A 288,358-nucleotide genomic window follows, 5' to 3' on the forward strand; every position below is an offset into this window, starting at 1 on the left:
GAATCCGTGACCCTTCAGTTCTTGGGCTGAAGTTCCAACCACTGAGAAACCCAGCTGGGGCTAATTCATCCAATTCTCTTTAAAAATTTTTAAAAATATATTTATTGATTTCAGAGAGGAAGGGAGAAGGAGAGAGAGATAGAAACATCAATGATGAGAGAGAATCATTGATGGGCCGCCTCCTGCACAACCCCACACTGGGGATCGAGTCCGCAACCCAGGCATGTGCCCTTGGCCAGAATCGAACCTGGGACCCTTTAGTCTGCAGGCCGATGCTCTATCCACTGAGCCAAGCTGGCTAGAGCCATCCAATTCTTGAGCTCATTCATGGCTTGCTGACAAGTCAGAGTATCATCCCTCTCTAGCTTTATTCTATTTTTTCTTCTTTTTACTTTCTATTCAACTCCGTCCTCTTTCCAGTAATAGACACTTCCTCTGTTTTCTAGCTGTATTTTCCAATCATATATTGTGAAGATATGCATGGCTTTAATTTATATAAATGGTATTGCACAATAGTTATATTTCTGTTTGTTTTTCCTTGCTTGGAATTGCTTTCAACATCTATCCATTGCAACTGTATATAAAAATCTATAAAAAATAGGTTAGCCATTCATTCTGGTTTACTTTTCTGAAAATTGCCTATTCAAACTTGCCAATTTTTCTATTGGACTTCTTGTCTTTTTCTGTTGATGTCCAGGAGTTTACACTATTCTGCATAATTCTTTATGGGTTTAAAAATGTCACAAATATTTCACACTAGTCAACTAACCCTAAGATTAGCAAGCCTCCTTAATTTTTATGCCCAAACCAACCCATTTAAAAGCTTCTTATATAGAAACAATCTCTAATTTACATAAAAGTTTCAAGAATGACTTTACAGCCCTAGCCGGTTGCTCAGTGGTTAGAGCGTTGGCCCTCAAACTAAAGGGTCACGGTTCGACTCTGGTCCAGGGCACCTGCCTTGGTTGCGGGTTCCGTCCCCAGCCCCTATTGGGGGTACCAATCTATGTGTCTCTCTCACAAGAATGTTTCTCTCTCCCCTCCCCCTTTCCTTCCACTCTCTCTGAAAATCAATGGAAAAACTATCCTCAGATGAGGATTAACAAACAAAGAATGAGTTTACAAAGAATATTCATATAACTTCTACTCAGATTCACCTATCATTACCATTTTACCCCATTTATTTTATCATTTGTATTTCTATCTATATCTCTAATATTTTATCAAATGGTTTGAAAGTTGCATCCATATGCTTGGCTCTTTACCCCTAAATATTTCAATGTGCATTTCCTAAGAATAATGATATTCTCCTGCACAATCACATTAGTTATCAACTTCAGTAAATATAATATGGATGCAATTTTATCTAATTGGCTTTCTCCAGTGTAGAGGTACTATATTTTACTATTTTAATTTATAAGCAATCTGTGCGGAGGTACTAAGGCCACGCAAATATCCTCCTCCTTGTCAAAACGTCCCCCTAGATTTAGCATCTATTGATAGTTCTTGCTTGATCCAATCTTTCCCAGGGTTACAAAATAAATTCTTACCAATTTTCCTCTATGGTTTATGCTTTAAGAGGTCTTTTCAAAATGCAGGTATAAAAGGTCAAATTGTGGGAAGTTTATTGCAGCCCTTGAACCTCAGTGGAATTGGGAGTCAAGGGGGGAAAGGGATAAACTCAAGCTGTAGCATCAGGTAGTTAGTGGAAGGAAGGAAATAAAAATCAAAGAGGTCTTGTTTAGTATACTAGTATATTACCACAACTGCAAGATAGTCTGTATTTTCCATTACAGATTTACCATAACGCTAAAGCAATTGTATTTCTTATATGTGGTATGATAGATCCATATTTACTTTTCTCTATAAAGTGGTTTTCCCAGCACCATCTATTTAACAATCTCTCCTTTCCCCAATGATTCTGAAACAAAGCACTTTTATCATGTATCACACCTGCATAGGTATCTGAGCTCTCCATTCTGATATTTCTGTCTGTTATGGCATCTATTATTACTATAGCTTATGGAGAGAATTGGCAGTTTTAAAATCATATTATCTATGAACACAATGTCTATTTGAGCCATGTTTAAAAAATGAGTTTGTGCCCAGCCAGTGTTGCTCAATGGTTGAGCTTCAACTATGAACCAGGAGGTCAGGGTTTGATTACTGGGGTTGCATGCTTGATCCCCAGTGGAGGGGCGTGCAGGTGGCAGCCGATCAACGATTCTCTGATTCTCTCTCATCATTGATGTTTCTCCCTCCTTCTCCCTTAAATTAATAAAATACATTTAACCACACTATTGTCTGTGCCCAAGGGCTATGCATATATGCATATAAGTTACCAGTTTAATCTCTTCCCAGCCACCCCCTTCCCTCTGAGATTCATCAGTCTGTTCCATGCTTCTATGCCTCTGGACCTATTTTTTAAAAATATATATTTTATTGATTTTTTACAGAGAGGAAGGGAGAGAGAGCTAGAAACATCGATGAGAGAGAAACATCCATCAGCTGCCTCCTGCACACTCCCTACTGGGGATGTGCCCGCAACCAAGGTACATGCCCTTGACCGGAATCGAACCTGGGACCCCCAAGTCCGCAGGCCAACGCTCCATCCACTGAGCCAAAGCGGTCAGGGCTGGACCTATTTTGTTCATCCGTTTATTTTGTTCCATTTGTATCTAGTTGTTAGTCTAGTGCAGTAGTTTTAAATGTTTTGTCTCAGAACACCTTCACAGCAGGGGTTGGAAATAGGGCTGTGGGCCTAATGAAGCCTGCCACCTGCTTCTGCTGTTTTACTGGAATATGGCCACTCACTTGTTTACTTGTCCACAGCTGCTTTTGTGGTACAATGGCAGAATGGCGTTGTAACAGACATGGCCTACAAAACCTAAAATATTTACTATCTGGTCGTTTAGAGAAAGTTCACCAACCCCTACTTTACACCAAAAATTGAAACTCCTAAGCAACTTTTATGTTAATGATGGGTATTAAGTTTTCCAAAAGTGTAGTTTTTACTTGAAAGCAGGACTGTAGTATTGGCAACACTGTCAGTTGTCCTTACAATGACTAGTTCACTTGTGTGCTGTATCTCTGAAATAGGGATGTATCAGAAAATCTAAAAAAAAAATTCATAATTTTTATTTACAAAAAAAAAGCCAAGGCTTTAAAAACATACTTTTAGTGAACAAATTTGAGAAGAGTGGCACTGTTTCACATATTTGCAAATCTCTTTACTGTCTTAACAGAAGACAATCATCTATTTGCTTTTGTTTTCCATGTGCTGCAGTATATTATTTTGGTTAAAGCATATGAAGACAATCTGGCCTCAGAGGTATGTGGTTGGAAGAAGAGAAAAATATTTTAATAGCCTTTTCAGATCTGTGTATGTTCTTTGATATTACACCCAATCTTAACAGATGTGGAACCTAACACTGAATCAATCATCTTTTCATACTATTACAATTAAACCCCACTGATCATTTAGAAAACATTGGCTAATCAATGAACTTCCAAATGTCAACACATTTCATTCTACAGTATTTAAAAAGTCACAGTCATCAATACCACCGCTGATCTTTTCAGAAGTCTTCACTGAGGCTGTCAAGCTAGTGGTAGCAGGTCCTAGTTTTCGAAGTTCTAATTTTCGCTTGAAAGCTCAAATTTTATCACTGCCAACAAATGATGTCAGTTGTATTCCTTCAAGTGACGGGCTCATTTTATTCACTTGTGAGAAAATGTTTTCTTCAAACCAAGTTTGAAAAACCAGTCAATTCTTGCAAGTAAAAGTGGTGTTTCCTGAGCAGCAGTGGCTAGTTTAAGTTTGCAATTGAGAGTCACACACGTTTTTCCTTGAGACAACCGGACTTCCCAGGATGAGCAGAAGTGCTTTATGTAGCACTTCCCATTTTGTCACATGAAATATTAAAAAGATGTGCACTCAGGAGCTGGATTTAATCAGATTAAGAGTTTTTATTGCTTTGCAGGAACAGCTAGGTAAAATTCACTTTAAAAAATGTGTTTGCTTTTGATAACCTTTATTAAAAAATTCTAACTATTCTTAGATTTCTAAGATTTAATATCATAAACTATGTACTGAACTGTATCAAGTTTGCAAAAAATCCAACCAATCCTATACCTGACACTCCAGTGGATCAAATCAGCAATAGGATTTCACTTAAGATTCTGTCCCCACTTTCTGATCTGCCGTTATATATCAAGTTGTGAACAAAAAGCCTGGACTGGTACAGAAAAGACTGGCTTTTTAAAAATGAGCAAGTTAATAAATATCTATTTCACCTATATATTTTTGCATAGTACAAAATAAGATCCGTTGAATATGATTTTGAAAATTTAAGGTCATTCTGGACAATGATTTAACATTAGAAAATGTCATCTTCAGCACAGGTGTGTAACCAATTAACTCACACAGAAAATACAACCCCATATATGAAGTCTCATTGAATGGATTCATCCAAATCAAATAACCAGAAACACAAATAAAAAACACATTTTCCCTCATATATTACATATAATTTTTAAAAAATAAAAATTTCATAAAAGAATCACAAATAAAAGTTTTAGTTAAAAATGTCACAGAGTTTGAAAAGAATCAACTGCAGTGTTGCAAATTATCTCATTTTATTTTCTAATTGCAATTACTTTGCATCTGATTTTTTTTTTACATAATTCCATATGGAAAAAAACCCCTCCAAATCAGTCAATACTAATTAGATTTCATGAATCTATAAAAGGATGTAAAAGGACTCATTGAAGACTTAAGAAATATAACCAGAGCTATCACTATTACTATAAACTTTCTCTCAAGAAATATAGAGCAGTTGGTATTTTGCAAAACATCTTCAAGCAATTTGGAGGCTTCCATCTGTTAGTCTTACAATGAATTAAATGAGGATGGTAGCAATTATTTTAAATATGTTTTTATTGATTTGAGAGGAATAGCTCATCAATGAGAGAGAAACATTGATCAGCTGCCTCCTGCACAGCCCCTACTGAAGATTAAGCCAGCAGTCCGGGCATATGCCCTGACCAGGAATCCAACGGGTGACCTCTTGGTTCATGGGTCGATGTTCCACCACTGAACCACCCAGGCCAGGTGGTAGCAATGATTTTAAAGTGTCAACATGAATATATAAATATATATTCCACCTACATGTTTCTTTTATTACAGGAACCCAAGACTAAAAGACTACAAGTAAAAGGAATGGTAAATAGAGAATATGAAAGACACGCATATTCTATGTCACACAATCCTAGATACTGAATGAAAAGCTGTGGACACGGCTCCAAGTTCATTACATGTATGAACACACAAATTAATTCCCAGCAATTCTATGACTCTGCAGGTACTGTTCTTGTCACCCCCACCTTACAGGTGAGGAGCCTGAAGCTGAGACAAGCTGAAGGTACCTGTGGTCACCTGCAGGTAAAGGGAAGAGTGGGGTATGGGACACAGTCTGTCCGACTCCAGGGCCCATGCTCTTCCCTTTCCCTCACATTGCCTAAGCACCTGGCAGCTGGGGAGAAGAGAGGACATAGTCCAATACACTCTCCAAATTCCTTGGAGAGGCTAGTGTCTTATCACACTTATAGTAAGACAATTCAGATTGTATACTTTTCTGAATAGGATGAAAAAAAAAAAAACAAAAAAAAAACAAGGATAAAAATGATGGTAGTTTTAGGTAGTGTGAAAGTTCATGGGAGTCCAAACAGAATAAATAAAACTTCCCCTTGCAAAGCAGGATAAAAATCTTAATACCTCATACCGATACAAACCTTTTTCATCTTTATGACAGTCAGGTAACATAAAGAACCTCACTTGCATTCTGATACTTTAACAGTCAAGCCAGAGTTAATACTGAATGTTGTTAAATTTGTACATAATACAAATAAAGTATAAATCCACCTAGGTTTTATTTGAAACATGCTTTTACCTAATGGATTACTCAATTGCTCTTTAGTCAATACAGACAGCAATTTAAAGATGTTACTCAACATCCTATAATTTAATATTTACACCATATGTGAGACTAAGTTTAACCACAAGTCACAAAGAGTTTTGTAAGCAACTACATTTATAGCCATGATACCATAAGATGTGTTGAGTAAACCAATGGCCATTCCTTAATAAAATGCAAGAATTTTCATCATGCATAGTTTGCAGGCTCCTTAAGAGGGGTTTTCTCTTTAAGAGGCTGGATATTCAAGATTCAACAAATAAATCTTAGCAAGTCTTTTTTCACACAAACACTTGGTTTGGTTATTTAGCCACTTTAGTAATACAGCATATTTATACTCTAACTGGAAGTGGAATAAAAACTACATGAAAAATGCAAGCCTATCAAGTTTGTTAGTAATAACTATTACACCTCTTAACAGTAAGACTATTATCTGGATTTCAAACATTTTATTTTCTTTCAGAGCACACTTTATAGCATTGTATTTTACAAATCAGAGTATAACCAAACAACAACAACAACAACAAAAACCTTTTCTTAAGGACCACTTCCATTGCTCATTTGAAATATATCGATGGAACGATTCATTTCCACATGAAAGATAAATTACTAATAAAATAATTCCGAGTAGTGTTGATATAAGCTACAATTTCAGCCCAATTAGAAATATATAGATGGAACACTTCTTTCCACATGAAAGATAAATTACTAATAAAATAATTCCGAGTAGTGTTGATATAAGCTACAATTTCAGACCAATTATTTCAATTATGGGTATTATGATTTCAGATTTTCAAGGATGCAACAACACTACATTGAGTTGTTACTTCCAAAGCAAGAAAGAAAAAACCACTAGCAAATGCAAGATTTGGGCCATCGTTGTAATTTTTAAAGAATCTTTAGGTAAATCATATTTATTTGAGGATGTAAGTAGAAAAGCTTGAGATACACCATCCCTACTATGAACTGTATCACAGACACAGTTAAAACATTCTTGGTAAAATAACGTGGAAGGATCTATACAGGGGTGGGCAAAGTAGTTTACAGTTTTAAGTACATAAAACAGTTTGTTCTCGCATTATTATTTATTATTGTATTATTTCCCATATGAACTGTAAACCTACTTTTGCCCACCTCCTATATACCACAAATTTAGCAAAACACCTTTATGTACAAAAGCCTAAATATCTTAGGTTTAGATTACTGAGAAAGACAATCACTACTGACAATTCTTAAGAGGCTGGTTTCTTTTAAATATTAAAAACTAGCCCATGGGCTCAGATGCAGTCTAACTAGGTAAGTATTCAAGAACGCCAAATAAGAAACACAAACCACAACTGTCCATTCAAAATTTATATTCTTTAACAATGTTTTATAGATCCACAGATTTTGATTCCAGAGTTTGCACACTTATGAGAGATTTGGGGTTTTTTTGTAAGTCATGTGAAGGTTTATTCCCCTTTACATTACTTTTTATCACAGCAAAGTTCTCTGGAGACCAGCAGAATAAAAGCATCACACGCTACATGGTGGATCTCTTCTTTTAAAGTTGCACATAAATTCAACGTGGCTGGTGAGGTCTAACTAGTCCAGCCTTTAATTTTATTTTACTAGTTGCCATGAAAAACTGAATGAGAAAGGATGAATCTAAAGTCCCAATAATATACAAGCAAAAAAAAAAAATCTGTACACACAATAAAATATACCCTAACACAAAGTGTATAATACACTGTGCAGTATGACATTGTCTTTATTAATATTCTCCGCTGTAGCTCTTCCATTCAGAAATGGGAGACTATCTTTTCATTAAGTTGTTATTCCCGCCTCTTTCCCCAGCTTAGGGATCGTTTGAAAAGGGCTTAATTTGTGCAAGTTGTTATGAAATTAAATTTTCATTTATACATAAGTCATGTGTACAAGTCATTCAAAATTGTAGCTTGCACATATGACTTCTGAAATAAAATGACAATAACCTTTTAGTTATGTAAAAATATTCAACATACATGCACGATAAAAAAAATCTTGGTTGGGATATTTCGTATGCACAGTAAAGTGTAAAAAAAAATTTACAACCACGTCAGTATTTCCAATGTTAAGATAACTGGGTGCCACCTAGTGTTCAATTTCTGCAACTACTAACTTCACAAATTCAAAATTGCTATTAAAACCCAGGTTCTAATATCTGCATGCTAGAAATGCTTTCTTGCTGATGTTTATAGTTACAAAATAAGGTCATGAAAAGAATGTATGCAATAGCAAAATTAGTATAAAAATAGCCACATGCTACTTAAATATGAAAAACAGACCAAATCACTTCTGATTTCAAATGCACATTTCTGCTTCCCTTAAATTTGTTCAAAACCTCAAGGATACATGTAGGTAACTGGACTATATAGAAAGCCCCTGTACAGTCAACAGGCCAGTAAAAACTAGGGCTTACTTATAATTGGTAAGTATAGGGCAAATGGTTTATTCAAAGCATCCATTTATTTACTGGAAGTGGTCAAAATAGGAAAGGTTTTTTTTCCCCTTTTCAAAAATAGTAGCTGTACTCTTTTACCCATAAGTTCCATTACACCCAAAGAACAAAGTGAGCTTAATATTTCACTTAATTCAGCACTACCGGTTTTAAAGAAACACCTTAGAAACAAATCAGTGTGCTTTAACCCAACTGCATTCAAATTAATGGAATTTTAATCTTCTTTTACAGGCCTTAGCCGAAATCCAAATTGTTGAACAATCAAATCTTCAGAGAAGTTGGAATGCAGAATGTTGAGGTCAAGTTAGATCTGAAAGGGAAAAGAACATCAGATCAAATGAAAAACGGATTCTTCTATTGCAGCAGCCTACCACGTAAGGGACACCTTAGGCCCGTGGTCGGCGAACTGCGGCTTGAGAGCCACATGCGGCTCTTTGGCCCCTTGAGTGTGGCTCTTCCACAAAATACCACGGCCTCGGCGAGTCTATTTTGAAGAAGTGGAGTTAGAAGATGTTTAAGTTTAAAAAATTTGGCTCTCAAAAAAAATTTCAATCGTTGAACTGTTGATATTTGGCTCTGAGTTTGCCGACCACTGCCTTAGGCTACCTGGGAAACAAATTCAATCTGAAGAGGAAATCCTGAACACCATGCTTTTCTCAATTCTGGTCTGCTGCCAGTAAATCTTTAGAACCTCCTTTAGAATGTTACATGACATACTGAATATTCTTAATAAAGTGTAGTGTCTCCTTCCATCTGTGCTAGCGAGTTTATTTTGGGGGTGGGAACAGAGCATTATTTCTTTAAGAAAGGAACAAGTGTGATACTGACCAAATTCTCCTCTTTCTAGTCAACCTGGTTATAAGATTGAATACTTATAAATTATCTAGAGAAATGTCTTGGGGAAGAAGGTTCTCAGGTGATAAACAAAGCCACCCTTACAAACGTTTAAAAAGAGAATACCAACCCCCTTAATAACCATTTGATGATTTCCCCTGCCAGGCTGTGGGGCCCAGTCCTGAGGAAGCACTGGCAGAGATTCAGAATTTCTTTCTTTCTTAGAAAACTTTTCTCCTGTCCAGATTCTCAACCTATCTTCCTATTCAGGCGTGTTCTCTGGTTAGGTTCTTAATTTCTGAAGAGGCCTTCTACCCTAGCTTAGCTGTCCAAATGTTTGGGTCACCCCTTAAACTACAACCATGTCAGGTTCTTGTCAGAGAATATAATTGATAAATCTACTATCAAGGTATCACTAACAGTTTAGTCATAAGAATCCTCTAGCTCAGGGTCTCCAGAAGGAGTGAAACTAAAAAAATATATAATGATATATTTATATTTATTTCTTATCCTTTTTCATTTTCTATTTTAGGGTGGGTATGCTTTAAAGTTAACAAAGCATTAGTACAGTAGTACCATATATTAAAAAATTCATAAATGCATCTAATGGTTTGAAGATGCATCAAATAGAAGATGGATTGATGAATAAAGACATATATATACGTAATAAATCAAGTATAGGAAAATATTCATTGTAGAATCTCAGTGATGCCTAACTCAGACTTTCCCAAGACCAGTCTTCCTATTTTTGAAAAACTCTGATAATTCTGTTGTACAATCTTGGTCAGGAACCTAGGCATATGAAAATTTCATCTTTAAAGCAAATCAAACATTAGTATTATTTTTAGAGTTATATATACACAGGTGGTTTCTGAACTACATTTTTATTTAAAGGGGGTTGAAAAGAAGAGCCCAAACCAGATTTGAGTAATTATTAAATAAATTTATATTGCCCCAAATTAAGTTTGACCAGAGGGCAATGAGGCATTTACTCTTATGAGCATCACTACTTTACTAAAGTTAGGAAAAACAATACATTTTCCTCAAAATAAACACACTAACTCTAAACCAAGAGATTGCCAATAGTGCATATCCAGCAGATAACATCGTATGGTGGCAAAAGGCCTTGATTTTAACAAAGCTTTTAATGTATGTTGTAATTTCAATGCTTCTTATCAAGCTGGTTCAAACCAGATTCTCCTTTTAACATACCAGTATTTCAATTGAGAGAAGACATGTTTTTTTTGTAAGATATTATATTTCTTACAACTAAAGTTCTTAAGAGAGATCTCTTTAGACATTCTTTATTTTTTGGCTTGTTTTATTTATTTTTTTAAACTTTGCCCACCTCCACCCAGCCCTGCTCCCCTTCCCTCTGGCCATCACCACACTATTGTCTGTGTCTATGGGTTATGCATATATGTTCTTTGGCTAATCCCTTCACCTTCTTTCAGCCAGTCCACCCCTCCTCTCTTTATTGCCAAAGCAAATATTGATCTTTCTAAGAAGAAATGTTGAAAATACATGAATTCTCAAAGTATAAACAGTTTGATTAGTTGTCTACTGAATACTTTAATTCATGGACAAGTCTCAAAATATACCCTTATTTAAAAGTTCAACATTCTTAGATTAAAGGAAGTTTGGGGAAGAAGCTGGTTTCTCTGTGGATAATTCACAAACACTGAAAAATGCAAGGCACATCTACTTACATCATCAATGTCTTCGTCGTCATCACCAATGTCATCAAACTGGATTTCATCATCATCTCCAGGACCAAACGTATCAGTTTCATTGATTTTAGCTAAAGAAACAATAAATAAATATAGTCACATAACATAACATAACCAAATGTTATTAAAACGAATAATTGCCCACTAAAAGCGGTCTGATATCAAATGTTGAAATATAAAAGGAGACTCGTACAACTCAAACTTTTAATGTAATTAAATCTGTTTTATGATCAGAAACATCCCAACTTTGACTTAACAATGCTATTATACAGAACAGTATTTGATAAAACAAAATCTCCAACAAAGTAACTGCTAAGTCAAGATGAAATGTACTTGTGTTATAATTTTCTTTTGTTTAAAAGGTATTTTTAGTAAGGCAGGATCTAATGACACAAATTCCGAAACTATTACAACTTCCAGCTGTGCTTTAAAAAAGGTTCGAGCACAACCTAATAACTCACTGATCTTCAGACTCGTCAATCAGAATCTTTGGTCAAATCATGCTATCCCTAAGCAATGAAAATGAAACAGAAAATGCTAGCCCTTCCCAGATATATTAGCATTTCCTAGATTTGAAATGCCAAGTAATTCATTTCAGCAGGATTTTCATGGTCTACAGTATTCTATGTTTAAAAATTAATAAAAGTGTGATTATTCTAATGATTTGGAGATACATCAAAATATAAGATATAATACAAAATTATTGTAAAATGCAGGCTTACAAAATAGTATATAAAGTATATTTCCCTTTTGATAAGGTTGCGAGGGACTTATTTAAGTTTTCCGCATTAAGAACGCATAATTTTTTGTACTGGGGGAGAAAACAAAGAATGATGGCTTAAAAAATCCTGTGGGATTCTGTGATACTAGGTATGATAAATTGAAGTGTGCCTTTTTAATAAAAATCAACAATAGTGCCTAATTACTACCCTTGTTTCACATTTAAAGTTAGACAAACACTAACAGTCTCTTTGAGAAATGACTTTTAAAATACTCAACAAAATGTTTCCTTTGGTATAATGCAGAAATCCAGGGCTTATAAAGTATATAACTCCTCATCAAAAGTATATTTATTAGAAACAGAACCTCAATTATTTTCTTAAGGTATCTAGTATTATGAAGTATAGGCAGTCCAGACTTAAAACAAATCATGTAAGCACAAAAGTATGCAAAATCCACAAAATTCTACCCAAATCCCTTCCCTTGATATGAGCAGGTAATAGCACCATGACAGGTTAATATAGTAACTGAGACATTACCATGCTCCGGAAGCTCGCCATATGCCTTCAGACTTCTCGCTTCATCAGCATTGTATTTTAAAATTACATCAGCTTTATTATCCTTGAAAAGAGAAAAATAACGGATTATGGCAAAATATTAAGTTTTCTCCTACCCTCTGAAAAACATCCTTGGGTTTAACCCAGTATGAAGTTGGCATGCATAAATGAATAATGATCAACAAGCTTAGAGAAGATCTTCACAGATCTCACTTTAATAAGAGCAGTACTGTGCAGACCTAATCTTGTGGATTATTTAACATTACCCTCTGATTTGATTAGAAGTCTTTTGAAATACAAAAATTCCCTGGAACCATAACTTACAGGGTTATTAAACACTCCAATTCAAAAATTGAGACTGGTATAATGAACTAAGGAAATTAATACACTTTCCATGTACCAGTGGTTCTTAGGGTAGAATTGATCAGAATCTCCTGTGGAGCTTTTACACCTCCTGAAGATAGATTAGTTGATGTGAAGCCATGAATTTATCTATACATCTTACATAATCAGGGGGAATCTTGTTAGGATGCATATTCTGATTTAGGAGGCTTGGGGTGGGGGGTCCAAGCATTTCTACATTTCTAACAAGTTCCCAAGAGCTAGTGATGCTACTGGTCCCTGGACCACCCTTGAAGTGGCAGGGGCAGAGAAGGATGATGGGAAATTAAGAATCAGAAAAGTTGGCCTTGGCTGTTATTTTCTAGTCAGAATGTTGTATCTTTTGGCACCTTGGTTTCCTATCTTCAAACAGGAAACTATTATCCCTACTTCTGGGGTTATTTTTGAGATCAAAAGAAGAGAACGGACATTAAAATGGTATGAATTTAAAGCAGGCTTTCTTAACCTCAGCACTACTGATATTTTTGGCTGAATAACTCTTGTGTTACAGGGCCTGGCCTGTGCATTGTAGGATGTTTCCCAGCATCTCTGGTTTCTACCCACTAGATGCCAGCAGCACTGTCCCCCTCCCTCAGGTGTGACAACCAGAAATGTCTCCAGACACTGCCAAATGGCCCTGGACATAAAAAAAAAAAAAAAAAAATCAGCCGTGACCGGTGTGGCTCAATGGATAGAGCATCGGCCTGCGGACTGAAGGGTCCCGGGTTCGATTCCGGTCAAGGGCATGTACGTTGGTTGCGGGCACATCCCCAGTTGGAGGTGTGCAAGAGGCAGCTGATGGATGTTTCTAACTCTCCTTCCCTCTCCCTTCTTCTCTGTAAAAAAAATCAATAAAATATATATATAAAAAATAAAAAAAAAAATCACCCATGGTTGAGAACCACTGATTTAAAGCAACGATTTTAATTCTTTATTCTGGAATATATACATATATTTTTAAAAATAAAAACATTTTATCACTCACAATGTGATTTAACACACGGTGGGTTAAGTTCTAACAGATAGAACCAAACAGATTTCACAGACCCACAATGTCTCCAGGTTGAGATCATGAGGGCAAACTATAATTTTCTCACCTAAGTGCTGATCTAAATTTAGAGTGCAAACGTATATCATGGTTTATACTGTAATTAACTGTGCTTTTCTTATTCCCCTCATTACCAGGCTGTTCGAATCTTGTGGGATGGCAGCATGAATCATTCAGCTGTAGCCCCATGAGTAACTCTTTCCAGATTTTGAACTCAAGATGTATAGTTAAAAAAACACCACAAAACAAACTGGGGTGGGGCCCTGGCCGTGTGGTTCAGTGGTAGAGTGTCGGCCTGCACACTGAAGGGTCTCGGGTTCAATTCCTGGTCAAGATTCCCCGGCTCATAGGGGTACATGGAGAGGTAACCAACCGATGTGTCTCTCTCACATTGATGTTTCTCTCTCTCTCCTTTTCCCCTACCTCCCCTTCCACTCTCTCTAAAAACCAGTGGAAAAAATATCCTCGTGTGAGGATTAACAACAACAACAACAAAAAAGGTGGGAAGACCAACGTAAGATTACATTTTTATTTTGCCAACTAAGAACACTACTATTCACTATCTCATTCCAAAACGGAAACTTTTTGTTGTTAATCCTTACGTGAGGATATATTTTCCATTGATTTTTAGAGAGAGTGAAATATCAACGTGAGAGAGACAAATCGATTGACTACATCCTGCATGCACATTGACCAGGGCTGGAAATTGTACCTGCAGCCCAGGTACATGCCCTTGACTTGGAATCAAATGTGTGACCCTTCGGTCCATAGGCCAACATTCTAACTACTTAGAAACACCGGCCTAGACTAAAAAGGAAAAATATTTAAATATCAGAAAAGGAAAAAAGAACCATTTAGCTTCATGAAAAATTTACATGGCCTGCATTTCTTCTACAGTGAAAATGCGAACTCCACAGACTGGCATTTGGGAACCACAATCTCGGGGTTACCTAGCACAATGCCTTATGAAATGTTTGCTGATACAATGTGAGGGGCATACTGGGCTAGAACTGCTAAAATATGGTTATGACTTATGTTCCTAACACCAATGGATCATCAAAATCTGGCAAGTGCATAAAAATGTTATTTTATTTTTTTACCTGGTAGTCTCGTAGACCAACTAATATTATGTCGGAGGTATTGATCCAAACCTACAAAAGAAATACAAATAAAGAATCAAGAGCAACACTGAATCAGCATTCCCATAAAATGCTATTCACCCAACTGTGGTTGAAGTAACTACATTTAGAAATAGGAAAAAACAGAATACAAATTATAGCAAGCAGCTGTGCCTGTTTCAACTTTTCGGTAATTTGGAATGTTAAAAAAAACCTCTTATTTAACTACCTGGTAGTTTATTCATTCTAGAGGAATGACGATTAATTTAAAAAGGAACCCCCCCACCCCCTAGTGAACTACTCTAAGTGATTAGTTATCCTTCACACGTAAGAATAGAAAATTAGATATGTTGCTTCATCTGCCTCCCTCCCTTCTTTCCACTTCTCCACCCCAACCTTTTAGTTTGGTAACAGAAGGATTAACAAACAAAACTTAAAAAATAATCATAAAATCAGAGATGGAGGAACTTTTAACCAATTTAACTAATAAATCTGCCCGAACACCTACTGTGATAGAACATTAGTCTTTACTTTCCAAGGCAGCCCATTCTAGATGACAATTCAGGAAATGTAACACTTAATAGCACCCAAGCCTTTTTTTTTCCTTTCCTGATTTGTTTTGCAGAGAGTCCCTCAATTTGGATTTGTCGATTATTTCTGCATAATTAGATTCAGATTAAACATTTTTGGCAGGAATACAACATAAGTGATGCAAATTGAGTCTTTAAATAGAATCTGCAAATCACTGTTCTACTGAACTCTTTTGGTAACATAAAAATGAGGTCTTTGGCCCATAAAAACTGTAGAGACATTTCCACCCCTCCCCTTAACCACAATTTTGTATTAACTAAAACAATCTCCACACGTACCTTTTTCCTCAATTTCCCTCTGATGTGACACAATCTCTTTACACCATCAAAACACATTGCTTCTAAGCGTCCATTTCCCAACATTTTGATTACCTGAGCATATTCTGGGGGAGGGAAAAGAAAAGGGCATAAGATATTGTTCAGCTTTTCATAAAAGCAATTTGGAAGTCCACAATAAAAGTGACTAGAACAGGCTGGGGCCATCCAGTTTCAGCTACCTGGTGTGCGGATGATCGAATCAATTCGTAATTTCTCACACACACACAAAAAGTCACTAGAACATATAGGTGGTACTAGTTGGGAATAAATATATGCAGTAAAATAAATGAAAGGGACTGACAAACCCTAAGGTAGTTAATGGCAGAGCCCAAGACTCATCTCTGCTATCAGAAATGTTTCTTCATGACTGCTTTATTTGGAGAGCAAGGTGGCTTGTCCCAAAATGTACACACTATACCTCTCCTCAATCTCTCGAAGCCTTTGCCAATTTTGGATCTCCTTTCCCTTAGAACCTTTAGAGCAGTGGTTCTCAAGCTTTCTAATGCCTCGACCCTTTAATACAGTTCCTCATGTTGTGGTGACACCCAACCATAAAATTATTTTCGTTGCTACTTCATAACTGTAATTTTGCTAATGTTCTGAATCGTAATGTAAATGTCTGTGTTTCCTGATGGTCTTAGGCGACCCTGCTAGCGGTTCTCAACCTGTGGGTTGTGACCCACAGGTTGAGACCCGCTGCTGTAGAGCCTAAGACCATCGGAAAACACAGATGTTTACATTACGATTCATTAGGCCCACAGGGATCGGGCCTAAACTGGCAGTCAGACATCTCTCTCACAATCTGGGACTGCTGGCTCCCAACTGCTTGCTTGCCTGCCTGCCAGCCTGACCACCCCTTAACCACTCCCCTGCCAGCCCTATTGCCCCCAACTGCCCTCCCCTGCTGGCCCTGTCACCCTGAACTGCCCTCCCCTGCCGGCCCGGTTGCCCCGAACTGCCCTCCCCTGCAGGCCTGGATCCCCCCAACTGCCCTCTCCTGCTGGCCTGGTCGCCCCTAACTGCCCTCCCCGCTGGCCTGATCGTCCACAACTACCGTTCCCTGATGGCCATCTTGTGTGAGGGTGTGAGGGTCAATTTGCATATTACCTCTCTAGTATACAGGATTGGTAAATACAGTGATGTAACTTTGAAAAATTGATTGTGAGGTTGACAAATGGAATTTACCCAGATTACGTACAGTGAACCTACCACTTCAACATGGTGGTCAAAGACAGCCTTTTGCCAGACCAGAGTGGCTCAGTGGTTGAGCATCAACCTATGAACCAGGAGGTCATGGTTCGATTGCTGGTCAGGGCACATACTCGGATTGTGGGCTTGATCCCCAGTACGGGGCATGCAGGAGGCAGCCGAATGATGCTTCTCTATCATTGGTGTTTCTATCTTTCTCTCCCTCTCTGAAATCAATAAAAAATTAAAAATAAATAAATAAACAAATGGCAGCCTCTCTTCCAAAGTGGGGGAATATGAAAAAGTAAACGTAGTGGCAGTCAAAATCAAGTCAACTTCAAATGAGGGCTAGAATGACTAAGGCTAAGGAAAAAAAGCTTTCTTAGCCAGAAAATATGTTTCATTTTTATAAAGTGTGAACAAATCACCGAAGTTCTATAAAAAGACTATAAAAATAATTTCTTTGTTAAAAAGTGCTGGAAATTTTGACTAAGGACCATATACTAGATACATAATATACTCAAATTAAATTACCCAAGCGTTCTGTTCTGGTTACGTAAGAGAATATACCTGTTCTTAAGAGCACAGGAAGAAGCAGTAAGGGAAAAGTATTAAGATGTCCACAACTAACCTTCAAATGGTTCCGGAAACACACACACACACACACACACACACACACACAACAATTTAAGAAAAGTTCATTGTATTAATACTGCAACTTCTCTAAAGGTTTGAAAGTACTCAAAATAAAAATATAAGAAACTAGTATAATATATCTTGGGCTGGCACAAAGTGTTAATCGGTTAGAAAAGGTCAGTCACATGTTCAACTTCATTTTATTATTTTTTAATGAAATTATATGCTAATGGCACTGGAGAAGAGAAGGAAAGGCTTCAGGCTCATCCCTCAAGTATCCATGGTCCACTGCACATACTATGTAGCACCATTTACTATTAAAAAAGGTCCACTAAATCATAGAATTGTCAACCATCACTTTTGAGGCTTAATTCCCTCTGACCTGTATAATTCATTCCTAGATATGCAACACAATAAACCTATACATTTACAGAAATACCGCCAATCCTCACCACAGACTGGTAACCAAAATGATTAGCAAAAGAAATGGAGAAGAGCAAAAAGGCACATGCCATTCACTGCTCAGGTTATGAATAGTATCTCTTTTATGTTTAGAAACTGAAATTCCATATTTGAAAAACAAAACTATTACTAAAAGGATCCTAACTTATAAAAAACACTTACCTTGCCCATCTTCCTTGAACACCAATTCTCTTTTTTCGGATTCATTTTCATTCTTACCCCTACGTCTGTTTTTACCTCCTTTACCTAATTGTTTTAAGGAAAGAAAAAGACATTATCTGCAAAACAGTAGGAAAAAAAACTAAACTAAATTGAGGCATATAGAACAGTTAAAAAAAATCACTTACTGTCTCTCTTTTACCTGACCCTCCCCCGCCACCCCAAAAGGTATGAGTACAAATAGATGACTGAAAAGAAAAGATAATGCAAGAAAACAAAACAAAAAAGGTAAAGTTATAGCTATGAATGGGATACACTGATTTTGAAGTTAAAAAGCAAGGTGCTAACTGCCTGAACTTGAAAGCAACTAAGATGTTCTTCGCTAGGTGAACAAATAAACTGTGGAACAATGGAATATTATCTATAATAATGGAAGTGTAATATGTTAATTAGACCCGACAAACAGGGACTGGGAGGGAAGCCCCTGCGTGTCCAGAGTGCCAGAGGGAAGCCAGTGGGGGGGGGCGGGGTGCGCTACTCTTTGCACGAATTTCGTGTGTTGAGCCTCTAGTTCAGCATTAAAAATAACTACCAAGCCCTCCAAAGACACAGAGAAACCTTTACTGTAATGGTGGACACAAGTCACTATACATTAGTCAAAACCCATACAATGTACAACATAATGAACTTGTAAGCTATGGACCTGAGTTAATAATGCATCCAGACTGGCTCATGTAAGATGTTTATAGAGGAAACTGGTGTGGAGAAAGTATATGGGAACTTTGCACTTTCTGCTTATTTTTCTGGAAATGGTGCAATAGGGGCGTAATCAACAAAATGCAAACTGTAGGGGGATTTGTACACTAAGACAATCTGTTTTCTTCAATAGATACATTATGAAAAAGAAAACATGCATGGATGGGGAACCTACCCATTAAGAGACTTAAAAGACATATCAACCAATGGCAATGTGTAGCCCATCTCTGGATCTTGATTTGGTGTGGATGGTGCAAGTTTTTAGCCAGGAATTGATGGTGCCTGGGGCCAGGACATGAGTACATGAAGGTTCATTATACTAGTCAACTTTTGCATATATTCAAAATTCTTCCTAGTATAAGTTTAAAAACAAATACAGCACGGTGAAGAAGAGCATAAAGCCGCCATTGATATATATATATATATATATATATATATATATAAAGAAAATCATATTCACATCTGCCTTTATATATACATAAAATATCTTTGGAAGGGCATATACAAAAAAGTTAAATAATACCTGTGAGAAAGAGAACTAGATGGCAATGGGACACATTTAGGAAGAGAGATTTCACTTTTTATACTTTTTGAAATTTGAATATATTTACTATTCAAAAAATTTTAATTAAAAAAGTACTTCAACAAAAAGCAGAGGTGTGACATGATCCTCTGGGTGGGAAAACTGGTCAGAAGGTCACTGCCCTTATTACAGGTACAATGAAGCAGGCCGTGCTTAGTCATGAAGAGGAAAGGAACTTGGAAGTAACCAAGATGTTCTCTGGTAGATAAATGGATAAACTGTGACACAACCATACAATGGAATATTATTCCGAGGAATGATAAAGGAATTATTTTTGAGATGGAAACAAGAGAATTATGGCCAGATGTAGAGGGAGGCAGGAATAAAAGACACACGGAGCTTTCAACCCCTGTAAAATGTGGGAGTTAGAGTTAGAACAGAAGATCCAAATACCTTCATTAAGGACACCACACCATCTACTGGTGTCCTTAAAAAATCTGTCATTCTCCATGGCCCCCTTGTTTTTCATACTTTAAATAATGACCCTGCTGATCATTTCTCAACTCTCCTTTTCCCGACTTTTGAAGGATCATTTGTACTATTCTTGACCTTTTATCAGTGCCCCCCCCCCCTGCCCCCATTATGCTTATCCCTTTGGAGCTTCATTCAGTTCAAATTCCTTCTGCTCACCCACTTTCTAAGGAAATTTATTTTTCTCTCACCTACCACTTCAATGTTAATAATTTTACACCCCAGCTCCCTATTTCAACTAAGCGTTTATCTCCTATTTCTATTGGCCTCAGTACATTTCTATAGTAAATGGGTTACTGCCATCTCAAGCTCCATTTTATTCAAAACCCCATTTACTTTCTTTTACAAAGCTGGTCCTTGCTCAACATCCTTGTTTCTGTTAGTGATAACATAACTACCTTACAGAATAGAAGTCTCTCAATCTGTAAAGATGACACCAACCTCTCTCTCAATACTTCCATTCCCTTATGCTTCAAGTAGACTACTCACTGTTCTAGTATCTCGCCCCTAACAAGCCTATGACTATGAGATAGGTATTATTTTTGTCTTTATTTCACAAGATAATGAATGGAGCTCGAAAGGTTTAGTGACTTATCTGAGGCTGTATCACGTGACCTGAGAATTCAGATGTCAGTCACCAGACACTATGCAACCACCTACTTACTTGTCACAATCACCTCATGAGGTAATAACAGTGAGTTTACCTAAGCTCAAAGAAGTAACTCACTTAACATTAGCCCCCCACATTAGGGCATCTCTACACAGCATTTTGTCCCATTTCAGACCCTAAACAACATTGGCAGTCATTTCCAAAAATGGCTGTAAGTGGTAGTGAGATTAAGGGACATATGGGAAGAGTGTGGCAGCAGCAAAAGGTTCATAACCCAAACAGAATAAAGAGTGTGCACTTGGCCACTCTAAAGACAGACACACTTAACTTCTTGCATCATCATGTGCACTTACCCTGTCCTGGGTACCGCCTCACAATGCTCTGTGCAATTGTTAGGTGGGCCTCTACAATTCCCTGACCCACCCAGAGTCCTTAGAATGCAGTGTTTGAGGCATTCTTAGGGCACACCAAAACTAATTCCCTAGGAAGAGAAAAGTACCTTTGGCTTCAAGCCACTAATCATGCCAGGTCTTCAAACTAAAGTGAAAGCTCCATTAGGACAAGAATCATACCGACTTTGTTTGCTGAGTTATATACTCGAGCTGGCCAAGTTTTTGAATAAATCAGTCAAGAGTAGTCCACATATTCCTAAAGGAGTGGTAATTTTAAAATCAAAGGTAGTAAGGCCCTCAAAGTGTGGGAGCCCTTTCCCCCAAGGTAAGGAAGGAAGACACAGAGGGCTTTAACTGAATGTGTTGTAATCCTCAAGTTCGGTGTAATGGATTCCCAGGTGTTCATTGCATTATCTATACTTTTTGTACGCCCAAAATGTTACTTATAAAAGTGATTCATCACTTGTCAATTTACCAGAATTAACCATACCTTGATCACCCCTTCTCTATTTTATTGCCATGTAATGGAATGAACTTTAAAGGCAGGGGACTAGTGAACTAGATGTGATTTAATGCAGAAGCCCTATCCTTGGAACTAAAGGGTAACCTATCATCCACCTAAGGGTGGACTCAACAGAAGGGAGGTGACTTAATCCAACAAATATTTATTGAGCATCTACTAAGTGTCAAGTGCTAGCAATCCAATGTTATTAAGACATATATTATTACTGCCCTTTACAGCTTACAGTCTAGTGAAGGAATTGGAAATCTCATGCTAGAAATAAAAGTGAGAATAAGATACCCATTAAAGCGATCCAGTTACCATCTCATAGGGAATAAAGGATTATATAGGTTGCAAGAAAACCATGCCTTTTAAAAAAACCCTATTTTATCACCCAATCTTTCCAAGAATTATTAGCAGTAAAATCCTTGCTCCAAAAAAGGACCTACAAGTTAGATTTCTAAGGGCAATAAGGTAGCTTGCCCTGCGGGAACTGCAACCAAATATCCCAAGGGATAAAATGAGTAGTGACAGCTACAGAGGAAATGAGACAGAAAAGCTGTAGCCAGCTGTGAAGTAGAAAAAACAGAAGTAGGTCAGGTCAGGGCAGGGGGTCTCCGGATGAGTAACCAAAGGAAACTTCTCGTGGGTTCTGAAATGAGCTCCTCTTCTGTCAGAAACAGTTTTCCCAGTTTCTACTTGAACAATTTCCTTTGAGAAATTATAAGGATGCTTAAAAAGGAGAAACACCCTTAAAGTCTCCTAAAAAACGGAGACTTTCTTTAGGACTGTTCTGCTTTTACCTAGACTAGGCTTTTCATTTTGGAAATTCCAAATAAACTTATCCTCAAGGCTGGTAACTTGTCAAAGTTTAACTTCAGAATGGAGGGAACTTAAAGGTCTTTACTTCCAGCACAATACACACACACACACACACACACACACACACATACATACATATACATATGTATATATGTATGTGTGTGTGTGTGTGTGTGTGTGTGTGTGTGTATATATATAACATCTTAAACAAAACTAGAAAACTTGGCTAACTATGGAACAAGTATGGGGGGGGGGGTGTTAAACTCCGTAAAGGGATGGGGAAGGGTATTATCTCTAGAGATGAACCTCAAGATTGCATCCAGGTTTCGCCCACTGTTTACAAGAGAGGAGTAATCTCAACAATATTCAACTTCTGTCCATAAAGAAACCCATGTAGGGGTACCTGATGGTCACTAAAGCAAGCATCACCCTCTAAAAGTTAAGAACTGCTTCCAGGGTTTAACTCCCCTTGCCCAGGACGGCCAAAAGCGCCCATTTGCGAACCCCACGCCGCCCCAGGGGAGGTCACCCTATGGGTCCCCACCACGCCGAGGTCACTGTGGCGCCAATCAGGAGCCAAAGCCCACATTCTCCGGCAGGAGGCCCTACAAAAATGGCGTCGGCTCCACCCCAATGTGACCAAACTGGAAGACAGGAGTAACTTCCCAGCTCCTCTCCCAAGCCCAGGACGGCGTCCCGATCGCCCAGCCATCTGCAGGCCGGGCGGAGAGGAAGGTCACTGCGGCCTGGGCTATCCCGGAAGCCGCAAGGATGGCCGGGAGACCCGGCAGAGAGGAGTCGTGGTCCTGGGGTCCAGGCAGCATTACCTTTATTCTTGGGCATGGCGGGAGCAGAGGCCTCGCGGCGACTCCGACTCTTACTCGGGCGGCGGCGGTGGTGGTGGCGGCGGCGGCGATTCCTCCAAGGGGCGCGAGGGGTGACGCGTGGAGCCCCGCGGTACCAAGCGGGCGCGAGAGGCCGGTCGCGTGCGCGGAGGAGTCCCGAGACCGAGCTCTTCCGAGAACTGCTTTACACACGCACGGCCGGCAGCAAATGGCGTCGCGTCTGCTTGCGTTGCTTTTCTCCGCCTCCAACGCCGCCTGGGCCCGCCCCCTGTCTCCATTGCGCAGGCGTGGCCGCCTAACCCCTCCCCTATTGTTAAAGCTGAGCGACACGCGCTCCGGGAGCGTTCGCGGAACACGTAGGGGGCGGGGCCATGAGCAAGGAGGAGGCGGAGTCAGGGAGGGAATGGGCGGGGCCCAGGCTTCCTAGTAAAGGGCTCGTTCAGGTAGCGCCACCTGCTGGCTGACACCAGACTTCTGCTGCTTTGTGACAAACCAGCCTCTCAGGGTTTGAGCAGCTGACTCATCAACTGTAATCTCACATCTGTTTTAACATGGTTCTTTCACCCGACCTAACAGGTTAGGAGTCTGAAGGAATGGGCAATGCTTTCCTGCCATCCCCATTACCAAAGCATAATATCTGCATGACGTTATTACTTTATAAATGTCTTCCCTACCTCACTGTAAACCACATCTGTTGCTTTACCATTACCAGAACTTAGCAGAATGTCTGGCACATGGTACAGTAGGTGCTCAGGAAGGAAAAAAGGGAGGGAGGGAAGACCTAAATTCAGTGTTATGGGCTGAATTGTGCACTCCCCAAATTCATGTTGAATTCCTAACCCCTAATACCTCAGAATCTGACTTTGTTTGGAGATAGGGTGCTGGACCCTTGATCTTGAACAACCAGGCTCCAGAAGTGTGACAAAATAAATTTCTGCCAGTCTGTGGTATTTTGTTATGGCAGCCCTAGCAAACTAATACGCTATCATAATATAAAACTACTACAAATGTCTACTGAGAAGGAAAGGGATAACTGCAGGCCTATAATCCATTCCTTCTCTACCAGCAATCAATGATCTCAAATTTCCTTTTAAATGTGATGACATTTAACAGTAGAAAGAAAACAAAAAGTCCTTATCTCTAAAATGCTTTTAGCAAGATACACTTGGTCTATAGAGATAGCTTCTTGTAAAACTTGTAATTTATGGATTTATGAGGCATGGCTGGATGGAAAATAAGGACTCATCATTTAAATTGTGTAATTAATGAGGCATAAAAAGTGGTGTTGCAAAACCAAATGACTCCCATTGTTTAAACATCTCCACATACATCACACAGAAGAAAACTTATTCTTTAATTCTAAATCAATACAAAATGTACCATTATGAGGGAGAAAAAGGTTGTTTTGGAATTAAATCTGATAATCTTGGACTTCTCTAAGAAAAGAGTCTCATCTGTGCCTGGATATTACCCTGTTTCCTTTGAATGATTAATCAAGTTTAGTATTGGGTAAGCTCTATGACTGATGTGAGTCTGATTTGACAAACTCTTTAGGCTAACGAAAACTTTGCATAGAAAAATTAGTTCCTACTTCTTATTAACTCAGAGACATTCCTGTTTTAAGTTTTACCAATCCAATTTGATAAATTTATACCTTGGATAGAATAATTTGATAATATGAAGGATTAATCATCATGTAATTGCAATAACCTGATAAAGGAACATACATGCATTTATTTGAAACTTTATTATATAAATTTTCATTTCTTTTAAAGATTACAAAACCTGTTCTGTGACAGGAATACAAGCAATATTGTTCCAGGATTATTCATGGATACATCTGAAAGAGCTTAGATTACACATTAATAGTATGATTTGAAAACTTCCCCAGATTAGACTCTTAAGTAAAACAATTTAAAGTATTCAGTGATATTTAATCCTTTACAAGCATTTCATAATTACGGCAGCAGTGCCAAGCATCTGATACGATTTAACCACCAATAAAAGGTACAATACATATGAACTCATGATATGGTACCTTGGGCTTCTGGCATGCCTTACTAGAGAGAAACTAGTAGAAAGTAAGATGATATATAATAGTAGAAAAATACTTGTGATTTTTTTTAAAAACTATCTAAGTAGATGCCCACCCCATTCCCACCCAAAAATGCAAAATAATTACATCCCTTAGGTGTATACTTTCCCTTCAGCGTAGGGTAACATTTAAGATAAACCTAATACACATACATAATTTTAAGAATTAAAAACTCATCACCCATAATTATTAAGGATGCTAAGAAATGGCAATACCTTGAAGCATTTTTCGATTAAAAAACAAAGCTTTAGATGGAACACTACACTTAGAGGAACACAAACCCAAACCTTTATCCTTATGCCCTTGCTTGGTATTTAAAAGTTCTACTTTAAATACTTGGTTGAAAAACTCAGTATACAGTTCATTCAGTACTACAGTGATAATAGGAGTAAAGATTTCCACTTCCATTAGATAATGAACTAATCTACTTAGAGGACTATTATAGTAACTCTCTTCTCACATACGTTTACATATATTGTACTCAAATGGTATGTGCTCTAAAGAGGTTTTCTTGAGGTTTGCACCTCTGAACTTAGTTTCTAAATTTTCCTTTCCACTAATCTCTATTCAATGTCATATACTTTGCTAGTTGCTCTGGGAGAAGTCATGGACATTTAAACAGCTTATCATGCACTTCAAGGTTACATGGAAAAATAATGAGGAAAGTGCCTTAAGAGGTAGGAAGTAGGCTCTTATCCCAACCCTTGGTATGCCCTGTTATGAACAGTTAAAAGACTGGAATCAAAGTGGCAAATGTGAGACTAATAGTAATACAAGGCTGAAGAAAATTAAGTCAACTTAATTACTAGGATTCTTTGAGAACACTCACATTGGAACCAGTTACAAGTCACTCGATCACACAGAATACAGCAGTGTCAAAAATACATAAAGCACACTGTAGATATAAATTCTTCTCGGCCATCCATACTTAGGTATTATCGCTCTGTAGATTCTTCACTAGAAAAAGTGGTTAAGCTTGGCTCTGCAGAATACCACAGTCCCAAGAAAGTGAATTTCATTCCTTCATTAATTGGTCTCCACCAATGGTCACTTGGGGAGACCAGCAACATGTAAGCAATCTGGAGGTGAAAAGAGGGCTATTTTCATTTGTTGAAATAAAAATACAGAGGTAAGTCAACCTCTCTGTGAATTAAATAAGGCTCAAAGTATACATCCAGTTTGTTAGTCACATGGAGTTGGACCTTTCGGAGGGACAGAACTCTAAAACTAGATTGGAACCTCCTGGTTTAAGCACCAAGGGTCAGCCATGAAACCCATCCAATTTGTTAATCAGAGAAAAGAGACCTTTTCTGACCCTTTACATTCCTGAGATATCTGTCCTAATGTCTTCATAAACCTCAAGTGCTTGATACCATCGTAAGAGAGAATTTTCTCTATAAAAAAGAAAACTGAAAAATTTTAGGACATTTATAATAAAAGCCAGAAAATAGAGAATGTCAAAGTCATGTTGAGATGTGTATTGTATTGCTGGCTTCCATGGTGATTAAGCATATCTGTACCAAGGCCCCCAAATCTTGAATGTTTCTCTGCTCTCATCTCAGGCTGGACTTATCCCGGCCCCTTTCCTACCCAAACTATTCTGTCTATTCATGAAGCCTTTGCACCCTTCTACCCCTTCAAGTCTTTCCTGGGACGAGGGTGCAGGGCACAGCTAACAGGCCAACCCCATCTCCCATGATGTCCCCTGGCCTCTACCACTTCTTAAGAACAGATGGGAAACGGCTGACCCAAACCTGCTCTTTGCAGCCCACCACACGGGAAATGTGGAATCTCTTGCCATACACACACCACACCCTCTCCAGACTCTCGCTAAGTTGACTTTTCCCACCTGTCAGCTTCACAGCATCTCGACTCTGCCTACACTTTTGGACTTTTGGGGTTGCTTATGAATAAATGAATCCATATCGAATTTGTTACACACAAGGTTCTATTGTACTTAAAAGAAGACATCAAGTCTATAAATTAGAGGGAGCGGAAATAATTTATATAAAAAATTAAAAGGACAAAAACTTACCTTAGTTTAATATCATCACTTGCAAGGGAAGATACAAAACACATGGTAGTATAATCTGTATTTTCCAGTATGCGCTTGGCAATGCTAAATGCAATCTACCATTTAGGATATTATTTTTAATTACAAGCTAAGAGGAGGTTTGTGAAAGTAGCCTGATAGTTTAGTTCCTTCTTTCACATGGAAGTATCTTTAAGACTGAACTAAAACCTCCTGGGAGAAGCCTGGGAAGCAGCAACACTGATAAAGGCCTCACTACCACAACTATAGGGGCCTGGAGGAAATGGAGGTGAAGGAATTGGTGGAAAGGTTAGCCCAGCACAAGCACTATATTTAGAGCACACACTGTTGGCCAAGTTTGTCTGCTGTAAACCAAAGGCAATAGGAACACCAGAACCACAGATACAACAAATTATGCTCATGAACTGCTCTTTAGGCAGAAAGCCTTCAGTTTTGAGAACATATATAGCTTGCTTTTCTCCAACAAAACTGGCAGCTGGACTAGGCAAAGAAGGCAATTATCTTTGAAAGCAATAAACTTGGCGTTCATATACCAGTAGAGGAGTGCCCCAAGAAATATGTAGTTTTTGAGTAACTCAGCTTCTGGTTGGCTGATAATCTGAAGGGAAGGCAGCATGGTGTTATGGGGGAAAAAAACTACATGGGAAGTTAAGGATTCTAGTCTTTGCTTTGGGTCACAGGTTCTTTACATGCAATATGAGAAAGTTGGACAAGATGACTTATAAGGATTTACACATTTACTTCTGATTCTAAAAGACTACAATGGGAAAATACACCTAAGCAATTATGGAATAGCATCAGTGTAAAAAAATCTGGGAATATATGCCCAGATTTACATTAACATTTTAAAAGCTACAAGAATTTGGGATGACCGGGGTTTAAAACACTGAATAGAAAGAAAGAAAAAAGAGCTTTTTTTCCAAGCAATGAAAAGCATCCATATATTCAAGAATTTAAAAAATTTTTCTCCATCTGGATCTTCTGAAATCCCTCCTCTTACACATTTTTTAGAAGATAAACTTACATTTGATTTCTATGCAATAATCATTTTGTGTCACTTGGACCAAAGGAATGTTATAGATTTTTCCTTTCTCTTTAATTGCATACAGGAGAAATTAAGGAATAACAAGTGCTTCCAAGACAGACAAACCATGCTTTCTTGGCTTTGTACTCTCACGTGAAAGATTTAAAGTTTCTGGCAGGAAAAGATTTCTGATGTAAATGGCTTAATACATGACAAAGGAAGATCTGTTTGGGCACATTCTTGATGAGGTAAGTTAAATTACTTTTTCCTTGCTCATATGTTTTTAATATTACATATTGATGTATGCTAGGTAACTTGGCAAAGATACAGGTCATAATGGATACAGAAATTTCTTTAATCAAATAAAATTATGGAAACTACCACATTAGATGTAGATAATACTGTAATCTAAGCAGACTCAGTGACCATTATGAAAAGTGATTATATCTGAAGTTAAAGGAAGTACTATATGGCTATAAATCATCAGGAGAAATTCAGAAAACACTCAATGCTAGATATTCACTTAACCTACCTTAGCTATGATTTCAGGTTAGAACAGATATTGTTTGATCAAGAATGTTTTATTCCCTAGAATAAGAAAGTTTTAATCCAATTTCATATAGAGGCCTGTGGCTTTTATTACACTCATATTAGTATTTAATATAAAGCATTGTAATGGGATAGAACTCATTATAATTTACTGTTTTTCCAAAAAAGCATACTTTTCTCACAGGTATACAAGAACAGGTATCTTGTTATTCATATGCTAAATTCTGCAGTTTGATCTATTTAAACATGAAATATCCAATGGGACTTGAATGACCTGTTGCTAAATTTTCCTTGGCCAATTTCTCCACCACAGGCCTTTGATGTATATTGGCAAAATTCCAAATTATATGCCAATTTTAAGTATGGACACTATTTAAGATTAAAAGTGCAACAACTACTTCCTTAGTTAAAAAAAAGAACACTAAAGAATTGCAAAATATATGAACTAATTTCATAGGTGTACTCTTGATGTCATGCCACAGACATGTAACTTTCTCTACTGTAACAGCTCTACAGGTTAGTCTAACAGAGCACCCGACTTTAAGTAACAAACAAACGAACGAACCAGTGAAACAGACGTGGGGAAAGATATGTACATTTTGGAAGTATTACATTCAACAGCTGTTCTACAATCTGGCTATTTTTAGCGCTGTCCAACAATACTGTTAATCCAGGTGAACTATTTAACCAGATTTAATAGTCAATTGATTAATAATAATAGATTCCAAGTTAAACAAGGCATGTATACATTAAAGAAAGCAGTACAGAAATGTACTGTATATGAACTGTTTACAAAAACATACAAAATGTTGGATGGCACAAGGGATACAGTGCTAATATAAACGGATTGTTTAAGCTAAGTGCTTAACATAAACTGTCCATCCCTATAACTAACAAAGAATATTTAAGGGACATGAAATATTTTCTATAAAAATAATGCTATATGGTGTAGAGTACTTTATTCAGTGTATTTTTAGGTGGTATTCATATGTTCATTCTTCTTATTGATTCAGTGAATATATCTTCATCATGTTTCCATTTCCATTTCATCCGAAGCTCCAGGAAAATCTAACTTGCTAACAATCATGTAAAGCGAGAAGAGATGAAAGCGGGAGCAGCAGCAGGAGCAGCAGCATTATGGGTACCAGCTGGGACAGTGTGTGCTTGCAGGTGTCTCTCAGATATGTGCTACCTGTCGCCAGAACTTGTGCTATCAGCTTACACCATGGTACCAAATATTTCACTGAGGTCATTTCACAGGGCTGTGGAGGTGATTTTTTTAATACCTCTTCGCTGAGCAAGAGTAGAGCGGCCTACTGGTTCCAAAACTGGTGACTGGTTACGGTTTAAAGCAGAATATGTAGCTGCCATGGCACCCTGAAAACAGGAAAGAAATATCAAAACAGAAATGACAATGGGTAGTCATGTACACAGAACATGAAATGAACATTTTCCCCCAGGTAATTTCTTCACTAGCAAACATATAGATTTTATTAGCCTCATAATGAAAATAACCACACTGGCCAAACCCTCTGATTTAACTAAAATTGAAGAAGCCAATGTGGGAGGTTGGAATAATGGATGAGAAGACAGGGATGGGTTCATAACAAGCAGTCCTCACTTTTCTCAGGACTGTTCAATTTTTTCCCCTTTGCAATCTTTATTCTCAGAGGCAGCAAAGCATGCTCTTTTTTGAACTTGTAGTTTGCTTTGGGTTGTGCATAAGAGAGGAAAGTATAAAGAAAATAGGAAATCCGTAAGCTTAGCTGATAGATAAATTCAGAAATGTAGAGGTCTTTTTAAAAAAATATATATTTTATTGATTTTTTACAGAGAGGAAGGGAGAGGGATAGAGAGTTAGAAACATCGATGAGAGAGAAACATCGATCAGCTGCCTCCTGCACACTCCCCCACTGGGTATGTGCCCGCAACCAAGGTACATGCCCTTGACCGGAATCGAACCCGGGACCCTCGAGTCCGCAGGCCGATGCTCTATCCACCGAGCCAAACCGGTCAGGGCATAGAGGTCTTTCTTAAACTAGATTTATTACAACACTTCGGCACAGCTTGACCTTTTCTTTTCTAAATCACCCACTGTAAGAGAATCCCACAGGAGAACTGCACACAGGCTGAGGGACAGTGACCGGTGCAGGTGCTGCGACATGGAGAGGGCATCTCACAGTCTCTCTTAGAGGACACATGGAAAACAGGGCCTGAATGGGGCTGCTCACCTTGACCAGATGTGGTGCGTCCTGTCTGTTTAGTTGGTATTGCGGCAGTTGGTCCCAGTGGACTATCCAAGGGTGTCTGAGCACAAGGGCAGCAGTCAATCTCTGATGAGGGTCCACATGAAGCATCTTTGACACCAGGTCCTATAATGGGAATAATAGTAATAATAATAATAATAATAATAATAATAATAATAATAATAAGAAGAATAAGAAGAAGAAGAAAGAAAGCTTAAACCTTTTTGCTTGATTTTCTTTTATAGCATTAGATACTGTTGAGCATTTTTCCTAACTATGATAATATTTTTTCCTGGTAGTAGGTAGACCTTTTGGGCTCAAAATGATAGGGGGAAGGGCATGTAATAAGAATAGGACCACAGTTGCATAATGATTATTCATCTTACTAACTATAGATAAGAGGTTTTCTTACAGACCTTGGGAAACTGGAGGATATGCTGCAAAAAACCCACAAACATTTAAAAAGCAGACCAAGAACAGAAAGGGCTTTGACTTAGTTGCTGTGCCCAGACCCTGACCCCCTCCGGGAGTTTTCACAGGAATGTTGATTATTCTCTGGTCCCAGAAGGGGCTGAGCTGTTTGTAACATCATAGAAGATTAGCCACCTTGTCATCAGACTTTGAGCTCCTGAAGGCCAGACTGCAGTCCCTCCCTCCCCTTTTCCCTGTTATACTGGCAGCTGCAAGTAGCTATCCTCATCTTCCCTATACAACCAGCCAGCTGGCAGAAAAAGCCAGATCAGAATTTTTAGGATGACCTACTGCTCTGCCCATACTGTCAGCATTATTAGAATAAATGCTCATATACGATTCAACCCTGTCTCTGCTTCATTTGGTTCAAGTACTGACAGGTGGCCTCAGACCTGTTTAGTGTCCAGTATCAAAAACAATTATTTGGTCAACATGACAATTTGTGTTTTGTTTATTTATTTATAATATATTTTTATTGATTTCAGAGAGGAAGGGAGAGGAAGAGAGAGAAACAACAATGATGAAAGAGAATCATTGATCAGCTGCCTCCTGCACGTCCCCCTACTGGGGATCGAGCCTTCAACCCAGGCATGTACCCTTGGCCAGAATCGAACCCGAGGCCCTTCAGTCCACAGGCCGATGCTCTATCCACTGAGCCAAACCAGCTAGGGCTGTATTTTGTTTTGTTTTTTAAAAATAGCAAAAACCTAAGTCTCTCCTCTGAGTGACAGTAATTTTGGTGCATTATAAAGGGTGAATTACCATGTTTTATGTATCTTTTGGTGTGTTTTTTTGGCTCCCTTTTCCCCTTAGATATTCTGAGGTTTCCACATTTTGGTAGGTTTATTTTTAAGTGATTTTTAGCCCCGTAAGACTTTTTTGTGTGCTGTTGGTAATACTGAAAAGCAGAACTATTCAATAACATTAATTTAATTAGAGTTCTAAATGCCCCTCCTAAGATCACAGAATTATATTTTTTCTTACTTTAAAAGCAACTCATGGGCATTATAGAAAAATAAAAAATACAGAGAAGCAAAAGAACATAAATGCCCAGAATCCTACTCTTCCAGAGACAAATGCTTTCTATCCAGCCAAATGCTTTCCTATGCCTGAAACACAGATCCATATAATTGCTATATAGTTTTATACTTTCCAAAATAACACAATTGTGATTTATTATAAAAGCCATGCACTACTTGTTTCATTTTCTTTTTTTTAAATATGTTTTTTTATTGATTTTAGAGAGGAAATACTGTTTGTCTACTGCACCCCCCGCCCCACTGGGGATCGAACTTGCAACTCAGGCAAGTGCCCTGGCTGGGAATTGAACCAGCGACCTCCGGGTGCATAGTACTAAGTTCAACCAACTGATCCATACCGGCCAGGGCTTGTTTCATTTTCATTCAAAATACATCTATTGCGTACCCATTAAAGGCCAGGCATTCTGCTAGGCGTTGGGTATTTAACAGTGAACAAGACAGAAAGGAACTGTGACCTCAACAAGCTTTTAGCCCAGTGAGGGAATCAATTACAAAGCAAAGAGTAAGTACTTTGATGGGATGAATAAATGTGAGGTGCAGCTGGAGGGACACAAAGAGAGATCTGACCTGAACAAGGCAGGGTGGCTTTGAAGTAACTCCTTTAGAGAAATGTGAGACCTGAAGGATAGGCAGGAGCTGGATTAGAGAAGGAAGGGAGAACAGTATTTCGGGGAGGTAGAACAAAGTGTGTTTTCGGGAAAGCCCTCAGGTGGGAGAGAACACGTCACATTAAGGACGGAAAAGAATGTGATGTGGCTGCAGCATATATCGTAAAAGAAAACATGGCAGCAGATAAAGTGGGAGAGGGAAAATAGGACCAGATCGTGAAGGTCCTTATAAGCCATATTAGCAAATTTGGACTTTTTCTGGAGGCAATGAATCATTTAAAACAAAGGAGTGATGCAGGCAGGTTTGTACTTTAGAGCGATTACACTCACTAAGTGTGGAGGAAAATGGATCGGAGGGGGCAAGCCTGGAGACTCCAATTTGAGACAGGTGAGAGATAATAGCTTTGGTGAGTGGATATAAAAGATGGAGAAATATAGATGGAATTGAGATAGTTAAGAGAGAGAACTGACAGAACCTGCTGGTTGACTGGATATTGGGAATCGGGGAGATACTATTCCAAGTACTCCTCTACTATTAGATATTTATAGTTTCTTACTTTTAGTTATCATTAACAGCTAAGAACAGGAATAAATGAATGGAATTATACATAAAAAGCAAAATAACTAGGAACTCCCTTTCTAAATTCTGAATGTGGGCAAATGTGCTTTAAATGAAGAAAAGGTTGCAAAACTGCCCAGGAGCACAACACAACTCTATTATAATTTTACTCACATGTGTGTGTTAACCAGTGCACTTTTGGACAAGTCACTTAGAATCACTTCTACCGCTACCCTTCAATAGCTCCTCCTCCTAAGCTTTTTCTTTAAATGAATTCCTTCCATGGCTCTCTTATCCCTCTGCTCAGATAAGCTCATTCATGCTCATGGCTTAGCTACTACAGATGATGACAACTCCTAAATCCAATGCCCACCCCAGACTTCTCTGGTAAAATCTACATCCATATAGCCAGTTGCCTAGTGCAGTGGTTGCCAACCTTTCGGACCTTAAAGATCACCAGTGGTCCATGGACCACCGGTTGGCGACCGCTGGCCTAGTGGACATATATCTCTTAATTATACATCACAGAAGCATTTCAAATTCATAACGTCCAAATCTGCAATCATCACTCATCTGAAAACTACTTCCTTTGTATTCCACATTTGGTGAAGGATGCCACCAACTGCTTATTTGCCTGAGGTGGAAATGTGGATTGCACACTTGATATCTGTTTCTCCGTTGCTTCTTATGTCCAATATACCAGAAACTATTCTGCCTCCTAAGTTTGTCTTCCGTTTGACTCAAATCCTACTACAACTGTCTGGTTTACTCATCATTCATCACCCCAAATACTGCAAAACCTTATGTGTAATCTATAATAATAAAAGCGTAATATGCTAATTAGACTGGACAGCTGAACGATCTTCTGAACATCCTTCTGGACGAAGCCGTGGCAGTGGGGGCCGAGACAGAGTGGTTAGGGGTGATGAGGCAGGCAGTTAAGTGGTTAGGGGTGATCAGGCAGGCAGGTGAGTAGTTAGGGGTGATCAGGCAGGCAGGTGAGTAGTTAGGGGCGATGAGGCAGGCAGGTGAGCCGTTAGGGGCGATGAGGCAGGCAGGCAGGCGAGCGGTTAGGAGCCAGTGGTCCCAGATTGCGAGAGGGTGCAGGCCAGGCTGAGGGACCCCCAACCCTTGTGCATGAATTTCGTGCACCAGGCCTCTAGTACCATTGTAACAGCACTTAGTTGGCTGTTTCCCAATTAGACTGTGAGCTCCTTGAGAACAGGAATTCTGAGTCATATCTTTTATCTCTGGAGCCTACACTTATTAAGCACACTGTAGATGTTCAACACATGGATTAAAAAAGAAACAAGTACCCAGAAAAATGAAATTTTCTGATTTAAGAAATTTTATTGATAAAAAAGGAAAAGGCTAACATTTCATTTTTAAATGCAGTTATAAAACCAAATCAACTCAAGTCCCACCTCTAAGAAAAATCAGCAAAGCACTTTTACCAGTATTTATCTTTTTCATCTCCTCTATGCTTTTCTTATTTTGAAGTGGAAAAAAAAGAGAATTTTCAATGAATAGAGTGAAACTAGAGTAGAGGTGGAAACCAAGTCAGTGTTATTCAGGGGATGGAAGATCTTCCAGTGAGAAAGACTTTTCAAATGGATTTCCAGCTGACACTATAAAACTATACTACTGTTTATTGTGAAAAAGATAAGACCCCGTTCTTTATAATATAGACCAAAACTAGAACATGGCACAGTTATTCTAGGGGTTGAGGGCTTTGGAATCAGCTATTTACTTTGAAGCACCCACATGTATCTGGTATGTAACTATGGACAAGTTCACACTACAATTCTGGGCCTTGGTTTCCTTCTGTGAAATGGGGATACTACCACCTATTTTACAGGGTTGTTAAGAGGATTAAATGGATAATTTAGGTGAAGTACAGCATGAAGTAGAGAGTAGATACATAAATCATGAAGACTACTACTATTATTATTTATCATGTTCCTCAGCAAGAAGTAACTTTAGATGTATAGATAACAAAGCCAAAACAATGCCTTTTGGGAAAGAAACAAAATAACTGGTCCATTTCTGAGTTCAAGTTATTTGGTAACATGACTTCAAAATAGTACTTTATAAACAAGTTTCTAATTGATATTATTTATTCTCACCAAGAATTATGAAAAATTACCTTTGCTGTATCTGAAACAGAATTCCAGTAACCACCACTGAGTGAGAATTTTCCGCTGCCGATGCGTGCCAGTATTTCCTCTGGTGTATCATCAGGGCCATTTGCAAATGGAGTGTAACTAATTTATAAAAAAAATTAAAATGCTAATTAATAAAATTTCTTTTTTGGATGGTAATCTTTATATTTATTTGCAGTGGCCAAAAGTACTCTGAGTAATTCAATTAATGTAATACTTGCTCCACAAAGCACCAGATTAAGGTATGTTATGAAATATTCATTAGACTTGATATAAAAAAACATAAATACTTTAAGATATGACACATTATAGAATAAAATATTTAAAACAGTGCATGTTTATGATATAACAAGAGTGAAAAAAGGTATGGAAAAATCAATTTAAGACCTCAAAGACATTAATAAATAGTATATTATAGAAAATTAGTAATGATATAGCTGTAAATGTGTTATATATTAGTACACACAAGATTGTATTATTATAAAATGACAAAACCATAAAAATATATTACAACAAAGGTTAAAAAATAAAGATAATATAAACAAAATATTGATGAATAAATGCCTATAACATATGTAATATATACTTACCCAGTAAGCATTGTATAGAGGAGGACACCAAGACTCCATATATCACAAGCAGCATCATAGCCTTGTCGTTTCAAAACCTCAAAAAAGTAAAAATTAGTATTAAACACCACTCTTTATTATATAGATTTATATAGGTTATGGTAATGGGATTATATCTCCTAAATCAATATATGTAAGAAAAGCCCTGGCTGAGTAGCTCAGTTGGTTAGAGCAAGTTTTGGGGTTCAATCTCTGGTTAGGGCACATACAAGAGACAACCTATGAATGCATAAATAAGGACAACAACAAATCAATGTTTCTCTTTTCTCTCTCACTTGCTCTCCCTCTCTCCCTCCCTCTCTTCCTCCCTCCCTCCCTATCTTCTCTAAAATCAGTAAATTAAAAGAAAAACCTCAATAGAACATGATTAACAAACAAGACAATATATTAATCCTATTCTAGAACCTTCTACTACTAACAATTCATATACATACTAGAGGCCCGGTGCACTAATTTGTGCACAGGTGGGGTCAGGCTGGCCTGCCCCAATGCTGGGGAGGGGCCGTGGGAAGTTGTTCCGGTTGTTCCATTGTTCTGGTCACTTGACTTTTATATATATAGATATAGAGTAGAAGTTAAATGAACATTTATTGAATGCTGCCTTGGCACACGGAGAACTATGAAGGGAAGTTTCTTATTTAAATGAATGTATATTTTGTATGGGGCTATAGAAATGGTTAAAAAAAATCAGTACTTTTAAGACCACATATAACAGGACAAATGATATAGTGTGAAACTGTGTGTGTGTGTGTGTGTGTGTGTGTGTATCTATAAATATATATATAATTTGGTTCACTCAAGCATTTAATAATCACCAACTATAATCAGGCACGAACTGTGACAATCCAAAATAACTCTGGCTTCCTTAAGAAAATTAGAATCTGGCAAGGGAAATAAACATACAGACTGGGGCAAAAGTAGGCTTACATTTGTTCGTATGGGGTCATGGCTGGCCTGCAAACCACCACAGGCCCCTTGCCCCAAGGGAACCCCCACCCTGACCCGGGACACCATTCAGGGCAAACCAGCTGGCCCCCACCCATGCACCAGGCCTCTATCTATACTAATAAAAGGGCAATATACTAATTAGACTGGGAGACCTTCCAGGAGACCTTCCGGATGTTCTGGACAAAGTCATGGTGGTGGGGCCGAGGTAGAGGTGGTTAGAGACCAACAGGGGAGGGCAGTTGTGGGTGATCAGGCCAGGATGGGACGACAGTTGTGGGTGATCAGGCCGGCAGGTGGGGGCAGTTGGGGGTGAGCAGACCAGCAGGGGGGGCCAGTTGTGGGCGAGCAGGCCATCAGTGGGGGTCAGTTGGGGGTGATCAGGACAGCAGGGGGAGGGGCAGTTTGGAGTAAGCAGGCCAGCAGGGGGAGGGGCAGTTTGGAGGGAGCAGGCCAGCAGGGGGGCAGTTGGGGGCAAGCACACTGGCACGGGGGCAGTTGGGGGTGATCAGGCTGGCGGGGGGGCATTTGGGGGTGAGCAGGCTGGCGGCGGGGGGCAATTGGGGGTGAGCAGGCCAGCAGGCAGAGTGGTTAGGGGCAATCAGGCAGGTGAGCGGTTAGGAGCCAGCAGTCCCAGATTGCGAGAGGGATGTCTGACTGCCGGTTTAGGCCCAATCCCTGTAAACCGGCAGTAGGACATCCTTTGAAGGGTCCCAGATTGGAGAGGGTGCAGGCCGGGCTGAGGGACACCCCGCCCCCCCCCCCCCGGCACGAATTTTGTGTACCGGGCCTCTAGTAATTAATAAATAATAATACAAGAATAAACTCTGTTTCATGTACTCACAACTATAACCTACTTTTGCCCGACCCTGTTATGTAGTTAACAATTCAACATGATAAATATCATACAAATATGTCTAAAGTGCTATGGGTATAAAGATGAGGAAACAATTCATTCTTGATATGAGGAAAGAAGAAAGGCTAGGGGGCAGCCTGCTTGTACTGTGCCTGTAAGTAAGAATTCAGGAGGCAAAAAGAGGAGGTGGGGGAGGACAGAGGACACTCAAAGGGCAGAGGCAAGAGAGCAGAGTATAGTTGGCAACAGTTCTCTATGGCCAGATCTCCAGGTAGGGAATACTAGAGAGACTGAAGGGATTTTATACACAGGTTGCTAAGGAATTTAGATTTTTTCTGTAGGCAATCAGATGTCATTGAAGCATTAAACAGGAAAATAAAATAAGGAGATGTGTATACCAGAAACAACTCAAGGTATAGAGGAAATGCTGGCAAGAAGAAAGACTGGGGACAAGGCGACCCGAAAGGAAGCAATTTGTAGCAAACTAAGTGAAAGGCTATGAGGACTTCCACTAGTAGAGATTGGATATATAGAGTAAGGGAAAAAGGTCTGAAATATTGAGAAAACAAAATGGAAAGGATTTGGTAACAGACTGGATGTAGAAAAATGATAGGGAGGCTTTCTGGAAGATTTCAAAGTTTTAACTTGGATGACAAAATGGAGAATAGGAGACAAAGAATTAAAAGATCAAGTCTAAGGAGAGTTTAATCATGGACAATATCCTGAAGATGAATTTGGAGGTAGGTTTTGAAGCAAAAAACATTCCAATAAGCCCAGGTATAACAGCTACAGGGTGATTTCTAGAAGTAGACTGCTTGCATGCAGTAGGAAACACAAGGAAAAACAAGATGGCTAGATTAAGTGGCCTTGCTTGGACACCAATATGTAATATCACTGCATGGCAAAAGCACAGACTTTGCAGCCAGATGGCCTGGGCTCAAATGTAGACCTGACCTCAAGCAAATTACACAACCCTCTCACTGTGTACCTGGCTTCCTGTAAAATGCTGATAACAGTACTCACCTCACAGTTATAATGAGAATGAAACTATATGTTGTGAGGATAAAATCAGTTAATATATGTGCCTGGCACATAAGCCCTATATTAAGATTTACTATTATTTTGTATTATCTTGTCCATAGTTACATTTTTTTTTACGCAGTGATAAAGATAAGAAATTTTGAGGGCAAAGCAGTGGATTTTAGATTTACTGCAACGGGGAACTACAATTTCTTTCTTTTTTTAAAAAATATATTTTATTGATTTGTTACAGAGAGGAAGAGAGAGGGATAGAGAGTTAGAAACATCGATGAGAGAGAAACATCGATCAGCTGCCTCTTGCACACCCCCTACTGGGGATGTGCCCGCAACCAAGGTACATGCCCTTGACCGGAATCGAACCTGGGACCCTTGAGTCCGCAGGCCGACGCTCTATCCACTGAGCCAAACCGGTTTCGGCAACAATTTCTTAAGAAAAGAAGCAGCTTGATCAAAGTAGTGCTTGAAGAAGACTTCAGTAGCTTTGCAGCTCTCTTGTGGAATGATCGCAGAATGACAAGAGGGAGCCATGTGTACCGAGGCTAAGGCAGTCACCTGAGGGGTGGTGAGGGAAGCAGGGGCTAGGGTGGCAGTTCTGTGAACAGAAGAAACCTGAACTGGTTTCAGGGGATAAGAAATGGTAACTAGTTTTGTAGCTAAGAACAAGAAGAGACCATGTATGATGTTTTAGCCTTGGAGATGCAGAAGATAGTGACAAAACCAGGGAATTAGAAATATATTAGGAAAGGTGTAAAGTAAGTGAGTTTCTATTTAGTTCCATGCACCAATAAGCACAAAAGTGATAACAGACAGCTATGGATACAGAAAAACAGAAATCAGGGCAGGAAGAGGATTATAGGCAGCAGCAAACTGACGACAGAATAAGCTATCAACAGAAGAAAAAGGGTTGCTATTTTATTCTAATTATTTGTTCGGTAAGTCTTCAATTAAACAACTATTAATTATTCTTTATTAAATACAGAAAATGAATTTTTAAATATACTAAAATACTGTAAGCAAACTATTTCATAATTACCTCTGGTGCAACAAAATTTGCAGTATAACAAGGTGTCATGAGAAGACCGTTTTCTGCTCTTAGCTGTTTGGCAAAGCCAAAATCACAAATTCGAATAGATTCTGGATTGCCAGATTCATCCACATAAAGAATGTTGCTAGGTTTTAAGTCTCTGTGAACCACCTAAATGAAATACAAAGTAAAGAGGTACATTTACAATACATTTCCATTATAGAAAATTTTTTATTCAAAACTGTCAGGGACTACACTTAACAAGATAATGAGTGCTGGCCTTTAAATTATCCCAACATTATAAAATGCTGACAATGTAAGTGTAACTCTAACACAGAACTAGAGCAAAGAGAGAAGGAAGAAAGAGTAGTATTTATCTCCCCCTCTTTGTCTAATTGAGTAAGTGGGTTAAGGAGAAATGCAAGTAGCAATAATATCTGTCTCCAGGTTATTCATTCATGAAACAAATATTTATTGAGTGCCTATCATATGTCAGGGTATTATATAAGGAGTTGTACATATTATGGTAAAGAAGACCCATACATTCTTGCCTTTACATGCTAGGAGCTTACACAGTAGTGGGGAGGCAGATAATAAACAGGTGAGAGATGGGGCATAACTAGGGAGGTCAGGGAAGGTCTCTAGAGAATGTAACATCTGATTTAAGTTCTTTAGAACAGAACAAACAAGTCAGAACAGTGGAGAACAGTCATTCTAAGTAGAGGGAACAGCATGTACAATGGTTGTACACAACAAACTTGTGCTGACAAACTCAATGGATCAGGCATAGGGTTCAAGAGTAAAAAGGAAAAAAAAATCAGACTTAATGTATTCCCTATTTGCTATCCATGCAACAATGTCACACACACACACACACACACACACACACACACACACACACACAAAGATAACATTCCTTTAAAGTTTTGTATTATTTTCCTCCTTTAATCACCTACTTGAATACTTCTTTTTTTATAAGCCTCTCTGACACTCCCATTTAGACTTACGTGTTTCTTCCATCATCAAATTCCAAGTCTATATTCTGATCAATGACCTCAGTTTTAGTTCCTAACATCATGAACATGACTTCTCCAGATCATTTTAATAACTTCTTACCACCAAGAACTTAGAAGACTTAGATGACTGAAAAGTCATAAATTCTTCAAGGAACATCAAATTTTACTAATTTCTGGCTACAGTACTAGGTGACTTTTGACCAGCTAGAAGTCAAGAGGTTCTAGTATTAAATCAAAACAGTCCAAGTGTTCACTTCTAGGGGGCAAAGACAAACACAATGAGAATAAGTAGTGAAAATAAACTCCTCAATGTGGCTTGGCAGTTGACTTATGAACCAGGAGGTCACAGCTTCAATTCCTGGTCAGGGCACATGCCCGGGTTGCAGGCTCGATCCCCGATAGGAGTGTATGTGTGGGGCAGCTGATTGATGCTTCTTCTCTCATCATTGATGTTTCTATCTCTCTTTCCCTCTCCCTTCCTCTCTGAAATCCATAAAAATATATTAAAAAAGAAAATAAACTCCTTAAGAAGTAATCTCTTATTTTTTTCTTGCTTCTGATTCCTCTTCACTTCTGCTGTACTCTTTTCCTCTCTCTCTCCCCTCATTTTCTCCTTTGCCCTTGCCCCCCCCCCCCCCCCCCCCGCCAATCAATTTCCCTTCTTTTACAAACATGATTTTTATGCTATTTACTGATAACCTGCAGGAAGGAATGAGGACAGCATCCACCAGCCAGAAGCCAGGTGACTATTTGGCCTCATCCATTTGAATACAACTCACGATTCTCTGATTCTGTTTCTAAATGTGAAATGGGCCCAGTTCTCAAGAATACAGAGTGGCCTAGCAAAATGATGCTATGTCTTCTAGTTTAGAAGATCTCATCCACATTTTGTTTGGATGTGTAAGAATTTAATATAAACAAGCTAGGATGTCAAAGTATCACTTCAAGCTTAATGGGGAAAATAGTAGGATAATTAAGTTAATAGTTATTTTCCATTACATGGATAAAGTAACTGCTACCTTTGTAATTTTAGCTCAAACATGAAGAAAAGGAAAAAGGTATTTATGTGTGTGTACTTATGTGTGTATACATACACATATATTTATATATATCTATAATATTTATGCACTTAAGACATTAAAAAGACTTACCCCTTGAGCATGAAGATATTCAACAGTTTTGGTTATAGTAAACAGGACAGCACTGGCCTCTCGTTCAGAGAAAAATTTCTGTCTAAGAATTTTATCCAGCAATTCACCCCCTTTCATAAGTTCTGTCACTACGTACACATATTTTCCATCATCATATACCTATAAAATTCAACACCAAAATGTAAAAAAATTATTTGAAGCTTTACATGTGCTCAGAACAAAGTTTTGCATATTAAAAAAATTAAAACTTACCTTATGTTCAAGGAAAATTTTACTTATCACAACCAATAAAAGATATAAATCTTGTAGTTTTATACACATAGACTAGTAAAATAGGAATTGATGAGATTGAATGTCAGAAAAATAACCTGTAATTTCCTTCTATGAAACTTAATTCATGGAAATAAAAGTAAATATGGACATTGTATACAAAGGGGCACTGAATTTTTGCACTTAGGGTTTGTTCCTCTTGATCTTTCTATCTCCTGGTGAGGGCAGGGACTGCTACAAAGACATACTTCTGTGGTTTTCCTGGAACTTCTGCAAGTGCACACATTCTATATTTATATACACAGTACAATGAATTATTCTGGTTTGGGTTAAACTGAAAATTTAGTAGGAAGATTACATAGCAAAGAGAAATTCCAGCCAACTATCCAGAAGCACACAATTTTACTCCTAATGTAGAAACTGAATGCTCTCTATAATTTCGGATTTATATTCCAAGCAATCCTGAACTGAAATAACCCCTTTATTAAACTTCAGCCCCTTTTATTTCCCCTTCACCACAGAGTTACTGCATACCTTTATTTAGCCTCAAAAGAGGTACCAGGTACTGGGGCCCTAAATATGGAAAAAAACAAGGTACTTGCCCTCAAAATTTTTATTCCAGGAGGGAGAAATAGATATAGATATAAGAATTTTAAAAATGTTGGAGATGCTGTAATAAAAGAGGGGATAATTTTAGAGACTTTGGAATTTGAAATGAGGGAAGGAGCAAAGATGTAAAAAATAATGACAACATCTTGGCCGGGTGGCTCAGTTGGAGCATGATCCTGCATGTCAAAAGGTTGTGGGTTTGTATCCTGGTCAGGGCACATATTTAGGTTGCGGGTTCCATCCCTGTTACAGGCTCATATGGGTAGCAACTGATAGATGTTTCTCTCTTACACTGATGTTTCTTTCTGCACCCCCTTTCTCTCTCTCTAAAAAACAAATCAATAAAAAAACATATCCTTGGGGGTGAGGATTTAAAAAAAATGATGACAGCTTAGGGAGTTTCCAAAGCAAAGATGAAAGTATCTTTTCTACTTCCTTTTTAATTTACTTGGTTGGATTCTTAGAGGTTACAGTAATTAAAAAGTCACTTAGGTTAAACAGTTTCACATTTTATTTATCTTCTATCTATCTATCTATCTATCTATCTATCTATCTATCTATCTATCTATCTATCTATAATTTTTTTTAATCCATTTCAGAGAGAGAAAGGGATTGGAGAGATAGAAACATCAAAGATGAGAATCATTGGTTGGCTGCCTCTTGCATGTCCCCAATGGAGATTGAGCCCGAAACCCAGGCATGTGCCCTGACTGGAAATTGAACCTTGACCTCCTGGGTCATGGGTCAACACTCAATCACTGAGCCACACCAGCCAGGCAAAATTTTTTGTTTTGTTATTCTCTACCAGAAGATATTTTTTCCATTGCTTTTCAAAGAGAATGGAAGGGAGGGAGGGTAGGACAGAATGAGAAAGAGAGAGAGAGAGAGAGAGAGAGAGAGAGAGAGAGAGAGAGAGAGAGAGAGAGAGAGAGAGAAACATTGATGTGAGAGAGATACAATGACTGGTTATCTCCAGCATGTGCCCTGACCAGAGGACAGGGAGCAAACCTGCAACCCAGGGACGTGCCCTTGATCAGGAATCAAACCCGTGATCCTTCGGTGTGCAGGCTGCCACTCTAACCACTGAAAATCACCAGCCAGGGCAAACAGCTTCACATTTTAATGAAACTAAGTTAACATTCCCCTTCTAACAATGAGCAGTGAAAAATTATTCTGAGGAAACTGGAGTTTTGGTTCGGAAGGAGAAGGGAGGATAAAGTTTGGAATTCACAAAATCTCACAGGTGAAAGGTGAAAGGTTCCTCAGAAGTCCTCTGGCTCAGCTGGCCACGTGACATCTGGTCTACAACAATCAGATATGGCCTTTGAGCCTATATGACTACTATCAGCAAGAGAGGACTTAATGCTGCCTGGGGGAATTCACCTCCTTTGCCAAGAGCTCTGTTATGATAAAAGTCATAGGTAACAGGGCCCTAGCCAGTTTGGCTCAGTGGATAGAGCATTGGCCTGTAGACTGAGGGGTCCTGGGTTCGATTCCAGTCAGGGGAACATGCCCAGGTTGTGGGCTTGATCTCCAGTACTAGTAGGGGGCATGCAGGAGGCAGCTGAAAAATGATTCTCTTTCATCATTGATGTTTCTATCTTTCTCTCCCTCTCCCTTCCTTTCTGAAATCAATAAAAAAAAGTCATTGGTAGCAGGGAAGGGATGTTTCATTTGTCCTGGGGGTGGTAATGGGCAGGGCAGGCTTCCTGGGAGAAGTAATGCTTTAGTAAAGTCTTAGATGTGCAGTTGTTAGCCAAGTAAAGGAAGAAGATGGTGTTTTCAACTGAGGGAACCATAAATTCAAAGACAGGGCAGCACGAGAAAATGAGGCATGTTCAAAAATTTGGATATGCTGCAGCATGGCTGGAGCATAGGGTGTGTGAGGAAGTGTGCAAACTACTATGGATGGAGGAAGGCAGGGACCAGAGGTGATGAAGGGTATGAACTGTAGGCAGGAAAGTAACATGGTTAGATATGAGTACAGCTCTCTCTGGCAGTACTGTGAAAGACAGTTTGGGGAATCCATGGAGTGTGTAATACTAGTCAATCTTGAACATTAATGAATACTCAAATGTTCCAGTAAATGCAGATATTAAAACCAATAATGTCAATAAAACTTTTCTTTTTATCATAAAAGTAGAAACATTAACTATATAAATGTATTTTTTCTTAATTAAAATTATACTATATATGTTGTGCTGCAATCTGGTTTTTTTTTGCTTACTATATTCAGTTATTTATCTACCACATGATTTCTGTAAATAATCCAGATTCAAGTTAGACAACCGATTCAAATTTCTACATTAAAGAATCTACTTACATCCTTTAGAGTAATAATGTTTGGATGCTGTCCATAACGAAGAAGAATTTCAATTTCCTCTGTTGGGTCTCTCTTGCTTTTATCAATAATCTAAAAGGCAAATAATAATTACAAAATCTCATGAACTCTACAGTTATAAACCTTAAGTATTTACAGCTACAGACGATGGGTAGCATCTTATGTAAACACTGTATATATATATATATACACACACATACACACATCAGTTTTACTCAAATACCTGGCCAGACTGTCTAATCAAAATTCAAAACCCAGTCTTGATGTAGATAACAAAGCTGTAAAGTAAATTCTATGCCAAGAATCATATTTCCACCAGGTCTCTCCAGTTTAAGTGTGCAGTAAGTTAGGACTTACTAAAACTCAAAAGCTTCAAGAAAAGGTACCAAGAACACAGTTAACATTTTTCTTTCATCCTTAAACATATTAAACTTTGGGAAACTCAGTCAACTTCTAAGTCCTGTCAACACAGATACTTAAGAGCAATATATACAGGGTGCCCCCAAAACATGTATACACACTTTAACAGCTGATAGCGCAATTGATGTTTCTTTCTTTTCAGCCAGACTACGTTTTGAACAAAGGAAATGTATCCTAAAATGCTACTGGAAGTTTAAAAATGAAGTTGAAGTACAAACACTGCTTTTATAATTATTCAAAGTGTGTACACATTTTTGGGAGACATAGCGACATATATATATCAGCACTACTAGCATCTGTGTATTGAATTAACTTTCCTTCCTTTAATAAAATGCTTCAATGGAATATCTCATTAGTTATAAGCTACTTATAAAAAATTAATTAGCGGTTCAGTAGAGCAAGATTATTTTTGAAGCTAGGCAGAAAGCTAAGCAGAAAACCACACCTAGAATTTTACTTGGCTAGAATCAAGCTTAATTATTATAATAAAGCCCTTTAAAATACTGATGTAGCTTTCCAACCCTTTTATGTTGGCTGCTTCTTAAAAATACTTCTCTTAATGTTTTAATGTAAACTAATATTGCATTTAAATAAGGTTTGCTTTCATTTCATTCAAAAGGCAGTCGGAAATAAATTTTGTGACCTTATTTTCTTTCTTTTTTTTTCATGTATCGGGCGTAATGTTACAGGAAGGCCATAGTGTCCTGCCACCTGTAAAGAGTAAGCCCAAGTTGCTGTTGGATGTGTTATACACAGAGGAGCCACTCTTCAGGCGCTCTGCTCTCTTCACACCCAGCTTATTTTCAATTTTAAAACTGCAAAGTAATTAACATATGCAATAAATACCCAAATGCTCTAGCAACCTAGCTTGCAACTCTCAACATGAGCTAAATGTGCTATTTGAAATGGACTTGGTTGCAAAACAGTTCTGTAGTTGGAAAACAGGGAAGACAGGCATATAGGTGTCCACTGCAATCAATTGTAAATAATAGTGTGGAATTAGGCAAATGGATGATAAAGAGGAAAGGTATATGGAATAGACATGCTAATTCAAGGGATAAGATCTGGGGTTTGTCTTCTGAGAACCAGAACACACTGGAAGTATTATTTTTGGCAACATTCTGATCTGCTAATCTGAGCCCAGGTCACATTAAATCCATACTTATGCTTGAGGATCTTAGCTTTGTAGTAATTCCAATAGAATCAAGTTGTGCTGGGATTGGTTTTATGATTCTAATTTAAGTCACAATAATCCACAAATAGTTTCAAGATATTCTCAAGGTTTTAGTATACAGCTACTAGTTTCTGTAATTCAAAGGGGGCGTCAGGACATTTTTGCTTTTTTCTGATGTGTTTATGGAGGCAAGGTACATCCTTAAACTGTCTACAAAGTACATTATTCACTGTATCTCCTTTCAGGTAATTTGAAAATTTCTATGTGCCCCAAATTTCATTGTGAGCAATGAGTATACGAGCAAATTAAAATGTATTTCTGGTTTATCTTTATAGCTGACAGAAAGCCTTATGGACAATGATGTCTTTTTAAAGCAATTAGATACAAGTTTAGAATAGTAAATAATAATTTTTGCATGTATATGTCTTCTCAGATATTTGCTATCTATACCAATAAAAGAGTAATATGCTAATTAGACTGGGAGACCTTCTGGAGACCTTCTGGGGGTTTGGCCGGCCTGCAAACTGCCCCAAACGGCCCTCAGCCCCTCGCCCAGGCTGGCCATGCCCCCAGCGGGGACCCTCGCCCCATCTGCAAATGGCCTTCAGCCCCTCGCCCAAGCTGGCCACGCCACCCAGTGGGGACCCTCAACCCGATGGGGGCGTGGCCAGCCTGCAAATGGCCCTCAGCCCCTCGCCCAGGCTGGCCCCATCCCCCAAGGGGACCCCCACCCTGATCTAGGACCCCCTTCAGGACAGACCAGCTGGCCCCCACCTGTGCACCAGGCCTCTATCTATACTAATAAAAGGGTAATATGCTAATTAGACTGGGAGACCTTCCTGGACGTCCTTCCAGACAAAGCCACGGTGGCGGGGCCGAGGCAGAGGCGGTTAGGGGCGGTCAGGCCAGGAGGGGAGGGCAGTTGGGGGTGAGAAGGCCAGTGGTGGGGCATTTGGAGGGCGAGCAGGCCAGAAGGCAGAGTGGTTAGTGGCAATAAGGCAGGCAGGCAAGCAATTAGAAGCCAGCGGTCCCGGATTGTGAGAGGGATGTCCCGACTGCCAGTTTAGGCCCAATCCTACAGGGATAAGGCTGGCAAGGGAGGACAGTTGGGGCAAGAGAGTAGGACACCCCCCGAGGGATTCCAGATTGGAGAGGGTGCAGGCCGGGCTGAGGGACACCCCCCCTCCCCCGTGCACGAATTTCATGCACTGGGCCACTAGTCTATAATAATAAAAGTATAATATGCTAATTAGACTAGACGTCCTTCCAGATGAAGCCGAGGCAGGTGGGCAGGGTCTGAGGCAGAGGTGGCAGAGGCCCTGGCAGCCGGGGGCTGAGGCCGAGGCTGCCACTGCAGCGGCGGGGGCCGAACCCCTTGCATAAATTTCATGCATTGGGCCTCTAGTGATATAAAACACATTCGTTTTCATTTTTACATATGAAATCATCCTATATAATAAAAGGCTAATATGCAAATTGACTGAATGGCAGAACAACCGGTTGCAATGACACACACTGACCACCAGGGGGCAGACGCTCAATGCAGGAGCTGCCCCCTCATGGTCAGTGCACTCCCACAGGGGGAGCGCCTCTCAGCCAGAAGTCCTGCGCCTGGCTCACTGGTGGCGAGCTCAGAAGTGGTGGTGGGAGCCTCTCCCACCTCCATGGCAGGTGGACATCCCCCAAGGGGGTCCCTGACTGTGAGAGGGTGCAGGCTGGGCTGAGGGACCCCCCCTCCAGTGCATGAATGTCATGCACCAGGCCTCTAGTACTATATATTTAGATAAATAGATGGGTGGATGGAAGTAATCCCAATTAATGCCACTCTCCCACTAACTAAACAGGAGCTGCCCATACTTACAGACTATTTCTAAACTTGCAGGTAAGTTGAAAGCTTTAGACATTACTTGAATTGCTTGCAATGGGAGAGCAGAGGCTACCATTCCAATAAGTGAAAAGGCAGAGACTTGATTGATATTTTTTCACTTTCAACTAAAGGTTTGCAACTCAAACTTTATCATAGAGCCATGTGTCCTGGTTTTGACTTGGGAAAATCTTGCTGCCTTAGAACACCCGATGAAATTAAAATAGCTAATGATAATAAATTTAATGTTAGTGGTTCTTATTCTTTTACTAGAGGCCCGGTGCACGAAATTCATGCACGGGTAGGGTCAGTAGGCCTGGCTGGCTATCAGGGCCAATCAGGGCTTTCCGGCTGCCAGCTGCTGGCCAGGGCTTTCCTTCATTCCGCACCGCCCCCTGGTGGTCAGCGTATGTCATAGCGAGTGATTGAACTCCCAGTTTTCTGGTCAAACTCCCGAGGGGACACTTTGTATATTAGCCTTTTATATATATATAGATTGGTTCACAGATCCTTTTAACCCTTTGCACTCGCTTGCTTTTTTCTTGATTCCTTTATTCTACTCGGGATTTAATGCTAACCGTGTCGAGTCATACTCGACATCCGAGTGCAAAAGGTTAAATGTGAAGAATGGTATGAATACTGTTGCTAAAAAAATGGAAACATACAACATTTGGTATAAAATCTTGAGGAATTCCCTGACACCTTGACTATAAAATGGGAGGCTTCTGAAAGCAAAAGGGATGCTACAAAAAAATCAGGTCAGTGTAAACTAATACTGCCCCAAGCAAACTGTATGTACGCTACCTTACCTTTTTAGCTCACAGGGGAATCCACTGTAATGGATGGTTCCTTGATAATCACTAGCCAGATATTTGAAGTAACTTTACCTTTTTATAACAAAAGGCACATTTACCAAAGAAGAAGAGCATAATGTTTAACTGGTACTGACATGCATGAATAAAAACTATTAAAGTTGCATTTTAAATCTAAAAACACTAACCTTTACTGCAAACTCCATGTTTGTGGCTTTATGTATACATCTCTTGCAAACGGAGTAGGAGCCAACTCCAATATCTTCTTTCACTTCATATCCATCAGTAAACTGAATACTGTTCCTGTGCAACTGCTACAAACACAATTATAAATTGACAAAGAGTTCTGTACTGACTTTGGTACATTTCATAATAGGGGAATATATTACTCAACATGAATTATTGATGTTAACTATAAATGAATATTAGTAAAAATAAAAACCAATCTTTACATCATTTATTCTTCCACAACTGTATATTTTAGAAGTGTCTACAATAAAATGTGCAGCATGAAATAGAGCTTTTAAAAAAGCTTAAGTTAAATTAAATAAATTAAATATGTACAACAGAAAATGCAGAACTACTTCTTGGGCTGACAGCCTTGCCTGTGACTGAGCACCAAGTACCTTTGCAAACAGGCAGAAGTTTGACACCTGGATTGAACATCTGTATTTTTGTCTCAGATGTACCACTTGTAGGTTGTGTAATCTTGAACTTGTGTTTTCTCAGAGGGTAATGGTGAGGATTAAATAACGTTATTTGAAGGTGATACTTATTATCATCATTTGGACTATCTGTAGCCATACCTTCCTTTCTCCACCCTCAAGTCATAGCTTCAATACAACTTCTGCTAGAGAAGCCATTCATGGGTTAAGGACTAATAACATGAAGGATGATGAACAGTAAATTACCGGTCCCATAAACACACTGAAGGAAGTTCTGCTGCCCTGAGCTATAGTGATGGATCCTCCCACCCCCATGCCTATGAGTTTCATATAAGTTAAAAGTTGAATTCTATAGAATATGTTTGCAATTTCTATGTTAGGTACAGAAGTTATCTCTTTAAAACTTGCCATACACCACATGGTTGTCACAGTAAAAGAGACAGACTATTTTAACAGGAACTTTGTTCAAAAACCACTATTTAAATTGGTTTTCTAGAAAGTGGAGAAAGCAACATGACTGACTCATAAAATAAACTTTAGAGCAAAAGCAACTTAATTATCAAGCAAATTCAAGCACTAATTACATCCTCAAAACAATTCCCTCTACGACTATGAAGTTGAATTAAATTTATCTTTCCACGATACTAGAATAAGAAGAAATAAATCTAATGTTTTGTACTTGTGTCCTCTAATAACATTTAATAGTTCAATCTCCTGTTACAAACACACCTACATATCTAGAAACCTGCTTCTGTGGTTTTTACATTTTTCTCCAGCTCTGATAATCATATGGGATAATGAGATAGGAGGCACCCTAAGACAGTACCCATAACCATTTCTGCATAATGACAATGGGGGCTCCAAAAGAACAAGGACACAAAACTCAGCAGACTTAAGATTTAAGTTCATTTTTATTTCTTAAATGTTTCTATGACAGAGGTTGGCAAACTATGGCCTGTGGGCCAAATCTGGTTCACTATTAGTTTTTCTAAATAAAGTTTTATTGGAACACAGAGATGCGCATTCATTTTTGTATTGTCGATGGCTGCTTTTGTGCTGCAATGGCAGAGCTGAGTAGTTACAACAGAGATCATATAGTCTACAAAGCCTCAAGTATTTATCATCTGGCCCTTTACAGAAAAAGTCTGCTGACCCCTCTTCTAGGGCAATCAGGGAACCAGGAGACCTCAGTTCATCATAGCTGACCTGATAGAGGCAGAGGTTGAAACAAACTAGGCCTGATAAACATTTTGAGGCACAGGATAGGGGAGAGACAAGATGGTGATATTTATCTCAACTCTCTTAGAATTCTACTTTCAAGTCAGACAAGTATTCAGGATTCTGGTGCGTGCAACCTTTTCAAAGGCATATGAAAGAAACTTCTAAGAGTAACGTCAATATTATAAAATGTATTTTAAGCTGCTCACTTAAGTCAGCAGATAAAATCTAATCTAATTATTCATACAATGAACTATATCTTACATTTCAAACTTAAAATTACTTAGACATTCACTCACCTGAACAATTGAATGCACACCAACTGTCTGCATAGCTTGGCTTTCGTCATCTGAGGTAATAGCAACAAAACTAAAACCCCGAAAAAGCTGATGTGCATTAGCACTAGGTGGAATGCCAGGTGAATCTGAAAAGAATAATAAATTACCAAGAAGGTGATTACTTTGAAAGGCAATTAAGGGAAGAATTGTCCACATTATAACCTTTCGCACTTTCTCTGGAATTCTACATCTCAGGCACCTAGTACTTTCAGGATAACCCAGGGAGGCACTGTACCACATCTACCTTGATGGCTTATTGCCATCATAACTCTAATATCATATTCCCACAGAGTCCAGAAAGTAGCTAATTCATTTAAGAATATAATAAATCGATGAATTACTGGGCTAATGCTATTCTAAATTAGCACTATCCCATAGAATTGCCTGCAGTGATGAACATTTTCTTTATCTGTGCTGTCCAAAATGGTAGCCACTAGCCACATGCAGCTACTGAGCATCTGAAATGTGGTTACAAAAATTGTAATTTTAATTAACTTAAGTTTAAATAACCACATATGGGTATTGGTTACCATATTGGATGGTGCAGCCCTAAATGGTAACCTACCAATACTATGGCTCCTGGTTAGGGGGGATGCAAGGGTGACCTACAGATAATTTAGGAGAAAAGAATTCATTTCAGTGGTCTCAATGCATAATGTTAGAATCTAAAAATCTAAACTATAAGTTAAAAATTATTATATATATTTAAGGATCAAAAGTAATTTCTAGGATAATCATGGTATGCAATCCTTAAAATATATTTATGACACAACATGTATTGCTTTCAAATTATTTATTGGAATCTACTGGCATTAATAAAAGTAGAAAAACGCTTTTACAGTATAGCTAGTGTTCATTTTAAAGACACAAGTATAAACACACAATTAAGCATACTAATATTTATAAACATACTCTAAAGGTTAAGGGGAAGCAAAAAATAAATACGTAAATCTACTTAAACATCAGTTCTGTATAAAGGTCTTTTTGAACATCAGCTTGATATTCTCAGCAATATATATTGTTTAGTGAATTTTAAACCAATTATTATACTGAAGACTTTTGCTAAGATAACCTATCTGGGCAGAATCCAATATAAAACTGCTCTATTCTGAGATTTTTTTCTCTACCAGGACAAATTGTATTGAGAAAGCAAAGTAAAAGACCACTACATATCAACTCTATGCATATCACTATCCATGTATTTGCTAAAATTTTGTTCATACATTAATCCAAATTTCTAAGACAGTTTTGTAAAAAGAATAAACACCCATCAATGCTCAATGTAGATTGTGAAGATTTTGTCTGGAAAGCTTTATAGCAAGGTTTGAGTGATGTACTAGTATTCTATGGAAAATATATGTAAGTACACTTTCTATTTATTTACTTGTCAATGATAAACCTGGGGTCCAGTACAACTAAATTAGAGAGTATTAGAGTGCAAAACACATCATTATATATAAACATATGCTAATTAATGAAATACAGATGATCATTTCTAAGATTATTTCTATAATAAAGCATGATTCAGGATATGATTCATTTTGAAGTTATCAATCCTCATATAAAGTTTAAGCTATGTTTGGGATTTGAACTTTACAAGTACTTCCAGACTATCACCTAATATTAGAATTTTATTTTATTTAAAAAAAATTTTTTTAAAAAATATATATTTTATTGATTTTTTTACAGAGAGGAAGGGAGAGGGATAGAGAGTTAGAAACATCGATCAGCTGCCTCCTGCACACCCCCCACTGGGGATGTGCCCACAACCAAGGTTCATGCCCTTGACTGGAATCGAACCTGGGACCCTTTAGTCCGCAGGCCGATGCTCTATCCACTGAGCCAAACTGGTTAGGGCTAATATTAGAATTTTAAAGAGAACTATTTATACTAAAGAGTAGTTCATATAAAAATAGCTATAAGTAAATAAACACACAAATAGTTTTTCCATATAAATAGAATCAAAGTTTAAGGCACAATATAATTTGCTACAAGATTTCACAAGGATCTTAACTGCTTTAAAATGCTGTAAAGGATTTCCTAATTATTTAGTTACTAGAGGCCTGATGCACGAAATTGGTGCAAGAGTAGGCCTTCCTTCCCCCTCTACCGGCACTGGCTTCCCTCTGGCACCCGGGACCTGGGCTTCCCTCATACCCCTGGCTTCATCCGGTAGGCTGTGGAGAAGGACATCTGGTCTAATTAGCATATTACGCTTTTATTATTATAGATTGTGGCAAGGCTGGGATATGAATGTGAGACATGAGGATAGCATAAAAATTAAACTGGAAAAGTTTTTCTGATTGAACAAGAAAAACATTATTGCCTGACCAGTGTGGCTCAGTGGTTGAGCATTGACTTATGCACCAGGAGGTTTCCAGTTCGACTCTGGTTAGTGTACATGCTTGGATTGCTGGCTCAATCCCCAGTAGGAGGTGTGCAGGAGGTAGCCAATCAATGATGTTTCTCTCTCATCAATGTTTCTATCTCTCTATCCTCTCCCTACCCCTCTCTCTAAAAATCAATAAAAACATATTCTAAACAAATTAAAAATATAGTGTCTTATATTTGGGTTTTCATGTTTTCTTCTTACCTTTGGGAGTTTTTGCAGTAAACTCAGGATCAAAATAGAACGTATCTTCAGGCCTGCCAGTTGCAGGTTTAAAAGGTGGATGAATTTCTCTTCTGTATAGTTTCTGAAGGAAAAAAGAGAGACTTAGACACGTGTTAATTATAAAAAATAATTCAAGTAAGTTTTCATTCTATACTTACGTTCCAATCTATTGTTGAGAAAAATAAATGTCTTTTAATTTCTTCCACTCCATCTGGTCCTGCACCTATCAAAAATTAACCAGTTTTTATTAAATGGTAATTTTATTTCAAGGAGGAATATATATTACTTATTTAGTCTTCACTTTCAATATTTGTCCTAATAGTTCATAATCCCACAACAACAAAAAATATCAGCCTCCCCTTCCCCCAAACCAAATCCCAACAAACACACAAAAGAAACAAAAGAAAAGTTTTACCTAATCTGTTTGCAGGATTTCGTTTGAAAAGCATTCGTAAAAGACTCTGGGCTTCAGGACTCAAAAACTGTGGCATCCCAAGTTTAGCTCTAAATAATAAATCCACATAATAACATTTTATTTTTTGGAGGTATCTATATTTTATTTTTAAAATTAAAAATTTTAAGATAATTGTGGATTCATACTCAGTTGTAAGAAACAATATAGAGAGAGAGATCATGTGTACCCTTTACCAAGTTTTCCCTAAGGGTAACATCTTACAAAACTATAGTATACTCTCATAACTAGGATATTGACATTGATACAATCCACTGATCTCATTCAGATATCTCCAGTTTTAATTGCATTGTGTGTGTGTGTGTGTGTGTGTGTGTGTGTTTAGTTCTATCACAAATAAAGTGTCTTATATCCACCACTACAGTAAAAATACTGACCAGTTCATCACCACCAGGATCCCTCATGTTGCACCTTCATAACTGCACCCACATTCCTCCCTCCCGAATTCCTAACTACTGGAAACCACTAAGCTATTCTCCATTTCTATAATTTTGTCATTTTAAGAATGTTATGTAAATGGGATCTTATAGTAGGTAAGCTTTATTTTTTACTCAGCATGAATTCCCTTCAGATGTATCCAAGTTATTGTGTATACTGATAGTTCATTCCTTTTTATTGCTAAGTAATAGTATTCCATAGCATGGATGTACCACATTTTGCTTATCTATTTACCTGTTAAAGCATGCCTGGATTGTGTCTAGTTTTGGGCTACTATAAAGTTGCTAAGAACATTTGTGTATAAAGTTTTTGTGTGAACACATAATAATTTTAGTCCATAATGCCCTAATGAACTTTTTCATTTTTCAGAATTTTACAAAAAGCACTATTGTGAGAGTAAGATCATCTGAGTCCTAGTTCTGGCTCTTTTCTAAGAACTTTGTGACCTTGGGAAAGCCAATCCCCTTGGGTCTGTTACCACTTCTTCATAAGCAAGCAGATGGGACATTAGATCAATGGTTTTCAAACTGTACCCTTGAAACCCTTTTTCAAAAGGAATTTAAGAAATCCAATATTTAAAACTGCTAAAAGAACATGTGCTTCTTACGTTTATTTTTCTCTCTCATTCCCTTTAATAGCCATGCAGGGAAGAGGAGCTGGTGGGAAAGGGGTTTGTGGAATATCTGAGTTTGTAGCACACAGTCTGAAAACCACTGGCCTGGATGAGCTTGAAGGTCTGTTTCAACTCTAATATATAATTTTATTCTTTTCTCCAGCCTACAAATTATGGAAACCAATGATCCTATAAGTATGAAAATACTAACAGTTGGAGAAAATGGCTAGCAGAGAAATTTCTATTTCAGAAATAGATCCATTTATTATTCAGCTACTATGAGCTACTATGTGCTAGACACTGCTTAGTGCTGAGGGTACAGAGATAAAGACAGCCTCTGATGGGTAGTTACTCGTGTTTTTTTTTTTTTGTTTGTTTTTTTACAGAGAGGAAGGGAAAGAGATAGAGAGTTAGAAACATCGATGAGAGAGAAACATCGATCAGCTGCCTCCTGCACACCTCCTACTGGGGATGTGCCCGCAACCCAGGTACATGCCCTTGACCGGAATTGAACCTGGGACCTTTCAGTCCGCAGGCCGACGCTCTATCCACTGAGCCAAACTGATTAGGGCACTCGTTATTTTTGATGCCCAAATTGTCCTTATTCTGATCACTAACATAAAAACCCAAGTCATTGGACACAACCCCCAATGAAAGGGAAAATGGATATAGATAATCCTGGTAATTTTAAGCGACAAATCCAGAAGGACATATGGAAAGAATGCTAAGGGAACAGTAGGGAATATCGAACTTAGCACATGAGATTGTGAAAGGTCTTCAAGGCAATTTAAAAGTTGAGAATTTATTCATTTGGCTAGTGTTTCTCCAACATTTTACTGAATAGCATTAATCTCTCTAGATAGTTAACAACAAAACATTTTCATGATCCAATGAGTTTGTGGAATGCTATCTATTATACCCCCTTGCTGAAACCATAGAATTTAATACATTACATATAAAAGGCTGAGACATCTAGAGTAAAAAAAAAATCAGTATTTTTCTAAACATTTGTTTCTAACAACTCTTTCTCAGAGAATATGCATTAACATATTATAGAGTTAGGGTTTTGTTGAACAAATCTGGGGAAACATTTCCATATTAGGTAATATGGATACAGCAGTGGTCTTTAAACAGTGGACCAACATGACCAGATTTATTTTCAAGAAGGTAACTCCAAGGGTAGTATAAAGTTATCTGGAGTGGGAAGCACTGGTAGGTAATAGACATTCTATTTAGGAGCTTTGGCCCAATAGTGTGGGTGGGAGATCACCATGGTCTGAAAACTGTAAGCAGTTCAATGCAAAGCAAAGGCTAAGACACAAAAATATTCCTGACAGCAAATTTGATGAATACCTGCATATGCAAGAAAGGAATAAAAAATGATTTCCAGGTTTCTGGCTGCATGGAAATGCTACTAATTGGGACTACAAGAGGAAAAGTACAGCAAATAGAGATAAAAATGTTAAGTCATGCATGTCATATATTTTGGGAGAACTAGGCAAGGAAATAAATTAAAATTTTGGTCTGGTGTCTGGTAAGTTAAGGTAAGAAAGTGTGATTTGGGAGTAATTAAAATGCTGAAAGTAGTTATAAGGAAAGACAGGAAAGTGAGCACACAGAGGGGCAAAAAAGCGTATTAGAGATGAAACCCTGGGTAACAAGAACATTTAAAAGTGATCAGAATAAGGACAATTTGGGCATCAAAAATAACGAATGCAATTGGCTGAATCACACTGATTATTAAATCCCACAAGTTCATTATAGGGAAAAAGGCAAAACTAACATAAAAACCCAAGTCATTGGACACAACCCCCAATGAAAGTAATTAGGGCTCTCACAATTGGAAATAATTAAGAAAATTAAACATTTATTCTGCCTTTTTTCTTTGAGCCTTATTTAAAGGTAACTAAATAGCCATAGTCGAAGAGGGAAAGTTCATTGTTTCAAAAAAACAAAACAAAACAAAAAAAACCCAAAACACAACAACCACCCAACTAATAAAGAATAATAGTAATAGAAAACCACTATTTCGAATCCCTAGTAAAATAATTGTTTCAAGTAATGATTATCAATAGATGAAACCTACAGATGAAAGCATGACAGGGAACTTTACAACGGAGGAATCAGTTGTATCCACGGGAACTAATCGTTTAAAGTGGAACAACCAGATGTTGTAAGCCTCTTGATGTGATGCAAAAGCATGAGCTAGGAAATAACCTTGCCAAAAAAGTTTAACCAGAAAACAGGATAAAGGAACAATTTAAATGGTATCACAAGGAGAATAAAGATATTTGCATGCTCCTACAAAAAGACTTAATTGTTATGTTACCATGGTAGCAAGAGAGCCACCAGAACTGGTTTAAATCCATTCAATTGATGAAGGACAACTTGCCCAGGTGTACAGAATTGTTGTTGTTTTTGCAAACCAACCAATGGCTCTCTGTGAAAATTAGTTAAACAAGAATGGGCTGTCTCCACTAACCACACCTGAATCAACTGATCAACAATAGTTCCACCCAAGTAACCACATTCTTACAGATGATGTCAATCCACTTGTGGCCCTAAAAAGCTGCCATGTCTTGAACTCCACCCTTCCCTAAAACCATATAAAGGAACAGTGGTCTGCTCTCCTTGGAGAGACTCTACTGAACCAGCATTGCCTTTTGTTTCAGATATTGAGAGTAGTCTTATCTTTTCACAAGATAAAATTAGAAAAAAGAATTCTAAACTGACTGACTTGGTTTCTACAAGTAAGTGTCAAGCGGGGGGGGGGGGGGGGAACAGGAGTAGAATGTTCTAGATGAACAGAAGCTTAAGAAATACAACCAAATGAAATGAGCAGACTTAATTTGGGACTATAAAAACACTGTTTTGGAGACTATCTGAAAAATCTGGTTAAACATTGGTATTAGATGATACCCAAGCATTATTACTACTTTTGTTAGATATGGTTCTGTAAGAAAACATCCATACTTTTTAGTGATACAAACTGAAGTAGGTGAGAAATGACATGTTTAGAATGCTTAAAATATTTCAGTAAATTAGAAAAAAAGGAATATTTGAAACAAATGTCACAAAATCTTGATGACTGTTGAATCTGGGTGACTGATATATGTGTGTTCACTGTATTATTCTATTTTTGCAAATTTATGTTTGAAAATTTTCATAATTAAAAAGAGAAAGGCAGGCAGAGAAAAACTGGTAAAATGGCTCCTGCCCTTGCCCCCACACTTCAAGAGTACCCTGGTTTATTATCCCTATTCCTCCTATTAATATCTTAAATTATATTTATTTGTTTAAATATTAATTCCTGTCTGCCCCAGTAGAATGCAAACTGTTTGACCACAGAAGATCTTGTCAGTCTTGTTCACACTGCATCCTAAGTATCTGTAGAAAGACCTCAATCATCTGTTGAATGAATTGTGTGAACTCATGGTAAAAAGTCACCTTTCTAATAATCTGCCACTGGATTAAGCAACTAGACCACTCATGACAATAGTGAGAGAAGTTTTAATAGAGTGGTGGGAAGGAATGACAAACAGACTACAAAATAAAAGCAGCTCAAAAATGCTAAAAGAAAGACCACTCTTTAAAGAGGCTTGTGTTGAAACGATGCAGGAAGATGGTGCAGAAACTTGGAAGGCAAGGCAGGTCAAAAAAGTTGTTTCTCTTTTCCAACACTAGAGTGTGTTTGTTAGCTTAAAGAAAAGGGCCAGAGTAGATGGGAGTGATGAAGGTTCAGTGAACATTTATTTATACAGCAAACATTTTAAACCCCTTTTTTTATTGTGAAGAAAAACATAAAGTACAAAACAATCCAACCCAGAATACACAGCTCAATGATTTACCACAAAGTGAATAGTCATCTGACTAAGAAATGTAACATTGCCAGAACCCCTCATCCAATGTAACCACTTTCCTTATTTTGCCTCAGGCTCTTGTGATCTAAATGTAGACCCTAAAATCTAGGCTTTAGTTTGTCTGTTTTTAAAACTTTATAATAGCATTCATTCTTTTGTGTCTGAACTGCCTTTGCTCAACATTCTTATGAGATTTACCCAAGTTGTTGCATATAACTGTGGTTTGTTCATTTTCTTTGCTATATGGCACATTACACCCATGGGCTAAAGGCCTCAGCCTGTTTTTATATGGCTTTCAAGCTAGAAATGGTTTTTTTACATGTTTTAAGTATTGGAAACAAAAAAATAAACATTAAGAATATGTGACAGAGACTCTGTCTGGCTTGAAAAGCCTAAAATATTTACAGGTAGTATGTCAACCCCTGCTGTATTCCATTATATGTATACTAGAGGTCCACTGCACGAAATTCGTGCACGGGGTGGGGGGTCCCTCAGCCCGGCCTCTACCCTCTCCAATCCAGGACCCCTCGAGGGACATCCCTCTCACAATCTGGGACCGCTGGCTCCTAACTGCTCGCCTGCCTGATCGCCTCTAACCCCTCTGTCTGCCTGCCTGATTGCCCCTAACTGCTCCCCTGCTGGCCTGATCGCCCCTAACTGCCTCTGCCTCAGCCCCTGCACCCGGTACCCAGGCTTCCCTCCTCTGGCCGGCCACAGGCACCTGGGACCCAGGCCAGCTTCACCCAGGTGGGCCGCAGGCACCTGGGACCCCAGGTGGCTTCGCCCGGGCCCGGCTTTGTCAGGAAGGATACCTGGAAGGTCGTCTGGAAGACATCTGGTTTAATTAGCATATTACCCTTTTATTAGTATAGATACCACTAGCGTTCCCGTTGCAGGAAGAATCCTGCAATAGGGTTTCCTGCTGCACTCTACCCCACCCCGCCTTCTCCGCCAGCCCGCCTGCTTTTCTCCTTTCTCCCCCGGCCCTGCCTGGGCTCTCCATCTCCCCCGCCCCGCCTTTTCCACCAGCCTGCCCGCTCTCCTTCCTTCTCCCCCGGCCCCGCCTCTGCTCCTCCCTTCTCCTCCCCCTGGCTTGCTTGCTTCTCGGAAGCTTTGCTATGACAAATAATGCTGTTATGAACATCTTTGTACTTGTTTTTGATGTGCAAGTACCTTGATGCACATAAACTGGTGCACGCCTAAAAGTGGAATTATTGGATGAAGATATATGATTTCAGAAGATACTGCCAAAAACTGCTTTCCAAAGTGGTTATAAAAGTATTTACATTCCTTCCAGCTATGCATAAAAGTTACCACTGCTCCATATCCTGTCAGCACTTTGTACTGTCAGCCTTTTTACTGTTAGTCATTCTGGTGGGTATGTGGTTATAGCTTGTTGTGGCTTTAACTTGCATTTTCTGATTAATGAGGGTAAGCATCTTTTCATAAGTTTATTGGCCAATGAAGTCCCTATGTTCTGTACCCATGTTTCTATTAGGCTGTCTTTTTCTTATTGATCGACTGGAGCTCTTGATATATTCTGGATATAAGCCCTTTGTTGGTTATATGTGTCACAATTTTCTTCTCTACTCTTTTGTAATGGAATCTTTTGATGAGAAAAAGTTATTGATTTTAATGTAATAATCATATTTCAATCTTTTCTTTTATAACTAGTGCTTTTTGTGTTTGAAGACTACTCTTCCTACCCCTAAGATCATGAAAATATTCTTCCATACACTTCTAGAATATTTTTTGCCTTTTTACATAAGCAAGTATGTATGTATATACATATACACACATATACATATAGGTATGTAATATACTTGGAAATGATTTTTGTGTTTGGTGTGAGATAGGGGTTGTTTTATTTATTTTTTTACACAAACACCAATTTTTCCAGTATGATTTATTTTAAAAATGCTGTTCTTTCTCTACTGCTCTGCAATTTCCAATGGTTGCAAATCAAGTGTCCATATATGTATAGGTTTTTTACTGGGTTCTCTATTCTACTGCGTAAGTCTATTTTCTATACTTGTTTCAATGGCATATTTTCTAATTACAGTTACAGTAAAACTTGACACTTGGTAAAGCAAGTCTCCCTATCTTGAACTTCTTCAGAGTGTTTTAGTTATTTTTGGTCCTTTGCATTATCTTATTAGAATCAAGTTCCACATAAAAAACTTGTTAGGACCTAAATTTGATTTGCATTCAAACTATAGTTATGCTGTCCAATATGGTAGCTACTAGCCACAGACAGCCAGTGAACACTTGAAATGTGGCTAGCCCAATTGTAAGTGTAAAATGCAAATTGAGTTTCAAATAACTATGAAAAAAATACATATATTTTTAATGTTGATTTACATGTTGAAATATTAATGTATTGGATATACTGGGTCAAATAAAATATATTACAGTCATGCACTGTGTTTTTGAAAACTGTGTCATTAGTGATTTTGGCATTGTGCAGACACCACAGACTGCACTTACACAAACCTAGGTATATGTAGCATAGCTTACGACACACCTAGGATCTATGGTATAGCCCAGTGGTCAGCAAACTCATTAGTCAACAGAGCCAAATATCAACAGTACAACGACTGAAATTTCTTTTGAGAGCCAAATTTTTTAAACTTAAACTATATAGGTAGGTGCATTGTTATTAACTTAATTAGGGTACTCCTAAGCTGGCCTTTGCTAAAAACGTCCTCAATCTGATTGCCGACCACTGGTATAGCCTATTGCTCCAAGGGTACAAACCTATACAGCATATTACTCTACTGAATATTGTAGGCAATTATAACACAATGGTAAATACAGTGTACATAATTATATGTGCTCTACTTTTATATGATTGGCAGGCAGCACAGTAAATTTGTTTACACCAGCATCACCACAAACACCTGCGTAATGTGTCACAACCACAATACAGTGGCTATGATGTCACTAAGCAATGGGAATTTTCAGCTCCATTATAATCTTATGGGACCATCATCATATATGAGGTCCATCATGGACTGAAACATTGTTATACAGTGCATTGCTATATAAAAAAAAATTTTAATTTTCTTCTTACTTTTTTAATGCTGCTACTAGAAAATTTAAAATTATGCATGTGGCTCAAATTATGTTTCTTTGGATAACATTGAGCTATAGAACTCACATTTTTATAATACTGGCTCTGTCATAATATGAATATAGTACAACCTTCCATGTTATTATGGTCTTTTAAATTTTTTAAAATAAAATTCTCTAGTTTTCTGCAGAGTTCTTATATAACTTTTGCTAGATTTATCCCCAGGTATTTGACATTATTATACAACTAGAGCAGTGGTCCGCAAACTGGGGCTCTGGAGCCACATGCGGCTCTCTGGCCCCTTGCATTTTTAGCAAAGGCCAGCTTAGGAGTACCCTAATTAAGTTAATAACAATGTACCTACCTATATAGTTTAAGTTTAAAAAATTTGGCTCTCAAAAGAAATTTCAATCGTTGTACTGTTGATATTTGGCTCTGTTGACTAATGAGTTTGCCGACCACTGAACTAGAGGCCCAGTGCACAAATTCGTGCAGAGGTGGGGTCCAGCTGGCCTGGCCCCAATTGGGTCCGATCAGGGCCGGGCCAGCTGGGGGGAGGGGCTATGGGCAATTGGCCGGTGGGCCCTGCCCCCAATTGGGGTTGGGGACCAATCTGGGGTGGGGCCGGGCAGGGAGAGGAGCTGTAGGAGGTTGGCTGGCCGGCCCCACCCCCACCCCCGAATGGGGTGGGGGATACCAACTGGGGGCCAGCGGCCTGGGGAAGGGGCCATGGGTGGTTGTCAGCCAGCCCTGCCCCTGATCGGGGTTGGGGGGGGGCCTATCTGGGGCAGGGCCAGCCAGGGGGAGGGACTGTAGGCCGATCAGGGTGGTGGGGGCCCATAGGGGGCAGGGACAGCCAGGGGGAGGGGCTACAGGAGGTTGGCCAGCCGCCCCCGCCCCCTATTGGGGTGGGGGGTGTGATCAGGGGTGGGGCTGGCCAGGGGGTGGGGCTGCGGGCCTATCGTGGTGGGGTGGGCTGATCAGGGGCAGGGGGGGAGGTGTGGCCGGCCGGCCTCGCCCTTAATCAGGGTGGGAGAGTCCAATCAGAGGCAGGCTGGCCGGGGGAGGGGCCGCAGGAGGTTGGCTGGCCGGCCCCACCCCCTGATTGGGCCAGTTTGCTGGCCACAGTGGGCGTCATAGTGACTGGTTGTTCTGGCATTATGGTCCCTGGCTTTTTATATATAGACTAGAGGCCCAGTGCATGACAATCGTGCACTGAGTTGGGGGGGGGGGGCAGGTTCCCTCAGCCTGGCCTGCACTCTCTCACAGTCCAGAACCCATCAGGGTCCTTAGCACTGCCAAGGAGGCTGGAGAGGCTCCTGCCACTGCCACTGCACTCCCCAGCCATGAGCCAGCTGGTGAGCTCAACTTCTGACTGAGCAGTACTCCCCTGTGAGAGTGCACTGACCACCGGGGAGCAGCTTCTGCATTGAGCATCTGCCCCCTGGTGGTCAGTGAGCATCATAGTGACTGGTTGTTCCACCATTCGGTCAATTTGCATATTAGCCTTTATTATATAGGATTATAAACAGCATTCTTTGTTGCTGGTATACAGACATGAAATAGATTTTATTGTCCTTTTATCCAGCAACTTTGCTAAACTCATTAATTCCAAGACTTTATATAAAGATTGGATTTTCTATGGGCATGATCATGTGTTATCTAAATAACGACAATTATATTTCTTACTTAAACCTTAAACCTTTAAAAATCTTAAACCTTACTTCTTTTGCTTGTCTTGCTGTTCTTGTTAGTAGTTCCAGGACAATGTGAACAGAAGTGAAATAATGGGCATCTTTTTCATATTCCAAATCTCAAATGTAAAGCTTTCAATACTTCATTAACAAACACAAAGACAATACGAGTACTCTAAATGGAGTTTATTTAAACCACATAATACTAATGTCATAATATTGATGAATTTCTTAGTTATTTTTTACACTACAGCCAACAGTCAAAAATTTTATTACTGATTTCAGAGAGGAAGGGAGAGGGAGAGACTAAAACATCAATGATGAGAGAGAATTATTGATCAGCTGCCTCCTACACGCCCCACAATGGGGATCGAGCCCACAACCCGGGCATGTGCCCTGACAGGAACTGAACCGTGACCTCTTGGTTCATAGGTCGACACTCAATTACTGAGCCACGATGGCCAGGTGAAACATTTACTTTTAAATCTCATCAAAATATACAGTAGGGAGTACTTACTTAAGGATCATAGTCATTGTTTCTTTTCGATCTTTTCCTTGGAAAGGTAGTGTACCAGTGAGCATCTCAAACTGCAAAAAGGCAGAATAATCAGAGGTATTAGTCAATAGTATAAAATCTCAAGGCCAGAAGGTAAGAAAGTATCATCTTAATTACAACCAAGTTTTCTAAAATTGCTATATAATAAAACATATGATTTATATTTCTACTCTCTTCATTACTAAACTTCTAAAAAGAAAAGACATTCCAAACCTCACCATTAACACACCAAAAGACCACCAGTCCGCACTCTGAGTATGACCTCGACGATTAACTACTTCTGGAGCCATATATTCCACAGTTCCACAAAAAGAATATGCCTTCTTCTCATGGTCAATAGACTCTTTACTTAGGCCAAAATCTGCCAAAATAAATATAGAACTAATAAATATCCTATAATAATTTGCATATGTAAAGTTTAAACTTAGAGTTCCAATATTTAAATTAATTATTAAAAGATTCTAATCCAATACCATGATCGACCTTAAAGGAAATTTATATATAGAGTAGAGAAAATATTTTAATAAAATGAGGAATTTTACCTGTTAATTTGATGTGACCTTCTTCATCAAGAAGTATGCTGGGGGGAAAAAAGAAACAAAGTCAGAAAAATCTTTTCAAACCACTAGAGATTTACAGATGCTAAAACTAAATTACTTTGTTAAGCATCAAATCACCACACTCATTCTAAAATAGTGCTTTAGACAGTGAATAGGAAGGTAAAGGAGGAAAAATGTTATTTTTTGGACACATGACTATAACAAATTCCAAAGGTTAAGCTTTATAAACTTGTATTAATGAGCCAGGAGCACTAGGAAACTAATAGAAAAAGAAACAAATCCTATATGTTCTTCTAAGTTGCTCTTTCTAATGCCATTCTGAAGAGGTGACCTAACTAAACTCCCCAGTACTTGCACAATAGACAGAGGGTCTACATATTCAAATTGAATGTGCTAGAGTTGTCATTTTCTTGGTCATTTTTAAGGCATCTGACAGTCATTCTTCCCTCGCTTTTTTTCTGACACAACCAACACAATCTTCTCCTTAACACACCTTCCTCACACTCCTTGGTTTTCACTGACCCATCCCTTCACTGTATACATTCTCCAGTATTTTATCTTCTAGAAGGTCTAACCTTATTCATCTAGTAGCTCAGTACCTGGCAGAGGACAGACAAATAAGAAATGCAGCCTTAGATGGTTTCGCTCAGTGGATAGAGCGTCGGTCTGCGGACTGAATGGTCCCGGGTTCGATTCCGGTCAAGGGCACATGCCTGGGTTGCGGGCTTGATCCCCAGTGTGGGACGTGCAGGAGGCTGCCGATCAATGATTCTCTCTCATCACTGATGTTTCTATCTGTCTCTACCTCTCCCTTCCTCTCTGAAATCAATTTTTTTTAAAAAGAAATGCATGTTGAAAGAACGGGGCCCGTCTACAAAGGGCCAATAAGGCATTTTTAATAGTTTGGGCTTCTTTTCAAGGGCATTGAAGATCATAAAATGTTTACATGTGTAGAGGGTAGAAATGAACAGATTTACAATTTTAGAAAAAAATTTAGAGGGAAAAATAATGGGTATTTAGTGAGCTCTTAGATATGGGTTTTGATTAAAAAAGAACAAATGGAGAAGACACTCAAGTTTCTAGCTTTAGCAAATACATGAGTGGAGAGTAACGTCATTAATTAAATACTAAACTGTAAGCCAATTGTATTTCTGGATAGGTATTTTAGTATACAACTTGAAAGATCAAGTAATAAGCTGTTTAACTTATAATCAAAGCTATTTCATAATATAGACAATTCCTTACTTTTACTTTTAACTAAAAGAAGTTCAAGCCAAATTGTTATAATGAAATTTTACTGTAAAAAATACTACCAATCTTCCTACGACATCAATTCAACTATGATTACAATAAAGTTTATCACTGAGAATAATTCAGTAAGGGCATACGTTTCAAGTCTCTTCCTAATAAGGGACTTGTTAGGAAAAAATACTAATCTTGATTATACTTGATTATGAAGCAGACCAATACATTTAAGGAATATAAAAGGAATTATTAGGTATGGTAGAAATCATTCTCCCTTCTAACAAATACATGAAAGACAGTTTTAAAAACAAAACAAACTCTAAAATCATTCTTGATGTTGAGAGGAAAAAAAAAGAAAACATGGTTAAAAGGGTTATTACCTATACCAGTGGTCGGCAAACAGCGGCTCGCGAGCCACATGCGGCTCTTTGGCCCCTTGAGTGTGGCTCTTCTACAAAATACCACGGCCTGGGCAAGTCTATTTTGAAGAAGTGGCGTTAAAGAAGTTTAAGTTTAAAAAATTTGGCTCTCAAAAGAAATTTCAATCATTGTATTGTTGATATTTGGCTCTGTTGACTAATGAGTTTGCCGACCACGGACCTATACCTTCTAAAGCATTCTTTTAAGTAACCATGTCCATCTATTACCTTTTTAAAAAAGCACATGTTTTTATTGATTTCAGAGAGAGGAAGGGAGAGGGAGAGAGAGATAGAAACCTCAATGATGAGAAAAAAAATCAGTGATCGGCTGCCTCCTGCACACTTCCTATTGGGGATTGAGCCCATAACCCTGGCATGTGACCTGATCAGGAATGGAACCCTGAGCTCCTGGTTAATAGGTCGACACTTAACCACTGGGCTACACCGGCTGGGCAAAAACACTAACATATTTTTATTATGAATGTTTAATCTTTTTTAAAAAATATATATTTTATTGATTTTTTAGAGAGGAAGGGAGAGGGATAGAGAGTTAGAAACATCGATAAGAGAGAAACACCGATCAGCTGCCTCCTGCACACCCCCCACTGGGGATGTACCCGCAACCAAGGTACATGTCCTTGACTGGAATCAAACCTGGGACCCTTCAGTCCGAAGGCCGACGCTCTATCCACTAAGCCACACTAGTCAGGGCATGAATGTTTAATCTTATGTTTATAGTAACTTTTTCTTCTAACAATTATATTACTCTTACCAGGAATTATATCTTATGTAATGATAGTTAAAAATTGGGAAAATGATGAGAAAAACCCAGTAATTATGTGGGGAATAAAAATAGAATTATATGAAACATCTCAAAACAAAATATATGAAAAACCAAACATAAAATGTGCAAGTGTAACAATTTCTAAATGATCACTTAAAAGGTTTCCAAAGGAGCATTTCCTCTCTTTCCTGTTATAATTATGCAAATTGTGCATGTAACATTGTAATGTAAGTTATATCTAAGTTCTTGATAAAGATGATGGTTGCAAAACTCTGAATATACTAAAAAACATTGAATTGTATACTTTAAGTGGATGAATTGTATGCTATCTGAATTATATCTCAATAAAGTTATTTTAAGAATTTCTGATAGAGCAAAGCTCTTATTTATTTCCTTAAAAAGAGGAAAAAACTTTCTTACTAAAAGTGATAAACAAATTAAAAATCAGAAGAGCGTACAATTTAAATATTAGCTTCTTGATGACTGCTGTTATAAAAGCAATGGGAAATTTGCTCAACTCATACTTAAAATCTGAAATCATATAGAGAAGAACATTTTCAATAAACAGTATTTGGAGGAAAGCATTGGCTCTATGCCATACATCATACCAAAACACTTCTAGATGGAGTTAAAAGTAAAAACAGAAACTATAAAATTAGAAAAAAATCTGCTCATGGGATTGGAAAAGCCTTCCTAAGAATAAAAGTCAAAGAAGAAATCACAAAAGATAAGACTGATATATCTGAGGAAAAAATACTTGTGTAGGTTAAAATAACATAAATGAAATAAAAAGACAAACCAGAAAAATGTATTTGCAATACAGAGCGGGGCCCAAGCAGGGTTACAGTTGTGAGTACGTGAAACACCAAGTTTATTCTTGTATTCTTGTTTATTATTATATTATTTCCCATACGAACAACTGTAAACCTAATTTTGCCCCACCCTGTAGGTCAAATGGTTAAATTCTTAATTTGTAAAGGTCTCTTACAAATCAATGGGCAAAAGTAACATTCCAAAAGAAAATGGGCAAAAGCCACAAACAGAGAAATCACACAAAAATACAAACATATGAATATAGATTTCAACCTCATTAAAAATCAAAGAATGCAAATGAAAGCAAGATAATATTAGCAGAAATTCTGATTAACGGATATTTAAGCCGGCCAGAATGACTTCGTGGTTGAGTGCTGATCCATGATCCAAGAGGTCACCAGTTCCATTCCCTGTCAGGCACATGCCAGGTGGCCGGCTTGATCCCCAGGAGGGGGCCTGTAGGAGGCAGCTAATGGATGATTCTTACCAATGTTTCTCTCTATCCCTCTCCCTCTCTCTCTAAAAATCAATAAAAACATATTTAAAAAATAAAAGTATGAGAATACATACTGTTAGCAGAAATGTGAAGCACATGGACTCTAATGCAATACTGTGATAGTTCTATGAAGTAATTTTACCTTTTATTACCTCCTAAACAATATTACATTGTATTCAACTTAGTCATAAGATTCCTTACTTTTCTGGTTTTAGGTCTCTATAGATTATTCCCAGGCTATGTAGATGGTCTAAAGCAAGTGCAAGCTCAGCCAAGTAGAATTTGACATCTTCTTCTGTGAACATCACCTAAAATAAAAATAATTTTTCTGTTTTTATTTTCTTTTTATCTGTAATTTTCATTTAAAGTTCCATCCCAGAGTTTAAATATTAAAAAATTATAACTTTGCTATTACATGTAATTTTACCCACAATTTACATATGAAATTTGCAAAATTATCAGTCAACTAATTACTTACTAAAATGCTAAATATGCACTGTGGGAGAAACAATTTTGCATTTTGTTAAGTAACAACTATATTAAGAATATGTGATTGATAACTATTATTGCTCGTCTCACATTCAGTTCTTATAAGTATATCTCTAGTGACACATGATCTCGCTCATCTAGGGGAAATGATGAACAACATAGACTGATGAACAAGAACAGAACCAGAAACAAGGAGGCATCGATCAGACTATCGGGCCTCAGAAGGAGGATAGGGGAGAGTGGGGGGAGGGGGGAGAGATCAACCAAAGGACTTGTGTGCATGCATATGAGCCTATCCAATGGTTAAATTCAACAGGGGGTTGGGGCATCCGTGGGGAGGGGTGTGGGATGGGAGTGGGGGGATGAGGACAAATATGTGACACCTTAATCAATAAAGAAACTTAAAAAAAAAAAAGAATATGTGATTGTTGCCCCACCACAGTAATATCTTAGAAATGAAAAGTGATCTTTAAAATGCATGCTGAATTTCCACTACCAATACTTTAAGGATATCTTGTTGATATATTATTGCTTCTAAGAAAACTGTAACTAAAAGACGGACGAAAGACCAGGATAATTAATCAATTTAAAGTCCTACTTTTAGAATAAATTCAAAAGGTAAAAAAAATAACTCTTTTTGGCTCTGATTCTTCAATGTGAGAATCTTGTGCCACTAGAGAAAATATGATAAACATAATATTAAAATATAACAAAGCTTTAGTTGAAACAGAGTGAGTATAAATAGATTAAAAATAAACATTAATCATATACCTCTTTGGATAAGCGTGTAAACAAATCTCCTCCCCTGAGAAAATCCAAAATAAGATACAACTTCCCTTCAGTTTGAAAAGCTGAATGAAGAGAGAAAATTTTTGTTTAATCCACCATAGTTTATTTTCTTAGGCTTATATTAGGCAAGCTCATTCATAAATTATTTTTAGTAAATTAATAATTATATCACAGATCTAAACTGATTTTTATTTAGAAGATACCCACTGATTTCTCTTAGCTTCCATGTAGAAAAGTTAAATGTAGAGTTTCTTTTTATGAAACCACTAGAACATTTGTTAGGTTTTCTTCAGGCTACAGTCTCTGAGAAATACAATAGTTTTAAAACATGTGATCAATAAGAAATATTCCCCAAAGAAAAAGACTTACTTAAACTTGAAGCAAAATACAAAAACCATCTCACTTGACTACAGAAAAAAAAAATGTGGGTTGGTTAGCTTTAATTACATATAGTAGGAATCACCATACATTTACCCACTGAGAAAAAGCACACATGCCTTTGGGGGAAAGAGAGGTGCTAACAGTTTCAAGACATTAGGGATCTTTCTTGTTTTTAAGTTTGGCTAACACATTATTACTAATATAATAAAAATGATTATTATTACCTGTTCCTATGGCTACCCACTCAGACACTATAATGTTTAAAAGAAACATAAATTAAATGTGATAAAAGTTTCTAAAGTGTGTTCAAGTAATGATTTAATTTCTATGACTTTCTATATATATCTGCTAAACACATAAATATACACAAATAAATACTTATACACATTAGTATATCTGAATGTCCTAAGGAAGTGGGGATTGAGGTTAAGAAGTGAGGTGGGAGGTGGTTTATAACTTACCATAATGCAACTTGACAATAAAAGGATGATTAACTTCTACCAAGATATCACGCTCCATTTTTGTCCGAACACGGTCTCGAACTATAAAATATTACACATATGGCTACATTGCAATAGCTTTCAGAGACAAGCTTTAAAACAAAATGTCTTTGGTGCTTATTTTAAATAAAATTGTGCTTGTATGTATAAAAAAGCAAATCACTTTTATATATCTTACTCTTGAATTTTTAAAACTAATAACTATATTTTTACCAAATTATACAACCAGAAGAAATTGTATATATTTATAAAATCTGTGCTTTGAGTTAAAAAATAAATACAAAAAACATATCTGATATTGGTGTTAACATTAAATTTGTAAGTATTTTAATTAAAGTTGTAAAAAAATGACCAAAAAAGAGCAACATTTAAAGAACGAGGCATCTCAATGAAATATCTATATCTATAAAAGGCTAAGTGTCCATCCATCCAACCAGTAACTAGATGCACAGTGACCACCAGGGGGCAAACGCTCAATGCAGGAGCTGCCATGACATGCACTGGTCATTTAAAAATAAATGACACCATGGACCTAGCACCAACCAACACTCGGCTTCCCCCAAGTGGGACACAGGCCCCGCCACCACCCCGGAGCGACATCCCACCAAATCGCAGCCAAAGCTGCCAAGACCCCTTGGCACAAAATGTGGCCCACAGACCAGCCCAGCCTGGAAATGGTGGCTGTGGGTGCCGGGTAATGACATCACATAGCAACGCCCGGCTTCCTCTCCCTAGCGACTAGCATCCTTGGAGTTTCTTCAGCCCAGGAACCCGACTTGCTTTATAGCCAGGTGCAAACATTTTACAGTTTAACCAAATGTTTGTGAAGCGTTTTCCTGTGCCTCACAGGAGTCCTGGAGTAGGGAGATAGGAGACTCAGTAGAATCCTATTTTCTTTTCATTAGTAAGACGTGAACAGCAATATTAAAATATTTCTTCTAATTAATTTCCTTTCAATATGCACGAATCTGTGCACCAGGACACTAGTTAAAACATAAAAAAGGGAATAGGTTCCAATACCCCTAACAAACCCTATCAACTCAATTCAACAAACATTCATTAGGTATCTAGAACATGTGGCAGATATGGGGAAGGGTGGATATATACCAAAAGATCTATTTTGAGGGGGGGGAGAAATAGGAGGAGAGGAAATACTATGATGCAGCTGGTAAAGCAAAGACATTTTGGAGTTAGAAAGATCTAGATTCAGATTGTATAATCTTAAGCAAGTTAGTTACTTAAACTCTCTGGGCCTCAGTTACCTTTTATTGATAAAATGGGGATAATACCTCTATACCTTTGGGGGGCTGTGTGACGGTTTGAGATGAGGTTTGTACACCCCAGATTCTGGTATATAAGAGATCTTTAATTAAGATCTCTTATCACACATAGTACCATGGATATGATAAAGAAGTAAAATGATTTATTACTAGCAATAAGTAGTATAGGAATTCAGAGAAGGAAAAGATCAGTGTTGCTTATATAGGAAGGCTGGAGAGAAAAGGTAGGGTTAGGGACTTTTAGAATGGAATTTAGGTGGGTGGGAAGGACTGGGCCTAGAGAAGAAAAGTCCAGGTATGGAATAGCAACCGCTAGCAGGAACACGAAGGCATGCATGATGAATAGGAAGGAACCAAAACAGTGTGGAAAGTGGGAAGGTGAAGTAGAGAGGATACAGATTATGGACAATTTGAAATGTCAGGAAAAACTTACGTTTGACCCTATAAATAGTTCTCTTTTACCAACCAAACATTTTCCTGACCAATTCTATATGCCAGGCACTGTGAAGCAAATACAAATAAATAATGTTCAAGAAGCTCATAATCTGGTGGGAATGACTGACAAGTAAATAAATGATTACAATACAATCTGAGAAGTAGTATACTTGTGTTGGTAGCTCAATGAATTTAAGAGGTGAAAATGATCATTCATTAAAGTTTTAATTTTTTCTGTTGCATAATAAAGATAAATCATAGATAACTTCTATTTTTTAAGCCAGAGTGACTGAATGGTTGTGCCAAAGTTTAAATAAAAAGAATGGTAAAGAGAATCTTTTTGGAGGGGGTCAGAGAGAAAGATGAGTTGGTTTTCCTTTCAATTTAAGGTGACCACAGATATTTAAAACACAGAAATAAGACCTCTGGGAAAAATAAACAAAGAAGCTTTTAAAAAATGCTGTTTTCAAGTCTACTAGTTTTCCACTTCCAACTGGGGGATTTTGGTGCCAATGACTGAAAATGGTCAAATCAGGAATAGAAATTGATTGCTCTCAATGTCTATGTAGCTCTTTTTCACTGACTTGTCCAGCTAGTGTATCAAATTCAATACCAACTTCTGATTTCATTATCTTGTCCTATCACTACAACTCTGGTGTCTTATATCCAACAGGTCCTTTCTATTATTTATGTGAATGAGGTTCATCACCTAGGCTTGCTGATAATTGTGTCCCCATCTAGCCCAAATCTGCCCCTTTCCCACTGCTACCCATACAACCTTGGATTATGTTCCTATTACCTTAATGCTGGATTCTAAATTTCTACCTCCTTAAAAAAATTATACAGACCTTACAAAACTTATCACTTAGAAATCACTCCTCTGTTCAGTAAGCAATAAAACTATCCATCAATATATTTATATTCCTCTTCTACTATTCTACCATAATGAAAAGAATAATTACCTGGGGGTCAAAAACTACAGTTTAGTGGCCATGCTAATATCTAGACGGTTTACCTTGGCCAAATCCTTTCACTGCTCAGAAACTTCCTGCTACCTTCTCTATAAAATGAGAAGCTAGTACAAGATGATTTCTTTCTGTTACGATTATCTTGAGAGATAGTTTCCTTATATGTAACACTGATGAGACTGTCTAGTTGAAAATGTGCAGTGAGATTCACTCACTAAAGAATTCTTTCCTTTTGTCTGAGGTAGGACTGTGTAATAATTATAATTTTGTTTCTTTTACTTAGGTAAAGACCTAGTGACATATATGAATCATCCTATAATCAGGAATTTTGGTTATGATGTACTGGTTTATAACAAGGCATGTTTTATGTGTTTATTATATGTCAGTTAAACTTTAATAAAGTTATTTTCTTTTTTAAATGTTTTTAATTTTAAGTTAATTTATTTTTAAATTTTCTCAATTACAGTTTACAATCGATATTATTTTGTATTAGTTTCAAGTCAATAAAGCTGTTTTTAAAATGAAGAAAAAGGATGTTTTATATTGGTTAAACTCTAAACCTTAATATGGAATTTGTTAATACTGTCTTGTTGCTGGCAAAGCAACTACATTCCTCTGAAATAATTTTTCTCATATACTAGTTATTAGTTTTTAAACGCATCTTGACTTAAACATGAGAGTGAACAAGAAGAAATGCTATTTATGTTTTAGGGTGATATATTAAGAAATAGTTTAAACAATGGTTTACAAAACCTTTCAGGCCCAATTACTACTTTATTAGGATGAAAAATCCCCACAAGCTCAACCTAACGGTATTGATTTTTATTTGACCCCATTTATTGTATTAATAGGAATTTTAGAATGGAAAAAGACTTCAGGTAAAACATGGATGTTTTATTTTCTACTTATTCCAAAATGCCATTGAGATTACAATAATGGAAAAATTATGCACAAATTCACAAGGATAGAGAATAGGAGAAGAAGCAGTAGCAGAAGATGTGTAAGTGGTAACTCACACAGCAGATCAGAGAAAGCTAAAATATAAGCCTAAGGCAGTGGTCGGCAAACTCATTAGTCAACAGAGCCCAATATCAACAGGACAACGATTGAAATTTCTTTTGAGAGCCAACTTTTTTAAACTTCAACTTCTTCTAACGCCACTTCTTCAAAATAGACTTGCCCAGGCCGTGGTATTTTGTGGAAGAGCCACACTCAAGGGGCCAAAGAGCCGCATGTGGCTCGCGAGCCGCAGTTTGCCGACCACGGGCCTAAGGGAAGGAAGTCAATGAGTAATAAGCAAATTATTGCCATAGAATCCTTTCCAATTATCTTTTTGCTATCTCACTCTTAAGCAAGGAAAAGATAGCAAAGGATCCCCAGGCATTTGAGGAAAAAGGCTTTAATATGAGAAAGTATCTGAATAAATAGAAAAAAATGAATAAAGTAAAAGACAATGTAAAGAACAGAAGAAAATTTAAACAAAACAAAATTCAACCTTATAATTTATATCCACCAAGAGATTGAAGACCATATGGTATCCATGAAACAAAAAAGCTTTCAAAGAGGTAGAGGGGAAGGAAGCAGTATTATCAACAAGTACAGTACAATGAGAAAAAAAACACACACACACAAAAAAAAAATGGAGACAAGAGCTCATAGATTAAAAAGACTAAAAAAGAGATATAAACCAATTGCAAAATACAAAACTTACACAGATCCCAATTCAAGCAAATTGCAAAAAGAAAAATGAATTATAATAACAAAGACTACTGGAAATTTGAACACTGGATATCTGTACATTAATTTTTAGGTATATGATAGAGTTATAGTACTTCTTTTAAGTGTCTGTCTTTTAGAGGTATATATTAAAATATTTATGGAAGAAATTATACAATGTTTGGGATTTGCTTTAAAATATCTTGAGTTGAGAAATATTGAAGCAGAAAGAAGGGTATATGGTGTTCTTTATATTCTTCTGTTTCTTTCTGTAAATGTTTGACACTTACCATAATAAAATGTTATACAAAATGGATTAGAGAACAAGGAAAATCTAGAAAATTAAAAATATGATAGAAACAAACAAAAAAAAATCAATAGAAGGATTAGAATACTTTCCTAAAACTGAAGAAATGAGATTTTAAATCAAAAGAGACATCCTTTATCTAATATGATGAATTTTAACAACCCACAATAAGAAGTACTATTATACAAATTTCAGAACACCAGGGATAAAGAGTAGATTGATTCTAAAGACTTCCAAAGAGGAAAAGCAGCGTACCCACAAAGGACTAGAAATCAGAATGGCAATCCTATATAATAAAAAGGTAATATGCAAATAGACCGAACGGCAGAACAACCTAACAACCAATCAAAGTGTAATATGCTAATGATATGCTAAGGCTGCTCAACTGCTCACTATGACGGGCACTGACCACCAGGGGGCAGACAGTCAACTGATTGACCACCAGGGGGCAGATGCTGCGACTAGTAGGTCAGCTTGCTGCTGGGATCCGGTGGATGGGGACTGAGTGAGATGGGCTGGACATACCCTGGAGCCCTCCCAGAGTCCCTCCCTGGCCTGAGAGTGCACCGGTGGGGTCCCTCAGCCTGGCCTGTGCCCTCTTGCAATCCGGGACCCCTCGGGGGATGTCAGAGAGATGGTTTCAGCCCTATGCTGCAGGCCACTCCCCTTGGGAGGGTGCACGAGCCTCTCCCTATAGTGACTGATTGGGTGCGAACCCGCGGCAGGCACAGTGGGGCCAGGATGAGCGGGAGCGGCAGGTAGGAGCTGCAGGTGGCGTTGGACTGTGGGTTTCCCAATCCCTGCAGGCCACCCAGAGGGACCCCACCCGTGCATGAATTCATGCACCGGGCCTCTAGTAAACTTCATACTTACAACACAGGAAACTAGAAAACAATGGAAACAATGCCTTCAAATATCTGAGGGAAAATTATTTTTTACCTAGAACTTTACACCCAGTCAAATTATAGATTAAGTGAGGGGGTAGAATAAAGGCATTTCAGACATTGCAAGGTCACAAAAAAATTAACCATCCATTCACCCTTTCTGAGGTAGCTACTAGAAGATGTGTTCCACCAAAACTAGAAAGTAAACCGAGAAACAGGTAGATACAGAATTTAGAAAAGGAGATCTAACACAGCAAAGATGTGAAGGAAATGTGACTCCATTACATCATTTGGCTCAGAACAATTTTTATAAAGCTGCAATAATGAAAACAAAACATGAAGAGGGAAATTGTGTGAGGGTATAAGTATAGGAAAACTAAATCCTAATCTTCCATATTAGGATGCCAATAGGTTATGTCTCCAAATGAAAAAAATAAAAAATTTGCAATATAAGAGTATTGAATATGGAGGTAAATGGCAGCTAAAGAGGTGAAAATCATTGTTTCTGGGAGCCAAGAATTGGGATAGGGAGGCTAGGTAAAGCACTGCTATTTTATAAGAATATATATGTATGTATGTATGTGTGTGTGTGTGTATATATATATATATATATATATATATATATATATAATTACTTTGATAAAAATAAAAATTAAATTTAAGAATACATCTAGAATTATCCAGTAGTCTACAATTCCAATAAGTCAAATATTTTTCACTTTTCTAGGTTCTCTTCTATAGTATATATCTATATAATTTTACATACTTATAGTAGCTAAATTTGTTACAATTGCTCACCTATATAGTTTCAATTAAGTTCATTTTTGTGACTATATTTGAAACATTTCATTTAAATAATACCCTATTAAGTGACATCCCATACTTTTCTAAACATGTATGAATGACTTCTTTGAGATTATTTCCTAAGGTTAATTTAGCAGCAATACGGGCTCTTTGTACTTACTGCAAAACTGCTTTGCAACGTTGCCATCATATGAAACGATAATTCATTATTTCACTTGCATTTCTTCATCAGCAAAATGGGACATTTTCCCAAAGATTATTTCTTTTATTGTCTTGCAAAAAATTTATTCTGAAATCCTTAAGTTGAGGTTGTAATGTTACTTCTTAGAAACTCCTAACTCAATCATTCCTTTTACATTTATTAGTTGGAATTCTACTGTAAGGAAACACTCTCCCTTGTTCCCCATTAATTAATTTATGGATTAACTCATGGATTCTTATTCAGTGGGGTTATAATATATCACTATGATTATTGAAATATTCATATTGTCCTAGATTTTGCTGGTTAAGAACACTTTAATCAATTCCTTATATTAATATTTTGTAATATTTGAGGAAAATAATTTCCTGATTTCCTATTTATATTGTTTTTCATTCTTTGAAAGACTAATTATTTTTGTATTATCAATTTGTAATTTTTAATTTGCTCCACATCTCCTCACAAATTTTCTATGCTAACTTGTAAAATTCAGTTAGACTGTTGTTTATTATGGTACTAGAAGTAGAAGCCCAGTGCACAACATTTGTGCACTGGGGGGGGGGGGTGTCCCCTCAGCCCTACCTGCGCCCTTTAGCAGTCCTGGAGCCCTCGGGGGATGTCCAACTGATGGTTTAGGTCTACGCCGCAGTTAGATATCCTTAGTGCTGCTGCGGAGGTGGGAGAGGCTCCCACCACCGCCGCTGCACTTGCCAGCCATCAGTCTGGCTTGTGGCTGAGCATTGCTCCCCCTGTGGGAGCACACTCACCACCAGGGGGCAGCTCCTGCATTGAGCATCTGCCCCCTGGTGGTCAGTGTGCGTCATAGCCACCAGCCGTTCCACCGATAGGTCTATTTGCATATTACCCTTTTATTATATAGGACAGGGTTTAAGAGAAGACTTAATTTTTCCAGGTTGCTCAGGAGTATTTCAGACAAAATTTATGAAATAAATATTCAATTTTCCATTATTCTATATACCTGGCTTTGTCATACAGCAAGGAAATATTCAACATTTTTGTAAAAAACACATTAAAATTTAATATAAATACTTTTGTACTATTTTTTGTTGTTGTTGATCCTCACCTGAGGATATTTTTTCCATTGATTTTTTAGAGAGTGGAAGGGAGGGGGAGAGACAGAGAAACATCAATGTGAGAGAGACACATTGATTGGTTGCCTCCCCCAAGAGCCCTGACCACGGCTGGGGATCAAGCCTGCAACCAAGGTATGTGCCCTTGATGGAATCAAACCCGTGACCCTTCAGTCCATGGGCCAGAGTTCTATCCACTGAGCAAACCGGCTAAAGCCTTTTGTCCTATTTTGTTCTACTAATTTGTATGTCTGTATTATTCCCTTCCAATAACACACTGAATTATAACTGCTTTAAATAAGCTTTAAATCTTATAAGCTTTAAATCTTTTTTAGACTACTGTTTGAGATATATGCTTTTCAAATGAAAGTTTGAGTATTTCAAGGAAAAATGCAACTGGAATATTAAGGATATGGAGCTAACTAGATGGCTAGAGGAATACTGAGACTCTTAACAACAATTAGCTTTCTCTAAAAGGAATTGGCATTTATTTCTTTTGCTAGTATCTTTTAGGTTTCTCAGAGTTTCATAGTTTCTTTTACATATATACAATACAAATCCTGTTAGATATGTGAAAACAAAATACTTTTATTGATTTTGTGAATGAATACTTATACAAGTTCCATCTATGCAGTTTTATAACATGAGTACAAAGTTATAAAAGTAGCGATATCAAATAGGGCACTGAGGATATAATATAACTTCCTGGTCCTAGAATGAACCAAGTTAAGTAGTAAGGCAGCGGGTAGAGACCAGGTAAGAAACAAACAAAATACATTCAAGAAGGGAGCAAGAGAAAGAAAGCAAAGGACGATGTTTATAGAGGAAGGTGAAATTTCTTAGAACGATGATAATGCCCAGGGTAGGTGACTCATTGGGAAGAATAATAAATGGCTATCACCTATGTTCCTCCAGAATATTTTAAAAGTTTTAGAAATGACAGACAAATTGAAGAGGGAAAAAATGATGTTAGGAATCAATACATAAAACTAGAGATTTTGTGGTAAAATAACTAATACTACTAAATAAAAGAAAGTCTTAAGCATTTAAATATCTATGTACAACTTCTTCTAAATGACTGTTTAATAATAAGAGCCAAATTCTACATTACATTTTTTTTCAAAATTAGTGACTTGGAATAAAAACTTACTTGGAGACCAGATGTCCTTAGAATAAAATCTATTTTGCATCCAGTAAAGTAGTAAGTTTTCAAAACATTAAAATAATTGTATCAATTTTAAGATGCATCAAATCCAGTTTTAATCTTATAAACTTCTACTTGTCTAAAACCCAAGAGAATTTATAATGCTTCTTCTATAACATGGCAACTCCCATTCTCACTAGTCAGATGATTCCTAGCCCAGTAGAAAAAATTCACCGAAAGAAAGTTTAAATTTAAATATGGTAACAGGAACAGATTCAGAATGTAAGTGGCCTAGGAGTCACATGATGGCTATTGAGACCTTTTAGTTTGTTTATATTACATGAACATTACAAATAGTAGCAGTACTTACCTTTCAAAGTGGCCTTCTTCAATACTTTCATGGCATAAAGCTGTCTAGCATCAGAGCCTGAGATTTTTTTGACTAAGAAAACCTGTATTTAAATAAGAGAAAATAAATTTTACAAAGTTTCACAAACTATACCATTGTTAAAATAAGAATTCTGCTATGTCATTTATTATTAGAAAGATTCTGATATTTCTTTTGTTGTTTGTTAAATCCCAAAGAGCATGTAACATATAAATGTAGCTTAGTAAGCACTTACCTTTTAAAAATGAATGATCACATATATCTAAATATGAAGAACCACAATTCCTAGGTATGTTATTGAGCATCTTCATTTTCCAAATATTTTTAGCTCCTTTCTACATATAGTGTGGGATTTATATAAAACCAATCACACTTGCTCTAAGTAGTTCATGGTTACGCTATAACATGTATAATACACAAAACTATCAATAAAGCTCTTCTACTCATTTTGACCATTAGTTTCACAATTTTTTTCCATCAAACCTTTAAACAGACCTGCAAATGGATCTGAATTTGAATTCTTTTTCTCCTATTAATTCTTTTCTAGCAGTGTTATTACGCTGTCACAGATAGGAAGAAGAGACAATTACAATCAAGAATTAATTTAGGGTCAGCTCTCAATTCTCTGCATTAGCACTCTAGGGTATTAGCACACACACTCACAAAGATTCAACTGATTCTAGGGCAAAGCAGAGTTCCTCACTCTGAGAAACTGTGCCAAAGGTAATGGCAATGACTTCAATTTAATTGAAGAGTGCCAGAATTTGTACAGAAACCCTGATGCAGAGTGTGTTCCTCTCCCCAAACCACTCCTCTTAGCCCCCTTTACCATGCACCACCCTTTAGCTCCTTCCAGCCACTTAGCAGTGAGTCAATGTAGGGAAAGAAAAGCATTCTTAATCAGAGTGGTTCCTACAGATGGAATGATGTTCAAATATTAAAGGTTATCAGAAATTAATATTTTTGAACATAAATAAATCCTAATTAGGTGGAGGTTATTAGGATTTATCTGATATTTATTCAGTCTTAAGATTCCCTAACCAAGCTTCTTTGTGCCATTTTACAAGAAAAATTCTCCTGGTGGATTCCAAACTTTTTTCACCCTTCTCTGAAAGCACATTCTTTTTTTTTTTTTCTTTTTTCTTTTTTTTAAAATATTTTCAGTGATTTCAGAGAGGAAGGGAAAGGGAGATAGAAACATCAATGATGAGAATCACTGATCGGCTGCCTCTTGCATGCCTCCCACTGGGGGTCAAGCCTGCAACCCTGGCATGTGCCTTGATTGGGAATCTAACCATGACCTCCTGGTTCGTAGGTTGACGTTCAGCCACTTAGCCATACCAGCTGGGCTAAAAGCACATTCTTAACACTTTATAGCACTTCTTAATTTATAAAGAACCTTCTTTACAAGAATTTTTAATACATCATCATGACAATTTTGGGGAGGTAGACCTACTAAGCAATTCCTGTTTTATAGCTGCCCAAGCTAGGAATTAGAGTGGTTAAATAATTTGTCTAATGTTACAGTGAAGGCATTGAGACAAGAACCAAGCCAGCCACCCAGTTCTGTGCTCCTGCTCAGTGCCTCTTAATCCAGTCCCTTTGGCTTGTCACCAGTCAAACACAGCAGGAGCAGCAGTCCCAGATGCCATCAGATCTTCCCCCACCAGAGCATTTCTGACCTTTCGAACTCCTCCATGAAGCTATTCTAGGCTGACAGGTCATCCCTGCTTCCTTGGCTTGGACTGGCTTTTTAGGGTGAGTAAGGAAGGAGACTTGTTTTTTTATGTTTGCTATTTATAGTAAGGTATTTAAAGAAATAAAGGGAGAAGCACGCTAACTCCGGGAAACTTACTAAATAATGTGTTCCCTGAAAATCTTAATGTATAGAAATAAATCCCTCTATTTGGGTTTATCTATATACATTGCATAATACAATTTCATAGCAGATGTTATATATTTGGCCTTATATCATTTAATTCTTACTACCTTCCTATGAGGTCAGGACTATTATTTACTCATTAATTCCTTTCTAGAATTATATGCTAGCTACTGTGCTTCCATTTCAATGCTGAGACATGGTACAAGGCATGGCCCCTGCACTCATAGAATACATAGTCTATTGGGGGAGATAGCCAATAAACAAATAATTAAAATGAAAAGCTATAATTCCAGTGAGTGCTGTGAAGATAAGGAATATAATGTTGAGAGGGTAAAACGGGGGAATATAGCCCAAGTTAGGAGGACTTTCAAGAGTCCAGGGAGAAATAGTGGTGCATGGACTGGAGGAGTGGCAGTGGAGGAGAGGACAGGCATGATTTGAGGAATCTTTACTAAATCCACAGGACTTGCTGATGGATAAGATTGGTAGTGGGGGGGGGATGTGGGAAGGGAAGGGAGGACTAGAAGGATTGGAGATACAAATCTGTTACATCGGCTGTATATTGGTTATAATTAAGATAGGAAGCATAGAGAAATTAGTAGTGAGTAGAGTGAGAAGGCAGCCGAGAATGGGGACTTTGAGGAACTTCAATACTAAATGACTTACTAGAAGGAAAAAAGGGGGCTTAAAAGCATCACTTTGGATTTGAAAGATGTTAACGGCTGTAATAAATTATCTATGTTAGCCAAGAATTGCTAACTAGTCCCATAAAAATATACAAGAGAGCTTAAACTGGTGTTGTTTTGAAGCTTGCAAAGTATATCTTCAAATGTTTCCTCACAGAGAGGTGGGAAGGAAGCCCTGCAATGTGAAAGTTAAATGCAATCTCAGAATTTTCCTCTTGCTGAGAAAGGGACTGGAGAGATCAAGGAGTAGTAATTATAATACTGAACTTCTCAAATTGGAGTGCGGGAAGTACTTGTGAGGTGTGTGGTAGGGGGACAAGGAATACTGTAAGAAAACTGATAAAGATGTTACATCTGCTGCAACAATTTTTAGTTGGTGGTTTTGGGAAATAATTTTTTTTTTATTGATTTCAGAGAGAGGAAAGGAGAGGGTGAGAGAAATGGAAACATCAGTGATGAGAGATTGATCGGCTGCCTCTGGCACACCCCACACTGGGGATTGAGCCTGCAACCTGGGCATGTGCCCTGACTAGGAATCAAACCATGAGCTCTTAGTTCATGAGCCACACCTGCCAGACTTGGAAATAGTTTCTTTTTTCTTTTAAATATATTTTATTAATTTTTTAGAGAGGAAGGGAGAGGAATAGAGAGTTAGAAACATCAATGAGAGAGAAACATCGATCAGCTGCCTCCTGCACACCTCCTACTGGGGATGTGCCCACAACCAAGGTACATGCCCTTGACTGGAATCGAACCTCGGACCTTTCAGTCCGCAGGCCGACGCTCTATCCACTGAGCCAAACCGGTTTTGGCGGAAATAGTTTCAATATTAAAAACAAACACGGAGATCATTGATAGAATGCAATGCTTGCATTTATTTTAAAGGTAAACTATAAGTCACCCCAATTCCAAACTTTTAAGTGGTAACCCTCACACCAGTTCCTTGGGAGTACCCATTCACTTCCTGCTGATATTAGGGAGACTGTGAAGGAAAGACAGAGATGCACTGCAAGATTACCTTTCAATTCTATACAAGGATTCAAAGAGGCCAGTGTATCCAGGGAATATTTTAGGATTTTTAATCACTCAAGAAGTGCAGTTAGAGAGGCCATATGGTCTTGAAGATAAAGTAAATATGAAGTGAATACTGCCAATTTATGAAACTTTCCAATGTATTTTTTAATGACTTTATTAACTTTCCCACACTTATTGATTAGAAATGTAAAAACACAGAGAAAATAATGCTTGTAGGGAGATCAGTAGTATTTCATAAAATATTTCTATTCCCCATCCATATGAAATATACATGAATTCCAAAAAGCAACTTTTTAAAAAGCACATACTCTTGACTTACCTTTCCAAATGATCCCTGCCCTAATACTTTTAAAAGTTCGAATTGGGAAGGATCTGCCTTTTCATGTCCTTCCTTTACATGATGTGTGATTGCAATTTCTTTGATACTGCCTTCTTCCTGTTGATGCAAATATAAAGGGAAAAAACAGAGTCAGAGCTACTTCTTCCAGGCATAAATCAAGCAATATAACTTTAGCAAATCATATCAGAAATCCTCAAATTAACATACACAAACCATCTTTACTGATCCACCAAGTAAACAAAAAACATACTAGTATGCCAAGCAAATATTACTTTCAAGTTAAATGTCAGGGACAAATACCAGCCTACCACATTTTTTTCTTTTCTTTTTGCCTACAATAATATTTTTTGTAGTGCATATCAACTATTAGCAGAATATAAATATGTTATACAAATATAAACAATTATTTTATTACTATCATATTCCATATAAATGTTTGAGATCAATCAACATTTTCTGAGACACTCACAGAATATAGGGAATTACAAAGATTTCTTAAAAAGATATAGCAGGGTATCTAAATGTAGCTTTTGAAACGAGTAGGAAAAGGAAAATAAGCTCTTCCTAGCTGGTTTGGCTCAGTGGATAGGGCATCAGTCTGAGGACTGACGGTCACTGGTTTGATTCTGGTCAAGGGCACGTACCTCGGTTGCAGGCTCCACCAGGGCTGGGGCACAAGCAGGAGGCAACCAATCAATGTCTCTCTCACACGGATGTTTCCCTCTCTCTGTCTTTCCCTCTCCCTTCCATTGTCTCTGAAAATCAATGGGAAAATGTCCTCAGGTGAGGATTATTAAGAGAGAGAGAGGGAGAGAGAGGGAGAGAGAGGGAGAGAGAGGGAGAGAGAGAGAGAGAGAGAGAGAGAGAGAGAGAGAGAAGAGAAAATAAGCTCTTATAAGAGGACAAAAAAGGAATCCAGGCCCACCATTTTACTCTCTAAGTCAGAAGCTATATTTTGTAGACTGTCCTACTACTTAGGTAGCTTAATCACTTTAGAATCTCTCAAAACTTTGGCAACAATAATAAAACAATCCCCTAATAGGGTGTAGTCCTTTGTCATTCCACATGTATTATTTCCTTTCATTCTCACAACAATCCTGTGCAGTAGGCATTAGAGAAGAATCTAGCATCAGCTGACTCTATGATTCGACCCCCTTTCCTGGGCACTTATCTCCAAATGAGACCAATAAGGGCCTGAGAGTGATAGCTGCTCATAGCTACATTACGAAAGAGGAAAGCAAGTTTAAAAACGTTTAAAAAAACACCCCAATGTATATGTGCAATTAATTAAGGTTTAGATTAAAATCCAGCAAATGTTTATTAAAAGTACCTACCATGTATCAAGCCCAGGTTAGATGCTTTTTCATCACGTATGTGTGTATGTATGTATGTATGTATGTATGTATGTATTTATGTATGTTGATTTCAGAGAGGAAGGGAGAGGGGAAGAAAGAGATAGAAACATCAATGAGAGAAAATCATGGATTGGCTGCCCCCTGCATGCCACCTCCTGGGGATCGAGTCCACAATCCGGGCATGTGCCCTTGACCAGAATCAAACCCAGGACCCTTCAGTCTGCAGGTTGACACTCTATCCAATGAGCCAAACTGTCTAGGGCGCTTTTTATCTCACATTTATGCTTCACGACAAATCTTTGACTACATATCAGTGTTAGAGATGAGTGATGATAACACAGTGGAGTACTCCCCAGAGCAAGCAAAAACATTTCAGAATTCTCTACAGACTCCCTCGATTCACCACTAGAAAACTGACAGATTTTTAAAAGGCAAAAAATGGTTTGAATATTGTAGTCTGAAGTTTAAAAAGATTAAGTAAAGATCACAAGCCAGTAACTGACAGACTTAGGGCTCAATTCCAGATCTTCTGACCTCCAGTGACTTCTAAAACAAAGCTCTTAGCATTACAACTACACTGAGACTGTCAGAGGCTCTTGGTGGTTCCCCATCCAAGATCAGTGAAAGGAACAAACGTATTCCCCTCGTCTTTGTAACTGGTATGTACTGGTATGTATCTCTTGGGTCACTTAGCTAAACTGATTAGAGAAGTAGTCTCTGAACTTTTGGTAGCACATCCTTATTAGTAGTAACAATTTAGCATATACCCAATATTTGTATACTTATTGGCTTATAAATTATATGCATGTACTAATACTTTTTGTATTATTAAATTATATACATTATACATGGAAATGAAACTATAAAGAAGTTTTCTTCTTTATTTTCTGTACCCCAAAGTACTGTCACTTTACACTTTGAAGACTAGATTAGTCTAGAAACCAAGTTCATGGATTGGATTCTAGCATGTGCCAGTTAGCTTCCTATGGAAGTAAAACGATCTGTTCAAGAGTCTAACAGGAATCTAATGGCCATGTATGTCCTTAAATTATGAGGCTGTGAAGAACTATACTATATAACATTCTCTATGTTTTACCACTTTTCTTTAATGGGTAAGTGGGATGTGACTTATTAGGCTGTAATATTTTATCATCTTATATTTAACAGCAAATACCTACAATTGTCTGTCACAAATAAAGATGCAACACAGGCAGGAAAGGATCACTGAAATAGAAAAGTTTTGTATTTTGTCATAGGCATACGATTAAGCTTTACTCTCATAGTGTGAGCTATGATCAGGCTATGGATCTCAAAATAAATAGCAGTTACTATTCAAGAAAGATTTCATCTTTGATGTCTACCCTTCCTTTCTTCTGTCAAAAAAGTTACTAAAAACAGTCTCCCTTTGATTCCTTCATTCAATAAACATATACTAAAACACATACAATGTATCAAGCATGGTACTGGGGAGACATTTCATTTTTTTCCTATTTCCAGTATCATCCAGGTCTAATCCTTTATAATCTTTCCTGTAGAAAACTGAAATTAGCTTGGTTACTCAACATGCCCCTTTCTGCCACTGCCAATAAAATTCATCCTCCTGACAAATTCATTTTCTGAAAGTAGACATATGACCAGACTGCTCAAAAACTCCTCCAAATTTTCTCTAATTAAATGCACTGCTTCACTTTGGCATTTGAGGCCCTCTACAATATGGCCTCAACCTTCTCTTCCAGTATTATTCCCAACATTCCCTTACATGTAGCCTGCCAACCTGGGTTATTTTATGTTCCCTATTTTTTTTTAAATCAAAAGTAATACATACATGCACGTGACAAACCAGTGACAGAATAGCTTATGATAAAAAGTCTCTCCTAATCTCCAAACGTAGCTTTTTAAAAAAATTATTTCTTTCTGCACTTACATTATTTCTTAATTTAACTTTAAGACAATGCCTACTAATTTTAAAATAAGAAAGATGAAGGACTAACTTATATTATGCCCCTTCCTTCCATTATCTTCCTCCCTGCTGTTTGATAATTATATTACTTTTATATAAACCTCTTGTCTTCAGAATCCTAATTCTTTACTTTGTAAAAGGAAGCTAATAGTGCCCATCATTCTCTGGAACCCCCCTTGCTGCTAGCTGTATTTTTACATTTTTAGTAATATTAAGACAATCAGCATTATCTCCTGTAACCACAACCAAATCCTTCATGCTCTCTCTACAACCTGATTCTAAAAACTGAAAGTTTATACAACAGCATCCATATTTTCATGACAATATATTGGTCAAACACAGGCTAGGAAGTATATTAAATTTCCTTTTATATGGACCTATAACAGTGACTTCCAGAACAATAATCCAAGGGGACTTAAAAATAACAACACTTCTTCAAATACTTAAATTCATGATACACTTTAACTTTGATTTCCATATATTTCTTGTAGTTTTCTATTTTTCCTGTTTCTAACAGCCCCAAATCATTCTTGTGGGGAGGGAGATGTTAATTTGATCATTATTCTTAATCTTTTCTTAGCCCTTAACCATACTTTTCATTCTTCTGAGAGCCCTCTCATGCCCTCCCAGCAGGATGGGTTGTTTTCTAGCTCTTGCTGCACAGCTATTATCTTGGGATATCTCTTTCCTGGTTGAATCCACTATTTTTAGTTTGCATGTCTTTCTCTTTCTTGGATTACTCCCTTGTAACTTCCTAAGAAAGGTGATGTGGAAGAAAATTTTCTGAACCTCGAACATCTGAAAATGTCTGTATTTTGTCTTCACAAAATAGTTTGGCTTGGTACCAAATTCTAGAATAAAAACAACCTTGCCTCAGAATGTCAACACCATTGGTCCATTGCCTTCTAGCAACCAGGGCTGCTGCTGAGATGGGTGATGCTAGCCTGATATATATATTTTGGTAGGTGACCTGGTTGTTCTTTCCAGGAACTTGAAGATTTTTCTCTGTCCTTATATTTCTGAAATGCCACACTAATGAGATAAATATGGTCTTCTTCCTTCAGAATGCTAGATGCTTGGTGAACCTTTATAATCTAAAGACCTGAATTCCTTACCTCTGGGGAACTCTAACATTTCTTTGATAATTTCCTACTATCCAGGGTTTCCCTTTTTGCAGCCCCTTTATTAGTTGGAAATTGTATGTTTGGAATTGAACCCTTTATGTCACTTATCTTTTTTCTCGATTATCTGTCTCTATTTTTCTGAGATTTTATTTTCTTACCCTTATACTGAACTTCTTATTCTGGCAAATGTTATCTTTAAATAAATTTTCAAGTACTCCTTTTCTTAATGTTTCTTTTTTTTTTTTTAAATAGCACCTTCCTCCACTTCCTACCACCGACCCCCCCGCCCCCCGCAAGTGAATGCAATCATTCCAAATCTCTTTGTGGATACAAACTGGAATCTTAAAAATCCTTTTCTAAATGGGGGCTCAGAGAGCACAAAAAATGTTCTTGGGAGTGGAGAAAAAAGATCAATGCCTATGGCTCAAGTTCCAAAAAAACGTGTCACTGTTTTATCCTCAATACATTTTCTGTTCCTTCCAAGTTCAATTTTTACTAAGCACATCAGCAAACTATATTCTATCTACTTTTATGTATATGTGAAGTAAAAGTAGCATAATAGGCAAAATATCCTTGGTTGGTATCTTGATGACCAGATTGTGCTTAATGTCACTGATTTTCCAAGTTATGGAACCATAAGTATTTTAGAAATGAACCTGAGGTTCAAATAGGACATATTACTAATGCTTGGGCAATCTTGCACAACAGGCAGAAAAGCAACAATGTGATGTTCCACTAGCTCATACCTGTAATCCAAGGACATGGATGCAGAAATATCCAATTTCTAAAGGCATTGATAACCCAAGGGCAGACTGACATTTGCATATGACAAACTTATCTTACTAAATTACCTGTTACTGACATAAACCTGTCACATGAAAATACAGAACTACAGTCTGACAGTTTGTAAAATTGTGTTTTTGCCTGTAAGTACTCAGTGAAACCACTATACTTTTATGGAAAAAGAATCTTGTCAATGAAATTGAGCAAGGATATTAAGTTATATCCATTATAATTACCCTATAAGGCTCATATATTTTTACATTCTCTAGCACAACTATATTTTAAGTGATACATGTTGACCAATGTCACCCCAATAAATTAAAAAATTCAAATAAATGATACATGTATACCTGCCCATTCATTACCATAAAAAGTTATTTTATGTACTTAAAAATTATAATAAATCACATACTTTTATATTTAAAAAGTGTGTTTATTTGATAAGTAAAAGTCTAACTGTAGGCAATATTGTGAGGCTAGCAGCTGGTTTATATCATAAATATGTATCACTTGTCTATACTCCCATCACTTTCAACATTTGCCACTCCGAGACTGTGTTCAATACCCTCAAGCTATGTATTAGAATCCACCCATTTAAACATTTATTTATTGAGTACCTAATACATGCCAGACATTCTTCTAGGTGCCTGAGCGATACAATAAATGAAAAAAAAAAAAACAACAACCTAAAATCTCTGCCATTTGTGGGAGAAATATCATCATCATAAATTATCATTATTCATGTTAGAACATGATACATACGATAGAAAAAATATATTATGTTGGATAACAGGAACCAGAAGTGCAAGGATGGTAAGGAGGGGTTGTAATTTTAAATAAAGGCACCAGAGCAGGCTTTATTGAACAGGTACTATTGGAGCAAAGACTTGAAGGGGGTGAGGGAGTCAACCACCTGGGGAAAGAACATTTCAGGCAAAGGGACAAGACGGTGCAAGGGCCAGTGTGGGAATACACATGGAGGTAAGTGTCTCTGGAACAGAGAGCACATGAAGGAGAGGATGAGAAGAACAGGTCTGAGGGGATTAAGACTCAAGTGGCTCTCATACTTTTGCTTCTTTTTGATTGCCTGGTCCCAATAAAAATGTTTCTGATCTATGACATTATCTTAGGCCCATTCCTTTTAGAAGGCAATTCAGATTATGGTCCAGGTACTATGCTAGCTGTTAGAAATACTAAAATAAAGAAGAGTATCTGCCCTTTAGAAATTTACCTAGGGTTTCAAAGATTTATTACTGGATAGATACCTGCTGAGACATAGCCCCTGACAGATAGTCAATTCAGTTAAAAATACATAATTTTAGGAATTCTGTGAAGAATGTCATTTTAGACATCACAGAAAAATGGCAGAAGAAAATTCATGGACAGGCAAATCTTTCGGTGTTCTTCTAGTCACACAGAAAGCCACCTTGTTTGTTTCCTAGGACCAATAAAAGGTCTCTAAGTTCCCTCTTAAATGATCTTTAAGGTCCACCCTTTAATGGAAAAACAATTAACTTAAATTTTTTTTCATGTTGAGAGAGAAAAAAAACAATTTTGTTCTTAAAATGTAAAAAATATTACAGAAAAGAAACAAATCAATGCTATTTGAGTTATAGAAAATCTAATGGTGGAACATGCTAATATTAAGAAAACAAAGTGGGTGATATTAATTGATTTTAAAGAATGATTCAACATTTGGCATTATGCCCTGCCTTGTATACAGAATTTCCTTTTTCCTCCCCTCCCTTGAGTCAGGAAGTGTGTTCTTAAGGCATTTGTATTTTCTAAATTGTTTTGAATGTCAGAAAATATTGTTGAAATTTGAAGTAAAATATTTAAACAGTCCTTGGTAAAAGCCAATAAATATTTTCTAACCATGGATATGTAACCATTTTTTGGCTTAACATAAAGACCTTACAAATGAAAAATGTACACTTTATTTACCTCTTAAAAGTAATTCAAAATTAAAGTACCACTCTCTATACAAATACCTATAGTATCATAATGTAGTATTTCATTTTAAAAAGATATGCTAATTTTCTAGATGATCAAGATACATAAACATTATTTGGCTGTAACACATAATTAAGCTGGTTATCCAAGCCATGGTGATAAACCACATTTTAATTTATTCTAGATTATAATTTGACCAAATCCAATTTACTTGACTTGTAATGGATGATAAATACTCTCAGCATTTTTCATTTAGCCAAAGTCTTAAAAGATTCTTCCAAGCCAGCTTCTTGTTTCCATGTTTGAGAAAACAGCATTGCTGGTTTTCCAGAGTAACATTCTTAATCACTGCCACAAAAAGCACAGTTTTCTCCCAATCGAGAATCCCAATCAACAAATTTAATTAATTCTCTTTACAGAGCAGCAGGATAGCACAATTCTCACAGCAAAATATCTGGCAGGATTTTAGATTAAATATAGTGCAAATTACCACTCACTAAGCATCTTTTAACAAAGTAATGCTTTGAAAACAGTGTCTATTCTAAGTTAGATAAAATTACTTGCTTCAAGTTACTTCAACATAGTTGATAAAAAATAACCTCAAATTTTAAAGGAACCAATTTCAACAAAAATCTGATTTTAAGTTCTTGACTGTTTAATATATTCTCCTACCCCAAAAATATTGCTTATATTATAGTAATCTCTTAAATCTTAGTAAGTTCGTAATTTTGTTCATGCCTGATTTAATATTGAGAGTTATAGTCATCTGTTTTACTATACCAAATTACAAACATTAGAAGTTACTCCAACTCTAAAAGGCCAATGTAAAAATAAGTTTACAAAACACAGATCTGAAATGTATAAAACTCACAAATGGCTTACTTTTAATAAACAGAAATATAACCCTTTAAAAGTTCTATAAAAACTGGTTTTGAATTTTGAAAAGCTTCTTAAAAAGAACATATAAAGTAATTGCTTCATTAGTATAATTATACTTAGCACCAATTAAAACATTTTAGTCTTTAGTGAAGTTGAATAAAGCTTACCTGTATAGAGCGAACACGAAAAGACAAAAATTTAAACATGGCTATGAAACCATGATGGTGATACAAGAATTTCTGACCATAAACTTAAGTTAGAAAGGGAAGGCCAAGCCCCTGCAAAGTTTTCTCCTACTAGCTGTTCCGGCAATTAGAAAATTTCCTGTCAGGCGGGTCCTGAAATGCCAGAAAAAGAGGCCTGACAATTTTCCTGTGGTAAAAGAAAGGAGAAACAAATGGCAAGGGCACTAAGAGCTGATAGGTAGAGAGGCCCGAACAGGAAACCAAAACAGATTTGCTGATAGCAAAATCCTGTTGAAAAGTTTTTTACTCCTGGTTCCCAGCAATCCAGTGACTTTTCACAGCCAGTGACATGAACATTATTTTATTTCTGAATCCTGAGAAATGCCAGTATTTCTTAAGTATATGACTCTAAAAGCAACTGAAACTAGTCAGCAGTACTAAAATAATGTCTTTGATGTATATGTGAAATTTAACCCTTTGTAATGTTCATACACACAATCCAAAGGATAGTCTCAAGACTATTTTAAGGTTATATATAGACAGGTCTTGGGTGTTCCCTGTCATTGAGGAAGAGTTTCATAACTATGGGAAGAAAATGACCACATGCAAAAAAAAGTTTTGATTGTAATATAAGGACAAATTCTTCCTGTCTTAAGTGCAAGTAAATTACATTTAAATTTACATTGGTTATGAACATCAATTATCAACCAGGTTAAATATTTTAAGGCCCATAACTAAAACTCACATTCCTAGTTGATAAAAACGAAATTAAAAAGTCCAACTCCTTAGGTTATTACTGAGCAAACAGAACACTTACTAAAGAAGCCAACCTGGAAAAGGAGGGGTGAAGCTACCAGACAATGTTTTACTGCATCCTCTAATAGCTTTTAGAAGTTCATCTAAGGTATTTTTGCTTTGGAAAATATTTTTTAAAGTATGCCAATATTCAGAACAGTATAAAGATAGCAGCATTTAAACAAAACCAAAGGACAGAAGCATGGAGAGCTTTGAGAAAATGTAGTACTGATCAAATATTTAATCTATGTGTAACCAACAAAACCCTCAAACATTAATCTACATTGCCAATACAAATTTAATAAAATCACTAAATTTTCAAAACCTGAAGGGCTTCTAAAAAACCCAAGAACAATGAGCTGGCTCTCTGGATGAAGAAACTAGAGCGAGATAGACACATGTTTGATGATGGAGCTATATTACAATGGGAGCTTAGTGCTACAGGTACCACAGGTAAGGCCAGGGGCTCCCTTCCTTCTGTATCAAATTTTTATGGCAATGTTCTATAAGTGTTCCTGCTATATCAAACTTTCTAAATGTTCTATAAATGACCTAATGTAAGATGAAGAATAAAACATTTTGCTCAAGTAAAAAAAAAATTATCCTATGTAACTAAATACATTAGAATCAACTGGGACCCAAATAAATATCTAAAAATAAAACTTTGAATTCTGCCTGAGAAATTGTACACTCTCTTGATTAAAAATGCATACCTGAATTTCTTAGAAAGTTTTCCATCAGAACACAAACCCTACCATTTTCCAAAAGGAATTACTTAAGGCTCCTTACAATGCTGCAAAAGGGCAGTAAGGCTAGAAATGTCAAGAAGAAGTAAACATCATGGTTATTGTACAACAGATTAAGATGTACAAAACAAAATAGAAGTGCCTCTGTATGGATTAGTCATCAACTTTATTCAAGTAATACTTAAGAACAGAAGCAACCAAATAACCTTTTTGGAATTTAAAGGATTAATCTAAATTGACTTTAATGACTACTGATGCTCAGGTTAACTAGTTATATTTCGTTGTGCATTGTGCTTTTTAAAATGAAGCAATATTTCAGATACCAAAATCTGAAATAAGTCTCCCTGAATTGAAATGACACCTTAATTAAAATAGCATGGTGCTGCTATATAATACTTTAGAAAAAATATATTTCACTCACTGCCTTATTTTTTTTTTAATGTTTATTGATTTTAGATAGAGGAAGAGGGAGATGGAGAGAGAGATACATCGGTTGTCTCTCATATGTGTCCCAACTGGGACCAAACACGAGACCTAGGGATGTGCCCTGATCGGGATCAAACCCGTGACCTTTTGAGGTTCAGGATGATGCTCCAACCAATTGAGCCATATGGGCCAGGGTTCATTGCCTTATTTTCAAAAATAGTAACTCTTTGGTTAAATGATCATGTGAAGTTAAACATTATATTTTGTCAAGTCACTCACCAAATTATAGGAAAACAAAAGTAACAAACAGGACAGTAAATGATGGTACTCATCCACTGACATAAATTAATAGAGCTACAACTTGTTACTGAAAAAGAAGGAAGTTTCTGTTATTGCATAATGAAAGGGCAATCTACAGAGATAACCAAAATACAAAAATGTGGCATATTAAATAGAGAGAGACTCATAGATAGAGAGCAGGCAGACAGCTCTGGTGGTGGTGGGGGCGGTTTTTGGGGTGGAGGGATTGAGCAAAAAAAAGAACTCATGGACATGGACAATAGTGCAGTGATTTGGGGGGACAGGAGTGGAGGTGGAAGAGGGCACAGAGGGGATAAATGTGATGGAAAAAATAAATTAAGTGCTGTATATTCACCAAGAAGATTGGGTGTGAGTAGACATTTATAGACATTATAAGGAGAACAGAGACTTCTACTTTTCATTGTTTTTAACCACTGAAAGAGGGCCAATTTTACTGTGAACTTAAAACAACTCTAAAAAATAAAGGTGATATATATGAAAGATAAACAGTGACAAAAAAGAATAAATATGACACTATATCTGAGGATAAAGTTCGGACATTTGGCTACCTATTTGGAAAATACAGAAACCATAAAGAAAAATATTGATATAGATTTGATTATAAAGCTAAAAAAAAAACTTCTCTACATCAAAAGGCACCATATGAAAAGCAAAGACCTACAACTAAGATTACTCTACCCAGCAAAGCTATAATTTAGAATTGAAGATCAGATAAAGAGCTTCCCTGACAAGGAAAAACTAAAGGAGTTCATCACCACTAAACCAGTATTACATGAAATATTAAAGGGTCTTCTTTAAGAAGAAGAAGAAATAAAAGATAAAACATATGAACAATGAAATGGCAATAAATTCTTATCTATCAACAATTGAATCTAAAAATCAAAATAAATGAATAATGAATCTAATGAACAAAATAAACTGATGAGTAAAATAGAACCAGAGGCAAGGAAACATGAAACAGACTGAGGAATCTCAGAGGGAAATGGGGAGGGAGGCTGGGAAGAGATTAATTAAACAACTTATATGCATATATGCATTACCCACGGACACAGACAATAGGGTGGTGAACCAGGGGTAGGGCAGGAACCAGGTGGAGGGGGGAATGGGGGGGAAAAAGGAGGACATTTATAATACTCTCAACAATAAAGGTTAAAAAAAACCCCAAAGAACAAAAGGCACCATAAACAAAGTTAAAAGATTAGCTCACATGATTGGAATCCCTTACAATCCTGTTACAACTCAAGACTGAGCAACTGCTTTATTTGGGTGTTAACTATCACCTAACAAGAATGAAAGCTCTTAAAGCCCTTTGGTACATTGCTTAAGGCATTTATTACTATTTAAGCACATCCTATTGCCCCTACCAGATAAATCTTCAGAACAGGCATCATACTTACTTTGTATCCCCATAGCAAATAGCACGTAGTAGAAACTCAAATAATGGCTGCCTGAATAAGTATCATATGCTGAAGTCTGAAATGGACATTACCTGTAGGGTTGTGTGCATGAAACTAGATATTATTATTCATTCTGTTCCTGCCTCTAACTCAACTTTCTTTTACATTTAACTTATTATAATAAAAATTTCAGCTAGTTTTTTCTACCTTTGTAAATCTTACTGGTTTCCTCTACCTTATTATTTAAAGAGTAACTTTTATTACAAAAATTATGCATGTCCATTATAAAAACTTAAAAAATAAAGATACACAAAAGGGGAAAAAAACCAAGAAAATAAAAATCACTATTTTGGTGCATTTTCCCCTGTCTTTTTCTGTATACACACATGCACACATTTAGACCATACTACATATATTATCACTTCTTTTTCTGTAAAGGGCCAGACAGTAAATGTTTTCAGCTTTGCAGGCCATATGGTCTCTGTCAACTCTGCCACTGCAGTGGTAAAAAGAATGGGTGAGGCTGTGTTCCAATAAAACTTCATTTATAAAAACAGGTGACAGGTTTTAGGTTTACTTTGCTGATCCCTGTTCTCTATTATTAAATAACCTTCAATGCATTATTCATGACTGCAGAGGATTCTACTATACAAATCCCCTGTGGTTGGGTATTTGATCTTCTATACCACTGGGATATCCTCATCCTTTGTGCACATTGACAAACATTTAGAAATAATTTCTAAAAGTGAAGTTGCATTTCTAACAAGCAGAGTTTGCAGCATTAAGATTTTTTTTTATCCTAACTTATTTGCCAAGTCGTCCTGCAGGAAGAACCTAAAAAATGAGGGAATCACACCAAGATCTCAGGTGGGGGCAAACTGACAGCCAGGCCTAGCCAGGAAGAGACCAAACTTGGTCATGCCCATCTCTGTTTACACATGAGCTCCTGCTGTTTTTGCCCTACCGCTGACTTGAATAGTTGCTACAGAGACCATATGGCCTACAAAGCCAGTAAAATATTTACTGTCTAGTTTCTAGACAAAGTTTCCTGACAAAGTTTGGTCTAGAGCCCTCAAACAGAAAAAGCTGTAGATGCAAAAGACCTCAGTGACTAGAATGTGAACACCACAGAAAGAGAGGAGACGGGGAGGTAGGATGGGACCATATTAAGGCCTTATAGATTATCAAAAAGTTTGGATTAGGATTTTATTTCAAGTGTAATGAGAAGCTAATCTTCCCAATTTTAGGCAATGGCAACATTACCAATCTAAAAAACCTGAAGTTCTTTTTGACTCTTTCCTTTATCTAATTTCCTTCCTTTCATATTTGATCCATCAACAAATTTTACTTATTTTTTCTTTGAAATTAACCTCAAATCTATTTCTAGTTCCTCTGCTACTCTCAGTACAAATCCTCATCATCTAGTGCCATCTAACTGGTCTTCCTGCTTTCCAATTTCCCTGTGCAATCCCTTCTCTTCAGAGCAGCCAGAATCATCTTAAAACAGAAATCAGACCAGGTCGTGCTCCTAACTCGAATTCTGCAGTGGCCTTGCATCACAGAACAAAGCCCAAATTTCTCATAGTCTCATACTACCTTGGGAATATACTGGCTAACTTATTAAAATATGCTGTCAATATTTGATTTTAGACATGTTTTATCATCTTAAAGTCAGACTATTTCCTTTTTACTAAAAGAGGAATGAATATGCAATTTTTACAAAATGTCTTTTATTATCTATTAATATGGTCAGTGTTTCTCTTTTGATCTACTGATTTAATAGCAGATCTATAGATGTCCTAATACATTTGTATTTCTGGGAAAATTGATTGTTTTAATATAGGTCTGTATTTGATTTGTAATTTTTATATCTATATTCATATATTAGCAGTTTTCTTTTCTGTGTCAACTTTCATTTTTAGACCTATGCTAACTTTATAAAACAAACTAGAAGGCAAATAAAATTTTCCCTATGCTTTGAGACAATTTAAAGACAACAGGAATAATCTATTTCTTGAAAGTTTGAAAGATTTCTCCTACCAAAACATTGAGGCCTGGCTCTGTAGTTGTGGAGAGAGCGCTCATTCTTTAATAACTTGAATTTCTCTCATGCTGTTGGTATCCTCAGTTTTTCTCTCTCTTTCTAAATAATATCATTTAGATTTTCCTATAGAGTCATACTTAGTATTCTATTTTAAATTAAAGTTAAGGAAAATTTCAAGCATATCTAAAAATAGACAGAATGGTAAAACAAACTCTTTTGTACCCAGCACTTAGCTTTTAACAAAGAAAAACTTATGTCCAAACCTGCTTCATACTTCCCCCCACTCCCATACTTAATTCTTTTGAAGCAAATCCCTAACATTATATTATTTCATCTGTAAATATTTTAGTTGTTGTGATTTTTAAAAAAAATTTTTTTATTAATTTTTTTTACAGAGAGAAAGGGAGAGGGATAGAGAGTCAGAAAGATCGATGAGAGAGAAACATCGATCAGCTGCCTCCTGCATACCCCCTACTGGGGATGTGCCCGCAACCAAGGTACATGCCCTTGATCGGAATCGAACCTGGGACCCTTCAGTCCGAAGGCCAACGCTCTATCCACTGAGCCAAACCGGCTAGGGTGGTTGTGATGTTTTAATCTCCTTCCTATCTGTGGTTATATCCTGTTTTGCTTTCCTAATGCTGTGCATTTGTGTGTGTGTTTTTTTCCTTTTTAATTCACTGATTTTGGAATTTATATTGAATTCCTTCCTCTTGCTTTTTATAGGTTTGCTTTGTAGTTCTTTCTCTAGCTACTTTCACTGAATCCTTAGTTCCTTTATTTGAATTCTCTTTTATTAATATATTCTTTCAAGTATAATTCTAACAATATCATTTAAGATACTACTATGTCCTAAGCACCATGCTTTACATGAAATTATTTCAGTTAATTCTCACTACAATGAGGTAAGTACTATTATCCACACTACAGATGAAGAAACTGAGGCTTAGAGAGAAGTTAAGGAGCCTGCTACCCAAGTTCACACAGTTTGGAAGTGGGAATGACTGTGACGTTGGTGGTAGTATAACCACATACTTTTGTCTGGGAAAAGAGTGTGTATATATGTATGGCCAGTGGCTGAATTAGGTCAGAAATCAGCAGCTACCAAATTTTTTGATAAGACCCTGAAGCAAGACAGGTCAGTAGAGGGTCCACAGCCAAATTTCTGAACATTGTTCTACACCATACATTTGTCAAACCCAATTATCAACCATCTTCATGGCTCCATGACAGCTGAGCCCTTCTGGAGAAAAACTAAACCCTATGATAAAAACTTAAAACTAACATGTTATTAACGAATTCCTTAGGATACATTTTTTTTGTATGGATCATTCAATTTTTCAGACACTAAAGGATATACATTTAAGTACAGGACAAATACTCTAGCACACAGCCATCAGTAGATAATGTTAAAAAATGATAAGGTTCTAAGGTTTTAAATCAGAGATGGGAAAAACATTTTGTGATCATCAAGTTGAATAAACTGGCAGTGGCTTCTGACACCACTGAGAGAGGTTGCTTCTAAGGCCCTGTCTCAAGGGAAATCTCGCTATGAGCATAAAGAGAGGATAAGGGGGCAACAGCACCAACATCCCAGGTGAAATCTTGCAGGAAGCAGCAATACATCCTAGATGGCATTTCTCATTTCCCTATCCAGACTTTTTTTTTTCTGTTTAGCCTGGTGTTCTTTTTACTAAGACATGTCTGTATAAAATGGTTTAAATGAGAAGACTCGTTTAGGTAAAGAGGTTATAACTTTCAATATGCCAGTATTTCAGGTTGACTCAATAAAACATTCATACTGGCACAAAACTTAATCAAATAAGTTTGCTCCCTTTCCAATATGGATTAGATCACTCGAACTGAAAAAAAGGGGGGGGCATTGTGATAAATAGACTAGAGCAGAAGAGAAGCAATTTTGGATCAGAAGTACCATATGAGTTAGGCAAGCCATGATAAAAAAAGGGGGGATTTTTTAAAAAGCTCCTAGGTATGAAGGAAAGGGACACTAGGAAGTGAAATAATAGCCCTGAAAGATAGCCAAATATGTAGCAAAAGGAAACCTTGCACGCTTGGAAATTCTACCTATTATACACATACTCCATTTAATGCTACTATACAGTGCTAATTATAATGCTACTTATATCAGAAATATTTTCCTTAGTGGCATATACTTAATTCAACTAGAGCATATTTTTTCCCATGCTCTAAGTGCTAAAATATACTCTCAGCCAATGAGAATTAGAACAACAGACACTACTTTATACTAGTGATTTTTAACTGGTGTGCTGCAAGAGGTACACTTGTATGCTGCAAGAATTTTTAACACATACAATACCTGACTATTTAGTCAGGGGTACTGACCTCTTTTCCCTTAGATTGTCAAATAAAAAAATGACAACCGCCAACATAATAATAGCAGTCCAGTGTGAATGAATCAAAATTGTACCTTTTTTGTCAGATGAGCAAAAATATATTTTGTGGCATGCTGCAGAATTATAGGAATTAGTCTATGTGTGCCATAAGATGAAAAAGGTTGAAAATCACTGCTGTACATAATTATTCAATAAGTGCCATTAATGTACAACCCCACAAATGTCCCCTGCCAATGAGTGCACTATTGTACTTCCTATTTTGAGGGGGTTCTTTACTGTCAATTGTCAACTCTGCTAGGGCTTGCTTTCTGTAGTTTATTTTGTGTTTGAGTCATGATGACTGCAAGAGGTATGCAAGTACATATTGGACTCATGGTTATGAGTATTATTTTGGATCTTCAAATGAAAGTTTTAAGGCAGCTTGAGGGAACCTTCAAGGACATGGAGGAAACCAGTGGACAACTGGGAACTGGTGAAATTCCCTGGATCTTGTGAAGGCCATCATATACATCACTGCAGCCTTAGGGTAACTGTATTGTATAAACAGTAGCTGGAGTAATGGCATGTATGGAAGTTGGGAGAAACTGCTGCTAAAGACCCATCATGACTTCAGAGGACTTGAACAGGGCACTGCTGATGTATTCCTGCCTGTGTCCTTCAGAGGGGTGCTGCTCCTTAATCTGGCATTTAAAGTATTCTTTAATATCTATCTTCACTTTACCTTTTTGAACCATTTTTATCACTACTACTTTTAACAAGCTTTCTCCAACCCTTGACAATCATGCATGTGACTTAATATAAGAGCTACAAAGACTTAGTTGATATGTATAGTGTTTAGGACTACAGTAATATAATATTTACAAAGTTGATGTTATGAACAATTAATATATGCATGGTCATTAGAAAGAATGATAAGGGTAAGAGAAGGGTCAAAGGACCAAATTAAGAGAAAGTCCAATCATTTCACAATTTTGTCTGAAGCCAGGCCTACTGTCAGCCACAAAAATCACTAGATACCACCCTAGTTACTAAGGGATCTACTTTATCCTGGGTGATAGTCTGAGAGAGCAGGCTCAGCAGCTGGAAGGAAGAGGGCAGGAAAAGTAACACTCGCTGGGTTCTTACTTTGTGCTAACTATTTATTTATCTCCTTTAACTCTCAAGCCCCAGAAGAGTCTTCACCTGGTACTATAAGAACCATTAAGAGAATTATTTCTCACTAAGCAAGAAACTGCTTTAATGATTCTTAGATGACTATGGAGACCTAAACAGTCAAGACTCCCTATTTCTTCAGCATGGATCATGCAGAGCATGGAGTCCTCTGGCCAGCTAGTAAAGGATGAAAAATTCTGGAGTCCAGGAAGGTATCTTGGCTTGAGGTGCTATACAGCACTCTACCTTCTGCCAGATAGTCTCTCTTCACAGCCCCACCAAAATAAAAGATGAAAATAACCAACTCTCCAGCAGGGAAAGAACAAGACATGGCTAGAGCTTGAGAAATTCAACTAATTAGACATAAATATGGATTAATATGCAAACATTCCTGGGGGAGGGAGATGGGGAAAGGTGATGACTATCCATTATATTCTAATATAAACCAATTGAATGACAAATATTCTTATATTTTATAAGATATATGGAGGAAATAAAATTTTTTATTTCAGGTTCTTAAAGACAAGAAAGGATCACGCCTTTAGGAAGCCAGAAGGAAAACAGAATTAAAATTACAAAGATAGAAGAGAAGTGGATCTAGGATATGGGAAGGAGTTAGATTGCAGGGCAAAGAATAAAGGGAAGAGAGAAAGACAGGAGGTGCAAAGAAGGGGAGAATGCAGCCAAAACAGAATGGCTCCACTGCAAACAGAAACCAGGGGACATGTTCAAGGGATAACATGAGGGGCAGCTTAGTAGACTTTTACTTGATCTCCCTATTTCCAGCCCAGTGGCTCACCCCACTTCTTACTATGCTTGGGGTTTCCCAAGTCTGGAGTCTCTCTGGTTCACTTTTTCCCTATGAAATACCTTTTGTCTTTTCCGGGGAGAGGAGAGAGTATAAGCTCTTTATATAGACATTCAACCAATCTCTGTTTTCAGCTGCGTGCTATATCTTCACTTTCCATAGTACCTGGTAACATCATTCTTAAGCTCATCTGGAGCTTTGGGTCCCTGAATAAGGCTTGCTTCCTTATGATATACTCCTCTAAAAGTATTTAGGTCCTATAACTTCCTCTTGTTAGGACTCTTTTATCTTCTTTTCATAATTACATATCTTGATTCAATTATGAAAGTCTTTTAATTTCAAAGACCACATTTCTGTTTTTATTCTTGTTGTTTGGGTGATAATTTCTCAGTGGAGAAGAGGACTAAAGCAGCTTTATCTTTCCATTTTAAAACTAAAAGTTTCCCTTATATGCTTTTGTGTCTCCAGCAACCTAATAGAGTTCTGGGTACCCAATAGACATTCATTAACTACGTGGTTAATGAACGATTAGCTGTAGTTACAGACTAAGCTGCTGTAAGAAAAAGACCTCCAAATGCAATGATTCAAACAGGGTAAGTGCCTATTTTCCTCTAATGGAGCACTCCATAGGTAACAGGATAGGTTAGAGTGAAGAGGTGTTGCCAGATTATTAGGCCATTAAAGACACAGGTTTCTTCTCTCTTGTTATTCTCTATCCATCCTATGATCTTGTCGTGGTCAAAACTGGCTAATCATTACACTACGCATTCTAGCCCATGGAAAAGGAGCCGTTCAACCTACTAGAAAGCCTACCAGTTGACAAATTCCACACATACAATTATTACCTCATAGTTTCTATAGGCCAGGAATCTGGGCCAACAAACATGTCAGCTTGGAAGTAGATCCTTCTCCACATTAAGTTTCAGATGAGATTCTAGCCCTGGCCAACTGATTGACTGCAGTCTGTGAGACTCTGACCCAAAGAACCCAGTTAAGCTGTACACAGATTCCTGGCCCACAGAAACTGTGAGATAATAAGTGTATGTTGTTTCAAGCTATTAAATTTGGGGTAATTTGTTATGCATCAAATAGATAACTAATATGACATCTCAATTTTCACTATTTAAATTATCAGTAACTGAAAAAATAAAAAAATTTAAATTGTACATTAAAGGCAAATATAATTTAAAAGTATAAAGCTAACATATTTTGACAATCTTTTGGATTTAATGCCATTAAAGAAATATTAAATATTAGGCTTTTATGTTATACTTAAACCTAATTCCTATAATCTGGAATGATCTGCTCAACTAAGATATTACCAGCAGTTCACCCACACTTCTGGTAATATTTTAGTTCTATACCGTTTCACCTTATCTCTAGAATGCAGTTTTTTGCACAGGAAAATGTTACTAATGCTGTGAGTACTTTGAGGGAAAGAATGAGCCATATAATATTGCAAAGGAAAACTGCTTTGATTTTAGGCTAGCTAAAGAGAATAAAAAATTTGAAGGTTTGCCTTCCAAAAGAATCTTATATAATAAAAGGCTAATATGCAAATAGACTGAACAGCAGAACGACCGGTCACTATGACATGCACTGACCATCAGGGGGCAGATGCTCAATGCAGGATCTGCCCCCTGGTGGTCAGTGCACTCCCACAGGGGGAGCGCTGTTCAGCCAGAAGCCAGGCTCATGGCTGGGGAGCACAAGCCTCTCACACCTCTGTGGCAGCGCTAAGGACCCCTCAGGGGATGTCCGACTGCTGTCTTAGGCCTGCTCCCCAAGAGGACACAGGCCGGGCTGAGGGACCACCCCTCACAGTGTACGAATGTCATGCACTGGGCCTCTAGTTGTTACATAAAGAAAAAAAGGGAGCTGGTGGTAGAAAAATCAATATTAACACCTACTGGTTGTTTTTATGTTTGCTTAAATGCCAATAAATGTATACTATGGACTAATGAAGTAAAATGCCTCAAATGCTTTGGGAGTTACAGAAATGTGACCAAATCTGAAGGCAGCCGTGGGCACTAGACCCCATGTCCAGGTCCTGTGCTAGCCAAAGCATAATTCATGCATTCATTTAATTAACAAGCACTTATTGGGGTGCTGGATATAAAACAAGGAATATATCAGACATGGTCACTGCCTCATGCAGTTCACAGTTTAGTAGGGAATATAAACAAATAAGCAATAAAATCTAGTGGTGTTGCTATTTAGGACATGCATGGACTGCAGTGGCAGCACAAAGGAAAAACACTGAACTCAAGGTGAAAATGGAAGTGATAGTTGTATCAGGAAGATGTCTCAGTTGAAGAGATATCTAAATGTGGATCTGAAGGATGATCAGGAATTAACTGGAAGGGGGTGGTAAGGGAAAAAAATTCTGGGAGAGGGAATATCACCTCTGAAGGCCTGGGAGCAAAAGAGAACCTGATACATTTGAGTAATTAGACTTTCAGTAGAGGGTAGATGTGTGTGTCAGGTGAGGATATAAAGAAGTATGCAAGGCCTCATTATGCAGGACCTGGTAGGTCACACTGCAGTGTTTGGACTTTATTTAAAGACATAGCAGAGAAGACATCCCTCTTACAATATAACAAAACCTACAAAATACCCAGAACCCTACCTAATAATAGAAAAATATGCAAATTGACCGTACCTTCGCTATGCCCAAGCCATGCCCACCAGTCAAGCCACGCCCACCAACCAATCAGGACGAGTATTCAAATTACCACAACCAAGATGGCGGTTAATTTGCATATCAAGACAGTGTAGAAAGAAGCCAAGAGCTGCAGAAGGGAGCAAAGCTGCAGAGAAGCAAGCAAGCAAGCTGGGGGGAGGAGAAGGGAGGAGCGGAGGCGGGGCTGGGGGAGAAGGGAGAAAAGCAGGCGGGCTGGTGGAGAAGGCGGGGTGGGGGAGAAGGGAGGAGCGCAGGCGGGGCCGGGGGAGAAGGGAGAAAAGCAGGCAGGCTGGCGGAGAAGGCGGGGTGGGGGAGAAGGGAGGAGAGCAGGCGGGGCGGGGTAGAGTGCAGCAGAAAACCCTATTGCAGGATTCTTCCTGCAACGGGAACGCTAGTTATCTTAATAAGAAATAGGCAAAACTATATGCAAGAAATCATAAAATTTTGACTAAGGTTATAAAAGAATATAAAAATAAATGAATGTCCTTGGATGTGAAAACTCAATATTATTAAAATAATTTTCATCAAGTTAATCTGTAAATTAAATGTAATTTTGATAAAAATCCCACTAAATTTTTTCAGGAGTAATTGATAAATTGACTGTAAAATTCATCCAGAAGATGTATAAGATTACAATTTTGAAAAGCAAGAAGGTGGAAGGCTTGCCTTGCCATATTAAAAAAAAACCAATAAAAGTAGAGTAACTGAAACTGTATGTGAAGTCAAAATCTCCAGAGATGTTGTAGGTTGAATTGTGTCCTCCAAAAGGTATGTTCAATATTCCTCATGCTATACTTTACATGGTGCCACATGGGTACTAGACTTATTGGGGTTATCACTTTGTAAGGGGTATATAAATGTCTAATCACTATGCTGAATACCTGAAACTAATATAATATAGTATGTCAAATATAACTGAAAAAGAAGCCTAGCCAACATGACTCACTAGTTGAGCACTGACCTATGAACTAGGAAGTCAAGGTTGGATTCCTGGTCAGGGCAAATACCCAGATTGCAGGCTCAATTCCCAGTGTGGGGCGTGCATGAGGCAGCCAATCAATGTTTCTCTCTCATCACTGATGTTTCTCTCTCTCTCTCTCCTTCCTCTCTGAAATAAATAAAAATATATTTAAAAAAAGAAAAATAAAATTTAAAAAACTGTTAAAAAAGTTATGTTCAAGTTCTAATCCCATGTAGCTGTGAATGTGATCTTATTTGAAAATAGGGTCTTTGCAGACATAATACTATTAAGATGTGGTTAAACTGGAGTAGGATGAGCCCTAAACCAATAGACTGGTGTCTTTATAAGAAGAGTAAAATTTGGATACAGAGACACACAGGGAGAATGCCATGTGACAATGGAGGTAGAGGTTGGAGTGATGTGTTTTACACCCCTCAGCTTGTGGTATTTTATTAGGGCAGCCTTAGGAAACTGATACAATTGGGTATATGGCAATTTTATATATGATAAAAGAAGGATCTTAAATGAGTGGGAATGAATTTTTTTAAAGTATGTTTTTATTTCAGAGAGAAGAAGGGAGAGGGAAAGAGAGAATCATCAATGATGAGAGAGAATCATCGACTGGTGGCCACATGCACTCCCCCCACTGGGAATCAAGCCCACAACCCGGGCATATGCCCTGACCAGGAATAGAACCATGACCTCCTGGTTCATAGGTCAACACTCAACCACTTAGCCACACCAGCCAGGTGAATGTGTTTTATGTATTCAATAAGTAGAGATTAGGACAACAGGCTATTTATTTAAAAAGGAAGGTTAGATTTCTACATCACAGTAGGTACTAAAATTCCAAGTAGATCACAGAGCTAAATGCAAAAAATAAAACCATAAAAGTGATAGATGAAAATGTAAGAGAATATGTTTATAACCTTGGTGCAAGAAAGGATTTTCTAACCAAAACATGAAACCCAGTAGCCAGATCTGATTCCTCAAAAATGAAAACTTCTGTACATATGCAATAACAGACAGCATAATCAATCTTAAAAAAGAGGGAGAAAATATTTGTAAGATATGTTATAAACATGGAGTTAATATCCAGAATATATACAGAAATAATACAGATCATAAGGAGACAAGTAACCCCAAAGAAAATAGGACCAAGACAAAAATACAAAAGCCAATAATGTGTGGATACTCAACTTCACTAATAATCAAATGAGATGCAAATTGAATGAGAAAGTATTATTTATTCAGAGTGGCCCAAATTAAAAATAACTTCTGATAATATGCAATGTTGAATATCCTGCTTGACCATACCCTATTCAATATGAAATTAAGTTTTTGTTTGATGGGCAATTTAGCAGTGTCTACTGAGATTTAAAAGTTCATACCCTTTGTTCCAGCTCATTCTTTTCAAAGACTACTAGTGGCCTGGTGCATGAATTTGTGCACATTGATAGGAAATTAATTAGAAAAAATATTTTAATATCACTATTCACCCTTTCTCTATAATAGAAGTGTCAACCAAATTCACAATCGACAATGACAGACCAAAACACACACATGCGACTGGTGCCAGTGAGAGCTTTATATGTATCATGCATGTGCAAGTCAATTTAGCCTTTTATAGATATAGAATGAACTTGCCTAATTAGACCTGCTTTCTGATTTAGCTAAACTTTTTCCAGCCCAGTGAAGCACCCCAACTTCTTTCAGGTGACTGTCAGCAACACAGCAGTAAATATCAACACGAAGCAGATTATTATTGTAGATCATGCAGGAAGAACAAAGGGTAAAATATTTAACTGTGGCAGTGTTTGACTATATTCTGCACAGTGAGAAAACCTGAAGTCATTTTCAAGGTCCACCATTTCTTACTTCTTTTCATTGAGTCAAGTTTCTAAGCTTTCTAAATCTCCGTTTTCTGGCTAATGAAAAGAAAATAGGATTTCACCGAGTCTCCTATCCACCTACTCTAGGACTTCTGTGAGGATCAAATGAGATGAGGCATGGGAAAACGCTTCACAGACATTTGGTTACAGTGTAAAATGTTCCCACCTGGCTATAAAGCAAGTCATGTTCCTGGGCTGAAGAAACTCAACTCCAAGGAGGCTTAGTCACTAGGGAGAGGAAGCTGGGTGTTGCTACATGACATCATTACCCAGACAGACACTTAGTATATTAGCCTTTTATATATAGACTAGAGGCCTGATGCACGAAATTCGTGTAAGAGTAGGCCTTCCTTCCCCTGGCTGCCGGCACCGGCTTTCCCTCTGGCACCCGGGGCCCGGGCTTCCCTCAGGCCGCTGGCAGGCACCCGAGACCCAGGCTTCCTTCGAAGCCCCGGCTTCGTCTGGAAGGATGTCTGATATAATTAGCATATTATGCTTTTATTATTATAGATATCTTATTGAAACACAAGTTCCCAAAAATAAATAGGGGAAATTACATTAAGTATAGGACATGCATAAAACAGTGTTATGCAACCATTTAAAATATGTAGATCTACATTTTTGTCATAAAAGATGTTTGAGATATTACTAGTAAATGAAAATGAGTTGCAGAATATATGTATTTTATAAATATCAGCAATAATTGTCTTATGTACAGAACAAAAAGAAAATAATAACTGAGCTGCTAACAATGGTTATCTTGCATGGAGAGACAATATATTTACTATTCTCCAATAAATCTATGATTTAATTTAAAAAATAAGCTTTAAGGTACTAATGAAAACTTTGAATATGAGAGCAATTTTTTTTTCATTCTTTTAAAATCAGTTTTATCAGTTTCTAAATGTCACTGGCATATTCAAGAATGAATTTTGGTAAAATTCATGTGAAAGCATCAACAATTTTCTAATACTATAAATCCATTATTTTGCTCAGTTTAAAAGTATGAACAATTAAAATTTATGGTACTTGATTTATCCATATCCCTTATTATATAATATTTTACTTACAGTTTGTGGATTAATCTCTTCCTCTCCCATAGGTTCATCCATAATTTGCTGTCCATTCTGTGAAAAGCACAGCAAGTAGAAAGTTACCAAAGCAGATCTTACATCAGTTAAAGTTAAATGAAGGCAGACAAAACAAAATCACATAGAAATATTTTTACCCCTAAAGGGTTCTAATGAAGTACAGAACAACTATATAAGTAAGCAGTTGCCAATTGGCAACAGGGCTGTGCTTCAAAGTTAACATGTAAATCGTTTATTTTAAACTATAAAAACATTTTTCAATGGAAATGATATAATAAATGATAATTACCTTTCCAGGTGAGCTCTTGAATTTATTTTAATAGTTAAATGCATTACAAATGATCTTATTCAAACCTTATCAAACTTCATTTACAACACTTTCTATGGGAAAAACATTCTAAATTCCAACTCCATTGATAATTAATCAGGGCAACCGATTAATTATTTCAGGGCAAAATTAAGCTAGATCTCTACATCAAAATAGATTCCAGATGGATTAAACACTTAAATGTTAAAAAATTCAAAAGTGCTGTCAAATCTTTGAGGGAAGGTAGGGGTGGCTAGTTGGGTGGGAAGAGATTAACCAAAGAACTTATATGCATAAATGCCTAACTCATGGACACAGACAATAGTGTGTTGAAGGCCTGGGGGGATGGGTGCAGGGTAGAGGGGGTCAATGGGGAAAAATGGGACATCTGTAATACTTTCAACAATAAAAATAAATTAAAAAATATGTCAAAAAGAAAACTATAGGAGTATTAGAAGAAAATACAGGTGAATAATACTTATGGGGTAAGTAGGGTAAAAGTAATGAAGAAAAAATTGACATTTGAATCCATAAAAACTTCTACTAGACACAAAAAAGTTAAAAGACAAATTGATTACAAAAATTAAAAGCAACATATGACAAAGGTTTGGTATCCTCAATACATAAAGAGCTTTGTTTTACAAACCTGTAAGAAAAAATGATGAACCTCAACAGAAAAGAGCAATAAGGGAAAAAAAGAGTTCAGCCTTAATACTAATCAAAGAAATGCATTTAACCAAAAGACACCTCTGCCTTTCAAATTGGTAATGATTTACAGAAGAAATAACAGCTAGCACTAATATGGGGGAAATGCCACTCAGGATATACTGCTAGAGAAAGTGTAAATCAGCTCAACCTTTCAGGAAGGCAATATAAGTCTGTATTAAAAATGGCCCATCATTTCGACTTTTTTTTAAAACAATGGACAAGTGTGCAAAGATGTACATACAAGAATGCTCACCATAACTTTTTCCAAAAAGAACTCCAAATTGGAAATCTAAATTCCTAACAACAGAGAACTAGTTAAATATATTTGGTACATCCACATTATGGAATACTATGCAGTCATTAAAAATGATGATAAAGATGTAAATTTATTGACATGAAAAGACAGTCACATGTAATAAGTGAAAAAGCAGTTTACAAAACAATATGGATTGTAATGATCCCATTTTAAATAAATATATACATGTTTCAATGTATATATTTCTATGGGAAAAACTCTGGAAGGATATACATCAAAATGTTAATAATGGCTATCTCTGGGTGGTAGAATTTTAGACAATTTAAATTGTTTGCTTTTGCTTGTTTAAATTTTCTAATGTTTCTACAATGAATATGTATAATTTGTGTAATTTAAAATAAAATAAAACAAAACCAGAGTCAGGATCATATAGTGTCTTCTCCAGTTCCCTCACTGGAAAAAGGCGTAAATTCCCTTGACCACTTGTTAATTCAGCAAATGGACAAGAATCTAAGCTAACCATCTTTGGAGCACTATCAACTAGAAAATAAAAGGTAAGCCACCCACTACTCTATACCCCTCATGAGGCAGCTGCTCTGAATTTGAACTCCTTTCTCTATTCTCTCCATCCCTATTTATCCATCCATCCATCCATCCATCCATCCATCCATCCATCCATCCATCCATTTCATTTCATTCTTGCTATGTTCTAGGCACCAAGCTAGAAGAAAGGTTAACAAACATGGCCCCCATCCTAGAGATCCATCCTAGAGGATCTCACAATTCTACTAATCCATAAAAAGGGTAGCTTTCATTTTAAAACACTCATACAGTATGTTCCTATATTTTTTTTTCAAATTTTTTTATTAAGGTATTATATGTGTACATATCTTACCATTGCCATGTTCCTATATTAGGAAATGCCTATACAATGTTACAAAGCACAGAAATGGTGCCAAAATGCAGAAAAGGGGAGGCGGGTATAAGATCTTTATTTTCCTAAGACACTTTCAGAGGCCCATTTCTATGGCAAAGACTCAACTCCAAGATACATCTTTCTACTAAAAGCCACAACCATTTATTCAACTGAACACTGATTATTTTTATTCAGGCATCCCAGATGAAACTTAAAACTAGCTCTTTCAAGAACACTGGCTTTGGAGTCAGAAACCTAGATCAGATTTCTGCTCTTGCACTAATTATGAAGCATTAGATATATGATTTAAACTATCTAAGCTTTAGTTTCTTCATTTGGAAAGTAAAGATTAAAAAGTCTTATCTTCAGAGAGTTTTGAAGACTAAATGAGATAAATGATATAAAACCCTAAACACTGTGCCTGGCACTTAGTAAACAATCAATGTTAGCTATTTTAATTACGTCCAAAATTCAACTCAATCACCCCCTCTGTGGCCCACCAATCTACTACTTCTCCTGTGTTTGGTATCTTAGTGAATGTTATCATTATTCATCTAGTAACCCAAACTACACTTTCTCATTAATTGTAGAGGGTTATTTTTCTATAATAATCTGCTCAACATCTCTTCTAATATTAGGCTTTTAGAACCCAGGTCTAACTAGAGCTACACTTACATTTTCCATGGGAATTTAATTTGAGAACCATCTGCTCCTTGCGACTTTCATGTATGCAAAGCAAGAATCACAACTTATAACTTACTTTTAAGGCAAACTGGTACAGCAGAAACATTAAACTTGGAATTGGTGGACCAGGGGTAGAGTCCTAGGTCTGCCACTTAGAAGCTTTTGGGGGCAATTGAGATTTTCTCCTATCCTGTTACTTTATCTGTTCAAAATGAGGATACTTGCCCTGTCTACCCAATGGGTCATTGTTAGGCTCAAAACTGAGTTAACTCATAAGAAAGCAGTTTATAAACTATAAAGAGCTATATATATATCAATGCAAATAACTATTAAGGTGAGGTAGATTATTGAGGATAAAATAATGCTCCATAAAGTCCTTTTGATCTTAGAATAAAAATAAGTTTAGGATTTGTAAGGAAATCTTGAAAGTCATCTGTTCCAAATATACATCATATGCTTCAGTTCTTTCTACACCATTCTCATCTATATTTGAACACTATCAAGACAAGAATGTACGACTTCACCAGGCAGCCTACTATACCATTTGAGAATAAGCTTTGGCTGCTAGATAAAATTCATTATACAGTAACTTTCCTCAGCAACAAATTCCCTTTAAGAGGATTACTAATATATGATGACTTGCCTGTACTATATCTGCAAAGTCACAGGAAGTACTGCAAACCACCCCAAGGCTGTTCTTTTCTAGATAGCTCAAGTTGCTTCAAACATTCCTTTTACACAGATGAGACCATCTTCTTTCTGAGCATGCAACCAATTCCTCTTAAAGAGTGGTATACAGAATTGCATGCAGTGAACATTCCAACCTTGATATGATCAATGTAAAGGGCATATCCCCTCTACTGTCTTAAATAACTTTAATATTAATGCAATTCATACATGCAATATTTTTGGAATGGCCACAACACATTGCTGAGTCATACTAAGTTATCTGTTGATTAGATCCTCATCTTCTTTTTTTGTTTATTAAATTGATTGGGGTGACATTGGTCAACGTGGAACATACAGGTTTCAGGTGTGGGTTTCTATGTTACAAGATCTGTATATTACACTGTGTGCCCACTACCCAAAGTCAAATAGATCTCCTGTCACCTTATATTAGGACCCCTTTCTACCCCACTTGTCTTCTTTATTGACATTATAACTAAGTCCTGTATCCTCTATTTTGTACTTGTTACTCATAGTCTCATGAATAAAATCTTATTTTAAATTTTTGTTTCATCTTTTTCCAGTTCTGATCTATGGCTAGCTTCTATAGATTAGATTCCGAATCTGGCTATCAGCCTCTTTACTATTTTCAGCTTCATGTGATCCATAAATTTTACAATATATATTCTTTTCTTAACTCCTTACCCAGCTAATTAACTAACAAAGCAATCCAAGAAAAAAAAATTGAGTAAAACATGATCTAAAGGTATTTTATGCTCTACTTTTTGCAAAAATATCTACCTCTTTTCTGAGTTTAGCAAAGATTAAAATTTTGAACAATTTAATTTTTAAAGCAAGAAAATATGGAGGCTAATAGCAGTGCAGTATCTTTACAAAGATCTACCAACAACGGATTTTTACTTCAACAAATGTTTGGTATCATTTCATCAAAACAAGGATTCAAATGTTATCTGTTATAAATGCACAGTTAGTTCTGCAGCTAAGAAGTTGCCCTTTTGAAAAATGACTCTTGGCTTCGTTAAAGATTAGGTTACATTGACCATCAGTCAGACTCAATATTGCAATTCCTATAGTTCCAAAAGTTCAAGAAATAGCATCTATTAAACTAGAAAACTTATTCCTCTAATTCAAAGAAACAGAGAAAACAGGTGGTCTGAATCTGGCTAGTACCATATTCAAACCCCATCCTGTCACTTACTGCTATAGATATCTGACCTTGGGTAAGTTACTTACATTCTGAGCCTCAGTTTCTTCATCTATAAGATGCATATAATATCTACCTCACAGTAATGTTGTAATTAAAAGGATCCACCAAAGGACAATAGAAGCTCAGTAAATGCTACTTCCTGTCCCCTCTTTTGCCTCAATTGACTGTGAAACACTTAACATTTCTATAGTTAACTTCTAAATGCAATTCAGTGAACAACTACAGGAGAGTGTTGAAGATACCTGTTTCACCACTTAGTACAGCCAAATTCCTATCAAGTAGGGTGGAAGAGATCTTTCATATGCGTGGTATTTTTTTATACAATGTGGCTAAAGAATGAGAGCAGACAAAAAATTATAGTTTAAAAGAGAGGCAAATGTATTTATCCTCTCTCATCCCACCATAATGCCTTCCAGCCAAAAAACTGCAAAGCTTGGCAGATTGTACATATGCAAATATTATGTGAAATACTGGAAAAGGTTAGAAAATTCTAATCACGCTTTACTCTGTTAGTCTGAAATGTGTAAAAGTAAAAAATTAGATAACATACACTATGGGTCTCATCAGAACAAATCAGATAAAGGAAACTGTCAGCTTGAGTTTCAGTAGGAATTATTTTCTTTTTTAAATAAATTTTTTCTTTATTGATTAAGGTATTACATATGAGTCCTTATCCCCCCAGTGCCCTCCCCCACTAGTAGGAATTATTTTCAAAATAACTTCTAATGTTATGGTATATAATTATCACTTAAGATCATCTTCCTGGTTTAAATTAAAGAGGCTGACCAATTCAAATCATTCTGAATCAAGATTTTAGGACATCTAGAATGTTCCCAAGTATTTAAAGGAAAATTTGGAAATGTTTAAAATAAAAACATTTTACTATTTTAAAAAATTCATTTTAAGTAGCCCCATTAAACAGATTGTTTTGTTGTAATGGCATGTTATAAAAATGTACATTTCCAGGCTACTGTGTGACACCTTTGAAGAAAATATAAAATAAATTGTAAAAAATGCTTTGATTTAGCAGATCATCATATACAAATATACTGGGACTAAAAAATTATCTGTTCCAGTACATGCTAACTTTAACTTAGTAGGACATACACCATGTACTGACATTTTCCTACCTAAAAATGAAATGTTACATATGAACATTGGGAAAAAAGAATTCCTCACAGAGAACAACAGCCTCAAATAAGATGGAGGGAAGAGGAAAAGAAAGGGTCCAGAGCCCTAGTGGAGACCCAGGTAGTAAGAATGAGCATGGACCATACTTTTTTTTTTTTAACCACCTTCAAGTATATTTGCCTTCCAAACTCATGATATCAGTGATGGTTTTCCTGCCCAAAGTATATATCAAGAGTTACATGAAGGTGCTGAGGATGAGGCATTAGAAACCTCTCTCAAACTTCAGTTAAGATATGATCAAATTGTTCAGAATCCAAAGAATCTATGCAATCACATTGAAACAACAAGAAACAAGCATTTATATTCTTAATAAGGAAGGTATATAATCCTTACCAATGTGACAGGATTAAGAATCAGCTCCTCATTTATCCTAAGGAAATATCAGAGATGTGCATAAAGACTTAATGTACAGTGATAGTCATCATACTCATTATACTGAAAAATAGAAAACAATCTAAATGACCAACAGGGGACTGGTAAAATAAATCATAATACATCTATCCATATGTAGGAATACTATGCAATGGTTAAAATCAGGGCCTCAAAGAAAAATTAATGATGCAAAGATATGTTTGCAATATATTAAATTAAAAGGGATACAAAACTATGTACTATGACCCCAATTTTGCACCCCCTCCCAATATGTGTGCATGTAAGTGGCAAAGTATATATAAAATCTTATCAGTAGTTACCTGGGTCATAGGATTTTCTTCTTTGTACTGTATTTTCAAAATTATATGCATTTATTATATATTATTTTTAAAGATAAAAAACAATCAATGTAATTAGAAAAATCCATTTATTCTAGATAAGGTGCCCTTATACCTGCTTTGCTATTCCTCCAGCAACTAAAGACCTGCTAGTAGTCAAGACTGTTTTATTTTCTAGACAAGGATAGGAATGACCTCTGGTTATACCTTCATTTTAAGAAGTTTTTTCTTTCCTTTCTGGTCCTGTGGTTTTGGCCTTAAGAAAATAGATACATTTTAGGCCTGAATCCACCTCATGTTTTTTAGAGTGTACCCCTAAGGGGAATTCTGCTTATGAAACAAGAGTATGTTGAGATAAGAAGAAAAAAAACACACGGTAGCCAAAATTAAATCTGCATTGTGAATAGCAAGTATTAGAATTGACACTGCAGAAAACGGAATCCATGCCACGAAGGACAAACTTGAGTACATGAAAAAGAAAATGAAAGAAAGTATTTAAAAACTATGGAGGACAGACATAGAAATAATCTATGAATAACAAATGTTCCTAAAGAAAAAACAGAGCAGTTTAATCAATCAAAAGTATAAGAAAACTTTCCAGTTCCGAAAAAAAATACCTGAGACTGGAGACTGAGAAGGTTCAACAGAGATCATCAACACCAAGACATGTCCTGGCAAATGTTTTTAAATTTCAAGGATAAAGATATAATCCTATAAGCATACAAGCAGAAAAAAATAGGTTATTTTCAAAGGAACTAAAACCAGATTGACCTCAGAGTTTTCCCCTGCAACAATAAAATGCCAGAAGACAATGAAGTAATGACTTACAGAGTTGAAAGGGAAAAATTATGATCTAAGAATTTTATACCTTGTCCTAGTTTTTCATGTACAAATGCCACAGGAAATTATTCTTAGGTTTGCAAAGCCTTATAAATATCACCATCCTGGTAGTACCTTTTTTCATAAATTGTTCAAAGGTGTGTCCTAGACCATTGAAAGAGAATCAAAATAAGAATTCAAGAATATTGAAGTAGGAAAGAAATGGTGAAGTATACGGATGCCAACTTAATATCTAGAAATAACTGGATAGAATAGTTAAGCCCACTTTAAAAAAGGGTCAAAATGAAGGCAAAAAATGATATAAGAATATAAACAATATAAAACTTTTTAGAAAGTTAAAGGTAAGATCTATAATCTCAGGCTAAATTAATGTGAACTCAAAATAAGAGTTAGTGGAAGAAGGGAGAAACAAAGATTCTAAATTTTCTGTCCTAAAAGGATATTTAAAAACCACTATTTTTAGTAATTAGCTAGTAAATATAAAATTTGCAATGTTTTAAAAAACCATACAATAACCAAGAATTTTACTTACTTATTGCAGTCCAAATCACTATAAGATAGTAACTGGCAGACTGTGAATAGTACTTTACACAGGCATTACATTCAACCCTAAGATCACGAGGTATGCATAATTATCCCTGTTTTACAGATGAGGAAACAAAGGCTCAGCAAAGTTAATTAGTGAATGGCAGAAGCAAAATTCAAACCCAGGTCTTTCCAGTTCCATAACTCTTTCATCACTATTTCATAACCTCCTTAACAAACAATCCATATGGCAAAAATAAAAAACCCCACCCTAACCAGTTTGGCTCTGGATAGAGCGTCGGCCTGCGGACTGAAGGGTCCTGTGTTCGAATCCGGTCAAAGGCATGCGCCTTGGTTGTGGGCACATCCCCAGTAGGGGGTGTGCAGGAGGCAGCTGATCGATGTTTCTAACTCTCTATCCCTCTCCCTTCTTCTCTGTAAAAAATCAGTAAGATATATTTAAAAAAATAAAAAACCCCAAACACAATAAAAAACTTAAGATGAAGAGATCATTCCAAAATAATGTAAGAAATGTAAAGTGTGAAGTATCTAGTTAAAATTAAGGGTCTTACTGTAAATTCAATGGGATTACAGAATTACTGATGTTTTTATGAATGATGATGATATGGTAGTTATGTTTTTAAAAGTCTTTATATTTTCAGAAATATAGATGTAAATATTTACATCTGACGATGTATCTAGGATTAGCTTCAAAAGAATCCACTGGAGCCAGGGAGGGGAAGAAAGAGTACATAGAGGGGGCGGTGATACTGTGGCATGTGTTTAAAATGCTTGATAACAAAAACTTAAAAGCTTAAAACATCCACATAATCACTTACTACTTTAAAGAGAAACCCAAACAAAACAGATAAGCAAGAAAAACATAAAGAAAAAGAAAGCAAGAGTTTGTAAATTAAGGCCAAAAATAATCTGTGAGGGCAAAAACCTTAAGCCAATGAGAAAGGTAATTTAATTTGGACTAAAAATATACGGTAGTCTAATATATCTAATCCATTATATCTAATCCCATCAATATAGTCCAATATACCGTATTTTCCGGTGTATAAAACGACTTTTTAACCCAGGAAAATCTTATACGCCCAGTCGTCTTATACGCCAGAAAGTACGGTAGTACTTAATATACTGTATCCTATCTAATAATAGAGTAACATGTAAATTACCATCACTCTGCTACGCCCATGATTGGGCAGCGGGAGGCTGGGGGGCGGGACTCAGGGTGGCCTATCCGGCCATTGAGAGGCACGGATCCACTGCCACTGAGGCGCCTCTCAACAGCAGGGTAGCCAGGTGTCCGGGGCAGCCCCCCTCAGCGGCCGTTGAGAGGCACAGCTGGGTGTCCACGGCAGGCCCCCTCAGCGGCCACAGATCTGGCCGTTGAGAGGCACAGGGGGTGGGAGTCCCGCCCCCTGCACCTCTCAACAGCAGGGTAGCCCCCCTCAGCGGCCATGGATCATCAAAAGTGGGGGAGCTGGGTGCCTGTCTGCTCCGGCACCAGGCCTTTCAGAAACCTCCTCCGAGCCTGAGGCTTCTGAAAGGCCTGGTGCACCAGCGGACAGGCACCCAGCTCCACCGCGAAAAGCGTGTAGGGGACCCTACATGTGCATGATTCAATCATGCACTGGGCCTCTAGTGTAGTAATAATAACCACTACCATTTACTAAGGAATTACCATGCACCAGGTAAATGCTAAGTCCTATAGATCATCTTTGATGCTTCTGATAACTCTGAGGCATTATCACTAATTTACAACTGAAGAAATTAAGCATCTTTTTAAGCACTGTGTCCTCAATCCCTAGCAAAATGCCTAACAGATTGTAAGTGCTCAATAAATATTACAATAAATGAAAAAACCTAATATCCTGCCTAAGGTTAATAAGCAGATCCTAAATTCAAACCCAAATCTGATTCTAAAACCCCTACTCTTAATCACATTTAAATCTTTTAGTAATGGTATTTCATAGAAACAATAAAGATGCTCATTTCCTTCTGTGTTTGCTTCTCTTTTTTTCAAATTTTCTATAATTAGCATGTTATTTTTTCCCAAATATATTATTAAAATAATAAATGCAAAATAGTATTGAACATTTAATCACAGACTAACCTAACAACAAAAAACAAAAGGTATTTTGGGGACTATAACATGAAATAAATGGAAACAAAACAGAAGCAGGAATTTTAGCACACTAATGCCAATTAGCATAATGCACAAAATAAGGACCAAGCATATGACATAATTTATATGAGAATAAGTAGATAATGAATTTTATAATGTATAAAGAATATAGGTTAGCCCTGGCCGGTGTGGCTCAGTGGATGGAGTGTCAGCCTGCGGACTGAAGGGTCCCAGGTTTTATTCCGGTCTGGGGCATATGCCTGGGTTGCGGGCTCGATCCCCAGTGTGGGGCGTGTAGAAGGCAGCTGAGCAATGATTCTCTCTCATCGTTGATGTTTCTCTCTCTCTCCCCCTTCCTCTCTGAAATCAATAAAAATATATTAAAAAAAGAATATAGGTTTTTTCAAGTATCTATGAAAAATTATAAAGACTAATTGAGTGGGGCGGTGGGTGGAGGGAGATTAACCAGAAAACTTATATGCATATATGCATAGCTAATGGACACAGACAATAGGGTCAATGGAAAAAAAAACAAACATAGGGGACATCTGTAATACTATCAACAATAAAGATATATAAAAAAAAAGACTAATGGTGTTCTAGACCATAAAATCCAAAATTCTTAAAAGCAGAAATTGTACAGATCATATCTTCTGATTATGATAAAAATTGAATAAAGCAATAAACTAAAGCCCTCATTCAGAAATTAATTCTTCTAATACATACTGGCTCAAGGAAATACTAATAACAGCTATCATTTATTCAATTCTTATTTTGTTCCAAGTATAGTATTAGTTGTGTTATACACATTCTCTCATTTAATCTCAACTAATCATTAGCAAGCCATGAGAGGTATGTTATTATGTATAGTAAAGGGAAAAAGTTAGGTTGAGATTTAATAACCTGTTAAAGATCACAGAACTATTAAGTTTGTAGATAAGATAACTGAACACAAGTCTGAATCCAAAACTGATACTACTACACAGAAATGCTGACATATATTACTGTTAGAATTCACATATAGGCATCTAGTTATGTTCATTTTTCTCTGTTTATAAAATAAAATTTTATAATAAGTGGAAAAGACCAGAGTTCTTCCTTAACACATTTTCTGAAAGTGGCCATTTGTTAAATACACTATTCTAAGGAGGTAATGGTTCCTTTGCCTAACATCATTGATCAATGATTATATTTCAAACTGCATAATCTCCTAAAAGATATACCTTTGAATATATTTATATTCTCAATAGGGTAATCAAAAGAGGAAGAAACTATAATATTAGATGAAGTAGAGAAGATACGGTAAACATGATGTGTCACTAAATTTATTTCTAAAAAGCAGCATGAACTTGGAAAAGTCGCTATTTTCTGGTACTTACATGCAATCCATAAGAGTTTGGTGGAACCTTGGCCAGGATGGATTTGAAAGTCTGCCCCTAACTGTGGGCAAGCCCTTAAGCCTCTCTGAGTTGTGGCTTTCCTCATGCATAAAATATGTGGATGCCTAAGAGCTCTTCCAGCTTGGAAATGTTATAATCCTGTGATTTTTAAGGATTAAAGTTATTTAAGATTTTGTGAGATTTTTACACCTGAGGAAATTACTGATTCTGTATTTAAAGCTGCTCTTATGTTATTTCTAATTACTTCTTTCTCTTCTGTGTCCAAAATAGTTTTATCTATATCCTTCAGTGGTGCCTTTGTACCCAAGTGTAAGCAAGAATAATGCCAAAGAAAGGATTGCACACATGTTGTCACATGAAAGGGAAATACTAATAAAAAGATAGTTTTTCTGTGCAGGTTAAGGAACCTAGAGCAATTTTATAATTTCCACAATCCAATTTTACTGTCCTTACTTTGATAACATTGAAAATTATTAAAATGTCAACTTCTTTTTAAGTGCCTCTGTCTACTCCCAGACAGCCCTATTCCTGCCTTCCTACTATTTCATATCCTACTTCTTAGTACTTGTGGAGTTTGTAGTATTTCCCATACCTGCCTGATGATCAGAATCACCTAAGATTCCCATTCATGATACATTACCTGGCTTAACCCCAAACCAAAAATGAATCAGAAGTTCCAAAAGCCCCATGGCTCAGTATTTCATTTTTTAAACAGGCACCTTAGATGATTCCTGTGATTAGACAGTCTGGGAAATCACAGTGTTGGAAAGATCATGGGCTTTGGAGCCTGATATATGATTTCAAAACCTGGCTTTATCCTTTATTATAGGTGTGACTGTGGGCAAGTTACTTAACATGAGTCTCAGTTTTCCAATCCACAAGATCTGGATGCTAGTTATGTTGAAGGCTGTGGTAAAGTTCATTATGCCTAGCCATGCCAGTAAGTGTTAGCTTCTCTTTCTTCCTGCTCATCTTGCCACAGGAAATGACAAGTACAAATATTTGAGGGGATTCTGATGAGTCCTTTACCCTAACGGGTCCACTTCCATTTCTAGGGCTAAAAATCGGAGTACTAGAAAACTGGTTAATGCATTACTTGGGTTGGCTAATTTAAGATTCTCAGGAACAAGGTTAATAATTTCTTCTGGTTTCCAGAGGCTCAAAGAAGCCCTCCTACCTAAAACAGACATAACCGTTATGCTAGGCTTCAAAGTTCAAGCTATGTGGTTGTGGCAAGATTACCTGAACCTCTTGTTTCCTCGTCGGTAAAACAAGTGCTGCTTAAATGTTTGCTGAACTAACCACAATACATTATTGATAAGATAACTGTTAACTAACAATCACTTAAAATAATTAACTCAAACACAGTCTTACAAACATCTTTATAACAAAAAGAAGATAGCAATAATAGCTTGTAAGTAAGTGAAATGAGACAGGATGGTATTTGCTCAAATACACAGTACATCAGAGGTTAACATCTAAGCAAAATTCTTATGTAGTATCAACTGTATCTCTAAAAAAATAAATTTATTAAGGTAACATTGGTTAATAACTTTATATGTTTCAGGTGTACAATTCTATAATACATCATCTGTATATGGCATTGTGTGCTCATCACCCAATGTCTAGTCTCCTTCCATCACCATTTATCCCTCCCTTTACCCTTTTCATCCCTCCTTCCTCACCCCTTGCCTTTGTTAACCACCATACTTCAACTGTATCTTAACACAAAATGTTTTAGACAAGTTTGGAGTTGACTGAGGAAAAAAAAATCCAAACTACTTACTCATTAAAAAAAAGTGCATGTATTTAAAAATTATCATAGGCATAAACACACAATCTGGCAACAAGACTTATTTCTGAAAAAGTAATCAGAAATATAGTTTCTAATTACAGCTCTATGATTAATTCTAGCTGCACATATATTATGCATATACACTATTAATAAGAGCACTTTACTAAAATTATTAGTATTAACTGTTCAGATAAGCTATAATTTAATAAAAGAAAATTTTTAAAAACTAAAAATATGGGAATGTTCAAGACAGAAGGAAAAGTTACCCTCAATTCTTAAAAAAATAAGGGAAAAAAAACAAACCTCAAATCCTATTGAAAGTAATTTATTTACTTATTTTTTCTATTAAAGAACCATAATTTCTCTCTTGACTTATTCAAATTATTCTTTAATGCACCTGAATTTCATTCAGTTTCTGCCCTTTGCTTGTTAGGTTTATTTCCAGACATTTAATATTTTTACTACTATTTTGAATGAGATATTTTTCCCCATTATCATTTCTAATTAGGTAAGCTATTTATTGATTTCTGGACCTATTTTGTATAATACCACCTTTAGACTATCATTAGTTTTAACAAAGCTTTTTAGTGGTTTCTTTAGATTACTTAAGTAGATGATATGAATAGTAATCTTTTATCCCTCCTTTGAATATCTTTGATTTTTGTCTAATTGCATTAGCAAACTTTTAGAATGTAAAATCCAAGTGAAAACAGCAGGCATAGTTTTAATGAGACTTCCTATAATACTAGTGACCCGGTGCACGAAATTTGTGCACATTAAAGGGGGATTAATTAGAGGAAATAATTTGATATTGCTATTTTCCCTTTCTCTATAATAGAAGTGTTAGAGATGAAAGAAAATTAGTAAAACATATATGAAAACCTTCCTCCTGTCAGAATCTGGGGCTCACCACGGGACCCAGAGTCAAGTCCCCACCCACCCACATGCACCTCAAAATTACGTGAGACCCAGACCCAGCTGGCCACCCCCCCACCCCAATTGGGTTAGATCCAGACCCGGCCAGTCCCACCCTTGTCAAGCCCTGCCAGGCAGGGGGCATAGCCTCAGGTCCCCTGGCCCAGTGCCAGGATGGGGGCGTGGCCTGAGGTCCCCCAGCCCAGACCGGGGCAGGGGGCGTGCCTTGAGGTCCTCCATCAAGCCCCGCCAGGTGGGGGACATAGCCTAAGGTCACCTGTCAAGCCCTGCTGGGCAGGGGTGCAGCCTGAGTTCCCCCAGGGTGCACCTTGAGGTCCCCCATCAAGCCCTGCTGGGTGGGGGGTACGGCCTAAGGTCACCTGTCAAGCCCAGCCAGGCAGGGGGGAACAGCCTGAGGTCCCCTGTCAAGCCCCACCTGGTGGGGGGCGCAGCCTGAGGTCCCCCTGCCTGGCACTGGGGCAGGGGGCACAGCCTGAGGTCCCCTAGCCCAGCACCAGGATGGGAAGAGCACCTTGAGGTCCCCCGTCAAGCCCAATGGGGGCAGGGGAGGGCATGGCCTCAGGTCCCCTGGCCTGGCACTGGGGCGGGGGGTGCAGCCTGAGGTCCCCCAGCCTGTCGCCAGGGTGTGGGGTGCGGCTTGAGGTCCCCTGTCAAGCCCTTCCCAGTGGGGGGCATGGCCTGATGTCCTCTGGCCTGGCACTGGGGGTGTGTGGCCTTAGGTCCCCCAGCCCGACGCCAGGGCGGAGGGCAGGGGGTGCAGCCTGAGGTCCCCTGTCAAGCCCCATGGAGGCGGGGGAGGGCATAGCCTCAAGTCCCTGCTGATTGCTCGTTAAGGCTCCTTAAGGGAACTTGGCCTCAGCTGTGGGTGCATCCATCTTTGTGATGGAGTGATGGTCAGTTACCATATTCCCTCTTTATTAGATAGGATGTCCCCATCAAGCATGATGCTGGCTATTGGTCTGATATATATTTGATTTTTTCCATCACCATTTATCCCCTCTATGCTCTCTTCCACTTCACCACCCCCTCCACCTCCTCCATCACCACACTGCTATCCATGTCCATGGGCTCTCTCTTTTTTTTAATATTGCAAACACATCATTTTATTTCTATTTTACTAAATTTTTAATTGAGAACCACCATTGACCTTTATCTAATGCTTTGACTTTTTAAACTTTTTAATTAGAAATGATTATAGGTTCACAGGAAGTTGCAAAAATAGTAGAGATGCCATATACCCTTAACCCAGTGGTTTCATCTTACATAAATCCCTGTCAAACACATGAAATGTATACTGGTACAATGCCCAGATTCTATTCAGATTTCACTGGTTTTACAGGTTCTCATGTGTGTGTGTGCATGCTATATATTTTACCACATGTGTAAGTTCCGGTATCTATGACCACAGTAACAATTCTGAACAATCCATCACCACCAAGGTCCTATGTTTGCCCCTTTATAACTTGACCCACATCCCTTTATGCCCTCCTCTTAACCTTGGTAACCACTAACCTAGTCTTCATTTCTACAATTTTGTCATTTCAAGAATGTTATATTAATGCAATCACAATATGTAACATTTTTTCACTCAGCATAAATTCCTTTGAGATTCATCCAATTTTTTAAAATCAATAATTCATTCATTTTAATTGCTAGGTAGTGTTGGATGGTGTGGATATACCACAGCCTGCTTAGCTATTCACCTATTGAAGGACATTTGGTTTTTAACTTTTAGATATTACAAATAAATCTGCTATGAACATTTGTGTACAGACTTTTGTGTGGACATACATTTTCATTTCTCTGGGATAAATGCCCAGAAGGATGACTGCTGGGTCATATAAGAGTATGTTTAGTTTTCTAAAGAAATGGACAAACTATTTTCCAGAAGAGCTGTATTATTTTACATTCCCATCACCAGTTTGTTCACATCCTCAACATTTGGTATTGTCACTATTTTTTATTCTGGCTGCTCTAATAGGCAAGTAATGACATCTCATTGTCGTTTTTTTTTTTTTTTTTCATTTCCCTGATAGCCAACCATGTTGACATCTTTTCATATGCTTATTTGCTATCCATATATCCCCTTTGGTGAAATGTCTGTCGTCTTTGTTACCATTTAAGTTTTGAATGTTCTTTATATATTCTAGATACAAGTCCTGTTTCAGAGATAGGTTTGAAACATTTTTCACTCCATCTGTAGTTTGTGTTTTCATCCCCTTAACTGGATATTTTTCATAAAGATTTGAATTTTGATTAAGTCCAATTAATTAATTATTGTTATTATTTTAAATCCTCACCTGAGGATATTTTCCCATTGATTTTTAGGGAGACTGGAAGAGAGAGGAAAAGACAGAAACATCGATGTCAGAGAAACACATCGATTGGTTGCCTCCTGCATGAGCCCCAACCAGGGCCTGGGCCAGGAAGGGGCCTGCAACCAAGGTTCGTGCCCCTGACCAGAATCTGAACCTGGGACCCTTTGGTGCACTGGCCGACGCTCTATCCACTGAGCAAAACCGTCTAGAGCTATTTTTCTTTTCTGGATTGTGCTTTTGGTATCTGGTCTAAGAACTCTTCACTTACCCCACTGTCCTAAATATTTTCCCCGTATGTCTAAATTGTAAAAGTTTGTTTTACATTTCATATTTAAATCCACAATCCATTTCAATCATTTTTGTGTAAGTCGTGAGGTTTAGGTTGAGGTTCACTGTTTTACCTATGGAAGTATGATTGCTCCAAGCACCAGTTAAAAAGGCTATCTGCCTTTCCTGCATTGAATTGCTTTTTGTATCTTTTGACAAAAATCAGTTGGCTATACTTGTACGGGTCTATTTCTGGGTTCTCTATTCTGTTCCATTGATCTATGTGTTTATCCATTCACCAATACTAGAGAATTTTGATTTCTGAAGCTATATAGTAAGTTTAAAAATTGGGTGGAGTGATTCTTCCCACTTTACTTTGATCTTGTTTTTCAATATTTTAGTTCCTTTACCTTTCCATATAACTTTTAGAGTAAGCTTGTGCTAAACCTATAGAAGAATTTGGGGAGAATTGACATCTTTACTATGTTGAGTCTTCCAATCTATGAACACGGTATATCTCTCCATTTATTTAGACCTTTGATTTCTTTCATCAGCATTTTTTAGTTTCCAGCATACCAATTCTATACATTTTTAGATTTATACCTGGTTTTTGAGCAATTTCAAATGGTACTGTTTTTCATTTCAGTTTCCACACATTCACTGCTAGTATATAGAGATTTAATTTACTCTTGTATGCTGATTTTGTATCTTACAACTTTGCTGAATTCACTTACTAGTTATAGGTTTATGTAGATTTCTTAAGATTTTCATTGGGGACCATCATACCACTTGAAAATGGGGGCAGTTTTATTTCTTCCTTTCAAATCTGTATGTCTTTTTTAAAAAAATATATTTTATTGACTTTTTACAGAGAGGGAGAGGGATAGTTAGAAACATCGATGAGAGAAACATCAATCAGCTGCCTCCTGCACACCTCCTACTGGGGATGTGCCCACAACCAAGATACATGCCCTTGACTGGAATCGAACTTGGGACCCTTCAGTCCACAGGCTGACGCTCTATCCACTGAGCCAAACCAGTCAGGGCAAATCTGTATGTCTTTTATTATTTCATTTTCTTGCCTATTATGTTGGTAAGAACTTTCAGGACTATGTTGAATAGCAGTAGTGAGAGTGGACATCCTTGCCTTGTTCCTAATATTAAAGGGAAAGCACTATTAAAGGGAAAGCACTTTCAGCATTAAGTTTAATGTTAGTTGCAGGGTTTTTTTGTAAATGTTCTTTATGAAATTGAGAAAGGTCCCCTTTTATTCTTAGTTTTCTGAGTTTCTATTATGAATAAATGTTTAATTTAGTTTAATGAATTTCTGCATTATGATTTTTCTTCAGCTTTTTAATACAGTGGACTAAATACAGTTATTTTTGAATACTGAACCAGCCTTACATCCTTGAAATAAAACCCACTTGTTAGAGTGTATAGTTTTTTATATGTTGTTGGATATGTTTTGTTAATATTTTGTACATAAGTATGTGATCCATATTTTTTGAGGGATACCGGTCTGTGGTTTTCTGTACTGTCTTAAGGTTTTGGAATCAGGGCAATACTGGCCTTATAAAATGAGTTATGAAGTCTTTCCTCTTCTTCTATTTTCTGGAAAAGACTGTAGAATTTATGTAATTCTTATCTCTTTATTCTTATGTTCCAGATCCTTCTTTTACCATGTCCTTCTGCTTGAAGGACTACCTATAGCCATTGCAGGGCCTGGCACAAATTCTCTAAGCTTTGCTTCATCTGAGATTGCTTTGATTGCACCTTCATTCCTGAAGAGTATTTTCACTGGGGATAGAATTCTGGGTTGACAGTTCTTTTCTTCCAGCACTTGAAAAACAGTGTGCCATTTCCTCTGGCTTCTATAGTTTTTAACATGGGATCTGCTGTTATTTGAATCATTGTTCCCTTGTAAGTGTCTAGAGGCCTGGTGCACAAATTCGTGTACCAGTAGGGTCCCTTGGCCTGGCCTGTGGGATCGGGATAAAACCAGCTCTCCAACAACCTCTGAGGGGTCCCAGATTGCGAGAGGGTGCAGGCCAGGCAGTGGGACCCCATGATCGGGGCCAGGGAGGGACGCAGGAGGTTGGCCAGCAGGGAGGGACTGAGGGCTCCAGGGCGTGTCTGGCCCATCTCGCTCAGTCCCGATCAGCTGGACCTCAGCATTAAGCTAACCTACCAGTCGGAGCATCTGCCCCCTGGTGGTCAGTGCACGTCATAGCGAGCTGTTGAGCAGCCTTAGTATATCATTAGCATATTACACTTTGATTGGTTGACCAGACGACCAGACACTTAGCATATTAGGCTTTTATTATACAGGATAGTTCATTTCTCTTTAGCTGCTTTCAAGATTCTTTCTCTTTACTTTAAAGTTTGGCTTAAAATTTTTTTAAATTGTGGTAAATGCATATAAAATTTATCTTAAGCATTTTTAGTGTACAGTTCAATATGTTAAGAATACTCACATTATGCAACCAATCTCCAGAACTTTTTCATCTTGTAAAATTGAAACTCTATACCCATTAAACATCTTCTTATTTCCTAATGTTGGATTATGATATGTCTGGGTGTGAATTATTTTGGATTTTTATTGTTTGGGTTCAGTCAGCTTCTCGAATCTGTAGGCTTGTATCTTTTGCCAAATTTGGGTCATTTCAGTCATTATTTCTTAAGGTCCACATTTTTCTCTGCTTTTTGAGACTCTGATGACATGTTAAACCTTTTATTAATGTCCCCCAGGCTCCTGAGGATCTCTTCATCCCCCCTCCCTGTTTTTTTCCTGTTGTTAGGAGCGGGCAATTTCTATTGCTCTATCTTCATTTTTTACTAATTCCTGTCATCATTCTTCTGTTGATCTCATGTAAATTCATTTTAAGTTACTGTATTTTTCAGTTCTAAAATTTCCATTTTCTGCTTTATGCCTTTTCTTTCTTTTCTAAGACTAACACTTCATTTGTTTCAAATGTGTTTGTGATTGCTCACTAAAGCATTTTTATGATGGCTGCTTTAAAATCTTTGTCAGATAATTACAACATCTGAAGCATCTTGGTGTTGGTATCTGTTGACTATTTTCTCATTTGTGTTTTATTTTCTAGTTTCTTAGTATAAGTGATCTTCAATTGTATAATGGATATTTTGGAGATTACAAGACTCTGGATCCTATTTAATCTCTTTTAGTAGGCTGTCCATCAGTTGAGATGTAATGTGAGGGCAGGGTGTGTTTGTTCAATTTCCTGCTGGGCTCCGCCAACATCACCCTGGCAAAAGTGGAGCAATGAGTCACACTGCATTTTTGCAGATGGGTGGAAATTCAGCTCTACTCTTGGTACCAGTGAAAGTGGGGCACCAACCTGCACCACCTCGTTGCCTCTGTGTAGGGGTGTGAGCTCAGCTCCCTGATGGACTCCACTGACAATAGGGGGTAGGGAAGCAGAGGGCTAACTCGCATTGCTTTGTTGCTGCCAGGTAGAGTGGAAAGCTGAGTTCTCTGAAAGGCCCAGCTGACAACTTGGGAGGGGAGAGGGGGAAGTGGACTGTCAACTAGCCTTGCCATCCACCACTTGGTTCCACTTGGCAGATGCTAGATGTGGGTGGAGTCTCAGCTCCCCAGTGGGCCCCACTGACATTAGGGGAGGGGGAGAAGCAGTGTTAAGTAGTCCACCTCCAACCACCTAGCTCTGCTTTGTTGATGTTGGGTGAGGATGGAGGCTGTTTCTCACTGACATAGGGCAGCGGGGGAGGCTTAGTGGGCACTAGCCCTGTCTCACACTATCTTAGTAAGTCTCACTGCTTCCAGGTTGGGGTGAAGGCTCAACTGGCTGCTGAACCCCACTGACACTTCCCTAGTGAAAGCGCCACCTCCTTTACAGAAGGTGAGACAAGGAAAGATCAGGTCTCTGATCACCCTGCCATACACCCAGGAGAGGGAATCAAAGTGCTGTCTGCTTTTGTTAGGCAGGGAATGGGAGATTAGGTTCCTGATCTACCTAGCCAATACCACTGTGTGGAGGAATCTGAGCACTGCTACTTGCTTCCTTGGACCAAGATGTTTTTCTGTTGATTTTTAGCTATAGTAGGTGGATAGTACAAACAAGTTTACTATTGTTAGACTACCCTTTCCCCAGTCATCTAGCTAGAGAGAACAGGCTTTTCTTGGGGCCCATTTTGTCTGTTCTTGTTGGCGGTTTTAGGTTGGAGGCCTTTACAGCACCCAATTCAGGATATATAAGAGGAAATAAGAAAACCCAAGGAACTATTTGTGCCATGCCTCGAGTTCCAAAATTTGTAGGCAGTCTGCCTTCTTGTTTTAACCTTCCAGGTTGTTCCTGTGTTTGTGTGTTGTGTCATATCTAAGGTGTTTAGCTGTAAAGGAGGACGTAGGAGGAGTAGGGCTCCTCCATCTTGGCAAAACCAGTGTGTCCATCAACTGATGAATGGATAAACAAAAGGTGGTATATCCATACAATGGAATGTTACTCAGTCATAAAAAGGGATGAATCATTGATACATGCTATAACATGGATGAACTTTTAAAACATTATATTAAGTGAATGATGTCAGATACAAAAGACACATATTGCATTATTCCATTAATACTAAGTGTCCAGAATAGGCAAATCTACAGAGACAGAAGCAGATTATTGGTTGCCAGGGACAGGGGGAAGAAGGAAATAGTGAATGACCATTAATGATTTATTTTGGGAGTGATAAAAATGTTCTGGAATTAGACAGTGGTGATGATTGCACAACCTTTTGAATATACTAAATACCACTGAATTGTATACCTTACAAGGGTGAATGTTGTGGTATGTAAACCATATTTCAATTTTTAAAAAGATTGATTAGGGTTATTTAACCTAAGTTTAACTCCCCCCCCCAAAAAAAAAAAAACCACCAATGACTGTAACTTTTCTTTAAATTTTCTTTTCTTATACTGTAGCAAGATAATTGGCAACTTTTCCAGGTTGAGCCAGATCCTGTTTTCTGGTACTTTGAGGGAGTGTCATATAGATTTTTCTGAAAAAAGAGGCAAATATAGAGAGGTAATGATTTAATATGCTGTAGTTAAAAAACAGAGCACAAATATGAAAAAACACCAAGAAAACAAAAAAACAAAAAAAAGAAGAGAAAAAAGAAAAAAAAATAACAGAGCACAGTTACTCAGCACATACCTAGGCACTTCTGTATGGAGCTGTTAAATAACATCTAGGCAATCCCCCTATACCAAATACCAGTTTTTGTTTCAAATGTTCATAAGACAGCTGTTTAGAAATCTCAAAACATTTTTTCCATATACAATGTCACAAAGGCCGCTTCTCAGGCCAGCTCACAAAAGCCTATTTAACCCATGGTATATTTGAAGAATAATAACAATTTTATTTTTCTACTCTACTGATACATTCCCATAAAACATCTACTCATGCAAATGACCTGAAACCTCTCTCTTCTGTAGATTTCATCTAGACTGAACTACTCACCTTAACTCAAGCAGGACAATCTAGAGGAAAGCCAATGGAATTTGCAATCTGTGAGACTTGGGTCTGAATCCTGCCTCCTCCACTTACTAGCTATGCAACTATAAACAAGTTACTTAACTTCTCTAGGCTTTAGTTTCCTCATCAGTAAGTTGGGGATAATTATGTCCACCTCATTCAAATTGGTATACACAACTGTCTAGTCAGAGGGGGTATTCAGTAATTCTCATTCTACAAGATGTATCAATCCCCCTTCCCAGTATTAATACAGCACAGTATACTGAACAATGCAACAAATTTTGATAGCTAAATTTCCCAAATATGTTGGTATTATCATTTGAATGAGAAATGTCACTATAAAATTAGTGAAGTTGTAGAAAGTGCAGAATGGTGATTTGAGGGACATATACCACCTAGCAGGGTTTATAAAAATCTTCAAGGTAGGAGAGACAAAACAAAGCTGATTAAACATAATTTGAAAAAGTATATTGAATACATTTTTCATTTAGAAAAAGCTTTAGCTTATTAATTTCAATATATAAATAACAGAAAGTAGAGTTGGAAAACACCAGTGTAGGAAAAAAGGGTTCAATTTGTACTAATCCTATAATCTAGAACTGTGCTGTTCAATGTAGTAGCCAATAGCCACAGGTGACTATTTAAATGTAAATTAATGAAAATTAAATTTAAAATTCAATTCCTCAGTCATACTAGCTCATTTCCAGGTGCTCAATAGCCGCAGATAGCTAGTGGCTGCTGAGCAATGCCAATTTACAAGTTTTTAAAAAAAATTTTAAGTGAATCTTTCCTATTATTTTATATGGTTTTCAGAAAGACACTTCTAACCCTAAATGTGAATAACCAAAATAACATTCTGGTAACTGGTTTTAGGTACAGGTTCTACAAGATTTCTAAAGTGAAGACTTCTATCCTAAAACACTGCACTTGAGATGCACTTCAATCTATTAATGTCAAAATGATCTTTTGCTTAGGCTATCATTTCACATCTGCTTCTAACACATATCAAATGACTAAACCAAGTTTCCTATAACAAGCTTTGTGGACCAAAGGATTAGAGGCCAAGCTCTCAGGAATCTAGATGACCAGGTCAAATTTGAAGACGAGATCATCATCATCATATGTCAGATTATAAAAATCAATTTACACGGTGAACAAAGCATAATTTGTTTTTAAGTATGTAAGAAACCACAGATGTATTTGTCAAGATGGGGAATCTGATTTAAATTATGTACTGCTGTAATCCTATTTATATTAGCAAAGGAGAAGAATGACAGGAAATATAAAAGCACTTTTGGATTTACACCTAAGTGTAAGGTATCTAATATTCAGGAAACTAGCGCTATTTCATGATACCTCCCTCCGCCCCCCGCCACCCCATACTGGTATATACACAAACACAACGTAAAAGACAATGTGGAAATCTGACTCCAGATGGGGGAGTAGGCTAACTTTCGGTCTTCTAGCTCCTTGTTCTTTGGTTCATTCACATTCCTTCCTAGCTGACACCTTCAAGATAGGAAGGTAAATATGCAGAGTAGGTAATATCAGTAATGGAACCATTTCATTATGGTATGTTGAAGCATAAAATCACTGTTCATTAGTAGGTAATATGCCCATCAAATTACTCCTGGCCCCAGAAGTATGTGTATGTGATGGACAGAGATGAGAAAAAGGGTGAGGTCACTATTTTACATTGTTTGGTAAGCTGCAAGTGTAAATTTTTTTAAAAGATAAAGTAACAACATTCCAAAGTTTAAAAAATGGCTGCATCAAAATATCATTAACCCTAGCTATCTGTATTCTAGTAACGTAACCTCTCTAGGCTTTAGCTTCCTCATCAGTAAGTTAGAAGCAATTAATTTAAAAATGGGAGAAGTAGGCAAACTAACAGCAGCACAAAGTAGCAAATGATAAAAGAGTTTTAATAACGGAATATTACACGTAAGTTACAGAGCAAGTCAATGTAGGGGCCATTTAGTAGGGGCAATTAGTTTGACATTAAAGTAGAATATGGCCATTACTTGTCAGAACATTGCAAAAAAAGTTTACATCATTTTAAGCTTTTATTTAAATTATTATATTTAAGTTTTTAGTTCACTTTTAAGATGAAAAATTATTGTACAATTTAATTTGGAAAGATTTCAATTTAAAATAAAAACTCTTGACAGTTAAAGAAAAAAGCTTTGATAAAGTCAATTAAACATAACAGCTCATTTCCAGGCAATATTGGAGTATGTTACTATAATTATTAGACTTTCCAAAACTGTGTTCTGCAAAGCATTTGTGTCCTTTGAGACTTCATAGTGGTTCAGAAAAAAGGTTCTGACACCCAGTCTCAAATGCTGGGGCTATATCCTTTTTGCGGATTCATCAGGTACACTATCATCTTAAAAGTTCTAAGTTATGCAGTAAAGATATTGGTCAAATCTTGTTGAACTCCACAATCCCCAAATTTGTTTGATTATGCCATGCTCCTTTGTTTCTTTGGGAGGGGAAGATGGTTATTGGGGTACAGATATACTTTTAACATTTCCAGAGACTTCTCAGTTAAAAATATTGTATGCACTATTTAAAGTCCCTTAAGTATCAATGCCACCTAACTAAACAAATCCAAAGGATTATATTTCTAGACAGGAAAATCCAGTTACTCATGGCATATTCAAAAAACCAAAACAAATGTGTTTAGAATAATGGGAAGGGAGATGTGCCATATCAATTTTGTCCCTAAAAATGAAATTAACAAAACTGATCCTAAAATTAAAAAGCACATTTTCCTTTGGTATGTCTTAAAAAGTAAGTTAAAATCCTACCTATTGATGCCATATACTGACTTTATCCATTTCTTCTGGGACACACTTCCTTCAAGAGGTTGACATACAGGATATACCATATTTCACTGATCATAAGACACAATCATGTGTAAGATACACTATTATCTTATGTATCACTAAGGAAAAAACCTACTGCTAATTAACGACATGCCAGGGATTATAATACACCCTCCAATTTGAGCAATATTGAAATGTGAACATATTTCCCTTTCTTCCTTCTTCCACTCATATTTTTCAAAATGTCTATGTTTTCCCCATTTAAAGACAATATGGAAGAGGGGAACAATACAAGAAAACAAGATTCAAGAGATTTCTGTTCACCTTACCCTTACAATTACATTCAGATATAATGGCTCTGTTTAAATAGATCAACCAAACAAATCATTTTTAATTGTTCTGCTTGATTCTGAAAAAAGAACACAGAACTTTTTCAGACAGTTCTGTTAAGAGATGATTCATTATAGCTATTATTTATTGAACACTTAAACCACATACTGAATGAAACAAGTGCTTTACATATATTATAATTTCATTTAATTCTCACCACAATTCCATGAGGTAGATATTTTCATCCCTATTTTACAGACTAGGATGTTGAAACATAGCAACATTAAATGACTTGCATAAGATTAAAAGTTATAAAGTGGCAGAGCCAGGACTCAAACCCAGGTCTTTATGACTCCAAAGCTATGTTCTTTAACATTTTGCCATACATCCAAATTATCCCACAAAATCACTTCCAAATTGTAAGGAGATAAGTAAAATTTAAATATTTAACTGCAGGAACTAATGTGTTTATTTAAAGTAGGCCAAACGTATTAAGTAACAGTTATGTTCTATAAGCATACATTTTATCCTGAACCTGTTTTATAAAATGTATACAGTATATTTGTGTTGGTTTTGTTAACGCGATACATTTTATTAACAATTAAGATGTACAGTTGTTTTAGCTTTGTTTTTATTCTATTTGGTATTAAATTGATAAACTTACATATCTGAGATTTGACAATGTTCCAGATAAATGATACAGGAAACTGTATCAACTCCGAAAAGGAGGGGCATCTAATGTCAAGATTTAAAATACAGTTGCTTGTTTTGTCTTTTTATTACCTGAATTGGGGAATAAGATATGTAACATGTATTTGCATAACTGCATTCCAATGCTTTAAAACTTATCTACCAAAGCACATACACACCTGGGCACTATCACACTCATGCGTTACCAAGAAGAGACCACCAAGATGTCACTGTAGTGCACTGTGATCTTAAAGCATCCAGTCTGCACTGGCAAATTGGGCCACTTGATGTCACCCATCATTCCCAGTCTGGCAGATCACGTCCCTGAGCATGGAACTTTAGGACAAATTTTGTCAATGACCACAATGGTATCAATTTTTAAGTGGATGATAAATTTTTAAAAAATCTTTAGAACAATTCTTCTGCAATTCAGACTTCTGATAACTAACCTGCTATATTTTATCATTCTATAATTTACAGAATGTCATATCCTTGGTCAAGAGTACATATACCAATTATGCCACTCTTCTTATATGAAATAGAATACTCGTTGTGATTTCTATAAATGTACTAAAGAAAAGGTAAAGTCTGTCTATATTTGTTTCTTTAATTAGATAAGCTTATTTATTTTAAAATTTAAATATACCAAACTTTCACATTTTTGGATCAAACCTATTCATATAGGATCAAGCTGCCAAAATAAAGCAAATTTTCCTAAATTTTAGTTTAACAAAGACTGACATCCTATATTATAATCATTGAAAACAACATGTTCAGTAATGTGTCACAGTTACTTGACAGTTGACATGTAACAATACCTGTCCTCTCCTCAGATCTTCACTTGGGGGAAAGAAAAAAACCTGAAAGGTGGTAAAAATGAACAGGAAAAGGAAAAGAAACTTAATGAAACATTTTTTGCAAAATCAATGATCATACTTTAATAGAGCGTTTTTCCGTACAGATGAAATATAAGAAATCGAATATTGATATAGTAGAAACACTATAGAATCCGAAATAATCTTTGTGGTTAAAAATGGCTGCACAACCACTGAAGATGGTTTCCAACACAAGGATCTCATTTTTTATAAGGAAAAATATTTATATAGTTACTAATTTTCTATGCATTATGGGTCCTTGTTACTTAAAGGAATTCAAGGTGGCTAGTTTTATATAACACATTTCTATAAAGCATAAATAACATCTTTAATTTTATTTTTGAAAACTGTTCGTATTTAGCTTTAATACCATTTATTCTTACTCGACTGAAACCGACAAAAAGGTATCACTTTAGATCAGGCTTATTGTAATAATTGTAAGGATATTACCAATTCAGCCTTATTCTAGCCTATCATGTTCTGACCCATGCTTGAGTTCAACCACAAGGGTTTTTGTTTTGTTTTAAGCACCAGGAGACCTATGTGAGGTCTTAAAGCAGGAAGGCCCGAACGGATAGAATAAACTGGCTGTACTTTTGGTGAGGTACTCAGGTGTTGAAGATTGTTCATATTTCAAGGTAAGATTAAAATGATAATAAGAGAGATAAGATTGGTCATCACTCTATTCCTGACCTTCATCATTCATTCAGTGGACATCTACTAGGTCCATAATATGTCTGTGCCAGGCATTGTGTTAAGCGCTGAGGATACAGATAAAAAGTTTCTGCTTTCAAGAGTTCTACCAGGGATGAGACTATAAATGTAAATTCTTATAGCGACCAACCCTGAAATCTTTTTGCCTGGAGAGAAAAAAAAATTTGACTTATTTACTCAAGTTAAATGACTATTTAAAAAAATTATCCTAGTCTGGTTAAATACAACTATTCTCTGCTAAGAACTTACTGGGGAGAAGATGGCAAAATAGGAGTCCAATATAAGACTTCAGAATGAAAATTCTCAACTTTTTCCTCACTGGCTTCAATCTTTTCAAATTTGTATCACAAGCAATTTACTTGAAACAGTTAAACAACCAAAGGCAACAAAATATTTAAGGGCAACTTGTTAAAATGTAGTTTTAATAAATCTAGGCAACACTGGCTCTGTTTTGACATACCTTATGCTATAATACCAAGAAAATTCTTTTAAAATGGCAAATTTTATAATCCTATCTGCCAGGTTCTGGAAACCATGACAGTAACTGAAAATAACTAGGCTTTAACAAATGAGACCTCTGTAATACCATAATTGTTTCTGAAAAACACATGATCTCTAACTACAGGCTTATTTATTTATACCATGAATTTTTCCACAAAGGATTTGAAGCAACTGCTCTGATATAAAGCAAAGCACATGAATTAGATCCACCTGGCCTTGAATTATGGCTCTACCATTTACTATTTATAATCTTTGTGCCCTTAACTTCTGAGATTCAGTTTCTTAATCTGTAACAATGGGGACCATAAAATCTATTCTCCTGGGCTATAGGAAGGATAAAATGAAATAGTATGTAGCATAGTGCCTGATATATAGTAAGTCCTAAATAAATATCAGCTCTGTGCCTTCCTTATCCAAATGTATGATATACAGAATAAGGATAAGGTGGAATTTTAAGGGATTTTTTTTACACACTGATGCATACCAAGCAGAAACGTGGACTGATTATGAGTTGCAAATGTTAACGTTTGCATCTAAAATTCAGGCTCAAAGCAAATTAAATTTCTTTCCACAAGGTCAGCACTTTGAGTACATATTTTATTAACCTTTTAGCTATATTATTTAACAAACAAAAAAAATTCTGAGGGAAAAGAGCCCCAGAATACTATTTTTTCACACGATCCATTCACAGGATGATTGAACATTCTAAATTTGATTTTCTTATAAAAAGATTTATAGTATTAGTTGGCTAACATGATTTTAAATGAATTGCTCGTAATTCTGCCAGTCCTAACAGCATGCTTTCCTTTTTAAAAAAGAAATTTAGGTAACATATATCAACGTCTTTTCTGTTAAAGAGCAGCGCTTAGTTTAGGGTTTAAAAATACGACCCAAGTGGCAAGATACCAAGCGCCACATCGTAAGCACTATTACAACTCTACCTGCGTGTAAGCAGAGCGTTTGATACAGCAGTGGAGGTGAGTAGGAAAAAAATTGAAAAGCGATTTGAACTGATCCCCCTTTCCCCTTCCCCTTCCTTATTCTCGAACATTACGTCCCGCATCTCAGATCAAACTGAGCCTTGGTCTTACTGACGTAACCAGTAACCCTATCCACCGCTCACACTGCGGAGGCTGGCAGGGCAGTGGCTGCCGCCAAGTACACCACTCATCAGAGCCTGCCCCATTCCACCCCCGCGTTTCAGTCATGCTTTCCAGAAATGGGGTCACTCACACAGTAACTATTACACACACGCAGCCTACCATCCTGTAATCCCCCAAAGTCCGCTGCGGGGATAGAAGACAGCAAAAAGTCAAGAAGGAAGAATCACAGAAGCGCCACCATCAGGAATTGATTTTCCACTCCGGAGAGGAGCGCGGATGCCCGGGAATGGGTCTTGCTTGGCTTTATTTGTGCAGACCCTGAGTTGGTTCCGGGACCTCAGGAGCGGCTGCGAAAAGCTCGGTGCTCCGGTGTGTCTGGGGGAAATTCTGTTTGGTTATATTTGGGTTTTTGGCATTCGGGTGGGTGTCTCGGCCAGGGACGGTCACCAGATCCCGGGGCGAAGAAACCCAGAAAGCCTTTTACGGCGACTGCTGATCTCCTTGAATATCACCCTCTCACCTCCACGGACAGGAAACTCAAGTTAAACTCGCAGGAACGGGGTCCTCGAGCTCAGCGACCTCAGAAACAGGGGCTTGGGGAGCGGGGGCGGAGGGGGGAGACCTCAGGCTTCCACTTTCTCCTTTGCGGCAGCAGAAAGGGCTGCGGCAGATCGGGCGGGGGGGGGGGGGGCGCAAAAACCCTTGGCTGTCCTGTACCCCTTACCCGAAACCCCCACAGGTCTCCTGCCCTGGGCGGTTCCTGCCCCCGCGCGCTGGTCTCCCCGCAGCAACCCTGTCCCCAGGCCGGACTCAAGAGTCCCTGCTCCGTAGGGAACACGACCCATACCCGTCATTCATACCCCAAAGCCACCAGGGTCCATGAAAGCCCCCAACCACGCAGGGCCAAACTTCCCAACTCTTCGCAAGACCCCACTCCGCCTCCCGCTTCCCCCACGCAAAGTTGATTAAAATCGGCTTCTCGCAAAGCCCCAGCGCCCACTCCAAACCCCACGCGCCACCACACCACAGCCCCCCGAGCGAGGGTGGGTGGAAGAGAAGGGCGAACAGACCAACCCCAACTACCCGAACCGGAATCCCAGAGCGAGGGGACAAGCGAGCGGCAGAAGAAGGGGCCGAGTGGCCAGCTCCGGGGAAGGGAGCCAGCTGGCGGGGTCGAGGGGAGGGGGCGCGCCGGCCCCGGCCACCGGGCTGCACTCACCTCAGCGCTGTCGGACGGGCTCTCCACAGCCATCTTCTGCCACGGGTCCGCCAGCTGCGCCAGCGGCATCTTCCCCCCCGGCCCACCGCCTTCACCGCCTCCTCCCTCCCCACCCGCCCCGCGGCCGGCCCGACTCAGTCGCCGCCCGAGCCCCACGGCAGCGGCGGCGGCAGCAGCAGCAGCAGCGGCAGCGGCTCCCCTGGAAAGGGCTCGGCGTCCACACCGACCCTCGAACACCGCGCGCCCAGCTGGAGACGCCCGCGCGCCAAGCGAGAGCCTCGCGCTGCTGCCCGGCACCGGGTCTCGCCCCTTTCTTCCTCTCCTCCTTCCGCCGCGGGGACTACAGCTCCGCCCCCCGCGCCGGTTCCCGCGCCCGCTCCCAGCAGAATAGCAGCCGCCGCGCGCTCCCCCACTTCCGCTCACAACATGGCGCCTAAGCGGTACCTGTCTCTCAGAGCTAGGCTCAGCCGGCGCCGCCACCGCGCGCGCACTCGGGGGCGGGGCTTGCGAAGACACGCCCACGGCCGCCAGGCTTGGCTCCGCCCTCCTTCCGCGCCCCAGCCTCAGCTTCTGGGCCTCGCCTACTTTCAGGAAGGGCGAGCCCCAGAGATCTGGGGGCGTTGGCGAGAGGCGGGGGGAAAGGAGAGGTGAAAAGGCAGGAGGGGCAAAAGGCTGGGAGCCTTTAACTGCCTTGGCTCCGAGCAGGTCGGAGGCTCCTTGGGGATGTAGAGAACAGTGGTCCCCGCGCAGCTGTAGAGGGAGATGGGAGAGGGCAGGGGGGCACAGCCGGGTGCCCAGGACCCCGGGGAACGGGCGTGGATGTGTCTATTCGGCCTGTCTCCTCTGTGGGAGCGTGTGGGTACACCGAGTCTATGGGTACATCCCATAATGGCCAGGACCCGCCCTCTCCAGAGTCACAAGCTGGGCATTCACCTGGCCCCCCACACGTCCTCCAACCACGGGGACGTCTGAAGGCTTCTTGCCTGGGAGCCCCCCTGGGAGTTAGGCTCTCAGTTTGATTCAAGGCTCTCCAAATTAACGCTTTTCTGTTATATTTTTAATATTTGGAATTCATTCATCTTACATGAGTCACGCCCCCCCCCAAGTCCGCAGAGCCCTCAAAACCCCCCACTCCTTGCTGCCTAACTCTTCACAAACGAGAAAACAAGCAGGTTCCTTAAGGCTACCCGCGACTCTCGGCAGAGATTGGGGGATTATTATAAAATATCTTGTTGGCAGGAGCCCGGGGTTCCTGCTCTTTTATTGACTTTAAATAAATAAAAGATTAGATTTAAAAATCAGGCAGGCCTTGGGGTGCAGGAGGAGGAGAAAGGGAGGAGTTCTAACGCCTCCTTCCCAAGATAGGGAAGCCCTGGGTTAAGGAAACCCAATCCCTAGACGGTACTGGCGCCCAAGAAGAGGACGAGGGGTGAGAGAGTGTGGGGAGAGGCCTGAACTTTGGGAGTAGGTCTCGAAGGGGGCGGGGAGCGCCGGGGGCGGGGGGGGGGAGGATGCGACCCGGAGTGCCCCGTGCCAGGTGCCAGGGCGAGCTCACTGTGCCGGGCAGAAAGGCATAAAAGTCGCTGCGCTGTTTGGAAAGCTAGGGCAGCCACTGGCTAATCGTCCTACAAGGAGAAGGAAACAAAATAAAGGGAGCTCTCCAGGCTGGCCAGTGCCCTCATTCCGTGAGGCCTCCGCCCAGGCGTCCGGGCCTCCCACGCCCAGCGACTACAGCGCGTCCCCGCTGCGCTCCCTTTCATTGTCCTGGGACCCAGACACCTGGAGAGCCCTAGCCTACCTCCTGAACGCAGGTGTGAGGATGAGATTAGAGCCCCACACCTAGCCTACCGGTAGAGCAAGGTTTCGCGCTGGGCCAGTCAGGTGTTGGACTTTTTTTTTTTTTATTATTGATTAAGGTATTACATATGTGTCCTTATCCCTCCATTCCCCCCACCCCCACCCCACTCCCGTTCCTGCCCTCACGCCTCTGGTGTCTGTGTCCATTGGTTAGGCTTATATGCATGCATACAAGTCCTTTGGTTGATCGCTCCCCCTTCCCCCCTCCCTCCCTTACCTTGCCTCTGAGGTTTGAGCATCTGATCGATGTTTCTCTGTCTCTGGATCGGAGTTGGACTTTTGCTGCAGCCTTCGCAGGCGCGCGCCTTGGCACAGGCCACCCAGAGGAGGCTTCATCTGTTTTTACTTTAACTAGAGGAATAACTTTCAAGACAAAGTTAATTGACCTGCAAAAGTAATGTGAATAGTGTTGCAGGAATTAAGCATTAAACAAACTGTAAATAATGGTCTAAAGTACCACTTGAACAGCTAGCTGTCTTACACATAGGATCAACTTGATAAGCATTTGTGAATTGATTTAGAAAAAAACATTAATATGCCTCCTTTTGCCCCCGAAGAAAAGAAAGCGATTTTTTTTCTTTTGGTTAACAGTAAACTATTTGTGTGTTTGTATGTGTGTGTGTGTGTTTTTTTTTAATTAAACCCAAGAGTGGTGAAAGCATTCTCTGGCTGGGAGAGTTTGGGGAAATCAAACGAGGCTGGGGGATTGTTCTTATAGGTGGCAGCAAAAGGAGTTATGTAAACTTCTACAGAAGCTGATAATGTTCTGAGCAGGATTACTTTTTTTTTTCTTGTTTAAGAAAGAAAAACCTCTAAGTGTAGTTAGTCAACGACTAGTTGCCTCTAGAAATCATCCTGTGCAGGCTAATGTGGTAGCCACTAGCCACCGGTAGCTCTTGAGTACTTAAAATAAGGTTGGCTGGAACATCCATGGGCTGCCTCCTGCACACCCCCTACTGGGGATCCAGCCCAAACCCTAGAATCGGAGCAGTGACACTTAACCACTGAGCCACACTGGCTGGGCTCTTTTAACTTTTTATGTGACGACTATAAGATGTATCTTTACACATGTGGCTTACTTTTAAAGATTGGCATTATAGTTCTATAGGACAGTACTGCTTTAGAACTCTCCTTTTACATTGAACCTTTTATGTATTCCTACAAGTCGTATAATGTGATATCCTCACATTACACTGTCTTTTGAACTTCTGGGTGCAAAATCACAAGAAAGGGCTGATTCAGTTACCTACTGATTCTATTGCCACCTCACCCCCCCAACACACACATAAACTTCTCAGTCAGAACTAAAGTATTGGAAAGTTATTACTTGAAACTACAGCAAAGGGAAACAGTAAACCTCACTTGAAAATGTGGACTAGGTTTCCAGGAAATCATCCCTGATGTATGACAGGACAACCAGATTTAACCTCCTCTGTCCCCAACAATTTCCTGCTATAATTATAACCTCTGTATACAAGTTTAAATGGACATTTACTTAACAAAATAACATTTGTTCAAAAAATGGAGTTACATCAGTCTGGAAAAGTTCCAAGATGACTAACTATGGCTCATGGCACAATATCTACCTCACATACATCCAAAATTCACAGCTCTTTTACATATGGGTTTGTCACTACTATAGAAAACCCATAAAGTGTAATCATCAACTCTCTGAAAAAGATCTTTCCTTTACACTATCTGAAGCATAGTTATTTTTTACACAAAAAGAAAAAATAATCACTGGAAACTATTTAACAATTTTTTTTTCCAGAGAGAAAGAAAGATAAAGCTTAGGCTCAAATTTCATCTCAGGTAAGACAATAATGAAACAAAATACATACAGATGTATCTTTCATGGGTATGAATTTGGGGTTTTCTTTGAAATTTCCCAAATAAAAATTAAGACTATTTTCTTGATTGACACATATCTCAAGACACAACAGGAATTTCTACATCTATTTGAGAATATTCAAATTTTGGAAAATGTAAGGATCTTCTCTAGATTCCCCTCCAGATATAAAGTTCAATAATTCTAGAGTTATAGATGATGAAGTATACCAATAAAATCTATAAGTAACTAAAGGGAAGATATTCCATGACACATATACTTAAAATGTTTACTTTAACATTCTTCCCAGTTAGGCAATATGGGATCATGATAAAAGCAGAGACAGGCCTATGTCCAAACTCCAGGTTCCTTTGCGTCTCTAAGCTTTAAGTTGAAGGCCTAGAACAGGATCTGGCACAGAGTAGTTGCTCAACAAATATTTGCTGAATAAACTTTGTTTTCCTTTCCTGAAAATAAGGATAATAATAACCACCTCATAGAATTGTTGGGAGGATTAAATGGAGATAATGTCTGTAAAGCATTAAGCACAGTGCCTGCCACATAGAAGCACTCAATAAATGGAGCTATTGTTATCAGCTTCAGAAAGGGAGTATTCCTGCATGCATAATGTAATTCAAATACTTCACTCTTGAAAGTTGTTTCTTTCCATTTGTTGTCTGAGCATTTTCTCATGGTATAATCATTTATTTAGGGCACTCTTATATCACACAAAAAATGATACTGAGTAACTTCCTGTGGAATTCAACAAAAGAGCATGTAGGGTAACTTACTGTTCTGTTTTTCAAGCCACATATGTTGAAAGGAAAATGATTACAGGTCAGTTGTCTCATAGGCTATGATCAAACTTTGTGTAGTAATACGCAAAAGAAACTAACAAATGTATGATTCAAAGTTAACATTACCTGACTCATAGTTATGTTGAGAACATGGGAGGAACAGGGAAGTATGGAGGGGAGGTCTGTGTCAGACATGCTTTAATGTTTTATTGTTTTCCAAAATGTTTACTCCTTAGAGGTGTCATTTTATTTCAGAGTTGTTTGAAGGGAAAGAATTATGGGGCTTTGAGATCTGACAAGGAACTGAGAAGTCATTCTTAGAGCTTTAATAAGCTACCGTTTCTCTTTAGTTTTCATTTTACTAGAACAGAAAAGATCCACTAAATGTGCCTGTTTATAAACACTTATTCATAAGAGAGAGATAATACATTCCAATTGCCTTTTCAAACTGATATTAAAACGGCTGCCTTAAGATTAACCAAAAATCACAGTATACAGTATTTCTTCAGAGGATAAACATCCCCATTTTATAACTATCAATTTAGTTTGCTTGGTTAGAGCAGTGGTTCTCAATTTTTTTTTCAGTCTACAAACCATTTTGAAGCAAAAAACCAGGGACCACCAGTTTCTACTCATCACTCTGAAAAAGAAACCACTCAAACATTATGAAACTGTTGTTTTAGAACATGGCTGTTATTGTGGTTACATTCTTTATTTTTTAAGTTTATATTTGTGCTTTTGAGTGTAGATTTGAGTCTGTAGCTAGAAAAGACACTTCAAAAAAATATCCTGACTTTTTAGTGACTTGCATTTAAGACTAGCCCATAATCAGACCTCAATTAAAGAAGTGACTTTGGGAAAACTATGGAATTAAGTGGAACTCCATTCCTTGACCACCAACTGAACCCCAAATCTCTATGCTTGGGAAATATGCAGCTATAATCACAAAAATTGTGGGAGTGAGGCATCGTCAAATCAGGTCTGTTGCTGGAAAAACTGGCTGTGGATTTAAAATGCCATATTTGTTAATGAAGTACATTTTCAACAAACGACACATCACTTATGATTTCAGTAGCTTATTTTCAAGTCATGTTCATGGTAACAGGTAAAATAAATACTTTGGGGGTATAAATATTAAGGAATTCCTTTATTAAAAAGAAATCAAATCAAATTTAAATAAGTTATAAATTGCCTGTTAAATAAGGGATGGATTTTATAGATTGAATTAAATTTTAAGAACCCCCACCTAATGAGTCTATATGCAAATGTTGAGTCCATATGTAAGCAAGAATAAACCAAATGGAAATAGCATTGGCAGTTTTGGACACTATCCTCTTATATAATGATGGTTGTGTTGACAGTAACAGCTAGATATTTATTGAGTATATACTATGTGTCAGGCTGTATTATAAGCATTTCACATGCATTAACTTCTTTAATCATTGTTGTACTCTTCAGAATGCTAAATACATATTAATAGCATTTAACAGCGATTGAGTACTTGTAAACTATTAAATGGTTTACATACATTATCTTGTTTCACTCTAACAATAGGTTTTATTAGCAAACTAGAGGCCAGGTGCACGAAATTTGTGCACAGGGGTGTGTGTCCCTCAGCCCAGCCTGCACCCTCTCCAACCTGGGACCCCTTGAGGGATGTCCGACTGCCCGTTTAGGCCATGCCCCCTGGCAACCCAAGCGGAGGCCCTGGTATCTGGGATTTATTTATCTTCTATAATTGAAACTTTGTAGCCTTGAGCGGAGGCCAGGGCAGGCCAGGAAGTTTGGCTTCCTCCATCGCCAGGGAAACCCAAGCCTCCTGCTCACTCTGTGGCCACAGCCATTTTTGTTGGGATTTATTTATCTTCTATAATTGAAACTTTGTAGCCTTGAATGGAGGACAGGGCCGGCCAGAGTGGTTGGAAAGCTTCACTTCCTCTATCACCAGGGAGACCCAAGCCTCCTGCTTGCTCCATGGCCGGCTGCCATCTTGGTTGGGTTAATTTGCATACTCATTCTTGATTGGCTGGTGGGCGTGGCTTGAGGCTGTAGCGGAGTGATGGTTCATTTGCATGTTTCTCTTTTATTAGTGTAGATGTTAGTGTTTTATTCTGATAAAGCATGAATGTTTTTCACTATAATTAATTCTTTCAAAAAATGTCAGGGAAATGCTTGGGGGAAATGTATCATAAAATATAGTTGAATAAGTACTGAAAAGTGTCTTTATTAAATTTATCTGCATGTCATATCGCTTTTTAAAAAAATATTTTTATTGATTTCAGAGAGAGAGAGAGAAACATCAATGATGAGAGAGAATCATTGATTTGCTGCCTCCTGCAGGTCCCCCACTGGGGATCTAGCTGGCAACTGAGAGTGTGCCCTGACCAGGAATCTAATGATGACCTCCTGGTTCATAGGTCAATGCTCAACCACTGAGCCATGCTGGTTGGGCTCATTTCACTTTCTTATTCTTTATTTTATTTCACCTTTGTGGAGACAGCAAGATTCTGTGAATGTCATTTTGAAAAAGAGAGTTTCAGTTTCTCCAAAGAGCAATATAAGACTTTTGAAAGGATGCTAAAAGAGATAATTTTCAAATGAAAACTTTATTTTCCATAGTCCATAATGAGTCTTTAGACCACTGTTATGGGTTGAATTATGTACTCCCGTAATAATCTGTTGAAGTCCTAACATCCAGTACCTAAGAATGTGACCTTAATTGGAAACAGGGTCATTGTAGATATAATTAGTTAAGATGAGGTCATACTTGAACCGAGTGGGCCCCTAATCCAATACGACTGGTGACCTTATAAGAAGATGGCCATGTGAAGACAGACACTGGGAGAATGCCATGTAAAGACAGAGGATTGGAATGATGGATCTACAAGCCAAGGAATGCCAAGGATTGCTGGCAAACCACCAGAAGCTAGGAAGAGGCAAGGAGCTAGGAAGAGGCGAGGAAGGATTCTTTTATAGATTTCAGAGGAAGCATGACCTGCTGCCACCTTGATTTTTGACTTTTATTCCCTAGAATTGTGAACAATAAATTTCTGTTTTTTTAAAGCGTCCACTTTGTAGTATGTTATTATGGCAGCTCTAGCAAACTAATACAACCACTGAGAAGATTTTTGCTCATACACTTGCATAGCATTTTTTCACTTCTGAAACCACTGTATCTACTATTATGGATTTCCTAAAATAATAGGTACATCTCTGTAAGCAATTGGGAAAAATAATGATAGAGAGGAATTTAGAAATTCTTTAAAAATGGGTAGGAATAGAGCCTAGAATTTAACATCTTTAGGTGAAACTCTTGATGCTATCAAAATAAACCCTACTTTTTATTTGTAGATCTCTGGAATCGAAACAATTCTATATGAGCAATTTCAGTATAGTATAGTATAGTATAGTATAGTATAGTATAGTATAGTCTCATTATTTATTAGACTAAACTAAAGTGAACAAAATTATGCTATAGCTTCCTAAATATTTTCTTCTGTCTGGGAGGTCTGTGTTTGGGACAATTTAGTTTTTCATTTAGAAAGTAACTTTTCTTCCTGTATTTCTCAAGGTGGTTTGAGGCATTATCTACTTAGTTCCCCAAGTTAGAAATCTAGAGTTCAGCCCGTCATCCTACCATACTCTCTTTTGCCCCATTCTCTACATTATTTGACAGTTGATACTGCTTCCTAATCTAGGTTCTGTCAAACTCTCCTACTCGATCACCCCAGTAGAGTTCAGGCCCTCACTATCTCTGGCCTGTATTATGATCCCTTTGGAACCTTCTTTTTTATTTTTTTTATTGATTAAGGTATTACATGTGTCCATATCTCCCCATTACCCCTCCCCCCCCGCCCCACTCCCATACATGCCCTCACCCTCCAGTGTCTTGCGTCCATTGGTTATGCTTATATGCATGCATACAAGTCCTTCGGTTGATCTCTTACCTCTGCCCCTCCCCCCCGCAGCCTTCCCGCTGTAATTTGACAGTCTGTTCGATGCTTCTCTGGTTATAATGTTCTTTATTATCCACAAATGAGTGAGATCATACCATTTCTCTTTCACTGACTGGAACCTTCTTAACTTTCACCTGTTATCCACATTATGGTCAAAGGGTGCTTCTTAAACGGAAAATGTCATGTTGTTCATCCCCTGCTTAAAACCCACAATGGATTTCCATAGCTTAGAATAAAATCCCAGCACCATTGCATAGATGCAAGAAGCCCGCCTTTTCCTCCAGCCATTAATGGCAATTACTGATAAGTAATTATGAATTTATCATGCCTTTCTTGTATAAACTGTATCTCATATGAGAAATGTTGATGAAAGTCCTTTATAGAAAAATACTGACTTATAAATGTAGAAGGAATGATATAATTAGAAAAGCACCATAATGAACGAATTGATTCAGGCAACAATTGTAAATGAATGAAGCTATTAGATGAAAAGTAGATGGGGAACCTGAAATTGGAGGGATTAGTCTATTGCCACTTGAACTCACACACAAAAAAAGTTGAAACAATTAAACACAATAAGACTTTTATGCCCTAGCCAGTTTGGTTCAGTGGATAGAGCATTGGCCTGCCGACTGAAAGGTCATGGGTTCGATTCTGCGCAAGGGCACATGCCCGGGTTGCAGGCTTGATCCAGTAGGGGGCGTGCAGGAGGCAGCCAATCAATGATTCTCATCATTGATGTTTCTATCTCTCTCCCCCTCTCCCTTTCTCTCTGAAATCAATAAAAATATATTTTAAAAAATAAACACTATAAGCCTTTTATGTCATGCAATAGGAAGCATAAAGTACTACCTTATGAAATATTCTTTCCAAAAACCTGAAGTGAAATTCAATTAAGCCATTTAGAACAACACTGATCAATCTGATAGCTCTTGTCACATGTGACTATTAAACTTTAAATTAAGTAAAATAAAAAATTTAAAAATTCAGTTCTTTTGTCCCACTAACCACATTTCCAGTGTCAAATTTTCACCTGCGGCTAGTGGCTACAATATCAGTGCATGTTACAGAACATCCCACCGTGACAGAGGGTTCTATTTAACAGTGTTGCTCTAGCGCTAACTTCTGTTTTGGGCAAAAAGGGGGCTAGAGAAAGAGATTAAATGACACTAGAAACAAACAAATAGACAAATATATTAAATATGATATATTCTTCAGGTTTAGTTGACCCAGTTTCTGCAATGAGTAGATGGAATGAATAAAAAGGGGAAAGGAATAATGCTTTATACTAAAAGAGACAATCAGAAGTAATGCATGGACCTTGTTTGGATCCCAATTTGAACAAGCCATTTATAAGTATATTTTTGAAACAATCATGAAAATTTGATTGTGAATGAAAATTTGGTGGTTAAATTTCATTGCATACTGGTACCCCATTTGGCTCTTGGACGTCCATTTCCCTGACTTTAACATCTGCAGCAGCTTCAGGTGAGAAGAAGTAATCTAGATCTGGCTACAAGACAACCTGAATGTAATGAGTGAGCAAGCAGGAGTAAAAACATAACTTAGGCAAATGTGGACATCTGGGATGGCAGAAGGTTCCCTTCTCTGGCAGCAAAAGGACAGCCCACAGCAAGCAAGTCCCTGAGGGCAGCAGAACTTTCAAATCACTTTAGGTATGTATCACTCGTGTAAGGATGTCTGCTCTCTGGGAGTAAGATCAAGTTGTGGTTCTGAGAAGGATTGGAGGCAGACTGTATCATTAATAGGAAATAATCAATTTAATGTGAAGCCAAGATACCACAATTGAGGTCCAAGATCAGGAGATGAGGCTGGCATTAATGAGAAAAGATGGTGGGTCTGGGGTTGGAATTTTCATCCTATATAATAAAAGCCTAATATGCAAACTGTTCGACCCAGAGTTCCACCGGGAGTTCAACCACTCACTATGATGTGCGCTGACCACCAGGGGGTGGTACAGAACATGGCAGGCGTTGGTGATGTGGTGTTGGCAGTGGGCCGGCAGTGGAGGTACTGCCAGCCTGATGGGCCCCGATGAGAGCAGGACTGCGGTGGGATGGTGGAGCAGGTGAGCAGGTGGCGCCAAGCCAAGGCTGGTGCGAGCGGGGCCCTATCGCCCCACGGATTGCCCCACAGAAGGTGACCAGCAGCAGCAGCGGGGGACTGCTGCTCGTCTCCCAGGCGCTGAGGGAGCCAGGCACAGGGGGCATGGCCCTGATCCATTGTCCCACAGGTGGGATGGTGGAGCAGGTGAGGGGGCAGTGCCAGGCCACAGCGGGGTGCCAGGTGGAGTTGTGGGGCTACAAGGCTGGGGGCGCGAGCTGGGGCCCGATCCCTGTAGGCCACCCTGAGGGCCCCCACCTGTGCATGAATTCATGCACTGGGTCTCTAGTAATGTTATAAGCCTGGATCATTGGAGAAATCATGTGACCTCTAGAATCCTGGAGAGAAGACTTATGAGTAGATGCTCTCCTCTTTCCTCTACTGAAGGCTAAATTCTAAAACCCTTTGTCTGACAGTGATCCTTAAAGACAGAAGAGTAGAGAACCATTTTCAAGCCCCACTTGCTAGATTGGTTTTCATTAGTTCTGGATTGGGCAAAATGTGTTTCCTTTGGTTCTTTTTTTCCTCCTCTCCCCAAAAGATGGGGAGAAGGTCTATCTTTTAAAAAAGATAGTCCAAAGTTCTATCTTTAAAAATCTTTTATTTTTAATTGTGATAATAAGCATACAACAATGCATTTTAAAGTGTATAGGTCAGTAGTGTTAAGTATATTCCCACTATTGTTCCATCGATCTCCAGAACGTTTTCATCTTGCAAAACTGAAACTCTGTACCCATTAAACTACAAGATGAAAAAGTTCTGGAGATCGATGGAACAATAGTGGGAATATACTTAACACTACTGAATATACTTAACACTACATTTTCCCTCTCCTCTCTGGCTACCACCATTCAACTTTCTGTGTCTATGAATTTCACTATTTCAGATACCTATACAAACAGAAACATACTTATATTTTTGTGACTGACTTACTAGTATTTCACTTAGCATAATGTCCTCAAGTCCATCCACATGTAGCATATATAGATTTCCTTCCTTTTTAAGGCTGAATAATATTCTACTGCATGTATATACCACAATTTGTTTACCCATTCATGTGCCAATGGACACGTAGGATTGCTTTCACCTCTTGGTTATTGTAAAGAATGCCTCTATGAAACATGGGTGTGCAAATCCAAAGTTCTTTAACTATGTGGTAGATTGCAAAATGGCCATAAATTATTCTGTATTCATGTGCCTTTGTAGTTTCTCTCATGAAAGTGTGGAGTTTATATCCTTACTACTTGAATCTGGGACAGCCCAATGACTAGCTTTGGCCAATGGAATGAGATGGAAGCAATATGGTACTAGTTCCAAGTTTGAGCCTTAACAGGTCATGAACTCTTCTGTTTGCTCTCTTGGAGCCCATGTGAACAAATGTCAGATGACATTTTTCAAAGTAACTTTTTACAGTCTATCTAGTGGATAGTTAGCAATTATGGAGTCATGCTCATAATGTTTGAATGCTGAGTTTTATCAAAATCCATTTCAACATAATCCATTTTATCATAATCCATTTTAACCAATTGTCAGCAAAACTGACCTGGAAGCTGATGCAGATACATGAATGAGCCTATCAGAGACCAATATAAATTTTTTTTTTAGTGTCAGAAGGGTTTATTAGAAAATTCTCACCCTGAAATCTGTAGCATGTGATGCAGTACTACCACTCATTAAAACCGACTAGAGGAAACACACCTGTTTATAAAGTGGTTCTTACACAAAACATATAAAAAGCAGTTTCTAGTGTGACTTGTGCTCTGCACCTCTGCCGTTTGACCTTCTAAAGCATCCCACCAATGGCTAAGGGTACCCATTTTACAGATGGGAAACTGAGGCACCAAGAAGCTGTTGTACCCGTGTTTGTTAGGAGTTGCCTTTCTCTTCCCAGCCCAGGTGGAAGGGGATGGGAGAGAGAGAGAGACTGAGGGGACTGGGGGCAATAGGGGTAAGTCTGTGTGGTGTCTTCCCAGTCCCTAAAAGAGGAGAGAAGGTGCTCAGCTCAAGTTGCTAATCTGCAGAATTATGAGCTACAAAATGATTGTTTTAAAAACATTTTTTGATTCACTATGCAGCAATAGCTAACTAATGTATTATTTCTCATTTAACTATATGTATTCTTCCCTGGAAATTGAATCCAATTTCATAGGGACTTGAACGATCACCTCTATATCGAATGATTCAAAATCACTCTCCCTAGCCCTGACTTTGATTTTTTGCACAGCTCTATCTTGAATTTGGAACTCCATGTTGGATACGCTATTGTGATATCATGTTAACACTTCAAACTCAATATTTTGAAAGCTGAATTTGTCATCAAATATCCAAGCCTTATATCCTCTATTGATGTTTCTATTACTTTGGTGGTACTACCATTCTTTTAGTCAACCATACTTGAAAGTTCAATGTAATCTCTGATTCCTTTCACTTCTTCCCATAGTCAGTCAGATGACATTTTTCAAAGTAACTTTTTGCCATATTTTATCTCTTTATATCTGTAGCACTACTCACTCACCAAAGCTTCCTCACTGTTCCCCTATCTCTGGCTTCTACATCCTCAAATTAATCTTATACACTGATTTAAGATTCCTTTTCCCAAGATTCAGAGTGATGAGTTCACCCCCTCAGCTTTATTCATTACAAGCATATTTTCCTTATGTCTGTTATTTCAACATCTGGGTCATCCCCATTGGTTCTCTCAACTGATTGCTTTTTTTCTCTTGAGTATGGGTCATGTTTTGTTATTTCTTCACATGACTAATAATGTTGGATTGTATCCTGGATATTGTAAATGACACATTTTGGAGATTCTGGATTCTGTTCCGTTTCTCCAAAGGAACTTTATGTTTGTTTTTGCAGGCAGTTAACTTGGCTGAGCTCAAATTCCAGACTGTCCCCCCTACGGTGGGCAGCAGCTGAAATTTTGGTTCAGATTTTTTTAACCTTGCTTAGCCTTCTTGGAGTCTGCCATGCACATGTGTACTTCTAAGATCAGCCATGATTTAGGCAACGTTTAAATACAGAACGTAAAGTACTCCCTTTCTGTTTGTCTCCATTCAGAGATTTCCATCTCCCCACATCACTCTAAACTCTGTCCTCTGGTTCTTCAAGTTAATAATACTGAGGGTTTAACTGCTCTGCTTGGTGAAGACTGGGACTTGCCTTCAGGCAAAAAACTGTAAAATAAATATGGGAAACTCACAAAGAGCTGATACTGTCCTTCATATGTTGACCCCTTCCAGTATCTGCGTGCTTTCGTTTGTTGTCCAGTGTTTTAAGATAGGATTAAAAAAAGATCTTGTCCAGGGTTTATAGTTGTTATATAGAGAAATATGGTCACAAAAGAACCACTTGGATATTATCAGGAGCAGAACTGATTCACAAATTAAAAACCTTCCATAATTCTTCAGTGAAGTCTGTGGACCAAATCTAGGACTTGATATCTATTATAGGCTCTCCCTAAATGGCTTACCCATGCTTCCTCACTTCTGCTAAACACTTTCCTTTCTCTGAGCTTTTGTTTACTTTATTCTTTCCTGTTACATGCCCTTATCATCTCTGCCTATCAAAATGTTGTCCATCTTTCAAGTGCCCCAGTATCTGGTCCTCAGTCTCTGTCTTATTCTATCAACACTTTCTCCCTATTGATCTTATCCAGGCCCATGGCTTTAAATACATCTATATGCTAATGATTCACAAATCTATATCCTTAGCCCTAATGTCTCCATTGAGCTCCAGATTTGTATATATAACTGTCTATTGATATCTCTACTTGGATGTCCAACAGATATCCCAAACTTAACATGGTCAAATTAGAATTCTTGTTTATCTCTCCCCTCAGCCCCACTTCCTCTGCACACCTTCTCAATTTCATTAAATGTCACTGCCATTCGTAAGTCAAAAGCCTAGGGTCATGTTTAATTCCTCTACTCCCCTTACATTCCATGTGCAATCCATTAGGAAGTTCTTTGGGCTCTTTCTTCACAATAGATTTCAAATCTATCCACTTCTCTCTAGGCCCCTGGCTATCAGTAGAATTTTAGTCACCATGCTCTCTCACCTGAATTCTTCCAGTTGCCTCCAGAGTGAGAGGTGTTCGTGCTCCCACTCTTCTCTCTTTATAATCTCTTCTCCACCCTGAAGCCACAGTGATATTTTAAAAATGCAAACCAGATTATGTTACCCACCTGCTCAACCCTTTAGTGGCTTCCCCAAGTAAAATCCAAACTATGGCCTACATGGTCTTATATGATTTGATCCCTACCTACTCCTTGACTTCATCTCCTATCACTATCCCCTTTTCTCATTACACTCTGCCCACATTGTCCTATTCCTATTTCTTGGTTTCACCAAACTCTTTCCTTTCCCTGTAGCACTATACTCTCAAATCTTTATCTGCTCATTGTCTGCCTTCCCTGTTTCACTGCAACTTCTTTGAGGGCTGGGACCTTTCCAGTAGATTTTTTTTTTGAAAGACAGAATGAATTCAGTATCAATGCTCTTTCTCCACAAAGCCTTTCCTGTACATCTCTGTTGGCAACATATTCTCACTGTTCTTGAACTCTATGCTCACATCTCTTTTAGCATTAACCACTTCTTATTTCATGTTATAGCTATTTATGTATGCGTTTTAGCCTCCCAAATTAACTGTGATATTAGAATGGGCAGAATCCTTGTCTGATTTATCTGAATATTCCCCACATGTCCTACTACAGGGCTTTGCACAGAGGAATGCTGATAAATGTTGAGTGGATAAATAAATAATCAAGTCAATATTTATTTCTATTAAAGGGGAGTATCATTAACATTAAAAACAGTGTCAACACTGTCTTAGTTAAGCTATTGTCAAATTATTTTAGAATAAATAAAACATAATTCACCAAAATCTATTTATGAAATGTTTTAAGTGGTTTGTAATGTTTTAGTGCTTAATTAGAAATGGAGAAAACTACTGAAGTATTCTGATTGTGGTACATTTGAATAACATTGCCTGAAATGTTTAGGCAACCAATATATCTAAATGTTCTAAAAATATACCAATGGGTTATGAGTAATTCAGCCAGCAGAATTTCGTGGGTACGTTCTATATAATGGATAGGTAGCAATTATGGGCTCATACTCATAAAGTTTAAATGGTGAGTTTTATCAAAATTCATTTCAGCATAATTCCAGTCCCTTAAATGGAAAAGTTTTCACTTTATACAAATCTTAGACCTGAACCTCAAACAGACTGCTTTTATGATCTCATCTTCCTGATTGGCTCTCTTTTACTTACTCCTTTTAGTCTCACAGCCCTTGCTGTTGAACCGTGCCTTTCCCTGGTACTATTGCAAGCTTCTTCTACTCAGCATCTGAACTCATTCACCAAGTCCATTAATGTCATAACACCTTCACTTCAGAGAGAAATACTTTTTAATATATTTTAAATATATTTTTCATCACATAGAATTATTCACAAATTTTTGTTTGCTGATAATTTTTAGCTCTTTTTACTTGCTTTATTGCCTTTTTGAATAATAAGATCAATGTTTTAGATTGTGGGTTATTTGGGGGTGATTGTTTACTTATTTTCATTTTTTTCTATTTTTGTATTTTGCTCAGGTTCAACAAAGAAGAGTTTTAATAACTTGAAAAGAGGAATTGAAGCATAGCCAACATGGACAATGTGTAATTGAAAACTGCGTGACCAGGGTAAGTGAAATGTAAAGTTAAGACACTTCTAATCCTGAATTGCAAAAGACATTGCTCATAAATGACACTGTGGAACCAAGTATTAAATAATTCAAGACCACTGATGTCATTGTTATCTGCACTAAAACATTTGATGAATAATCTTTTCTCTCTTCAAGTTACATTGTGTGAGAGAATTTTCCCCTTTTCATACAGTTTCAATTTTATCTATCTTTTTATCCCAGTGGTTAAGCTTTTAGAGTAATGCAAAAAAGTCTAATTAACATAGAATGCTAGAAAGAGCAGGACAGAGGATAGGGGAGCAAGGAACTAGTTAATGTCCTAGAAAACTCCCTTTTGGCCTTTGTGACAAATATGGGTAATAGATATAATGTTCTTCCCTTGTCCACACTGTCTAGAAATATTGGTGGGTAAATTGTCACAAATATAAAAGCACCCTGCTCTTTTGCTTATGTAATAATTTTCACACTTATAATTACTTATTTATGATCTTCCCCATTCTAATGTAAGCCCCATGAGAACAGGGAATAAGCCTGTCTTATTTACTTTTGTGTCCCCAGAGCTTGGCACAGTGACTGGCAAAGGGAAACAATGAAATTTTTGTTGAAATGAATTAAAATAGAAAGGTCTTAAATCCTGTGGAAATAGATAACACTACTGCTAAGTATTGAATGAGATTTCCTGTTACTCTTTTAAAAGTGTTGACTTTTTAAGATGCTATATGTGACTGATACTACAAGGTACTCCCCAGTAACCATTCTCCCCATCTATAGTTGAGAACATGGCCACCCAAAATGAAAAATACATCTCTCAGTTTCCTTTGCAACTCAGTGCGGCCAATGGAGTATTATGAGAAATGATGCGTGGCAGTTTCCAAGAATCTTCCTTAAAATATGGCCAATGTGTACTCTTTGTTTCCTATCTTATTTTCCTTTTCTTCACCTTGATGCCTAAAGCACAAGTATCATAACTGGAGCTCTAGCCACTATTTTAGAGGACAAGGATGAGGGCCACACCCTAGGGTTGTAAGGAGCTTGGGTTCTTGAGGGCTTTGTGAAGCAGTGCTGCCCTAGATTGCTTACTTCTCAATTTTTATGTTAGAGAGAAATAAATTTTTACCTTGTTTTAGCCACAATTATTTTGGGTCCTTGTTATTTGCTACTAAATCTAATGTAAGTGATAACTAGAAATAAGATATGAGGAGTCACAACTGGAAGATGGCTAAGTTGGAGGTCACCACTCTCATTTGACAGCTCATGACTGAGGAGGTTAAATCATATAACCAGGTCACAAAAGTAGAATGGAGGTAAAGCCAGGTCTAAAATCCAGTTCAATTCAGATCTCTTTACTACTCTATTTAATGATACACATCTATCAAAACAGTTTGTAACCTGATTCCTATTTTCCCATTGACTTTGGTTACAATATTATAGGTATTACCACTCATAAATAAATAATCTTTTAGCAAATTGACTTAAATATTCCATATCTACTAATTCCTTAGTCATATGCTTGAAAAATCTCAGAATTTTGTCTCTGTTTGTGAGGACACTAAATTGGGCTAATGCAGTTGGATTATAAGAAAATGCTTCACAATTGGTGTAGTCATATACAATATATTCTACCCTAACTTGAATGTTCTTTAGACATGATTCTAGGTTAGTACAGAAAACTACCTATTTTATCAAATATGTATGCCAAGTTTATCAAGACATACTTTTTGTGGACTTTATAATAAAAGTTGAATAAGGAGGTCATGAGAGTAGTTGCAGTTCCCAAAAGTAAGCTCAGGTATTGGGAACAATCCTTAACTATAACATATATTAAGAATAATCAAGGACAGAGGCAAATATTTCTCTAGCTGAGTTTTGGTTCTCAATCTGAAATAGTTCATGCTCCAATTTTTACTAGTATAAATCTTGAAACTATCATTGCCAGACCTTAATCAAAGATCACATACATAACATGATTGGCGCCTCCCATTAGAGTAAACTGGTAATACATAACTAGAAAAACAGTCAAACAGTGCCAGGAGATTGACTATGAAATGTGCCTATCTGGCATGATAAAGTTGCTAATTTGATTTTAATAACCTAGAATTTGTGGGTTTTATTGTATTTACTTTGTACAAGCTTTAAGAAAGTTTAAGTACTAATATAGTATAGAAATATTGAGGGGAGTATATGTTTATCTGCTCTGGTGAGGGAGAATGTTAAAGGACATATGTTGTACTAAGACAGTAGTTCATAAACATTTTGAGGTCAGGATCCCTAGAGAATTGAAGAAATTTATGGATTTATCCCAAGAAAACACCTATCTCAAGATAGCATACATACTATATATTGGGATTATCTCCTTAGCTCCTTTCTTTTACATCTGCCTTTTACATCCACTTGGTTATCATAGGAGCCCCAATACTGGTACGCCGTGAGCTCACCCATGGCAGCATCTGATTGATCAATAAATGATCACCTGACCCAAGTCAAACTAATCAGAGTCTAAGCCTGATCTTTTAGAACAGAAAAGGAGAAAAAGGACCAGTTTGTCATTAGATACTTGAAAAAGTAAGATAAAAGGCTCTGAAGTCATTGTTAGCCATGTTTTCCATTATGTGGAGAAAGTCAATTTGCAATAAGGGAGAAGGATAAAGCCAATGAGCAGAGAGAAGCAAGATAGAATTCACCAACTGTCTCTCTTATTGTAGTGGTTTCTAAGACTCAGCCAGTCAGATTTCTGACTTTGGATTTTGGGGAAATCTCCCCCTCCTCCATGTGCCTAGGGCATGAACCAGGCATGCACACAGACCAAGCTGGGATAAACAAGGAGTTACTTTGTCCCTGGCTGATATGAGACAAGCACCACCAAACCAAGTCAACTCTAGCCAGGTCAGGCACATCTGTGAGAAATCTTTATCCTAACTTCCTCTTTCTGCTTAAACGAGTTTAGTTTGAGTTTTATTCAATTGCAATAGAGAGAGTGCTACTTACAACACACAGATACAGATGAAATTGTCTCTTCAATGTCAGGGAATTTACCAGGGGTGAAGAACTCTGTGAATTGGTGTAACTGCTTGTGATAAAATGGTTTTGGCTAATTACACATGAATTGTTTATTAAATAAAGTAAATTCAACACTCATATTTACAAAAGTTTGTTAGCAGGTTATTGTAAATATATGTATAAAATAAAACTTTGTTTCATTAGTAGTGTCCTATGACTCAGATTTCTTCCTATTTCAGACTTCTCCATCCATATTTATCAAGATTTTAAAAAAGTTTTAAATGCTTTTAATATGAATGTATTGAATTTCCTTTTAAATATAAAATGAAAGAAAAAAGAAACAATAGCATGCCACCTTATTTCCTCCTGGTCTAGAAAGCATTCAGGTCACAGCAAACCATAAAATAAAATTTAAAAGAGTCAGTTTGTAAATCAGATGAAAACTTTATTAATTTATGTAAGAGGGTAGACATTTCTAGTGACTTGAACCACTGAGTCTTCTCTCCAAGATATGCCCTTCATGGTATACTTAGAAATATCTTATTTATTAGAAGGTCAGGTGGATGAAGGTGGAATTATAGACAGTAGAAATCAGATGATTATAAGAGTTGTGGTTTCCAGACTTTGCTAGATCCAAATGAACTACTCTTCCCAAAACCAGAACTGCAGTCAATGGGGAAGTTCTAGATATCCTTCTCATTGCATTGACAAATTATTTTCTTGGCATGTGTTCTGCTGGATGGATCCTGGATATTTTCTTGAATTTTACTAATTTTCATCAGATGCATTACTCTCTCTTTGACTTTTGACTGATTCACTATTCATGTAGCTCCTGACATTTGCCTTTACCTCTTGGGTTGGGAGCTCTTTATTACTCATCTGGTTTAGGTTTGACCAAGAGAAGTTTCCACAGAAAGCTGACTATTGAGAGTAACTCTACCTCCTATAAGAATACATTTAATAGCCGAAACTGGTTTGGCTCACTGGATAGAGTGTCGGCCTGCGGACTCAAGGGTCCCAGGTTCGATTCCAGTCAAGGGCATGTACCTTGGTTGCGGGCACATCCCCAGTAGGGGGTGTGCAAGAGGCAGATGATCGATGTTTCTAACTCTCTATCCCTCTCTCTTCCTCTCTGTAAAAAATCAATAAAATATATTTTTTTAAAAAGAATACATTTAATAAAATGAAAAGAAAAATATGGAACAACAACTTATATAAATTGTAGGGTCATGGCTGAAGACTAAACTTGTAACCTAATTCTGAAAGGAGAGACTAAGCTCTTGGAGACTAATTATCTCCAGCCAAGTCTGCTCCCATTTTATCTACATGAGGCCTCTCTTTTATAAATAGGTAGATGTTACAGACTCCCCATGCTGAGAGATAGTGCAATAGAACGACTATCAAAAACTACACCCAGTTTTTCATCAAGGAGATTCTGTCAAAATCTGGAGGCCCCTCATATGTTCTGCTTTAAAATATTCATGGTTCTTTTCTTCCTTTTCTCTTGATCTCATAAATGCTATTGTGTTTCCAAAAGAGAACACTTACAGGCTTTAGAAATGTATATGGTTGTAACATTTGTAGCCAGGGTCTGACATTTAGATGGGTTCATATTAAAGAACACATCTTTCAAAATTAGTATAGGAACTAAGAAAATACACTGAGTGGCCAGATTATTATGATCTCTGAATGCATAATAATCTGGCCACTCAGTGTATATCCTGTATAATAAAAGGCTAATATGCAAATTGTCCCCTTGACCAGGAGTTCGACCAATAGGTAGGCCGGCCAACCGCCCATGTCTCTTCCCCCTGGCCAGGCTGGCCGGACCCCACCCATGCACGAATTCATGCACCGGGCCTCTAATATATAAATAAATATATATATACACACTGAGTGGCCAGATTATTATGCGTTCAGAGATCATAATAATCTGGTCACTCAGTGTATAGCCAGAGAAAAGTGACTATGCACACATTTCAGGATTTTACTTCAGGCATGAAGTAGGAATTGAACTGGCTGAAATAAAAAATGTCTGCAGCAGTGAGACATTTGTGAGAAAATCATCTTAGAAGTGGATCCTCCAGCCCCAGTCAAACTTTCAGATGATTAGCTGACATCTTAATTGCAACCTCAAGAGAGACCAAACCTCCCAGGTGAATGACTGACAAATCTTTGACCCACAGAGACTATGAGGCAATAAATGTTTATTGTTGCTCTCAGTGGATAATTTTGAGGTAATTTGTTATACAGCAATAGATAACCCAATGCAGCCCATAAGGCACTATGTACTAGTAATCTTGCCCAAGTACTTCTCCGACTGCACCTTATTCCACTGTTCCCATTGCCCATAGTCATGGTGATCTTTTTATTATTTACTAGAGGCCTGGTACATGAAAATTCATGCACTGGAGGGGGGGTGTCCCTCAGCCTGGCTTGCCCCCTCTCACAGTTGGGGAGCCCTCAGGGGCGGGAGGCAACCCAGCGATCAGGGGAAGGTGACACCCCATCACACCTCTGCTGTGCAAGCCTTGGCCGGCCCTGGTTACCTAAGCCTTGGGCAGCCCTGGGTGGCTGGGCAGCTGCCATCTGAGGCTTGCCTGCACCCCTGGCCCTGGGCGGCTGGGCAGCCGACATCTGAGGCTTGTCTGCTCCTCAGGTGTCAGCTGGGCAGCTGCCATCTGAGGCTTGCCTGTGCCTCGGGCTGGCCCTGGGCCGCTGGGGGGCTGAGGGAACTGGGGGACACTGGAGGCTGTGGTTGTAGGTGCCACCATCTTTGAGGGCATGGCAGTTAATTAGCATATTCCCTCCTTATTGACTGTGGGTGCCTCCATCTTTGCAATGGTGTGAAGGTCAATTAGCATATTCCCTCTTTATTAGATAGGATTGCCTCATTAAGCATGTCCCCTCCTCATTAAGCATGTCTGTGATCTTAATGTTCCTTCCAGTTGGAGGGCTATTACTCCAGCTTTCTACATAATGTACTCCTTCAATTAACTCATGTGAAAATAAGATACATATTTTAAAAATCAATTTTTTTCTCTTTTCTAGCAATAATTCCTAGAAAAGGAAGTTGAAAAAAACACAAAAGATGAATAAGAGAAAGCTAATAAGATTCAGGAAAAAACCAAGATGGCGGCATAAGGTATACACCTGTAGGTGCTGCCTCTCACAACCACACCAAAACTACAACTAAAAGACAAAACGGCTATCATCCAGAACCATGGGAAAGCTGGCTGAGTAGAAGTTCTACAACTAGAAGGAAACAAAAGAGCACATTGAGACTGGGTAGCTGGTACAGAGGCGTGGAAGAGCAGAGGTACAGAGGCGTGCGAAACGGGCTGGCAACTGGGTGCACTGTTTCTTCCAATGGGAAGGGAGATACAAGCTCCCGACTGCTCTGAACTCGTTTCCAGCAAGAATCTGGGGACCCAGACTCCTACGGGGAGAAACTGGACTGTCTGGCATCGGGTCGGAAAGCGAGGGTGGCTTTCTCGTAGAGGTGTTCACAGGGATCATTATTACTGTGTGGGGGCCCAGGATGCGGGGACACAGAGATGCAAGGATGCAGAGACACGGAGATGGCTGACTGTCAGCCATCGCTGTTTGCTCCGCCCTGGTGATTCCCTGAGACCCCTGCCCCACCCAATTTACAACCCCACCCAAGCTGTGTGCAGCAGCTTTTGCATATGAATGGCCTGTCCTTTTGCAGCCTAACCTAACAAACTGCGGCTGGGTCAGAGAGCTCCAAAACTTCCAAACCCCAAACAAAGAGGAGAAATCTACAGATCTCGCTGTAGCTCCTACTGGGGGGCCTCAGGGAATGGCTGACTTTGCACCTCCTTGGAGATCAGGAGCCAGTGTACCCAGTGGTCAGTGTGAGACGATACCAGATTTCAACTCCTTACATCCATAAGTGACACACTCAAGAGGCAGACTCAGTGAGCACCAAAGCCCCACTGAAGCAAGTCCTGCCCCATAAGGATGTCTCCAGCACAGCAGTTGTTCCATTATAGACACAGCGGGTCCTCACAGCCAAATGGTCTGGAGGTCAATTCCTCCCAGTGATACCAACAGCAATCAAAGCTTAACTACAACAAGACTGTGCACCCAGCCCACAAAGGGGTGCACCAAGAGTGTCCACCTCAGGTGATTGGGGAGGCTGAGCCACTGGGCCCTATAGGACACCTACCACACATGGCCACTCTATCAACACAGGGAAGCAGCCAAAATGTGGAGACAAAGAAACATGTCATGAATGAAAGAAATGGAGGAAAACAAACTACTGGATATAGAGTTCAAAACCACAGTTATAAGGTTACTCAAGAATCTTCTAGAAACCTCTGAGGACCTTAGTGAGACCTCTAAGGAACTTAGTGAGACCTTCAAGGATCTTAATGAGAATGCCAAAAATAAAAAAAAAAAGGAAAAAAAGAAAGGAAAAGGACCAGTCAGAAATTAAGCACACACTGTCTGAAATAAAGAATAATATACAGAAATTCAACAGTAGACTAGAGGATTCCAAGAATCAAATCAAAGATTTGAAATACAAGGAAGCAAAAAACACCCAACGGGAAAAGCAAAAAGAAAAAAAGAGTCCAAAAATATGAAGATAGTGTAAGGAGCCTCTGGGACAACTTCAGATGTACCAACATTAGAATTATGGGGGTGCCAGAAGAATAGAGAGAGCAAGATATTGAAAACCTATTAGAAGAAATAATGACAGAAATCTTCCCCTACCTGGTGAAAGAAATAGACTTACAAGTCCAGGAAGCACAGAAAACCCCAAACAAGAGGAATCCAAAGAGGACCACACCAAGACACATCATAATTAAAATGCCAAGAGCAAAAGACAAAGAGAGAATCTTAAAAGCAGCAAGAGAAAAACAGCTAGTTACCTGCAAGGCAGTACCCATATGACTGTCAGCTGATTTCTCAACAGAAACTATGCAGGCCAGACGGGAGTGGCAAGAAATATTCAAAGTGATGAATAGCAAGAACCTGCAACCAAGATTACTCTACCCAGCAAAGCTATCATTCAGAATTGAAGGTCAGATAAAGAGCTTTACAGACAAGAAAAAGCTAAAGGAGTTCATCACCACCAAAACAGTATTATATGAAATGCTGAAGTGTATTCTTTAAGAAGAGGAAGAAAAAGAAAAAGGTAAAGATAAAAATTATGAACAACAAAGCGGCAACAAATACATATCTATCAACAAGTGAATCTAAAAATCAAGTGAATAAAAAAATCTGAACAGAATAAACTGGTGAATATAATAGAATCAGGGGCATAGAAAGGGAGTGGACTGACAATTCTCGGGGGTAAGGGGGTGTGAGGGGCACGAGAAGAGATTGGACAAAAATCTTATACCTATGGATGAGGACAGTGGCAGGGGGTAAGGACATGGGGTGGGGGGGAACTGGGTGGAGGGGAGCTATGGGGGGGAAAAAAGAGGAACATCTGTAATAATCTGAACAATAAAGATTTATTTTAAAAAAGAGCATGATTCAGAACTGCCACAAAAAGCTTATAAATTTGAATTGAATGTCATAAAACAAGATCTGACCAAATGAAAAAACACTTTTCTAATCTTCGAGGAGACAATATGAAAAACTTGATTTTATTTAAATTAATATATCAATTAATTAATTCTAGTTAGAATGCCAATTCTAGGTGAATTTTTGCATGTTTTTAAAAAAACTGAATAAAATATCCTTTCTTTCTAAGGTGGAAGGCTAAATGTCTGAGAAGAGTCAAGGCATTATTTTCTTTTGTTTTATTTTGAAATCAGAATAGAAGGGGCAATGTTTTGCCAGATGAGAGAAAATATTATAAGACCCAATTAATATGGTAATTGAATAAGAATAAACAAATGGTTTGATGGAAATATAGAGAGAGTCCAAAAAAAGATTCCAACATATATAAGAATTTAGTAATTACAAGTAATTGTGGGAAAGAATAGAGAATTGCAAGAGAACAAGGGATGACGTGAGAGGGAATTTTGAGAATAGAGAATTATGAGAGAGACATAGAATTGTGGGAGAGACAAATAATTGGGGGAAAGTTTTGGGAGTGACAAAAAATTCTGGGAAACCTAAGGAATTTTGGAAAAGACAAAGTACTGTGCAAAAAAATAGAGAATCATAGGAGATGGAGAAATGTGGGAAAGAGGAATTTGTGGGAGAGAATGGAGCACTGAAAGAAGAGAAGTGAGAAGTGTGGGAGAAAGATGGACTTTTTAATACATGGAGTAGACTTAACTGGCCTGTACATCTGGAAGAAAATAAAATTGGACCTTATATATTATACAAACAAATAAATTTCAGATAGGTTAAACTATTAAATATTTAAAAATAAAATAATAAACATCCTGTTAGAAAATCTAAGAAACTATATGTAGCAGGTAGGGTGGGTTAGACCTTCTTAAGCAAAATTGGCCTCAGGTATATTTGAGTTTACAAAATTGTAAAAATGTCTAACTTTAATGGAAAAATAAGATATTTGGGAAAAATCAGCAGCAATAGACATACACAATTTATAAAATAATTAAAAAACTCACTGTAAAAATGGGCAAGAAGTTTAAAGAGGCAATTATTTCAAAAATCACTCTTGGAAATAATTTATGGACCTATATTCTGAAAGGAGCACATATTTTTATTGAACAACTGAAAAACATTTAAAGATCTAGTTCAGCTTACACGATATATGTTTTGACAATATTCTTTGAAGAATAGGCAATTTGAAGATAAGTATCCAAAAATTGTAGTTATATGTCCCAAGCTTTCTATATTCCTATTTTATACATACTAGAGGCCCAATGCACTAATTTGTGCATGGGTGGGGTCTGGCCGGCCCACCCCAATGGGTGTTGGGGGCTGATTGGGGGCAGGGCTGGCTGGGGGAGGGGCTGATCAGGGCCCCAATCACACTGGTTGGCTGCTGCAGTGCATGTCATAGCCACCAGTTGTTCTGGTTGTTCTGATCGTTCTGCCCTTCTGGTTACTGGGATTTTATATATATAGATAATTTATATGTCAATAGAAAAAAATAGGCCCAAGTGCAAATACAGATTGTTAACAACACTTGAAAAGATTCTCTTAGCAAAGGGAAAAGCAAATTAAAGAAGTAACAATAAGATATTGGTTAAGAAACAGGTATAAAATTTAAAAGTATCTATAACTCATTGCTGATTGAATGCAGGGAAAAGGGAACTCTCATTCATTGCTGGATGAAATTTGACCTACTACAGCTTTTTGCAAAACAATCTGGCAGCACCTATTAAAACTAAAAATATCTATGCCACTTGACCTAGTCATCCCTTTTCAGGGTATCCAACTCTTAGAAATTAAGAACATTAATTGGGAACACACACACACACACACACACACACACACACACACACACACACACACCTCACATTGCTTCTAGTGGCAGAAGATGATTATCAAAGTAAATGTTCATCATTAGGTAATGGTTGAATAAATTATGGTATATCCATCCAATGGAATATTGTATAATCAACTAAAAAAATGAATGAGGGTTATTCTAGTTTACTTGGATATTCCCAAATGGTATTTCTGAATGAGAAAAGCAAAAATCAGAAAAGGATGTATAAAATAACCCCCTCTTTCTAAAACAATGATCAAAATAACCCCTTAAATGTATATATGAAGGTGTGTGTGTATAAAATGTGAGTTATATGTATTGAGACTAAGTTGCTATCATGGATTATTTGGAAGGGGATATATGCTGGAGATGGGGGCAAGAAATACAGAGAGGGAAATGAAGCTGAATGGGAAAAGAAGAAAAGACTGCACCCAAAATCCAAATGTGTATGATATGATTACATTCATGCCTTTTTGTAAAATTATATTTGTGAGTAGAAATGCAAAAAGGAAAACATTTTAAATGTGAATAGCAGATATTTTTTAGAAAAGGAAAGTAAGTATTCTGAGCTCAAGGCATAATTTGAAAACATTTTTATAAGGCGAATTCCTGCCATAACTTTTTTCCCTTTCCTTTTCCTCTTTCACTATGAGCCAAAGATCAGAAAAGAAGTGATAATCCAAAAGTTCTAATTGCTTTCTGGTTATCATAAAACTTCCCTTAAGGAAGGATAATTATATTTGCCAGCACTCCCTGAAAATTTCCACAGAGATGCCTTTTAACAGAGAACAATAAATTTATATTCTGCAGTCTGGTCTTTAATACATCCATGTTTGTGATAATATAAAAATATTTAAATTAGTCAAATTATTTAATGTCCTGTTTGACTGTCAGGGTCTTACCTGGACACATATGGCACATTCAAACTGGGTAATTGAAGAGGGTTTGATAGATGGACTACTTACAAAAGCAACCACAGGGTTTAGGGAAATGAGGAAGGGATAGTGCATTACCCTGGAAGTAGTATTATTGAGAAGTTGTTACCACTTCTAGGCCTGGAGGAGCAAGGAGAGGGAGTGACTATTGGGACTCAGCTGTATGTCCTGGGCTGTCTGAAAGAAGCTGTGGCCTTTAGGAGAGGGATGCAGCCAACCTGTAGAGATTCTGTAGAGACAGAGCTGAGGGAGTCAGTACCCCCACCTCTTGTTCCTCCTGCCCTCTGATCTCCTGTTGATGCTCCCCATTCTTCAAACCCAACTGGAAGCCAGAAGATAAGGGAGCTCAGTGATGCAGTCTATACAAGTCAGCCTCCAGGTGTAAATAACAGTCTATACAGGTCAGCCTCCAGGTCGAGAGGGCTGGATCGTGGATCTGAAGGGGCAAATATGTCATCACTCTTTTTCACAATTAATTTCGTCATATAATTGAATGTTTGTAAAGATGAATGATAATATTTAATTTATGGCTTCAATCATACCATGAACTTGGCTTTATACTGATGGGAATCCATATTTGAAAGTTTACCTTGAAGCCTTATGACAGTCACTATAATGTGACTTGATTAAATTAATTAGATGCCACCCAAAACACAGAAGAGAAGCTCCTGAGTTTAAAACCCAGGGCAAGAAACCTCTGACAGGAGTTAGGAAAGAGAATAGGGAAAGGAAAATTTAAGTTTTCTCAAGAGAGATAGAAAAGCTCAGGGCACAGGGGATGAGGTTTAGAAGATAAACTCACTAATATAACATTTTTGTCTAAAGTTGGTTATGTTCAGATGTATGTACTCTGCATGCAGAGCAAAGATCATTTGTTCAGGAATTAGAATACCGGGTTCTGGAGAAATGATACTACTTAGTTCTGGCAATTTGGGTAAACTGTTTCCTTTCTCTGAGCTTGTTTCATTCTCTGTATCAGAAGAGGGTCGGACTAATGATCTAAGCTTCCATTCGGTTCCATGTTGCATGATGCTATTATTTCGCCCACCCAGAAATTTTAAGAATGACTTAAAGCCAAGTTAGAAAAATGGTTCAGAATATTCAGAACAAGAGTCTAATTGAAATTATGATTTCAAGCAACTTATAATTTTCCACATAGGATACCTCACCACAGAATTCAGCAGGCTACTAAGAGACAATAAACCTCCCTGTTTAATGAACAAGTTCAAAACATTATATCCTTAGGGAATAGCATCAGTGGATACAATGGAGTACTCTAGGAAGAGGCAGTAAAAAGTGGGGGATAATCTGGTTTTAGTATATTGTATTACAGCTGAAAACCATTAAATATTCTACACCCTCCTTTTTATAGTATCACACAGAAATCTTAGAACAACACTGGTAAGAATGTAAAAGAAATGGAAAACATACAAAGATGGAACCATGGTACACTACAGCCTTTTGCACTCCTTCCTATTTATCAAAGAAAGTGTCTATCTCAAGGCTACCTCAGAATTACATGATCAGGTATAAAAACAGTGGTACCATTGCTATGGTAGCTAAGAAAGTGGCAATTGAAGTCGCAGTTTGATTTTTTTTCTTTATTTCTTATGTATATATTAAATTATATGTTCTTAAAGCATTAATTTTTTTATTGATTTCAGAGAGGAAAGGAGAGGGAGAGAGATATAGAAACATTATTGATTAGAGAGAATCATCAATTATCTGCCTCCTGCAAGACCCCACTGGGGATTGAGCCTGCAACCTGACCAGGAATGGAATCATGACCTCTTGGTTCATAGGTTGACACTCAACCACTGAGCCACAATGAGAGAGAGAGAGAGAGAGAGAGAGAGAGAGAGAGAGAGAGAGAGAGAGATTGGTGTTATACTTGTTACCAAGAATGTCTCTTAATTTTAGAGCAACATTGATTTAGGTCTACTTGATTAACTCATATGAATAATAAAAAGGAGGAGGTCCCCCAAAAGGAAGCAACTTATAATTTGTCAATATACTAGTATGAGTAACTTTACTTTAGGGATATAAAGTCCCAGGAGTAGACAATAATATCTAGGAGTCTAGGTAGCCAATATTCTATGATAGTCAATGTGGTATAGAAGAACATCCTATATAATAAAAGCCTAATATGCAAATTGGGCCCTCAACCAGGAGTTCTACCGGAAATTTGACTGCTCACTATGACATGCGCTGACCACCAGGGGGCAGTGAGGAACATGGAGGGCATTGGCGATGAGGTGCTGGCAGCAGGTGGCAGTGGAGGCGCTGCCAGCCCTGATGGGCCCCAACAAGAGTGGAACTGTGGCGGGATGGTGGAGCAGGTGAGCGGGTGGTGCCAGGCCAAGGCGGATGCAAACAGGGCCTGATCACCCTGCCAATCACCCTGCAGATGGCTACTAGCAGCAGTGGCGGGAGGCAGAGATGCTGCCTGGCTCCCAGGCGCTGAGGGAGCCAGGTGGGGGCCCGATGACTCAGGTGGAGGGGGGCGCATGGGGGCCTGGGGGCCCAGGTGTTGCCCAGGGCCCAGAAGTCAGCTGGTACCTGCCCTTCCACACCAGACGCTTGTGCTTCCATCACCAGCCAGGCCTAGGGACTGCACCTGTGCACAAATTTTGTGCACCGGGCCTCTAGTATTCTATGATAGAATATGGCATGGCCCATTAGTTAATATTGTATGAGGGAAGATTAAGACAGATTAGGACCTGAGATTTGTCTCATCTGCCAGGAGCAGGGCAGTGGGTGTTGGGAAAAGAGAAGATTGAGTTTGGCAAATAAAGTACAGTATCTAAAGTGGTTAGTAAACACCTTGTATTCCAATCAAGCAACCAGCACTAGGAATTTAAAGGGAGATACCTGAGAGTTGTAACGAATAGGTTAAAATACATTTAGAGGAAATCTTGGGAGAGGAGAAGTGGATGAATCCAGTTAGACAGGCAATTAGGGTAAACTGGTAGTAGGGCCACATGCTGTAGTTTTGTAACAGGATTTTATTGTTTGCTAAGGCTGCCATAACAAAGCACCACAAACTGGGTAGCTTAAACAACAGAATCTTATTGTTTCAGAGTTCTGGAGGCTAGAAGTCCAAAATCATGGTGTCTGTAGGGTTTCTCCTGAGAGCTTTGGGGGAAATATTTGTTCCAGGCCTTTCTTCATGGCTGTTTTCTCCTGTGTCTCTTCACATCATCTTCCCTCTATGCATGTCTCTGTCCAAATTTTCCCCTTTCATAAGGACACCAGTCATACTGGATTAGGGCCTGCCCTAATGAACTCATTTTAAGTTGATTATCTCTGTGAAGACCCTATATTTCAAATAAGGACACAACGTGAATGTTTTTTGGTGGGAGGAGGGCACAATTCAATCCATAACAAGGACTGATGAGCACACAATGAAGCTCTAGTGCTAGAAGGGATTAAGGAATAAGGCCAGTTCCCAAGGTAGGAATTCAGGCACAGAAATGAAGGCAGACTTGTGTATTAAAGCAGGGCAGAATCTTGGAAATGAGATGATTGCCAGAACTGGAGTCTGGGGCCAAGGCTGATGGATGCTCTGGTACCTGAATTGAGGTAGAAGAACTGCTGAAGAATGGCTAGAATTGGCTGTCTAAGCCTGTGTGTACTATCAAGAGGAGGTCCCACCTAAGAAGGAGACTTGCTAAACTGAGACACCATGGGGATCCATGAAGAATTAGAAAATTTCATGGGAAATGGAAAATAAAGTGGGAGGCATTGGCTCAGCATACTCTCTAGTGAAACATGTACAGAGAAGTTTGTGGAGATTGCCTGCTCCTCCTCAATACCCAAATGGGTGTAGCCAGAAGCTGATTCTCTTTGCTCTTGATTTCCTCAAAACTGGAATGTGCTTACTTTAGGTTCTCAGAGGCATGTTAGGAACACCATATTAAAGGCACGGGATAAATATGGCTAATATTCCTAGAGCATCACTCTAACTTGGAGATTATAAGGGAATTAAATGTAAAGTTAGTGTGAGTTTTTCTATTAAATTATGAGCCTTGAGAGAAATTTCATGCTTGCAGAGTGCAGCTGACTGTTCTGGGACTATTCAAGTCCCCTTGACAGTCACCATTCTTGTACAAGTCTATTGGTGTCTTACTGCAAACACCTGTAACTCTCCTCCCAATGGCTTTCTCTTGGTCAGAGTAGCAGGCAGTTAACAATCCTGGGAATAGCCCTTAGCCAATGATGAATGGAGGTTGGAATTTAAATACTACAATTTCTTTTACCTTGGGCAAGGGTGAGGGAGTGGGGAGGGGAAAGGAAACTGATTTATGTTCTACACCAGTGGTCGGCAAACCGCGGCTCGAGAGTCACATGTGGCTCTTTGGCCCCTTGAGTGTGGCTCTTCCACAAAATACCACGTGCGGGCGCGCACGTCCAGTGCGATTGAAACTTCGTGGCCCATGCGCAGAAGTCGGTTTTCGGCTCTCAAAAGAAATTTCAATTGTACTCTTGATATTTGGCTCTGTTGACTAATGAGTTTGCCCACCACTGTTCTACACTGTCTTGCAAAGTTTCCCAGTAGGATTGTTCCCCATGCCCATAGGGGTAAAGTACTCATTAATTCACCCTGGATTGACTTCCTGGCTCACTTTCCACACATTCCCATTGTTGCTTCTCAGGATCACCTCCTGAATAAACCACTCAAATCCTAGTCTCCAGGTCTGCTTCTGGGGTAACCTTCCCAGAAGACACTGAGTCTAATCTGAACCAAGCCCACAGACTACGGTGGGTGGGGGTCATGGTGGAGTTTTAAGAGATTATATCCCTGTGCCTTTAAAGAGACTTTGCTGGTAAATTAAGAAGCACTGGCTTAAGAAACTGAATCATATTGCACTTGAAACATTGGCCTTTGACCTATTTTCTCCCCTAACTCATCTGTGAGGTTCCACATATTATTTTCAATAATTCAACTGAATTCTGACAAAAGTACTTTAGGTTATTCTCCTTTTATTACCACCACAAATAGAAATCGAAACGTAGCAAGAAGCCAAAAGCAATGCACTAGCCCACAGGGAACCCCACTGCCCTAGGGATACACCACAGGTCACTGAGGAATTACCATCACGATTCCCCCTGAACTGGCTTCATTCCCTTGAGTGCCATTTACTTTTTATTTGAAAGATACGTATATAAAAAACTGATGGTGGATTTCTGAGTTGTTAGAAATGATTATTTTACTTTGGCTGTTATTTAAAAATGAGGGTCACGAAAAATCTCCCAGGACTCTTTATTGTTGCTTAATAACACACATTTAGTAGCAGAGAAGTCCCTTGTCTTGAGCTCAAACAATACAAAATGTAAGTGTGAATTATTCCACCATCCTTTACCCTGCTCATGCTTTATTACTTAATAATATCGCTTTACATGGAGTGTAAACGGCCCATGTAATAAATGATTGCAGCATCATGCTAAAGAGGAGGCACATTGTTGCCGCTGCTTCTGAGAATGTTGCTCTATGATCTATGCACTTAATTTTATTTCAATTTTCTTTTATTATTTCTGTAAACAAATTTTGGTAGCAAATAAATAAAATGAATAAATGAAACAATAAACAATTTGCTCTTAGAGTAAATTGAATGCTAGCAGAGGCATATTCCTATTGATTATTTAACTAAAATCTTTATAGTTTACCATAATTCTTTATTAAGAAGCACAGTGAAAAAAAAAGCCCAATAATAATGAGCTGTACAATTGAGTCTTCCCATCCCCAAAAGGATTACTTAAGATAAACAAGCAGGTATATTTGAAAAAATTTAAATAGCAATACTAGAATTGCTAAGAAAGATATATCCAAAGTGAATCTACTGGAATGCTAGAATGTTCTCTATTTAATTTTGTTTGTTTTTACTCACATTTCTATGCAAGACTGTGGGATAATGAAGGTATTCCTAAGAAAATGAACACAATTATTGATTTACAATGTTATGTATGGAGAAGCCACTAGCAAGATTATGTCTAGGGTTTACTTTTGTCTTGATTAGAAAGTAACCTCATGAAATTAGTGCTATCATAAATGGATTATTCACATCATTTGTTTACTGAAACACTGTTTTTGTTTTAAAAAATATATTTTATTGATTTTTTACAGAGAGGAAGGGAGAGGGATAGAGAGCTAGAAACATCAATGAGAGAGAAACATCGACCAGCTGCCTACTGCACACCCCCCACCGGGGATGTGCCTGCAACCAATGTACATGCCCTTGACCGGAATGGAACCTGGGACCTTTCAGTCCGCAGACCGACGCTCTATCCACTGAGCCAAACAGGTTTCGGCTGAAACATTGTTTTTTTGTGAACCAGGACCTAAAGGGAATGGTAGGGCCCTTCCTCATTTTTCTAAATTCGAGATTTATTCCAGTTTTAAAGACATTGTTCCCCTGCAGGAATTGAGTCTCTGGGCTCTGTGCTTCTGGTTTTGTTGGTCCTTAGAAAAACAGTATGTATATATTATGAGGTAATTTTAGTAATACATTTATTATTTATAATCTTTAAAATATAGTTGTCTTTTCCTGAGGGCTTATATTGATTTTTTTCTTGCAACTTGATCCAGACTCTGGGATCATGCAAAATAGCTCAAATTCTCTGAATTCTGGGATTAAAAAAGGCTGGTAAGGCATTTGTAATAAGTAGGATACATGTGACATTAAAAGCACAGGGTTATAATTGTCCTACTGTGACTGCTTTGATTTATTTAGGACATTTATTAAAGGTCAGAGAAATAGCCATTTCTAGGTATCAATGGAACCATATGATGATTTGAAATTCAAAATAAATTTGAATATTGCAATGATATCATATTCTCTCTGCAGTAAAATTGGCTTTCTTTCCCTCTTCCCTACCTATTCCTCACTTTTGACTGTAAAAACAATTTTATAAAATCTACAAGTGTTCAGAGAAAAGAAAGAAAATTCCTAATACTAGTATAATTTCTTTTCTTTGCCCATACAAATTTATATATTTAAACATAGTGGCAATCACAGTATATATACAATATTGTATTCTGTTTTTTTTTATTGTTAACTCTCTTTTGAAAAGAGATCTGGAATTTCTATAAAGAGATTGCAAAATAGTACTAAGGAAGTTATGTCACACTAACTGGGGAAAAAAAGAGGGAACATGTGTTGATTGTGTGACTTTCAAGCTTTTCAGAAATGATGTAACATTTACCTTAGGTTTTCTTAGGCAGAGATTTGAACCCAACCATCTTGGGTTGGAAAAGGGTACGGAATGTAATTAAACTAAAATTTGCGAATGAAAGTAGAGCAGCATTTGCTTTCTGCCAAATCGCTAATTAAATGCCATGGAAGACTTGCTTATTTAATTTTAGCCATGTAAAGAATGTGTAATAGCTGGTAGGCAAGGGTTTTGGCCAGGAAATAAATGACTATATTTTTAGATCATTTTGCTACCCCTGTTAATTTATCATACTTTGATGTAGCTAAAGTGTAGAAATGGGAAAGTTCCTTCATTTCTCCAGAGTTAGGGTTTTGTCAGGTGAAAGGGTAAGGTACTTCAGGCTATTGGCAAAGAAATGGTTGAAATGAGTGTGTTATGAATTCTAGACAGAATAGGGAAAAGAGATGAAGACAGGGGAAGGTTGATAGATGAAGACAAAGCAAAAGATATCAAGGGGCCAGAGGACTTTGTAATAAGAACAGACGTAATGGTAAAAATGGAGTAAGAAAATTGGAAGATTGGAAGGTTGTATTCAGTTGGTTTATTAAAACTGAAATAAATCTGAAATGCAAGTGACTTGGCCTATTAAAATTTTTACTTTTGTTTTGTCTTGGTTTAATGTAAATCATTTGAACCAGAACAGAGAACAAGGTATGGGAATTGAAATCCAGTCATTAATTCATTTATGCATTAATTTGACAAATACCTTGCAAAGCCCTCCCTATGTGCCAGGCACTACATTAAGGACTGGGAATACAGTACGGAATAAGGCAGAAACAATTTTGATGGTTTGGAATTTATACTCTAATGGAGGAGTCAGAACCTTAACAAATACAATATCAAACTGTAATAAAAATAAATTATAGCAAGGGCATAGAGGCATAAGGACTGAGGAGCTATTTTAAACATGATGATTAGAGAAGTGAAGAGGGGAGATGGGCGGGGGAACATGAAGGAAATGAGGGAGGAAGCCAAGCAGACATCTGGGGGAAGGATGTCCTAGGCATAAAAAAAGCAAGTGTGAAAGCCTAGAGAGGGGAATATGCTTGGCAGGCTTGTCCCGAACATTTGTGAAGCCCAGGGCAAAAGAACAAATGGAGGTCCATGAACTCTAATGTCTAGACGTTAAAAGTTATAAAACATACCCTGTCATCCAAACTTGACTAATATGCCTCGATGTTGGCTTGGAAGGTCAGGCTTAAATGTAAAATTCTTGGACTCCTCAGGGTTCTGCACCATAACCTGGTGGTAGACAGAAGCTTCTGGCTTCTGATCTCAGGCAAAGGTCAAACCCCCTTTCTCTTCCCATGCCAGGATTCTCCCATCACCACAAGGGAACTTGCACAACCCCAATTAGCTGCCCTCTGATTGCTCCTTGCAACTAGGGATGTGCACACTCATGACAGAGTCTGTTCTCAGGAAGATGAATGAACCAGGGAAGTGACCCATGCTGGCCCTGGAATTCACTATTGGCCATTTGGGCAGCACATTCATGGGCCCTGAATACCCAGGATGTGGTCTTGATGGGGCACAGGCTCTGGATGGGCATAGACCCTTGACCTCACTGACTCTGCCCTGTAGGGAAGGGTGTGGCCGAGGGAGGGACAGAGCAGGACCCTTGAAGTCATGAGGCTTGAGACAGTGGCTCCTTTAGCCAGGCCCTAAGGGTGACACATTTGCTTGTCACACTTGAGAAGGAACAAGAAGGATATTCCTTATATCCTCAGGATTTGAACTGTGATGATAAAGTAGATATGAAACTTCCGTTCTCTGGAGGGTGTATAAAAAGTAAAGGAAGGAAGAAAAGGAAACCAGAATGTATGGAGCATCTGTGCCAAGCCTGGCTGTGTGCAGTATGCTTTTGCTCGTGTGATGTAATTTAATCTTCCAAATAATCCTGGGAAGTAGGCTTCATACTCTCCTGCATACAGGTAAAAAAAAAAATAACCCAGGGAGGTCACTGCCTTGTCTAGAGTCACATAGCTAGTGAGCCTTAGAGTAGAGGCTCAAACCTAGGGCTCCAGCTAATTCTAAAGTCTATGTTCTTTCTAACTACACCACATTGCCTTGGAAAGATATGCTCCAAGAAAGACTTCTTTTGTAACAAGGGTGAGGAGCAATAAGTAAAGTAAAATCCTATACTGTGCATAGAGGAAAATGAATGCAGAGATCCCTAATCCAGAGCTGATTCCTGTCCTCAGATCCCTAGGGCTCCTGGGAGTCCATGTGAGTTTATATGAGGATAGTATGTGAGTTTCAAGTTTTCAGGTATTTTTCTTTTACTTGAGGTAAAATGTATATATAGCAAAACATACAGATCTTATATATACAATTTTAAGAGTTTAGTGTTGCAAGTGCAAACACTCATGTAGCCACTACTCCAATGAAGGTATTTCTTCCAGATATGACCTCATTCCAGAAATTTCCCTGTATCTCTTTTCAGGCAATCTCCTCCCACAATAGGCAACCACTTGATTTCTGATAGATAACTGTTCTGATTTCTATCACTATGGATTCATTTTTGCCTGGTTTATTATTTCATGTAAATAGAATAATGCAGTATGTATTCTTTTTAAAAATTTCTTTATTGATTAAGGTATTACATATGTGTCCTTATCCCCCTATTACCACTGCCCCGCACAGTATGTATTCTTTTTATCTGGCTTCTTTTGCTCTGTATGTTTTTTGAGATTTATCCATATAATGGGATAAAAGTAATTCTCTCCTTTTTATTGTTAAGTATTCCATTCTATGACTATACCACCATTTGTTTACCTGTTTACTTCTTTTTTTAAAATTTTTAAAAAATATATTTTATTGATTTTTCACAGAGAGGAAGAGAGAGGGATAGAGAGTTAGAAACATCAATGATAGAGAAACATCGATCAGCTACCTCTTGCACAACCCCCACTGGGGATGTGCCCGCAACCAAGGTACATGCCCTTGACCGGAATCGAACCTGGGACCTTTCAGTCCGCAGGCTGGCGCTCTATCCACTGAGCCAAACCAGTTTCAGCTACCTGTTTACTTCTTGATAGTCATTGGGCTGCTTACTATTTTTGGCTATTATGAATAAAGCTCTTATAAACATTCTTGCACATGTCTTTTTGTGAATATATGTATTCATTTATCTTAGGTCTATACCTAGGAGAGGGATTGCTGGGTTATATGGAAGGTGTAGATTTCATTTTTTAAGAAACTGCCACACTTTTCCAAGGTGGTTATATAATTTTACATTGCCACCAGTAATGCATAAGAGTTTCAGTTGATGATACTATTTTTAATTCAACATATTTAATTTAGAAATGTTTCAAACATAAAAAGAATTATATTAATAACTGACAGCCTTTATTCTATCACTCATATTTAACACATTAACAATTTCCGGTATTTGCTTAAGATCTTAATAAATGAAATAGTACAGATGTACTTGAAGACTCTCTTCCCATCTCTTTCCTCTTCCTCCTCCCTGGAAATTAGCATCATCCTGAAGTTTGTGTGTACCTTCCTATGTCTGTCTATTTTTAAATATATGACATAGTATATGAACCATTTTTAATATTTCACCAAGTCTAACAAAGATGGCATATTTTCCTGTGATAATCCTGGGAAGAATATTTAAAACAGCAACATCTTAGTAAATAAGTCAACTTGATCCTTAAAATGTTTTTAATTTTCTATTTATTATTGTTTATTAATGCTAATATTAATTAGGTTGATCATACCTACAATTAATGGAAATATTAATTTTATTTTAAAAGGCAGTTTACATGGCAGATGAAAATCCTTCAAAGCATGGAATCCTTGGAAAAAAAAAGTAATGAGGAAGTTCTTAACACTTGAGCTGATGAGAACTGTAGAGCCAATACCACCTTCCCATATCACAGATAAGGAAACTGAGTCACATACCAGTTGTGACTTGCTAGGTTCTTAGAACTAAAGAATGTCAGGTTATTACCAGAACCAGATCTTCTGACGTTCATTTTAGAAATCTCTTGACCTCACCATGCGGCTTCCATGCCACCGAAGGCAATCAGAGATAAAGAAGGAAGGAAGGAGAGAAGAAAATGTGATGTGGAGGCAGGAGGAAGCAACAACTTCATAAAAACAAGACGGCAGAAATGTGGTATTTTAAGGAAGAGGTTTGCCCTTCATATGAATGATTCTTGGATTTTGGTGTATATTTTTGGTAGCAGTATGTGGTGAGTCACTAACAAAGAGCTTAAGACAGATGAGTTAACATAAATGGACCAAAATAAGCCTGTGGTCTCTAGCCTGAGCAGCTGTTGGACAAACCTGCCAATATTTTATTTCCCAGAGACACTTGCAGCAGATTTAAGTGAGCAGGCAGTGAGTGCCACATTAGAAAATTCCATACCATTCAGAGTTTCCTGTGCCTGAGATGTGGCTATCCAGAGGAACACCTCCCCCCCCCCCAAAACTATTTACTGAAGCTCCACTTTGTGGAAGAGGGTAAGCGGGGCTGTAGGCCGCAGCAGGATGCGCAAGAGGAGGATATTGTAGAGGCACAGGAATCAGCCCTGAATATCTCACTAGCTGTGAAAACTTGGGCTACTCTGTGGCTCTAGTTTTCATTTTCTGAATGAGGAGCTTGGATTGGATGACTTCCTAAGTCCCTACCAGTTTAAAAATGTATACAGCTCGCATTTATTGAGCACTTACTTTGTGCCAGGCACCTTGTGAAGTGTTTTACAAAGGCATTTCCTCCCGCCTTCTGTTAAACCTTGGAGGTTGTTTCAACAGTAGTCCCATTTTGCAGGTAAAGAAACTGAGTCTTCAAGAGGATAAGAGACTTACCTGAAGTCCTATAGTGAGCAATGGCAGAGCTTGAACTCAAATCTGGAACTGTCTCAGAAACCTGGCTTCCTAATCACCATTTTGCGTTGTGCCTTCGCCCTAAACAGAAAATTAGCAATGAGTTGCTTTCACATCCTTCTTCCTCTCCATAGCTTTATATCGGTTTCAAATCATTATGCTTCAATTGCACTGCAGTGGATTTTTCAGGTCCTAATTGGAGCCCCTCACTGAATCCATACACTGCAGTGTGAGTGAATGACGTGAAAGACAGTAATCAAATTCAGAACACACACATTTTACACAGGACAGAAATAGCATTGAGTGGGGCACAGCAGAGCTATTAGATTTACAGAACCATCATCATCTTGAATATTTTGTACGTTCTCTCCAGTGGACACTCTGTACTTGGTGTTCCTGCTGATGTCACTGGCAGAGATGTCTCATGAGGAGACACCCTGTTTGAAAAGCCGATTCAGTAACCTCCTCTATCCTGATTTAATATGATATGGCCATGGCAACCGTGGTAATAGTGGCAGTTCCTCTGTTCCTTTTCATTAATGACTCACAATTTACACATCTCTTGCATTGCCACTCTTCCAATAAAGACTTCAGATGTAGAAAGAGCATCTCTCTCTCTAATACAAAATAAAATAAATAAACTCTAAGATTGTGGGTGATTTCATCTAATTTCTGTTCAAGATCAATTTTCAGTTGGTTAGTGACAATCCTGTTTTTAAAGTCTGTTGGGATATTTATGACTGAAATCACACTCTCCATAATTCTTTCTTTGATGTCTATATATACAGGAAAGGGGACCTGAAGCAATATCTAATAATTCAAACCCCAAAAGCAATGCTGCTTCTATTTAGTTGGATGTTTTATGACAGAAACTTTGAGCTGAAAAGGGAGAGGAAATACACTCAACCTGCTGCATTTTTATGCACCAATAATGAAGTATCAGAAAGGGAAACTAAGAAAACAATCCTATTTACAATTGATTAAAAAAATAAAATACCTAGAAATAAATTTAACCAAGGAGGTAAAAGACCTATACTCATAAAAGTATAAGACACCAAAGGAAGTTACTAAAGAAGATACAAATAAGTGGAAGCATATGCCGTGTTCATGGATAGGAAAAATTAACACCATTAAAAGGTCCATACTACTCAAAGCAATCTATTAGATTCAATGCAATTCCTATCAAAATGCCAATGGCATATCTCACAGAACTAGAACAAATAGTCCAAACATTTATATGGAATCACAAAAGACCCTTAATAGCCACAGTAATCTGCAGAAAGAACAAAGTTAGAGGTATTGGCTGGCTGGCATGGCTCAATGGTAGATCCTTGACCTATGAACCAGGAGGTCACTGTTCGATTCCCGGTCAGGACATATGCCTAAGGTTGCGGGCTCGATCCCCAGTGTGTGGTGTGCAGGAGGCACCCAATCAACGATTCTCTTTCATCACTGATGTTTCTATCTCTCCCTCTCCCTTCCTCCCTGAAATCAATAAAAATATTTTTAAAAAATGTTGGCGGTATCATGCTATCTGATATCAACCCATACTGAGCAAGTGAGTAAATGTAGATATTCATTTAAAATATTTTAAATTCAAAAATCAAGTTTTACTGACTATTCCATGTATTGTATACAATAGAGGAATCAAAGGTAAATTTGCCTAATGAGAAACACAGAACTGATTATATAAAATGGCAGCATGTAATAAATGCTATAAAAACAAATTCCAAACAAAGTGTTAGCAGAGCTAGAGAGAGATGTTTTAATTACAGCTTTGGGAAAGTGATATTTGATCTGGCCCTGGAAAAATTTCTGCAGGTAGGGCTGGGTGGGAGAGGAGGTAAAGAAGGGCATGGCTGTGAGTGGCAGGGAACAAAGCCTCTGAGGCAGAAAGTCCAGGGCACATTAATGAAATGGAGAAACCTGAAGTGCCTGAAGTCAGGGGTGGACAGTCATGGGGGGAGGGTGACAAATAAGAATCTGTCAAAGCAGACTGGGGCCTGCTCATAGAGGGCCTGGACTATTTTTCAAGGAGTTTGGCCTTTAGTCTACCTGTAGGGATGAAGTTTCAAAGGTTGCAAAGCAGAAGAGTCATTTTGAAGGTGGAATTGTTATCTTTCCTAAATTAATATTCAAAAGTGTGTTCACTTACAGAAAAATAAAAAAGCAAATTCAACACAAAGAACAGAAACCTGATATAAACACTGCTATCACTTTCATATGTCAATTCTAAGATATTTAAAAAATCAATATAATTCTCATACCATGAAACTCACCATTTTAAAGCGTACAATTCATTGGGTTTTAGTATATTCACAAGGTTTTGCAACCATCACCACTGTCTAATTCCAGAACATTTTCATCACCTCAAAAAGAAACCGCCATATCCATTAGCAGTCACCCACCAATCTCTGGCAATTACTAATCTACTTTTTGTCTCTATGGATTTTCCCAGAGATACTTTTCTATGCATATATGTGCAAATATACACTGAGTGGCCAGATTATTATGATATCTGAATGCATAATAATCTGGCCACTCAGTGTATATCCTATATAATAAAAGGCTAATATGCAAATTGTCCTCTTGACCAGGAGTTCGACCAGCAGGCAGGCCAGCCAACCGCCCATGTCCCCTCCGTCTGGCCAGGCTGGCTGGACCCCACCCATGCACGAATTCATGCACCGGCCCTCTAATATATATATAATATATATACTGAGTGGCCAGATTATTATGTGTTCAGAGATCATAATAATCTGGCCACTCAGTATATATTATATCTATATCTATATCTATATCTATATCTATATCTATATCTATATCTATATCTATATCTATATCTATATCTATATCTATATCTATATCTATATCCATATCCATATCCATATCTATATCTATATCTATATCTATATCTATCTATCTATATCATCTATATCTATTACTTCTCCCCCCACCCCCAAATGGATTTGTACATACTGCGAAGTAAGCTGTTGGATCTTGAACATATTAGTTTGCTTTGTGAAAAATTAATCTGAGTGACAGGGCAAGGATGGATTGGAAAAAAAGAGGTTGGGGGCAGTGAGACTATTTAGCAATGCCTGCAGTAGGGGAGACAAGAAGTCATGGGGGCATGATCTAGGATGCCAGCAGTCTAGCGGATGCTGTGGTATGCTTCCAAGATCCCCATTTCAGGACTGAGGTATTCATCAGCCCAGTTGCAGGAAATGCTGGCGGCTGATGGATCTAGCTGAGTCTCCTTTTGGACCTTGCCCTTACTTGAAGAGAGCTTGCTAGCTAGCCCCAAAGCACACGTTCCATTATACCCAATACTTGGTCATTGGGGGGGGATGGTTTATAAAGGCCCTACCTTCCCCGATTTGGAGAATATCTGAAGGGCCATCTCAGCTCTAGAGCTCCCTAAAAGCTGAGGATTTTATTGTGACTGTATTGTAGCCCAGCTCCTCACTCTGTCCAACCCTGCTGCCCTCTCTCCTCCACAGATGTTGTTCCTAATAAACTTCCTGTACCCATATATTTACCTCTAAGTCTGTTTTCCAGGGGATCCAACCTGTAGCAAACAACGAGGATGGAAATGGAGCTGGCATAAGTAGATGTCTTTGTGGAACAACTGAATGGACAGAGCATGGTGATTGATTGGAGATGTGGGTGAGAGTGTGGAATGTTAAAGAGAAGGAAGAAAACAAACATATGTATGTATATATAATTTATACATTCGATTTATATATACAAACAACATGCATTGTTTATATATGTAAATAATAGTAAAATCTCAGGCACTTAGTGTGTAATTTTTACCACAAACAGTTCTGAAAGCTAAAGGTGCAAGATGCGTTAGATCTGGTTATTTTGTTCACTGAATCCATAGTGTTTTGGGGGCAGACAAGAGGATAAAACAGCTAATTCTAATACAATTTGTTGCACACCATGGTAAATTATAGGGAAAGGTGGTGAGGAAAGATGAAGGGAATGAAGATGCTGCCAAGATTCTAAGCCAAGGTGTCTTGAAAGATGGTAAGGCCATCATATGACATGGAGAATGCTGATGAGATTGTAATAAAAAAAAATCAAGGTTAATATATCCTTTAAAGAGTTGAAAATATGGGTTTTGAAATTCTTAGGAAGGTCATGAATAGAAATATATATTTAGGTGGCACCTATAGAGAAATGATAGTTAATGCCTTGGGAGTAGAAGAGATTGTCAAGATCATGTAAGCTGGACATTTGAAACAGATCTACAGCAGAGCTGACTAATGTCCAAACTCAGGCTACCATTCTCCATGCCAACACACACGGCAGACATAGCTAATTGAACATATAGTTTTAGACTCCTTCTCAAAACATGCCTTCAGGAAGCCATTAGCAATAAATCTACTTAGAGGACTTGAAAAGAATAAGAGATTTGAAGTGGGAGGCCAGTGGTGACCTTATGGAGAGTGGTTTGTTTAGTACACACTGCTCACGTCATCCACGAGCACATGGACTCTTTGCCTGAGGACTTTCTCTGGCCACCGAAGCATGTTTGTCTGCTTGCCAGAAATGCCAGAGATTAACTTCACAGAGAGCACTCTCAACCAACAAAGGATGGAAGTTGGTGGATATCTCAGCTTTCTTATCTCTCACATGGAATAACTCTGGGCTTGTTTTATAGAGTTTTCCAGGGGTCCCAGTTGGATTAAGCCTGAGGTACCAGAGTATGCTCATTAATATACTCTGTATTAACTTCCTTCTTTCTGTCTCACTTCCCTACTCTTTTCCTAGGTGTTCTGAGATCACCTCTCACCTACACTATTATCTTTGTCTCATATCCTTGTCTCAGAGTTGGCTCTTAGGGAAACCCAAAACTTACGATCTCATTTCCTCTTCCTGGGCACACAGAACAACTACATATTCCAGTGGCTCTTGCAGTCTGGTTGGGCCCATGTGATTAGGCTCTGAGCCATGGGCGGAAGTTACTAGTATATACATCACCTCCAGACCTGGCCACAAAACTCCTGGTGTGATCATCCTTTCGATCTTTCCTTTCCATGGTGACTTCAGAGGCCATGTGTTTAAGATGGCAGCATCACAAGATAGAGGTGCTTGGATTCCTGAGTCACCAATTAGGGGGCACCTATTAAGGAGAGCTATTCTGCTTATACCATTCATGTCTTCAACATGATTGAATATATGAGTGAGAAATAGAACTTGACTATGTTAAATCACTGATATTTTTTGTTATAGCAGCTAGCATTAATTATTATAATATACCTGCCATCTCAGTCTCCCTTCACTCACATCTCCAAAATTACTGCTCTCCATCCTCCTTAAAAAATTTCCATTCCCTCAGTGTGGCTGACAACATAGCTGAAAACAGTCATGTGTTAAAGGCAAGAGATATAATTATCTGATTAAAGTGCACTCAATTGTGAACAATAAGTACCAAATTAGCTCCCCAAAAAATAGTCCTGTTTTCAAATGGATTTCTGATTGGTAGGATCTATGAGGGAGACCTTCTTGGTATCTTTGTGTAATTGTTGGCATAGCCCACTCCCAGCTTTATCTGCATTGTCCAGAAGAAAGAGAGGTTAGCCACTTCTAAGGGGTCGCTGACTTCTGGAATAAAGCCCAAACTCCTTAACCTGGCATTTTCAGGTATCCCCAGTTAGCCCCAGCCTACATACCTACACTGATCTTTGCCACCCCCAACCCCATGAAACTTTTCAAATCATACTACTCATGTCATGATAGGGTGCATTTCCTCACTTCTGCTCCTTGGCTCCACTGTACCCTCCACTTAGGGTATCATTTCCTCTCTTGTTCTCCTTTCCAGAAGTGGCCCCCACTCATAGGCCTGACTCAAATTCTGTCTCGTCTCTAAAACTGGAATCCCATTTTGCCTTTCCTTTTGTTGCTGCTACTCCTTTGGCCTCCAGCACTTGCTGCTTATTATTATTTCTATTTTCTCATTGCTTAGGCTCTCCATTCTGAACTAGAAATGAAATATTTAAAGAAAAATATTATGCCTATTCCTATTCTTAATTAGCTTTTAACATACTGTCAGGGGCATGGTTACTGAAAATAGATAGATAGATGATAGATAGATAGGTAGGTAGAGATATAGCAAATGGAACTTAAATATGCAAAGTCTTATTCACATAATTAAAAAAAATCTATTATTTGAAAATGATTTCAAACTTACCAAAAAGTTGCAGGAATAAAAATACTATAAACAACATCTGTAAATGATTTACTGAGATTCATTTACTATAAATGTTTTACCTCATTTCTTTTATATTTCCATATCTAGCTCTTTATCATCCATTATCTATCTACCTATGTATCTATCTATATTTTTCTTTCTACACATGCACTCAATTTTCCTGAACCATTTGAGGGTAACTTACTTACATCTTGAGCTTTTACTTTTAAATACTTTAGTGTGTATTTCCTAAAGAAAAGAAATAGTCTCTTACTATTTATTTACTATAATCACAATAGAATGTCAATTTAGTACTGATAATTTGTATCAATAATTTTTTCTCATTCTAATTTTTTTCAATTGATTCAATAATGTTCTTCATGGCATTTTTCCCCTCCAGTACAGAATCCAGTATAGGATCAGACACTGTATTTCATTGTCATATCTCTTTAGTCTCCTTTAACCTGGAACACTTCCACAGTCTTTCTTTGTCTTCTATGATACTATTTTTCAAATTAACCTTCTTCCCCCTTTTAAAAGAATGTCAGAATTGTAAAAATATCTCCTAGGTATAGAAGCATGAACAAGCTGTTGAACTTCAGGGGAAAGGCAGGGGAGGGTGAGTGAGAAGAGATCAACCAATGAACTGTGTCCTGGACACAGACAATGGGGAGGTGAGAGCCTGGGGGGTAGGGGAGGATGGGAGCAGGCTGGAAGAGGTTAATGGGGGGAGGGGGAAAAGGAGGACCTATGTAATACTTTAAACAATAAAGATTTTAAAAATATATCTTCTAGATATTTTATATACAGACATATGGATGGCTGTGGAGTGTCTCAGTAGTGTCATAAGCATTCCCAGTACAAGACTTCCAATTTGAACCCCCTTTTATTCTCATTCTAAATTTCTGATAAATGGCAATATTCTTTTTAAAAATATATTTTTATTGATTTCAAAGAGGAAGAGAGATGGAGAGTTAGAAACATCAATGATGAGAGAGAATCATTGTTCAGCTGCCTCCTGCACACTTCCCTACGGGGGATCGGGCCCGCAACCCCAGCATGTTCCCTTGACCAGAATCGAACCAGGGATCCAACCAGGGATCCAACCAGGGACCCTTTGGTCCACAGGCCAACGCTCTATCCACTGAGCCAAACAAACTAGGACCCAATGGCAATATTATTAACACTGCTCATAGGACTCTTTGTCTTACTTTATTTACAATATATTTCTCCTTATTTAAGTGGAGTTGGAGTGGAAAAGGAAATTGCAAATTTCTTTCTGCTCCAGCCTCTGCTGGCCTGCAGGCTGCATGGGAGGAAAAGTCAATAGAGGAAGTGAGAGAGTAAACTGAGAAGTTGAAATCAAAGTGGTGGGCTGCTGAGTCTTGGCTGTGGTGTATTTCTTCTGTGAAGTCAAAGCATTTTTAGAGATAGCATTCAACCACAGTTAAATAAAATTTCTGTGCTATAGAGAGGGAAGGCATTAGTAATTTCCACTGCCTATGAAAAGAAACAAAGTTACTGACAGGCACAATATCTTTTCTACTTTGAGTCTGAGAGACAGTGAGGAATTATGGAAAGAGAGCAGAGATTTAACTTTATTACCGCTGCTGCCAAGTAGTTATGTAGCTCAGCAAGTCACATCCTCTCTGAGCCTTGATACTATTATCTGTAAAGTGAGTGTTTAGAATAGACTAGATTCCCTCTAAGTTTCCTTCAGTGATTTTAAAATTCAGTGATCATGAATTCCAGCATACATTCAATGCACATCTATGGAGTGTCCAGTATGTGTTGGGCACTGGGCAAGGATGAGTAGGGCCTAGTTTTTGTTCTCCCAACATGGTGGTAGAGGGAAGGCATGTAAGCAAAGAATTGTGAGAAGGGCCACAGTATTAACAAGTTCAAGTTACAATAGTGTAAGCAACTTTCACTGGGGAGTGGAATGCTTCATAGAGGAAGTGACAATGGTTGTTGAACTGAGTCTTGAATGTGGGGACAAGGCATTCTAGGCAGAAGGTGCATTTCTGTTTGTGGACTGGATGTACTACGGGTTTGCTGGAACATATTTGTTTGAGGTAAAGTGAGGGTAATAAGGCTGAAATGGTAGGTAGCTAGGCAGGGCCAGATCTTGGGGTGCTTCTTGGCCAGACAGAGAGGAGTTTAAGGGGGTAGGGTGAGACTTGAGGCAAGGAGATCATGGGGGAATCTATTGCAGAACATAAAGGATTAAGAGACATAGGGAGATAAAGAGTTGTTGGAGACATATTTAGGAGAAATAATTGGGAAAACTTGCCAATTGAGTGTGAGGGTGAGAAAGAGGGAGGACTGTCACAACACTCCCACGTTTCTCATTTGTGCAGTGGACTGGACTGTAGTGCTATTAAGTGTATTCACAAGTCCCCTGAATGGGAGGAAATACTAAGGAGCACGTTTGGGTGATGTATACTGAGTTCACCTTAGGATATGTTGGCCTGGAGGTGTCTACTGGGCACCCAAGTGGACATTTCCAGCAGGCAGTTGTATAAACGAATCTGGAGCTCAGGAGAAGTCTGGGTTGGAGACAGATTGGATAGTTATAGGTGTGAAGGATGCCACTCAGGGAGAGTATCAATTTAGGAAAGTACTGTGACAGGGAATAACAGGAGTTCTGTTGTCTTATTGGGTCTGTACTTTTATTTACTGAGATCTTCTTAGCTATATGATAGTGTGCAAGTAATTTTGAATCTGTCTTATCATGTATAACAACAACTCAAATTTGCAGACTTTGGAGAGTTTGAGATTTTAAAAAATCCAATAGATAGAACTTATAAGAGGATCAGGAAGGGCACCTGAGGACACACTATGATGCTGCTTCCTACAGGTGCCAGGAGCAGCCATTTGCTCGGTTCCCTGCACCCTTACTGCCTTTCTCACCACATCAATTGGTTACAAGTTGCTTAATATCTCTGAGCCTAGACGTCCTCCTCAGCAAGATGGAAACAATAACAGCACTTCTGGTTATCTCAGACAATTTTTTCGAAAATCAAGTGAGGTCAGGTTTGTATGAACACTGCCAACTGTGACATAAATGTTAGTTACTATCAAAACAAATGGAACAAAGAGATGTGACCAATTCATCAGCATTTTCTGTGCCGTTACGACTGTGGAGTGTGTCTGTCAGCATCAACACTGGACTGTTTTCAGCAGTGTCTGACTCTTGGCCATAGTTGGGCTAATCACTGCATGAGGCTATCTTACTGATCTGGGAATTACCCAGGGTTGTGGGGCAGAATGAAGTAGAACCATAGATTGGAAAATTTGTGAGGCCAGCAGGGGCTTGGGGTTTCTTGCGATCACTACTTGTCTACTCTGCTGTCCACCCAATGGAGAAGTGTAAAGATGAACTCTGTCCTTAACAGGCGAGGGCAACTCCTCCTAGAACCGTGGTCGGCAAACTGCGGCTCACGAGCCACATGAGGCTCTTTGGCACCTTGAGTGTGGCTCTTCCACAAAACACCACGGCCTGGGCGAGTCTACTTTGAAGAAGTGGCATTAGAAGAAGTTTAAGTTTAAAAAATTTGGCTCTCAAAAGAAATTTCAATCATTGTACTGGTGATATTTGGCTCTGTTGACTAATGAGTTTGCCGACCATCAAATTCTCGCCTCCAGGTGGGCAAAGATAACCCCAACTGCATAAACAGTAGCATTAATGCAACAACACGGAAAGTATGCCTGCACCTAGAAAGCCCTCAATAGATGGTGGTACACTGGGCAGGCCAGATATTCAGAATTGAAGAAGACAGCGTAGTCACTGGGTGAGGCAACCCCAGGTCCAAACTAGTCCATGATCACAGAGAGACATGGCCAGATTCTGGTATGGGTGGCAAAAATGAGCAAGATCCACAACTTGAGTTTAAGTCAAGTCATATGTTTATTCATATGTCCTTAGTTTTCCCCTAATGTCCTTCCTTCCAGGATCACATCCAGGGTATCACAAGACATTTAGTTGTCACATCTCCTTAGACTCCTCGTGGATGTGACAATTTCTCAGACTTTACTTGTTTTTCATGACCCTGACAGAATTGAGGAGAACTGTCAGGTATTTTGTGGGATGCCCCTCTTTTGGGGGTTGTCTGATGTTTTATCATGATTAGACTGGGGTTCTGAGTTTTGGGGAGGAAGACCACAGAGATTTGGTGCTATTTTCATTACATCATATTAAGGGAGTGTACTATCAACGTGGCTGATGACTTTTGATGTTACCTTTGGTCATCAGGATAAAGTAGAGTTTGTCAGGTCTTTCCACTACAAGGTTACTCTTCTTTTTCCCTCTTTCCACAGTGTCCTCCTTGGAAGGAAGTCACTCTGCACTGCCCATAGTTAAGGAGTGGGTAAGTTATGGTCTACTTCCTTTAGGGTGGAGTATCTATAAAATTTAGATTCTATTCTAAATTCTTTTACATGGAAGATTTGCTTCTTCATCCTCATTTATTAATTTATTCAATCATTTATATTATTATGGGCTCATGAATATTTATTTTATACTTTGAGTTATAATCCAACATTACTTTATTTTTTTGTTCAAACTGTTCCAGCTTTGGCCATTGGGAATTCTTTCAGTTGGCTATTATCCTTCCTTCCTTCCTTCCTTCCTTCCTTCCTTCCTTCCTTCCTTCCTTCCTTCCTTTTTCCCTTTGCCACTTCCTTACTTTCTGGCATGACAAGTTTTTTTAAAAAATAATTATTATTCATTTATATACTTCACCAAGATGCAGTGTGAGCTTCTTGTATATTAGGCAGAGAGAATTCAAGAATGAGCAGAACTTATCCCTGCCTTTAAGGAACTCTCAATGGGGACAGAAAGGAGGAGAAATAGGCAAGAAAAGAGACAAAGATGAGACAGTGTGGTGAGTGTTTTGGCAAAGGGTGGAAGTTCAGGATGCCTGCCTCAGTTACATGTATTCACTTCCCTGCCCCTCCCAAGCATTTCTTAGGAGAACCTTCAGCTCCATATCCTGTGCTAGTTTCTCTTTTTTCCCTTGGTCTCTGTTCAATTCCTATACTTTCCTAGGCAGGGCAGTATTGTAAAAAGAGCATGGCATCCGCCACAGATGAATATTAATGATACATTGATATCTATCATACATGAGATGGCTCCTGACTGTAGCAAATAAGACTGATGAATACCCCTCTATTCGCACTTTGCAACTCCAATGGACATGGGGTAGCTTTTGATTATGAAGAAAAGGCAAAGTGAGTGAGAACTCCAGTAGCAGGTATTTGACTTTATTTCTTCGCAATCTGCAGCCTTATCAAAGCTCGGGATCCCAGGAACCTGCTTTCTCAGCCCCCAGCTTCATATTTCCAAAGTCCGGCTCATAGCCAAGCCTTGTTTAATCGACATCTGAGCAGTAATTATTTTTAGATTGCCCACTATATATTCTGCCACTCAGTGTTATGCGACCATGTAATGAAATCCATGCCCTAGTGCATTAACTAACCTTCTGAAAAAACCTTTCAATAGCATCTCCCTCTGTCTCCCCCTTCACAAAGAGCTGGCAAAAAGTTCCTGGACTTGAGTGTTAAATGTTGAACCATTAAAATTCTAGTGAAAGCTATGAAGTCATCAAGTATTGACCCGAGAGAACATTTAGCACCATCTGATTTCTCTATCCTGACATCAACATGAAACGGATCTTACATGCCAATGAATCACTTTCCCTATTTAAGTTCACAGGGTTTGTCTAAAATAGCTCTCCTAGTACAAAATGGAAATTCAGCCCAGTTATTATAATGGTGAGTGGCAGATTTAAGTTTTATGATTTCATCATAAGAAAAGGACGGCTTACTAAAACTGGATATTTTGGGGGAGTGGGGAAGGGATGGTGGGATAGAAATGTCTTCTTATTCATAGAAACCATTTGGAAATTAGAAGTTGAATCCCACTTGTACTACATTTTCTTAATACTCTATGTTCTTTAACTGTAATGTGAGGAGCTTGCTCCAAATGCAGATTACAGTTGCACACACAGGCATGTTAATGTAGTTGGTATAGCAGATAATGTTGGGTCCCTGCCCATATCTCTTCAATTCTCACCATTTTGGTACATCCAAACCCAACCCCCAACTCCTAACACTTCCTTATTTTTTGCCAGGGGCTATGATTTCATAGGCCAGAAGTGTCAGGGAATTAATGCCACACAAGTGCAGCATCAATCCATGACTGAGGGGAGTTGGTGTTCACAGACCTCAATCCCCTCTTCTCTTCAGTAGCATAATTCTGAGATGCATGTACTATATTATGTCCCAAGTTCCCTGGTGGGATTAAGCTCCAGTTGCCCACAATGGTAACTGGTGTAAGAGTGCATCTTTTTTTTAAAAAATATTTTATTGATTTTTTACAGAGAGGAAGAGAGAGGGATAGAGAGTTAGAAATATCGATGAGAGAGAAACATCGATCAGCTGCCTCTTGCACACCCCCTACTGGGGATGTGCCCACAACCAAGGTACATGCCCTTGACCGGAATCGAACCTGGGACCTTTCAATCCACAGGCCAAGGCTCTATCCACTGAACCAAACCGGTTTCGGCAAGAGTGCATCTTTTATTGGTTGCCTTTCCTTCCCTGTCTCACCTCCCCACTCTCCCCTACTAGAGTTTTTGGGACCACCAACCAAATCAACTTCCTGCAATTGAATCCTTGTCTCTGGGTCTGCTTCTAAGGGAACTAAAACTTAAACAGTTGGTTTGGACTTGAGCCCAGTAATCTGCATTTTTAACAAGTACCCTAGAATGATTCAATGCACCTGGCATAACATACAACGTTTTGAGAAGCTCTGCTCTGAGACTTTTATGGTAATTAAACATAAGGTTATTAGCATTCTTTTTTATTGTCTACCATTTTCTAGGGCATTTGCATTCCCCTCAAAAGTTATGACTATTGCTTGGGGAGTGAGAGAGAAAAGGAGAGGGAAGGTTTATCTGCATGCCCTTTACCAAGGATCGAGCCCACAACCTGGGCATGGGCCCTGACCAGGAATCGAACCGGCAACCTTTTGATGCATGAACATCCAAAAAACGGAGCCACTCCAGCCAGGGCTGTGAGTTAGTTTTTGTTAGTACTGCAAAAGTTCCCAAGTGAACCCCATCTCATCTGACTCAGACTCTACCCCTTCCAAGTCATCACCAGGCCTTCTTTGAAGGTGTTGGACTTCGTTGGACTTCAGTTGTCCTTCTGGGTGCCACTGAAATTGAGATGTTGCCACTCTTATTAATTTTTCCCAGAGCCTTCTGCTCTTGGGCTTCTGTCCACTACATATCAGATAACCTTGATTGTTGGAGCCAGCTCTACAGCCCCTGGAACACTGTGCTATAGATTTCTGGCCATGTTCCTTGGGACCACTCTTACGGACCACTCAGAATATTTACCCACTCTGTCCCAAACCCTACCTTTAGGTTGCTCCAAGATCCCAGCCTTAAAAAGTAACAACTACAAATGTAAGCTCCACCAACCATATCCATCTGTTTTTTTTTCATTGGTGTTTCCCAAGCATTTTTTTCTAAGCCTTTGAACAGTGCCTGGCACAGTAGGCATTCAATCAAACTTTGCTGAATAGATGAATGATATGATATTGACAAGGAAAAAAAATGGAATATGGCATATTACCACAGGGAGTTTTTCAATTAGCTCAAATATGTATGCATTATAAATGGAAGGGGGACCAGACATAACTGTTTAATGAAGAGTTTCAACTCAGTGGGGATAGAAACATAAAAGTGTTTTATTTAGCTCTAATCTCTGCTTCCAACTGTGCTCTGTCTTATTGCCCTTCCCGTTTTCTTAATAACATCTTGGGCAGATTCTATAAACTTTCTGGTCACTTTTGATTATTAGAAGTCCAATCCAGCTTAAAATTTCAATCTCAAGTTTGATCTCAACCTCATTTCCTCTCCTTGCCCAAGCCTAAGGTTGAGCTATGTTGGAGTGGCCTGATCTAGCTCTAACATATATCCTCCCCTGTCCCAGGGCCTAGTTCACCAAGTATGTTGGCTGGAAGGAGGTGATAAGGGAAAAAGGATATGTCCCTTTTTACTGACTGGGCTCCTATTGTTGCTCCCTCTTGGTTGTTGTGGTTTCTTTGGTGTGCTCTGCCAAGGGTCTGTACCCTCGGATAGCAGCCTTCCAAATGCTGACTTTCTCATGTGGTACATGGTGAGTTCCTTATGGCATTGGTTCTCAGAGACCCTTTCTTTGGTATGCAAGACCGAAACTATTTTCATGTTAATACTGAGATATTATTTGTCTTTTTCACTGTGTTGGTATTTTCAATGACAGTGCAAATCAGTGGTGGGTAAAACTGCCTGCACCTTAGCAAAATCAAAGCAGTGGCCCCAAACTGTACTAATAGTCATGGTATTCAGCATTGCTGTCACTTTTGGTAACAAAACAAATCAAAACAGAAGAGAACCCATTTTCAATTAAGAATATCCTAAATAAAGCAGTAAAAATGACTAATTGTGTTAAGTCTTGACCTATGAGTACATGTCTTATTAATATTCTGTGATAAGTGGGAAGTATGCTTAAAGCACTTCTGCTGAATACTATAGAGTTGCAAGATGAACTACCACTTATTTTCATGGGACATCATTTTCATTTGAAAGAGTTCCTGACAAACCATGGTTACTAGACTTAGGTACCTGGCAGCCTTTTTCTTACAAATTACAGAAGTAAGCCTCCCACTTCAAGGAAAACAACGGACAGCAATTGTTACCAAATGATAAAATTTGAGCTTTCAAGCAAAAATTAAAAATTTGAAAACTTGTATCCACCATTGTGTATGTGAAAGCTTCCCAGCATTTAAAAACTTTTCTTGTGAGCTGAGTGGTAAAAATCAGTGGTGGTATTAACAACTGTGACTTTTTGAAATTGTATAATGCAATGTGTCAACATTTGGAGCATCTGTAGTGAACCATCATTTCCAAATTACCGATGCACAATTTTATAAAATCATGTATGAGTAAAAGATCCATTCAAAGTACAAAATAGACCAATGAATTTTAATTTAACAGAGTATGAAAAGTTCACTGTTATTGTTTCAGATTTCATGTTGTAACTAACCTTTAAGAAACTATCTCATGGAGTTTTAGAGTAGTATCAAAGAAGAGTATAATTACCTAAAAAGGTCATTAAAATATTCCTCCTTTTCCCAACTATTATCTGCATAAGGCCAGATATTCTTTTTTTAAAAAAATTTCTTTATTGATTAAGGTGTTACATATGTGTCCTTGTCCAGATATTCTTTATGTTCTTCAACAAAACCAATCTACTGCAACAAATTGAATGCATCAGTTGTCTTCTGTTAAGTCAGTGATTTGCAGAAATGTAAAATAATGCCACTCACTACATATTTTTATTTTGAAAATATAGTTATTTATGCTAATATATAATGGGATTTATTAATGAATCAATAAATATAAAAATTCTTATTGTAATTTTGAACACAGTAAATATCAATAGCTGTAACTCACATATACAAAAGCTTTTTGAGATCTCAATAATCTTTGAGAGTGCAGAACAATCCTGAGACCAAAGAATTTGAGAACTAGTGATTTAGAGCTTTGCCACTCAAAGTTGGTCCACATACCAGCAGAATGCAGATCACCTGCGATCTTGTTAGAAATGTAGACTCACTGAGTCAGAACCTGCATTTTAATAACATTCCCAGGGGATCCATGGGGGTGTGGTAAAGGATGAGAAGTGCTGTCTTAGAGGACCCTGGAGGGCCTTCCCACTATATAGGTTCCTGATAGAGAAGATATGGCTCAGCATTTTTTTCCTCCCTCTCCCTCAGCTACTTGATTGCATGCCCCAAATCTCTCTGTTGAGGGTCCCTTTGTCTACTGGGCCACCTCCTTGAGTCAGATGCTGGCATGATTGCTTAAGCCCAGATATCTTCTTCCTCATTGTTACCTTGACCTGTCAAAATATATTCACTCTTCCCTTGCCAAACTGTGCTGGCCAGGCATAGCCGCTGCTGGCCCTCTTCACTGCCATTATAGGGTCAACTGTTCCAGCATCCATCTTGTCCTACCCCATTCTGTATCTCCAGGCTAGGAGCAGGCACCAGTTTCTGTGTTCACATAAGCCTCCAAATTCCCCAATACTCCCTCACAATGCTCTGATATGTGCACTGGGATGGGCCTACAGATGTTTCTCCTCAGCAAAAATCCAGCTGGAAAGGGGCGGGGGGCAGACCATGCTGCTCCTTCTCACCTCCCCCCTCCTTCAGTAACAGCTTCATTGAGATATGATACATTTCACCCATTTAAAGTGCACAATTCAATGGCTTTAAACATCTCCAGAGTTGTGCAACCATCACCACAATCAATTCATAATGTTTTCATCACCCCAGAAAGGAACCCTGTACTGTTTAGCCATCATGTCCCCTAAACCTCTCTTACTCTCCCCTCCTCCCAGCCCTAGGAAACTTTTGTGTGGACATGTTTTCAATTTTCTTGGGTATATACTAGGAGTAAAATGGCTGGGTCATATGGTAAAAGTATGGTTAAACTATCAGACTGTTTTCCAAAGTGGCTGTGTCATTTTACATTCCCTCACCAGTGTATGAGTGTTCCAACTTGTCCAATCCTTGCCAACACTTGTTATTGTTCGCCTTTTTTATTATAGCTATGTTGTGGGAACTGGTATGTCTTTGTGATTTTGTAGCTCACAGTTCTTGCAGGCACCCCCTCACTTCACTAGTACTCAGGGGTATTGAACAGAAGGCAGCCTCATCTGTTCTCCTCAGGGAAGTGAGGGAGCACCCCATTTATCATGCTGTGCTCTTCTATGCATGACTGCTGTGATTCCTTTCCCAGTACTCAAATTATAGAGATCAGAGGGAATTGTGCTTTCCCCTACCTCCAAGGTATAATGATTGACAGTAGGGCCCATTCTGTAGGGTGATTGATCCCAATCATTGTTGGTTCTCTTTAGAATGTGATGCTACTTATTACTTCTCTGTCCTCAGCATTAGGCCCAAACTCCCATCCAATATTCTTTATAAAAGAAGAAACACAAGCCTGTAAAACTATTATCAGAATTACTTTAATCCTGGATGAATGGAGGTTAGACCAAAGAAGCTGACCCTTTTAGAGGCTGGTGTTTTCAATTTATCCCTGGCTCTCAAAGAATACGGGAGGGATAGCTTGATTGTGTGGATTATGTTGATTGGCAATGCAGAAAGGTCAGAACACATTTGGTTAAGAGGAATTGAAGACAGAGATAAGCGAAGAGATCATAAGAGAGCTACCAGTTAATATAAATGGCCTTCTAACACAGAAAATGACAATCTGAGAGAATTTAGACAAATGCAGATGAAATTGTTAAACCACTGCTGGTAATTCTGAGGAACTGTAGGGAAGAGGAGAGCTCAAAGACTGGATAAGAGAAAATGTCTGAATTTCTCAAAACTCTAACCTCAAACTGGAATTTGAATTCACTCAAAATTGTAGAATTCGTTATTAAATTGAGTGAGTTATGGATACTTAGACAGGGAGAGGGGTTATCTAGCAAACAGAGTAGCCCTTTGAGTCCCCTGATCTTTAGTGCTTTGGCAGATTAGGGAAGTATTCTGGCATAGACACTCTACAGCTCGATTTTTGTCCTGTGTGTCACAGTGATTTATAAAAATCCATTTCCTGATGAGGTGGAGAATTATAGACTGGATGAAACACAGTTGGTGACGCTCTGCATATGGAACTGGTTGAACAACTCTACCCAGGGAGTGCTAATTAATGTTAAATCAGAAGCAGATCTCTAGTAATAATAATAGCAATTATAATAATGATGATAGTAATAGTAGCTGCTACTTATTGAGTTGCTATACTATGTGCTAGGCATTGCTAGAAAAATTTTACTTGTATTAACAGATTTAACACTCACAATAACTCCACGAGATAGGAGCTATTATTATGGGTGGGTTTACAGATGTGAAAAGTGAGGCTCAGAGCAACTAAAGCATTTGTCTATGGCCACACAATAAGTGATGAAGCTGACACTTGAGCCCAGAGCCTGCTACCCTCTTCGTAAGCATGCTCGATCTTGTTGAGGAAGCGTGTATATATTGGAGGAAAGAATAAGGATTCAGCTATAGAAACCCTGGTTCCAGGAAGTAGTACTTTATTTTTTTTTCCATATAAGGTTGCTGTTTTGGGGTATGTGATTCAAATGTATTAGGGTGTGATCTGGCAGGTAGACGATATAGCCATCTCAGGTCCAACCCCTGGGACCTAATGCTTAGGTACCACAGTTCATCTCTATTTGCCCAGCGTAGGTCTGTCTTTCTTGCCTTTCACAGAAAGGAAAACCAAGGTGGTGGGGAAAACATGAGCTGTGGAGTCAGAAAAAAGCAGGTTCATGTGTAAATGTAGTCAATTCCCTCCCTTTCCCAGGAACCATCTTTTCTTTTTGTTTGTTGGTATGTTTTAATTAATTAATTAATTGTCTAAAGTTTTACATATGTCTCCTTTTTCCCTGCTTGACCCCCCCCCCCAGCCATTCCCACCCCAGGCAAGCCCCCACCGCCCGTGTCTGTGTCCACTGGTTATGCTAATATGCATGCACACAAGTCCTTTGGTTGCTCTCTAACCACGCCCCCACCTCCCCTGCCATTTGTCTCTGGATCTATTCTTGTTCATCAAATTATGTTGATCATTATATCCCACATATGAGTGAGATCATGTGATATTTCTCTTTCTCCAACTGGCTTATTTCGCTTAGCATAATGCTCTCCAGTTTCGTCCTTGTGTGTGTGTTTTTTTATTACTATTGATTTTTAGAGAGAGAGGAAGGGAGAGGGAGAGAGAGAGAGTAACATTAATGATAAGAGAGAATCATCAATTGGGTGCCTCCCACATGCCCCCCACTGGGGATTGAGCCCGAAACCCAGGTATGTGTTCTTGACTGGATTCGAACCCGGGACCCTTCAGTTCTCAGGCCGACGGCTCTCTCCACCGAGCCAATCCAGGGTTGTTTTTATTGATTTTTAGAGACAGAGGAAGGTAGAGGGATAGAGATATAGAAACAATGATAAGAGAGAAACATCATCAATTGGCTGCCTCCTGGGGATTGAGCCCACAACTTGGACATGTGCCACAACCAGGAATTGAACCAGTGACCTCTTGGTTCCTGGGTCAATGCTCAACTGCCAAGCCACACTGTCTGGGCCATCTTTTCTTTTTAAAATATTTTTTAATTTTTATTTTTGTTAATCCTCAACTGAGGATATTTTTCCCATTGATTTTTAGAGAGGCTGGAGAGAGGGGGAGAGACACAGATAGAGAAACATCACACATCTATTGGTTGCCTCCCACATGCACCCTGACCAGGGTGGGGGATCGAAATTGCAACCAAGATAAGTGCCCCTTAACCAGAATCGAAGCTGGGACCCTCCAGCGGACCGATGCTCTATCCACTGACCTAAACTGGCTAGGGCTGGGCCGTTTTTTCTTAAAACTTAATGCCATGACCCCTATTTAATTTTTCTGCAAATGAGGAATTTTGGGGTCTCTCTGAGCCCCCTAAATTCCCTCTAGAAGGGCCCCATTCCAGTGGTGCCCGAATGGGAACTATTTTTCCTGTCTTTCATATCCGAGCTTCTCAGACTTTAATGTGCATGGGAATTCACTGGGGATCTTCTCAAAATGCAGATTCTGACCCACTAGGTCTGGGGAGGGACCGAGACTGCATTTGTAACAAGCACCAAGTGGATGCCGATACCTCTGATCAGTGGACCCACTTTGAATAGCGAGATTGCAAATGGCCCTTCAGAACTCTGAGTCTATTAGTAGCTCAAAAATGCTTAGTAACCTGTAAATTGATCCAGATACACCTCTTAAGAACATTAGTTGCTACTTACCAGGCTATAGAAAGCACTGTAAAATATAAGGTCAACATGGATAAGGGTGGGGCGTAAAGGATACTTTATATTTGCAATTCAGAGCAAGATTTGACTGACCTTCTGACTAAAGTCATTTGAAGGTTCAAAGATGACTGGGCTCATTTGAAGAATCAAAACATCACCATCACATCAAAGGCCACACAGGGCTTACTTTTCATCACAAAGATGGAAGGACAAGCATGACAGAAATTCTCTATTTACATGATGAGTCAGTGGTGAGGGAAAGCCATGAGCATGACATCATCAACTCTTCTCAATCTGTATTTATTAAAGAATCTACAGTTTCTTTCTCCCCCAAACTATCTTTTTAAAAAATATTTTATCAATATTGTCCTTTACTCTTTGGCACTCTGGAGGAAATAGAAAGAAATAGAAAATATTCTTGCTTTTTAGCTAAAAACCTTTATAATACAAGATCTAAATTTGCCTTTTCAGATTTTTTTCTTCAGAAAAGTTATATTCTCATTTTCTACATTTTGCAGTATTCTCATCCCTTGGGGTCTATCTCTGAGCCCCCCCCCACCATATTTCTCCAGAAAGGTCCTATCACATTCGTGCCCATGTGGGAATTATTTTTCCTCAATCTTTCATATCAGAGCTTCTCAGATTTTATTAGTCAGTCTACCTCTCTACCATTCTAGAGCAAAAAGAAAATGGAATAGACCGTATAAACATTCTAAAGCCTGGGGAAACACATCAGAAATGAATGCCTGAAAATACTGACAGAGGAGAAAAGTGCAATATATTTTTATTGATTTCAGAGAGGAAGGGAAAGGGAGCGAGAGATAGAAACATCAATGATGAGAAAGAATCACTGATCAGCTGCCTCCCGCACGCCCCTCACCAGGGGCCAGAGCCCACAACCCAGGCAGGTGCCCTGATCAGGAATTGATCCATGACCTCCTGGTTCATAGGTCAATGCTCAACCACTGAGTCACAGTTCCTAGACTGTTTTTTAAGCAAATTTATTTTAGGGTGAGAGTAGGAGGGAGGGATTAAAAATGTATAGCTAGCCCTGGCTGATGTGGCTCAGTTGGTTGGGCATCAGCCACTGCACTGAAAGGTTGTTGGTTCAGTTCCTGGTCAGGGCACATGACTGGGTTGTGGGCTTCATCTCCGGTAGGGGGCATGTGGGAGGCAGCTGATCAATGTTATGCTCTCACACCAATGTTTCTCTCTTCTCCTTTCTTCTCTCTCTAAAAATCAATAAGTGATTCTTTTAATAAAAAAGAAGAATGTATAACCAAAGATTAAGTTTGAAGTTCTCTGGTTGATTTTTTCACCTTTTTTGGGGACATTAACTTATGTGTAGTGTGCCAAGATAAGTACTGATATATGTCTAGGTTTTCATTGACCCACTCGTGATTCCTGTCAGTGGGCTTAGTGATTCATATCTGAATGTTAATTTTAACTTTAGGAAGGTAGCAATATCCACAAGCAGCAGAATGCTAGACTTGAATATAATAGTACATTCCCGACAGGCCATGTTATTTAATATCCTTTTGCCTTATGAGATCAATTTGTGCTCTGGTGTAGAGATTTCTGTAAAAGGTCAGTTCTGATATTGGAAAGGAACATTTAATAAAAAATCGTATGTAAAAAATAATGCAGAGATTATATCAAATAATAACCTTTCTTCTCTTGACATAAACCAACCATTACCAAAAATATTGAAACACAAAGCTATTGTGTGTTGAGTCATATTTAGAGAATTAATATTAGCTATAACATAGCTGTTATACAGAATATTACAACTCAAAACCACTGTGTTACATTTAGAGAATTAGTATCATCTATGAAAAAAATCATTTTTATATTATTAAAGCTAGTAAATGCACTTGTTTCATTCAAGGTGATGCACATTTAGTTATTATTTATACTATTGGTCAAACTGTCACTGAATTTTTAAATACATATCATAAATATATCTCCAGTTTGTTTTTTTTAATATTTTTATTGATTTCAGAAAGGAAGGGAGAGGGAGAAAGACAGAAACATCAATGATGAGCGAGAAACATCGATTGGCTGCCTCCTGCACTGGGGATCAAGCCCACAACCTGGGCATGTGCCCTGACCGGGAATCGAACCCATGACCTCCTGGTTCATAGGTCGATGCTCAACCACTGAGCCACACCAGCCGGGCAATCTCCAGTTTTATTATGTTTTATTTTAGAAGAAAAAGAGACACAAGTACAGTAAATATTTTGCTTTTAATAACAAACCCTTAAGTGTTGTTAATGTAAAACCATGCAAAATTATTTACATATGTCCACTTTTCAACAATTTATTAGGAAATATAGGATTAATAATCTAGAATGTATACCAAAATTAAAAGGAATAATCGTGATTTTAGTAAGGACTACTAGGTCCCAGTGTTGTGTGTTGTCTTGGGAATTTTGATGTTTTACAGGATGACAGTTGCATAATTCGTACTTGAATATGTTGTTATCTTAATGCAAAAGGTAGTCTGTGGCCAAACATACCCATCCCCACCCCATACTTCCTTCCTGGAGTTGACTGCCTCAGCTTTTCCAATCAGCCCATTCTTCATACATTCCCATCTGGTGCTTTCCCATGCAGGTACAGAGGCCTGCTTGAATCTCCAAGTAGCCATAGTGGTTACCAGCAAGTGCTTTTGTGGTGGACTACGCTGGGTTCAAATTCCAGCTCTGCCACTTCCCAAATGTGTGCTCTATACCTGGGATAACAATGCCTCATTGTCAGCATGGTGGTGGGAACCAAATGAGACAAGGTATGTAGAGTGCTTGTGGGTGTGCAGTATGCCCACATTCAGCCACACCATTTCCTCTGTTTCTTTTCTCCATTTTGTCTCATTTGTCATAGTCATGTATATTCTCCCCAGCTGGTATTGGCCTCATCTTCTCTTTCCTCCTGGTCTCGCACCTGTTTTCGTCAGTGTAATCAGAGCCTACAAAATCCTGCAATTAGGCCTGTGGTGGAACATGTGGATGGTTCTGGGGGCTGAGTTCCATAAACTGCATAGTCAGTTTCACCTGGGAAGGGGTTGTATATTATTCATTCCAGCAACATCCTGGTGCCTGGAACATAGCAGACACTGAATAAATGTTGCTGGAATAAATCCACTGCTGCCTCCAGCCATCAGGGGTCCCAGACTGAGTTGGAGGAGGGAATAGAGGAGGGTACTAAATTATATAAATAGAGACTCCTAGGGTAATTTATCCCAGGACTCAAAATATTCCACTTGCAAATGCTTTCACATTTATTATTTGGTTTAAGATAAGATTTTACTCCACAGAGCCTTCAGAGTAATTTTTCTTAATATGAATCTAAGCTTGGCACTCTCTTGCTTGAAATCTTTTCGGGCTGACTGACTGACTTCAAGATAATATTTATTCTTCACAGAGCATGCTCAATCCTTCTAGACATAATCTCAGCTCCCCTCATTGTCATCGCCTGCCCTCTCTTCTCCTTAGACATACAGAACCCCCTGCTAATCCCACATTCACTCATGCACCTTTGCCTTCTGTTCATCCTGTTCCCTGTCTATAGTATAGCCTCATCTATCTAGACCACAACATCCATGCATTCACTCAAACTCCAACTAATTTGTGGGGCTATTGTATTGGTGACAGAGGTGCGAGGCAGTATTGGCTGAGGGTATAGGGACAGGAGATGTGTTAAGAGCATCTGTATACAGGATATGAAGAAGGCACAGGAATGGTTGGACTTAGGATCAATCTGAAAGTTGGTAGTCAAGAGGGAAGCAGCTGTTTGAGGCCAAATGAATACTTTTGAGTAGAACTGCTCCTTCATACTAAAGGTTGGGAATCCCAACCAGGAAGTTAAGATGGGGATGAAGGAACAACACATACATGTTGTTTTACTTTGGGTTGCCTCAGAAGCCTTAAAAGGGGTGAGTGTAATCCAAATACTAACACTTTTCACTTAAAATTTCCAAAGCAATCATCCCAATTACACTTCTTCAAAAGGCACCGACTAGATATGAACCTTTCCCTGAAGTTGAGACCAGAATTTTTGTTGCCACAGGAGATATGAAGGTAGGGATAATCAGTCACACTTCTACATAAAATGGAGTCTGCTGAGATAATCCGTGCAGTGGCTTTTGCTGAGTGTAATTGCTCCTGATGCAAGTGTGAACTGCCATAAAGGGAAACTAAGAGGGTGGTCTTAGCATCTTGAGGATGGCTGCCATTTTCATCAGGATGTCTAATGTCTTTTTCCTCAAGGGATCTTGATAAATTTTCAGTGAGTGCTGTTCCATGGAACACATTTTGTGAGGGTTTCATAGAACATAAAGGCTTGACTTGATGGTTCAGCCCATACACTGGGATTTGCCAGAGTACTATTAAGGAAACCAGTGAATGAACTGATGGTGGTGGGGTGTTGCCTGTGATAACAGAGAGAATGCAGTAACACAGTTTTATTGGAGTCAAGTAAGATAAAAATATCTTACTGGATCTATCTGGGAAGCACCTAATTCTGGGAACAGGAAGGACATAGCTAGTATTTTACAAATGATCTCTTTAAATAGAATTTCCCCCACTTCAGCAGATTCCTCTCTCAGCTTATGCAGAAAGTTGTTTTATACCTCACTTTCAATTTTCCCGTTATTTTGACATCATTTACTAGTTTTCTCCCACTTCATTCCTGACTGGTACATTATTGTTGACATTTGGCTTATTTTCAAACAGACAAGGACAAGGTCCTGGAGTTTGCCAAATGATGATGCAATAACTCATTGTAATCAGAAGTCAGAACGCCAGGCATCTATGTTGAACCCATGAGAAGTAACAACTTCCAAACAACACAATTTTATTTGTCTGTATACTAGCCTTTTCTGTTCATTAGCCATGCCTATACACCTCCCAGAGCACAAAGAAATGTCTGTGTTGATTTATGCAGATTTCCTAAGTTCCTGACAACGAACTCTAGCTTATTTTAAGCCCTTTCCTCTTCTACTTTCACAGCTGAGTACCCATAGGAGTGCCTGGGTTTAGCAAACCCCGTTATTGCCTCTCCTCATAGCCCTTCCATAAATATGTGGAAGGAACCCTATAGCACCCTTTTATATGTATTAGCTTAGCCATTGCCTCACAAGACCATAGAAGTTTCCTTGAAGGTTTACTAGTATTTTTCTTCACATTAAGTAATACATTCTTACTCCAAAGATCTTAGCACCTACTCATTTGTTTCTGGGGCTTTCCTCTGAAGTTACAACAACTTTTCCAAGGCTCTCTTATTAATTTATTTGGCCAAGAAGTATAATTGGTAGTGTAGGAGAGAACAATCACTGTAGATACAATGAACATATTATGCGCCTCTCTTACTAGATTCTCTGGAGGCTGACGTTGGTGGAGTTTGCAGTTACTAAAGCAAACTCTGTGAGCCTTTGTCCCTTCATCTGACCTTTGCCTCCCTCTCTAGTCTGATCCATTGCCAGAGTTCCCTTTACTTTCTATTCTCCAGCTTACTGGACTATCTCCAGTATCCTGAATTTGCCATAGTTTCTGTTTCAGTTTTATTGCAGACAACATAATCTACTTGCATCAAGGTAATGCTAGCTGCTGTAAACAATAAACTCTAACATCTCTGTGGCTTAACACAATAGGAATCTATATATCACTCCCATGAATGCCATAGTGGCTGTTCTTGAATCTCAGGTGGCCTTACAAGTGGCCATTCAAGACCCATGCCAAACATTCCTAGTTCTCTCAGGCCTGGTCCCCGTATACTTTTCTACCCTTCTTTCCTGTGGTCAGTATATGAAGACACAGCATAGCACTTTTAGAATTTGGTGACATTTATATAGCAAACAAGAAAGAAAAGGGTGTTACTGAAATCTGATTGGAAGGCTGGTGTTAAGAAGTGCCAGCCATGAATACATCAGACTAGCACACCTTGATGAGACCACGTATACAAAGAAAGACTCTTTCTTTGGAGGAATAAATCGAACTCTGGATGACTTAAGTGGAAAAAGGTTTAATGAAAAGATTTTAGGTAGCTTACAAAGTGTCTCCATGAAAGCTGGAACTTGGCTCAAACATTCGCTGATACAGCCCAAACTGCCCAAAGTCACACCACAATGTGACACTCCTGCTGTTTCTAGTGAACACTCAATGCCATGGCTTGTGTCATCACACCAGTGACACTGGACGCTGGATGCATGCACCTCTGCCCTGGAATCCGGATATGACTGCCATTGCTGCCACTGCTGTTGCCACCACCACCAAAATGGATTCTCCACTGTCCCTGCTTCTTTGTTTAGCTAGATCCCATCTCCAAGTCTGGAAAGAGTGTGTGCCATTGTCGGAGCAGTCTCAGACTGGTGAGTAATGTGACATAATAAGTGTAATAAGACATTATCTGGCCTTGGCCGGGTAGCTCAGTTGGTTAGAGTATCCTCCTGATACGCCAACTTTGTGGCTTCCATCCCCGGTCAGGGCACATATAAGAATAAAGCAATGAATACACAAATAAGTGGAAGAGAAAAATCTGTTTCCTCTCTCTCATCTCTCTCAAACCAGTCAATAAGTAAAATTGGAAAAAAAAGATAAGACATTATCCACCTTGAAGTATCTTTTTTTCCCATCGCCAAACTTACAGCTTTCCAAAAAATAAATCGCACAACTTGGTCTACGTAATACTAGATGGTCTTTAAGAGCCTATGATTTGCTCATTTTCTATAGCTAACTACTATTCTCCAGGGCAAGGCTATTGCAAAAAATATGGAAATCTTTCTTGGTTCATTTACTTCTCAATTTTATGCTACCAATTTTTGTTTCAGACTAGAATGGAAGGGCAGAATCTATATTTCTTAAGAGCAGCAGACTGCATCAACTTTATGTCTCAGTATTACAAGACAGCCAAAGGGCTGTATTTTTTTTTTCTCTTATAATTACACTGGTTTTAGCAAGATGGGTGTGATTTCTCAGGTGCTCTATTACAGCTGGGAATATAAAACTGCTTTTCAAAATTGCTAAAAGCACCTTGATGTATCTGCAATATGACAATACTATTCCTACTTCGACATAAATACTAGTTTTGTCACTGTATAGTCTGTAAAAAGTGTATTTTAGCCTGAAGAAAATGCCACTGTTCAGATAATTTTTACTTTATTTTGTCTCTCTTGATCTGTAATAATCATGTATAATTTTGACACATTTAGTTAGACATCTTGAAACCCTAAATGCTCTTTTATAGCAAAAGAAATTGGAGCTGAACTAAAATTTCAGTAATTTTTTTAAGAATTGTATAATCTACTGGAAGAAATGTAGTGTTATTCACATTGTCAGTTAATTATATAAAAATGTCAAAAGCATTGGTCACATTTATATTAGGTCTTCAGTGGAGGATAAAGTAATCTATATATATAAAAGGATAATATTCTAAGTGTCCCTCCAACCATATGACCAGTCACTATGACGTGCACTGACCACCAGGGGATAGATGCTCAACGCAGGAGCTGCCGTGATGCACACTGGCCATTTACAAAGAAACAGCACCACGGACCTGGTGCCAACAAAGTAACACTTGACTTCCCCCAAGTGGGACACCAGAGTGACACCCCACCAAATCATAGCCGACGCTGCCGAGACCCCATGGTGCAAAATGCAGCCCACAGCCCAGCCTAGCCGAAATGGTGGCTGTGGGCACTGGGCAATGACATCACGTAGCGACACCTAGCTTCCTCTCCCTAGCAACTAGCCTCCTTGGAGTTTTTTCAGCCCAGGAACACAACTTGCTTTATAGCCAGGTGGAAATATTTCACAATTGAACCAAATGTCTGTGAAGCATTTTCCCATGCCTCATCTCATTTGATCCTCTCAGAAGTCCTGGAGTAGGTAGATAGAAGACTCAGTCGAATCTTATTTTCTTTTCATTAGCTGGAAAATGGAGATTTAGAAAACTTAGAAACTTGACCCGATGAAAATAAGTAAGAAATGGTGGACCTTGAAAATGACTTTAGGTTTTCTCACTGCACAGAATATAGTCAAACACTGCTGCAGTTCAATATTTTACCCTTTGTTCTCCCTGGGTGATCTACAATAATAATCTGCTTCGTGTTGATATTTACTGCTGTGTTGCTTACAATTACCTAAAAGAGAAGTTGGGGTGCTTCACTGGGCTGAAAAAGTTTAGCTACATCAGAAAGCAGGCCTAATTAAGCAAGTTTATTCTATATCTATAAAAGGCTAAGTTGACTTGCACATGCATGATACATATAAAGCTCTCACTGGTGCCAATCGCACGTGTGTGTTTTGATCCGTCATTGTCGATTGTGAATTTGGTTGACACTTCTATTATAGAGAAAGGGTGAATAGTGATATTAAAGTATTTCTTCTAATTAATTTCCTTTCAATGTGCACAAATTCATGCACTGGGCCACTAGTAATGTAATAACTATGTATGGTGCCAGGTGGGTACTGGAAATATGCGTAGGAACACTTTGTAAAGTATATGATTGTATAACCACTATGTATACACCTGAAACTAATCCTATCTAATAAAGAGGGAATATGCTAATTGACTATCACTCCATCACAAAGATGGATGCACCCACAGCTGAGGCCAAGTTCCCATAAGGAGCCTTAACGAGCAATCAGCAGGGACCTAAGGCTATGCCCTCTCCCGCCCCGTGGGGCTTGACAGGGGACCTCAGGCCGCGCCCCCCCCACCCCGGCACCCCCCACCCCAGCACCAGGCCAGGGGACCTCAGACTGCACCCCCCACCTGGCGGGGCTTGACAGGGAACTTCAGGCCACACCCCCCGCTCCAGCACCGGGCGAGGGGACCTGAGGCTGTGCCCCCTGCCTGGTTGGGCTTGACAGGGGACCTCAGGCTGTGTCCCCCATGGCAGGGCTTGATGGAGGACCTCAAGGCATGCCCCCGCCCCGGTCTGGGCTGGGGGACCTCAGGCCACGTCCCCTGTCCTGGCGCTGGGCCAGGGGACCTGAGGCTACATCCCCTATCCAGAGGGGCTTGACAAGGGTGGGACTGGCCAGGTCTGGATCTAGCCCAATGGTGGGGGGGGGGGGGGGCGGCCAGGTCTGGGTCTCATGCGATTTTGAGGCGCAGGTGGGTGGGCGGGGACTTGACTCTGGTTCCCGTGGTGAGCCCCAGACTCTGACAGAAGGAAGGTTTTCATATACATTTTACTAATTTTCTTTCATCTCTGACACTTCTATTATAGAGAAAGGGCAAATAGCAATATTAAATTATTTCCTCTAATTAATCCCCTTTTAATGTGCACGAATTTCATGCACCAAGCCACTAGTACAAAATAATATTGAATGTAAACTGTAATTAAAAAATTTAAAAAATCCAAAAAATAAGTAGTTGTATTTTATCCCTGTTTTACAGAAGAGGCAGCTGAGTATCAGTAGTTATGTTCTTCTTAAATGTGTACAGTAAAGAGAAATAGAGATGTTATTTCCTTTCCTTTTTATTTAGGATTAAATAAAAAGTAGTATAACATTAAGTAGTATAAACATTAAATAATTTTCCAATAGTTATTTAAAAAAATGTACTAAAGAGTTATCATAAAAGAAGGACAAAATATAAGGTTCAAATAGCACATTTTTCTTGTAGTAAACTGCAACCATTATCCACCCCACCAAAGCCTATGCTTCCCAACCACCCCCATTTAGATCCCTTAGGGTCAGAAGTGCAAAGGCCTTGGACAATTTTACCCTCATGTTCCTCAGTTGACTCATCTATAAAGTGAGGATTAATATGAGTACACACCTCATAGGTTGTGGTGACTAAATGAGTTGCTACATTAAAAATGTTTAGAATAGTACCTTGCACATTCAAGGTCTCAATACATGGTAGCTATTATTGTTGTTATTATTTGAGGGGGTGAGAGTAGGTGAACAGAGGAAGGAAAAGGAAGGAGAATCATAGCTTAGGACTTCAGAGAACCTTTTTTATGGGGAGACTATCTCCCAACCTCCCAGCTTCCTTTGTTCCTTTTCTTCCACTCAAAAGATAAAACAAACAGAAAAGAATATAACTCTACCCAACCTTTTGAAAATTTCCTTCAGATAAGCATTCTAGATTCCAGGCTTTAGGTTTCTCTTTTCTATGTCATTAATATTCATAACTTTGTTATTTACTTCAGTTTTATTATCTGTTCAGATACCAACTATTTTTCTGAAGGAGACTACTTCTTTTCTATTCCTGATTCCTGAGACGCATAGAACAGAGCAGTTTAAAATGTTTTACACATGATTTCCTCCTCAATGATTCTGACTTGTTAGCAAAAAATTAAATCTCATGAATCTTAAACAACATGAAACAGATACATCTTTATATTTTTTAAGAAAAAGAATTGACCCCTAAAATGTACACGTGCACATTTCCCCATTCCTTATTTTATTTCTTAATAGTTTATTTTAATACCAATCTTATTAGCAGCAACTGGTTCAAATGAGAACCTTGCTCACCCCAGTGTTCCCTTGGCATCACAACCCTTGGGTTTGCCTTTTTTTCCCCCTCTCTCAGCTTTGGACTTTTCTTCATCTCCTTCTTAAGTCAAGAGAGCAGGGTCAGGTTAGGCGACAGAAGGGCAAGGGGGTAAGAGGGACATTTCTGTGATTCGTTCTCATTGCCTGCTGCTCAGCTTCTTCGAAAGGTATTCATTTTGCTAATCTACAAGCATGACAACAGAGCCCTTGTTCTGTTCATGCCAGTTTCATTCTACAAGGGATTCAAGATGATTACCTCCTTACTGCTGCCACAGATAAGCTGGAAACAATGGGGGAGCCTGGCCTGGGAACATTCTTTCTTATCTAGTGATGGGTATAGGTCAAAAACAAGAATGAAACAAAGTTGAGCAGTTATATCATTAACACTAATAACGTAGTTCAGCAGTGCTTGAATTTTTTCATCTCAGGACCCCTTTACAGTCTTAAAAATAATTGAGGACCCCAAAGAGATATGGTCTGTATGAGCTATAAATATCAATATTTACCATATAAGATATTAAAACAGTTATTTAAAATTATTAATTCACTTAAAGATAACATTAATAAACCATTACATGTTAACATAAATAACATATTTTAAAAAATAAAAGTAATTCTTTTCCAAAACAAAAAACATTTAGTGAGAAAATAGCATTGTTTTTATATTTTTGAAAATCTTTTTTTAAAAAATTTATTTTTCAATTACAGTTTACATTCAATATTATTTTGTATTAGTTTAAGGTGTACAGCATAGTGGTTAGACATTCATATACTTTACAAAGTGGTTCCCCTGATATTTATAGTACCCACCTGGCCCCATACATAGTTATTACAATATTATTGACTATATTCCCTATGCTGTACTTTAAATCCCCATGACTATTCTGTAACTACCAATCTGTACTTCCTAATCCCTTCACCTCTTTCACCCAGCCCCTACCCCTTTCCTCTTTGGCAACCTTAAATCTGTTTCTATTTTATTTGCTTGTTTATTTTTTGCTAATCTCTTTAATGTCTAATTTAATAGAAGATACATGGATTATCATCTGCTCTGTGATATCACACATCCATATAGCTTGGAGGGAACAAAAGTCAAAGATATAGATAATGTCTCGGTATTGTTATGATAATAGTTTTGACCTTGAAGACTCAACCCCCCCCCCCCTTCAGGGATCTCTGACTCTACTTTGAGAATTATTGATGTAGATGAACTGATTTTTAAAGTGAATTTAGGAAGTTAAAAGTCACAGTGGTACAATTTAACAACAAAAATAATCCCACAGACAATCCAATTAAATAATGGGCAAGGCACCTGAATAGACATTTCTCCAAAGAGGACATACAGATGGCTAATAGACATAAGAAAAGATGCTCAATGTCACTAATAATCAGGAAAATGCAAATCAAAACCACAATGAAATATCACCTCACACCTGTCAGAATGGTTACCATTAATAAATCAACAAATAACAAGTACTGGCCAGGATGTGGAGAAAAGGGAATCCTCATGCACTGTTGGTGGGAATGCAGACGGGTGCAGCTAATATGGAAAACACTATGGAGGGTCCTCTAAAAATTAAAAATATAACTGTCTTATGACCCAGCAACCCTACTTCTAAGTATCCAAAGAAAACAAAAACACTTATTTGAAAAGATATATGCACCCCTATGTTCATTGCATCATTGCTTACAGTGGCCAAGATATGAAAACAACCAAGGAGTCCATTGTTAGATGAATGGATAAAGAAGATATGATATATACACTGAGTGGCCAGATTATTATGATCTCTGAACGCATAATAATCTGGCCACTCAGTGTATATCTTATATAATAAAAGGCTAATATGCAAATTGTCCCCTCGACCAGGAGTTCGACCAGCAGGCAGGCCGGCCAACTGCCCATGTCCCCTCCCCCTGGCCAAGCTGGCCGGACCCCACCCATGCACGAATTCATGCACCGGTCCTCTAATATATATGTGTGTATATATATGTATATATATACATGCATACACACATACACACACACACACACACACACACACACACACACTGAATGCCCAGATTATTATGCGTTCAGAGATCATAATAATCTGGCCACTCAGTGTATAAATACAGAAGGGAATATTACTCAGTAATAAAAAAAAGAATAAAATTTTGCCATTTGCAACAACATGGATGGATCTAGAGGGTATATGTTAGGTGAAATAAGTCAAAGAAAGACAAATACTCTATGCTTTCATTTACATGTGGTATCTAAAAAACAACAACAACAACAACAACAAAATCTGTTTCTATAACCAAATAAACAAAACAGAAACAGACCCATAGATATAGAGAACAAACTGATAGTTGCCAAAGTGGAGGGAGTAGGGGATGGGTGAAAAAAAATTACAGCCATTATGAGACCACTGCTAGATCTTGTTGGGGAAAATAAGTCATAGAGGAACTGAAGGATGGTACTAAGGAAAAGCCAGATTCTGTCTAATTAAGGAGAAAACTTCTAGACCAGCCCTGTCCAATAGAACTTTCTGCAATGATGGATATGTTTGTATCTGCTGTCTAATACTAGCCACTAGCCACTTGTGGCTATTGAGCACTTTAAATGTGGTTAGTGGGACTGAGGAATGGAATTTTAAATTTTGTTTAGTTTATTTAAATTTAAAATGGAATAGTCACCTATGGCTAGTGGCTGCCATATTATATGGCACAGTTCTAAACAAAGGGACCGCCTAGAAGAAGCCACTTTATCAAAGGAGCAAGAAATCTTCCTGCTGGAGAGAGACACCCTTTCCTTTTGGAAGAGACACCACATGTAGAAAAAAGCCTCTGTTCCCAAGTAACCTTAAGGAAAGGGCTCAGGATTCTATTGTAGCGATATAATATTGTTTTTGTAACCAGTACCCTATTCATGGCCACTTAGGTTATTTTGTTTTTAAATAAGAATTGCCAAAAAAAAAGCAGCAAATCAAGATGGCAACATAGGTAAACGCCTGTATTGCTGCCTCCCATAATTACATCAAAATTACAACTAAAATACAGAACAACCATCATGCAGAACCACTGGAAATCTGGCTAAATGGAAGTCCTACAACTAGAGAAATAAAGAAGGAAGCACGTAGAGACTGGTAAGAAGGTGTGGAGGTGCAGAAGGGGTTGGTCCGCCACCCACGTGTGCTGCTTTTTTAATTGGGAGGGAGATCATCTCTGCGGAGGCTGCCCGTGAGGAGCAAGGGGTCTCAGCCCCACACCAGAAGCCCAGCCCAGGGTCCCAGAGCTAGGGAGAGAAGTCCCCATAATTATGGGCTGTAAAAACGAGTGTGGATTGGGGTGCAATGACATAGAGGCTGCTGGAGATCCAGCTGTTCTTCTTAAAAGGCCCGCACCATAAATTGAACTTACAAGGTCCTGCTTCCTCTGAGCTCCAGCACCAGGGCAAGGCTTTGGGGGACACAGACACATATGAGGAGGAACTGTATTGTCTGGCATCCAGGCAGAAACTTGGGGGTGGCTTTCTCCCAGTGGGAGGTGCTCACAGGGATCATTGTTCCTATCCTGTAACTGGCAGCCATTTCTGTTTGCTCTGCCCTGTTGAGTCCCTAAGACCCTGCCTCATTCAATTTACAAGCCCACCCAATCTGTGTGCAGCAGGTTTTGCATATGAATGGCCTGTCCTTGCTCAGGCTAAAGTCTCTCAAACAAGCTGCAGCTGGGTCAGGGAGCCCCAAACCTATCAATAAAAGGCCCAAGACCCAGCACCAGCACCAGCCTGCCTTGATTCGCAGCTGGGCCTCGTCTGGGCACTTCCAACCCTGATACAAAGAGGAGGAATCTGCAGATCTCTCTGTAGCTCCTGCTGGGTGGCCCCAAGCAGTGGCTGACTTTGCACCTCCATGGAGATCCAAAAGCCAGTGTACCCAGTGGTCAGTGGCAGACCATACCAGATTACAACTCTACACATCCATAAGTGACACACTCAAGGGGAAGACTCAGTGAACACCAAAGCCCCACTGAAGCAAGTTCCTGCTCCATAGGGGTATCTCCTGCACAGCAGCTCTCCCACTGTAGTCACAGCTGGTTCTCACAGCCAATTGGCCTGGAGTTCAGTTCCTCCCAGTGACACCAACAGCAATCAAGTCTCAACTACAACAAGACTGTGCTCACAGCCCACAAAGGGGTGCATCTAGAGTTCCCAACTCAGGTGACTGGGGAGGCTGAGCCACTGGGACCAATAGGACACCTACTACACAAGGCCACTTTATCAACTCAAGGAGACATAGCAGCTCTACCCAATATATAAAAACAAACATGGGGAAGCAGCCAAAATGTGGAGACAAAGAAACATGTCACAAATGAAAGAAATGGAAGAAAGCAAAGTACTGGATATAGAGCTCAAAACCATGGTTATAAGGTTACTCAAGAATCTTCTAGAAACCTCTAAGGGACTTAGTGATACTTTCAGGAATCTTAGTGAGAATGCCAAAAAAATGGAAAAGGACCAGTCAGAAATTAAGCATACACTGATTGAAATAAAGAATAATATACAGGGGTTCAACAATAGAGTAGAGGATTCTGAGAATCAAATCAACAATTTGAAATATGAGGAAGCAAAAACACCCAACCAGAAGAACAAAAAGAAATAAGAATCCAAAAATATAAAGATAGTGTAAGGAGCTTCTGGGAAAACTTCAAGTGTACCAACATTCGCATTATGGGGTGCCAGAAAAGAGAGCGAGCAACATATTGAAACCTATTTGAAGAAATAATGACAGAAAACTTCCCCCACCTGGTGAAAGAAATAGACTTACAAGTCCAGGAAGCACAGAGTCCCAAACAAGAGGAACCCAAAGAGGACCACACCAAGACACATCATAATTAAAATGCCAAGGGCTAGCCCTGACCAGTTTGGCTCAGTGGATAGAGCATTGGCCTATGGACTGAAGGGTCCCAGGTTCGATTCTGGTCAAGGGCATATACCTTGGTTGCAGGCACATCCCCAGTAGGGAGTGTGCAGGAGGCAACTGAATCGATGTTTCTAAGTCTCTATCCCTCTTTTTCTCCCTTCCTCTCTGTAAAAAATAAATAAATAAATAAATAAAAAAATAAAATATATATTTTTTAAAAATGCCAAGGGCTAAAGACAAAGAGAGAATCTTAAAAGCAGCAGGAGAAAAGCAGTTAGCTGCCTACCAGGGAATGCCCATTTGACTATTAGCGGATTTCTCAACAGAAACTATGCAGGCCAGAAGGGAGTGGCAAGAAATATTCAAATGATGAATAGCAAGGACCTACAACCAAGATTACTCTACCCAGCAAAGCTATCATTCAGAATTGAAGGGCAGATAAAGAGCTTCACAGACAAGAAAAAGCTAAAGGAGTTCATCACCGCCAAACCAGTTTTATATGAAATGTTGAAGGGTATTCTTTAAGAGGAAGAAGAAGAAAAAGAAAAAGATAAAAAATATGAACAACAAAATAGCAACAAATACATACCTATCAACAATTGATTCTAAAATTCAAAATAAATGAATAAGAAATCTAATGAACAGAATAAGCTGGTGAATAAAATAGAATCAGAGGCATGGAAATGAAACAGACTGACGATTCTCAGAGGGAAAGGGGGTGGGGGCACGGGAATAGATTAAACAAAGATCTTATATGCATATAGGCATTGCCTATGGACAGACAATAGGGTGGCAAATGCCCGTGGCGGGGCAGGAACCAGGTGAAAGGGGTAATGGGGTGGGGGGAGGGAGAGGGACATCTGTAATAATCTCAACAATAAAGATTAAAAAAGGAAAAAAGAAAGAAAAAGAACTGCCATAGATTTAATAAGTTTAGATATTTAAAAAAACCCTTTAAAATATTTTTAAATTGATTTCAGAGAGGAAGGGAGAGGGAGAGAGAGATAGAAATATCAATGATGAGAGAGAATCATTGACTGGCTGCCTCCTGCACATCCCACACTGGGGATCAAGCCCGCAACCTGGGCATGTGCCCTGACCAGGAAATGAACCGTGACCTCCTGGTTCATAGGTTGACACTCAACCATTGAGTCACTGTGGATGAGCAGGTTTAGATCTTTACATCACTGATTTAAATGTAACAATAAAAATTTAATGCAAAATCTATATCAACAAAGGTCAAAAACTATGAAAACCTAGAAGAAATCATGGTATAGTATGAATGATATTCCATTTTAGTAACTTAAATTACAATATATTTTTTTACCAGCTATAATAATCACGTAAGTTTTAGGAAGATATTCATTATATCAAGTAAGGTACACATATTTAAATATCATAGGTTATCTTCAATCTTTTGCTTTAATCCAACTTTTGAGACTATTACACCACATAAAGTTGCCTACATTAGTATGATTCTCAGTGCAGGTGTCCTGTATTTCTAGCTGTCGGAAGTTTAAGAGGGACAACAACTCTTTCTTGAGGGCAGCATGTTAAAGGTTTGAGGGTTGTATTATGGAGGAAATCTCCCCTTTACAGAAACCTGATGTCTGAAATGATACATTAAAAAGCACGTAAATCAAGAGGTGATGATTTCCTCTTAAAAATGCTTCATTTAATAAAAGGTTTAGCAAAGTGTTCTTTTAGACAGTTGCTCAGTCCTCAAAAATAGGATTTTCTTCTTATAAAAATTTAAATTACCTTCATCTTTGGAGGAATACATTTAGAATATTAAATAAAGCAAGCTGCTTCTTTATTGTTTTATAGTTATCACATTCTGTACATGGAATTTGTAAGGACCATTTAAGCATTAATGTTATTGTGCTAAAATTTTGTTATAGTGAATGGGTTAGGGTTAGGGTTTGACAATCTCATTGTTGAATCAACATTTTTGTCAAATGGTACCTATTTTTTTAAAATATATTTTATTGATTTTTTTACAGAAAGGAATTGAGAGGGATAGAGAGCTAGAAACGTCGAGGAGAGAGAAACATCGATCAGCTGCCTCCTGCATACCTCCCTACTGGGGATGTGCCCGCAACCAAGGTACGTGCCCTTGACCAGAATTGAACCTGGGACCCTTCAGTCCGCAGGCTGACGCTCTATCTACTAAGCCAAAGCGGTTTCAGCAAATGGTACCTATTTTTATGAAATTCAATCTGGAATGATTCTTGGGGATCTTGAAAGATGTGATTCACTTTTTAGAACCTGGCTTTGGAAAATATTTTTGCTTGCAATTGCAGATATTTAATTTTTAATTTGAAAAATCTTTTACCAGTTTTCTCTTTCATTTGTTAGAATTCCACAACTAAAAGAATAATTAAGATTTCCTCCAGGAAGGGAGGAGAGGTTCTGAATATTTTAAAAACCAATTTCCTAGAAACAAAAAAATTTTGTTTTCTGAATTGCCGAGGATAGCCTAATTAAGTTGGAGCTGCTCTTGTGACATTACAAATAGTTTTCTGACTGTTTTCGCCTTCTTTTGACATATCAAAGCTATATCACATAAATTACAATTTTCAGGCTCAAACCTTGCTTTAGCTTACTTAAAGTAACACTTTACTGTTAATTTCCACCAATGTTACACCTAAACACATTGCACATAGAGGGAAGTGTTACCGATACTGTTTCCACAGAGCTGAGAAGTTGTAAAATGGTACTTGAATGGAAGAATTTGTTCTTTATAGAACAGTGCAATTTCAGTTATCTTGGGTTATTTCAGAAATTGAGATTTAAAATTCCTCTTCCCTACATATTGACCCTTGAAAATGCAAAATAAAAGTAGTAGTTGTTGCTCCTTTAGTATATGCAGGTAAATATTAGTTCAAGTAAGGAAGGAATGTATTACCTAAGGGGGTAGAGACTGAGAGAGAGGGAGAGGCAGGGAGAGCGGGAAGTAGGGAGAAAGGGAGGGAAAGAGAGAGAGAGAGCGCGATGCTCTCACTACACTGGGGAGGAGTTTTAACTGAAAGGGCACTTTCTAAATTTCCGGATGAGCCCACAGAAATAACAGACAGTGAAGAGTCACAGACTTTTTGAACAGAATTTTGTGGCAAAACATGGAAAACAGGGAAAGCATTTCATGTTTTATCCATGTGCTCGGTTGTGCCAATATTGGCTGAATGTTGCATAACAACACAGTAGCTGTACTTACCGCAGCTGTCGTTTAAGGAATGTGGCAGATTTGCTCAACTTAAAACCTCTTCCAGCAAAAATTCCATTTTTACTTTAGGAATTTTACTTAGGAATTGGGGGGAAGGCTCAGAAAAACGCAGAGTTGAATGCTCACTGCTATTTACTTGTCCCATCCATCTCTCCTGATATTTGGGCTAGGGGAGGGCACAGCTGGGGCAGGATCCCAGGGGGTTGGTAGGGGTGGAGAGGGGGGTGTTTCACCCAGGGTTGCACTGGTGGGCAAATAGAATTAACTCTGTTGGAGATGGAGGGAGGCAATCACCCCAAAACAAGACAAAGTACAGAAATGAGGCCATCTGCCTAGTGAGGACTTAGGAAGCCAATGGCAGGAAAGTGAGCCTGAGGAATTTTTGCAGCCCACGTGCACTTTTTATACAGTTTCCTTGCAGGCTCTCCTGGGCCGCTGGTGCATCCAACGCTCCTCTCTCCCTTTCTCCACAGCTCCCTTTCACCAGTTGACCTGGTGTGGAACTCTGAAAATCTAAGAGCTCACCCATCTGGAATGTTAAGAGGCAGCATCTAGATAAGACCGGTTTGGATTACATGAGAGGAACAAGGCCGCTTTTTCCTCATCATTTTTTTCTTCTTCTATCGACTTAGGTTGTTTTTTTTTTTGTTTGTTTTAATGTTGTAAAATACACCTAACATAAATTTACCATTTTAAATATTTTTTCAGTGCACAGTTCTGTGGCTTTAAGTACATTCAGATTGTGGTGAAGCATATCATCATCTGTCTCCAAATTTTTTTCATCATCCCAAACTGAAACAATCCCTAGTAAACACTAATTCTCCATTCCTCCTCCCCAGAGCCCCTGGCAAGAACCATTCTACTTCTGGTCTCTAGGAATTTGATGATTCTAGGTGGATCACATAACTGGCCTCATCATGTTTTTGAGCATAAAAATCATTCACAGCCCTATTTGCTATGCACTTGCTGGCTGAGGAGTTGCATTTGAATGTAGACACTGCTGATGGGGACTGACAAGAGGGTGTGTGTCCAGTTGGGCTTAAGTGAGGACACACTGTATATTGACAACTTGCACACATGTCCATGAAGACCACCGGGAACAGGTGAAGAGGAAGCTGCCATTTTAGACTGGAGTTTGGGTCGGAGAGCCTCTGTATTTCAGTTACTCACTGGTAGACAAGAGGAAGTTGAATTTTAAAAGCTGTTTAATGAGGGAATGGTGAGGGCTGGGCAAACAGGATTAGTCACAGAGCTCCCAGCCTAGGTTATTTATTCTCTGGAGGAGCCCAGTGCTTGTAAGTGGGATGGATTGCAGACTGGGAAGCTGAGTAAATTTGACCAAGAGGCCTAAACCGAGGGGAAACTGGTTTCTTTATGAGGTCTATTGACACTGAATAGAAATGTGGGCTTAATTCCAATTTGTTTCCTAGCAAAATAAATACACAAATATCAAGGGAACTTCCTTGTTTTCAGAAAGAGGAAAGAGTTGAAGTTATTATAAGTATAAAAGGCAAATGAAAAAGAGATGAGTGGTTTTGAGGATACGATAAAAATATCTCGGTAGGCAGTTCCACGTAAGTGTAAATGGATACTCTGAAATCTTTCCTGGCTTCAAGGGCGAGGAGGAGTGAATTACATTCCCCAGAAAGGTTGTGGGTGTGATTATATTCGTGGATACCCTGGGCTTGGACACTGGACCAAGTCACAACATAAACCTTAGCAATAACGTTTGTTTTTGCCAAAATCACGACAAACTCATCTGTCTTAAAATGCCAACATTAAAGTCTAGATCCATATGTACATGTAAATACTTTCTGAGTGGATGAGTGAATAATACATATACTTTAGAATGATAAAGAGTTCCTAGTTTAAAGAAATCCTATACATTTTAAGATGCATTGACAAATCCCCTGTTTCTGACAATTTAGCTCTCAGATCTTATTGCTGCATTTGCTTTAATTAGGGATTTTAAGACTGATGCGGATCCCTTCTCATTAGGAGCTAAATTTTTACAAGCAACACCTTGCACTTTCAAGTAGAGAATAGTCTGTCCACAGGCAGTGTCTATCTGATTTTACATATAATAAACCAAACACTTAAAAAAGTGAACTAAAAATTCAAGGGCCGTTCACACTTCCAGTTTCTTGTAGCACTTTTGATCATTTATTATTTATTTAACATTTTCATGTCCTGATTCTAAAAAAAAAAAAGCACATGCATATTGCAGAAAATGTAGGAAATATAGATAGCTATAGCAAACAATAAAAATCACTGGTAATCCAGTATTCAGAGATAAATATTGTTATATTCTGATGTATTTTCTTCAGTTTAATTTGCTCTCTCTATATAAATGTAGATGTACACTTTATATCTTTCTTTTTAATTTAACAGTGTCTCATGAGCATTTGTCTCAGACATTAAAATTTTTTCAGACATGGTTATGATAATGGCTGCATCATTCCATCATGTGGCTGTACCATATGTTATTTAACTATTCTCCTGGTGTCAGACTTTTATTTTTTATTTTTAATATATTTTATTGATTTTTTTACAGAGAGGAAGGGAGAGGGATAGAGAGCTAGAAACATTGATGAGAGAGAAGCATTGGTCAGCTGCCTCCTGCACACCCCCCACTGGGGATGTGCCCACAACCAAGGTACATGCCCTTGACCGGAATCGAACCTGGGACCTTTCAGTCCGCAGGCTGACGCTCTATCCACTGAGCCAAACCGGTTTTGGCTGGTGTCAGACATTTAGATTGTTTCAAGTTTTTTGTTATCAGAAATGGCTCTTCAATGAGCATTTTTGCCCCTCCCCCCAAATCTTTGACTTTCTCCTGAGGTCAGAATCTTTATGATTGGGGATGAATGGTTTTGAAAATTTATTAAAACATTGTACTGAATTCTTTCCCTCACCTACACTCTCACCAGCAGAGAATGAGAGTGCCTGTTAGTGTTATCCTTAGAACAGAGTAAGCACAGGAATTTGAAAATAAACTTTTCCACTTTGGCAGGTGTAAAATGATTACCTTAGTGTTGTTCAAATGTGCATTTCTTTGATTGCTAGTTAGGTTGAAAAACTTCAATCTGTTAATTGGCTATTTGTGTTTCTCCTGAAAATTTTCTGTATGTGTCTTGGCCCACTTTTTTGTATTTGTTTGTTTGCCTTTTTTTATGCTTGATAAGAGGTTTTTGTTTTTTTTTAACACTAAAATATAGTCCTTTGTCACGAGTACTAACCAACAGAAAACTCAATAGGAAAAACCAGATGTTCATAATAGTTGTATGAATTAGAGAGTTCCTGGAAGGATTTTAAGGAGAAAAATCTTTAAACTTTATTGAAGGATCCGAATACATGGAAAGCTAAGTGAGGTCACACTGCTATTGACAACTTGCACATGTGTCCATGCAGACCACTGGGAACAAGTGAAGAGGAAGCTGCCATTTTAGACTGGAGTTTGGGACGGAGAGCCTCTGTATTTCAGTTACTCACTGGTAGACAGAGGAAGTTGAATTTTAAAAGCTATTTAATGAGGGAATGGTGACAGCTTAGGAAGACTTAATACTCTGTTGATGTAAATTCTCCCAATGTTAAGTTGTAAATTCAGCATAATTAAAAACGAAAACCTTTATAGGATTTTTGTGTGAACTCAACCAACAAGTGACTCTAAATTTAATATGAAACAATGAAAGTATACAAAAATCTTAAATAATTTTGAAAAAAAGCAAAAGATGGTGGTGAGGATGGGGAGAGACCCATTCTACCAGATATTAAGATGTATTCCAAAATCACAACAATTTGAAAAGAATGGCATTGCCATAGGAATAAACTAATCCATGAAACAGAATAGACGCCCCTTCCCCCAAAAGAGATATTGATAAATAAAATGGCTTGTTTTGCAAATCAATTGGAAAATGTCCCACTATATTCAATAAACAGTGTTGGAACAATTGGCTCTCCATATGAAAAAAGTTAAAATTAGATTCCTACATCATATCTTAAAATAAACTTTGCTACATTATACTCCTAAAGGTTAAAACAACAGCAGCAACAATGACAACAGCAAAACAAATAATGCCCTAAAAAAGAAGAAATGCAAAAACAAGATTATGATAACTTTGTGCATGCAGTTTTTATTTCTTTTTTTTAAAAATATATTTTATTGATTTTTTACAGAGAGGAAGGGAGAAGGATAGAGAGTTAGAAACATCAATGAGAGAGAAACATAGATCAGCTGCCTCCTGCACACCCCCTACTGGTGATGTGCCCGCAACCAAGGTACATGCCCTTGACCGGAATCGAACCTGGGACCCTTCAGTCCGCAGGCCGATGCTCTATCCACTGAGCCAAACCAGTTAGGGCTATTTCTTGCTGGACACTACAGTCCCTTCCAATTAATCTCCCTGGTTTCTCTCATGTCTCCCTGCACCTGTTCTCTACACTGAAAAACTAAGGGACCCTTCTAAATTATAAGTAAGGTCTCTTTCCTGGCTCTCTTCAGTGGCCCACAGGTGGCCCCTGCCCTGCCTACCTCTCTCTTTTCATTTCCTACCACTTGTCCCTGGTCACTGAAATCCAGCCCCACTGGCTCCTAGCTGATTGTTCCTCAAATACTTTAAACATCTTGGCTGTCACAGGGTTTCTTCTCTGGCTTTTTTCTCTATCTGGAATGCTCTTGTCCTTGATAAGTGCATAGCTCCCCCCCCCCTATTTCTCTCCCTCCATCCTTCCCTTTCTCTCCAAGACATAAAAAGCACAAACAATAAAGGAAAAGGTTGATAAACTCATGTATCAAAATGTAAAGTGTATGGCACACAGTAACAGAAAAAAAGTTAAAAGCTATCTGATGAAGAACAGAAGACATTCAAAACTGACAAAAATTAGTATCCAAAATATACAAAGAGCTCTTACAAATCAATAAAAGAGAAATAATGGAATAGTAATGAATACAGAATATGGTTAGGCAATTCACAAAGGAGAAACTAAGGCCCACCATCCCTAGGGATGGAAGAACAAAGGGAAAAGGTTGGAATTTTGAAAACTTAGTATCTTTGAGCTCCAAGATAGCATGATGAGCCTATACTAGGAGTGTTGGAAAAATTGCGATTGGAATCTACTACTACTACTACTACTACTACTACTACAACTAGTATGAATCACCACTGCTGGGGTGAAGAAGCATTATTAGATTCATGCTGACAGGCACAGGGAATAAACCGGAAGAAGCGTTGACTATTCTTTTTCCCCTAGACGTCTAGTATTCTCCTTGAGTCCTCTATTGGCAAAGTCAATACAGGAAGCCTCTGGCAAAAGAGAAACCTGGTTTGTAGGATGTCAGCCTCAGCATCACAAAGTGATGTACAGGAGACAGGGCTTGAAGCTGAGAAAAAATAGCTTACTAACAGACATTCCCCTATTTTGTGAGTCGTTTTGGGAGATAGGGTCTTGCCTCTACAAGGGGGTCAGATATACCCTCTCCCCAACCCTGGAAATTAGTGTGACATAGGCCATTTGAATGGACTTTGAAATTTGAGAGGCTGATGCCAAGATTGAGGAAGAGTTGAAAAATTGCTCAGGGTTGAAAAGGCCATATTGAGAGTCCAAAGTTGGGGACGTCTAATGTGCAGGGGTAGTAGGACTAGCAGCTGCATCTACTAAGTTAATTTCTGCACCTTACTTGTCTGTGCTACTTGTTGCCTAGTTGCTCTTGTACTTGACCATCATACGAGACTTTTTCCTGACTTTCCTTCTATACTTGAATGACCTAATAACCAAATTATCCTTTTTCTGCTTACTTACATTCAAGTATGCAAACTGATAAAAATATCATGCATGTGAATTTTTAACGAATGACTGGAAGCAAACATTACAAAATATCACCAGGTGTTAATTCCAGATGATGGGACTATAGGGGTTTTTCAACGTAAAAGTTTTTCAAGAATATACAAAATGAAAAATTTACAATTGAGAATTACTTTACAAATCTCATAAAAGGCAGAAATCAGCCCAATACTCATATATTTTGCTATATTTTAAAAAGATTGATTTAATCCTCAAATATATCTGAAAATTAATTGGTAATATAGGAGGTGAAGCCTATTCTGGAAAATTTCCCCCCAAATAGTCAATTTTCCCAGTGTCTAATTTCCTAGTCCCACCTGCCAAGTAATACTAACTTTTGAAAGTCATTATGCTTTTTAGGGGTATTTTTTTGGTGCTTTATAAATCTTTTAGTAATAGGTTTGAACAAGGTATATTACTACCACCCAGAGCTAAACAGCATTTTAAATCCTGAATTCCTACTACTTATTTCTATACTCTCCTATTGCAGATTGGGTTATCCAGGAAGCAGGCTGGGAGACAGAATTTAGTGGGCAGGATGTTTCTTAAGTGTGCCCTTGGAATCAATACCTGTGGAAGGGAGGGAAGGAGGCAGGCGAGGACAGAGGGAAAAACTGACCTGTGAAATGGGCCCAGTGATAGCTTAGGCCAGTGGTCGGCAAACTCATTAGTCAACAGAGCCAAATATCAACAGTACAACGATTGAAATTTCTTTTGAGAGCCAAATTTTAAAAACTTAAACTATATAGGTAGGTACATTGTTATTAACTTAGTTAGGGTACTCCTTCAATCGCACTGTACATGCACACCCGCACGTGGTATTTTGTGGAAGAGCCACACTCAAGGGGCCAAAGAGCCACATGTGGCTCACGAGCCGCGGTTTGCCGACCACTGGCTTAGGCCAACCCCACAGGGAGCTGTGTGACTAAAATGGTCCTGTGTTGGACCCAAATAGTCAGGCCTTTATACCCCTGCCCTTCCAGGGTATGGGCCACCCTGGGAAGGGGGTGCCTCCGGGGAGGAGGCTACCTGAAGCTGGATGGTCCCTGGAGGGGCCAACAGTCCCCCCAGAAGCAGGAGCACCCAGCCCTTTTTCTGAAGGGGGCTCTAGATTGTTCGGTTCTGTGTCCACCACATGCTCTAGTAACATTCAAGAAGCACATTCTGCCTCAGACCTGTGCTGGGGCACGTTCACATTAGTTTTATCACACATTTTTTATAGCACTTTGAGGTACAGGTTATGTTTTGCATTTTACACATGAAGAAACTTGGCTTGTGTTTGTTTTTCCTGATGAAAACCCAGCATGGGGCAATATTTCACAGGTGGCCAACTACTTGGAGCAGCCTGCTTGCTTATGGAAAGGAAGAGAGCCAGCCAGCTCTATATTGGGGAGTATCACAAATTTGGACTTGATGTTCTGCTTTTAACTTCCTCTTGTACCCTGGGGTAATCACTCTTCTCTCCTTGCTCTCACTCTCTCTTTCATTGTAGTTTCTAATTTTTTAAAAAAGATAGGTAATTAAAATAAGACTAGTGAGAGCTGTAAGTAATTCTTTCTCTTTTCCTGTTAAGGTGTTTGCAATGGGATATGTACAAGCAGGATTGTAACACAGAATCAATATCTGCTCCTCTGACTTGTTGCTCCAGAATTGTTTCTCTGCCCTTCATTGTATTTCTCATTAGTCAGCAAGTGGATGTCCCAGCCATATGGAACACAGAGGTGACTCGATTTGTTATCTGATGATCTGGAAAGTTAACACCAGCAGGGCAGTGCTTTAATGTCATCAAGAAAAGCAAATTGGTACTTATTAGAACTTTGGAAGACATTTCTGCTAGGAAAGTGGCAAACACAGCTTTCTATGTGAGCAGTTTGACAGGAGACTAAAGAAAGCCAGATATCAGGGGAAAACCAGTGAGAATGAGGCAAATCCAAGGTGGCATGGCGCAAGAGAGAGGGCTGGAGTGAATTTGAATTTCAGGAGTGGCTCTCACATCAAGTTGTGAGGCTAAAGATAGTTCCTTGGGCCTTGATTTCTTTCTCTGTAAAGGCTCCTCAAAGTTCTATGTTTCTACAGAGTCACTTGGGAACAGGCATTGCATCAGTGAAAACAAGATTGAAAAGAAATTATATGAGCATAAAAAATGAAGCAAAGGGACTGTATTAGATGTTCCTATTACTTTTGTTCTTTGAATCATATGAAACTTCTAAAACAGTCAAACTGTTTTCATATTAAAATTTGATGATCATGTGAACTGATGGGGGAAGGGAGGATTGCTCAGTATTTCAGAAAATGAAGACTCAGTCAATTTTCTTTTCATGACTGTTATAAAATTCAGTCTTGAGATGGCCATCTTTATACTTGGAAAAGGTATTTTCACAATAAAAGATTCTGAAGAACTTGTCATAATATAGAGAATTATAAATTCTTAGATGTTGCAGATTGTGGCTTATTTTTACTAATGGGCTACGTTGGCCCAAATAAAACAATGAAAGAATAATAGTTCAGATGAGCAGAGGCAGAAGAAGTGGAATTAATTTAAAAATATACAAAGATAAAGACTTAGTAGAGACTCTCTGCTACAGTAATTTAAAGGAAATGTAGGCCTCTATCCTTTAATTAGTAAAAGTAATGTCAGTGAGCTCAAGGACATTAGTGCAGTGTCCTACCTTCAGATTTCAGCTCCCTATTTGCTAGCTTTGTGTCTTTGGGAAATCTACTGAAACCTCTTTGAGCCTTAGTTTGTTCAGCTATAAAATAGAGATAATATTAGTGCCTACCCTTTCGAGGAGTAAAAACACCTACACAGGGCCTCACACAAAAATAGGAGCTCAAAAATATTAGAAGAATGTAAACCTGAAATGAAATGTCTTCATTTTTATAAAGCTATTTTTGAAACTGGTAACAATTACACAACAGATAGCTATGCAAAATGAGGATGTCTGACTAATGTGACTAAAGTCATCTACAAACTCAATCATGGAGATTTTAGCACAGGGAAGAGAAGCCAAGACTTGAAATTCTATATTCTAGTCATGCCATTTCTGCCAGAATTCCAGAGCTTCATTACTATTTCCTGTCACTTTAAATATTGCACTAAGTACTATGTCCTCTGAGAATGAATTAACAAAATTCTGTCTAGACTCCTGAGTGTACAAATTACCTATTTTATAAAGATTTTAAATGGTTACATTTCGAGTAGATACACATGCAGCAGGATATTCAATTAATTTATTTTCTTACCTTAAGAAAAAGGTTAATAAAATGCCCTGTTTGAGAAAGAGAGAGGAAAACAGCCCTTACTGTTTGTGCTTCTTTAAAATGCTTTCCTGGCATTATCAGTTGGTTGACTCAAAATAAGACCTTATCCTGTGGGCAATGAACCAAATCCTTTTGATCTAACTCAAAACTAAACACATATACACCCCCACGCCCCTTAATTTTGGCTATTTCACTCTAGTATTTTATGACAACATACCTGTTCTGAATTATCCAGAATGGAATGTTTCTTTTGGCTCCTTCCTTTCTCCTTGTTGCTTCAATGGTTTGTTGTGTGTAAACATGTATGTATGAGTGTGTGTATGAATAAAATCCTATGATAACACTTCACCTCAAATGAATGCAGCGATGTGGCAACCTGACCTTTCAGGAATTTGGTTGAGAGCTAAGTAAGTAAAACAGACCACTGAGTATCAAAACTAGGCATCACTCAACCCCTGCACAAAAGCCAGTGCATTTTATTGTAGGGAAGCTTCTTAGACCCTTATTCACAGCGCTGCTTATTTATTTGTACTTAACACCCAATTCTTACCTACACGATTATGTGCCCTCACTCCTACCCACCAAGATTCACACCAGATTAGAAGCAGTAAATTAGAAGTGTTATTCTGGGAAAGTATATTCATGGAATGGGGGTAGAGCAGGGGATGGGGCATGTGTCACTGCTAATAGTTTATAGGAATCAGAGGGGTAGGAGTAGGGGACGGAGAAAGACAAATTATCAAGCAGTCACAAGAAATGAAAAAGTACGCAATCTAGGACCATTTAGTGTTGGGGAAAACAGACTCCAAGGGAATCAGTTTTATATGGAAGAGAACAATTGTTAGACTTCATAATCCTTTTCAAATCCTAAATCAATAAAGAAAGGTCAGATGATTTTTAGAGGTAAAAAAATGCATGCCAGTAGCCCTAGATGGTTTGGCTCAGTGGATAGAATATCAGTACCAGGTTTGATTCCAGTCAAGGGCACATGCCTGGGGTTGCAGGCTCGATTCCCAGTGTGGGGTGTGCAGGAGGCAGCTGATCAATGATTCTCTCTCATCACTGATGTTTCTATCTTTCCGTTCTTCTCTGAAATCAATAAAAATATATTTTAAAAAATGCATGCCAGTAGGTAATAAGATTTCAAACGGAATTGATGATACAATTTTAGAAAGGTGTATGGAGGCATAATTTACATACAGTTAAATTAATCCTTTTTAGGTGTATAGTTCTATGAATTTTGAGAAGCATACACAGTTGTATAACTATGGTATGTAGTCCTTCAAGTCTGGCTTCTTTCGCTTGGCATAATGCTTGAGATTCATCTATGTGACCTGATTAAAATTATAAAAAATGTTTTGCACTTAAAACTGGAAGAACTTGCTTATCGCTTAAGGTTTTCTGGTAACTGAGATTTGTCCTACAGATAATATAAAAATATTTCGTTCTCTCACAATAAATCCACACGGTAGGAAAACGGGCAGCAGCATTCACCATTGCTGAGGAGAATAAACTGGTACAAACTTACTTATTATTTCCTAAGTTGTTCCTTCCCTCTTCTTCTACTTGTCAAATGAACACATCAGAAAACCTGTGATAAGTGCCTAGCATATTGTCTGACATAAAATAAGTATTCAAGAAATAGTCATTCCTTTTCCCTTAAGTTTTCTATTTGTCTCTGTTTATATGCCGCTTTCTCTTTTTTCCACATCCTTTAATACTCTCCTTACTTACTTTAGGTCAGCCAAAGTAAGTAATTATGATGAGAGTTGCTCATTATTGCCCCAATCTCCTTGACTTGTAAGAGGTACTGTACACATGTTAGTCTTTTTCTAAGCCTCTGAGTTTTAGTTACCTGTTGAAAAGTTAGCCAAAGAAAATAGGGCTTACAGTTTTGGCCTTTCATGTTGTATTTATTTACATGTATGTGTCAGGTCCATTTTAGGATGCCAACTGAACTCACCCTTCTTTGAAATTGCCCTTGTGGAAGGAGAGTGCACAGCCAGCCATATTTGTACTGTGTGACCTTTGGCCTCACTCAGTTGATTAGGCTGGGAGTGGACACCTGATCTGGGGAAGCCAATCATAAACTTCCATGGCTTAATGAATCTTTAAGATTCAATCTTTCCTGAGAACTGAGAAGAATCCAAAGACTCTGTGGTGGACTCTTTTTTTTAAAAAATAAATCTTTATTGTTCAGATTATTACAATTGTTACTCTTTCCCCCCCCCCCATAGCTCCCCTCCACCTGGTTCCCACCCCACCCTCTTGCCCTTACCCCCCTCCCACTGTCCTCATCCATAGGTGTACGATTTTTGTCCAGTCTCTTCCCGCACCTCCCACCTCCCTTCCCCCCCCCCAGAATTGTCAGTCCACTCCCTTTCTATGCCCCTGATTCTATTATATTCACCAGTTTATTCTGTTCATCAGATTTTTTATTCACTTGATTTTTAGATTCACTTGTTGATAGATATGTATTTGTTGTTCATAATTTTTATCTTTACCTTTTTCTTCTTCCTCTTCTTAAAGAATACCTTTCAGCATTTCATATAATACTGGTTTGGCGGTGATGAACTCCTTTAGCTTTTTCTTATCTGTGAAGCTCTTTATCTGACCTTCAATTCTGAATGATAGCTTTGCTGGGTAGAGTAATCTTGGTTGTAGGTTCTTGCTATTCATCACTTTGAATATTTCTTGCCACTCCCGTCTGGCCTGCCCCAATCTCCTTAACTTGTAAGAGGTACTGTACACATGTTAGTCTTTTTCTAAGCCTCTGAGTTTTAGTTACCTATTGAAAAGTTATCCAAAGAAAATAGGACTTACAGTTTTGGCCTTTCATGTTGTATTTATTTACATGTATGTGTCAGGTCCATTTTACAGTTTTGGCCTTTCATGTTGTATTTATTTACATGTATGTGTCAGGTCCATTTTAGTTGAGAAATCAGCTGACAATCATATGGGTGCTCCCTTGTAGGTAACTAATGGTTTTTCTCTTGCTGCTTTTAATAGTCTCTCTTTGTATTTTGCTCTTGGCATTTTAATTATGATGTGTCTTGGTGTGGTCCTCTTTGGATTCCTTTTGTTTGGAGTTCTCTGCGCTTCCTGGACTTGTAAGTCTATTTCTTTCACCAGGTGGGGGAAGTTTTCAGTCATTATTTCTTCAAATAGGTTTTCAGTATCTTACTCTCTCTCTTCTTCTGGCACCCCCCATAATTCGGATGTTGGTACGCTTGAGGTTGTCCCAGAGGCTCCTTACACTATCTTCATATTTTTGGATTCTTTTTTCTTTTTGCTTTTCCGGTTGGGTGTTTTTTGTTTCTTTGTATTTCAAATCTTTGACTTGATTCTTGTGATCCTCTAGTCTGCTGTTGGATCTCTGTATATTATTTTTTATTTCAGTCAGTGTATGCTTAATTTCTAGTTGGTCCTTTTTCATATCCTTGAGGGTCTCACTAAATTTATCAGCCTTTTCTAGAAAATTCTTGAAAAAACTTATAATCATGGTTTTGAACTCTATATCCAGTAATTCGCTTTCCTCCATTTCTTTCATTTGTGACCTGTTTCTTTGTCTCCACATTTTGGCTGCTTCCCTGAGTTGATCGAGTGGCTTTGTGAGCTAGGTGTCCTATAGGGCCCAGTGGCTCAGCCTCCCCAGTTACCTGAGGTGGACACTCTTGGTGCACCCCTTTGTGAGCTGTGTGCACAGTCTTGTTGTAGTAAAGCCTTGATTATTGTTGGTATCACTGGGAGGAATTGACCTCCAGGCCAATTGGCTGTGAGGATCAGCTGTGTCTATGATGGGAGAACTTCTGTGCTGGAGACACCCTTATGAGGCAAGACTTGCTTCAGTGGGGCTTTGGTGCTCACTGAGTCTGCCCCCTGAGTGTGTCCCTTATGGATCTGAGGAGTTGTAATCTGGATGGTCCCACACTGACCACTGGGTACACTGGCTCTTGGATCTCCAAGGAGGTGCTAATTTAGACTCTGCCTGATGCCACCCAGCAGGAGCTACGGAGATATCTGCAGATTCCTCTTCTTTGTTTGGGTTTTGGAGGTGCCCAGATGAGGCCCAGCTTTGAAGCAATGCAAGCTGCTGTGGGGCCTTGGGCCTTCTTTTGGATGTTCTGGTTCTCACTGACTCAGCTGCAGTTTGTTAGGTAAGTTTAGAATTCAAAGGACAGGTCATTCATATGCAAAAACCTCTGCATTCAGCTAGGGTGGGGCAGAGTCTCAGGGAGGAGCAAACAGCAATGGCTTCCAGTCAGTCCTGCCCTAAGAGGCCCCTGGGTCTCAGTGTCCCGTGGTAATCGCTGCAAGCACCTCTGAGAGAAAGCCACCCCTGAGAGAAAGCCACCCCTGAGTTCCGCCCGCTGCCAGACAGTCCAGTTTCTCCCCGTATGAGTCTGGGTCCCCAGAGTCTCGCCCGGAACTGGAGTTTAGAGCAGTCAGGAGCTTTTGTCTCCCTCCCGCTTGAAAAAGACAGCCGCATACTCAGTTGCCAGCCCTCTCCATGCGCGCGCCTCTGTACCTCTGCCTTTACTTCTGCAGCTCCTCTGAGTCTCAGTGTGCTTTCCTCTTTCCTTCTAGTTGTAGAATTTCCACTGAGCCAGCCTTCCTGTGGTTCTGGATGATGTCCGTTTTGTCTTTTAGTTGTAGTTTTGAAATTGTTGTGCGAGGCAGCAGTTTAGGTGTTTACCTATGCCGCCATCTTGGTTTCTCTCCTCTTTTTTTAAAAAAATAATTTTTTTATTGATTTCAGAGGAAGAGAGAGGGAGAGAGACAGAAACATCAGTGATGAGCGAGAATCACAGATTGGCTGCCTCCTGCATGCTCCCCACAGGGGATTGAGCCTGCAACCTGGGCATGTGCCCCAACTGGGAATTGAACCATGACTTCCTGGTTCATAGGTCAACCACTGAGCCACGCTGGCTGGGCTGTGGAGGACTCTTGAATTAAAAAGTTATGTAGAGGGCTCCTAAAAGTGGTGGCTGAAAGAAGCAAGTATAAATCAAATTTTCTGAGAGATCTTTGGGGCCCATGAGAGGCCACAGAATTAGTCTCTGTCCCTGACATGCCAGTTACTGCCTCCTTATGACCTGACAAGACTATGCTTCCTCCTGGATGTCTGCATGTGGGTTTGCCTATTGTATCCTTAGAGTCACCACTTTTTACTCATGCTAATGTCAATGGCTTCCATTTCACTGCAACCAATGTTGAATAGGATAATTGCCTTGCATTTAGGATTTTTTTTTTTGTCTTCTGATAGAATACTCATGGAATATTTTTAAATTGCAATGTAATGAGGGTATTAGTTTCTTATTGCTATTGTAACAAATTACCACAAATTTAGTGGCTTAAAAAAACATAAATTAATTTTATTACAATTCTGGACATCAAACATCCAGAATTAGTTTCACTGGACTGAAGTCAAGGTGTTGGCAGGATTGCATTCCTTCTGGAGGCTTCAGGAAAGAATCAATTTACTTGCCTGGCTGGTGTGGCTCAGTTGGTTGAGCATAGTCTCATGCACCGAAAGGTTGCTATTCGATTCCTGGTCAAGGCACTTATATGATACATGAAGTGGTATATTACTTGAAGGTAGACTGTGATAAGTTAAAGGTATGTACTATAATCCTGAAAGCAAACACTAAAATGACAGAGTTTTAGCTAAGCAAACAAACAAAAAAGATAGAATGGAATCATAAGAAAACAATGAAAAGAATGCAGAAAAAGAGGGAAAAGGGAACAAAGAATAGATGGGAGATACAGAAAACAAATAGCAAGATGATTAAATGTTAAATGGTCGCAATGAACTAATTGAAAGGCAGAAATTATCAAATTAGATTTGAAAAAAAACGTGACCCAACTATATCAGAAATATGAAGTATGCTAGTTATATTTATTTGATTTTTAAATTATTTATTTTGTTATTTTCTTTCAAATATGGCTAAGTATGCTAGGTATACTTAGCCATATGTATACTAGATATACTTAGCCATGAAGTGGATATCTTATGTGTGTTTTGTGTTGAAATTTTACTCCTCAGGTGAAGTTTAGATGTATATTTATTATTACAAGACTGTAATACCATTCATTTAAAATATAATAATTATTAAGAACTCTAAAATAGCTAAATAAACAAATGCACTGATAATAGGAATATGAAGAGAGTATGTTAGTTTAATAAGTCTAGGGAATTCATTATATCCTTTTTGAGTTAAATGTTTATAAAAATATAAATAATAATATAAGTAGAAACTCCAAGATCACATATAACAATATTCATAAGATATCATCCTCAATCCCTATATAATGAAGAATGTAAAGAGCATGAAGGTAAGAGGAAATTATGTTAGGAAAAAAGTGAGTTACCTGAAAATATCTTACTCTTCTACCAGTCACAGTTGAAGGTGAGCATTTATTGAACACCCTAAAGTTTTGTTCTTATACAATAATGGCAACTTTAAATGTTTGACTAATAACATTTTTTTAAATAATAAAATTGTAATTTTAGTTCAATTCTGGATTAAAGTCCTGATTTAGTCTTGTATTTCAGAAGTTAATTCTGTGATGTGAAAAACAAGTTCAGCCAAAACATGCATTCAGTGTGATTCTAGTACTTGTGTATATGTCCATATCTTGTTTTTAAACTAAGTATTATAATATGAATATGAAATTCCCTAAGTCTCTAATATTCCTTTATAATATGTTTTTAAATAAGTATACAAAATGGAATCATTAGACTGTATAATACTTCAATTATTCGCTTATTCTGGCCATTCAGTTTTCCCCAAATTTCTGATTATAAATGTTCTGAATGTCTAGTACAATATATCTTTAGCTTCATCTCTGAATTGTTCCCTTTACAAAAACCCTGCTAATTTCACTCTGACATCTAATGTATGAGTACCATTTTCCTATAGTCGTACCAACACTAATTATTAATTCATTTTTAAATTTCTGACGAATTGAATTGGCATCTCATTATTAATTTTGCCTATATTCTCTTTGGTTACTTGGTCAAATTGATTCTTTTGTGATGTCCCTATTTATGTCCTTTCCCTGTGGTCCAATTGATGTTAGTATTTTCAAGTTATTTACAAGAGTTCTCTGTTTATATAGTAAGAATATTAACATTTACTCATCAAAAATGAAAAATGTTGACTTAGAAATGCCTTACGTATTCTCATGTGTTAGCTACTTTGATAGGCTCGGATGGGGTGGGTAGAGAGGGCATGTGAGGATGTTTACTGGGAACATTATCAATGGGAGAGCTTGTGAGAGCAAGGGGAAATTCAGTTCATCCTCTATACACCTCCAGACTGATTCTCCTAAAATAATACTGTCAACATGCCTTCTTCTACTCAAAATCTCCCCAGTTATCATTATCAGCCATCTAGCAAAGCACAATTTCACCTTCTAGGCCATTAACATTTCTCCATATTTTGGCTCTAAATATTTATTTTCAAATGGTGTCCAATCCAACCTAACTCCATCTATACTAGTGTAATGTGTAAATGCTGAAGGTATAGAGACAGCAAGGTCTTTGTCTTCTAGGGGTTCACAGATGAGGTAGAAGGGACAAATAAACAGAAGTATTGCAATTCATGATACAAACTTCATGTCAGAATCATGCAAAGTACATTGATGATGGATGGCCTGAATGGAACAGAAAAGTGAGGAAATCTTACGAGAAAAGAGGATGGCTAAAATGCATCTTGATGGATGGGTAGTTGTCAGTCAGTCAAAGAAAGGTTGTGAGAGAGGAGGGAAAATAGGTGAGACTTGGTTCAGGTCCGGTAGAGCGATGTAGGGGAAAGTGGTCAAAGCTGAGGTGGGCAGAGTCCAATTAGCCTGTTTTGACAAGGGGGTTGGATTTTAACCAGAATAGTACAGAGCAATTTGAGAGCTGTAAACAGAGGACTGACCTGATCAGGATTATGGTTTAGATAAAGACCACCCACCCTGGCTGCATCCTGGAAAATCAATCAGAGGGGAATATTTAGAGTGATTGTGCCAGTTGGCTTGAAATAGACTCTTACACCTGTTGTCTATGGATTCTGCCCAGTTTAGCATTTGTCCTAGGTTTTTCATTTGTAAATGAAGTATTTTAATTGCAAAGCATTAAAGTAAGTCTGGATGAGTTTGGTAGACCTCCATTTTGTACTTCCAGCTTCTATCATGGTCTTGTCTTGTAGTGAGACACTACTGTGCAGAGGTCTCATTTTATTGTACAGTTAAATCTGGAATAAGACCTCTCTTTTCTGGACCTTTTTCAGATGCAAGGTAGCTAACACCTGCCTTTCAAGTAAGAGAAGCATGCAGGCTGCTCCCTGATAAAATCAAGTGGGTTCAGACATTAGCAGCTGGGTGGATTGAAGTCCTTCCGGTCTCAGGTGGTGGTGGGAGAAATATTTGAAGCTCCAGTCCCTGCCAGCCTCTTTATATGCCAGACAGTTGCTGTGACTCATCATGAGAGGCCACCTCTTGGCAGTCTCAGTAGGAAATGTAGGACATCAGAGGTTAGATGTATGTGAAGTATGCACAGGAAATAGAAGCCAATCAGTGTTGCTGTGGATGCAGAAAGAATAGTCTCAGTACTTTGCCATAGGGTTTTTGCTCTTCGTTGTATAGTACAAACCTACATGTATTTCCTCATTTATTGTATTATTTGCTAATGCTTGTTTGTCTTTATAATAAAGCTTTCTGACATCAATCAGCTTAAGAGGATGTTAAATAAAAATTTAAATATTGAATTTGAACCTCTGAAGAATGTTGATGTTGAGTGTATAAGCTGCACAAGGTATTTGTGCACATCTATCACCTACTGTGGAGGCCACAGAGATGTCACTCACCACATGGAAAACCGAAGACCCAAAGCTGCTGAAGAAGCATTATCATCTGCTTCAAAAGGTAATCGTCACTGTGAGGAGTCTGCCTAGAGATGGTGATTTACCACATGCAGCTGCAGATGGTATTCTCTGGCTGCTCCTGACATTTGTGGGCCCGGGCAAGAGGACAAATAAAGGCCCACATTCCATTAGGTTTAAATATTTACAAGTTATAAATCAAGCTAGCAAACTGTTAAATAAAATATGTTCTATGCTCCTACCTTGACAAAATACCTTCATTAAGACAAAAAAATGTGTAAAGCTCTGGTTTTTATATGGAGTTGGCAAAAACACAAAGTTGACTGAACTTAAATATTAAACATGTCTGAATGTTGTCTTGATGGTCTGACAAAGTTTAGATGAGTAATACAAGTAAAGTAGTATGTAATTCATGAATTATTATGTATTTATTCCATAAAATTGTTTTTTCCTTCATTTCAGAAAAATCACTTATATTTTTATATTTGAGATCTTCATATAATTTGTTTTCAATTGACAGTAAAGAGCTAAAGGAATAAAAAATAAAATCTAATTATATTAAAATGTATAAATATTGAATATATGTTTATTCAAATATGTAAGTTATGGTGAATTTAAAATATAAAATTTTTTAAGTTACTTTTAATGTTTTAAAAAATGATATTTTTCTTTTACAATATTCAAAATTGTCAGTTAAAATTAAAAGGGAAAATACAAGTTATAATTAATGAATATCATCAAATTTTACAATCAAAATTAAATAAAGGTGAACAATTCAAGTCTGAAATTGAAATTAAAATCAACTGTATTAAGGAATTTTTATAAAAATAGAACTATTCACAATTTTAGGATTCATGTTTTTAAAAAATATATATTCTATTGATTTTTTTACAGAGAGGAAGGGATAGAGAGTTAGAAACATCGATGAGAGAGAAACATCAATCAGCTGCCTCCTGCACACATGCCCTTGACCTGAATCGAACATGGAACCCTTGAGTCCGCAGGCTGACACTCTATCCACTGAGCCAAACCAGCTAGGGCGATTATTCATGTTATGACTAGATTTATATATACTTATACATAAATATATAAAACTAAATAACTAGATGTACATGTACAGATATATGTATATACAAACCAATTTAAGAATAATATGAATTGTTTAATAGTTTAATATTGGAAAAAATTACAAATACATATTAAATCATTAGTACCTATGGAACCAAGAAGTGGAATAAAAAGAAAAGCAAGGCAATGGATGCTCAGCACTAATTGGAAATAGTATTTGATTAAGCATAAATCTACTGCATTCTTGCTATCTGCAGGGAAACATTTGACAAGTTAGTTAATTTGCCTTTTCTCTTATATAAGTCCCTCTGCTCACTTCTCCTTGCACTCTGTAACTATGTCTTTCTCTAATTTCAGTAACAGCATTTGGATATAGTTGCCTTTTATTTCTAAAACACTGGGAAAGAGCTGTGGAAAAGAGATTCCTGAGCTTTGAAAGGTGTTAGTCTTGAGTGTGGATTTTCAGGGTTTTGGTTCTTAGTCTAGCAGCTCTGAGTTTTGGATCTTGAATGACAGAGCTGTCCATGAGTTTTGAAATGTATTTTTGTATCTGTTTTTGATATGTAGGGCCTCTAATGTTTAGAGCCCAGGGTAGTGGTCCTTCTTGTCTACATCAAAGGGTGTTTACAGATCACTTTGTACATCATGTATTGTCATTTAGATCAAACAGCTGAACCTCATTCCAAGTTTTCTTGTGCACACAAGATAAATGAAGCAACAGCTGTTAATGTGTTGGCTACATCAGCAGATGAAGTTCACAAAGAGTTAAACAATACATTTTATATTAGTGTCCAGATACTTTGAGTAAAAAATTAGTTCATTCCAATTATAGTTAGATACTTGCATCTGACTCATGGAATTAAATATAGCTTTTGGAGTTTTATTTAAAAGTGAAAGGTGATCACAGGGATGTAAACTACAACATAAGGAACATAGTCATAATATTGTAATAACTCTGTATGCTATCAGGTAGGTACTAGACTTACTGCGGTGATCACTCCGTAAGTTTACAAATGTCTAATCACTATATTGTACACCTGAAATTAATATAATATTGTATGTCAACTGTAATTAGAAATATTTTTTAAATATGAAAGGTGAAATGTCTGCCATTATTGTTAGCAAAGTCGTAGTAAATTCATTTTAAAAGTTGGATATTTGAAGATAAAAATTATTGGTTTTAAGTGTAATGGTTAAAATATAAACTTTGGTGCAGCACAACATCATGGTTCTTACTAAACAATGTTCTTACTAAAATTAAGAAATCTATGGAACCAAAGCATACCTGGAATTAGTTAAAGTGCATACATAATTATTTATAAACAAGCACAATAGAAGATGCAATTGCCAAAATTTACAAATGCTTCTACTTATACAATGGTAGAGTAACTATAATATAAGATTTTTCTGAGAAAGCTGAGGTTGAGTTAAAAATACTTAGTGTGACAGTATGTGCTTTCTCTTTTTCCTGGAAGCCATCAGGTGGATTTTAGAAATGTTCGAGGCTTTGAAGAACTACTTTGTAAACCAATCTAAGTGTCCCACATTGTCATTGAATGTTTTTGTGAGTCTTCTAAATACTATTTCATTGTTTTCTCATTTTTCATTTGGAAATCTGTAATCAAAGCACTCAGAAAATGTCCACTTTTGAAGATTTTATAAAAATAAAATCATTGCAAACAAAGCTTGCAAACAGAAAAACAGTAAGATTTATCTATTAAAAACAACAGGGGAACTAAACAAACATGTGGAATTTAAGATGCCTGAGTCAAACTCTTCAATGACTTCATAGTGACTTTCCATTATCCTTAGAGCTAAGACTGAAATCCTTCAAATCCCAAACAACCGACTTATAAACAGACTTAGAAGAAACCTATTCTCAAGTTAAAGAAAAGCGTTGGCAATACTTAATTTTTAGGTGATACAAGGGTGAGATATGGTCACCAAGGAGGCCTAAGATAGGAATGTGGGTGCTGGGCTGAGCTAAAAATGCAGGATTAGCAGTAAATATTCATTGAAGGTTGTCAAGCAAGTGGCCTGGTGTTAAATTGGGGTGGTTTGGGAAGCGACCAGGGAAGTGAAATGGGACAGGGAATCAGGCAGAGTAGGGAGTCCTGCCTACACTTTCACTTTTTCTAAGTGCTGAAAACCAGGGCTAGGGTTAGGCAAGAGAGCTTCCAAGAGCACAAAATTTAAGGTGGCATTTATTCTCAGATATGTGCAAGTACACCTGAGGACCCAAGAATGAGTGCTTCCTTAAATGATGTACTTTAGGTGCTTCTCTTTCCTCACCAGTCCAGGCTCTGCAGAAAACACTTTCTCTCTACACCTTAACAATGGTTACTAAGTCTAGTTCAACATCAATGTCATTTAGGGGGAGTTATTTTTTAAGGTAGATTTAAAAATGCAGATTCTGATATTTCTACATCAAGTATGCTGAATTAGAATCTCTGAGAGTAGAATTCAGGGACTTGTATTTTTAAAAAGGACTTAGCTGATTCTAATGCATGAGGTCTGTAGGATCCCCTGGCCTTTAGCACTTAAATGCTCTTCTTTGTGTCTAACCTCACCGCTTAATCCTGTTAGGTAATTGAGTGGAGGATATTAAACATACCCCTTCGGCATATGCATTCTGAACCAACTGAGAAATAGATGCAAGGTCCATGTGTGAGTTAAAGGATAGCATCCTTGGTCAAAGAAGAAACTACAAAGGAAATTAAAAAAATACTTGGAATTGAATGTATCAAAAATTGTGTGATGCATATAGCACAGTACCTAGATGAAAATTTATAGCATTAAATGGTTATGTTAGAAATAAAAAGATTCTCAAATCAATGGGCCATGCTTCTACCTTATGAAACTAGTAAAAGAATAGCAAATTAAACCCAAAGCAAGCGGAAAGAAGGAAATAATAAAACTATGAGCAGAAATCAATAAAATAGAAAACAGAAAATATTAGGAAAAATCAAACTGGAAGTTGGTTCTTTGAAAAGGTCAATAAAATTTATAAGCCTCTAGCTAGACTAATCAAAAAAATAATAAAATGCAAATTACCATACCAAAATGAAAGAGGAGACATTGCTAAATAAATATAGACATTAAAAGGATAGTAACAGAATATTGTAGACAGCTTTATACCAATAAATTTGATAAGTTAGATGAAAAAATTTGAAAGGCATGAATTACCAACAGCTCACTGAAAAAGATATACAGAGTGGGGCAAAAAGTAGGTTCACAGTTGTGAGTATGGGAAAAACAGAGTTTATTCTTGTCTTATTATTTATTAATCATTGTATTATTTTATCTTAAAAATATGTTTTTATTGATTTCAGAAACAGGAATAGAGAGGGAGGGAGGGGAGGAGGAAGAGAGAGAGAGAGGGGAGAGAGAGAGAGAGAGAGAGAGAGAGAGAGAGAGAGAGAGAGAGAGAGAAATATTAATGATGAGAGAGAATCATGGATCTGCTGCCTTCTGCACACCCCCTACTAGGGATCGAGCCTACAACCTGGGCATGTGCCCTGAGGAGAATCAAACCGTGACCTCCTGGTTCATAGGTGGACCAGTGAGCCACGCCAGCCAGGCTAATGTATTATTTTCCATACAAACAATTGTAAGCCTACTTTTGCCCCACCCTGTAGATAATCAGAATAAGTTTTTAGCTATTAAATAAATTGCTTTTATAGTGAACCCTTTCCACCCCAAAAAAGCTACAGGTGAATTCTACTAAGCACTTAAAGAAGCAATACCATTGCTATACAAAGTCCTTAATCAAATAGAAGAGGAAGAAGATTTTCTCAACACATTTTATGATGTCAGTGTTGTCCTGACACTAAAACCACACAAATACATAACAAGAAAACTATATACTAATCCCTCATAAACATAGTTGCAAAATCTTTAACAAAATAGCACATCCAATTCAGCAACATATGAAAATGATATTATACAGTGAAAAAGAGGGGTTTATTCCAGGAATGCAAGGTTGTTTCAACATTTGAAAACCAATCAATGTAATGTACCATATTAACAGAATTAAAAAGAACAAAATGATCATTTCAAACCCTGCAAACAATTTTGACAAAATTCAACACCCATTTTTAGAAAAACTCTCAGAATCTAGGAATAGAAAGGAACTGTCTCTATAGTGAAACTTAATTGTGACAAAGAGACTGAATGCTTTCCCCCTCAGGCCAAGGACAATGCAAGTATGTTTTCTTTGATCATTTCTATTCAGCATTGTACTGGAGGCCTAGCTAATACAAGATGGCAAGTAAAAGAAATAAAAGGCATACAGATTGGATAGGATGAAACAAAGCTGTTCTTATGAGCAGATGAAATGTTCATCTACATAGAAAATCCAAAGGAATCTACTAAAAAAGCTACCCAAACTAAGTGACTTTAGCAAGGTTGCATGGTATAAGGTAAAATGCAATATACTAGAAGGAAACAATATTATTTTACTGCCATAAAAATGATATACTTAGGTATAAATCTTATAAAATACATGCAAGATTTTAATGCTGAAAATTATAAAACATTGCTGAGAGAAATTAAAGCACACCTAATAAATGAAGAGATATCATATTTATGAATTGCAATATTCAATATTAACATGCCAATTCTCTCTGATTTAGCGTATAGATTCAGTGAAATTCCAATCAAAATCTTACAGGATTTTTTGATAGATGCTTCCAAATTGATTCTAACATTTGTATTCATGTGCAAAAATATAACATCAGCTTTATTGGTAGATACATTTATTGAATGTTTACTGTGTTCCAGGTATTGCTTCACATACTTTGAATGTGTTAAGAAACTGAATTCTTACAACAACCCTCTAAGGGAGGTGAAATAGAGTTACCCCATTTTATGGATATGCAGACACAAAGAGGGCAACTCACTTGCCTGAGTTTACCTGCTTTTGGCTTGGGGAATTTGCCATTGAATGCAGGCAAATGAAATCCAGAGTCTGGCCATCTAATTACTTGAAATCACCATTTTCTGTGCAGATTAATGATTGCTACAAATCATCACAAAATCTCAGTGGCAAATAATAATAAGCATTTAGTTTTCACATGGCTGCAGATTGGCTGGCATGGCTTTGCTAACTTAGGCTGGATTTATTTGGGCACCTCTAACTGTAGGTTGAGTTCATGTCTGCCCTACATGTCTCTTATCTTTCAATTATTGGCTTAGTCATGGACTGCTCTCTACATGGCGATAACAGAAGCAAGAAAGAGAGCCCCCCGTTAGAACTAAGGCCCATATCAATCTTTCTATCATTTTTATCTTTAACTGAACAAGCAAAGGGGAAGGAAGAGCAAGAAGAAAACTGCAGGTCTGTCTTGGCAGGACAAGGAAGTACCACCCTTATATGCTTATAGCGGGGAAGAAACAGCAAGCTCTGATAGGTAGGAGGTCTCCAGAAAGTCAAATGCAAGACGGGGGGCCATTTCTATCCATACATTCATATCACATGAGGAAGAATAACAGAGGTCAGATATTTTCCTTTATTCCTAACTGTCTCACCAGTAGAAGAGTGGAGGGTGAAAGTAACCTTCCACCATTTTCCTGAGGACAAAAGTGTTAGGAGAACTTTCTATTAGGGCCAAGGAGGAACATAGAGAGAAGAGCCTTTTCTCTCACAGAAGGTGAGGACTGGGTTCTATATTTCATCACATCCCCCTTCCAGTACCTAACACAGAACGCTTAACATAAAAGGGTCTCAAGAAATATTTGTAGTTGAACAATAAGAGAAACTGTTGCATCTTCACTCTTGAAGAAGAACCTCCAAAATTTCCCTTTCTCAAACCTCACTTCCTGGAGGTTCTTCTTAGCTTGGCAACAGAATCACTTGTTTGCATTCTGAAGAGTATTTTGGTGTTTTGCTTCAGTGGCCCCAAGTTCCTCCAATATGGTGTAGAAGAAGCTTCTCCTGCCAGGGTTTAGACTTGACTGCAAACTAGCCCTGGCTAGCAAAACTGGAAAATCCCACTTAGTGTGTGTGCATTGTTGTTGTATTTGTGTTTGGTGTGTGTGTGTGTGTGTGTGTGTGTGTGTGTGTGTGTGTTTTGAACAGAGTTTCCATAGGAAAAAGAAAGGCAAGATGTGGCCCAGCTGTATTATTGTGGCAGGACTTTTCCATGTAATTCTCCATGGAAGTTTCTGCAGTATTCCTCTACCCTCTGGATTCCTGTATCTATAGAATGGCAAAGATTTACTGAATTTCTCCAGCTGTAGCCTACAGTCATCACTGAGACAGTTTCAGACTGCCCCCTGTGAGGTGGGAGGGTATATAGGATGGGAGGGAAGGAGGCCTATGGCCTTATAATAGAAACCAATCCTTAGTGGAAGGGATTTGGTGTAGGCAATTAGTACTGCCTACTCCAGATGTTTGGTTACTAGCAATAGCTTCCAGTATGAGTTTCTAAGAAGTCATGACAGAATTGCTAAGGTTTAAAGGATAGAAACATAGTTTCCATTCCCTCTGGGTTTTAGTCAATGGACTATACAAGCTAACTGTGCAGCAGACCCCTCTTGTCCTCCTCTCCAGACTCTCTCAACCTCACACGTCTCCTGGACTGCCACTTGCATAGTTATGGCAATCATCTCTGTGGGGGTGAGCCCAAGTGATCCCCTTTGTAGAAGCTAAGGCCTAGACTCTTTGGCTCCTCTCACTGTTCCCCAACTCAAATATAACCAATGGGTGTGGGATCTGGTTTTTCCAGTGACTGTCAGAGAACTTGGGTGAGGCAACAGGGAAGTACAGGTGAATTAATGCCACATGGAGTAAACTTTGACCTATGGAAAACAGGAGATAGAGGTAGGCCAGCAGTAAATCTCCTCTCCATTCCTTCCTTCCATGGACTGTACTGAGACATCACTTTGTTATGTAAAGCCTGTCTGGAGGCATCTTGCTTGGCTGAGTGATTGGCTGTGTCTTTTTGAGAATCAGTGTCAGCTCAGGAATGGATCCTTTTATATTTGCTGTTAATCTTTCCCTGCCTCACTTTTTTCTCCTCTCTTGCCATCCTAGGATTGTACCTTTTAATACAGTATTAGCACTTAAGCCTTGACTCAGGCTGTCTTTTACAGAGAATATAAGCTAAGATAGTATGGTCCAAAGTTTCTGCAATCTCCTAAAAAGCAAGGTTTCTGATGAGTCGTGTGGCTAATGTGGCCTAGATCTGTGGCTTCTTACCTCCTACTCCAAATGTATTCACATTCAGATGTGCTCATTGGGATATGACTGAGCTTGTAGAACAGAATCAATAACCAACCAGTTATGAGACCAGAGGCCTGCCTCTGACCTAGTCACAAATTTGACAGAGAATAATAGACAGCACAGGTATCCCACCATGGAGTCAGGGAGTTAAAAGGTGGGCAAGAGTTAGAGATGCCCATGCCCTGAGTCCCAACAAGTGGGAGGGAAAGAATAGTGGGAAAGCCCTGTTGGGTGGGTTTACATAATGTGAACTGGAAGCATAAGCACACCTTGGCCTCCATAGCTGATCCATGAGGCAGGTCACAAGAAAGGAAGTATGGAGCTATATTCTTTTTAAAAATATTTTTTATTGTTTAAAGTATTACATGTAGTAGTACATATATCTCCTTTTTTCCCCCCCCTTGACCTTCCCCAAGCCTCCCCTACCCCCTGTCGCATGCCCTCATCCCACCTCCCCAGTGCCTTGTGTCCATTTGTTGTGCTTGTATGCATGCATACAAGTCCTTTGGTTTATCTCCTTCCCTCCCTCCCCAACACTCCCCAGCCTTCCCACTGTAATTTGACAGTCTGCTCGGTGCTTTACTGCCTCTGTATTAGAGGCCTGGTGGTCCTGCCCAATGATAAATATGGCCAGATTAGGCTACCACAACTCAGTTTAGCCTCTCCTCACCTCTGGGAGAGGAACTAGAGATTAAACTTGAGATGGGGTTAGAAAGCCCATTCTCTGGGGGAAATTTGAGGCAAGAAGAATAAGCAGTGTCCCTCTAGGAAAATCTAATTTCTTTCTTTGAAATGGTACCTAGACTTTCTAAAATATCAGATATATGCTAGAAACAGTATATCTGGATTTCATTAAGATATGTGACGAAGTCTCCCAGGATATCCTTGGACTAGACTTTGTCATCTTTGGCACTACTGACACTTTGGGAAGGATAATTCTTTTTATGGGGGCTGTCTTGTACATTGTAGCATGTTCAGCAGCATCCATGGCCTCAATCCACTAGTTGTTAGTAGTACCACTCCCCCAGTTGTGACAACCAAAAGTGTCTCTAGACAAAATTGCCCCTGGTTAAGAATCGATGCTTTTGATGTTGATGTGCCCCTTGGTTTTATCTCTGATCACCCTACTGTGTCTTTTTACACTCTTGATGATTTATTCACTTCCTGTATTTCTTCACAGTGCATGCTATCACCATGTAACCAAATTCCCCAAGTGAGGAAAGGAGTCATCTTTCCATTTCCCTCCTTTATCATCACCACATTGAATCAGTAACTCCACATTCAATCCTGCTTCCTAATAGCTCTTTAAGCATTCATTGTCCTCCAACTCCAAGACTCCTGCCTTAGATAAGGCCATTATAATTCTTTGAATTAATCTCCCTTCTCTACAGTCTTACTTCCTCCCTATCAATTATCTACACAAGGGGCAGGAATTTTCTTTGTAAAACCTGAATCCCTTGTTTAGGATTCTTCACAGCTTCCCCAAAGACTTCAGGATATAACCCAGGCTCCTAACTTTGAAAACCAGACACCTTGTGCTGGGCTGGAAGTAGGGTGAGGCAGGCAAGGCACCTTGGGTGTAACATTTAAGGAGGCACTCACTCTCAAGGACTGTGCAAATGCAGGGCTAGCAGTTGAGAATAAGTACCACCTTAAATTTTACTCTCTAGGTGGATAGCTTGCCCTAGCCTTGTTGCATTGCTTTAGTGCGGGCTCCTGGCCTCATCTCTCATCAAATCCTCCACTCAAGTCCTTTTTTCTAATACAGTGAACTGCTTGCAGTCCCCTGAACTCACCTTATTCTTTTCTGTTGTTGTTAATCCTCACCTGAGGATATTTTTTCCCATTGACTTTTAGAGAGAGTGGAAGGGAGGGGGAGAGACACCCAGAGAGAAACATTGATGTGAGAGAGACACATTGATTGGTTGCCTCTGGGACACACTCCGACTGGGGCAGGGATCAAACCCACAACCCTTAGTGCTCAGGTTGATGCTCTATCCATTGAGCAACACCAGCCAGGGCTGAATGCACCTTATTCTTATCCTTGCTACCATAATATCTGCCTGAGCAGTGGATTCTTCTTGATGCTTCTGGGTAAAAATAGAGGGACAGAAACCGAGAAAATATTGGTCTCGTGATGAATCCCAAAGATTCAGTGTGCAGCAAATGTGATTTTTTCATTTAACAAATATATATTTTATTTTTTACGGAGAGGAAGGGAGAAAGATAGAGAGTTAGAAACATTGATGAGAGAGAAACATCATTCAGCCGCCTCCTGCACACCTCCTACTGGGGATGTGCCCGCAACCAAGGTACGTGCCCTTGACCAGAATCAAACCTGGGACCTTTTAGTCCGCAGGCCGACACTCTATCCACTGAGCCAAACAGGTTAGGGCTATTTTTTCATTTTTAATGGTTAAATTAACATATAAAAGTTATCAGTAAATGTAAGTTCTGTGGTATTAAGTACATTCATACTGTTGTGTGATTATCACCACCATGCACCGTCAGAACTCTTCAACTTGCAAAACTAAAACTATTCCCTCCATCCCCTAGGCCCTGGCAACCACCATTCTACTTTTTGTCTTTATGGTTTTGACTACTTTAGGTACCTCATATAAGTAGAATCATACAGTATTTCTCTTTTAGTGATTGGCTTATTCCACATAGCATAAAGTCCTTAAGATTCATCCATGTTATAACATATATCCCATTGTATGTATTTTTCACATTTTCTTTATCCATTCATCTATCCATGGATACTTGGGTTGTTTCCATGTTTTAGCTATCCTATATAATAAAAGGCTAATATGCAAATTGACTGAGCGGCAGAACGACTGGTTGCTATGATGCGTGACCTCCAGGGGGGCAGATGCTCAATGCAGGAGCTGCCCCCTGGTGGTCAGTGCACTCCCACAGGGGGAGCACCACTCAGTCAGAAGCTGGGCTCACAGCTGGCGAGCGCAGTGGCGGTGGCGGGAGCCTCTCCCACCTCCGCCGCAGCACTAAGGATGTCCTACTGCCGACTTAGGCCCGCATCCCCCGAGGGCTCCCGGACTGTGAGGGCGCAGACTGGGCTGAGGGACCCCCTCCTCCAGTGCATGAATTTTGTGCACCGGGCCTCTAGTTGTAAATAGTGCTGCTATAAACATGGGTGTACATATATCTCTTTGAAACCTTGCTTTCGATTCATTTGAGTATATACTCTGAAGAACTGCTAGGTCATATGACAATTCTGGAAAATGTGATGTTTTAAGCCTAGTTCAAAGGCATTTATTTTGACAAACACTTATACAGGTAAAATAAACAAAAGTATTGAAATCCACCTTTTATTACAATCATTGTCATAGCAACATCATATCTCATAGCATATGATTGCCATGGTATAATTTACTTTAAAACACTTCAGCAAAGAGAGTATGGTATATATTTGTGCATGTTAGTTTGAATCATACCATAGGGGAAGTTGTTAACATTCAAAGTCCTCTAATTGAGGATATTAATTCCAGGGATTATTCTCCTTTGAAAGACGCTAATCAGAAATCAACATTCCCTAAGCAACTACTATAGCCTTAAAATATCTTTATCTTAGGTCAATATTACAAGCTCTGTTAATTAGCCTAATGGATGCTAGGAATAATTTCTGATTGGTGAAATGAGTGGTATTCAACTGGTGTTCATTAGCTAGAACTATTGTTTAGGAAGTCTGCCCTTGCACGACAGGAGTATAAGAATCCAATCAAGTCAATAGCCCCACAGTCCTTTAGAATGTCCCTCTAGGCTTAAGATTCCAGACTGGTACCTTGATTAATCACTAATAGGGGAGCTTGGTTGTCTGATTCTGACTATAATTTTTGGTAAATTCAATATTCCCAGTATTACATGTAGATCTTTCATGAAAGGTGTAGTAGGAACAGGTAAAGGGTCACTAAACTGGGACTTCATTGAACTTCCTGAACAGATTGTATGGCTGCCTAGGTGTCTCTATGAATGTTTGTATGAGTGTCAGAATTTTCTCTGACACTTGCTTTTAGTATAGCACACTACCTGATAGTGAGGTTGTTGGAGAGGAGACCTATTGCCCTCACCTACTTATAATTATTATAAGCTACTCCTTTCCATCCCCAAATCCTAAAACCGATGGTTCACTAATTTGTGCAGGTTGATTTTCAGTAGGTGCCTTACTGGAAACAAATGAGAATGCAAAGCTGCCTGGCTGGCGTGGCTCAGTGGTTGAGCTTCAACCTATGAACCAGGAGATCATGGTTTGATTCCTAGTCAGGGCACATGCCCAGGTTTCAGGCTTGATCCCCAGTGTGGGGCGTGCAGGAGGCAGCCAATCAATGATTCTCTCTCATCATGGATGTTCCTATCTCTCTCCCTCTCCCTTCCTCTTTGAAACCAATAAAAATATATTTAAAAAAATAAAGAAGGAAAAACTGCCCAAGCAAACAATCTTTGCCCCAATTTGCATATGTTTGTCTGTCAAGGAGATCTCACTCATCTTTGGCCCTTAGCATTATGTAACATATAGCCCCTGCCCAAAAGAATGGGGAAAAAATCATCCCTGTGAACCTAGGTATTCCAAAACCTTGATAACTTATTCCCATATATAGAAATAAGGCTCAGGTAAGTTAAAAAGTCCAGAAATAAGGCTCAGGTAAGTTAAAAAATTATATATAAGTGAAAGGTGAAGGTAGAATGTTCTATTACTAATATATGTTTCTTTTATAGCCCTAGAAATACAACATGTTATATGTACAAAGCTTAATGGAAGAGAAACACTGCATATTAAAAATGTGTCTGAAAGAAAGACCAGACATTTAATAGTGCCACAGCCATGGATCACTGACTTACTTAAATGGAAAATCATAGAATTTTTAAAAACAATTAAATGGAGAAAATGCAATATATGATTCAAGTCATAGTTAACATTTTCTTTAATTGCTTAAGCTATGACCATATTTTATGAGCAGCAAATTACAAAGACTGAAAATTCATGATATAATTACAAAGTGAGATTTTCATATATTGCTCATAAAGTAAGTCTCATGGATTATTGTCATAATCAAATATAACTTGAAACCATATCAACAGGACACATTTTAATGATATGCACATAATTGCTATTGTGCTAAGTGGTGATTTAGTTTAAACAGTAAATAGAACACTTAAGGGATATAATTAGTATTACATTTACGGAGTTGAATAAATTTTTTGCTTTCTCTTCTCACTCTGATGCAGATTATAGATTTTGGAGAATTAAGGCTGACAGTTTCCTCTCATCTTTTAAATTGTCTCATGCACACACAGAAAATGGTACCCACTTAAAACTGAGGCTGGGCCCTGGGTTTCAGGGTCAATTCCTGGCCAGGGCACATGCCTAGATTGTGGATTCAATCCCCGGTCAGGGTATGTATGGGAGATCTCTGGAGATCTCTCTCTCTCTCTCTCTCTCTCTCTCTCTCTCTCTTCTCTCTCTCTCTCTCTCATCAATAAACATTTCCTCTGGTGAGGATAAAAATAAAACAAAATTGGGTTCAAACATACCAACATTAGGAGTTCCATTGTCTCCCATTTATCAACTCTCTAGAGCTCAAGGTGGAGGCTCCTATACTGTACTCCCCACCTTGGGGTTCTTGTGTCATCTTTTAGCCTGAGTTTTAGCATCAATCCAGTGAGTGTGGTGGGGTTATAAGGAGGAATGTGTACCCCTGGGGTACAAGGGAGATTACTAAAAACAGGGAGAATCTGAAATGTGAGGAACAGTAGGCCCAAGAGCAACTCAAGTAGGCCCTCTCTTCTCCCTTTCACTCTTTGTTCAGTCTCTCCTCAAACCATCTTGGAGCCCAGTGCAGGAAAAACATAAAATGATAGAATATTCAATGTACTTGCTTGGCACCAGACTGCTATGAAAAACCGCCAAAGTAAAAATTTTATGTCAATATATTTTAACAGTTATTTGTGGATAGATTAAGTGTCTGGGTAAGTTTTGGAGGTATCAACTAATTTTTTTTTAAAAAAGCCTTCTCTGGTGGCTCTCTTGGGACTCCTATTCATGGGTCCCTGACTCTAAGATACCATCTCCTCCTTTGAGACTGCCAGTCTGGGCTTATCACCTTTAGCTCAATGGCCCAGAGTCTATAGCCTCAAGACCTCCTTGATGCTACCACCTTGGCTAAAAGCTGATACAAGGACCCCAAGGTAGAGAGCAGCAGCAGAATAGTATCTTTGAAGAGTATGGAGAGCCTTCATCATGGGCTATTGAGAGCTTGGGAATCAGAGACAAGGGAAGCCAATATGTAGGTGTGTTTGAGTTCAGCCTTAGGTGTTCAGTGGGTATTGTTTTGTGTGTAGCAGTGAGTGTCATTAACTTTGTGCCTAGAAAAAACCAGATAGGTATCCTACCTAATAAAATAGTAATATGCAAATTGACCGCACCTTCGCTACGCCCAAGCCACGCCCACCAGCCAAAGCCACACCCACCAGCCAATCAGGGCGAGTATGCAAATTACCCAACAAAGATGGCAGTTAATTTGCATACGCTGAGAGAGGGAGGAGTGAAGACTGAAGACAACTTAGAAGGAAGAGGGAGGGAAAGCAGAAAGCAAGGTGGCTGCCAGAGGGAAAGCCCGGGCGGGCGGAGCGGGGTGGAACGGGGCGGAGCGGGGCAGGCGGCAGTGGCGAGCGGGTGCAGGCGCAGTGGCCGCAAAGGTGGCAGCAGCGGCAGCTCACGCGGCCGCAACAGCGGCTTGCAGGATTTTCCTGAAAATGGGCACTAGTTACCTCTATAATCTGAATTGCTGAAAGTCTTGGAGTAGAGGATGTATTGGCATGGAGGCTAACGGTGAGAAAAGAAGAGATGAAAGGGTGTTTTTGCTTTACAATTCTACCAGGGAACATCCAATAGAAACACCTAATGTATACATTTCCAGGAACTAAACTTAGTTGCATATTCTAAGGCTAGTATGACAACATATGGTTAGTTAATTGAGCAATGCCTTTGGATTAAGATCTAACTGGATAACTTTGGAATAGTTTCCAAGCTTCTGTAAGCCTCACTTTCATCATCTACAAAATAAGGATGCATCTAGATTTATTTAGTGAAAGAATGTACTAAATCACCAAGGATTATAGTATAGGAAAATTGTGGTAGTATATTACATTCTTAGCCCCCAGGTACCATGTCTCCCCATATTCCTGTTCTTGAGTAATTTCATCCCTTGAATCTGGGTGACCTTGTGACTGACTTTAGTTAATGGAGTGTGCTCAGCACCTAAGTCTTAGGACGACCTGGTAGTTTTCATATTTGTGCTCTTAAAGAGTTCTGAGCCACCACATAAGAAGTCTGGTGACTTTGAACTGAATAGAATACATTGAGAGGCTGTGTGAAGTGAGAGAAACCTTGAGACTACATGGAGAGAAGGTGATCCAAGCATCCTAGTGTCCCAGCTGAGCCTAGCCCTCAACCAACCTGCTGGTTGAATGCAGGCATATGAGTGATTGCTGGTTAGACCAGCAGAAGAACTACCTACCTGAGTCCCACTCAGATTGTGGAATTGTGAGCCAATAAAACATTTGTTGCTTTGAGACATTAAGTTTTGGGGTAGTTTGTTACAAAAGAATAGGTAACTGAAACAGGGAACATGAGTGTTATGTCATTCATAAGGTGTGTATCCCAGGCTCTTCTTGAAAACATTATGCCATTTAAACTTGCTCATAATATGCAGTTAGATAAGACTAAAATATTTGAGTAGCCCCTTCAGACATATAATGATTTTTGAATATAGCATACTAGTATTTGTAGTCTACTTATAAAAGACTAAGTCATTTCTTCATCAACATTAATAGTTTCTGTCATCAGAGAAAAGCTATCACCAATGAACAAAAATTTCCTCTTGCTAAGGCTTTCTGTGTAGATGCAGGAGAGAAGAACAAAGTCACTGAGATGTGGTTGATAGGCTCATTCACTAGCTAAGCACCTTTTCACTGCTCTCTGGTCTTATAGCATGGGCAATGTAGTCTTGTGCCTTGGCCCAATTACAAATTATGAATGTCATGGGTATTCAGGGTGACTCAGGAATATTGTAACTATTAATGTTAAGCCCACAAGTGAAAAGTATAGTAAACTGGGTAGGTGTCGTTATTGTCTACTTAATGTAGCTGTTTTTCCCTCCCCAATCTTCTGGGAGCAGAATTTATTTTGCTTATGGAAAATCCATTCTAGATGGGTGTTGTGGAGATGAACCCTCCTCCTTGCTACAGGATCGGGCACATGATCCAATCTGGACATTCAGCAAATGTTGGGTTCTCCTGGTAAATGTTGGCAGCCTGTGATGGTTAGCAGTTGGTGGAAGCCATGTGTCCTTTCTCCAATAAACTGACTCCCAGATAGTAGCCTACAACCAAAGCAACCCTTAGACTAACCACTACAAAATATATGAGTATTTATTAACAAGCAGCCCCAAACATAGCATTCAGTCCATTCTGTAGTTCAGGGAAGTTCCATTCTCTCCTATACTTGAAATAGCACCTTGCATGAGAATTCTCTGTGGATGCCACGATATTCTGACAGTAGGACAGGTCAGCCCAGTAAGTGGGCCTGGGGACAGATTCTTGCAGTGGAGTGATACAGGGTAGGGAGGTTCCATCTATCGAGTGCTACTTGTGGCAGTTGACTGCTGGTCTTGCCAGGTTCTCATACAAGGGTGGTGAAGCTTCTGCAATTTTTATAATCTTTATGTTAGAGATCATTCTATGTGTAGATACTGAGCACTACATCATCACATCCTTTACTTAATATTTTCTGTTTGCCTGTCCAGATAGCCCCCTCCACCTTTTCTCGCTCTGTTTTCTGGCATGGGAGGCTGACCTGAATGGATTATATGGATGGGCTCACATATCCTCTGGCTTCAGGTTGGGTTTGACTAATGGTGAGTGCATCAGGTGACTGGGAAGAGAGAGGAGAGTGGGGTTAGGGTATTTATTCCCCCAATTCTATCCCTGCAGGGCTTCCTCAAGATGGCTGTGACCCATCTTGAAGGTCACAGCTCCTATCAAGTTGGCAATCTGTACATGCCTTTTTCCTTCCAGGTTCTGGTAACTGCTTCTTTCTCATCCCTTTGGGTGGTAACAGCCCTGTTGTTACTAGATCCCAAGTACTGTACTATCCTTTGAGATTTCCCTACACCCTATCCATACCTTTGTATACTATACCTTTATTAAACCCTCCTTGAATCATCTTAATTTGAGTAGGCTATCTTTTTCCTGCTGGGACCTTGGGGAGGTGCTGATTTCTATTAGAATACATCTATGGCAGGTCATCACTCCTGGGATGTTGATTCCAGATTAGAGGATTTAAAATGCTAACCCCTAGGGTGGAGATTAGACTTGGTATACACATATAGTTCACATGATTCATACTGAAACATTTTAAAAATAGTCACAGAGACAATTTAACACAAAGCTTCCTGGCAACAGTGATTGGCTCAAAGATTACAACCCCCGTTGGATCGTCCAAGGAATTTTTGCCAGGACAAATAGTAAATGCTGTGATGGCTAGATATAAGTGTAAGTCTTAAAATTCTAATACTAGTTATATCTGCTGTCCAGAGATAAATGCTTACCGGAGACTGAAAATCAGTAAAAGGAAGACATAACTGAGAGATAGATAAAAAGGGAGGAATTCTTAGTTATATAGGACAGGCAAAAAGTAGGTTTATAGTTGTGGATACATGAAACAGAGATTATTCTTATAGTATTATTTATTAATTATTGTATTATTTTCCATACAAACAACTATAAGCCTGCTTTTGCCCCACCCTCTATTATTGGACTCCTGGATCCAGCTATGCCTGAAGCTGAAGATTTAATTTTTAAGCTTTCAGTTACGAGAGGAAATATATTTTTCTCTTTGTGTATCTAAGCTGATTTGAGTTGGGGTGTATTTCACTTGCAACAGAATGAAATCAAGGTTTTATTTCATAATGTTCTTATATCTTTTGGAGGAAAGGCTGCACCTGTACCGGTACCTGAACTGAGTTCAACCAATGCAGGCAACTGTTAGATTTTGACAGAAAAGATAGATATATCATCAAGGAAATATAGCTAGATACCCAGGCTGGAGTTTTATAGGCTCATAAGATCATTAGGAATCTGCATGTTGAGACTTCAATGGTGCAGGTCCATAAAATTGATTGTTAGTGTGATGGAGGCTAACCAAGTTTGGGAGGGTTGGCTTCTGCTGGACAGTCTCACAGAGACTGATACATAAATCTAAAGTGAATTTGCAATAAAAAAAAAACTTACTGATGAACAGACCAAAAAGTTTGTGTCTCTAGTTGGTGTGGTCTCTCTCTCTTTTGGCGAATTTATTTATTTATTTATTTATTTATTTATTTATTTATTTATTTCTTATTTATTTATTTTTACATAAACAGATGGAAGAACATACTGTGTTCATGGATTGGTAGAATCAACATCATTAAAATGTCCATACTACCCAAAGCAATCTATAGATTCAATGCACTCCCCATTAACATACCAATGGCATATTTCACAGACCTAGAACGAAATTTCCAAAAATTCATCTGGAATAAGAAAAGACCCCAAATAGCTGAAGCAATCTGAGAAAGAAGAGCCAAGTAGGATAGATCTCAATACCAGATATCAAGCTGTATTACAAAGCCACTGTTCTCAAAACTGCCTGGTACTGGCACCAGAACAGACCTATAGACCAATGGAATAGAATAGAGAACCCAGAAATTGACCCAAACCACTATGCACAATTAATATTTGACAAAGGAAGTGAATTTATTTTTTAAAATGCCAAATTATTATCCAGAAGGCTATGGAGAGCAAGGAATCAGAGCCTGGACAGCAAGGATTGAAGACCTGGGGTGGGAGTAAGGGAGCAGGGAAGGGAGGGTCGATTGCAATGGCGAGTGTTTCTAAGCTATGACTACCTGAGGTACCCATCCTGAAATAGGGATTGTATTAATTCCTTGTGGCCATTGTAAGAAATCATCACAAACTGGATGGCTTAAAATAAGAGATGTTTATTCTCTTACAGTTCTGGAGGCCAGAATTTCAAAATCATTATTGCTGGGCCAAAATTAAATTGTTAGCAAGGCCACACTCCCTCTGAAGGCTCTAGGGAAGGATGCATTCCTTGACTCCTCCAGCTTCTTTGACTGCCTGACATTCTTTGGCTTGTGGCCATATCGCTCCAATCTGCACTTCCACCTTCATATCACCTTCTCCTCTGTGTGTGTCAAATTTCCCTTTGCTTCTCTCTTATAAAGATAAATGTGATGGCATTTAGAATACTTCAGGATAATCTCCCCATCCAAGATCCTTAATCACACTCACAAAGTCAATTTTGCTCACATAAGGTAACATTCACAGGTTCCAGAGGTCAGAACGGACATCGTCCAGAACCACAGGAGAGCTGGCGGACTGAATGCCCACAGCTGGGGGGAAGGAGAAGGCCACGGGGACAGTCGGGGGAGCCGTAAAAGCCTGAGGTTGGAGAAACGGGCGGAGACACGAGCACACGCGCCTGCGGGGAGGATGGAACCGGAGAGGAGGGGGCGGCTGATGACCTGGCCGGAGTTCACTGGCAGGAAGGAGATAAAGGCTCCGGAGTGCGCTGAGCACCGGCTCCGATTGCACTGAACCCCATTCCGGGCGAAACCCTGGGAAACTCACTCACTTTCGCAACTCCGCCGACCCCGCAGCCCGCCCGGCCCGGGACGCTGGGGACGCCGCCGCAGCGGCGGCGCCCGGAGCCCGGCGGCCTCCCAGCACCCGTCCCCGCCGCGCAGCCCCCGCGCGCCTGGTCCCGCGGGCCGCGCGCCCCGCACACCGGACGGAGGCCCGGGCGCCCTCTCCGTGCACCTCCCGGCGGCGCTAGACTTCAGTAGAGTTGACTGAATTCAAGGGATTAAAAAGTATAAATTGGGGGGGACGCCGCGGCGGCGACATCCGGAACACGGTGATGGCGGTGCCTGGAGCTCAGCGGCCGCCCAGCGCCCGTCCCAGCCGCGCAGCCCTCGCGCGCCTGGTTCCGCGGGACGCGCGCACCGCGCACCGGACGGAGGCCCGGGCGCCCTTTCCGTGCACCTCCCGGCGGCGCTAGACTTCAGTAGAGTTGACTGAATTCAAGGGATTAAAAAGTATAAATTGGGGGGACGCCGCGGCGGCGACATCCGGAACACGGTGATGGCGGTGCCTGGAGCTCGGCGGCCGCCCAGCGCCCGTCCCAGCCGCGCAGCCCTCGCGCGCCTGGTTCCGCGGGACGCGCGCACCGCGCACCGGATGGAGGCCCGGGCGCCCTTTCCGTGCACCTCCCGGCGGCGCTAGACTTCAGTAGAGTTGACTGAATTCAAGGGATTAAAAAGTATAAATTGGGGGGACGCCGCGGCGGCGACGTCCGGAACACGGTGATGGCGGTGCCTGGAGCTCGGCGGCCGCCCAGCGCCCGTCCCAGCCGCGCAGCCCTCGCACGCCTGGTTCCGCGGGACGCGCGCACCGCGCACCGGACGGAGGCTCGGGCGCCCTTTCCCTGCACCTCCCGGCGGCGCTAGACTTCAGTAGAGTTGACTGAAATGAAGGGATTAAGAAGTACAAATTGAGAAGTTTGAAAAAGATGGCGGCGGAGGTTAAAGGCTGTTCTGTTGCCTCGCACCCAGCGAAATCGGAGGGGATGAGGTGTGGAGGTGCGTGGGTCTGGCTGGTGGCGGGGGAAAGGGGCTTTTGTTCCAAACCTAAGGGAGATTAGCTCTCCATCACCCTGAAACCCATCTTCTGGCGAACCCCGGGAGACCCAGATGCCTGCGGGGAGAGGCGGGACTCTTGCAGAGGTGCGCCCAGCAATCAGTGTTTGCTGCGCTGGAGTGCGGAACGAGGGGACTTAGATACATGGAAGGCAGAAGGACCAGACTCACAGCCATCGAGGCTCGCCACACCATGGCCTGTTGGCGCCCTGAGACCCCGCCCCGCCCTGGGACCCGCCCCGCATGTTTTGAAGACCTGCCCCGCAAGTCTTGCAGGCACACCTGCGCCCCAAGCAACGGCTTATGCATGTGGGTGGCCTGCCCTCTGGCAGCGGACCAGATGATCTGCTGTTCTAGTCGGACTGCTCCAGGGCCACTCAGACAGGAGGAAGAAACTACAGTTTTTGCTGTAATCCTTGCTGAGTGCCTAAGGCAGTAGCTGATCTACACCCCATTGGAGACCCAGAAACGAGGGCATCTAGTGGTCTGTGGGAGATGACACCAGATTTCAACCACGTGCATAAGGGACACATTCAACGGGAATATTCAGTGAGCGCCAAAGCTTTGCTGCACCAAGACCCGGCCCATAAACGTGTCTCCTGCACAGCAACTCTTCCTTTATAGACAAAGAGAGCCCCCCCAGTGACACCAACAACAATCAAGACTTAACTATACAAAGGAGGACCAAGATGGAGGCATAGGGCGGAAGCCTGATTATTGCCTACCACAACAACTTTGAGACTACGACAAGAGAGCAGAGCAGACACCATCCAAGACCACCATAGGGCTGGCTGAGTAGATGCTCTACAACTAGAATAAAAGAGGGGTATGTGGGATGATGCTGATGCCGGTGACCCAAAGACCACACTTTAAGAACTACAGCTCAGGCGACACAAAAGAACTATGGCTCAGGCGATACAACAGCGGCCTGGAACGTGCTCGGCGCAGTTCCCCCGGCGGTCTCCGGCTGAGGGGACGGCTCCACTGGCAGCCAAGCACGGACAGACGAGCCCCTATGAGACATGGGGTGGGAGACTCCGCGCTTGCTGACCTCTGAGTCCGTCAAGAATCTCAACGCCCCGGAAGCGGCCAGGTGCGCATGCTCGGCGACCGGCCACCTATGCAGACCCAAGGGCCGACGCAGCGACGCCAGACTGGCCCACCGCCATGCACCGGGTGCACCGGAGCTTCGCCGAGCCGCCGCCCGACGAGTTCTGCAGCAGCCATACTGGAGCTCTGGAAGGATGGCCAGGGGAATTGCTGAGGGGGGATTGACCGGCAGGAATTGGGATCGGGAAGACGGGGCCCCGCTGAGACCCGGGTGCGGGCGGGGTTGCGCGCCTCTGGACTCGGGTGTGGTCACACGCCTCTGGGTATAAGTGAGGCCTCACGTCCCTGGGTCTAGGTGAGGCCACATGCCCCTGGGTCCAGGTGAGGCCGGACTCCGGGTCCGGGTGAGGCCAAGTGCCCCTGGACCCGGATGACGCTGGACCCCATGCCCGGGCGAGGCCAAGCGCCCCTGGGTCTGGGAGAGCCCACACACCCCTGGGTCCAGGCGAGACCATGTGTCCCTGGATCCCGGTGAGGCTGCGTGCACCTAGGCCCGGGTGAGCCCAAGTGGCCCTGGGTCTGGGAGAGGCCAAGCATCCCTGGGTGCGGGTGAGACCATGTGTCCCTGGATCCGGGTGAGGCCTCGTGCACCTAGGCCCGGGTGAGGCCACGTGCCCCTGGGTATGGGAGAGGCCAAGCGTCCCTGGGTCCGGGCGAGACCATGCGTCCCTGGATCCGGATGAGGCCTCGTGCACCTAGGCCCGGGTGAGCCCAAGTGGCCCTGGGTCTGGGAGAGGCCAAGCGTCCCTGGGTCTGGGTGAGACCATGTGTCCCTGGATCCGGGTGATGCCTTGAGCACCTAGGCCCGGGTGAGCCCAAGTGGCCCTGGGTCTGGGAGAGGCCAAGTGTCCCTGGGTACGGGTGAGACCATGTGTCCCTGGATCCGGGTGAGGCCTCGTGCACCTAGGCCCGGGTGAGCCCAAGTGGCCCTGGGTCTGGGAGAGGCCAAGCGTCCCTGGGTCCGGGTGAGACCATGCGTCCCTGGATCCGGATGAGGCCTAGTGCACCTAGGCCTGGGTGAGCCCAAGTGGCCCTGGGTCGGGGAGAGGCCAAGCGTCCCTGGGTCCGGGTGAGACCATGAGTCCCTGGATCCGGGTGAGGCCTCGTGCACCTAGGCCCGGGTGAGCCCAAGTGGCCCTGGGTCGGGGAGAGGCCAAGCGTCCCTGGGTCCGGGTGAGACCATGTGTCCCTGGATCCGGGTGAGGCCTCGTGCACCTAGGCCCGGGTGAGCCCAAGTGGCCCTGGGTCTGGGAGAGGCCAAGCGTCCCTGGGTCCGGGTGAGACCATGTGTCCCTGGATCCGGGTGAGGCCTCGTGCACCTAGGCCCGGGTGAGCCCAAGTGGCCCTGGGTCTGGGAGAGGCCAAGCGTCCCTGGGTCCGGGTGAGACCATGTGTCCCTGGATCCGGGTGAGGCCTCGTGCACCTAGGCCCGGGTGAGCCCAAGTGGCCCTGGGTCGGGGAGAGGCCAAGCGTCCCTGGGTCCGGGTGAGACCATGTGTCCCTGGATCCGGGTGAGGCCTCGTGCACCTAGGCCCGGGTGAGCCCAAGAGGCCCTGGGTCTGGGAGAGGCCAAGCGTCCCTGGGTCCGGGTGTGACCATGTGTCCCTGGATCCGGATGAGGCCTCGTGCACCTAGGCCCGGGTGAGCCCAAGTGGCCCTGGGTCTGGGAGAGGCCAAGCGTCCCTGGGTCCGGGTGAGACCATGCGTCCCTGGATCCGGTTGAGGCCTCGTGCGCCTAGGCCCGGGTGAGCCCAAGAGGCCCTGGGTCTGGGAGAGGCCAAGCGTCCCTGGGTCCGGGTGAGACCATGTGTCCCTGGATCCGGATGAGGCCTCGTGCACCTAGGCCCGGGTGAGCCCAAGTGGCCCTGGGTCTGGGAGAGGCCAAGCGTCCCTGGGTCCGGGTGAGACCATGTGTCCCTGGATCCGGGTGAGGCCTCGTGCACCTAGGCCCGGGTGAGCCCAAGTGGCCCTGGGTCTGGGAGAGGCCAAGCGTCCCTGGGTCCGGGTGAGACCATGTGTCCCTGGATCCGGGTGAGGCCTCGTGCACCTAGGCCCGGGTGAGCCCAAGTGGCCCTGGGTCTGGGAGAGGCCAAGCGTCCCTGGGTCCGGGTGAGACCATGTGTCCCTGGATCCGGGTGAGGCCTCGTGCACCTAGGCCCGGGTGAGCCCAAGTGGCCCTGGGTCTGGGAGAGGCCAAGCGTCCCTGGGTCCGGGTGAGACCATGTGTCCCTGGATCCGGATGAGGCCTCGTGCACCTAGGCCCGGGTGAGCCCAAGTGGCCCTGGGTCTGGGAGAGGCCAAGCGTCCCTGGGTCCGGGAGAGACCATGTGTCCCTGGATCCAGGTGAGGCCTTGTGCAACTAAGCCCGGGTGAGGCCACGTGCCCCTGGGTCTGGGAGAGGCCAAGTGTCCTTGGGTACGGGTGAAGCCAGATCCTGGGTCCGGGTGAGGCCGTGCGCCCCTGGATCCATCCGGGTGAGGCTGGGTCCCAGGCCCGGGTGAGACCACGCGCCCCTTGGATATGGGTGAGGCCACGTGCCCCTTAGTCCAGGTGACGCCGTGCCCCTGGGATCGGCCGAGACCAAACCAGAGGGAGTCAGACCTCCATTACCACCATTTGTCCACCATCCAGAGCTGAGGGGTCAGTGCTGACATGTACACATAAGGAACTACTGGACATCGAAATTGGGTCTCAAAAGAACTGTTGGTCCAGGGGGAAGCTCGCTACAGATTGATTCATTTGCCTGTCAGCATAAATATTATTGCTCGTCTCACATTCAGTTCTTATTAGTATATATCTAGTGACATTTGATCTCGTTCATCTAGAGGAAATGATGAACAACATAGACTGAGGAACAAGAACAGAACCAGAAGCAAGGAGGCATCGATCGGACTATCGGGCCTCAGAGGGAGGATACAGGAGGGTAGGGGGAGGGTGGGGGGGAGGGGGAGAGTTCAACCAAAGGACCTGTATGCATGCATATAAGCCTATCCAACGGTTAAGTTCAACAGGGGATTGGGGCATGCGTGGGGAGAGGGGTGGGATGGGAATGGGGGGATGAGGACAAATATGTGACACCTTAATCAATAAAGAAATTAAAAAATATATATATATATATATATATTTTATTGATTTTTTACAGAGAGAAAGAGAGAGGGATAGAGAGTTAGAAACATTGATGAGAGAGAAACATCAACCAGCTGCCTCCTGCACACCCCCCACTGGGGATGTGCCCGCAACCAAGGTACATGCCCTTGACCGGAATCGAACCTGGGACCCTTGAGTCCGAAGGCTGATGCTCTATCCACTGAGCCAAACCGGTTTCGCAGGATGTGAATATTTTTGATGTACGGGCACATTTTCCAACCCACCATAGGGTAGAACTGTTGAGTAGGATGAGTGCCCATTTTGGCTGTTCAGAGCTTTATTCCTGACTGGTTGTAGAGACATTAACTGACTCTTGCTTTCTGATTCTTTTTTTTTCTAGGCTCCAATCTGAGCATCCTTTTTCTGCTATTAAAATGTCTATTTTTAAACAGAGGATAATCCAATCAGCTTTAAAAAGTTGTAGTCATATCCCTTGAGACAATTCTTAAAATCTTTTTGATTAGGATGTGGGTGTCCCCAAATACAGGTTTACAGGGTCTACATAGGTTATTTTGGTGAATGCTGATCACCTCTGTTATATAATCTCATGCCTTTCTAGATGTGCCCAATTGTCACCCCTCCATATATTGACTGCAACAGATACTCTGGAATATCCAACACCAAAATCTCTTCCCATCCATCTTGCCCTTTCCTGCCTCTCTACCCCGAGACACACACGTGTACACAGTTTCTTACAATCCTGAAACCTTCTGGACAATTCTCCCACTTCTACAGTTCTTTTGGCTATTTTAGCTTTATAGCCAGAATTGCATTTTCACTTCTTATTAAATGTCAATACAAATAAGATTTAGCTTGTTTAACACTCCCAGCCAGTTTTGAATTAATTAGGACTACAAGCATATGAAACAGGCACACTTGCTATGTTCTGATTTTCTCCTCCTTAGCATAGAACATTTAAGATACCTATAATGGTAGGCAGCTTTCAGAAAATACAAGCCATTCTTTTAACCATGGCAGGCATGATAGCCACAAGGAAACTGCCAGCATCTGCTTGCAAATTGAAAGGGTAGAAAACGGAAGACATAAATTTGACAAGCTCTTTATGTTCCATGCATGAAGGTTGACAATAAACAAATCTTGATTAAATGCTTATTTGTGCTGTTATCGGCTTTCAGAAGAAGAACATATTTCATTCCACTCTGATTGCAGACTACTCTTCTTGGGACTCATGCTTCCTATGATCAACACAGGGCAGATTTGATTCAATATTTAATGTGTAAACACATGGCTCAGTGTCAGGGGTGACCACTTCTGGTCACCAGGCTGCAGTTGAATGCAGCGTCTCCATTCAACAGAGGTCTTTGTACTGGTTTACAAAGGTTGAGGGACTTGAGCTAATTTTTGTTCTCTTTTACTATGTACCATTGTCTGCATTAAGTAAATAACTTAAATCGTATTCAGGTGACCCTGGAATGCATAGTTTTACCTGTTAACAAAAATCAACTTCGAGAAAGAGCTTATCTGATGCTACCTTCTTGCTTTGGTGACTCTGTGATTTACAGATAAAGAGTACACTTGTTTTCTTATATTCATGTTTCTCTACCACCTGTGTCCAGAAACCTCTCCAATATTATCCTCACAATTTGCTATTATGCAATGATCTCTGAATATTAACTTCCACCTCCTTCTTTCCCCCCTCTTCTGAATTCTCTCCCTCCCACTCTCCTCCTCCGTCTTTACTCTCTTTCAACCCCTCTTTCCTCTCTATTCCTTTCTTCCCTCCTACTTATAGTATTTATAATGGTGGATGAGTCACCCAACTTCGCTTGAGGGGCTCAGAGAAGTCTTCAGAAAAATGGTGATTTGTACCCTGAGCTTTAAAGGGGAGTCAGGGCTCACCAGGTAGGCAAATCCAAGGTGTTTATTGTTGGCAGAGGCAACAGCACAAATGCAAGAGTGGGGTAAGAAACACCTCACCTTTCCTCCATTCTTCCTCCCTTCTACATATATTTACTGAGTGCCCATGAGAGGTGAACACTACTCTAGGCCCCAGAGATACAGAACTAAATAAGAATGACAATATCCTCACGCTAGGAATAGTTATCCACTAGTGCTGGAATGGCATGTGATTTGCCAAGACCAGCACATCCTAAAAATGTGTCCCGGGGCACTCCCGTCTCATGAGACAGTTTACAAAATGTTTGGGAAATGTAACATTGGGAATACTCCCTCCTACTGGAGATACACAATGGATAATTTCACAGTCAAGCTCCTGGGAGGTTCTACATCAAGGCCCTGTTATCTTCATTTACTCAGAGTTTCCCAAATGTACTTAACCAGGGGAGACTCATTTTAAGTAACAGTTATTAATATCACACAAAGCTAGTCTTCCGAAGGAGTCTCTGTAGGAAATACTCTAGTGTTCCATTATTCCAACCTCTTTGCCTATTATATCAGTTGCTTATTTTCATAATAATGCTGCATAAAAAAATCACAAAAGCACATTGCCATAGAATAATAAGCACTTAGTGCTTGTACTTCTGGAGTGGCAGGCTAGGTAGCTCTGCTTATCTTGGCTGAGCTGGCTCATGTGCCTGGGGGCTGGCTGGGACAACTGGGGTAAATTGGTTTTGCCCTGCTTTTCTTTCAGTCTCTAGCAGATTAGCCCAGCATATTTTCCTGGTGGTGACTGAGGTATAAAAGGCAAGTGGAACTGTGTAAGCAATTTTTCAGACCCTTGCTTTGTGAAGTCTTGCAACATCCCAATGTCCAAAGCAAGCCACGTGGCTGAGTCCAGAATTAAAATGACCAGGGAAGTTGCGGGGGGCCGGGGGCGAGGGGCTGGGGGGAAGGGGCTACAAAATAACATGACAAAGGGTGAGGATACTGGACAGGAGAAGAATTGTGGTTACTTTTGTAATAGGTCATGCCTATTTAAGGCCTCAGCTCAGGTATCATCTCTTCCATGAAAGGTTTTCTGACTTTCACACCCAATTTTTTCCTTCTGATATTCCCCACTGCATGTCCAATACTTACTGCAAAGTTTAGCAGTTTCTAGAACTCTCTAAAATTCTCAGTTTGCTTCACATTGGCTCCCCCAATTAAATGACAAATCCCTAGAGGGTAGAGACAATATTTTATGCTTCATTTTTATTTTCCACACCACCTAGCATAGGGCTAGGCACACAGGGGACATTTACTAAAGATGAATTAATTGATGTCAGAAGTCGCACAGACACATGGGAGCCATGCTCCAGGTCAGGCTGGGGGGCTACCCCTGAACGCCCTTGCCACTCAGGTACTACCACCCAGGTTTGTACCCAACCACAGGGCCTGGACCAGCTCTGGTGGGTTGAGGGTAGTTGGCTCTTGAGTCAGAAAAATGCCAGAAAAGTCCCGCTGCAAAGCCGGAAATTGCTCCTGTGTGTGTGCTTCTTTGCTCTTGTGTTCTCAGCCCTCACGGGGACTCTAACCACTTCCCCTGAACTTCAGGCCATACACAAATCTCACCTCTCTTGTGGTAGTGGTCCTCCTAAATTCGGGCCACTCAGCTCATTCCTTTCTGTCTCATTGTGGTCTTCCGGTCTCTTCTGACTGGGGGGGGGGGGCTAAAGGCCTGCTCTCAGTTTCCCTCCCCAGCCAAGCTGCATTTCTGACCGCACAGCTGCAATGCTGGAGAGGAAAGCGGTGCTGTGAGAAAAGCACTCTGGGGCTGTGCTCCTCAAAATGACCATGGACTAGCATCTGGGGCTACCCCAGCCTTCAGGAGTAGTCCCTAGGTGACAGCTAACCAGGGGTCTGGTTCCCTAAGAGCTGGTTTGAAACACAGACTCTCTGGACCAGACTCACATTTCAACCAGATCTCCTGGAGGCACAGCCGATACTGATAAGCAAGTCTGAGAAGACCCAGCCATCTGGTCACAGCTGCCCCGCCACAAGATCCTCAGGCCTGGGCAAGTCATTTCCTTTCTCTGTTTGTCCCTTGTACACTGGAGTTGGACAAATTAATGTTCCTGATGTCATAGTAGATGCATTAATTATGCTTGCAGTAATTCAGATTACTTTGTCAGCTAAGTATAAAGGTATGAAGAGTGGCAGAAAATTATATTCTGTACAAAATCAAGAACTTTTAGAGCTGGAAGGAAGTTTATTAAGCACTTCCTCTAGCTCCTTCTTTTTTTACAGAAAAGAAAACGGGTCATACAGCTGCTTAGTGACAAGCCTGTTGGGAAGAATGTCCATCTTCTGCTGTCTGGCCCCTTACTGAGCAAAGCGTGGTCCCTGGTCCAGGAGCATCACTGCCATCTCGACACATGTGAGAAATGCAGATGGTGGTGTCCTGGCCCAGGACTTTCTGAGTCAGAATCTGCATTTATCAAGCTCCCCGGTGATCTGTATGCACAGCCAAGTTTGGGGAGCTCTGGGCTCAGTAACCAAGTCACTGGGAATGCTTGAAGACAGTTAAAGGGCCAGAAATATCAGTTATTTCACAAGCAATGAGCACTGTTGCTAGAAGCAAAGAAACCTGGATCTTGAATTTCAATTTGTCACTTCCAGCCCTGTGATTTTCAGGAAGTTACTTAACCCTTTCTGAGCTTCAGTGTCCTTTTCTGTAAAATGTGTAAAACACTAGCCTGATGCCCAGCACTTGGAAAGTGCTTAGTAAATAAATGTTAGCACAACAGGGCTGAGTGATGAAAAGCACAGATTCTGTAGCCAGACTGCCTGGATTTATAATCATTACTAGCTGTGTGACCTTTAGCAAGTCATTTAACCTCTCTGTGTCCCGGATTACTCATTTGCAAAATGGGAATAGCAATAGGATTGTGGTGACAGTTTCATGGTTTAATACTTGTAATGCATTTAAACAGTGTCTGGCACACTGTTAAAAAATGTTCATGTGTTTGTTAAACAATGACCATGTTCATATTTTATAGACTTTGTGAAAGGAGGAAAGCCAGGCATATATATATTTCTTTTTTAGCTTCAACAGGACAAAAGTTTGTCTTTCCTTCATATAACGGACTTCAGGAAGTATGCAGCCCCATGCTGGCTTTCTGGTATCACCGGGAGGATCCAGATGCTTATCTTCATGCTTTGACATCCTTGTAATGTAGATTCTATCTTCATGGTTGAAGAGGGCTTCTGCTGTCCCAGCTTTCCTATCATGTACTATGGCAGCAGAATGAAGAAGGGGCTCTATATTAGTTACGTATTGCTGCGTAACAGGTTATCCTAAAACACAGGAGCTGGAAATAATAAACAGTTACTATCTCAGAGGGTCATAATTGAGAGCAGCTTAGCTGTGCGATTGTGCCTTAGGGTCTTACAAGCTGCAAGTAAGGCAGCAGCTGGGGTGGCAGTCATCTCAAAACTCAACTCAGGAGGATCTGCTTCTGAGCCCACTTGTGCAGTTGTTGGCAGGGTTCAGAAGGTCCCCCTCCAAGTTCATTTATGTGGGCCTCTCCACAGAGCTGCCTCATGACTTGGCAGCTGGCTTCTCCCATTAGCAGTCCAGCTCACACTCAAGCTGAGGAAATTGCACACGGGCCTTAATCCCAGGAGGTAGGCCATTACTGGGGCCATCTTAGAGGCTCTTCCCAGTGACCCAGCTTCCTTCAAGCAGTTTTCCTAGAGTTCCTTATAGCTCACAGGCTAGAACTTAGTCACACGGCCACATCAAGTTATAAGAGGCTAAGAAATATAATATTTCAGTTAGATGCATTTCCATCCCAAATTAAAATCAGAGCTTCACTACTAAAGACGAAAGAGGGAATGGATAGTTCATTTTCTATAGTCTTTCTATAAAGTGGTTGGTCTTAAAGTCTGATCTCTAGACCTTCAGCATTGGCATCATCTGAAAATTGTTTACAAATGCAAATGCTTGAGTCTCACCCCAGACCTGCTGACTCAGAAACTTAGAAAGGGTGGTAGAAAATGTTTTAACAAGCTCTCTAGGGAATTCAGATGCAGGCTCAAGTGTGAGAACCACTGCTATAGAGGACAAGTTAGCTGACATTCATAAGGATGTTTTACAAGAACCGATAACTTGGGGTTGTCTTTAGTGAGGATCAATCATTAACTGGTAGGCTTTTAAAGATGAGGTGGGCACTAATAATTTAATTACAATCCACTTCGTTGTTTCCATCTTGATATTGCATAACATTTTATCAGATGATAAGCTCTATTGTTCTGATAAAGCAAAAGAGATCATGAATGACATTTCCTTTATGATAAGCAAAGAACTATAGATTATTGATGGCCCCAGACCTAAATACTGGAACCATAGTAGGGTTATGTAAGGCACCACTTAAATAATCAAAGCAAATAATTCCAGCAAAGCTGAATATTTCAATCAAAACTCAGGAAATGATAAATGAGGGCAGGCTGGAAAAAATTGGGTGCTATGGTCTAAATGTTTGTGTCCCCACTCAAATTCATATGTTGAAACCTAACCCCCAAGGTGATGATATTAGGAAGTGGGGCCTTCTGGAGGTTCTTAGGTCATGAGGGCTCTGCCCTCATGAGTGGGATTAGTGGCCTTATAAAAGAGACCCCAGAGAGCCCCTTTCTCTTTTTACCAAGTGAGGTTATAGCTAGAAGGCACCATCTATGAACCAGAAAGTGAATTCTCACCAGACACCAAGCATCCAGACTTGTAAGCAATACATTTCTGTTATTTATAGGCCACCCAGTCTCTAGTATTTTGTTATAGAAGCCTAAATGGACTGAGACAATGAGAGACAAATAATCCACAAGGAGGTTGTTGGGAGCAGCTTCATGGTATGGAAGACAGAACATGGTCTGTGGCCCAATTCCATTAGTCCATGTGCCCAAATTTCAGTAAGATTCAGGATCTCCGAGCTCTATTTTTCTTCTAAAGTGGGTATAGTAGTAGCTACAGGTTTATGTGGTAGAAGAGAGAAGATTCTCTTATGTCCTCCATATAAAGCCGTGAACTCAATCCCTGGCACATAGTAGCAGCCAATGACATGTTGTGGTCTCTCTTCTTTCCCTTTATCTAAATAATATGTAGAGAGATGATTCACAGTCATAATACTTTTAAGTAGTTTCAAAACCTATAAGGAAATACGATATTCTAAAGTTGGTTCTGATTTCTTTGAAAATCTGTATTTTTTTTTGTTTTATTTCATTTCTCTCATTATGCCCATTTATAGCAAGTCACATGATCCTTACTCCATTTGGTTTTATTGTCAATCTTTATTTTTTCTTTATTGTTGTTATGTTCATTTATTTTTTTCAAATGGATTTTGTCTTTTAAACACTCTGGTTCTTTTTGGTTTTCTTTGGATTTGGTTCTCTTTTCACGTAGATATTCCTGACAACTTCTTGCTTCTGAAGAGCTGAGGGGGTCAATCAGAATCCATCATTTTAGGTGTGCTTCTACTATAGGAAGGAACCATGACCTCATGCTGAGGTGACATGCTGCTGAAAGCTACCCTATATCTTTCTATTCCTGCATGTGTGCGCGTGGCCCCCATGCTTCTCCCCACCCACCTCTGCTCTAGCAAAATGTCCAGCCTCCCTCTTCAGCTCCTTGTTTGAGATGCCTGGTGCTGTGGGGGGGAGGTGTCCCATACCCACTCCAACCTAAGAAGGGAGCTATTCTTTTGTCTGAATAGAAGGCCCCTTCTCTTGAAGTGGGACTAGGTGGTGGCACAGAGGAGCTGGGGAAGAAGCTCAACAGTGAACACTAGCAGACCTTCTGAGGGTGCTGGGCCCCTATGGGCTGACAACCCAGAAGTCTCTGTCTTGGGCCCTCATTTCTTCCCTGGCTTCTTGTTTGTTTTTAACTTTGGCACTTAAGAGGAGTTGGCACACTCTCCAGGGAAGAAAGGGCCTTTCCTTTGTGGCTGTGGGGTGTGTTGTTCTTTTTTGGTTTTCCTTGTGGTAAGTGAGGAGGGGGGCATAGAAAGTTGCCTCTTCACCATGTGGAAGCAGCCTGTCCTTGGACTACTTCCGGCATATCACTTAGGGCCTGGTATTTGACAGAGTCCAGAAGTCACATCAGTTATTTGAACAGTGAGGTTTTCCTATGAAGATATTGTTTACTAAGTATTAAGTTGTTTAACTAGGTAACCGAAAGAGTAAAAGGATAACTCTTAGGTGTTATGGAGGTAGCAATTGTGGGGAAACATCTCCCATCCTGGAGGCCCAGGGAACAAAGGAAGCCACTGGAAACAGGAGAGCCTGGAAATTGAGGGGGGATGGCCCTATATATTGCAACTCAGACCTCTGAGGAGGGGCATGGCTTGGCTGGTACTGACATCTCTAAGCTCAGAGGAGGGCCTTGTAGGGCCAGACACAGACCCCTGAGTGGGGGGAAGTCTTGCTGGCAGAGCTCAAAAGTGTGCAGTTGGCAAAGCAGAAATATGGTTTGTAGAGTCCAAGCCCTGGCGTCGCAGAGCACAGCATGGGAGGGTGGCTTTGGGGCTGAAAGGGATCAATGAATAACTGGATAACAATCAATGAAGGCATAATTGGAACAAGTTGATCTCTCTCTCTCTCTTCTCTCTCTCTCTCTCTCTCTCTCTCTCTCTCTCTCTCTCTCTCCAATAAATAGTATAGGAAGGGGGCTTATTTGGGCTAATTTCAGGTGGTTCCTCCTATGTCCCTGAAGATGTTGCTGTATTGATGACTGCCATTTTGTGACTAGCCCACAGGGTGTTTACTCTCCAATTTTCTATTTAAGGAGTGAGGAAGAATTCCAAAAACACACAAGATCACCACACAGGCTCTCAGTACCATATCCATGTTTTTCTAAGGGACTCATCTTGCCAAATTAGTTTGAGGAGAAAGTAGATTATCCTCAAACAGCCTGAATTACAACACCACACTTTATAAATTGAAGGTATAACAAGCAGGGTGGTGGCCTTAGTCAGAAAGTGGAAATCTGGGAACATCTTGAGAAAACAGCAGCCAAGGAATGAAGTCAAAGCAGCTGTAGCCAATATCAGCTCTTGGCAGCTTGCTATGGGATCTTAGGTTGATGTTGAGCCCAGTAGCTCCAATGGTGGACCCAGCCCCCAAATTCCCTCTGCAGCAGGCATTTGAAACTGGCCTTATGCTTTCTTATCACAAGTGCTCTCAAGAGAGTAGATGTAAAGGTGAACAGGTAGTTAAAGTAAATACTGTGATTCAGATTCAAGTTGCAAAATGGGAGCTATTTCTTGCCTACGTCATTTATGCTTTTCATGATGGTGTCCTTCCTCCTGGCATCTGAAGTTATCGAGTTTCAAGCCCTTTTCCCATTCATATACTAGGAATATATTTTCATGTATGCTCATCACACCGTTCTGAAATAGAAGCAAGGTGACTTTTTGTGGGTTAGATTTTGCAAATGAGAGACCTTGACAGAGAGGGATGTTGAATGATTTTACAGGATGCCAGGTGATCTAGTTCCCTAAACCAGGGAGATAAGTGTTCTCAAGACCCTGGATATATGGCTGTTGGATTCTGGGGCCCATTGCTTTACATCAGAGTTCAGCTAACTTGCTCTGTACAGGGCCTGCTAGTAAATATTTTTCACTTTGTCGACCATATGGTCTCAGTTGCAACTACTCAACTCTGCCATTGCGGCATGAAAGCAGCCACAGTGTGTAAACAAATACGTTAGGCTGTCTTCCAACAAAACTTTATTTATGAAAACAAGCAGAGGGCTGTATTTGGCCAGAAGATTGTAGTTTGCTGACTCCTGCTTTAGACCAACGGCCGAAGTGGAACATGTGATGCATATACTTGATTTAATTCTTATAGGATAAAGAATATGAGACAGAAAGGAAGATAGCAGATGCAGGGGACACATAGGCAGGTAGGAATAGGAGAGTTGGGTGAGGAGGAGGAATGGGAGATACATGGATAAATTTGATGGAAGAAGACAATAGGTGAAAAGAAAAATAAAGAAATTCTATTAAATCAACTTCAATTTTTTGAGACCAGTAAAAGAAAAGTGAGTTTTGGGCCTTCCCCAGGACTGTGTGAAAGCAAATGAAATTTCATCATATTTTTTCCATATAAGATGAATTCTCTTTCCTTAAACCATTTTATTTTCAAATGGCAAACTTAATCAGAGCAGGCACAGTGAAGTTTGTGATATGAAATCACTGTTAAGTTAGGCTGCTGCAAAAAGAATTGTCCAACTGACTCTGTCAGCTTGCTAACAAAAATTTAGAAATACATAATTTATGACCAGGAATGATGAAATCTAGAAAATATTTCTTAGGAAAGATATGTTTTAGCTGCCTGAGATAGCACACACACACACACACACACACACACACACACACACACACACACACATCCTTTGTTATTAATAAACTGATGCTATGAGGTCTTTACTATTTGAGAGATTAAAGAATTTTTTTAGCAATGTCAAGTGCTTGGTATTAGCTAAAGCTTTCAGAAAATTTTGAAGACAGTTCTTATTGTTTTGCAAACATATCTCCCTTTCTACATACTTTGAGAGATGATTTCAGATCTCTTTAAAGAAGCTTTCTTCTTCATAGTTTCCTTATTGGCTTGATTGCTTTCCTGTGCTAGCAAGAAAACTATCTGAGCCAGCAGCACAGAGACTTAAAAACATTTGAAGAAGCAATTCATGCTGCCACTTTAGACAATGTGTTTTTCTAAAAACACAGGAACCTGGGGGCTGGGAAATCGCATGACTTTGGACAGTGAGCCAAATCAATAGGATATTCACCATGGCTGCACTGTTTTTACACCTTCACTTTAGAATTTTGGAGTATGCCATGTGTGCAGAAAGCCTGTGGGTGTTGATGATGCCTCCTTTTGCTGGGGGTAGTGATGTGCAGTGGTTATGGGCACTGGCATTGGAGATAGACCACCTTGTTTTTTGAATGAGTAAATGCATATGCATAAGTACATTTCTAAACCAATTTAGATTATTAATCAGTTAAACTGAAGTATTGGGTGATTGAAATGCTGATGTACATATGCTGTTCACATTTTATTTTTATTGGCATTGGTTAATATGATTTTACAGGTTTCACGAGTACATTTCTATGCTACACGATCTGTATATTGCATTGTATGGCCAGCACCCAAAGTCAAATAATCTTCCATCACCAAATATTTGACCCCCTTTACCCTTACTAATCCCCACCCCTTTCCCTCTGGTAACCACCATACTGTTGTCTGTGTCTATGAGTGAAATGCTGATGTACATATGCTGATCACATTTTAAAGTAAACAGAATCAATTCATTTCTATAAAATATTTCATTGTTTCCCAAAACGAGTACCTGCTATTTTATAAATGTACCAAGCCCTCTTTTCAAATCAATTCACCACCAATTTCACAATCCTTTAAAATAAAGCTTTATAATCTAAGATCTAATTCCTTCTGGTTTATTACCATTCATTTACAATTTAAAACAGAGTCTGTTTACACTGGTCCAGTTAGCATTTAGCGATTACAAGAGAACCATGGGGACGATAGGAGAAAAGGAATGAAAGGAGGCAATGCGAACAGCTTGGAACCACACCCTCTGTCTCACAAATAGCAAATGTCCTTTAAATATAGTATCTTAGAGGTATGTATTTCTTGACACTTTTATTGTTTATTATGACTATTAGAGCTTCTAATAATAAATGTAAGTTTTGCTCAGGGGTAAGAGAATAAAAAAACCTCAACAATCCCAAAGTACACCCCCCTCCCAAAAGTTTGAAGCTAAGGCTGCCCATTTTATTAATGTTTTTGCCTTGAGTTAAATGTGGCACAGCATTTGAAATGGTGGTTTCAGCATTGACTTTATACATCCTACAATTATAGAAAAGTATGTGTATACTATAAGCCATGGGGCAGAAGCTGTGCCTAGATTTCCAGACATTACTTGGCACTCTGGAACTTAAGAGAATAAGAGGAGCAGCACAAATAGTAGAGGTGCCATTGTTGACCCCCTTCATGAAGCAGCTCCCTGTCAGGTGACGTTAGAGCTGTCAGTCATTGGATTAAGCAGTCCTATTCTCTTCTTGGTAAGAAGCAACTATCGATTTCTATGAAGCCTTCTTTTGGCTGATGGACATGGGAATGGGCTGTTAGTTTCATTTTCATTCCCAAGAGCTACAGAGAGGAGGAGCTTGGAAACCAATCAAGAAAGGCCATAATGTACATTAGCAGAAAATGACAATAGCAATTTACCATTTATGAAGCACCTATGAGGTCCCATGCACTTTACCTATATTATAGCAAATCCTCATAACAACTTGGTATGGTAGAGATTCAATTTATAAACAGGGAAACCAAGGCTCAGAGATTCCAAGAAACTTGCCCTAAGTCACACAGCTAGCAAATGTCTCTTAGAATTGGAACCCAGCCTGTCTGCTTCCAAAGCCACATGTTTTCCATTTGGCCAAGCTGCTTCCCAAAGTTTGATCTTTAAGGATAAGTGCTAGTCCTTTGGTGACGTATTGCTATGACAGCCTCATATAGCACCTGGATTTCTTACCTTTTCAAATGGAGATATTTGCACCATAAGGCATACCAGTTTGTGGTGACATGCCAGGGTAAGCAGAACTACACAATAAACTTGATGCATCTTTAATGTCAAATAATTAATGATGCATATTTTTATAAAAATAAAATTTTTAATGTGATACAAGAGATTGAAAATATATTTACTGCTTTTAAAGACTGCTTTGGACTAAACCATCAGATGCCAGGTATGGTGAAAAAAAAGAAATCACATTCATCCTTCTCTATCTTTAGAGGGCTTCTATAGGAACGTTTGAGAAATATTGCAATAGTATATGAAAAGTTAGTTGTGTGGGTGTATCAGTCAGTGATCAGCCTGGAAGACAGAATCCACTCTAGGTCTTTCACAGGGGATTTAATATGGGGGATGGTTTATCACAGTGTTGGCAAGACACAAGAAGCTCAAGGGGAAGGTGAGAAAAACCCAAGAGTAGTAACTGCAGAAAACTACCTTAGAGACTAGAGGAACCATTGCTAGAAATGGAGGAGCAAAAAGAAAGAGGTGTTACCAGAGCCCAGGAGCGTATATGTCACTGAAATTGTTCAAACACTGCTGACGCTTTTGGGATCCTGTCACTCCTGAAAACACTAAAGGCCACTCACTGGAGCCTGTAGCTGTCCATGAAGTCAGATCTGCTACTCTCACTGTAGCCCTCAATTGCTGGCAGCCCCCCCAGCAATTGGCCATCACCACCGCTGCTGGAAAGATAGAAGTATATTTCTGCTTTGCCAGAGATACCACCAGAAGCAGGAGAAAAATGTCTTCTCCCTGTCTTCCACCTTCCAACCTCCTGTTGTTTTCTCCCATTCTCAGAACCCAACTAGAAGCCAACAGTCAAGGGAGTCTGGGAAATGTAGTCTGCAGGTTTCTAGTACTCTCCAATAAAGAAATGAGTTAAGAAGGGTGGGAATGGTGAAGTCAGGCAATTGAGCAGCCATTGCCTGTTATTTTATTATTAATAAATGCATTTCCATAAGGTTCCTTCTATTTATTCCTTAAGGAAGTTAAGGAATATGTATCTCATTGGATAGAATTAAATACAAGTATCCCTTGCTTTTCCAAATCTATTTGGTTTCTGTGTTCGGATAGTGAGAGTTTGTATAAATTCAGATAGTGAGAGATACCTATTTTTTTTAGTGACCAGCCTTTATTAAATGCTCTTCATACATAGAATAATGGTAGTCCTCATATATAGAATAATGGAAGTCCCAAAGACATCCAATGGATTCAATTCTAGGTCTAGAAAGCAATAATATGGGGATGTTATTGAGAATAATTTTCTTAGAAAAGGGTTCCACATACTATACCCTCCAGTTAAATATATTCTGTAAAAAACAAACTTTCCATGAGCCAATATTTTCTTTTTGGGAAATGATGTATACTATAGCCTTCATGTGATTGTGTGTGTGTGCATGTGTGTTTGCATTGATTCTCACCCCCCAGTTTGAGATATAATTGACATATCTCAATTGTGTATGTATAAGGTATACATACAGCATGATGATTTGATAAACTTAAATATTGTGAGATGATTACCACAATGTTATTTAATACATCCATCACCCCACATAGTGACCATTTTCTTCTTGTGGTGAGAAATTCTAAGATTTATTCTCTTAGCAACTTTCAAATATATATATATATACTAGAGGCCCAGTGCATGAAAATTCATGCACTGGAGGGGGGGGGGTCCCTCAGCCTGGCCTGCCCCCTCTCACAGTCTGGGAGCCCTCAGGGGTGGGAGGCAACCCGGCGATCAGGGGAAGGCAATGCCCTCATCATACCTCTGCTGCTGCCACTGCCAGCAGCACAAGCCTGGGCCGACCCTGGTTACCTGAGCCTCGGGTGGCCCTGGGTGGCTGGGCAGCCACCATCTGAGGCTTGTCTGAGCCTTGGGCTGGCCCTGGGTGGCTGGGAGGATGAGGGGACTGGGGGACTCTGGAGGCAGGCGGGGCTGAGGGGACTGGGCACCGCCATCTTGTGGCTGTGGGCGCTGCCATCTTTGCGATGGTGTGAGGGTCAATTAGCATATTCCTTCTTTATTAGATAGGATATCACAGTATTGTTAACTGTAGTCACCATGCTGCACACATACATTACAGGCTTTGAGAAGTTCTGCAGGAGACAACCCAGTTTAACCTAATCTTATTTGATCCTGGAAGCCTCTTTTCATTAGTAGCTGGCAGGAACCTATGACCTGTTGCCATGGGAAATCACCAAACTGTGAGATGTGTCCAAATTTTCTTTCAGGGAATCATAATGTTAGCTTTGAACTTTATTCCCCGGCTCCTGCTTTCCTTGTTTTGTAACTTTGGTGAGTTATTTTTCACCTTCTGAGCCTTCATTAATTTCCCTACAAAATGGGGAAAGTAATATCTACTTTCCAGGATTATTCTAAAGTCCAATAGCATAGATGAAGACTCTATGGCAAAGTGTAGAATACCTCACGAACGTAAGGATTCTAGGTTTCTCTAAGGTCTATCTGAGGCCCCCAATGTATAAGGTTGTTTGTGATGCCTGTCTGTGGCAGGCCGCCTTGGGCAGAGGCACAATTCTGGAGCCCTTTCTTCACCTTCCTGTGATTCAGCACCTACCTGGGGCTTCTCTCACTCTTCCGGCTCCAGGCCTCAGGTGAATCCCAACAGCCATAACTAATTTCTTGGCTCCTCTTCTCTGTTCCCCTCCAAACCATCCTGGACACTGTTGCTATAGATATCATTCTAAAACAAGTCTCTAATATTTTCATTCCCATACTTAAGATAAAATTTTTATGAACTTCCCTTTGCTTACCACATCAAGTCAGCTGTTCTTGGGTCGACAGTCAAGACTCTTTTCTAACCTCATACATTCCTCACCTCCAGCACCAAAGTTCTAGTCATATGGTCCATCCCTTGCTCTCTACTAAAAATCTAAGAGACATGGGTTCAAATTCTGACAGGGCCACTGTTCACTATGTGACCATGCACATGCTACTTAACTTCTCTGTGCCTCAGTTTTTCTCCTCCATGAAAGGGGATAATAATAATAATAATAATAATAATAATAATACTTGTTTTATGGAATTGCTTTTTTAGCATTACAGGAAGTAATATATATTAAGTTCTTAGGGCAGTGCCTGGCATTAAGGGGTAAAAGAAATGTCATCCATTTACTATGAATATTTTTGCTACTATTAGAACCTTGTAATTTCTTTGTTGCTATCTCTTAATTTGGGGAAGTCCTTTGTCTTAGCTTCACCATTTCCAATCTCACTAATTTGTTTGCAATGTAACTTTAGCAAATTATTTTAGTTCTCTCAGCCTTCATTTCTTCATCTATAAAATGGAGAAAATCACGTATACTTCACAGGATTGTTCTATAGGAGAACTGAAATTATGTAGAAGCTCTATAAAGCAATGCACAAAGCTTCTCTCTAAGCTTTCTTTGACCATTTCCTGACTATTCAACTCCACTTTGATACTCCCTGAACACTATAATCTCATAGGATTCTGTATTTCATTTTTGGTATTTGTCATATTACAGTCTCATTATAATTTGTGTTGTTATTTTTTTATTTATCTCAGAAAGGAAGGGAGAGGGAGGAAGAGATAGAAACATCAATGATGACAGAGAATCACTGATTGGCTGCCTCCTGCATCCCCCACACTGAGGATCAAGCCTGTAACCCGGGGATGTGCCCTGACTGGAATCAAACCATGATCTGGTTCAAAGGCCGACCCTCAACCACTGAGCCATGCCAGCTGGGCTGTGTTGTTCTTCATGTAGATGTATAGATTTGAATCTCCTTAAAAGTGAAACTGATGTCTTCAGCTGGCACAGTGCAAGGCAACAGAGCAACTTTGCTGAATTGAACTGAAATCCAAATTCACAACATAGTTTTAGTTGATAACATGGGTGAGTATATTTTATTTGCATATTTCTTTACCCTAGGAAAGGAATCTCCAAAGGTGGAATTTTAGCCTTCAGTAAAGAAGCTACTGGGGTTTCCCAGCATTAACAAGGGCTTGTCAGAAGGGCAGCATCTGGGGCTCCACCTCAGCCCTACTCAATCAGAGTCACTGGGGTGGGTAGGAATGAGCATTTTGACAAAATGCTAAAATCTTACGCATGCTAAAGTCTGAGAAGCTCTGGTATAGACAGTTTGAAGGAAGGCATCTTAATTTTAATTCATTTGACACATGGAGGAGTGCCTAATATGTGATAGCTTGTTCAATCAAAGGCAATTTATTTCTAGCAAACTGTACCATGTTTTCACAGAAGCAAATTTCTTAGAATCCAACAGAATTTTCTCAGTTCCCCAAGGTGTGAGGCACACTAATTTTTATTGGCTTATTTTACCTGTGGCAAATTTAAATTTAAAAAAGAAAAAGAAAAAAAAAAAGAGTAAGAGAAAACCCCCAGCCTGCACTGGTTGATCAGGGCTATAAAACTGTGACTTGTTTTTGTAAGTATGCAAGGCTATCGACTGCATCCTCCTTAAAAGGGTTAGTCCAAACTATCAGATGGGAGAAAATACCTTAGGTTTTCTCTTTTAATACTTAGAAGGCTTTATCCTTCCATATTGGAAATGAGGATTATATGTTGTAAAGAGTAGCGGTTCGTGGCTGGAACTTGTTATAAATATCATCTCGGCTGCGGGAGTAAACACTTCAGAGCTTAGATACTAATTACTGTCACACGAAAAGCAGGGAGACATATTGTGACGTCTCGGGCTATCAGAAAGCCCTTCTTCTTGCAAATGGCAGCACTTCACAGGGACATTTACACAGTACAGTTTATAATTTCCATGGGTGATCTGTTATTTGAAAATACCAACAGGAAGATTAAGAATGTGTTGACACAAAAGCAGCACCAATCAATGCCCTTTGGCCCTCCCGAACTTCAACCAGAAAGCTCCCTTACCTTTTAAGGAAAATTATAATCTGCCAAAATAGAAAAAGGGGTTATGAAGGATTATGTTCTATAATAAGTTTAGGACAATACAGAATTTTCTTCAAGCAATTTCAGACTGCAGCATGATTTGTTTACATATATTTGCCCTGACTGGGTAATTTGGGCATAGGTTGCTTCTAATAAAAGAGTAGGACAAAGGATGGCTATCTCTAGAAAGATTTTTTGCCCAAAAGCTTGATCTGTTTCTGAATTCTGGACCATTTTAGGGATCTCATCCTTTGGTAAATTTCCAATGGAATAAATTATACAAGGCTTTTTTTTGGTGAGATATGTATGACCTAAGGACGTCGGACTTCACTAAGCAGATAGAACTAAGTGGGATTAAATGAATTAATATTTGTAAAGCAGATTGCATAATGTCTGGCATGTAGCAAGTGCTGTATAAATGTTTGATAAATAATGGAGAAGCTCTACTTTGAACTAAGGGAGGTTTTATTTGTGCTTCTAGGAAGATTTTTGGATTAGAAAATGGATGGATCTTGAAAGAATGGGTCCATTAGAGTTTGGACTATAGAAACCCACAGTTCAGTTAGCACCAATAACATTTTTTTCCTCATGAATGCCATATATACCAAATTTCTACCTGGGATTCCTTGTAGTAATGCAGAATAGTAGAAAGCACATTGCATCTGTGGTCTCATTCTTGATAGCACTGTCACTTATTAGCTTAGGAAAGTGGTCGAGCCACATGCAGCTCTTTGGCCCCTTGAGTGTTCTAACGCCACTTCTTCAAAATAGACTCGCCCAGGCCGAAAACCGACTTCTGCGCATGGGCCACGAAGTTTCAATTGCACTGTACGTGCGCGCCTGCATGTGGTATTTTGTGGAAGAGCCACACTCAAGGGGCCAAAGAGCCACATGTGGCTCGCGAGCTGCGGTTTGCCGACCACTGGCTTAGGAATTTGGGCAAATCATTTCACCTCTCCATTTTTTTCTGATGTAGAAGCGAACATGAGATAATGTGTCAAACAGTTTTATAAACTTGAAAGCAGTATTTACATGAATGGTTTTATCCTTAGATATTTACTTCCAATGCTACTGTGAGGGGAAGTCCACATATTTGGTGAGTGAGGAGATGAATAGCTAAGAGTTAACATATTTCCCAAAGGGGTCGGGGGGATGTCATAGCAGGAATGTCAGGAAACTCCCTATGGGTGAAATGGCATGGAGGAAGAGAAGGGAATTAATCAGTTACTACCAGTAAAACCTTGTCAGAAGTGTTATCTAAGATACCTCAGAAGTGTTTTCTTCACTCCCAATAAAATAAGTTAATGAAAAACATCTATTGTAATTGTCAGTACTTTTTAACTACCCAGCCTACATTCTGCCTTCTTTCCACGTTTTTTTTCAACCACGTAACTCTCAAGGAAGATGATCTCATCCACATCTTCAGGGATAGCCTGGTGTGTTTAAGATTATTCCCATTCTTCTTAAATAAACATGTGACCTAAGCTGGCCAATGAGACTGAGGAAAGCCTACTGGGAGTATTCTCAAAGAAGTCCCCTTCCTCCCAAGAGAGAGCCACAAAAAGATAGACTCTCTTCTTCCCTGGAGTTTCTGTGCTGTTGTAGATGTATGGCACTCCTGCAGCCACCTTGCTACTTGCCCGAGGCTGTAGCCAACACTAAAGATGGTGGGACAGAAAAATACTAAAGGGTGGGGGTAGGTGGGGGAGTGGAGGGGTAGAGTTGAAGACATTATCAGCTGAAACCACTCCACTGACACAGAACTTCCCATATGTTATCTCATCAATATCACAGTCATCTTTGAAGTAGGTGGCATTATCTCACTGTATAGGATGAGGCAACTAAGAGGTTAAATTGCTCAGGGTCACCTAACACATAAGTGGAAGATTTAGAACTCAAACATATCTGTTCAACTTCAAAGGCTTTGCTCAAGTTGTTGTTGTGGTCTCCTAAACCTTGCCTCTAATGAAAAATGGTCAAGAGGAAGTATATTTACTGTGGCCATGAAGTTAGCAGAGCCTGGAAGTTGGACAGGCTGAGTTTTTTATTTTTATGTTGGCTTTGCTGCCCAGCATTTGACCTTTCTGGACCTCCATTTCATCATGTGTAAGACAGTTGGGCCAGATGTTTACTGAGGTTCTTTTTGGCTCTAAGATCTTTCGAAATGCTTGGTAAACCACAGGGAGGGATAAGAGAAAACAAATAGCATACATTCAGTATCTTGAGAAAGGGCACTGGGCAGGATTTCCCCTCTCAGTCTGAGGTTCAGCGTTGCAAAGCATCAGTGATGTTGCTGAAGAACAACAGAAAGTTCTATGTGGCACTAAATAGAACAAGCCAAAACCAAGTAAGTTTCTTGCTTTGGCAAGAGGAACAGAGCTAAGAAGAGGCCAGATGAGAGAGGTTTTTTCTAGGGTCCTCCTCATGAATCCAGCCAGCTTTACTGCTGGGTTCCTGATGAGGGAGTGAGGTTCTGAACAGCATTTGTGCCATCTTTCACTTCCTTCTTATTCCTGCAGTGCTTAAAACAAGGAAGGGCAGGTTTTCCAAGCACTTATATACTTGACTTCTGCCCTAGCTGGTTTGGCTCAGTGGATAGAGCGTTGGCCTGTGGACTGAAGGGTCCCAGGTTCGATTCTAGTCAAGGGCACATGCCTGGGTTGCAGGCTCGATCCCCAGTAGGGGGCGTGCAGGAGGCAGCCAATCAATGATTCCCTCTCATCATTGATGTTTCTATCTCTCTCTCCCTCTCCCTTCCTCTCTGAAATCAATAAAATATATTAAAAAATTAAATAAAAAATAAATACTTGACTTCTGTTTTCTTCTTATTGCTAGAAAAGTTGTTTCTGTGATATTATCACTAGAGATAGCCATAGTACTTACAGAATTTTAAACCATGGGAGGGATTCCTTATAGGACACACTGTAGACCCTCACTGGAGCTAAGAAAGGATCTGGGACACTTATAGACAATGTATAAACCCCAACAAGCCCCTTCCCCAGCTGTATTAGTTTCCTATAGTTGCTGTGACAATGTGCTTCAAACTGGGTGGCTTAAAACAACAGACAGTTATTAGCTCACAGTTTTGAAGGCTAAAATTTCCAAATCAAGGTGTCAATAAGGCCATGCTCCCTCTGAAACCTATAGGGGATAATCTTTCCTTGCCTTGCCTAGCTTCTGTCGGTTTTTCAGCAAAATGTAGCATTCCTTGGCTTGTACATACATCACTGCAATCTCTACCTCCATAGTCACATGGCCATCTTCTCCCTGTGTGTGTCCTTTTCTCTTCTTATAAGGACACCAGTCATATTGGACAAAGAGTCCACCCTACTCCAGTATGATCTCATCTTAATTAATTACATCTGCAATGCCCTATTTCCACATAAAGACACATTCTAAGGTTTTGGGAGACAGAAATTCAACAATGTTTCTTTTGGGTGGGGGACACAATTCAACCCAGAGCAGCATCCATCTAGGCTACCCCTACTAATCAAGTTCTTGCTATAAGAGGCAGGATGTTTGTCTATTTGGGTCTACTTTTCTTCTTCAAAGCCACTTTTCATGTTTTTTGAAAACTGAATCTGCCTGCAAGAAATTTTGGGGGGGGCGGGGGGGGGGTGAAAGAGGAGCTGTTTATTCCTGGAGCAGCAGCTAAAGGATGTGAATCCCCTAGACCAGCACTTCTCAAATATTAGTATGCACACAAATCTCTTGAGGATCTTGTTAAAAAGCAGATTCTGATGTATTAGACCTCGAGTAGGGCCTGAGATTGTGCATTTCTAAAAAACCTTCCAGGAGACGCTGATGCTGCTGGTCCACAGAATAGCAAGGCTCTAGATTTATATGAGATGGTGGTTACATCTATTTATGCAGAACAACTGAAAATTATAATTTTGGGGAGGTTTCAAAACTTTAACTGTATGTTAGCCAGAAAAGTCCCGTTAACTTTCAGAATATCCCAACATGAGAAAGAGCAATTCAGTGACTTTTTCATTGTGAGAGTGAAGTCGGAAATATCTGTGCATATTCCTCTGGACGGATACAGTGTTTTTTAATTTCTGGACAGTGGTGAATAGTGGAGATGCGCATGTCAGAAGCTTTGATTCTTAGGGACAGACCAACTTCAAGGTTTAGGGAAACCAAGCAACTTCCCCTTTCAGTGTGCCAGAAAAACTGCATTTGGGGAAGCTCCAGGCCAAGTTTGACATGGACTGCCCACTTCCTACTGTGAGAAGTCAAATGGCCAGGTTTCCTTGGTTCTCAGTCATGTTGAGAGATCAGTGCTAGGCTCTGAAGGCCACATTTGTGGCTTTGCTCCCACCTACACCTTCCTTACTTGCTGCGTTCCTCAAACCCTCAATGACTCCCAGACGCTTCCCATCTATGCTAGTTAGGGCCTGGGTTGGCATGTAGAAGGACCAGGTGGACAAGCCGGGGTATATCCTTTAGAGGGCCCAGCCTCGGGATGAACTTGTACAGAGTATTTTAGTGATGTCAGGGGTTGGCAATTTGGTTTTCCAAAATCAATAATGACCTGATTATTTCCAGCTCAGAAACACCCATGCACTATTGGCTCTCTGACAACACTTAGTTAGAAGTTTCTAGAAAGATAGCTTTCTGAGTGTTTGGCACGATGTATCTCTTGGGTCAGATGGTTAGTTTACATGGTCAGCATTGTAACTATAGGATCCTATATAATGAAAGGGTAGTAAGCATATTGACTGAACGGCAGAAGGATCAGAATGCCTGCGGCCCCTCACCCCAGCCTGCGGCCCCTTGCCCTGGCCGGCCCTGCATACGGCCCCTCACCCCAGCTGGCCCGCCCCCAATGGCCCCCATGGGCGGGCTGGCTGGACCCCACCAGTGCATGAATTCATGCACTGGGCCTCTAGTTTTTAATAAAAAGCCAACTGTGTCATACTAAAAGTCCCTGTAGCAATTTCTTACAGTTGAGAGAAGGGGGAGAAAATGAACAGCACAGAGAGTTTTGATTACCTATTGCTCAGTAATAAACTACCCCAGAACTTAGTGGTTTAAAGCAATAGTTCTTTTATTTGCTCATGATTTTGTGGGTCAGAAATTTGGAGAGGTAGAGTAGGGATGGCTTGTTTCTGTTCCACAAGGTCTGGATCTTGACTGGGTGGCTTGAACAACTGGAAATTGGCTGAGATGTTTCAGTCGGGGTCATATGTCTGGGCTCTCAGTTCTTTGCCATGTGACTTTCCACATGGCTAGTTGGGCCTTTCCATGGTGGTCTCAGGATAGTCAGATTTCTAAACTGATTGCTGGCTTTTCCCCTAGATCAGTGGTCGGCAAACTCATTAGTCAACAGAGTGGCAAACTGCCCTAGATAGTGGAAACTGCCAAGCCTTGTAAAGGCTTGGTCTAGAACCCTGGTCGGCAAACTGTGGCTTGCGAGCCACATGTGGCTCTTTGGCCCCTTGAGTGTGGCTCTTCCACAAAATACCACGGCCTGGGCGAGTCTATTTTGAAGAAGTGGCATTAGAAGTTTAAGTTGAAAAAATTTGGCTCTCAAAAGAAATTTCAATCATTGTACTGTTGATATTTGGCTCTGTTGACTAATGAGTTTGCCGACCACTGGTCTAGAACAAGCACATTGTTGTTTCTGCCGTGTTTTATTGGTCAAAGCAAGGCACGGGGCATGCTTAGATTCAAGGGGAAGGGCAGTAGACTTCATTTCTTGAAGGGAGAAATGGCATAGAATTTGTGGCCATCTTTTATCTACCACAGAGAGAGAAGTGGAAAGAAAAATTTTTTATTTACGTTCTACCCAAGTTCTGATCAGGTTAAGTCAAGCCCAAGCAGCCAACACAATTCCCTGTGATTCTTGGCCTTTTCTTCCCAGTGACGAATTTTTAACTTTGTGGTAGCAAATCAGTAAGTGGTCTTTGAACCTTCAGCTACACACACTCACTCAGTCTTTTTATTTTTACTTTTCAAAACTTTCATTTTTTCCCTTGCCTTCAAATAGCAAGTCATTTCTAGATGAAGGCTTTAAAAATCTTTATCACTTATTTTTTCTTGTTTTATAAAACTCATTTAAGTTGATACATAAATACATTTTCACTTGCTAAATTATGACAATATTGTAGCATACACAGTAAAATGTAAAAATGCCTCTTCACTTTGATTCTCCATCTACTCGCCTTCCCAGAAGTAACAACTGCAAACAGTCTGTCTCTCTTTATGCCTTCTACTATACATATATATTCAAGCATATGTACATACTCATATAGAGTTTTTCTTTCCTTTAAAGAGATCCTACACTATGTGTTATTATGCAAGTTGCTTTTTCTATCTAACAACATGTCATGGTGATTGTTCCATATTAATATCTACCCACTGCTTTCTGTTAAACTGCTGTGTATTATTTCATTAAATTGATGTGGCATAATTTATGCAATGACTCCCTGGTAATGGACCTTTAGTTGTTCGTAACTGTTTTTCAATGACAATTGAAATAAGTATTCTTGCATATATACCTTTTTGTATATGTGCAGATATTTTTAGAAGATAGATGCCTGGAGATGTAATAGCTGGGCCAGAAAGTATGGGCATTTGCAATTTCAACAAATACACACAGTGTACTCTCAAAATGTGGAGTACCAAATTACACTTTTCCAATATATTTCTCCACACCCTTGACAACACTGGCTGTTAATAATGTTTTTAATTCTTCCAGGCTGAATGATGGATGAAAATGATAGCTTTACCTTTGCACTTATTTCCTATACTTATTTGTTACTTATATTTCTTTCTATGAAACATCTTCTGTTAACATCATTTGCCAAGTAAAAAAAGTATGCTCTTTATATTTTTGATACACATTTGTGGGAGCTCTTCATATATTAATCCTTTGTTATTTCTTAAAGGTAAAATCCCAGATGTGGAATTCCTAGGTCAAAGGATTTATCAATTAAAAAAGGCTTTAACAATTCCTAATTGAGTTTCAGTAAACCTTCTCAATTCTTTCTTCAGATTGTACTCTTGGAAGGGAATAATTTTATCCTGTTGATAAATTCAGTCTCATTTCTTGCCAGTATACAAGCTCTCTGTATAAAGGAAATAAAGCTGTGCACTGTACACTAATACATTTTTATACATTTTATGGCTGTTGGTGCCCAGCTGTGCAGAGCTACTTCACATATAATTAGCAAACTTCTTCCTGAATGTAGCTGAGCTGATAGGTGGCTCATTGGCCAGGAAAAGAGCTGAGAAAGATCTTTCATTCAATGATTGTACACTTTTTTTTGTTCCTGAAGATTTATGAGGGGAATGTAGACTCTGGTTAGTCACCGAGCCATTTGCTGAGTACCTACTATGAACCAGATACTGCTGTTAGGATGCGTGAAATTTCTGAAAATGGCAGTACCATTGAGAAGGCTATTTGCAGTTCCAGGTTTTTTTGGTGTGACTTGAATTTTATGCTTTGTTAGACTGGGTTACCTAACTGTATCGTTTAACCACTAAGTTGAGCTGACTAGCCTCCTAACTTCAACGTGGCTCTTGTGTTCTCTATTCACATCAGGTACAAAGGCAGTTAAAAGTCTTTCTTTGTTAGACACAGCCGTAAGTGAAAGAGAAAACATTAGTAAAAGTTGAAAAAGAAGATAACTTGTGGTGTGTGGACATGCACAGGAAATAAGCTACTCTTAAAGGAAATATGATTTAGGAGATAGCCAGTAGCTTGCACAAACCTTTCTGTCGTTTGAGAATTTAGAAATTATCTTCTGCCTATAATATGTTTTAAATATATTTTATGAAAAAAGGTTCCTATAAAAACAACTGTGGTTAAATAATTTGTGTTTCAGTTATCTGAAACTTTAAAAAATACAGAATACTAAATTTTATGCCATGAGTGACTGGAGAGTTGTTGTTACTAGAGGTGGTTTGTGTTGTTTGTTGGGTAGATAAGTGACTTGTTCAGTTTAAACCTTTGAAGCCAATGTGGGTAACCCTGCACATACACAGCATGGGTGTGCTTGCAGTCCACGCTTATTAATTGGAGGGACACAGCTAATCTTAGTATGATGCAGGCACATGGGATATGAAGTACAAAGATTTTATTTGAGTCCTGGCTCTCTTCCTAATTGACTGTCACCTTTGGGAAGTCACCTAAATCTCAGAGCCTCATTTTCTTAACTGTAAAATTGTAGATGCTGGCCACACAATTTTGTAAAAACCTAACAACCTTTGCATGGAAAGGAACTTTATAGACATAAAAGTGCTCTTCCAACGTGAGCTTATTATTTTGCCATAATAATACAAAGAGGGGAGTTGCATTCATTCATTCTCCTATCCATCCATTAACTGTTTCTGATTAACTGATAATGGGCTAGGCATTGGGTTAAGTGCTGGAATAATGAAATAAAACAAGACCTGGTTTCTGCATTATAGGAGTT

General features: G+C 39.2%; 2 protein-coding genes, 1 non-coding gene and 1 pseudogene across 9 annotated transcripts; all 4 read right to left on the minus strand.

Moving 5' to 3' along the window:
• Positions 1-7,313: 7,313 nt before the first annotated feature.
• On the minus strand, positions 7,314-23,403 carry EIF1AX (eukaryotic translation initiation factor 1A X-linked). 2 transcript variants are annotated; one of them, XM_054720674.1, is made up of 7 exons: positions 23,159-23,403; positions 18,199-18,282; positions 15,712-15,815; positions 14,825-14,875; positions 12,278-12,359; positions 10,998-11,089; positions 7,314-8,764 (listed from the first exon to the last, which is right to left on the minus strand). In XM_054720674.1, the coding sequence occupies exons 1-7, from the start codon at positions 23,172-23,174 to the stop codon at positions 8,759-8,761; spliced, it is 435 nt and encodes a 144-aa protein (XP_054576649.1). In that variant the 5' UTR covers positions 23,175-23,403; the 3' UTR covers positions 7,314-8,758. The 2 variants fall into 2 exon arrangements, with proteins under 2 accessions (XP_054576649.1, XP_054576646.1); XM_054720671.1 differs by lacking the exon at positions 23,159-23,403 and adding an exon at positions 19,127-19,248.
• A 1,493-nt stretch (positions 23,404-24,896) lies between these two features.
• On the minus strand, positions 24,897-140,976 carry RPS6KA3 (ribosomal protein S6 kinase A3). 6 transcript variants are annotated; one of them, XM_054720683.1, is made up of 23 exons: positions 140,887-140,955; positions 110,221-110,277; positions 85,291-85,407; positions 81,351-81,432; positions 72,114-72,194; positions 71,254-71,333; positions 70,195-70,301; positions 66,219-66,256; positions 65,895-66,037; positions 65,638-65,708; positions 55,386-55,474; positions 55,129-55,193; positions 54,950-55,052; positions 52,318-52,442; positions 50,324-50,449; positions 45,848-45,937; positions 42,646-42,804; positions 40,488-40,649; positions 36,574-36,650; positions 35,968-36,085; positions 31,129-31,269; positions 30,184-30,274; positions 24,897-26,350 (listed from the first exon to the last, which is right to left on the minus strand). In XM_054720683.1, the coding sequence occupies exons 1-23, from the start codon at positions 140,953-140,955 to the stop codon at positions 26,319-26,321; spliced, it is 2,223 nt and encodes a 740-aa protein (XP_054576658.1). In that variant the 3' UTR covers positions 24,897-26,318. The 6 variants fall into 6 exon arrangements, with proteins under 6 accessions (XP_054576658.1, XP_027985509.1, XP_054576671.1 ...); XM_028129708.2 differs by lacking the exon at positions 24,897-26,350 and adding an exon at positions 137,293-137,334 and having other exon boundaries at positions 28,685-30,274; XM_054720696.1 differs by lacking the exon at positions 24,897-26,350 and having other exon boundaries at positions 28,685-30,274; positions 50,324-50,446; positions 140,887-140,976.
• LOC114227402 (small nucleolar RNA SNORA11) lies at positions 46,952-47,080 on the minus strand. Its single transcript, XR_003613440.2, has one exon. It is a non-coding gene; the product is annotated as a small nucleolar RNA SNORA11 (small nucleolar RNA).
• An 18,930-nt stretch (positions 140,977-159,906) lies between the features above and the next one.
• On the minus strand, positions 159,907-160,034 carry LOC114227401 (small nucleolar RNA SNORA48; annotated as a pseudogene).
• Positions 160,035-288,358: the final 128,324 nt, after the last annotated feature.

Source organism: Eptesicus fuscus, chromosome 1, assembly GCF_027574615.1.
Source record: "Eptesicus fuscus isolate TK198812 chromosome 1, DD_ASM_mEF_20220401, whole genome shotgun sequence".
NCBI lineage: Eukaryota > Metazoa > Chordata > Mammalia > Chiroptera > Vespertilionidae > Eptesicus > Eptesicus fuscus.

Bases quoted from the DNA above. Each gene is read 5' to 3' on its own strand.
- EIF1AX (XM_054720674.1), bottom strand. The intron at 14,876-15,711 runs GTACGTGTGGAG...TTTCTTTTGTAG, and splicing joins GAGGGAAATTGAGGAAAAAG to GTTTGGATCAATACCTCCGA. The intron at 11,090-12,277 runs GTAATGTCTCAG...TTGTTTCTTTAG, and splicing joins TGGCGAGCTTCCGGAGCATG to CTAAAATCAATGAAACTGAT.
- RPS6KA3 (XM_028129708.2), bottom strand. From the start codon at position 140,955: ATGCCGCTGGCGCAGCTGGCGGACCCGTGGCAGAAGATGGCTGTGGAG. The intron at 52,443-54,949 runs GTAAGAAGAAAA...TATTCTTTTCAG, and splicing joins TACTGCAAAAACTCCCAAAG to ATTCACCTGGCATTCCACCT. The intron at 36,086-36,573 runs GTAAGTATATAT...TTTATAAATTAG, and splicing joins CTCTATACAATGCTTACTGG to TTACACTCCATTTGCAAATG.